This window comes from Quercus robur, chromosome 12 (assembly GCF_932294415.1).
Source record: "Quercus robur chromosome 12, dhQueRobu3.1, whole genome shotgun sequence".
Taxonomy (NCBI): Eukaryota; Viridiplantae; Streptophyta; class Magnoliopsida; order Fagales; family Fagaceae; genus Quercus; species Quercus robur.
Window position 1 is genome coordinate 42,257,201 of NC_065545.1, and position 242,841 is coordinate 42,500,041.

At 35.9% G+C, this 242,841-nt stretch overlaps 17 protein-coding genes, 1 long non-coding RNA gene and 2 pseudogenes across 23 annotated transcripts; 12 read left to right on the forward strand and 8 right to left on the reverse strand.

The window, feature by feature from the left end:
- Positions 1-2,577: 2,577 nt before the first annotated feature.
- LOC126709092 (dolichol-phosphate mannose synthase subunit 2) lies at positions 2,578-11,409 on the reverse strand. Of its 2 annotated transcripts, XM_050409181.1 has the most exons (4): positions 11,227-11,409; positions 5,913-5,948; positions 3,070-3,183; positions 2,578-2,923 (listed from the first exon to the last, which is right to left on the reverse strand). In XM_050409181.1, exons 3-4 carry the CDS (start codon positions 3,157-3,159, stop codon positions 2,771-2,773), a joined length of 243 nt encoding a protein of 80 aa, XP_050265138.1. In that variant the 5' UTR covers positions 3,160-3,183; positions 5,913-5,948; positions 11,227-11,409; the 3' UTR covers positions 2,578-2,770. The 2 variants fall into 2 exon arrangements, with proteins under 2 accessions (XP_050265138.1, XP_050265137.1); XM_050409180.1 differs by lacking the exon at positions 5,913-5,948 and having other exon boundaries at positions 11,227-11,408.
- Positions 3,391-4,373, forward strand: LOC126708534 (40S ribosomal protein S3-3-like; annotated as a pseudogene).
- Positions 11,410-16,957: 5,548 nt separating the features above from the next.
- Positions 16,958-17,452, forward strand: LOC126708536 (uncharacterized). Its single transcript, XM_050408322.1, has one exon. The coding sequence runs from the start codon at positions 16,958-16,960 to the stop codon at positions 17,450-17,452; it is 495 nt and encodes a 164-aa protein (XP_050264279.1).
- A 5,918-nt stretch (positions 17,453-23,370) lies between these two features.
- Positions 23,371-27,636, reverse strand: LOC126709506 (uncharacterized). Its single transcript, XM_050409768.1, has 2 exons — positions 27,390-27,636; positions 23,371-24,116 (listed from the first exon to the last, which is right to left on the reverse strand). Exons 1-2 carry the CDS (start codon positions 27,518-27,520, stop codon positions 23,657-23,659), a joined length of 591 nt encoding a protein of 196 aa, XP_050265725.1. The 5' UTR covers positions 27,521-27,636; the 3' UTR covers positions 23,371-23,656.
- An 11,343-nt stretch (positions 27,637-38,979) lies between these two features.
- Positions 38,980-40,571, forward strand: LOC126709759 (coumaroyl-CoA:anthocyanidin 3-O-glucoside-6''-O-coumaroyltransferase 1-like). The gene has a single exon (XM_050410094.1). The coding sequence runs from the start codon at positions 39,059-39,061 to the stop codon at positions 40,469-40,471; it is 1,413 nt and encodes a 470-aa protein (XP_050266051.1). The 5' UTR covers positions 38,980-39,058; the 3' UTR covers positions 40,472-40,571.
- An 8,150-nt stretch (positions 40,572-48,721) lies between these two features.
- On the forward strand, positions 48,722-51,645 carry LOC126710181 (wall-associated receptor kinase-like 22). The gene is made up of 2 exons (XM_050410566.1): positions 48,722-49,826; positions 50,286-51,645. Exons 1-2 carry the CDS (start codon positions 49,004-49,006, stop codon positions 51,473-51,475), a joined length of 2,013 nt encoding a protein of 670 aa, XP_050266523.1. The 5' UTR covers positions 48,722-49,003; the 3' UTR covers positions 51,476-51,645.
- A 15,215-nt stretch (positions 51,646-66,860) lies between these two features.
- On the reverse strand, positions 66,861-67,937 carry LOC126709887 (uncharacterized). Its single transcript, XM_050410252.1, has one exon. It carries the CDS (start codon positions 67,789-67,791, stop codon positions 66,985-66,987), a length of 807 nt encoding a protein of 268 aa, XP_050266209.1. The 5' UTR covers positions 67,792-67,937; the 3' UTR covers positions 66,861-66,984.
- An 8,522-nt stretch (positions 67,938-76,459) lies between these two features.
- On the forward strand, positions 76,460-77,442 carry LOC126709701 (uncharacterized). Of its 2 annotated transcripts, none has more exons than XM_050410029.1 (3): positions 76,460-76,820; positions 76,915-76,959; positions 77,057-77,442. In XM_050410029.1, exons 1-3 carry the CDS (start codon positions 76,547-76,549, stop codon positions 77,197-77,199), a joined length of 462 nt encoding a protein of 153 aa, XP_050265986.1. In that variant the 5' UTR covers positions 76,460-76,546; the 3' UTR covers positions 77,200-77,442. The 2 variants fall into 2 exon arrangements, with proteins under 2 accessions (XP_050265986.1, XP_050265985.1); XM_050410028.1 differs by having other exon boundaries at positions 76,461-76,820; positions 77,051-77,442.
- Positions 77,443-88,058: 10,616 nt separating this feature from the next.
- On the reverse strand, positions 88,059-90,634 carry LOC126709362 (uncharacterized). Its single transcript, XM_050409575.1, has one exon. The coding sequence runs from the start codon at positions 90,583-90,585 to the stop codon at positions 88,165-88,167; it is 2,421 nt and encodes an 806-aa protein (XP_050265532.1). The 5' UTR covers positions 90,586-90,634; the 3' UTR covers positions 88,059-88,164.
- A 15,511-nt stretch (positions 90,635-106,145) lies between these two features.
- Positions 106,146-113,971, reverse strand: LOC126708622 (binding partner of ACD11 1-like). Its single transcript, XM_050408435.1, has 5 exons — positions 113,800-113,971; positions 110,426-110,529; positions 110,257-110,332; positions 107,067-107,147; positions 106,146-106,978 (listed from the first exon to the last, which is right to left on the reverse strand). The coding sequence occupies exons 1-5, from the start codon at positions 113,803-113,805 to the stop codon at positions 106,403-106,405; spliced, it is 843 nt and encodes a 280-aa protein (XP_050264392.1). The 5' UTR covers positions 113,806-113,971; the 3' UTR covers positions 106,146-106,402.
- An 8,550-nt stretch (positions 113,972-122,521) lies between these two features.
- LOC126708537 (cytochrome P450 CYP82D47-like) lies at positions 122,522-137,944 on the forward strand (annotated as a pseudogene).
- Positions 137,945-144,302: 6,358 nt separating this feature from the next.
- Positions 144,303-146,618, forward strand: LOC126708656 (cytochrome P450 CYP82D47-like). The gene is made up of 2 exons (XM_050408497.1): positions 144,303-145,049; positions 145,763-146,618. The coding sequence occupies exons 1-2, from the start codon at positions 144,375-144,377 to the stop codon at positions 146,387-146,389; spliced, it is 1,302 nt and encodes a 433-aa protein (XP_050264454.1). The 5' UTR covers positions 144,303-144,374; the 3' UTR covers positions 146,390-146,618.
- Positions 146,619-151,115: 4,497 nt separating this feature from the next.
- Positions 151,116-153,805, forward strand: LOC126708655 (cytochrome P450 CYP82D47-like). The gene is made up of 2 exons (XM_050408496.1): positions 151,116-152,119; positions 152,392-153,805. The coding sequence occupies exons 1-2, from the start codon at positions 151,175-151,177 to the stop codon at positions 153,016-153,018; spliced, it is 1,572 nt and encodes a 523-aa protein (XP_050264453.1). The 5' UTR covers positions 151,116-151,174; the 3' UTR covers positions 153,019-153,805.
- Positions 153,806-159,062: 5,257 nt separating this feature from the next.
- Positions 159,063-160,049, reverse strand: LOC126708538 (uncharacterized). The gene is made up of 2 exons (XM_050408324.1): positions 160,038-160,049; positions 159,063-159,734 (listed from the first exon to the last, which is right to left on the reverse strand). The coding sequence occupies exons 1-2, from the start codon at positions 160,047-160,049 to the stop codon at positions 159,063-159,065; spliced, it is 684 nt and encodes a 227-aa protein (XP_050264281.1).
- Positions 160,050-171,089: 11,040 nt separating this feature from the next.
- On the reverse strand, positions 171,090-172,221 carry LOC126710170 (uncharacterized). The gene is made up of 2 exons (XR_007649588.1): positions 172,076-172,221; positions 171,090-171,185 (listed from the first exon to the last, which is right to left on the reverse strand). It is a non-coding gene; the product is annotated as an uncharacterized LOC126710170 (long non-coding RNA).
- A 1,099-nt stretch (positions 172,222-173,320) lies between these two features.
- LOC126708987 (syntaxin-22-like) lies at positions 173,321-178,789 on the forward strand. The gene is made up of 7 exons (XM_050409047.1): positions 173,321-173,832; positions 174,718-174,811; positions 175,246-175,385; positions 175,733-175,807; positions 177,759-177,916; positions 178,006-178,106; positions 178,305-178,789. The coding sequence occupies exons 1-7, from the start codon at positions 173,645-173,647 to the stop codon at positions 178,368-178,370; spliced, it is 822 nt and encodes a 273-aa protein (XP_050265004.1). The 5' UTR covers positions 173,321-173,644; the 3' UTR covers positions 178,371-178,789.
- An 11,340-nt stretch (positions 178,790-190,129) lies between these two features.
- LOC126710517 (bZIP transcription factor 16) lies at positions 190,130-198,510 on the reverse strand. Of its 3 annotated transcripts, none has more exons than XM_050411002.1 (13): positions 198,249-198,510; positions 197,745-197,861; positions 197,564-197,620; positions 197,397-197,471; positions 196,761-196,847; positions 196,601-196,660; positions 196,293-196,462; positions 195,620-195,674; positions 193,138-193,174; positions 192,734-193,023; positions 190,917-190,994; positions 190,666-190,797; positions 190,130-190,578 (listed from the first exon to the last, which is right to left on the reverse strand). In XM_050411002.1, exons 2-13 carry the CDS (start codon positions 197,817-197,819, stop codon positions 190,462-190,464), a joined length of 1,233 nt encoding a protein of 410 aa, XP_050266959.1. In that variant the 5' UTR covers positions 197,820-197,861; positions 198,249-198,510; the 3' UTR covers positions 190,130-190,461. The 3 variants fall into 3 exon arrangements, with proteins under 3 accessions (XP_050266959.1, XP_050266960.1, XP_050266961.1); XM_050411003.1 differs by having other exon boundaries at positions 190,672-190,797; positions 198,249-198,505; XM_050411004.1 differs by lacking the exon at positions 198,249-198,510 and having other exon boundaries at positions 197,735-197,861.
- Positions 198,511-211,718: 13,208 nt separating this feature from the next.
- Positions 211,719-213,948, forward strand: LOC126709342 (uncharacterized). Its single transcript, XM_050409550.1, has one exon. The coding sequence runs from the start codon at positions 211,879-211,881 to the stop codon at positions 213,778-213,780; it is 1,902 nt and encodes a 633-aa protein (XP_050265507.1). The 5' UTR covers positions 211,719-211,878; the 3' UTR covers positions 213,781-213,948.
- A 12,986-nt stretch (positions 213,949-226,934) lies between these two features.
- On the forward strand, positions 226,935-232,341 carry LOC126708008 (protein IWS1 homolog 1). The gene is made up of 11 exons (XM_050407802.1): positions 226,935-227,159; positions 227,243-227,774; positions 228,370-228,489; positions 228,838-229,058; positions 229,165-229,294; positions 229,396-229,458; positions 229,550-229,627; positions 230,163-230,254; positions 230,353-230,418; positions 230,532-230,685; positions 232,138-232,341. The coding sequence occupies exons 1-11, from the start codon at positions 227,140-227,142 to the stop codon at positions 232,234-232,236; spliced, it is 1,575 nt and encodes a 524-aa protein (XP_050263759.1). The 5' UTR covers positions 226,935-227,139; the 3' UTR covers positions 232,237-232,341.
- Positions 232,342-237,714: 5,373 nt separating this feature from the next.
- Positions 237,715-242,114, forward strand: LOC126708706 (ATP-dependent Clp protease proteolytic subunit 4, chloroplastic). 2 transcript variants are annotated; one of them, XM_050408579.1, is made up of 3 exons: positions 237,715-238,216; positions 241,419-241,921; positions 242,017-242,114. In XM_050408579.1, the coding sequence occupies exons 1-2, from the start codon at positions 237,840-237,842 to the stop codon at positions 241,900-241,902; spliced, it is 861 nt and encodes a 286-aa protein (XP_050264536.1). In that variant the 5' UTR covers positions 237,715-237,839; the 3' UTR covers positions 241,903-241,921; positions 242,017-242,114. The 2 variants fall into 2 exon arrangements, with proteins under 2 accessions (XP_050264536.1, XP_050264535.1); XM_050408578.1 differs by having other exon boundaries at positions 241,419-242,114.
- Positions 242,115-242,841: the final 727 nt, after the last annotated feature.

A 242,841-nucleotide genomic window follows, 5' to 3' on the forward strand; every position in this document is an offset into this window, starting at 1 on the left:
CGTTATTCATGTCCATGAACAGTGCAAGAGGCGTTGGTAAAAAAAAAAAAAAGGCAAAAACGCAAGCATACAGAAGTGATCCAAACGGAGCTTAAAGCCCCAAAATTGGCCCTGTTTAGGTTTGTCCCTACATATAGGGTTCATGAAACCCACCCCTCCCTTTACTCTTCTTTCTTGCTTCTTCGTCCGTCCAAACAAATTGTTAGTAATCCCTTTCAAAAAAACACATAGCTTTAATAAAAACACCCAGCCACACTTTTCATCTAATGGAAGGCAACATAGAGTTTGTATTAGCTCTGGAGGTCCAATTTTGATTATGATCTTTCTCAACTCAAAAAGTCTAATTCCACAACAAGTGGCACAATTTTTGCCACAACTTACTCACGTGACGAGTTAAGAGTGGTGGAACTTTCATGTTAGGTTGGGGGTGGTAAAAGAGAATTCTCATTTTCTTTTCTTCTTCTTCTTCTTCTTCTTTTTTTTTTTTTTTTTTTTTTTCAATTACATCTTGTCCAAATCACTCATTCAACTAAAGAGAGTGTTTATTACACAGTTGTGTGGATCCATGCAAGTAATAGATTTTATCCTTCAACTAAAGCATGAGCATGCTCTTTCATTCCAGTTCCGTGAGTGTCTGTCCTTGTTAGGATTTTTGTCCCTCATTGGCATATGTCAAAAACATCTCCACTAGTGGGATGCACCACCATTAATTTGAGCCTACTCTAAATAATTTTATTCGTATATACTAGTTTTTAATCACAATCTTGTAATTTGTTAACTTTATCATTCTCAAAATGTATTGCATTCCCCCCACCCCCACCCCCCCCCCCCCCCCCCCCCCAAAAAAAAAAAAAAAAAAAAGAGAAAGAAAGAGAAGGAAAATGGGAGGAAAGAAGTGTGCAAAAAAAAAAAAAATTGCTTGCATTCCTATACCATACCATAATTTTAATATGCCCCAAGTAATTACAATAATTTAGGCTTACATTCTTTAAATTCTAATTTTATTTATTTATTGTTAAGTCATAACCTTACACTCCACTCTTTCTTATGAGAGGAGGAAATGCCACTTAAACTAGAGCTCATTAAAAACCTAAGAATAAAAAAATTTAATTCATTTTTTTTTAAATGAGAATAATTGTCAAGAAATAAATTACTTGACTTTCTGAAGACAAAAGCCAATAAAATTGCAATATAAGATGGAAAATGTTAGCTACATTGTAGAAAACCACCTAAAACCAAAATAACCTACAATCTTAAATTCTTCTTAATTCAACCTACAAATCATAACTTAATTGAAATTGAAGAATAAAATTTTACCATTACAAATCACGTAGCGAGTATAAAATTTTAATCCCAATAAAGATTTGATTTACATCCTTAACCTCATGTATCATTATGTAAAATTGTGTAACCATGCAAACGAACTGACCATGACAAAGCCCAAGAAGAGTTCAAAATTTTTTTTTTTTTGAAAGGCTAATGAATTTGATTTCTGTGAAGAGAAAGTCAAATCTACTTACATGAATAAATAACACACTATTAACAACTCTCAAGTCCTAGGGTTCCTGTCTATAAAACAAGTATATGATTCAAAAATCCTATTTTTTTGCAAATCAATCTAGTTGAAGATCACCTATTTAGGCTGATTGGGAGAAAGTTGTTAGAAAAGTTTCTATTTTATTTACCAGAAGAATTGGTTTAAAGATTCGAACATGGATTTGATTTTCCTTTTCCAGTTTCACTGTTTGCACTTTTCTAAATGAATGACAACCCAAGAGTTTCAAGGTTTGGCCAGGGGTTTAGTTATATATATTAAGAAAAGTTAAAATTTTTATTAAGATGATTAAATTTATAGTTACATCATCTATCACAATGGACTTGTACCTCTGCGAAATCCTTACCTTTTTTGTTTATTGGAAAACTTATAAATGAACCCAATGGGAGCCTACCTTCCACCCTTTCTTACAGTAGAAGGAGATGCCATTTAAGCTAAAACTTTTTGACAAAATCCTCCTATACAGGTATCTTAAATCCTAAACCAAATAAAAAATTCTTACTAACTTTATCATCCTCATTTGTCACCACTAGTTTTGCATCCTTTATCTTGTTAAGAAGTGCCCAAAAAAATCATGGAAACTAATACAGTTTCAACATGAACTATAAGAGAGAAGGGGGGGGGGGGGGGGGGGGTGAATTTTTAATTCAACAGTTACAACATTGGGGAGGGGAAGTTGAACCCGTAAATGTTCCTGTTGAAAACATCATGAGGAGCAAGTTGAGTTACAAAACTTATCAACAAATGCATACTTTCAGCACTCTATCCTAGGCAAGTAGGATGTCATTAACTAACAACGGGAGTCCATACCATAAAAAGGAGGGGGGAAATAAATTAAACTAAAGTGGTCTGTAGTGGTGTTATGTTAAGTCACTTGCATAACATGTGGTAGCAGTACCAAACAATGAGCAAAGTATGCCAAGGAATGCAGTAGTGCCATAACAACCACGGACAAATTATAGGCAACATGCAGTAAATTTGGTAATAGACTCAATTTTCCAAAATAAGTTTAGGCCCTAAGGTAATAGACTAATATATGAGCTTCTAATAGTATTAGAAATGATACAGATATACAAAACCTGCAAGTTTCAACAAATCCAAAATTAAAACACTCCTTCAGATCAGAAAATGTGTAGAGAGGTAAAAAAACAAACAAGAAAATAAGAACTCTAAGTTACTCTCAAAGATTTTTTTTTAAAGGCAGAACTAATTGTATCAAGCCTTCTTCTTTTTGGATTTGAGCATCACAAATCCAATAAATACACACAAGAAACAGATAAGCACCACACCGGCAAATAGAGGTACTAGTATGGCGTATTCTTGTGGTAGGAAATACTCGTGGATGAAGTGATCACTGTCTACAAATGGCTGAAAGATCACAAGATATGAATAAAACATCAATAGGTTACGCATACAGTATTCATTTCCTTTTTTTTTTTTTTTTTTTGGGAATTTGAAGAGGGGGCTAGGGGTTGTAAAAGGAAGAGATTAAATTAAATTGGAAGTAAACTGACCAGAATGATGACCCAGAAGGTATAATACGTGAATATGGATAAGCTGATAAAAGATAACAGAAACCCAACTGCTCTGTCTGCTAATTCCATCCTGATATTGATGGCTTTCACTACCTGTAATGCAAGTATAAAGAAGACAAATCAGCAACTGCGCACATAGTAGCTGACACTTTGATCAAACATTAACAAGTATCATAATGTGCATCACATACAAACAAGCTACCATAAACAACCCCCCTCTCCCCCCCAACCCCACTCTCCCTCTTTCCTCTTCTTCACCCACAAAAAGTATAATAACAAGAAGAGAATTCTCAGGGTTGCATGGAATCAAAGCATTGGAATTGGATATCTAGTCCCTCGGTATGTAAATGAGCTTCAAATTGAATCAAATTTGTAAGGTAGTACAAAGAAATTTCACTGCAAATGTCACAGCCCCAAACCCAACTACATGAATTTGGTGTTCAGTACTATTTCTGTCAACTTTAATATGCAAATAAAGCGCTAAAATCTCCACAATATAATCATATAAAGTAAACCCAAAGAATGACATTCACGAGTGAAAATCAAAATCCTTCACAGTTTTCGAATTGCCAGAGCACAAGCCACCTCAAGCTTAGAGCTCAGATCCCTCCACCTCTTCCTTCAAAATGGTGAAAGTTCGTAGCTGACGGAGTTTTCTACGCCGAGCTGAACAAGGTACAGACCCATGAGCTCACTGAGGACGGTTACTCCGGCGTCGACGTTAGGGTTACCCGATGCAAACCAAGATCATCATCAGAGCCGCACAAACACCAAACATTCTCAGTGAGAAGGGAAGAAGGATCAGAGCGCTGACCTAGGTGGTACAGAAAAGGTTCAAGTTTCCAGAGAACAGCATAGAGCTTTACGCTGAGAAAGTTAACAACAGAGAGCTTTGCGCTATTGCTCAGGCCAAGTCTCTCTGATACAAGCTTCTCGGAGGTCTCGCTGTAAGGAGGGCTTGCTATGGTGTACTGAGATTTGTCATGGAAAGCGAGGCAAAGGGATGTGAGGTGATTGTTAGTGGAAAGCTTGGGGCACATCGTGCAAAGGCCATGAAGTTCAAGGATGGATATGTGATTTCTTCTGGTCAGCCAGTCAATGAATATATTGACTCTGCCGTTAGACATGTTCAAGGTCAAGATAATGCTTAATTGGGATCCCCACGGCAAGATGGGCCCAAAAGTCCCTTACCTGATCTGGTCACGATCCACACTCCAAAGGAGGAGGATCATTTCCGGTCGCCTGCAGTGGCAACAGATATTGAAGTCCTCCCTATGGCGTAAAGCTTCATGGTTATTACTCTAATGAACTAGTAATCCAAGCGGTACTTTTGAGTATCTGAGTTCTGTAGTTGTTGCTTATTGCCAATATTGGGTACAAGGACTTTTAATGTGTTCTACCTTTTTTATTGTGTGGAAGATTTCAAATTTTGAATTATAGTTAATTAATCATTAAATTTGTTTCTTATTTATCCAAAAAAAAAAAAAAAACAATTAAAATCATGTAGCCCTCAAAGGTAGAAAACATAAAGAATAAAAAAAAAATTATTCAGGAATATTTCTAATTCCAACTGAAATCCTTGGACAAGAAAACTGCCTCCAGCTTCACAAGAGTACCCACAATGTGCTAAACCTCTATTGTATCAAACTTGATCTGAAAAAAAAGAAAAATATATATGTGTGTGTGTATGAAAAGGATGAGCTTAACAGCCTAGTAAGTAGAAATACAAAATATTCACAAGACTGGGTGTCTAGTAAGGACAGAGATTATACACACACACACACACTCTCGTAAGTGATTTCAGTATAACAATTTATAGTCTCTTTGTAAGAAAATAAAACTCACTTAAAAACAGATATGCCTTGAGATGCTCATGAAAAGTGTAAACAGTGATAATGACAAATAGAGATATCATAAGTTAATTAGCTCTAAATAGTAAGAACATAATTTTCAATCAGTGACATATAGAAAATTTATTATTATTTTTAAGGTAAAACTGATACGTTTAGCTACAGGTATGGGATTGAACCACATGTGAATCGAACAAATATAGACAATTCATAAGTTTACAAAATCAATATCTCGGGACTGAAGCACATATTTCACACACAGAATTTTGGTTACATTGCATCGGCTCCATTTATTGGAAACCAAAGGCCAGCAATTTAACCAATGCTGGCTAGTTACTGTCTATTGCCCTTATTCGAAGGGTCTTAAACACTGCATCAATACTAAAGGCTAACAACTTAACCCCTGTTAGCCATGGCCACACTGCATTGACTCTCTTCAATGAGATCACGAAGGCCAATAACTTAACCCCAATTGGCCAGGGTTCACCACTTTACACTATATACCTGATCCAGAGTTTCAAACCCAAAATAAGGTCCACAATATCTTAAGAAATGATTTTACAGTTGCATGATCATCAGAAGAATCATATTCATAATTTACAGGAACACTAGCACTCAAGCAAACCAATAAATAAATTTACTCTGAAACATATCAGTATGCTATGAATATCTTGTTTTGCTGCTGTCCAAGACTTTTATAAGCCTTTTGGATATTAGTTTGATCACCTTGTCACAAAGCACTAAAGTTGCTTGACCCATGTGTGATTTAGGAAAATATCCAGTGGCACTTTGAATACTTGGGTATGTAAAATAACTTTCAAAGAAAAACTTTTTTTTCTAGAAAAAGCAGACAGAAAAATCATAATGTCAAAAAATAAATTTTTTTTGATAAGTTCATTATGTCAAAATAATTTTCTAGAAAGATCATATATATGGTGGAGAACAAAGAGCATAATGTGCATAACCACTTACATTACTTAAGTTCCTTCAAAAGTCCAACTGTGATGCCTACCAAGAAGTCGAAAAACAATTGCTTAATGATCCACCACAAGAGATATAAATTCTATCGCGCTATCACAAACTAATTTAAGAGAATAACCCCATGAAACTACCATAGACTAGCACTCAAAATCAACTAACCTTCCTTACTACTATGTGGGGTTAACTAGATGACCCTTAGCTCACAGTTTAGAAATTCCTAGGATTCCCAACTTCTAGACATTATCAAATTCTAAGTTAGCTCAACGTCACAAGGACATTACAAATGCTCATACAAGAACCAAACAAGTTTAAGTGATATTGTGAGATAATGAAACCATAATGTCATAGGACATTTTTATTTTTTTTTTGATAAGTAATAAAGAATTATTGATATCAAAGAAAGAGACACCCAAATACACAGGGAGTATACAAGGGTATACCATCAAATACAGAAATTACATAAATCAAGAATAGAAAAGAAAGAATGGATTCTCAATACTGACAACTAATCCATTAAGGTTCTAAAAAAGAATAACTTGAGATCTGGCATAGTTCTCTCATCATCTTCAAAACACCTGCTATTTCTTTTTTTCCAAAGACACTACATCAAACAATGGGGAACTATTCATATGTGACCATTTCGATGACGACCAAACCGACCTAGCCAGCAAGCTAGAAGCTCAACAATAGACTTTGGCATAACCTAACTTACTCCAAAAAAACCCAAAACCATAGACCACAGATCCGTAGCAACCAGGCAATGAAGTAAGAGATGGTCAACTAATTTACCATTACACTTGCACATAAAACACTAATCCATAATCCATACCTTTTTTTCCTTACATTGTCAATTGCCAAACTTTCCCCCAAGGCAGCAGTCCATACAAAAAAAGCCACTCGTGAAGGGACCTTCTGCTTCCATATACCTTTCCAAGGAAAAATATTATCACTAGGGTCAACTAAAAGATGGTAATAAGAACTAACCAAAAATCCCTTAATCCTATTTGGTTTCCAACACATCTTATCCTCCCCAATCCCCTTAAAAATGTGCCGTAAATAGTATCCATGAAGCTCAACAATGCCTCCAATTCCCAATCATGAACAACCCTTAAAAAATGTACATCCCGATGAAGGACCCCATTGGTGAACTTCATAAGCTTGCAAATCCTAAATAATTTAGGATAGCAAACAACAAGAGAAGTCTCTCCACACCACTAAATAATTCGGGATAGCAAACAGCAAGAGAAGTCTCTCCACACCACCAATCTTGCCAAAACTTCACTCTCGACCCATCACCAACGTCATACAAAATATAAAGAGACAAAGAAAGCCAACCCCATCTAATATTTTTCCACGAATTCACACCATAGGGACCAGAAACTGAACTAGTACACCAGTCACCCCATTCACATCCATACTTCATCTCTATCACTTGTCACCAAAGAGCATCCCTCTCAAGCCCAAATCTCCACAACCACTTCCCTAGTAAGGTTTCATTAAAAAGTCTCAAATTCCTAATCCCCAAACCACGTGAAGAAAGTGGAGCACAAACAGTAGCCCATTTAACTAGGTGAAATTTGGGCTCATCCCCTAGGCAACCCCATAAAAGTTCCGTTGAAGTTTTGCAATCTGGTAAGCCACATAAGCAGGGATAGGAAATAAGGAGTGAAAATAAGTAGGTAGATTCAATAGAGTTCTTTTAATTAAAGTAACTCTACCTCCCTTGGATAAGTACAATTGTTTCCATCCCGCCAATCTCCTTTCCATCTTCTCCAAAATTGGATTCCATATTGTCTTCTCCTTGAATTTTGCACCCAAAGGAAGCCCCAAATATTTCATAGGAAGAGAACCTTGCTTATAGACCAGAACATTTACCAATAACTCAATGTTATGAACCGCTCCCATAGGCACCATTGTTATGTACACATTATACTCTTGGTTTGCTAACAGAAGGCCATGACCATTGTTGATAAGTAACTAGCTCATAATTTTATTTATTTTGGGACCTTCAGTAGATGACGAGAATGTGTATTAGGTCACTTTTATCAAACATTGTAATCAAGCACCGATTCTAGTAATCAAACCTTATAAATTTCTAGACCTAAGATCTTCAAAGAATAATCAATGTAATATACAAGACCACTTAAAATTAAGAGTGCAACCATCAGGTCATAAACCTGAATATCCTACAGGAGGCTAAGGGTGATAAGGCTCCCGGTCCAGATGGTTTTACTATGGCTTTCTTTCAAAAATGTTGGTGTGTTCTTGAGAAGGAGATTTTGGCTTTTTTTGCAGACTTTCACAAAGAATGTATCTTTGAAAAATCACTCAATGCCACCTTTCTATGTTTGATACCCAAGAAGCTTAGTGCAGTCAATATTAGAGATTTCCGCCCAATTAGCCTGGTGGGTAGTTTGTACAAGCTACTTTCAAAGGTTTTGGCACATAGACTGCGTTGTGTGTTGGATAAACTTATTTCCAACTCCCAAAATTCTTTTGTTGGGGGAAGACAGATACTTGACTCTGTTCTTATTGCAAATGAATGCTTGGATAGTAGATTGAAGAGTGGTATTTCGGGTGTGATTATTAAATTGGATATTGAGAAGGCTTATGACCATGTGAGTTGGAGTGTCCTATTTTACCTTATGGAGAGGATGGGTTTTGGGGAGAAGTGGGGGAGATGGATGAAGATGTGTATTTCTACTGCTCGTTTTTCTGTCCTTATTAATGGGTCTCCTGTTGGTTTCTTTGGTAGCTCTCGTGGTCTTTGCCAAGGGGATCCTTTATCTCCACTCCTATTCTTATTGGTAATGGAGGTATTGAGCAGGTTGTTGAAAAGGACAGAAGATGGAGGCTTTATCAGTGGTTTCCAAGCAAATCCCAATACACATGGAGGTTTGCATATTTCTCATCTTTTGTTTGCTGATGATACTATTCTCTTTTGTGATGCATCAAAGGAACAATTATTACATATTTGTATGGTTCTAATTTTCTTTGAAGCTATCACAAGACTGAAAGTAAATGTTGGCAAGAGTGAGATTGTGCCGGTTGGTGAGGTTGGGAACTTGGATGCTTAGCTCGTATCTTATGTTGTAAGGTAGGCTGTTTACCCATGTCTTATTTGGGGATGCCTTTGGGGGCACATTATAAGGATTCCTCAATTTGGAACCCTATCATTGAAAGGATGGAAAAAAAGTTTGCAGGTTGGAAGCAGTTATATTTGTCAAAAGGAGGAAGACTTACTTTATTGAAGAGTACTTTATCAAGTCTCCCTACTTATTATTTATCTTTGTTCACTATCCCACAACATGTGGCGGACAGATTAGAGAAAATTCAGAGGGATTTCCTTTGGGGGAGATCTAATGAGGTCTTTAAATTCTCACTTGTTGCTTGGGAGAAAGTTGTGTGGCCAGTGGAATCTGGTGGCTTGGGCATCCGGAAAATTGGGCTGTTTAACCAAGCTTTGCTTGGGAAGTGGCTCTGGAGATTTGGAAATGAGGTCACACGGTTATGGAGGCAGGTTATAGCTTCCAAATATGGGGAGGCCAGTGGGGGATGGTGTACTAGAGTTGTTAGAGGGACTCATGATTGTGGTATGTGGAAGAACATTAGGAAGGGGGCTGAGAGTTTCTTTGGTCATGTGTTGTATGCGGCAGGAGAGGGTTTTCGTATCAGATTCTGGCACGACCCTTGGAGTAGCCCTACTGCCTTGAAAGATTTAGATTCAGCACTGTTTGCTATTGCGGTGAACAAGGAAGCTATGATATCAGAAATGGTTGATTATGATTCGGATGGGGGTGGTAGAAGCTGGAACTTATGTTTCCGTCGTGCATTTCAAGACTGGGAGACAGGGATCTTTTATGATTTCTTTGCGTATATCTCTTCTAAGTTACCTAGGGGGGGTGATGATACCATGATATGGCAATTGAATCGTAGTGGTGTTTTTGATGTGTGCTCTTTCTGTAATTCATTGCTAGCAGCTCCAGTGGTGTCTTTTCCTTGGAAGAGCATTTGGTGTGTTAAGGTACCTAAAAGGGTGGCTTTCTTCTTATGGACAGCTGCTAGGGGTGGGCTTCTTACTATAGAAAACCTCGTTAAGAAGACATTACCTCTTGTGAATTGGTGCTGCCTTTGTCGAGGTGAAGAGGAAACTGTGGATCATTTATTGATCCATTGTAAGTATGCTTATACTTTGTGGAGTGAAGTCCTTCGTTTGTTTGGGGTTCAGTGGGTGATGCCGAAGAATGTTGTTTCTCTTCTTACTGCATGGTGGAATTGGTTGGGGAGTCACACTTCAAAAGTGTGGAATATGGTTCCAACTTGTATTATGTGGTTAATTTGGAAGGAGCGCAATGCCTGTACTTTTGAGGAAACCGAGAGACTTGTAGACTGTGTGAAGTCTTTGCTACTTAGGACTTTGTTTGAGTGGTCCCGGGTTTGGGGGTTTACGCATTGTCACTCTTTGTTTGATTTCCTTAATTCTGTTAGCCTTTCTGTTTGATTGGTTTGTATTCTTTTTAGTGCAGTGAGTTTACTATCGTAAATTCATTGTGCTTTTTTATCAATAAAACTGTTATTATCTATCAAAAAAAAAAAATTTCATGAGTGTCCTTGCCTCTCTAAATTCTAAGTTTTTTTTTTTTTTTAAAAAAGGTAAAATGTACTCACCAAATGGGTTTTGAACTCACGACCTTACCCTCGACCCATTTGAACAAGAGCCCATTAAAATCCTAAGCACAAACATTATAAATTTTTTTATAAAAAAAATTGAGATTCTGTTAAGAAATAAATTACTTTCAGCAGAGTCTAGTTTCTGAAGACAAAAAGCCCATAAAATTGAAATATGAGATAGAAAATATTAGGTGCATTATAAGAGTAAAAGACCACCTCAAAACACAATAAACTACAATCTTAAATTCTTCAAAGCTTTTATCTATGGTAGAAGAACTTCAACTTGCAAATCACAGGGCCGGCCCTTCCCTTAGGCGAGTTAGGCAATTGCCTAAGGCCCCCAAGTGGAAGGGGGCCCCAAAATTTTAGAAAAGAACCAACCGGGTAGTAGAGGAAAAAAAAAAAATATATATATATATATATATTTAGTTTCAAATGAATTACAAAAATAATCTGGCACATCCTTTTAACCAAAAAAAACAAAAATTTTGGTAAATCCTATTAAACATTGGTTCTAAACAAAATCATTGACCAAAAATCAACCAGATAAACTACAAATCCGATCTAAGAGATTAACCACAAAACAATCACAAATCAAAACAAATAAATCCACTCAAAACCCTAAAAATTTTACCTTTCTCTCTAGTCTCTGCTCTCCGCCTCTCTCTAGTCTCCAGTCTCCAGCTGAACCGCCTCAGCCTCTCTCTGATTCTCTGCTCTCCGCCTCTCTCAAGTCTCAACTGCTCACCTCACCTCACCGTATCAGGTTCTGAGGTTCAGGAATCAGGTATAAAATTATAATAAATATTTGGGCTTTTATTTGTTAAGAACTTAAGATAACTTTGTTTGTTTGGGCCCTCCCTGGCTGGTTTTGTAACTTGTTTATCACTTATCAGTTTATCATTATGGCTGCCTGGACCCTCCCTGGACTGGGCGTTAAGTTTGGGCCTTCAAGGTTTTTTTTTTTTTTTTTTTTTTTTTTTTTTTTTTTTATTTATTAATTTATTATTTTTTAAAGTCTGCATTTTTTTTTTTTTTTAGTTATAGATAGGATTTGTTTTTTGTTTGTTTGTTTATTTTTTTTATTATTATTTTTTTTTTGGTGGGTGGGCCTTATTAATAAGTCTTGTGTCAGTGTTATGGCTGTGCTTAAATTTTTGTTATGCTTGTACTTAATTTTTTTTTCAATTTATGTTGGTTGAGATTGCTAAAAACTTGTTATTATTCAGTGAAACTACAACAATACTTTTTATATAAATCAAGTTCTATTTCTCATTTGCTCTACACTTGAAAGTTATTTTTTTATTTTAGTCTTTATAAATATATTGTTTGATTAGAAATGTCTACTAGAAAATATATATCTGGATATGAAAAACTTAAAAAAAGAAGAAAAATTAATTGAGTCTAAAAAAGGATCAATGGATAAATTTGTTATTAATAATAAACAAAATATAACACAAAATTTAGATGAAAATATCACAAATGAGCAAGAAATTCACCAAAATAATTTAGAAGAAGATGATGTTCAATTTTGCAATACAACAAATCTTGATAATGAATTTCAAAATAATTTAGAAGAAAATGAAAATAATTATGAAAAATATAATATAAAAATATTAAATAAACATTAATTTAATTAACATATAAGTATAAAAAAAGGCCCAATTTTTAGTTCTCACCTTAAGACCCAAAATGTCTAGGGTCACCCCTATTTCCCTCTCATCCTCTCTCTTACTCAACCCACGTCACACCGTGCTCCATGGCTGATCACCAAGCTCTCCTTTTAAACCTCTATGGTCGGAGCTTTTTAAGCTCATCACCTCTAATCATGCATCACTACTGAAACCCAGCCAAAATCAAATCACGACCACCACCATGGCCAAAACCCAGAAGCCCACCAAATCACAAATTAAATCACACCCACCGAAATCAAAACACAAAACCCACAAAACAACCAAAATCACAAAATGAAAACACTGAAAGTGAACCCACCATTAAAAAAATATATATTGGTTTTGTTATTATATTTTAGAAGGATAATCATCTTGTTGAACTAATTTTAGATCCAAATTAATCAAACAAATAAATAAATAAACAAAAATCACACACCATAATCTGGTGAAGTCTCGTGAGCCACAATTTCACCTAAATGGATCGTCTGAGTTGAGAGGAAGAGATTTTCATAGTTTTTTGCTCGGCAGCACAATCTTCGATTTCCTTTCTTAATGTGGCTTTCGCTCGCTCCTCTCCTGTCAGCCTAGACGACGTATAAAGAGAAATAAAAGGAAGAAGAACAAAGCACCGCATAAAAAAGAAGAAAAGAAAAATAGTGAGAGAAGAAAGACGAACTGAGATCAGGTGCACTGTCGCAGGTATTTTTTTTATACATTTTTTACTCTTTTTTTTAAAAAAACTTTTTAACTCTCTTTTAATATATTTTATTTAATGGTTGAGATTGAAAGTTGTTTTTTCAACTTTTAATCTCAGCCATTAATTATAATTGCATCAGGGTATTGCACTTGAATCTGAAAAAGACAAAGAGATCTACAAATACACATACACATACAAATACACATACACATACATAAGCACGCATAAACACATACATACAAATAAACATACATAAATATAACCACGCATAAACACATACACATATACATACATAAGCACACATACACACATAAGCACACATACACACACATACATAAACATACACATACACATATACATACACATACAAATACACATAAACATATACACACATACACATAAATATACATATACATAAACATAAACACACATACACAAAAACACGTATAAACTCAAATAAACGTAAACATACACACACATAAACTTAAATATAAACATAAACACACATAAAAACTCGATTTAGCACACTAAAGTAACTAACGAAATTATTTGAGGATTGGTGTTAATTTGCAATTTTTTCTAGTCTATATGAAGGTTTAATTTTTTTTCAGTCTGTATGTGTGTTTATGTCTATGTATGTTTATGTTTATGTGTGTGTGTTTATGTGTATGTGTGTTTATATTTGTTTGTTTTTGTTTATGTTTGTTTATGCGTGTTTATGTGTATGTGTGTTTATGTTTGTTTGTTTTTGTGTATGTTTGTTTGTGTTTGTGTTTGTGTTCGTGTTCATGTATGTTTATGTAAATACGTGTTTATGTTTATATTTATGTTTATAAATATAAATATATATAAACATACACACATACATAAACATACACACGTACATACACATTCATACACATACACATTCATAAACATACACAAATATATAAACATACATAAATATAAATGAACATAAACATAAACACACATACACATAAACATAAACATAAACATACACATACACACACATAAACATACACATATACATACACATACACATACACACTCATACACATACACATACACATACACATACATAAATACACATACACATACACATATATTTCTAATTCTCGCCTTAGGCCCCAAAATGTCTAGGGCCGCCTCTGGCAAATCACAGCTTAATTGAAAGTGAAAAATACAGTTTCACAACAGCAAATCACAACGAAAGGCACGAGAATTTGAATTCCTGTGAAAGAAAGTCAAATCTAATTACGTGAATGAATAACACACTACTTAAAACTCTCAAGACCTAGGCTTTACAGCTATAAAATAAAGAAATTCTTGACAAACAAAATCCTAATTTTATGTAAATCAAATTACCAGAAAAGGGAGATGAAGATTACCTGTTAGGCCGGTTCAGCGAAAGTTGATGGAAAAATGTTTATATTTCGTTTACTGGAGGAATTGGTTTGAAGACTTTAACATGGATTTGGCTTTCCTTTTCCTGTTTCACTATTCCCACTTTCCCGAATAATGATAATTGATAATAAAGATGTTATTCGGGTTAACAATATCAACCCGAGAACATCGGGTTTGGGCATGAGCTTGGTTTTTTTTTCTAGATTTTTTTTTTTTTTTTAAGAAAATAAAATTTTAAGTTAAGAGCAAAACATTGTAGTTTTAGTAATTTAACGGGTAACAGTAGATGGCAAGACAACGGAAGTTTGAATTTTGATGTTTTGAAAGTTAAATGACTAAAATGAAATAAGATAAATTTAGAAGATTGAAATAAAAATTAGTGAAATTTAGAGAATGAATTTAGAAATTTGGCCTATAATCAAAGTGCTTGGTCCTTAAAATATGAGTAATAAACTTTCTAATGTAAGAATGTTTAGGTGGGCAATTTTTTTAAAATTTTTTTTTTTAAAGTATTAGAACCTATCTTTTTAAAAAATTCATATAACTATTTAAAAAAAAAAAACACTCACATCAAATTATTTATTTTAAACTCTATTTCATTTTAATATCAATTTTTTTATTCTTTAATTGTTTCTATTCCATCACACACAACAACCACTATCCACTCTCTTCATTTGTCTTTAGAATACATAAAGAAAGAATAAAATATTAAATACAAAATTAATAGTGCTAGTGTAAATTTACACAATTATTATAGTAAATTTGCAAATTTACATATCTTTAGCTTGACTGATAGAGTGATTTTGGGGGTAGATGTGTAAAATTAAGCCATTTTTCTATTTTGCATTATATGATACAAATGCTCTAAATTAATTAAATAAAATAACATAAATCCTAATAGGTTCTATTCTATTAATTTTTTTGGCCACAAATGAATGAGATATTAAGTTTTAGTCTCTTAGCTAAAAATTTGGAGTCATCCATAAAAATTGACTCTTAAAAGGATGGAGGATGACAACATGTTTTTTTTTTTTAAAAACCTTAGTTTCAAAATTTAATAAAATAACTATCACTGCGGGATGTGGTTTAGAGGTAGGAGTCTTTATATCACTTCACATGAAGATTGGCAGGAGGTGAGTGATTTGAGTAATAGCGCTTCAACAAATGTGTTATGTCAATGATTAATACATGTGGTATAACTCATTGTTGTCACGTTGTGCGGAGTCGATGAGTTCATAGCGAAGACCCCTGTTTTTTATTCAAGAAACAATATATATATATATATATATATTAAACTTGATTGATGATGGCAATATGTTTCATTTAGATATATATTTTTAATATCTTGTATGCAATGTTTGACAGTTTGACGGATTTGGTGCCACCTATACAAATGTGTGAGTCATCTTCCTAATAAGTACAAGAAGGATTAGGGAGGACTACTTCAACAGTCCTCCGATGGATCTAATAGTTTCTTGTGTTTTGAATGAATTATACTTTTAATCCTAAAATAAAGCTTTTATTTCCATACAATTGGAAAACAAACCGTGAGATGCAATTTATTTTTTTAAATACTAGGTACGTATGCAAACTTTATGCATACATTACACATGTATACTAATTATTGGTTAAAATCTTATCTTCTTTTTCTTTTCTTTTTTGTGGTAAAAATGGGAGTGTTATTTAGTAATAAAGGGTTTATACAACAACAAGCTTATAGGCCTCTAAAGGACACATTCTGCTAGTCCCAAGTTGCTTCATATCCCACACAAAAGTTGGATAAACAAAATTTGGGCATAAGTCGTAACTTCCAAAATGCTCTGTTGCTATCGACCCCTTTTTGCTAGTGTATCCGCACATCTGTTAGTCTCACAGTATATGTGAAGTAGATAGATGGTCCATGCTCGTGCCATAAAATTCCAGCAATCAAAAATTAAAGGTACAACATCCGGTGGTAATACACTATCATTGGTTAGCCAATTTTTAGTATAGTAATAGAATCAATTTCTAAAAAAATAAATTTAAACCCCATATCACATGCAAACGAAAGTCCCTGTTAAACTGACCATATCTCATCCATGTTATTAGTAGCTAGTAAAATCTTATCTTAAGGTTGGCTCAAGGCTACTTCATGTTCTTAACGTGAGGATATCTTGAGGATGTTGTATGGCTTCATGTTTAAGAATTTTTTTTTTTAGAATCGTGTTTAAGAATTAAAGGGTTGGCAATGCCTCAAGGACGATACTTTTAGAATCATGTTTAAGGATTGTAGTTATATAGCAAAAGTGGAATGAAAGAAGGGAAAACTAAAAAAAAAAAAGCTAAGTATCAGTGCTAAAAGATTATGTAATCTATTTCAAAAAAAAAAAAATTGGTTATCTGGAATTTATTACAGAAAACTAAAGAATTATGGCACTCCTACGGTAGTGCCTACAATAAGTTGTACGCAAGAAAAAAGTCGTTTTTTCTCTCCTCTCAGTAGGAGCTTTCTCTCTCGTCTAACAAGCTTTACCTCCCTTAGATTTTTTCTGAGGGTTTGCTTTCTTTTTTGAAGAGTTTTACTGGGGATCAATCACTTTCAAAAAGGACGGATGGTAGACGACGTGATAAACGGTTTGGAAAACATGAAATTAACTACAGAAGAGGAAGAAGTGATAGAGATTTCAGATGAGGGAATAAAGGACGAGATAGAGAGTTGCACCCAGAGCTTGATAGGAAAATTTCTAACGTGCAAATCCGTTAACAAAAGGGCGGCTATCTCCATGCTGAAGAAGGCCTGGGGACTTGAGGATCGAGTTCAGTTCGTGGAGGTGGGTTCAAATCTTCTCCAATTCAAATTCCAAGAAAAGTTTGATATGGAGAGGATACTCAGAAGTGGGCCTTGGACTTTTGATAACCAGGCACTCTTGCTAACTAGATGGAGGAAGGGTATGACGGTGAGGAATGTGAAGTTTGACTCGATCTCTATGTGGGTCCAAATATGGGATGCCCCGTTTGATATGACATCTCCCATGGTGGCTAAAGCGGTGGGGAGTAAAATAGGTATAGTGGAAGAGGTTGAGAAGAAGTTGAAACATGAAGCCTAGAAGTTGTTCATGAAAGTGAGAGTATCTATTCCACTCTCTAAATCGATTCGACAGGGTGGTTTTATTGCAGGTTCGGATGGAGTGAGGTCTTGGGTAAACTTTAAGTACAAACGAATGCCATTGTTTTGCCATTATTGTGGCTTACTAGGGCACGACACCAAGCACTGCGCAAGCTTCTACGCTGCGTCGAAGAACGTGGGAGAGGTAGAGTGTCCGTATGGTGAATGGCTGAAGGTCGGGGGACTACGTACAGGTTCTCTAGTAAAACAGGGGTCGTCGAGCTCTGTTCTGAGTAACAAAAACAGGGGTCCGATAAACTTTCAAGATTGTACCGGTGAGGCGTCACAGTTTTCGGCGGCGCAAGGGATAGTTCCAGTTTGGGCCGGCAAAGCCCACGGCCAAATGGACCAGAATTCCTCGGATGGACTGTGGGCTAGAAAAGGGAGACGAGGTTAAATCCTTTCCAATTTTGGGGAAGAGAGGATCGGCCCAGTTGGTGGGAGAGGAAGATGTAGAAAAGAACGTGAAACAGGGGGTGAAACGAGGGAAACTCCAAGATGATAATTTATCAATCTCAACGGCAGGGGTGCTTGATCACCCTTGCTGATCACAATGAAGCTGCTGAGCTGGAACTGCCAAGTGCTTGGGAACCCTTGGACAGTTCGAAGCCTTCACAAAATAGTGAAGGATCAAGCTCCCAATATTTGTTTCCTCATGGAAACAAGGCTGGACAAGAAAGGTTATAAGAAACACTGTAAGGACCTGCCTTTTCCCAATCAACTCATAGTGAAAAACCCGAACTCTGGAGGCGGTTTAGTTCTGATCTGGAAGCATGGTGTGGACGTGGATGTTATTAACTTTACACAAAACCATATTTTAGCAAGGGTGAGGGAGGAGGACGGTTTTGTGTGGTACATGACTGGATTTTATGGTTGGCCAGAGACTTCGCAGAAATCCAAGTCGTGGGCATTACTCCATCACTTGATGTCTTTCATGGAGGGTCCTTGGATGTGCATAGGGGATTTTAACGCCATTTTGCATTCTCATGAGAAACAGAGTGCTCGGGCACCTCCATACAGCCAAATGGATGAGTTCAAGGCAGCCTTGGAACAGTGCCACCTAACTGATTTAGGGATTGTTAGGTATCCTTTCACTTGGAACAACAAACGTCCAGGTTTGGCCAACACCAGGCAGTGCTTAGATCGTGCAGTAGCAACAAAGAGTTGGAAAATGAAATTTTCAGCAAGTGTTGTTAATCATCTTCTTTCACATGCTTTTGACCATGCACCAATACTTTTGCAAATCAGAACCCCTAGAAGCAGATGTGCAAGGGATCCAAGACCTTTCAAGTTTGAAGAGTCGTGGTTACTGTGGGAGGAATGTGAAGCAATGGTTCATGAGGCTTGGACGAAACCGGTTAGAATGTGCTCGGGTTTGAACTGGATAAAGGAGAGAATCTCAATTTGTGGTATGGACTTGCATGCGTGGGGCTCCACTAGAACCCACCTTGATACAAAGAGAATCAAAGCACTCCAAAAACGGGTGGAAGACCTCAACAAGGGAGAGACAACAAATGACAGTAAGGCTGAATTCTTAGCAATCAGTAAGGAGCTAGATGATCTGTTAATGAAGCAAGAGATTTACTGGGCACAACGATCAAGGATTTCATGGCTAAAGCATGGGGATAAGAACATGAAATTTTTTCACTCTAAGGCATCAAATAGAAGAAGGAGAAATTTGATTCAAGGGATAAGAACACAAGACAATAGGTGGGTGGAGGACATATCAGATATTGGTCAGGTAGCCACCAGTTATTTTGAGAGGATGTTTACAGCAGGTACATGTGACCGGGTGGAGGAGTGTTTGAATGCCGTTCAACAAAAAGTCACTGATGATATGAAGGAGATTCTGACCAGGGAATACAGTGTGGATGAGATCAAAGCAGCGTTGTTCCAAATGGGACCAACAAAGGCTCTTGGACCCGACGGTATGGATGCACTTTTTTACCAAAAAATTTGGAATATTGTTGGTGATGAGGTTGTTGTAGCGGTATTATATTTTCTAAATTTTGGAAATATGGACCCTGATGTGAATTATACCCATATTATTCTTATCCCAAAAATTAAATCCCTAGAAAAAATGTTTGATTATAGACCTATCAGCCTTGTAATGTCATCTATAAAATTATTTCTAAAGTCTTAGCCAACAGACTAAAACAAATACTTTCCCAGATAATCTCTCCTACTCAGAGTGCTTTTGTTCCCAGCCGCCTTATAATTGATAATATATTGGTTGCTTATGAATGTTTACATGCCATGCATTGTCGTAAAAAAGGCAAAAAAGGCTCTCTTGCACTGAAACTGGACATTAGTAAAGCTTATGATAGGGTTGAGTGGGCTTTTCTCAAAGGCATTATGGAGAAGATGGGGTTTCCTAAGATTTGGATTGATCGGGTCATGTCTTGTGTTACCACTCCTTCTTTTTCTATATGCATTAATGGTAAACCTTTTGGTAATATCTCACCATCTAGGAGGATCCGATAAGAAGACCCATTATCTCCTTATTTGTTTCTCCTATGTGCAGAGGGTTTTACTTCACTTCTAGCCAAAACTGAGACGGAGGGGCAGATTCATGGGATGTCCATTTGCAGAAGTGCTCCTTGTATTTCTAATCTTCTATTTGCAGATGATTCTCTAGTATTTTGCCAGGCAAACCAAGGAGAGGTGCAGGTGTTGATGGAGATCTTGGACTTGTATGCTTCGGCTTCAGGGCAATGCATAAATTTGGAAAAGTTTTCCATTTATTTTAGCAGCAATACTGAAGCAAGGCATAGGGAAGAGATTAAGACCATTTTAGGGGTACAGGAAGTCGCAAGATTTGAATCTTATTTGGGGTTACCAACCTTGATTGGTAGATCTAAATACCAAACTTTCTCCTTTCTCAAGGATAGAATTTGGAAAAAGCTTCAGGGTTGGAAGGGTAAACTGTTGTTGAGGGCGGGAAGGAGGTACTTATAAAAGCTGTAGCTCAATCTATTCCCACATACACTATGGGGGTTTTTCTTTTACCTTTAAAGCTCTGTAATGAATTCAATGCCATGTGTGCTCGATCTGGTGGGGTCAGGTGGGTAATGAAAGGAAGATCCATTGGAAGAGTTGGGATTCGATGTCTAAGCCAAAGAGGGAAGGAAGCATGGGATTTAGGGACATTCGGTGCTTTAACTTGGCAATGCTTGCCAAGCAAGGTTGGAGGCTGATCCAGGATACAAGTTCATTGGTATATGCTTGCTTCAACGCTAGGTACTTTCCAAGGTGCAGTTTCTTGGAGGCAAAGGATGCCCCCAACAGCTCGTATGTTTGGAAAAGCATTCTAGCTGCTCAAGAAATCCTAAAACGTGGATGTTGTTGGAGGGTGGGAACTGGAGCTGATATTAGAGTTATGACAGATAAGTGGATACTGAATCACCCTGCTAACATGGTGATTTACCAACCACAGGAGGTAAAATGGGAATAGAGGGTGGTGGAACTTATTGACTGGAATGTTGGTGCTTGGGATAGAAACTTGATAGAGACGAAATTCCATAAAGAAGATGCTGATGCAATCCTTAGAATCCCACTTAGTAGAAGATTCGTGGCTGACTCTATCTTTTGGCTCCTCAACAGAGATGGGGACTATTCTGTAAGTCAGGTTATAGGGTAGCATGCAAAGTCAGGAAGGAAGCGAGCATGCAGGGGGAAAGCTCAATGGTAGGAGATAGTGAGTTGGTGTGGAAAAAGATATGGCAGATGCACATTCCAAATAAAATAAAAGTTTTCGTGTGGCGGGCTTGTCATGGTATTCTACCTACCCGTAACAACTTGCTCCGAAAACATGTAGTTGAAGATAGTACCTGTGTACTCTGTAAACGAACCAGTGAAACAGAGCTGCATGTGTTGTGGGAATGTGGCGTGGCTCAGGACATATGGGCTGGGAGCATGAGGAAGTTATAGAAAGGAAAGGGTGGCCAACTCGATTTTTTGCACTTGGTGGAGGAATTAATGGTGAAGCTGTCTTGGGAGGAGTTGGAGTTGTTCTTCGTACAAGCTTGGCTCATATGGACACAGCGCAATACAGTGACGTTTGATGGAGTGATTTAGGACCCTTCTCGGTTGGTGAAGAGAGCTGGTGAATTCTTGGAGGAGTTTAAACTGTCCCAAGTCCAGTTGGTTGTGTCGACAGTTGGTGCGAGAAGCTTAAGGTGGAATCCCTCGCCGGGCCTGAGTTACAAACTCAAATTTGATGCAGCCATCTTTCAGGACGGTGAGGCGTCGGGTTTCGGGGTGGTGATCCGGAATAATGGTGGAGAGGTTATGGCGACTCTATCTGCAAGAGGACCAGCTGTTTTTGACAGCAAGGAAGTGAAGGTGCTGGCTTGCAGGAAGGCGCTGGAGTTTGCTGCCGACTCGGGCTTCGCTGATTTGGTACTTGAAGGAGACAACTATGTAGTTATGGACGCCATTTCAAGCTCACGCATGTTTCAGTGCTGGGTCATTTGTACTCAGACATCCACTGCCTGGCTACGGGATTACATGTCCGTTCGCTGTCCTATGTTGCTCGTTCAACTAATTCTGTTGCCCACTCTCTAGCTTGTTTTGCACATTGTATCAATGATGACATTATTTGGTTAGAGGAATCCCCTCAACGGGCCTTGGAAGCTCTGTACTTTGATGCACATTAAGCTTTAATACAATGATGCGTTTTCAAAAAAAAAGGTTGTACGCAAGACATGAAGCCTAATCTAATTCAAAATACAATCAATGGGCAAATAAAAAGGAACAAAATCACCAAGAAGATCAGCTTTGCTTTTTGCCATAGCATCACCACATCTATTGACCTCCCTGAAACAGTGCTAAATCTTATGATGAGGAATCTTGTTGAGAAGGACCCTGCTGCCATCAATAAAAGGGGATAAGGATCTGGGAAGGTTATTGCCATTGTTCAAAAGGTTAACAAACACAGAGGCATCCAATTCAACAATAAGAGATTGAATATGAAGTTGATTGCAGAGAGTGAGGTCATCTCCAAGAGCCCAAAGTTTAGCAAAAACACCAGAAGTTGTTCCTGTAACCCAAGCAAAACCTCCCTCCCAATTGCCACGATGGTTTTTGATAATACCACCTCCCCAGCCTTATCGAGATTACCTATGAAAGATCCATCAGTGTTTAACTTATATACCAATCTAAGGACTGGAGGAGCTGTTATACATACCACCCATTAGCAATGCTATAAATAAGCATTTTTAGAGTAAAAAATCTCCACAAGGAGAAGAGGCCCAAATGATAGTGTCTTTATTAGTAGAAGCACATCTGAGAGTAATAGCTTTAATATATTGGATAAGCTTCAAGTCTCCAATTTGAGTTTTTCACTTCTTAACATGCATGGCATCATGAAACTTTATCAAAATTAGAAAGACTAATAGAGAGATGAAGCCACCTACGTACTGACTCATTGGGGAACGCCCTCCCTAATTATGGAAAATTCAAAGAAAAAGACATATCATATGCTGAAGCAGTTTGTACAGATGAAGAATCGTTACAATCAGACATAAGTCGATATATGTAGGATATTAACTGTGACGAGGAGAATGACACCTGGCCTTATGAGCACGTAAAAATCTACTTGAAAAGTCAGAAATTTCAAATTTTACCCCAAAACAACATTTTTATGTACCAAAAGAATAATATATGCATGTTAACAAGAACTGGGTGATCTCTGTAAGAAGATGGGAATCAATCCAGGCTAGCTAATTAAGTAAAATTCAAATCATCAAGTGAACTTTAAAATACGTCCTTGGAAGGAAAAATGGGGTTATATGGTTTTGTTCCATGGTCTTGCTGCTGTTTTCATTCCAGTATATGGTTGCTAATTAAGAAACAAAATTCATAAAGAGTATTGCCATGTCTTTCGTTTTATTAAATAACAAGAAGCCATCTCTGATCTCAGGCAACTGCGAGTTCTTAAAAAAAACTACTATACAAAATGCTGGCAGAGAACAAGGGTACCAAAAAAAACAAAAACCTTCATGAGGCAATGAACCAAAGCACGTTCAAGCCATCAGTTGCATCTACTGCACTGTTTCCATTCAGTCAATCCTGAAAAACAACCTCTTCCATAGTTCAGTTCCAAAAGTCTTATCTCCTGGAAAACCACTAAAGAGCTGCAACTTTAGTTGTGTATCATCCACTGCCTTATGTCCGTCCGGAGACCTTCTGTCCAACTTCTCATGTAACTTGATCTCAACATTTCTGGCCCAGAGAAATGTCTATACTGGGTCATACTCCCAGCAGTCTTTGGTGATCGCATCATCATTGAAATGGATGTGAAAGGCTTAGGCCAAATATTTCTCGCTGAGGTAAAAAGATGCCTAGCAGAATCCTGATTTCTGGATATTTGAGAACCCCCAGGAGGTTTCAGATTGGAGGCATTTACCTGCTTTGTCATGCTCAAGCTTGAGCTAGCACCATTGGGAGGATTTCCAGGAGAGGGACCGCGAATCTGAGCTGATGGTTTCATACGGTCAAGCCATCGCAGAATCCAGTTACCAAGATTCCGACCAACTTCTATGTCCCTCTCTTGTATGTTATGATGAACCTTGAGTGCTACATCAAATACGGCATGTGTTCGTCTGCAAAACAGGGGGGGGGGGGATCAGATACTTGTTTTTCGAGAACAAAAATCATAGCAAGTAGTTCAAAACTAGTAACAAATGCCACCACTCTGGTAATATATTTGAACACTTTATGCCAATATAGAATCACAATTATTATAGAATTCTGTTAGCTAGTGACTCTCTGGATGTCCAAAAATTCGCACCTAGAGTATTTTTGTGCAATGCATTAGATGGTTAATAGTAGATCATGTATTTAATATTTTCCCAAAATGATAACAAAATGCAAATATCTCCTATCTGAACAAAGGCAATGATATGGAGTTAACATATATAGCATGGAAGTAATTGATGAAATTAAGGAACATCTGAGCCGAGTAGTGTTGATCTTAGCAACCCAGAAAGTAAAGTTTCTACTTACTGCCTAAACTAAGCATTCAAGAACAAAGAAGCCTCATTCCAGGGCAAGATCAAAGAAAAAATAAATAAACATACCGAATTCCAAAGCTCAAGAGCTTCCAAGTTATTTATGCGATATCGAAGCTTTCAAGGATAAAGGACAAGCAATTGTAATTATCTTACATTGCCAGCTCAAAAGGGAAAACTAGCTGCTGCTATGAAAAGAGCTTTTTATGACAGATGTCCTGTACCTTGATATGCTGGACTAGTGGTCAGTGCTAATGTTTTTTTCTAAAATAGATTGCAAATTGGTTTCTGATCTCAGATGAAAAGGCAGATAAGCAGCTGGCATACCAATTGGGCTTGTTAGATATGTTGCAAAGCAGTATAACATGTCCTCAATGTTTCCATCGGATAGTTTAGTGTTATGGAATTACAAATATATCTTAGCTCACAGCCCAGCATGGGACATATATATAAACCTAATTAAGGATCTCTAAATCTATGCAAAACAAATAGTTGTAAGCTATCTGATCTGGTTCTATATCTAGGTCTGTTTTCAATTGCAGATGTCCAAGTGGATAAATTAACTACACTTGAGTCCTAGCTGTCATACATTGGGTGACACATTGTGTGAAGCTTCAACTTCAATAAGTGGTCATCGCTGTTGGGTGATATATTCATGACTTGAGCAACCTATCCTGTTCCAACTTTTTTTTCCCAGCCTTAAAGTGTAAATTATTTTATTTATCATGGACATAGGTAAGACAAAGTCAGGGAGCAAGATCTGTGGCTTTCTACAGATAGAATCTCATCTTTATCTCTAATAAACCAAAAGACATCAAGTTTATGTGGTACTGATAATATCACTTGGTTCATTTAGAAATAACAACAACAACAATAAACGAAATACTTGATGGAGCCAAAATTTTCAAGTACATCAAAGTCAAACAAAGATTATTCAGAACAAGCAATCAGGGAACCACTTGGAAAGGTTCACCTTCACAACTTCAAAAAATGTGTATAAATGACAAAGTTGTTGATGAGCTGAACTTAAAATTTTCCCACATGCTAGTATTGAGATAGAATCCAACTAGACAATTTCATAGTGCTGTACTAGCTCTAAGTTCACTATCCCACATTGCAACCAAATCACACTAACCCCATTATTATATTTATTTATAGTAAATTCCATTTTAAAGTACTTGAATTGAGCAGCTCTATGTGTCCTTAATTGGAGAGAAGTGTTCCAAACTGCATAGTTTAGAAAACTAAAGTGAATCTAAGAGCATGTGGCATTTGTGTGCTAATCCCATTTTCAGACAAGACAAGTAAAAAATCACACTCAAAACTGGCACTTGTTCCCTAGTACCGTACACCCCTGCTTTGAAGATCAAAGTACAAAAATCTTGCAAGGTTTCTTAACCTAAGAATGTGCTCTCATGTTCAGCCTACCCTTCCATCTAGCTTCTGTCTGTTAAACTCCTCAAAATTAATTGCATACTAATTTCTTTGAAGTCATGACAGGATTAGGATATAGAATATGGGAAAAAATGATGAGGGTGTGGAAGCATAAAGTTTGTATTGATACTGCAGCAGCATAGGCAGATTGGACAAGGATTTTATTGACTGTTGCTACAGTAGATACTAATCTCTGACCTTGCTGTCCAAGAATCCAATCCACTAACAGGAAAAATCAGTTGCAGGGAGAGATATATAATAGTGTGTTGCATAATGCTAGTTCAAATCTCTATCCCATCAACCTATTCTCTCTATTAAAATCAAAATTGAAAGTCTACCCAATGAGGGGCATAACAAAATCACCCCCACTTAATTTATTGACGACAACCCACCGTTCAAACTGCAGGGAGGAAAATAAGAATCTTACAAACTAACATGAATAAAATCTGTGCTTGGGAAACAATTACATGCAAGTCATATTCATTAATTCTTCAACAAATTCTTTTGGAACATATTAAATTTATGATGGTTTTTCTTTCTTTTTGGAAATATATCATGCCCAATTTTACATTAGTAAAATTACAAAAATTTGTCCCTTTGGGGACACCCAAGTGGTGGCCTCAATGGACTTGAAGGATGTGCCAAAAACCCGGGAGATCCCAAGTTCCATCCACCACACTATCAGTCCATAGGGTTTTCGGGATGTCTCATGATCAGGTAGTCGAACAATTTGACCAAAAGACTAGGACACCACTTCCTTATATCAAAATATAGAAATATAAACAAAAATTTAAAATTCCCTTTTAGATGTCTTAAGAGTTAAAAGACCTTCAAAATCATTACCATTAAAAAAAATTTGAAAACAATGTTGACTAATCCAGCCAATAACATACCAATGGTTTATTAAATCTTCTTGATATTTAAACCATATTTAATCCTTTCTGTCATTTTCATCACACTGATGCCCCAAAATCATTACCTCAAAGAATGTTTAATTTCTATGGTACCACCTGGGTATAGTAACCACTATGATTAGGACCGTTAATTTGAAGTGTTTTAACCATAACCCTGTATTTATATTGAAAAAGGAATAATAGACATTAAAACTCCCAAAATTCATTGCTAATATCAACAAAAAACAAAAAGAAAAAAAAATACAAAAGTAGCATATATATTTCCATCCCACAAAATATATACTCAAAATCAGCCCCAAAAGCTAACCCAATATATTTTTTCGTGTGAATATATATATAGCTGGCTTTGAGCATTATATCACATACCCATTACTTGGGTTGATGACAAGTAATGATCCCATCAACACAGACTTCACTCAAACAACTACATAATCATACAAATGAAACCTAACGAGTCAATCAACAATGCAAAATAAAAAAAAATTGTTAAGAAAAGTGATGGGAAATAGAATAGTACCTGTGAAGAAATTGGCGGATCTTGGGGTGTTTAGGGCTAACAACCTTGCGCTGAATCTTGAGAGCGAGCCTGTAGGTTCGCTTGAGTCCCAAGAAATACGCAGTCCCCAACGTGATCTCCCAAAGCACCATTTTTTCTCTCTGGAACACTCTCTTTGAATACTCTCAGGTTGTTTTTGTATTTGTCTTTGTTTTTATATTATGTTATATGTTGTCTCCTATTTTGAACTAGTTTACTATTATTTGTTTCTCAAAAAAAAAAAGGTTTACTATTCTTTTTTTGACATCTAGTTTACTATTCTTTTCTATTCCTTCACTCTTCTTTTCGTTTCTCCCAAGTAATATTCGACCTCCCTGACGTTATATATATATATATATATATATCCATATAATAACTTCACCGATACATAAATCATCTTAACCGTTGATTGTTTCGTTTCTTCTTGATCTGAACCGTTCCTTCTTTTAAGCGGCTAGTAGGACCGGGCTCTTTTTTAGGGGTTTGAAGTTGAACTGTTAAACAGTTGTGCCATCATAACTTCGGTTTGGTTTGGGTTAATAAAGAGTTAAAGACACAGGCCCAATTTCTTTCTGGATTACCCACCCAAAATTAGAGAATATGCTATATCAAATTCGGATTCAGAATTTTTTTGCAGAAGTTCCTCTTAGATACTTTGTGCTGATATTTGTTGAAAATTTTAGTAAATTACCACTTTTTTCTTCTTATTTCTTTGACATTATTGTCTTTTTTTGGGATTTATGCAATCCCTAGATTCCACACTTCTCGTATAATTTATTGATGAGCTCTCGTATTGGTTAAAACCTAATAACACTTTAAAAACAAATAAACCAATCCCTTGATATTAACAATTACTACTAATTAAGAGCCTTGTAATTCAATTGACATATATTGATCTTTCTAACAAAGATATTCACCGTTCAAATCCTTCCCTGCATTATTGTAATTTATAATTATCGAATTATCAATGACATGTGTTATGTCATGTGTAATAACTCACTTAGTCTGTTTTATTAAATTGAGTGAGTCCTGTCATGTGCATTGCACATAACAAGAACTCATCTTTCTATTGGTGGTTGAAGTCCAAGACTCCAAACTTTGGAGCCAAACTTTGTCATTGTAATATTTTCACATCAAACAAAACAATATAATATTTAGTAGATAATTTTCCATCAATAGAGTTCGATAAGTTTTAAAACTTAAAAAAAAAAAAATATATATATATATATATATAGTTAGTAAAATACAATACATGTACAATACATTAAGTATAGGAAGGATATAATTCAACATCTTTAACAAAAATATGTTTCAAAAAATCGGCCGAAAATTACAAAAACAAAAAAATAATGGCACACATATAGTACATGTGTATAATATGTTTATATTTTAAATTTTCACCACAAACATACGAAAATATTTGTCACATACTTTTTAGACTCATAATAGATACACAAAAAAGTACTATAAGTAGAATTAAATATAAATTTAAAAATAGATTATCATTAAATCAAATAATATAATAAACTTGTTTAGTTGTTTAATATATACTCTTTCAGTTGAACCTACATGCTATTTCTCTCTTTAATGTATTAATTCTAATTTTTATAAGACCATTCCTATTATTTCTATATGTGCCCAAATTTCCACACTGGGCTGGGTCTAGTGGTGGGCTCACAATTTATTTGTATAGTGAGTTATGGGTTTCCTACTACAGGTAGCCCCCAACCGAACTTCTAAATTACACTCCTTTACTCTTGTGATACTCTCCCCTCTTTCCTTTTAAGTTGCCCTTTGTTGATAGTACACACACTCTCTCTCTCTCTCTCTCTCTCCAAATGACCAACCACTCTCTCTACTCAAATATTTATAACTTAAGGTTGGTGGGGTGCTCATGATTACCTTCTGGTCTCACTCGTGTGGGTAGGACCCGATTTGATTATTCCTGACAAGGAATATGCTTCCTTGAAAACAGCGGTAATGGCTTTGGAACTGATTCCAGCCTCCAAAAGGTTACTCAGCAACGATATTCCTCAAGGCAATACCAAGCTACCAAGGTCGCGGGCTGCCCCTGGTAAGCACAACCCCCAACCAATCCATACATGATCGGTATGAGCCTGTCTAACTTGCAATCAATGGAACGGGCATACCATTGGTTTTGGGCTTAAGAAAGTCTTAGGGGTGTGTCTGAGTCAAGGCCCAATGGCCCTGAAGCCATATGCTGTACAATTTCTATTAAAAAAAATTACTACCATATTAATGGTAAAATTTTTAGCAACTTTAATTTAGTGAGTTTTTGAATTTTTTTTTGTGTTAAAATAGCAATTTAGCTCTTTTAAGAGCTTTAATATGAATGCTCTTATAGAGTTACAGTGAACAGTTTGACATTGATAACCGTGAGGACTAGGGTAGTAGAGTGCAGATGCAACAGGGTGTAGTTTTTTTTTTGGTAGAAAGCAATAGGGTGTTGTTAGTATTTCGGTTTTCAAGATATTTAAGTGATAATAATAACTATTTTTTGGTTCGAAAGTATATCCTTTAGGAATTGTTTAATCTTTTAACTGTTTTGCCTGCTTTCAACACTTTCTAGGTGTCATAATTTTCTACTGATTTAAACTCTTTTCCATAATTAATGCATAGTTTACAATACAATTGAGAACCAAACGGTATACATGAGTGTTTTTTATTGTCTTGTACATACGTATACTATGCACGTGTTATGCATTTTTACCAAGAAGTATTTAGTAGATAATTTTCAAATTGATAGGGTCCAAAAAGTTTTAAACATCTAAAAAAAAATACCTTCTAGAACTAGAAGTGGGAAAAAAACAAAATTTGCCGCTTTGTTACCTTTGTAATCGATTATGCAAGTAGTTTCACTTTCCTAAGATGATAAAATCTCATATCCAAGGAAATAGGGGTGTGTAAAAAACACGTCAAACCTGACCTGATCCAACCAAACCCGTCGGGTTGGGTCGGTTTTTAGGATTTGGTGGGTTGGGTTGGGTTACAATTTTTTTTTATAACGGGTCGGGTTGGGTTGGGGTCATAAAATTACAAACCCGCCAAACCCGACTCGATCCACCCATATTTTAATATATGTTTAAAATATATTATATATTTAATAATTAAAAAAAAACCAGCTGTAGAGCACTTTCTCGGTTCTTATTATCATATATAATATAAAATTCTATTAGTTTTTAATATATATTAAATATATTATATAATTTATAAAAAATTTTAAAAATTTTGGATATAGTTTGTTTATAACTGAATTAGGAACTCATATATATTTTATTTATAAATGAATTAGGTTACTAGTTCATTTATATTTTGTTTATCAACTCAGTTGGATACTTAAATATATTTTATTTACAACTAAGTTAGAATATTAGTTTATATATTAATATATGTTTTGTTTATCAACTCAGGTAGAAGTGTGATATATTTTTTTCTGCTTAATTTAATAATAATAATAAAAATAGTAATAAAAAAAATTGTCCAATCCATGGGTTCAACCCGACCCGACCCAACACACACCCGACCCAACCCAACCCATGTGGGTTGGGTTGGACTTATGTGATGGGTTGAATTTATTTTTACTCACCATGGTGGGTTGGGTCAAAAAATCTCCTTAACTCGACCTATGCACATCCTTAAAAGGAAATTTTCAAATCTTCTTTCAAGAAAACTAGAGTCAAGAGTCCATGAACAGATAATGGGTCTATTTCTCTCAAACCAACCTTCTTTAAGACAAAGCCCAAGCAAACACATGAAAGATTCATCTAGCCCATAAGGATTCTTGATAACCTTTTTCGGCCCTCATAGGACAAACTCATCAACTCAGTTTAATCATTTTTATTTTTATTTTTTGATAAACAAACTCACACACAAGGGAGAGGAAAATGAGTTCTAATTTAATTAATTTATTTGATTTGGAAGAAAAGCCTAAAATTCACTATATATAAGGAAGTAAAAGGTTATATGCAAGATATTTTGTAAACCATTTTATGGTTAAGATCAAGTGTTACAAATTTAAAGGAGTATCCAATATCATATATTAAACATTTTAAATAACATAATACTTTGTACACTGTTAAATCTAAGAAATACAAATTGAAGCATTAAATGGACTCTCTCCATTTCAAGTGAATTGATCTTATCTTGTATGTATTTTACTATAAATTTGTGAATTTTCCTGCCAACTTTGTTTTAATTTCGCAAGCATTCCAATAGCGTAAATTGATGCGAGAATTCTTACAAAGAATTGGACTAATGACATATACATTATTTGAATTCTCGATCTATATACTATAACATAGTTGATTCTTATCCTTCAAAGAGTATGTGTATTATAACATTCGTTGACGTTTCATTTTGGTTAGTGTGGAGCCACAAACTGTTCCTTCAAGGATACTCTCTTTCTCATGAATCAATATAATCATAATTAGTTTAAGGATTATTTTTAATGAGAGACAGATATATTTTAGTAACTCTAGCATTCTGATCTCTTTGCCAAAGGACTGCACATCCATTAGCTTCACGGACATGGATGCACCTTCTAGTTCCACTCCAACCGGTTCTTGCAATCCAAAACCAATGTGGAAAAGGTTGGGGACAAAGCACCACGACCAATTAGATAAGCAATAACCAAAGTGGAGTTAGATTCTAGAATTGCATGTTTATAACTTCATCTACGTAATTGCTCATGAACACATTTCCAGATGAAATATTTCATCTCATTCGGAATTGGAACTTTCCAAAAGTATAGGATAAATTAAAGTTTTTGCCTCCACCTTTTAAAGTAGGCACCACAGAAGCAGAATAGCTTGTTAAGATCACATGGTTTGGTTTGAAAGAGATCTGTGATTCTTAGAGAGAATGTTCTAGAAGAAGAAGTAATGAAAAACTGAATTTTCTATTATTCAATAGATTACATGAGATACAACATATATAGGCTCACCAATCATAACAGATTTTAGAGCCAAAACTATTCTAACAATATCGTGTAAAGATTAACAGAATACATACATGTGGACAATATGTAACTAACCTATACTCAAAGTTCTCATACTAAACTACATACAAGTTTACAATATCATGGGTAAACTACAAGCCGTTTATGCAATGTATGCAGTTGTGCTTCTCTATGAACTAAAGCTCTGTTGGCAGATTCACTTGAGGCAGCACCATCATTGTTTACATCCTCCCTCAAACGAAGGGGGGGATTCCCCATGAGTTTGAAAGACAGAGCATGAAAACAAGGGGAAGGCAAGCCCTTAGTGAATATATCAGCTAATTGATCCAAGGTAGAAATATACTTGAGAACCATATCTCTATTCAACACCTTCTCTCGAACAAAGTGGTAATCCACTTCAATATGCTTAGTTATGGCATGAAAAATAGGATTAGAGGCCAAAGCAAGAACTAAAACATTACCACACCATAAAATAGGAGGGTGATACAAATAAACCCCTAAGTCCTTGAGAAGCATTCTCAACCAATACAATTTAGCAGTGGTAAGAGCAAGGGACCTGTACTCAGCCTTAGTGGAAGATCTAGACATAATAGACTGCTTCTTAGCAGACTAGGTGATAGAAGAATTCCCTAAGAAAACAATCATGCCAGCGATGGACCTCCTATCAATAGGATCCCAGCTCAATCAGCATCACAATAAGCTGAAAGGGTGAGAGAACTAGGCCTAAAATAGATCCCTTTGTGCAGTGTACCCCTTAAGTATCTTAAGATCCTCTTAGTAGCAACAAGAAGAAGCTGAGAAGGCTTACTCATGAACTGACGTGCTTGCTGGACAGCATAAGACAAATCTGGCCTAGTGAAGGTCAAGTACTGCAAAGCACCAACAAGACTTCTATAGGTAGTTGGATCAGAGAAAAGAGGACCGACAGCAAGAGCATGAGAATAAGCAGAAGCACACGGATTAGAACAAGACTTATAATCCATCATATGAAACTTAGACAATAAATCCTTGGCATACTTGGTTTGATGCACAAAAATGCCATCACCAGAATACTTAATTTACAGACCCAAGAAATAGTGCAAAGGACCTAAATCCTTGAGAGCAAAGGAGACTCCAAGCTAAGTAATTATCTTAGTAACAAGAGCATTATTATTGCCAATAATGATAATGTCATCCACATACAAGAGTAAGTAAACAACATGTTGTGAATGAATAAGAATAAACAAATTGTTGTTTGCACAAGAAGCAAGAAATCCCAGATGGAAGAGTTGATTGGTAAAGCTGTTAAACTAGGCCCTAGGGGCCTGTTTCAGACCATAAATGGCTTTGTGCAAGAGACATACATGATGAGGCTTAGAGATATCCTTATACCCAGGTGGCTGACTCATGTAAACCTCCTCTTACAACACTCCATGAAGAAAGGCATTAGAAACATCTAATTGCCTTAGGGACCAACCAAACTGAACAACCAAAGTAAGAATAATCCTCACAATTGTAGGTTTAACCACTAGACTAAAAGTCTCAGCATAATCCAGACCATGTTGCTGCAAGTAGCCCTTGGCAACAAGTTTAGCTTTAAGCCTAGCAATGCTACCATCACTATTCCTCTTAACTTTGTACACCCACTAACAGGCTACAACATTCTTATCAGGTGGCAAAGGAACTAAGGACCAAATATGCTGCTAACTAGTAAACTCAGAATCCATAGTTTCAACCTAATGAGGATACTTAGATGCAATAGAATAGGAAGGGGGCTTAGTGCAACTGTAATAAGCCTAAACAGCAAACACTTTAGGCTTGAAAATACCATTCTTGGACCTGGTAAGCATAGGATGTGCATTTGTATTCACAGGAACATGAGTAGGAACAAAAGCAGAGAGACTAAGAGCATTAGTAGAAACAGGTAAGATAGACTCAATAGAAACAACAGAGGAAGAAGCAGGTAAGACAGATAAAGCAGAATCAAAACAATAATTCTCAGATGGAATAGAAGAAGGACTCTCAGAACAATGATTAGAATCAGATAAAGCAGAATCAGCAGAAGGAATAGAATTGAAATGAGGAAAACTCAAAGAAGAAATTGGAAGTAAAGAGGAAAACCACACATCATAGGAAGATGAAGAAGCAGGAAGAGAGGAAGATGACCCATCATTAAAAACAAGGAAACTAAGAAAAACAGACTCATAAAAAACACAATGACATGAAATGTAAATTTTGCCATTAAGAACATCTAAGCAAATATAACCTTTGTACTGAGGAGGGTAACCAAGAAATATGCATTGCTTAGACTTGGGATCAAATTTACGAGAAGCATAGGGTTTCAACAAAGGATAACAAGCACAACCAAAGGTTCTCAAAGCATGAAGTGGAGGTTTGTGACCATACAATTTCTCCCAAGGTGAGACAAAACGTAAAACAGAAGGTGGAAGTCTATTAAGAAGGTAAACAGCAGCACTAAAGGCATAAGACCAATAAGAAAAGGAGAGATTGGAGTGGTGAAGCATGGATAAAGCACTCTCCATAATCTGCATGTGCTTCCTCTTAGCAACACCATTCTGTTGAGGGGAATAAGGATAGGAAAATTGATGAAGAATACCATGTTCTAAGCAAAAAGACTTAAAATTGGCATTAACAAATTCGCCACCACCATCTAACCTCAATGTTTTGATTTTAGCATTAAATTGAGTCTTAATCAATGAATTGAAATGCAAGAAAACCTGAAACACATCAGACTTCCTTTTCAACAAAAATAGCCAAGTAAAACAAGTAAAGTCATCAACAAAGATCACATAAAACCTATGATCAAGAACAGAAGTCACAGGAACAGGACCCCATACATCAAAATGCACTAATTGAAATGGATATTCAGTATTTGATACATGATTAGGAAAAGGAGTCTTGTGCATTTTAGCACTTATACAAGAAGTACATTTAGAACAAATGTCACTAACACAGGACAACTTGACTGAAGGATAAGAAGACATAACTGAATGTAAGACCTTAGCACAAGGATGACCAAGCCTATTGTGACAAAGTAAAGTCTGTGGAGACATTGTAGCAAAGCCATTGGAGTTGAGATGAGAAGAAGAGGAGGAAGGCAAAGTAGAAGAGGGTATAGGATAAACTCCATCCTTACTTAACCCTTTGTAAAGAACCTTCCCCGTAGGTAAATCCTGAATTAAGAACAGATATGCATCAAAATAACAAAAGGCATTATTCTGAAGGCATAATTTATGAACAGACAGCAAGTTTGAAGCAATTTGAGGAACTCTAAGAATATTGTTCAAACATAAATTATAAGATGAAGTAATGAGCTTACCATTGCCTATATGTGTCACTGGTAAATCTTGCCCATTACCAACTGTTACAGACTCACTAGTTGCAGGTTATTGAGAAAGAGAAAGCCGAGACAAATCTAGTGTGATGTGATTAGAGGCACCGATGTCTGTCAACTAATTTTGATTCTGATTAGCATCTGAAGTTGCAGCCATTGATCTTGCAACCATGGAAGCAAGCTTAGTTGGAGCATGCCTACCTTGTTAAGCAAAGTTCATACAATGATAACAATCCAAAGTAGAATGGCCATTCTTGCCACAAATCTAACAAGCAACCTTCTGTCCTTGAGAAGAAGAAGAAGAAGACTTATTCTGTGGAAAGAATTGAGGATCCAGCACTAGATTATTGGTATTATGAAACTGACCACTACCAGAGACCTGATTATTATGAAACTGACCACCACCAGAGAACTGATTACCACCTCTGCCATTGCCACAACCTTTATTATTTCCATTCTTGCCTCTTCCTTTTGTAAAGCCTTGATTGAATTGATTGGCTGCCATAGCAAATGATTTAGAATCTCTAAGATCAGAATGAGTGGACCTCTTCTTGATTGACCTTTCTTCAGCATTCAAGAGTGTATTCAACTCTTCAAGAGTAAGAATGTCATTCCTAGTTCTGATCGCAGAACAGAATGCATCATACTCTGGAGGTAGGGCTTCAAGAGCTAAATGGATTAGCTCTTCCTCATCAACATAGACTGATATAGCCCCAAGTTTATCCCTAACCTCTTTGATTCTTTGAAAGAAAGAATCCATTGATTTTAAACCCTTCTTCATACTCATTAGCTCATCCCTCAAATTGAGCACATGAGATTGTGACACTAATGCAAACCTTTTCTCAAGCACCTTCCAGACTCCTCGTCCAGACCTCTAACCCACAGTAAGAGCAAAGATTGATGGAGAGAGAGTTGAATTAAGAAAGGTAAACAAGGCTTGCTCGCGACTCTTCCATTGGAAATACTCTGGATTAGCCTCAGTTGTAAAATTCCCTGAGCTATCCTTGAGAAATGGATTTGGAGCATGATCATCATCACTAATGAAATTGATCATTGAATATGCTACCAAGATCACTTCGATCTGATGTCTCCACACCATATAATTGTTGTAATCAAGTTTCACAATAGCCATACTTGCCATATTTGACAAGAGTAGCAGTGAAGGATTGACACCATGAGTGATTGAAGAATTCGTGGTTGATCCTGTTGTTGCAGAGGATGAAGAACTTGTAGAGGACACCATTCTTGGCTCTGATACCATGAAAGAGATCTGCGATTCTTAGAGAGAATGTTCTAGAAGAAGAAGTAATGAAAAACTGAATCTTCTATTATTCAATAGATTACATGAGATACAACATATGTAGGCTCATCAATCATAACAGATTTTAGAGCCAAAACTATTCTAACAATATCATGTAAAGACTAATAGAATACATACACGTGGACAATAGTGTAACTAACCTATACTCAAAGTTCTCATACTAAACTACATACAAGTTTACAATATCATGGCTAAACTACAAGCCGTTTATGCAATGTATGCAGTTGTGTTTGTCTATGAACTAAAGCTCTATTGGCAGATTCACTTGAAGCAGCACCATTATCCTTTACATGGTTTAGTGGCATTAGGCATAGCATACCATTTTCCAAAGCTGGATTTGTGTTCTCCGTATGTAGGGGTGTGTAGTCAACTCGCCAAACTCGACCCGACCCAACCTATCGAGTTGGGTCAATTTTTGGGCTTGGTGGGTTGGGTTAGGTTACAAAAAATTTTTTGATAACGGGTCGGGTTGGGTTTAGGTTATGAAATTTCAAACCCGACCTGACCCACCCATATATTTAATAAATATTTAAAATATATTATATAATTAATAATATAATATATTTTATAAAAGCCAATTAGTTCACACAAACCCTAGAACCTTTTCTCTTAATGTGCTGCCTCTCACTCCCCTCTCCCACTTCACTCCCTTTTGAACCCTTACTCTCTCTCCCTCTGTTGAGCCACTGCTGTCCATCAGCTATCATCACCGCCTCGATGGTGGTTATATCTTTCTGGTGGTAGCTCTCTCTTTCGGTGTTAGGTAAATTTTCTCAATGTTTTCTCTCTCTCACTCTATTTCTCTTTCTCTCTTTCTCTCTTTCTCTCTCTTACTCACTTTATTTGTTTATCTCTCTTACCGTGGTAGATCAGTATTTATTTGTTCTCTATCTTTTTCTTAGTTTTCTATTCAATCCATGGGTTTAACCCGACCCAACCTGACCTATGTGGGCTAGGTTGGACATATGTGAAGGGTTGAGTTAGGTTGAATTTTTTTTAACCCACCATGGTGGGTTGGGTCAAAAAATCCCCTTAATTCGAGCTAACCTAACCCATACACACCCCTATCCATATGTATCACCTCATATTGTTGGAATAAAAATGGAAACTATTACTTGAACCTTCTTATTATTTGTACCAAATAAATTTATCAATTAGAGGTAGTCCTAATTCATTAAAATTTTAAAATCACTTAATGCACGCTATATTGAAATAAAATACCAATATATATATATATATATATAAGGTTTAAAATTTTGATAATAGATTTTTAGTTGGTGTAGGATTTAAATTTCTGAAACTTAGATGCATGTTGTATATTTTGTTAAAACACTTATTATTACTTTATCTAAATAAATCGATAAGAATAAATAAGTTGTTAGGTAAATAAATTGATATAGAAATAAATAAGTTGTTGTCCATATCAACTGAAATTTAAATGCATGCTGCATGTTTTATTAAAACACTTATTTTTACTTTGTCTAAAGAATTTGATAAAAACAAATGAATTGTTGTCTCTATCAACTGAAATTTAAATACATGTTCTATTAAAATATTTATTGTTATCTTATCTAAAAAAATGGATAAAAACTAATAAATGAAACCTTTTGACGCAGCTACAATTTTTTTTTAAAAAAATTGCAATTTGGTGAATCAACTTGACACAATTATTGGCAACCACAATTTTTAAGCCCAATTACTTTTATTTTATTATATAATATATGTGATATGATACGATTCTACTTCATACTTCAAATCAATTTGTGTATAAATTTAAGGATGTAATCAAGTTGTGAAAGAATAAAATAATGCAAATAATTGTAGCTTTCTGTTCATTTCAACAATAGCGTGCTTTAACATGGCTTGTCCGGTTGTCCACGAGTCATACTTATCGGCTTTGATTTAAAAAAAAAAAAAAATTATTATCAAGCTCGAGATCAAAGATAAAAGATATTTCATCTTTTATCAATGAAGTTTCCCTTTGGTATAAAAAAAAAACCTCGAGATCTCTTCCAAAAATGGCTCAACCCAACAGTGTAAAGGTCTTAGAGATATGCCAGATTGGTCCACCACCCAAATCAGTGCCTACCACCTATCTTCCGCTCACTTTCTTCGACATACCATGGCTTCTCTGCCGCCCCATGCAGCGCCTTTTCTTCTATGAACTCCCTTACCCTACCGACCATTTCAAACAGACCATCCTTCCCATTCTCAAACACTCTCTCTCCCTCACTTTCCAACACTTCTTTCCCTTGGCTTCCAATCTTATATGCCCCCCACAACCCCTCAAACCCCATATCCTCTACACCGATGGAGACTCAGCCCTGTTGACCATCACCGAGTGTTTGGGCGATTTCGACCACATCGTAGCTAATTATCCACGAGATGCCAGAGATTTACACCCCTTTGTGCCACAATTGAACCCAGCACGTGTGTTGCCTGATAACACACGTGTGGTCCCTCTCATGGCCTTGCAACTCACTGTTTATCCAAATTCAGGCATTTGTATTGGTCTCACGTTTTGCCACGTGGCAGCTGATGGAAGAGCATTCCACCATTTCATGAAATCATGGGCGTCCATTTGCAGGAAGATAATTATGGGAGACTTGGATTGCACTGACAGCAACAGCACGTTACTCCCATTTCACAATAGGGAGGTAATCAAAGACCCGAATGGACTTGAGCCCAATTTCTTAGAGGAGTGGTGGAATTGGGCTTCAACATGGAAAGAGGATACACGTCTCATCAATGACGTTCTTGCTGATAAAGTCCGGGCCACATTTGTTTTGGGTCAAGCCCATATTAAGAGACTAAAGCACATGATCACAAGTCAATGCATGGAGAAGGAGTTAGAGCCATTGCACATATCAACATTTGTGGTAACATGTGCTCTCATTTGGGTGTATTTGATCAAATCTCAAGACAGTCCGGTAAGTAAATTTTCGGATATTGATAATGATGAGCTCTACTACTTTAATTTTGTAGCAGATTGTCGTAACCGGCTTGAATTTCCAGTACCTTCCACATATTTTGGAAATTGCCTAGCAATATGTTTTGTATCGCTTAAGAGGTGCGAGCTAGTTGGAGAAAATGGGATTTTCTCTGCTGTGAAAGCTATTGGAAACAAAGTTCGGGAATTGGAGAGTGGAGCTTTGGAAGGGGCTGAGAAATGGTTGTTAGATTGGAAAGAAATATCGGAATTGGGTCATTTTGTCACAGTTGCAGGCTCACCAAGATTAGGTGTTTATGAGACAGATTTTGGGTGGGGGAGACCCAAAAAGAGTGAAGTGGTACAAATTGATGTTTCGGGGGCTATATCTCTTGCTGAATGTGGTGATGAGGATGGTGCGATTGAGGTTGGTTTGGCACTTAGTAGGGAAAATATGGATAATTTCAATGCCATCTTTCAACATAACTTGAATCTATTATGAGTTTTGTTAAGCTCTAGTCCACAAAATGGATAAGATTCAAATTACTTTCATCCTAAATTTCCTTGATCAATGTTGGAAAAAAAAATCTAATTATTAGTCTCTTTTCATTGTATATATTGTTAGTGATAAAAAGGAGAAAAAATTACATTGAAAAGAAAAAAAAGTACAAAACTATCCCCACTTTTTCATGCTTATACTTTTAATAATGAGAATATAATAGAATTTTACTCTTTATCCTTCCATTTCTCCATCATCTCAACCAAAAACACATAGTAATTTCTATAATCCTACTTTTCTATCGTCAACATTTTCCATCTTTTCATTCTCTCAACCAAACAAAGTCTTAGGCTTGGCCAGCTTAATATCATTTCACCCCATGGCACATCTTCATCATCCATGTTATAGGCTGATACGAAATGAGATATCTACAATTGCCATTAGAGATGTCAACCACAATGGCAGGATTCAAAACCAACCAAGTTGGTTCAAATGTCCATGTAACTTTTAGAAAACTGACAATAACCTAACTAACCAAAATATATAGAAATATATACACACGTATATATGTTTAATATAAATATAAAAATAAAGGGTAAATTACGTATTTGGTTCCTATTTTTCTACACTATATTTCAATTTGGTCCATAATCTTTCAATTGTATCAATTTGGTCTCTAACTTTTTAGTATAGTGTTAATTTAATATTTGTTGTTATCTCTTAAATGAAAATTATTGATGTGAAAAATGACCAAAATAAAAAATTAGTTTCCGTTGATATAACAATAAACTAATTTTCCATGCATATGTTTCCATGGTGGTAGGCGTTGACGTGGTTTTTCTGGGGAAAAAAAAAAAGTCATGTAAAACTCGATATTAGAAAAATCGAGTTCTATACAATTTTTTTTAAAACTAAAACTCACTATTATTAGTATCGAGATCTTTGCAAATTTTTTTGTTAAAATAAAATTATGAAACTCGATATTTGTAATAGCCAATTTTTTTTTTATTGCTAAATGTAATATCGAGTTCCATGTAAACAAAAATGAGACTAACATCCCAGTTAGTTTTATTTTACCTAAAAGAGCTGCGTGAAAACAACTTGGCAACATGATAGTAGAGATTTTTAGAGAAATTTTGTTTGACTTGAGGATTCAGAGTTAGATTTCTATCGTTTCCACGGTAATATATGTGATATTTCAAAAGATGGCTTGACTTTTTTCCAAGCCTTAATTGCATATCCCTGCAATTTCAACACAAGTTGATTCTCTTGTATCAATGTATCATACCTACATAGTCTCTTTTGCTGTTAATGTACTGTGCAAGTTTTCCTTGATTTCCACAATAAATTCAGTTTCAATTTTCTTGGCCCTACTCTTATTGTATCATTTTTTTTCCTGCTTTCTGACTTGTAATCTTGTCTCATAGGAGCTGCATCAACAAGTCCTCTTCTCTTATAGTCTTTTTCTTCTGGGCTTAGTCGCACTGCAACTCAATATTACAGATATCAAATTCCACTTTATTATTTATTTTTTTTTTTAAATTGTAAAGAACTCGATTATAGTACACTAGTCGCTAACCCGTGCGATGCACGGGATAATTAAACAAAATTTATACATATTCACTTTTATTGGTACAATCATTTGAAAATAATTCTAACTAATACCCAAATGTAAGAGACACATTGACTTACTATTTAAAGTAGACTTTTGAAGAATTTACACATATTGTGCAACTGAACCTTAATTTCTCATCACAATAAAAGCATGGAAATTCAAAACATGGAAAGAAAATAAAAATTACAACAATTAATTCCATTATCTTTCATGCTATACTTTGTAATTGTACGGAATTAAGTCAACTCAATTTAAGTAGTTGTAATAAAATTGGCTTCTACTATTCTCTATTCTATAGAGATCTGAACATATTGGATTTTTCAAACAATTACCGGTATTGCAATAAAATGATTTATTATTGAAAATAAGAAACAAAGAAAATCTGTCTATAGTTTAAGAAACACAATATACTAAAATTAAAGAGATAAAATTTTCGGAGGACAAAATATTATAGATAATTTTAGAAACAGATTATACACTTAAAATGGTTAATAATTTATAGCACTTACCCCTCACTATTAGTATACAGACACCAAGTGCGGTCGTCGTAACCCTTTGAAAAAACCTTCCCCAATTGGACCCTATCAAAAAAAAAAAAAAAAAAAACACCCAATTAACAAAATTGATCCAAAAGGGTCTAAAAAGCACACAAAATCAATTCACAAAACAAAAATATGAGACAAAGTAATTACTTTCCGCTGCCAATGAAATCGTCTTTTGTATTGATGTTCCAAACTGCAACACTTATCTCTCTAAGGCCTTCAATTAACGAAAACACAAACTTCTCTTGGAATATCGGAGTATTATGACCATCTATACACACACACACACAAAAAACAAAATCAGTATAACTCACTATTACTCTATAGAAGCCTAAAAAATATAAAGAGAAATTAAAGGGGTTGAATTTGATATTTACGTTTGGAGAGAGAGAGTTTGCAGAAACTGTGGCTTTATATTTCTTAACTTGAGAGAGGGGTAAGGTTGCTAGGGTTTTGAGGTGTTATAATATTTTTATTTTTATTTTTTATTTTTTAAATATTGTGCTGACGTGGAAAATTATGGTGCCAGCAGAGGTTTCGGTTTTATATATATATATATAGATTAGCGAGTTCCACTTAAAATAAAAATAAAAAAAATAAAAAAACTAGATTTTATTAAGTTTGAGTTCTACGTGGCATTTTTTATTTAGAAAAATCACATTGACGCCTGCCATCACGGCAAAACACGCACGGAACTCAATATTGCCAAATAGTTTGGAAACAATGCTAGTTTACTAAATATTTTGAAAATAAGTGGTATTTTGAAAATAGTTTGGAAACAATGCTAGTGTTTAAAATGCCTTTATTTCTCTTCGAAGTGCCTTATTCTTGATTCACTCTGCTCTGGCAGTTCCACGAATCTCAGGTCCTTCAACAGTTTCTTAAATATGGTTATAGAGCGGTGCTTAGCTGGATAGATTATTATGAGTTTGTTATGATTCTATTAGAGTAGGAGTTTCTAGAATTTTTCCTAATGTATGCTCTATAAATAGAGCTTAATCTATTTGTAAAGATTTAGAGCTTGGAAATATAGTTTTTCAGTATTACTCAGAGATATTCTCTCTCTCTCTCTCTCTCTCTCTCTCTCTCTCTCTCTCTCTCTCTCTCTCTCTCTCTCTCTCTCTCTCTCTCTCTCTCTCTCTCTCTCTCTCTCTCTCTCTCTCTCCACCAATGTTATATACATTCCAAGCTCAAATTCTCACATCTAAACTGAATCAACAATTAGGATAAGCACAAAAATAAAAGCTTCTATAAATACAGATATACCTAATACATCAAAACTCATTACTCGTAGATAAAGAAAAACTGTTTCAACATTAAAAAATAAAAAATAGCTGGAGCAAACATATAATACTGAATTTGAAATTGGAGCCAAGAATTGCCCATTAATTCTATTTTTGTTTCAGAACTAGAAAGATTCGGCGGGGGAAGGAGGAGGACATTGGGCGGGATCTATCAGCAGCGAATTCCCCATACAAATAAGGGCGCTTATCAATGATACACTCGGAAGGCTGCGAGATCGAGGTATCATTAGCTAAGAAGACTTGGCCAATCCACATGGCTGCTTGATGAACATCAGTGACGAGGACATCGTAAATTGGTCCGGGATGAATTTATTTATTAATTAATTAGTTATGTAGCAGTTTGATTTTTCTTATATCATTAATAAAATACAATTTTCTATTCAAATGAATCAAACTTGGGAATCATTCTTAAATTTAAATTCACATTTAATATTTAATGATTCAAATTTGTTATGAAGATTGGTTTTTTGACTGAAAATCCACAATTGGTTTTTCAATAGAAAAAGGGAAGGAGTGTTTTTCAATATTTGTCATTTATGATTTTCCACTAAACAAAATAGGATCAAGTTACCATGGTATTATTTTCACTAATGTTATACCATTTTAACCATTTTTTTCAAACCAAAAATTTGTCAAATCCACCATCCCCACCCAATGGCGAAGCCACTTGTCCCCCAATTGTTTTTTTTAAGTGTTAAATAGATATTGTTTTTGTGAGTGGGTGTGGATGGTCCCAATTTTATTTTTTATTTTTATAAAAAAATAAGTATATATACTTAGACCTCCAAATCCTAATTAAAATTGTCATATATCTATAAATAAAATTAATTTTAAATTATATAATTTTTAAAAGAAAGTATGAGGTTCCTTATATTCATTAGAATGTAGTAATAATCCTATTAGTTGTATTATGTATATACCAATCATTTAAATTAATTAATTTTTATCAAATAAAAATATAATACATATATCTTAAAAATTAAAGGAAAAATAAAAAAAGTTTTTATTCTCCCTAATCTTAAAATGATAGGTTTTTTTTTTTAATTTATTTTATTTTATTTTATTTTATTTTTTAAGTTATTGAATCTTTTTGTCAATTTTTGACTCAGTCACCCTTAAAAAAAAATTGACTCAATCCGTTCAACTTCAATAGGTATATTTTTTTTAGTTCAAATAAGGTTATAAAATATTTAATTTATATCTTGAGTTCTTTATTTTATACTACTAGAATGGACTGGAATAGATAAATTCTCAACCTACCACTAAACAACACGTTATATTGAAGTTTAAAAGAAGAAAAATGAATACACAATAATTGTGTTGAAGTTTGAAAAAAAAGAATTGGTTTAAGTTCCGTGCACTGAAACCAGTCAAATGGCAACACTATCTAAAAGTAGACACATATCACCATCTAAACGGATCTAGTACCACTGAACATTGGAACTAAGCCCGACCCCCTAAAAAATAGTAGTTATTGCATTGAAGTTAGAAAGAAAACAATCATTAATCTATTGATGTTTTAAGTGTGTTGTGTATAGTGAAGAAAAACTAGTGGATCCACATCTTCAACACTCACAACTCGCCACGATACAAGTTGGGAAAGTTTCTGCATTACTAACCTTTCTCTTATATAATCAAACATATATGAACTGTTGGGAAAAATTCTATATTACTGTGAATAAATTTTAGCAAGCACAGTGGAAGCACAACCACACAAAAACACAAAGATTTACGTGGAAACCCTTTTTCCTTGAAGGGAAAAATCACGGGACAAACTCCGAATAATTTCACTATATTAAATAGAGATTACAACATGTAGAGATACAACTTGAGTAAAAAAAAAACTCTCTTTTTCTTTTCACTCACTGCTCTCTTTCTCACTGTGTATTTTCTCTTACTCTCTCTATTTTTCTTTTCTCTTTTGCTTGCTCTCACTCACGCAGCTCTTCAAGACTGCACTAGTCCTCACACTTTGGGACTTCACTTCTTTTGTTTTTTTCTCTGCACTAGCCGAATCCTCTCTATTTATTTCTTCATCTTTTCCTTCTTTTCTTCCTTTCACACTCTCCACATCAAGTCACAATAAGTGCAAGCCACTTACTTTGACTTTGCTTCAACCAAAATCCCTTTCTTTAGCTCTCATTGGCCGAATGGCCTTGCTTGTTTTTTTCCTTTTTTCCTTTCAGCTCTGCCATAGCAGAATAACTCTTGCTTTTGCTTCTTTCTTTTCTTTCCTCCTTCAGCATTTTGGACACGCCTAAGCCAACCAACCCAATTACTAATGCTGACTTTTGTACATGATGAAGAAAAGATAAGAAACATTAAAGACAAGCTCATTAAATTAGCATGTCTATTACAAGTGGGCTGAACTCATGGTGCAATGCACCCAACAATCTCCCCCTTCAGCTCACTAAGGGAGCAGATTCAACTCAATTCTTCAATTAGAATTTATTCCGGTCAAGCCAGCACCAAGCTCGACCTTTTTCATTATCTTCACCAACACTGAAAAAATATCATCAAAATTAATACCTTTCATTTTCAAATAATTTATTTCATCTTGGATATCCTTAATCCAATTTCTTGGCTCCCCCTGCTCAAGAACTTCACGATCTTTCATTTCATCATTCTTCCTTGCATCATGATATTTTTCATCAAATATCACTTTTAAATCACTTTCAGGTTGAGAGAATTTTACTCTCTTGGCTGCAACACCATTACTATCAACTCTCAACTGTTGAGTTTTCTCAAAATCTTTGGCTGCATTGGACTTTTTCTTACAAGCCCTCACATGAGTCCTGTACATACCGCAACAAGCACATCCTCTTGCAATAACCAATAATCCTTTAGAAAGTTTCCATCTTCCATTGCCAAGATGGTTACTATAACCCGCTCGATCCAAAGCCAAAGTAGACAACACATTCATCCTTAAATCTGGAACATGCCGCACATCCTTCAATATCAACGTGCAACCAACATTTGTCTTGATGCATACATCACCAATTCCCACAATTTTTGAATAACTGGAGTTACCCATTTTCACAACACCAAAGTCGCCTGCTTTGTATGTGGTGAACAACCTTTTTGTGGGGATAACATGGTGGGAAGCTGCTGAATCAACAACCCACTCAACATCATTCTTAGCAACATGCTTACATTTTTGCTCTTCAAGAGAGAGCATCAAAACATCCTCATGAAACACAACTGCTGCAGTATTCTTCTCATCATCATTCTTTTCATCTTTCTCTTCAGTTTGTTCTTTATTCCAATGCCAGCAGTTTCTTTTTATGTGACCCTTTTTCCCACAATGGAAACATTCTCTCATCTCTTTAAACTGAGATCTACCTTTTGACTGTGACCTGTCATTAGATTTGGCCCGATCATCAAGCCCTCTGCTTCTATTTCTGCCCCTGTTCTCCATGACAAGAGCTTGATCTTGTGCATTGTTTAAACCAGCATCTCTTCTGCGAACCTCCTCACTTAGAATCAAATCTCAAATATCATCATATTTGAGTTTGCTTTTTCCTGCAAAATTGCTCACTACCATTCTCATGGCCTCCCAACTGTTTGGCAAAGAAGCCAAAACAATTAATGCACAGATCTCATCGTCAAAATCAATCTCCACAGAGGACAATTGATTTGTGATGGTGTTAAACTCATTCAGATGCTGAGCCACAGGAGTACCATCCACCATCTTCAGATTAAATAACTTCTTCATCAGATGCACCTTATTGTTAGCTGAAGGCTTTTCATACATACTAGACAAGGCCTTCATCAGATCCACTGTAGTCTTTTCCTTCATAACGTTGTGTGCAACTGATCTTGTTAGATTTAATCGTATAACTCTTAGCATCTGTCTATCAAGAAGACTCCATTCTTCTTCTTCCATACTATCTAGTTTCCTTCCCGAAAGAGGAAGATGTAATTTCTTCCCATACAAATAATCTTCGATTTGCATCTTCCAATAGCCAAAGTCTGTGCCGTCAAACTTCTCGATTCCTGACGTCTTTCCTTCTTCTCCGGCCATTGCTCCCAATCGAACCTACGCTCTAATACCACTTGTTGGGAAAAATTCTATATTACTGTGAATAAATTTTAACAAGCACAGTGGAAGCACAACCACACAAAAACACAAAAATTTACGTGGAAACCCTTTCTCCTTGAAGGGAAAAACCACGGGACAAACTCTGAATAATTTCACTATATTAAATAGAGATTACAACATGTAGAGATACAACTTGAGTAAAAAAAATCTCTCTTTTTCTTTTCACTCACTGCTCTCTTTCTCACTGTGTATTTTCTCTTACTCTCTCTATTTTTCTTTTCTCTTTTGCTTGCTCTCACTCACGTAGCTCTTCAAGACTGCACTAGTCCTCACACTTTGGGACTTCACTTTTTTTTTTTTTTCTCTCTGCACTAGCCGAATCCTCTCTATTTATTTCTTCATCTTTTCCTTCTTTTCTTCCTTTCACACTCTCCACGTCAAGTCACAATAAGTGCAAGCCACTTACTTTGACTTTGCTTCAACCAAAATCTCTTTCTTTAGCTCTCATTGGCCGAATGGCCTTGCTTGTTTTTTTCCTTTTTCCTTTCAGCTCTGCCATAGCAGAATAACTCTTGCTTTTGCTTCTTTCTTTTCTTTCCTCCTTCAGCATGTTGGACGCGCCTAAGCCAACCAACCCAATTACTAATGCTGACTTTTGTACATGATGAAGAAAAGATAAGAAACATTAAAGACAAGCTCATTAAATGAGCATGTCTATTACAAGTGGGCTGAATCATGGTGCAATGCACCCAACATGAACAACTCACACACACACACAATGTTTGATCCAATCAACCAAAAGCTATAAGCCAAATGAAATACGTAAGTCATCCTTTATTATTCAATTCCTGGTAGTCGAAAGTTGAATTCCATTCTTCTTTTTTATTGCCGAATTGTTGAAACCCAGTCTAAGCAAGCCAAGGAGGTTATCTGCATTCTTCCGTAATGTTAGTTAAAGTGATCCCTATATATTGTAATAAGAAATAAGAAAAGCAAGCCAAACTCATTTCTGTCTTGAAACTCAAATAATCAATGGAGAGCTTTTCGTTCTACACTCTCTCAATAGTCCTGTTTCTTTGTATGTTTTATCAATCATCACATTGCCAACAAACTTACCCTAAAGATTTAGACATCAGCTGCACGGGAAATCCTTCTTTATCAAGAGGGTACTTTTGCAATGGCACTCTACAGTCATGCAAATCCTATGTAACCTACAGGTCCCAACCATATTATAACACTTTTGACAGAATCGCCTCTTTGCTTGGCTCTGAAGCCTCCACCATAGCTTCAATAAACAAACTCTCAAATATTGCTGACGAAATTCCCTCCGATAAGTTGATTATAGCTCCAATTTCTTGCTCATGTACTGCTGCTGTGTACCAGCACTTTGCTCCTTACCGTCCCGTGTCAGGAGATACATTTCTTCAAATAGTCAATAGGACTTATCAAGGCCTTTCCGCTTGCCAGGCAATGATGGGCCTGAACTACTACGATGCAAATAATATTCCGGACGACGTGGAGCTGATGGTTCCAGTGAGATGTGCATGTCCAAGTGAGACTCAGACTTCGAATGGGGTCATCTCTTTGCTGGCTTATATGGTGACAACGGGTGATTCAGTTTCATCAATCGCAGAGCTTTTTGGGGTGAATGTGCAGAGCATATTACAGGCAAACATGTTGTCACAGGATAGCCGTATCTATCCATTTACACCCATTCTGGTTCCTCTAGAAAGCAAAACTTGCGCTACAGATCCGGCTAGTTTCTTTTGTGACTGTCCTAATGGCTATGCTGCAGATCGTGTCAGCTGCAAGCCTGATCCTAAAAAGTTTCCGGTCAAATGGATTGCTCTGTTAGGTATCTCTCTCTCAAATGGATTGCTCTGTCTCTATTTCTCTCATTAAAACAAAAAAACAAAAATCTTAAAGAAACGAACACGTTTGGTTGAAGTAATTAAGTAGTCACATCTCATATCAAATAGTAGTAACTAATAATGATTGATTAATCTGACAATGATGGCACTCTAGGATAGGCAATATCCTTATATCTACCATCTAGTATAAAAACCTGCCAGAAAGAAATTAAAATTGAGTTCTCTATGTGTCTGTGCATGTACACCGAATCTACTAACTTCGTACACATGGGAATCAAGACTTTAAATCCCAAGGTTGTCTTGGAGATTGGATTTTAATAAAATATTAGAGACCCTCCCCAAGGCTATCTGCATATTCTCCCCGGACAACCAAAATCACAACAATTACTAGTTAAATTTTATAGACTTTTCATATTTTGATTGATTTTGTTTCTTTACTTCAGGTATTGGGATTGGCATGGGATTCTTGTGCCTGTTTCTCTTGGGCTACAAGTTATATCAGTTCCTAAAGAAAAAAAAATATAGAATCCATAAGGAAAAACTGTTCAATCAAAACGGTGGCCTCTTGTTACAAGAAAAATTGTCATCTTATGGAGGTAGTGAGAAAGCAAAGATATTCACTGCAGAGGAACTGCAAAGAGCAACAGACAACTACAATGAAAGCAGATTTCTTGGTCAGGGAGGCTTTGGAACAGTTTATAAAGGAATGTTACCTGATGGCAACATAGTTGCAGTTAAAAAGTCGAAAGCAATCAATGAAAGTCACATTGAGCAATTCATTAATGAAGTTGTCATTCTTTCCCAAATCAATCATAGAAACATTGTCAAATTAATAGGTTGTTGTTTGGAGACCGAGTATCCACTACTTGTTTATGAATTTATTCCTAATGGAACCCTTTCCCAACATATCCATCAACGAGACCTTGAATTATCACTTTCATGGGAGCACCTCATTAGAATTGCATGTGAAGTTGCTGGAGCAGTAGCATATATGCATTGTGCAACTTCAATCCCCATCCTTCATAGAGACATCAAATCATCCAACATTCTCTTGGATGATAAGTATGCTGCCAAAGTGTCTGACTTTGGCACATCAAAGGTGGTCCCAGATGATAAAACTCACTTTACTACAGAAGTAAAAGGAACCTTTGGCTACTTGGACCCAGAGTACTTCCAATCAAGTCAATTCAATGAGAAGAGTGATGTATATAGCTTTGGAGTTGTGCTTGTAGAGCTCCTCACTGGAGAAAAGCCAATTTCTTTTGAGAGAGATGAAGAAGAGAGAAATCTGGTTGCACACTTCATTGCATTGACAAAGGAGAATAGACTGCATCAGATTTTACAACCTCAAGTCGCTAGAGAAGCAAGTAGAGAGGATATTGATGCTATTGCATATCTGTCAGTGAAGTGTTTGAGATTAAATGGGAAAAAGCGGCCTACAATGAAAGAGGTTTCGATGGAGTTGGAAGCTTTGAGAAAATCTCAAAAATGCATAGAGATTTTCCAAGAGCCTCATTTATTGAGAGATAAAGAGTCATTCATGGACATCACAAGGGAAAGCCAAGACTCTGTGGAGGAAACGATCATCTCTTCCCTGGAAATGAAGTCTGCATCAATCTTAACATCAGCTTGATAGAGGAAATTTTTTCTTTCTGTATTCTTAACATTTCCTATTTTGTTTACCATAGAGGTAATTGATCACTTATCAAAGAGTTGTAGAAGCATTTCGATTTTTCAAGTAGATGTACTGGTAATTTTATTAGCTCCCAAGCGGCAACATAGTACCATTGTCTTTAACTTGAATGATACCAATATTATAAATCCCTTTTTATCTTTGGAATCAACAATGTTGTTTTTTAGCTTCCAATTCAATGCAAACCCTGAATCAATACCCAAAGTTGGGACATAACAATCACATCAGAATACAAAGAAATATAAATCATCCAGAATTTTTCCAAATTAGACTCATGTTTTGGTTAAATTACCATTTTGCTTATTAATTTATGGAGAAATTACACTTTACCACCCTAAACTATGCTCTAAATTATACTTTACACCTTAAACTATTCAATTGCACGGTTTCCATCCTAAACTATGATCCTTGTTATACTTTACACCCTAAGGTTAGTTTTACTGTTAAGTTGGATGGAAATATGAAGCATGTGACTTGCATGTGTGTATTGCTTATGTGGTGCAAACTTATAAGACTAAAAACCCCTCTTTCAAATCAATTAAAAACAAACTTTTTTTTAATCTCTCTCTCGTGCGTATCATCCCCTCCCCTAATCAAAATCCCTACAACCCTAAATTCCCAAATCAAAATCATCTTCAACACCACCACTACTCCACCACCGCAACAAGTAGCTTGACAAGTTTGGTAAGAGGCATGATCTTTGTCTCCTAGACGATGTAAGAAATTTGGCTTCTTTACTGGCCATCTGTTGATTGATGTTGAAATTTCTGCAATATAGAATAGGTGTTGCAAAAATATATAGGTTGTTTCAAAGAACACTAATCCATACTTTGACCAAATAGTAAAATTTTATTGTCCAAAATTTTTAGGGCCCATTTGGTACATGTGTTTAAACAACAGATTTCAGTTTTTTTGGAAGTGTGGGTGAAAAAGTCTGTAGAAATACGTGTAATGTTGTTTAAAAATTGAAAACATGTGTTTAAACACATGTACCAAATGAGACCTCAGTGCTTTGTCTTTTGTTCTATATTAATTATATACCATGCTTCATAGAACCTACCTCGTAGAATAGGTAAAAGGCCAATAACTTAGCTTTTGACTTTGACGATTTCTTTTAGGGATTTAGGGCTTCTTTTGAGTAGTGGTTTCATAGTGGTGGAGAAGTGGTGGTGTTGAAGATGATTTTGATTTAGGAATTTTTAATTTGGAGAGAGGAGCTAGTGCAAGAGAGAGAGGTGGATAAAAAAAACCATTGTTTTTAACTTATTAGAAAGAGGGGGTTTTGTGTTTTAAGTTTGTACTATTTAAGAAATACACACATGTAAGTCACATACTTCAAATTTCCATCCAACTTAATGGTAAAACTAACATCAGGGTGCAAAGTGTAACAAGAATCATAGTTTAGGGTACAAACTGTATATTCGAATAGTTTAAGGTGCAAAGTGTAATTTAGGGCATAGTTTATAGTGATAAAGTGTAATTTACCCTGAATTTATTAGAAAATTTAATTTAGTTTTTAGGCAAACCTTAAATAAAGTACCTTGTGTACTGTGCATTAGGTTCCTCCCTAAAAATTAGACATGCGGATATTTAACGATTTTATTAAACGGGCGTTAAAGTCAAACAAAATTCAGCTAGTCCTCTTTTCTCTCAATTTAGTCCCTCTTTCTCTCTTTTCTTGGTAATTACGCACCCATGTCTTTTTGAATAGAGTTTATGCACTTTTGGTGGGATTACTCTAATAGGAGAAGTGGTGGACTTGGAATTCGAATGGGAGGTGGAACTCCAAGGCTTTCGTTGATGGATCTGGGATTTATGTGGGTATGAAGGGCGAGGATGGGTTTAGGGACTTTGCTATGAAGAGACTCAAATTTGCTGAATTTACTAGTTGTGAGAATTTCAAAGGATATTGTGGACCTATACTACATGGTGTGAAGGGGATGGGAAAAAAAATCTGGTCATCGCTTTTTATTTTTGGGTTTTTTCTAATATTGGTTGTTGAATAAGTTAATGTACAGAGAGAGATTGAGGCTAAATAAAATTTTTTGTTTTGGAACTTTTTTTCCATCAATTTCTAGTTTATTTTTTCCCCTAGTTTCCTCTTCTTCTTCCATTTTTTTTTTTAATAAAAATAATCTTGAGTGTGGATCTGGAAAATTCTACAAGAAGTATTTAATATAAATAAAAGGCAAAGACAGTGAATAATGGATTGAGTTTTTGTCAAGGCATGATACATCTGGGTTAGTGAATGTGATGCTACAGCCTTCATCCTCTCCTAATTTGGATCCGTCAATGAAAGCCTTGGAGTTCCACTAGAGAAAAGGGGGAATGAACAAGACAGAAAGCGTTGATTTTTCTAAGGGAAAGAAGAAGTTTTAATGCCTGTTTATTGATATTGTGAAATAGCCACATGGCAAATTTTTAAGGAGGGAACCTAACGCACTGTACTCAAGGTCCTATATTTAAGTTTTACCCTTAGTTTTTCACTTATTAATTATGTCAATTCAATCGTTTACTTTTTAAAAGGTAAATTACAAATTACACTCCTAAAATTTGAAGTTGTTTGGATTTTACATCCCAAAGTTTGGTTCTGTTAGCAATTCTCTCTCCATGGCTAGTTTCTGCTTTTAAGTGACACGTGCATACTGGTGTATTTTATTTTTGCCAAATCAACTCCAAAACTACGTTGTTTCAATAAGAAATAAAAGCTTAGCTGGCAAATCGTAGAACAAGTCTTGATGTAAACCCATCCACTTGAAAATTATCAGCCAAAGGCCTTGTAGCTGAATTGACACCTCCCTATGCACAAAGTACTTGGGGGTCTAAGGGGGAAAGGGTTCAAGCTGCAGGGTTAGCAACATGTTGTAATTATTTCTCAAAAAAAAAAATTACCAAATGGAACCAATGCAAGGCTTCGATCTGGGTTTTATTATGTGAGTTTTTGTGTCTCTTAGGAGCAGAATTGAACATTGGTGGGAGTTTATTATGTGTGGTTTTTGTCTGTTAGGAGTAGATTCGAAGCTTGGGGTGTTTTATTTGGAGAAGAAATCTATTGATTTTTAACCAATAATAATAATAATAAAAGAAAAGAAATCTATTGATTTGGGGAGGATGAAAAACCTATTAGGTTTTGGCTGGAGTTCTGTTAGATTGTGCTTGTTATTTCATTTCCTTCAATTGAATATTTTCGGTGCTAGGTAATGGCTTTCTCTGCTGTAACAAAGCTTTCTGGTTCTCTTGGTACAATCCTCTACAATAGTATGCTGAATAGTGGTTGTGCCACCCGATCCCAAAGATCATGTGGCCATGTGAATGCTATATCTTCTATAGGAACTGTTTCTAATATTGGCCTTCGGCTCCTTCCAAATTTATTGATTGGTTTCACAATAACATATATATATATATATATATATTTTGCGGCTATTCAAATTCAAAGGCAAGGCGTCATTATTTTTCTCCCAACCGTTTGTAGGGAGGGACAGACCTAGGATTTTAATGTAGTGGGAGCCAGAGTATAAAGAAAAAAAATCATCCAAATATGCATCCATATATTAAGATGCAATCATTTACTAATAAAGACAAACAAAAACAAAATAATATCTTTTTTTAATGCTAGCTAGGCTGTCTAGGATTTTTTATTTTTTATTTTTTTGTTGAAGTTAGAGCATTCACATTGATAGTGCTAAAAATTTTAGTTTTTAACACCTCAAAAAGTTACTTTATCTATTTTACCACCTCACTCTACAATACACCTAATATCAAATGTTCTATTTTTTTTATAACTTCATTTAAAATAATAAAAACAACTCATTAAAATAATAAAGGAAGCGAGAGAATTAGAGTTTTTTATTGAAAGAAGATATATAATCTTAATAAAATATTGTATTTTATTATTAACAACTTGCTACAGTCAATTGGTATTTATACCAGTTTACTGTAGTTGCAAAAAAATTAGCTTTAACTTCTCCAATAACACATAACTTTTTGGTTTTTTGATGGTAAAAAAGTTTTTTTTTGCTAAAATACAGTCACCATTGTGAATATTTTTATTGTTTTTGTTAAGTTTTTGGGTTGGATAGTTGCTATTTGGATGAGGCTAGTTAGGCTTATTGTGAAAAATGGGGCTTAAGGTTTTGGAAGGGGGCCTAACTACAAAAATTAAAAATATTATAACCAAAAAAAAAAAAAAATTTGGACCCAAAGGGGCCCAAGCCCCTACCTAGGTCCGTCCCTGTTTGTAGGAAGCATATCTGATCAACTAGAGGAGTAAGCAAACACAAATCTAAGCCTTGCATTGGTTCCATTTGGTAGTTTTTAGGTGGATGGGTTAACGATGAGGTCTGCTCTGCGATTTGGGAGATTTGGAAGAGTAGCTGATATGATGATATGAGTGATTTGGGATTTTAGAATTTGGTTGAAACGGTGTAGATTAGGATTTGAAAGTTCAAAAACGTGTACAAAACACCTTTGAACGTTTAGACCCCCAAATTACAACTTAACCAATACAAGCAATATGTCAAACAACTAGTGTGCGGAAACTTAACACATGCTATAATATGAAATTGGTTAAAAACTATCTAAGTCATAATAATATAAAACCACAGCAGATAATATAAAGGCAAATATAGAGAGGAAGGAAGATGCAAACACAAAGACAACACGCGATGTGTTATCGAAGAGGAAACCGAAGACCTCGGCGAAAAACCTTTCTGCCGCCCTCCAAGCGGTAATCAATCCACTAGAAAATATAGTTGGGATACAAGGACAGCAATAGACCCTCCAAGCCTAATCTACCCAGTGTACCTAAGCCCTTCAAGCTTCTTGCTCCAACGAGGTTGCGCCGAACCTTTTTCTTTTCTAGCTTCCCGGATTCCGCTACTATACCATAGCATCAACCAATGAAGATTGGTTCCTTCCTAACTGCTTTCCAGAAATCCAAACAACTGTCTCACAGAGATGATAATGGTGAGAACCAGGTTTGGTATAATGCCTCTCAAGGATTTGACAATGGAGAGGAAGAGAGTTGAGGAATTTGAAGAGACTCTAAGGTAGAGATTGTGGGTGAAGCAATCTGGTTTTTCTTTAGGGTTTCTCTCTCAAAATTCTCTCTAGAAGCTTTCTTTCAATCGTGGATTAAAGGGGTATTTATACTGGAGTGAGAGAGGAATGTGAAACGTCAGGTTTTACAAAACAGGGGTGGCTCGCGGCTTGACCTCGCGGCTTGACCAAGTCGCGAGATCCAGTCGCGAGTTAACCGTATGGCCAGTTGTCCTGTTTTGTCCTGTAGTGCTCCAGCTAGCATTACTGTTCATCTTCCAGCATGCTTGGCACGTGTGCAGCTTCTGGCGGCTTGCAGCCGCGAGTCCACCCGCGAGTCCCAGCCGCGAGTCTCTGTTTTCTTGCACACTCTTGAGCAAACTTCACTCTATCTCACTCACTACCCTTACAACAAACCCACCTAAATACAGGGTTACTAAATGCTGAATTACAAGCAAATTTGGCACGGAATAAAGCCAATTAGATGGTTGAATAAATTCAACCTTACAGGATTGAAGTCTTGAGATTTAGTCTGGGAAAAAGGGTACCGTTTGGATACTACCAGGTAAACTTTTATTTTTCAATGAAACGAAGTAGTTTTGGGGTTGATTTGGCAAAAATAAATCATGTTAGAATGCATGTGTCATTTAATGGCAGAAACTAATCATAAGGGTGAATTGCTAACGGAACCAAACTTCAAGGTATAAAATTAAAATTTTGAAACTTGAGGGTGTAAAATCCAAGTAATCCCAAACTTCAGGAGTGTAATTTGCAATTTACCCCCTTTTAAATTTAAGTTAATTTATTATTCTCAATGGCTTAATGTCTTATTATTCACTTTGATCAAGCAAAATTAGACATATATGATTTAAATTGATTTTATAGATTAAAAAGAAATTAAATTGACATAATTAATAGCTAGAAACCAAATTGAACTTTACACAATAATTGGAAGTTTTGAACTTTATCTCCATCTTTCATGTCAACCACCAATACTTCAACATCCACCTCCACCATTATCACCTCCACAATATTCACACCACACATCTAGTCCTCAATTCTCAGTACAACTCAACTCACCATGTTTTTTTGGGGGGGCTTGGGTGGAGGTATGATGTCCTGGGGGTATCATCATGTGTGCAAGAAAATATGATCATTGATATATTTGTGAGGGACATGATAACCATGCCTAATAAAAATAGGCCAACTGAGCACTCTAACATAATACCCACATCATCTGCATGGACGCTAACTAGAGCAACAAAATCTCTCACCATTTTGGGACTTTTTTCTCTCTTACTTGGCTTTCGTCGAACTTCGAAGGGGGCAAAATCCACCCAAACTCATATATCCACCCACTAAACTAAGACTCAAATCCACCCATTTATTAATCTGATCAAATGGATCAAGAATATCCTTGAAACTTCTAAAAAGGCCAAAAAATACCCCCAAAACCTCTATGTTGATCAAAGAAAATCCAAAAAAAAGAAAGAAAAAAAGACCAATATACCCCTAGAAAAATGACTTAAATACCCTCAAAACCTCCAAAATGGCCAAAATACCCCCTCAAAACCTCTAAAATTACTAGAATACTCTCCAAAATCTAAAAAAATGAACAAAATACCTTCAAAACCACTATAATGACCAAAAAACTCAAACCTCTTAAAAGACCAAAACACCCCCAAAATCTCTAAGATGACCAAAATAAACCCGAAACCTATTAAATGACCAAAATACACCAAAAACCACTAGAATGACCAAAATACCCCCGAAACATCTAAAATGAACAAAATACCCTTAATTAGTTTTTGGAAGACAAAGGGTCATGGCATGGATTAGATAGATACTTAAAACAAGCTACTATGTCTATGTCTATGGATGGAGGAGAAGATAAGAAAGATGACTGCCCAGTGATTTTTATTTTTTGAATAAAAAAAGGGGGTCTCCGGTGTGGGCTCATCAACTCCACACCACGTGATAGTAATGAGTAATACTACGTGTACCATACAAGCCTTACTGGACTATTGCTCGAGCCATTCCTTTCTAGGTGCTGGGACAAAAACTCATACCATCAAGCCACACCCATGTGGTGACTACCCAGTGCAGTGGTGGCTCCAAGAATTTTCTTGAGGGGGGTCATTAAGAAACTTAAATTAAACAAATTTTAATAAAAAGATAACTTGAATATATTGTGTTATTGAAAAGAAAAAAAAAAAAAACACACATACATGAAATTTTACATTTTCTTTTTACGAGTTTTCATATTTTGAAATCATCACATGGTAGTTTATTATCAATTGTCATTATCTATTGTCAATGTAGATGTAACCATTTTATTTTGTTAAGTTTGTATAACATTTTTATTTTTGTGTAGTTGTCATTATTTATTAGTTATTTCATAAATTGTTGACCTTATATTAATTATTGACCCACATAATCACACTCATCGATACATAAATAATACATTTAACAATCACTAACTTTATTTTTTTTTTCTTGAATCACTAGTTATATAAAAAAAGTTATTATAACATGATAACTGTAAGGACACAATTCGTAACGAACCGTAACAGTATTGGGTTCGCACGTAAAAAGGCCCAAACAATATCATTTGTAGAGCGTGGGTTTGAAAGGCTAGGCCTTAGTCACCAGACGGTGAGTCTTTTCGTGGTGTTCATACATGGCTAAGTCATTTTCGCCCTAGGAGTCTTTCTCCTGGAGGCGGAATGGGGGGCTCTGGTTTTTGGCCATTTTTCTCAGCCTCCTTTTTTGGCACACTCACCTTTACATTATATGGTCCTTCTTGGTTGATCTTAGCCCTCCATTTGTTGGCTAGGCAGGTGCTTACTTCTGTACCCATCCCATCAACCGTCCCCTCTTACTTTCTGTTAGTTGCGAAGATCGAAGTTACACCGTCCAAGCGTCTTTTCTCATTAACCGGATCTGGACGTTGGCAGGTGCATTTAATGTGGAGGGGACGCATTTTCCTTGATCCAATTTTGCACCCTACTTCCCTGTGGGCCCCATTCCACTCACATCCCTTTTAGGTGGCTGTTTGGGGATAGCCTTCACCGAGACGTTGATCTTCCCATTGAAGTCCTGGAGTGCCGATGACAGGGTAGTCCTCAGCCGTTCCCCTTGACACCCCGGCCTTCGATCATTCGTCCTCGGCACCCGACCTCATCGGCACCCGACCTTCTCGGCACCCGACCTCCTCGGCACGGGCCTTGGGCCCAGATAGAGTTTGGGCTGGATTGTAAACTTCCCGGACCCACAATAGCCCCTCAAAATCCTGCTATTCGTCTCCTCGAACGGATAGGAGGGTTTTGATGACATCAGATATCTGCCAATGCCTGTCAATCCTTGTCACCTATCGGTTCCTGAGATTTTTCATCTGCCCGAGACACGTTCCTAAAGCCCTTAGAAGGCGAAACGTGGCCTCATTAAATACGGGCGGCTTTGTGCTCCCCACGTTCTACGGTATGATGGAAATCGAACGGTGGTGATCCCTTGGTCTTTATGGGCGGGAAAAGGTGTGTAGTTACCCTAGAAAGTATAAAAGATTTTTTGGGATGGATCCGTCTCTTCAGTTCTGCACTTAAGAGTTCTAGCGCGTATATTTAGAGTTCATCTGAACTTTCGCCCAAATTCAAGTCTATCTCAAGCACATAAAGCCTGTCCGAAGCGTAATTCTTCTCTTATGTAAGTTCCCTACCCCCATTAACTCGTACTTTTTCTTTTCTGGGTTTATTTCTCTTTGGTTCCCCTTCTTCTCCCGTCGTTGGTTGGGTTTGTTTAGTAAATCACAGAGATGACTAAATTGAGGCTGAGGAAATTAGTCGATACTGAAGAGGCGATGAACAAGTTCATCGTTGATTATAGGATTCCCCCCAACGTAAGTCTGAAGCACTGTAAGATGGGGAATGGCACTATAAGAAGGAAATGGGCGCGGTAGTAATTCCCGTCCTCGCCTTTGTAGAGGGGGGTATGAGAATCCCTATGGGGCTAGTGACGAGGGGTTACCTCAGGCACTTCCGTTTAGCCCCCACCCAGTGCGCCGGCAACGTTTTTAGGATTCTGGGTTGCGTGGACGCTTTAAACGAGAAGATGGGGTTAAGACTGACCCACCATGATGTGAACTGGTGCTATAACCTCCAAAAATTGAAGGGGAAAACCTACTACATGAAGTCGAGGGACGAAAGGGTTCGGTTAATCCAGTGCCTCCTTGACTCCAACAAGGGATTGAACAAGGATTTCCTTATCGTCTCTAGTGAATGGCACGATGGAGATCCGTGCCCCATAGTAGAAGGAGAACCAGGTGGGGTACTGGGAACAGAAGGGGGATGACCCTTTACGCCATTCTAATCTAATGTTGTTCGGTAACTAACCATGCATACGTGTTTGTCTTTTTGTAGATTCGCACGCCTACACACGGCATTTTCACTTAGTCAATCGGGCGAACTTGGAGACTGTCTTGCAAGCAGCAGTGTTTGTAAATGACGGAGATGGTCAAGTCCGAGCTGCTCACAAGATATTAGGGTACCCCCCTGTTCCGAAGTCATTTGCGGACGCAAGGTACGTGATCAGCGCCAGCCGTCCTTGGCTTCCAAGAATTATAGTAGTTGAGACAGGATTCCTTATTTCCCAGGAACCATCTGTTCCTGTGAACGTCCCACCGGTGGGCCCCTCCTCGTCTCATCAAGTAGCAGAGGACGAAGGCGAGCTAGACCGGCCCGAGGAAGGGTTTGGGGTTTTTGACCTAGTCTACCAATCCGAGGATCCTTCTGGTGATTTAGGTGACCCAGCCTTTTCCGAGGCGGAATTGTCATCAGTTGGCACCTCTTCTCAAGCCGAAATGGGACTCAAGAGAAAGCCCCTGACCCCCTTTCTCTAACTCCTCGAGGGCCAACCTGGGAAGGATACACAGGGAACGCCACAACCCGATGCTCCTTCCCCACCACCTCGGCCTCCGATTATCCAGACCAGGTCATCTTCCACCAAGTCACAGCCACAATCCCCCCGCCCCGAACTTCCTGCTTCCTCCCTACCAGCTCGGCCTCCTCGACCTGAAGGCACTAATTCAAAGAGAAAGAGGAGCCCCAAAGGCAAGGAAGTCATGGACGGGGGAAAATCCCAACCTTCTAAGGAGAGCGATGAGGCTCCGCGCACTAAACAACTGAAGATTGGACACCAGGGCAAGGGCAAAGAAACTGAAGTCCAATCTTCTCAAGGCAAGGGAAAGGGGATTGAGGCCCAGTCCTTATCGAGTGCCTGGCTTCCTGCCCCAATGCTTTACAGGGGTCCACTACTGGAAACTACATCCATGAGGGACCTTGGAGATAGCGAGGGTGGCTACGTGGCAGACGCATTAGGGAGAACCATGTTACTCCCTACTGACATGGATGGACTGAGGAAAATGAGGATGCAGGAGGTCTTCCTCAGTACTAAGAGGTACTTGGGCATGGTAAGATTTCTTGAAACCTAAAACCTTATTAACTCTTGCCACTGGTTTGTCACTAACTACACACTCATTTCCCTTGCTAGGCTCTCCAGGCAACCTATAGGATGGAGGAAGAAGTGAATAACAGGAGTAAGGCGGCCGAGATCGAACGCAACAAGCGCATGACGGCCTCGAAGACACTCCAAGCCTCTGAGGATGAACTTACCAAGGCCAAGGCTGACTTAACGATTGCTATCCATGAGAGGGATAGCGCCTCGGCGGGCCTAGCTAGCGCCCAAAAACAGGCCGCGGACCAAACAAAGCGTGTACTTGAAGCCGAGGATCAGTTGCAAATAGCCAAAGCTCTGATCGATGGTTTAAACAAGAAGCTAGTCGCGGCCGAGCATGATAAAGGGGTGGCAGAATATGCCCGTGATGAAGCCTTAAGGGCCAAGCAGGAGGCCGAGTTTGCCAGAAACGAGGCAGAGGTTGCCAAGGAAACGGCCGAGGATGATGGTTATAATGCGGGGGTGACCGAAACCCAAGCCATCCTTAAAGCCCAGATTCCTGGAGTGTGCAGGTTTTATTGCTCCCAGGTTTGGGAAGAGGCATTAAAGCGAGCTGGGGTGGATGCTTCATTTGATTTGTGGAAGGCGGAGAACATATTCTACCCTATTGCCATCCGCGAGGCCACTTCCTCCAGCTTCGTGACTATGGATGACCAACCCGAGGAAGGGGTCACCCAGTTGGAAGACTTACAGGTCAGCGGCTCTTCTGGCAAGATGCTCAAAGAGGGAGAATTTCAGGATGTGATAGATATATCTCAGCATACGGATCCTGAGGCACCTAAAGAGGTTACTGAGCCCGTGGTTGGTATTCAGGTGTCTAGTGCTGAGGAGCCAGCCACACTTGCCCAGCCGCCATAAGCAATTCCCCTTGCTGTGGTCCCCCAGAGTACCGATGCTGACCATGTTCAGCCTTCCCCAAAAGGGACTATCCTCCAGGGCGTCGAAGCTGATCCCGTTCCTTCTTCCTAGGACGTGGCCGACGCAAAACTAAAAAAGTAGAAATCCTGGCTAGGCTTTTGTATTTGTTTTTAGTTCAACGATTAACTTGTTTCTTTTTATTTTGAAAACTTTCTAATCTGTTAATAATTTGAAACCGTTTGAACATGTATATATGAAATCTTGTTCTTCCTTTTTCCTTCTGGTTACTTGTTAGATGTCCTCGTTGATACTTAATATTGTTTATGAATTCTGCACTAATTCATCTTAACATGTACGAATATTTGTGCATGCGATACATTTAACATCATGTTTCAAAACCCTAGCTTACTTGCACCCGCAGAGCCTTTAGACTCATTTCTAACCCTCATTCAACTAAGATATAGGCATCATTTTAGATATCATGTGTAGCTGCCAAGTCCTGCTTAGTGCCTAGGTTTCATGAAAGTGGTTGGTTTCCCGATAGGTTTGAGTCCGAGGACCATACAATACCTTGGTTCTGTCCAAAACTCAGTTTTCTCACCCAAGTAGTTGGTTTCCCCATAGGTTTGAGTCCGAGGACCATACAATACCTTGGTTCTGTCCAAAACTCAGTTTTCTCATCCAAGTAGTTGGTTTCCCTATAGGTTTGAGTCCGAGGACCATACAATACCTTGGTTCTGTCCAAAACTCAGTTTTCTCATCCAAGTAGTTGGTTTCCCCATAGGTTTGAGTCCGAGGACCATACAATACCTTGCCAAAACTCAGTTTTCTCATCCAAGTAGTTGGTTTCCCCATAGGTTTGAGTCCGAGGACCATACAATACCTTGGTTCTGTCCAAAACTCAGTTTTGATAAGTAATTGGGGGAATTATCCCCTCGGTTATGGCGTGGGACCTTGGTTTAAAGGGACCAGCTCCTCGGCTAAGCCCCTAGAACCATCCGTGCTATTGACGCTACAAAGCGCAGCCCCTAGTAAAGAAACGTAGCCCCTAGTGGGACTTTACTCTAAAACACTATATCCAGCTACTGAAAATGATGTGAAGGATGGTATCAACCCACCACCAGTGCCAAGACACAAGCCTTTCCCACAGACGGCGCCAATTGTAAGGACACAATTCGTAACGAACCGTAACAGTATTGGGTTCGCACTTAAAAAGGCCCAAACAATATCATTTGTAGAGCGTGGCTTTGAAAGGCTAGGCCTTAGTCACCAGGCGGTGAGTCTTTTCGTGGTGTTCATACATGGCTAAGTCATTTTCGCCCTAGGAGTCTTTCTCCTGGAGGCGGGCCGGGAGGCTCTGGTTTTTGGCCATTTTTCCCAGCCTCCTTTTTTGGCACACTCACCTTTACATTATATGGTCCTTCTTGGTTGATCTTAGCCCTCCACTTGTTGGCCAGGCAGGTGCTTACTTCTGTACCCATCCCATCAACCGTCCCATCTTACTTTCTGTTAGTTGCGAAGATCGAAGTTACACCGTCCAAGCGTCTTTTCTCATTAACCGGATCTGGACGTTGGCAGGTGCATTTAATGTGGAGGGGACGCATTTTCCTTGATCCAATTTTGCACCCTACTTCCCTGTGGGCCCCATTCCACTCACATCCCTTTTAGGGGACTGTTTGGGGATAGCCTTCACCGAGACGTTGATCTTCCCATTGAAGTCCTGGATTGCCGAGGACAGGGTAGTCCTCAGCCGTTCCCCTTGACACCCTGGCCTTCGATCATTCGTCCTCGGCACCCGACCTCCTCGGCACGGGCCCTGGGCCCAGATAGAGTTTGGGCCGGATTGTAAACTTCCTGGACCCACAATAACAATATACACATGTAACAAATATTTCTTGGTTATTAAATTATATAAAGTTATAGTATATTTATTCTATACATATAAACATTCACACACATCACAATTCACACAAATAACATTATATCAAAAAACAAATAAATAAATAAATAAATAATGCACAAAATTAGTATCAAACACACACACACACACTCACATATATATAATATAAATTTATAATAAAGAGAGACATTCAGAACTCACAAACACTAACATTTTACTCTTAGACTCAAAGATATATAGAAAGTCAGATAAAGAATAAAGATGAGATGAGATTCATAAGAGAAAGGGAGAGTGATTTGTATTGTTGATTAGTTTTGGGATAAACTGATCTATGTTGTTTGATTTTTGTGCTAAATTGATTTGTCATCAGGGTGTGCAAGATTTAAGCCAAGTTGTGCAAAAATATTTTTAAGGGTAATTAAATTAATAAAAACCAATTGAGCAGGTTCGAACCCTCGTTTTATTCGAAGATAAAAACCAATTGAGCTAACTGAAACTCAAAACTTAATTTGATAATTTTTTGGTTAAGTTGCAATCTTTGCAAAATCAAATTAAGCATCTGTTTGGGATGAGCTGAAAAATTCAGCTTATCTACACTTTTATCTTATTTTTAATATTATTCATGAGTCCCATTGTACTATTCAGCTTATTTTTTAACCTATTTTTTATACTTTCAGCAAAAAGTTTTTAGGTTCAACTAAATAAGTTGTTCCTAAATGAACACTAATACTAACTTGATGCCAAGGAAAAATAAGACTTATTGTGAAATTTTTTTTTTGTAGTAGCTGTTAATCATCTTTAAAAATCCGTAGTACCGCCATGAGAGATTAGGACATTGGGTTGTAGGATTGTTTGCTTCCCATATATACATACAAATGACATCTAAGCTATAATCAGACATAACATAAAATCTGATTTTGAATTTTAAGGTTGCTGGGTATATAGAGTGGCTACGTTGGGTTTAGGTTGTAGGGATTTCAACCCAACTTCAGTCAAAATTTATCTAGGCTTGACTTTTTCTATACAAGCCCGACCCGAGCCCAAGGCAAGTTAGAAAATTCCCATCTTAAGTTAGAATTGGGTTTAGGTTTATTTGAACTAGCTTGCCCTAAGTAGGCTGAGTTTACACCCCTATCAATTATCCCAATTCTCACTTGTAAAGATTGTGCATCCAATTCTTCTCAAAAAATAAAAAAATAAAAAAATAATTGTGAATCCAACTCATTAACATGACAAACTCAACTCAACCCGATATCTTTGGTTCATTTTTCGTATAAGCGAGTTCCACTTTGAAAAAATAAAAATTATAAAATTGAGTTCCGTATGACATTTTTTTATTTAAAAAAGTCATATCTACACCTGCCATCATGATAAAACACTCATGAAACTTGATATTGGTAGTACTAAGTTCTACACAAAAATCGATTTTCATAATATTGAGTTTCAAAAAAATGGTATTTTGCCAAATAGTTTGGAAACAATGTTATTTTGCTAAATATTTCGAAAATAAGTGGTATTTTGCTATTGAATAACACCAATATAAATAAGAGCAAATTAATAACCTAATAAACATGAGTATAGCATTAAATCAACACAAACTATTTTATTAGTATTTCAAAGTTATAATATAATTCTATACCAACTCAATTGATAAACAAAAAAGTAAATAATAAAATTATATAATATATATTAAATATAGGTGAATCGGGTTGGGTTAGGTGGATTCCGCACCCAACCCTACCCATTGTTTAAAAAATAAATAAATAAATAACAATCTAATCCAACTCACCAACTCTTAAAAATTGACCCAACTTGATAGGTTGAGTTAGATTATGTCGATTTTGGTGGATCCAAAGGTTAATTGCACACTCTTAACTTCCAAATATAATGAACTAAAACAACAAAGCTAGCAAGTAGTAATACCTAATTCGTTTACTCAAAACTAGAGAATCAACTTGTTTAAACATAACTTTAGCACCCCCAAAAAAAAAAAAAAAAAACTTGTTTAAACATAAATAATCATGATCAGCAAAAACGTAAAATTCCCTAAATTATATAATTGCGTATTTAAAGAAAATGTTATGCTAAAATCATTTTATAGACCACAAGTACTTCAAAAGAAATTTACAGGAGAGAAGAGGAAGAATTACGAGGGTCTTTTCTGGTTGAGCACCTTCTTCAACAGAGCTTCACGACCAGGAAATGGATTATAAAACTCCATCTTCTGTTCTTGACCATTCTTTGTATCCCTTTGAAATCTAATCACATCATCCCTACAACCTGCATTCCCATAAACCTTATTTCCAAAACCATCCTTGCTCTCCTCTTTAGTTCCCACTTCTCTCTTCTTCATCCTAAGCCTCTCTCTTCTCTCCTTCCTCTTCTCTTCACCTTTTGATAAAGCCTCAACCTTTTTTTCTCCCCTGATATCCACGTCCAAACCTCTCTCTTTTCCACTATTTTTGCTAAGTCTTGGAATTCTACCCCCTTTAGAGGTACCCAAAAGCTCAAAGCTGACTTTGCTCCAGCCAAGCTTATCTTTGTTATCCCAACCAAACCTTTCACTTATTTCCAACAACTCCGAAACCGAACTCTCATAATTTCTTGATAAAGAAACATTAAAACTATTTCCATTTAAAAGGTTCTCAGAAAATTCCCACTCAATCCGATCATTGTAAATTGGGTCTTGGAGGACTTGGTCTGCTAGCTTTGCCCACTCCTCAAAGTCACGGGCTCGGAGATTCTTGGATACCCATTTGAGGTAGCTTGAAGGGAGGGCTCCTAACATTTTGCCCTTGTGTTTTCCGAAGTCTATGACGCGGTCTCTAGCTGGGATTGTTGTGGTAATGGAGGGTGCTTTGGTTCTGAATTTGAAAGAACATTTTACGTGAAAGGGTGAAGAAGAATGTGTGAGGTGACTTGGGTGAAAAGTGTGTGGAAGAAAGAGGGTCATGGCATGGATTAGATAGATACTTAAAAGTTAAAACAAGGTACTATGTCTATGTCTTTGTCTATGGATGGAGGAGAAGATAAGAAAGATGACTGCCCCTGTCAACAGCCGACAAACGATGGTCCATCTCAGACCATGTGAAATGTGATTGACCCAATTTTTAAACCCAGCCAAGCTTGTCTAATTCTTTGGGCTTGGACTGGGCTCTGGCTAGTTCGTAATGGGTAGGCTTAATTTTATCATTTTTTTTAATATATATTATAGAATTTCAACTTATACCTTCCATTTTATCATTAAATCGAGATATCAATCAATTTAAAATGTAGGTGACAGGATTCGAACTCTCGTTTTATTCAAAGATAAGAATTAGTTGAGCTAATTGAAACTCACAACTTAATTTGATAACTATTTGGTTAAGTTTTGGCTAAGTTGTAATCTTTTAGAATCAGATTAATACTAACTTGAGGTTGGGGAAAAACAAGACATGTATTGTGAATTTTATTTTGGGTAATTCTGATGCCACACCCCATCCCACAACTATTTGCACAACTTTCATACGTGGCAAGCCACCTCATCACCTTGGGCCCACCTAAATTCCACAACACTTCTTTAGTTATTTCAAATATAACTACCACCGCAACTTTACACATTTTCTTCTTCTTCCTCCCAAACCCATATGTGAAAAAGCTTGAGCCCCCAAAATAAATTGCAGCGGCTGGAACTACGGTGGTGTGAAAATGGAAAACTCACTCCGGAAAACACCATCCCATGCCAGAAAATAAAAACCCAGCCTTGAGAAACATTACCTCTCCACCGAAAAACCAAAACCCACTGCTCATTGAATCCGCGAAAAGCATCGTTCATCTCAGATTTGCAGTTACTGGAGTAATGGCACGGTGGCTCGTAAACGGAAATCCCACGGCAGAAAACACCATCCCAAATCGGAAAATGAAAACCCATCCTTGTAAAACATTAATCCATTGCTAAAAACAAAAACCCATTGCTTAATGAACTTACAAATTTTGTTTGTGTTTAAATGCCATCCAATGGACTTAAAAATCTTGTTTGTGTTTTAAATTCCATCCAAGTAAAGGAATAACTTCAATTGAGCTAATGTTTCAGCAACTTCTGGGCAGATTGGTGCTGCTCTTTTTTTGCTAAATGATTGATTTTGATTATGTGCGCACTTTGCGAATATCACGGGCTTTTCCTTTCTTTTTGTCAATGTTTTGTGTCAACCTAGATTTTATGAGTTGAGCTTAAAAGAGCGTTTGTAACTCTCATTTTAAACTTTTAAAACAAAACAGCTTATACAAATGCACCCTTAATTTAATTATAACTAGTATTTTTTTTTTTTTTTTTGAATTTACATATTATGAAAGAAATTCGGGTCTGTTTGGATGTTCAAAAAAACAGAGGAAAAGAGAAAAACCCTCTGTTTCCTCGTTCCTGTATGTTTTTGACAACCAGACAAGGCATAAAATACAAGCAAAATAAGAGAAGAGAAATGGGTTTTTGGGTTACCTGGTAATAGTGTTAGAAAAGCCATCAACAACGAGAGCAGAGAGAAGCTTAGCGTTGGAGAAAGAGCGAGCCATTTTAATTCAAAATTTCTTTTTTTTTTAAAAGACGAGAGATTAAAATCTACTCCACCGCAGAGAGATTTTTTTTCCTTTTCTTCGGAGAGAAGAGAAATTTTCTATTGAAGGAAAGAAACCTTCCACAGCAGCGAAAAACTCTTTTCCTTTTGGGAATTGGCTCTCTCAAACATGGATGGAATTTAAAACACAAACAAGATTTTTAAGTCCATTGGATGGAATTTAAACACAAACAAAATTTGTAAGTTTATTAAGCAATGGGTTTTTGTTTTCAGCAATGGATTAATGTTTTACAAGGATGGGTTTTCATTTTCCGATTTGGGATGGTGTTTTCTGCTGTGGGATTTCCGTTTACGAGCCACCGTGCCAGTACTCCAGCAACTGCAAATCTGAGACGAACGATGCTTTTCGCGGATTCAAGGAGCAGTGGGTTTTGGTTTTTCAGCGGAGAGGTAATGTTTCTCAAGGCTGGGTTTTTATTTTCTGGCATGGGATGGTGTTTTCTGGAGTGAGTTTTCCATTTTCGCACCACCGTGGTTCCAGCCACTGCAATTTATTTTGGGGGCTCAAGCTTTTTCACATATGGGTTTTGGGAGGAAGAAGAAGAAAAGGTGTAAAGTTGCGGTGGTAGTTATATTTGAAATAACCAAAGAAATGTTGTGGAATTTAGGTGGGCCCAAGGTGATGAGGTGGCTTGCCACATATGAAAGTTGTGCAAATAGTTGTGGGATTGGGGTGTGGCATCAGAATTACCCTTTTATTTTGTAGTATCCATTAATCATCTTTAAAAATCCGTAGTACTGCTAAAATCAGACAGCATAAAATCTGTTTTTGAATTTGAAGGTTGCTGGGCACATAGATAGGCTACATTGGGTTCAGGTTGTAGGGATTTCAATTCAACTTCAGTCAAAATTTATCTCGGCTTGACTTTTTCTATACAAGCCCAACCCGACCCAAGGCAAGTTAGAAAAATCTCATCTTAAGTTTTTTTTTTTAAGGAAAAAATCCCATCTTAAGTTAGAATTGGGTTTAGGTTTATTTGAACTAGCTTGCCCTAAGTAAGCTGAGTTAAACCCCTATCAATTTTCCCAATCCTTACGTGTAAATAAGCTAAAGATTGTGCACCCAACTCTTCTCCAAAAAAAAAAAAAAAAATGTTAATCCAACTCATTAACATGACAAACTCAACTCAAACCAACTCAACCCAATATTTTTGGTTTGTATTTTGTTGGTCGATAGTTGAATTGGGTTCTTTTTTTTTTTTTAGCTTGGGCTGGATCAAGTTCAATTGGCAAAATTTTCAACGTAAGTAATCTAACTCAACTTACATATACTATTACTATTAATAATTTAAAAATACTTTTTTTCCTACTCTACACACATCATCTGTGACACCCTAAGTACTAACCTTAATTTTATTTTATTTCTCATCTCTTTCTTATGCCTATTATATAAATAGTAAAATTTATTAAATAATAGCCTTAAAATAGTCGAATGAAAACTCTTTTATTTATTAGGGATGACCCAATTCTACAACCTAACTTGAATACTGCAGGTTGCATTTATTTGGTCTTTAGAGTTATCATGAGTTGGGTTGGACTAGGGATTTCTTGATCCAAGTAGTTTGGATAGATTGAAAAATACCCTAAACTCTACTAAAACCCAACCCATAAATACTTCTTATTGTTTGAATCAAGAATTAAGACCTTTCTAATGCTCCTCTTTGCCATGCATAAACTGAATCAACAATTAGTATAAGCACAAAAATAAAAGCTTCTATAAATACAAATATACCGAATACATCAAAACTCATTGCCCATAGATAAAGAAAAACCGTTTCAACATTAAAATTAAAAATAAAAAATAAAACTAGAGCAAACATATAATACCGAATTCAAAATTGAAGCCAAGCATCGCCCATTAATTCTATTTCTGACTCATAACTAGAAAGTTTTGGTGGGAGAAAGAGGACATTGGGTGGGATCTATCAATAGCGAATTCCCCATACAAATAAGGGTGCCTATCGATGATAGGCTCTAAAGGGTTTGAGATCGAGGTATTGTTAGCCAAGAAGACTTGGCCAATCCACATGGCCTGCTTGATGGACGTCAATGATGAGGACATCGTAAATTGGTCCGAGATGAATTTCTTTATTAATTAATTAGTTATGTAGTAGTTTGAATTTTCTTATATCATTAATAAAACACAATTTTCTATTCAAACAAATCAAACTTGGGAATCATTCTTAAATTTAAAATCACATTTAATATTTAATGGTTCAAATTTGTTATGAAGTTTGGTTTTGTGATCGAAAATCCACAATTGGTTTTTTAATAGAAAAATGGAAGGAGTGTTTTTCAATATTTGTTATTTATGATTTTCCACTAAACAAAATAGGATCAAGTTACCATGGTATTATTTTCACCAATGTTATACTATTTTGACAATTTTTTTTAAACCAAAAGTTTGTCAAATCCACCATCCCCACCCAATGGCGAAGCCACTGGTCCCCCAATTGTTATTATTATTATTTTTTTTTTAAATGTTAAATAGATATTGTTTTTGTGGGTGTGTCTGGAAGGTCCCAATTTTATTTTTTATTTTTAAAAGAAAGTATGAGGTTCCTTATGTTCATTAGAATACAATAATAATCCTATTAGTTGTATACACCAATTATTTTTTATCAAATAAAAATATAATACATATATCTTAAAAATTAAAGGAAAAAATTAAAAATGTTTTTATTCTCCCTAATCTTAGAATGATAGTGTTTTTTTTTTTTTTTTTTTTTTTTTTTTTTTAAAGTTAAAGTTATTGAATCTTTTTGTCAATTTTTTACTCAATTCGTTCAACTTCAATAGGAATATTTTTTGTAGTTCAAATAAGGTTATTGTAAGGACTCAATTTGTAACGATCCCAATTGGTTTATTGGGTTCGAATGTTTGAGGTCCAAACAATAAAATTTGTAGAGCGTGGGCTGAAAGGCTAGTCTTTAGTCACAGGACAGTGGTTGGTCATGGTACTCATACAGAGGTGAACCATGTTTGCTTGAAAAGTCTTTCTCCTCGACATGGCCTGGGAGGCACTGGTTCTTGGTCTTTTTTCCCAGCCCCTTTTCTGGATTGCTTACTTCTCTTTTTATATTAGCCTTTACTCTTCCTCTAACGTCCACGTGTAGGTTCAGTTTTCTAGGGCTGATACTTGTCCCATCGGCCCATACCCAAAGTAGTTGGGGGTGGTTGTAAAAGCTGAAAAGTATTGCTCTGTCTAGCGCAGAGTATTTAATTGCAGTAATGACAGCCTTTCCTTTGTCCTTTGTCGCCATATTGTCCAGGGGTCCTTTCTCCATCAATGTGGAGGTGTTCATCTTTTCCTTAAACTGTTTCTATACCGTACTTGCACTTTCTTTCAGGAGCGCGTTGGGATGCCGAGGATAGAATCATCATCGGCTATATCTCTAGGCCATTTGGACCTTTACTGTATGTCCTCAGCAATATCCCTCCTCGGCTCGGGCCTTGGGCCCTAAAGCAAAGTGGGCTGGGGTCACAAATTCTCTAACCCCACAATAGCCTCTCAAAATCCTGCTGTCCGGCCCCTCAGACGGAGAGGAGGGTTTTGGTGACGTCGGGCCTATGTCACGGCTTGCCAAGCTTTGTCTTTCATTAATGTCGGTGTCTCTTCATTTGCCTGGGAAATGCTCCTGGTTATGAGACATTCCTTGAGTTTTACTCACATCGTGCTTTTGCCGTTTCATTACACGAGACACGTCTTTAATAAGTTCCCTTTACAAGGTAATTCCAATCCAACGGTTGTAGATGGCGTTGGGAGTTGAGTGAGAATTATCTCGTTTGTAGCTCTTCTTGGAAATCTATACAGATTAAATGCCACCAGACTTGCCTTCCATATAAGAAGTAAAGTAGGAGGTCATTTCCTTGACGTACAGACCCCTCAATCTTTTCAAATTCCTAAACCACCTGCTGTGCTCAAAGTCCTCACTGCTAGTGGGATTAAGCCTTAGGGAGTGATATGGTTGGGGCGAAGATGGGGGTGAAGGGACCGCACCCTCTCCAGAAGCACTGGGTCTCTCCGAGACTCAAGATGGCCCGATCAGGGCAAGGGAGACAGAGACTCAAAGCATTTCTCCCCCTTGACAAGGCGGGAAAGAAGCCTCTTCTTCCTTTAACCAAAATCCGAAGTAGGTGCTGGTCGTATCAGATTTTTGGTGCGATAGCACTGGCTGGGGTTGCTCATCATCGGTACCATCCGCTCTCTCTCGAGCGCTGCTAACATGGCATTGGCTTGATGGGAGTTAGAGCTGGCATGGGGACTTGGCATCCCCACTTCCTCCTCTCCTCTTTCTCTGGTGCCTCCTTTTGCCTCCGCTTCTTCTTCTCTTCCATCACTAGGGGCATCCTGGTGCTTCTGCTTCTTCTTCTGCCTCTTCTCCCCTTCCATCAATGGGGTCATCCTGACACGCTTAGTTGCCATAAGAACAGAATTTTGAAGGATTTATCATTCTCTTGTATCTTTTTCCTTTTTGCTTTTCTTTTTGCTTTTGTAGTTAGCTTCTGGTATAGGCTTGCTTAAGCCCTTCATTGTATGATGTACTATTTCTTTGTATTAATAAAAGATGGCTTTATTTTATTCTAAGTATTCTTTCTTTTCTGCAACAGTTATATTGTGAATGGATGTGCTATTTTTTTTTTTTTTTTTATTCTGAACGATACTTAGGGCCGAAACCCTTGTTAACAAAAAACTATTATTTTGAATTCATTGAGACTAACAGGCACAATAATGCCGACCTGAAAAATGTTATACATATAAGAATAACCGAGATAACAGTTGAATACTCTGTATTGCATATGAGGTGATCATCCGAGGATGGGTAACCCAAAATGAACTATCCGAGAAGGTCGCCGAGCGCTAGGGTGCTTTGCCATGTTCCTGACAACATTCATAGCCTTAACCATTTTTGGCATTCGGTCCGAGGACCGAGGTATGATTGTACCGAGCCTAAATACTCGTTTACATTAGTTTCCCTAGAGTTGGGGATCCGAGGACAGGACGGGATTTCCATTCTGTCTAAGACTTAATCCATTTTCTAATGACTAATCTCCCCATAGGTTTGAGTCTGAGGACCATGCAATACCTTGGTTCTGTTCAAAACTCGTAATCTTCTTTAAGTAGTTGGTTTCCCCATAGATTTGAGTCCGAGGACCATGCAATACCTTGGTTCTGTCCAAAACTTAGATTTTCTTTAAGTAGTTGATTTCCCCATAGGTTTGAGTCCGAGAACCATGCAATACCTTGATTCTGTCCAAAACTTAGATTTTCTTTAAGTAGTTGGTTTCCCCATATGTTTGAGCCCGAGGACTATACAATACCTTGGTTCTGTTCAAAACTTAGATTTTCTTTAAGTAGTTGGTTTCCCCATAGGTTTGAGTCTGAGGACTATGCAATATCTTGGTTCTGTCCAAAACTTAGATTTTCTCTAAGTAGTTGGTTTCCCCATAGGTTTGAGTCCGAGGACCATGTAATACCTTGGTTCTGTCCAAAACTTAGATTTTCTTTAAATTTCGAGAATTAGCCCTCGGCCAAGGTGTGGGGCGTTGATCTGACGATGGAAGCCCCTAGAATTGCCCGTGCCACTGGTGCTTCGAAGCGTAGCCCCTAGTGGAACTTTATATTAAGGCAACAACAACAGGTTGCTGGAAGTGATGAAGGGGCTTTCACAGGCCCTTGTTTAACAAGAGCTCGAACCACTGCCTGTGCCAACACACAAGCCTTTCCCACAGACGGCGCCAATTGTAAGGACTCAATTTGTAACGACCCCAATTGGTTTATTGGGTTTGAACGTTTGAGGCCCAAACAATAAAATTTCTAGAGCGTGGGCTGAAAGGCTAGTCCTTGGTCACCGGACAGTGGTTGGTCATGGTACTCATACAGAGGTGAACCATATTTGCTTAAGAAGTCTTTCTCCTCGGCATGGCCTGGGAGGCTCTGGTTCTTGGCCTTTTTTCCCAGCCCCTTTTCTGGATTGCTTACTTCTCTTTTTATATTAGCCTTTACTCTTCCTCCAACGTCCATGTGTAGGTTTAGCTTTCCAGAGCTGATACTTGTCCCATCGGCCCATACCCAAAGTGGTTGGGGGTGGTTGTAAAAGCTGAAAAGCATTGCTCTGTCTAGCGCAGAGTATTTAATTACAGTAATGACAGCCTTTCATTTGTCCTTTGTCGCCATATAATCCAGGGGTCCTTTCTCCATCAATGTGGAGGTGTTCAGCTTTTCCTTAAACTGTTCCTATACCGTACTTGCACATTCTTTCAAGAGCGCGTTGGGATGCCGAGGATAGAATCATCCTCGGCTATACCTCTAGGCCATTTGGACCTTTACTGTATGTCCTCGGTAATATCCCTCATTTGCTCGGGTCTTGGGCCCTAAAGCAAAGTGGGCCGGGGTCACAAATTCTCTGATCCCACAGTTATAAAATATTTAATTTATATCTTGAGTTCTGTTTATTTTAGACTACTTACTTAATAGGATTATTTTTTGAGAAAGTACGTAATAGGATTTTTTATTTTTATTTATTTATTAAAGGAGAAGAGGGGTGAAAATTTTAAAATGTAGAGTAATACTCAAGACGTAGAAAAGTGTATAATTTCATGCCGCAACTTACCATGTAGCGAGTTGTGATCGATACAACTATTTTCTCACATAGCCCATCATCACACTTATACCAATCACAACTCGTCACGTTGTACAAAAATTATTCATTGTGCACTTTTCTATTCCTGAACATTACTCTAAAATATAATCCAATTAATTGTCATAATAAACTTATAACCAAAAACAATTAATTAATTAAGTATTAAACAATAAAGTGGGAGAAGTGGGTACGAAGTCAGAAGGAGGTGCCCAAATCAATAATCTCTCTCTCTCTCTCTCTCTTTATTTTAGTCTAAAAAGTAAAAAACGTTAATTATTTCAAATAAAGAATAAAAAGTGTAAAAAGTAATAAAAAAGAGAAAGAGACAGAAAGAAATAAAAAGAGAGTGTTTTATATGATTATGTATCACTAAAAAAAAAAAAAAACCCACACCCACACTACACAAACTACACCTCACTAAGCAAACTGTCATCTCTCTCTCTCTCTCTCTAGCATGCAAAGACAGTCTCTGGGCTCACCTGTCTCAAAGCTCCACAGCCATGGTGGAGGATCCAGCAAGGACGCCGACACTCCCATCACCGATATTGACTCGAATCGCATAGAAGACGACGATGAGGAACACAAAACGACAAAGCTTCACCGTCAATCTCTGTCGTTTACATTATCTCCGCCTCCAAAACCCGAAAAGTTCGTCCACGTCATCCCCATCCTCACGCTCCTCTGCTTCCTCATCCTCTACCTCTGCTCCCACAGCCCCTCACAGTCAGGTACTACTCTCCTCCCATCACATCAACGGCCACCATTGCTCTCCTCTGATTACCTTTACTTAATCCTCACCGTCCTTTTTTCTTTTCGTTTCAGATTTGGCTCAATTCAATGGATTTAAGCGACCAGCTCAGCACATAGGTATAATGCAGATTCTGTCGGAATTTCTTTATTTTTTTTGTTTTTGTTTTATGCATTCGTTTGTTGTTTTTTTTGATTAATTTCCTCGTAGATTCAGACAAGATTGACGATGTCGGGCGATTTATTGAGCTCCAAAAAAGCGATGTTTTGGCGATCCGAAGCCTTCGGAACTTGCAAGAGCTGCGAAGAAAACTACGCTCCCCCAAATCTCGCTTACACCGAAAACACGCCGATTTCTAAGCCGCATTTTCCGGTTAATTCTCCGATGTCCGCACGTGCGAATCTCTCTGTGGAATCACACGTGCGCCTGCTTTCCTTATTTGTTTATCTTTCTCTATAAATTTTTTTTTTCTTTTCTTTTTTGGTTGCCAGATGTAAATCCAATTGCATGTTACAGACTTGTTATTAATTTTTTTTGCAAACAAACTGTTAAAGCGCTTGGCGTTTTGTTCACGATTTGAATAAAAAAATATTTCAAACGAAGCAAGCAATGTATAAAACATAGAAATCGAATCCGAATATTGATGGAAATGGAAATCAATCATAGATAAGAAGATAAGAATAGAATAGTAGTAACTTTTTGATAACGTGCGCCACTCTCGAGGCGTAGAATAGCGGAAGATGGTGTAAAGACATGTTAACATGCGCTTGATAAATTGTTGGTTACAGCTAGATAGCCAGCTGGGCGTTCGGACCGTTACTACGCCTCGTTTTGCGTTTGGGATGCCAGCTGTAAAGATGTACTCGTAATGGTACTGGGGTTAGCTTAGTACAGAAATCCAATACTCTCTCACCGATGAATGCTCAGAACTTCTGTGCTTCGAGTCTGTTCCGTTTACACGTTAGCGATGGAAGGAATAGGCCTAGTGTGACCTTGCTAGGATTCTTTTTTTGGTTAAATCCTTTCTAGGATTCATTCAGCATGTGAAAATTTTATGCTGTTGCTTTTAGAAATTTCTTTCCCTTTATTGTTTATTCATTAATCTAAATTCTAAAATCGTTAAAACCAAATTTCTATTTTATGCAAGGACCGCTGTTTTACACGTGTCGTTGTCTGAGCACGGCATCACGGGAAAAATTACAAGCACAAAAAGTGTCGGTGGCTCGCGTAGTAACCGTTGTGTGTAACCAGTTAAGATATTTTTTTTATTCAAAATAAGTTTGTCGGTATTTTTATTTGTTGGTACTACTGCCAAGTGCTCTAAGTGCATTCACTATTAATCTATTTTATAAAAATTTTGATATCATTTTTATAATAAATGAAAAAAATTGTCAAAATATTAATTTTTTTTTTCCATGCATAAAAATTTTCTTTAACTGGATTCTTAACCTTAGGGCACTCGTTAGCATTTTCCTTATTTTTTTATAGGGTCTGGATAATAATGTATTTTTGGAAACTTTTTATGAAAAATTTGTCATAAAAGTCAGTAATTTTTTCATTTCTTGGTAATAAAATTTCTAAAATAGTTTAGGGCCTATTTGATACACACATTCAAACAATATTATACGTATTTTCACACATTTTTTCACCTACATGTGTTTCCAAAAAAATTAAAAACTGTTATTTAAACACATGTACCAAATGGGCCTTACTAATTCATGTCATAAGTGTATAAGTTGATAAAACATTAGGTCAAGAGTAATGTTACAGATACAAATTCTTTTACGAAAAATTTTACAAACTGCTGATGTGGTTAATGATTATTGATAAATGAAAAAGTAATATTAGTTGTGGGCCTAAATAAAAACCAATAAGAAATTGATTATATTAATAGTTTGTAAAAATGTTATAAAATAGTTTGTGGCTGTAGCCTTAATCTTTAGCTTAATTGGTAAAATTTATTGTCGTCAAATAAGAAATCTAGAATTTAACTCTCCTCTTATACTAAAAATTAATTGATGTCATACCTGATAATAACCATGATTGAAAGTTAAAACTACAAATTCTCAAAATTCAAGTAAGTTTAAATTTTATTAAATCTATAAAAAAAAAAAAAAAGATGTGCAATTTTAGTTTTTGGTCATTGGTCAGGCTATTTTACTCCATGCTTATAAGCTTCCTAGAAACTCATGGATAGATGTCTTGTAATTAAGCTTTGAGATGTTCAAGTTTATGTCATGCTCCATGCCTATGAATCCATTAATCGGCCCTTAATATGGTCTTTTTTTTTACAATTATTGGAATAATTATTATTGGGACAAATAAAATGTTGTGAAACTGTGAATAAACTGAAAATAAAATGTTGTTTTATATACAGTTATCATTTTAATAAATTTTTTTTATTATTAAAAAAACTGTAATAAACTTGCATACGCATTGTTTATTATTATTGTTGTTTTTTTTTTTTTTAAACATAAAATTTTGTAGTTTGAGTCTTTGACTTTACGGTGCAGTAAAGAATGATGGGATAGAGAAATTGATAATGGGCATAATGGTGATGATGATCACGTGGCACTATGATGAAGTGTGTTATTATTCTAAGTTATGAATAGAAATACTGTGTAGTGTGTTATTATTCTAAGTTATGAATAGAAATACTGTGCGCCGTAGCAGGTCGTGAATGGTGATGGATGATGTCTGTGACATTTGGTCCCACTTTCCATTGACCCCGTCAGTTCAGCTCAGGACAGGAGTAGCAGAAAATAGAGAAAGAGAAACAAAAAAACCTACTGCTTCCGTTCACAGAAAACCAAAGTTTCTAAAATCCTCCATCACGTAATCGATGAGTAACTTTCTTTTTCAAAATGTAATGATGAAATTGTTTACTATTAATTAGTTTTTCACCTCGTTTTGTTAAAAATTATAATTATTATTAATAATGCGCATAGGACACACGTGCTCCCGCTTAAGTGAAAAAATTAAAATAAAGTTTAATTTGAAGAAGTATGAAATCATGTAAATAAAATATATATGTCATATAATGTTAATTTAATTTGTATAAAAATTTTGATTATATAAAGTTATGGTAGTTATTTCACATATGAATATCTATTTTACTATAAAAGTTTCTTTGTGCCTAATTGTTAAAGATAATATCCACTTACTAAATACTTTTAAAAATGATGATAAATATCATTATCTTCTAATAATAATAATAATAATAATAAGACAAAATTTATCTACAAAAATGGTTATAGTTTAACGTTACAACCTTACTCAATATTTTTTTTATTGAAAGTGATATTTGGCAAGTCCACTGTTGGATTACATTTTCTTATTATATTCTCTATACTTGCAAAATTTCTAGAAAAATGAAGATCAATAACTATGTTACCAATAAAATGTTTAAATTGCAAGTTTTTGTAGTTTAAAATTATGCATAAAATATAAGTTTATAGATCATATAGTAAATAATATCCGATTGACACAAAATTTTGCATGTGTATTAAGAGTATAAAGAATATACAATTCAAATATTAGATTTTCAAAATATGCAATAATGTTTATTTTATTAAATAAAATTGTAATTTTAGGTTACAACCAATTTTATAACTAAAATCTATCCAAAAAAGAATGTTACAACTATTTTTTTATTTATTTTTCTTGATATAAATAGTAGGTGCGATTACAACTATAGAATAGATGCATGAAACACAACAAAGAATATTAATTATTAACAATATCATCATTTGCCCAACGACTTTTCTGTTTTAAGAGGTTGGCGTTTGTGTTTGTATGACCGGCAAAAACACAAAATACAATCAAATTCATAGTCTCTTACAAATAATAAATACGTATATGTTCTGACCCAAGTGACCGTAATGTTTCTTTTTCTTTTTCATTTTATTTTTTTGAAATGGTGACTGTTATATTTCGAAGGGTAGGTGTTTGTGTTTGTATCATCGGCGAAAAATACAAAATACAATAAGATTTATACAATCTCTTAAAAAAATAATAACTGAAAAATTAATTAAGGAGTCTATGTACATTATTTGGATAGTTAATAAAATAATAGCCTCTAAACAAGCGTGTGAGCGCTTGCTCAGAGGCTCTTCTATATATATATATATATATATATATATACAAAATACAATAAGATTTATACAATCTCTTAAAAAAATAATAACTAGAAAATTAATTAAGGAGTCTATGTACGTTATTTGGATAGTTAATAAAATAATAGCCTTTGAACAAGCGTGTGAGCGCTTGCTCAGAGGCTCTTCTATATATATATATATATATATTGTAAAGATTAATAATTATATCCATTATAATTTGTATTCAATACAAATTCATTAATCAAAGAGTTACAAAATCCTATCAAATCTCTTGACTTAGCTATCGAAAAAATCTCCTCTCATACATAACATTAAAATTTTTCCAAAAAAAAATCACTTGGAATATTAATTTAACAATTAATAAGGAACATATTATGTAGAAGTTGTTTCTTAAGTAGAATACAAAATACAATAAAATTCATACAATCTCTTAAAAACATAATAACTGGAAAACTAATTAAGGAGTCTATGTACGCTATTTGAACAGTTTTCAATTAAACAAAATTCCTAGAGGACGAGCAAAAAAGATTAATAAAATATAATTTCACTCCAACTAGAATATTGAGCAGCTAGATTCTCAAATATATATATATATATATTGACCCGTTATATATTTCCGTAGCAGTTAAGTTTAAGCTTGGTCACTTAACTAAAAAAAACTTTAAGCATGGTTTATTTTACTCCGAATGATTGAAGTTATCAGTTATGACTTATGATTAATTAATATAATAATAGTTTTGCATTATAGAAGCCGGACTACGCCATCTCACACTATTTCTCAACCTTCCTTTTTAATAAAATTAAAGTATTAAATATATAGTCTAGATAATGCCTCCCAAGAAACCATTGAAAGAGTACTCTTAGACTTGGTCTTAACTCTTAAGCCTTAACTCTTAAGGAAGAATGTCCTTTATTTACACCCTTCGATGGTTTAAGTACTCATCCTTCTAACTAGAGACTGATGCAAACCTCTTTTTAATTTGGACTAATATTTAACTTATGATAATCTTATTCCTTTCAACGAATTAAATAATAATAACAATAATAATATTAAAATGCAAAATTCACTCTTTAAATTTTACATCAATTCAATCTATTAACTTTGGTTTCATTTATTTCAGTTTTCTAAGTTTCTAGTTTATTCAATTAAAACATCTCTGTCAGCTTTCGTTAATTATTATTATTTTTTTATAATCTAGAACATATTTTTTAATCACTAATTTGATTTTTTAATTTAAAAAATTGAATAAAATAAATAAAAATTTTAGATAATTGACGGCAATATTTTACAAAAATTGATGGAGGGGTTTTAATTAAATAAACTTGTCGAAAATAAACAAAAATAAAGTTAAAAAAATGAAATAAATTCCGATAAAATATAACGTAAGTTTTGTATTTTATTCTTTAAAAAAAAAAATTAAAGTGGTCCCCATTGTCACGGAGTGCAGCTATACGACATGGCCCATGGGGTCATGAATATAAACAGGCTGTTTGGTTTGGTGGAGCCTTGAAGCTGGTATTAGCATGGACGTGGCGTGGATGTGGATGTATAGACCGTAGAGCAGTAATAACGTGACCCATTAATTATTAACCCACCAAAACCAAAACTAAAGAAAGAAAAAGTAAAAAAAAAGGAGCATGAGTGATGACCTATGCATTCACATGAACTTCAAATCTTCTTCAAATATCTAATATGAATAACGTCTTCTTCAAAAAAAAATAATATGAATAACGTCCTGGAATAGTTAAGCTCTATACGAATGTGCTTACGAATTGGTTCATGGTTTTAGAAAAAAATAATAATAATAATAAAAATAAAAAATCTCTTCTAAAACAATAATAAAAATAAAAATAAAAAATCTCTTGGAGTTCGCGTGTAGTTAGAAGGAACGACCAGACCGACACTAACACTGGCTCTGTTATACCAAGTAATCGAATATTCTTTGTGATGTGATGTATGACTAATTCTTATCCTGCCAAATACCCAAATAGAACAACCACGTTTATTGGATATAATTAACAACAAGTCTCTGGCCATTAAAAAAAAAGAAAAGAAAAACAGCTGAAAATGTTTTCAACGAAAGCTACACGAGAGGCAGAGACAGAGACAGAGAGAGAGAACTCTTCCCCTTTTTTTTTTCTTTTCTTTTTTTTTAATTTCTTTTCACTTACTTGAGTGAAAGATTATGACTCTTACTTTGGGGAATTTAATATAATTCTAAAATTTAAATTTTTAGAATATGATGCTTAGACTGTTAAATATTAGCATTGATACACCATGTTGAATATGCTAGTATGGATGCGGAAGCGAAAGCATAAAGTATAAAACATAGTAACACATGAGAGTTACGTGGTTCAGCCTAACGGCCTACATCCACGGAGGAAACCCTAAAGGGCTACATCAATAATATATTAGAGTGTAATACAAATCCTGTATTACAATGAATCATAACATGTGTATATATAGTAGACTAAACCCTAGACTAATAGACTTCTAGTACAAGTAGGAGACTTGACTTGCACACAAAGTAGAATTAGACTTGGGCCTATGCTAATGGGCTAATATATCTCTAACATAGACCTTTTGGATGTTTGAGAATGTAATGATACCATGCATATTTGGTTTAATTATAATTAGAAACTTGATAAGATTTCAGGAATACACAATCCACATATTTGGTGTTTTTCATTTTTTGGAATATGTAAACTTAGAATAAATTGCAATAGATTTATACGATGTATCGCTTCCTATGAGAGTTGCGTAGATCTTTAGAGCTCTCATAAAGCCTAGTGGCACATGGCTTGTATAAAATGCAAACTTACTTATAGAACAACCTTGGTAGAGCATTCACATTGGGTCTTGCAAATGCTATATGTAATATTTAACATTAATGCCCCCAAAACCCCCCATTACCTGGTCTTGCAAAGTCTTGGAATTGCAAAAAAAATTGCAATTGTGCTACAATGCCATCCTATTTTTATGATGGTACTGTAACTCAATTACAAAAATAAAATATTCAAATTTATTCCTCATCCGTTGATTCTTTCTCTCTCCTCTGTCTTTCTCTGTCTTTCTCTGGTCTCAATACATTTCTTTCTCACTCTCTATTTCCTCACATCTCTAGTGGTTAGGCCTCCACGCCGATGAAGCAGAGATCAAAGCTTCTCCACCGATCTATTGGCTGAGAAGTATTTTGAGTTGGATCTGGAAGCGGAGGAGTGGTGGGTTGTGGGTTTGGGTCGTGGTGGGTTTGTGGTGGGTGGGGCGTATTGAGTCGTGGTGGTGCAGTGGTGGCGTAGGGTTATGGGTTTTGTTTGGTTGTTGTGTGTGTTTGTTTTTTTGTTTTTTTTTTTTTTTTCTTTTTTGTGGTGGCATGGTTTTTGTGGCTGGTGTCTAATGGTTTTTGGCGGTTTGTGTGTGTGTGTGTGTTTTCGTTGGTGATTCTTATTGGTGGGTTTGGTGGTTTTTTTAATGGGTTTGCAAGTTGGCATGGTGGTGGTGTGGTGGTGGTTGCTAGTCGGTGTTTGGTGGGTTAAATGGGATGTGAGTGGCGGTTTTTTAATGGGTTTTGCTAGAGCTAGCTGCCTAGAGGAAGAGGAAGAGAGAGAAACAGCAAAAAAAGAATGGGGAAATTGCACTTTACTCACCTGTGATTTGGCCCGTTTTAACAGTGCCCACCCGTGGTTTAAAAGTTGTCACTTAACCCACCTGAGGTAGCCTCTGTTAGACCCCAGTTACCCACTTCTGCCTTTTCACCATTAAAAATAGGGGTAAATGTGTCTTTTTCATTATATTTTATGTCTTTCTCCTCTTTTCTCTCCTTCTTCTTCTTCTTCACAATCAAAACCAAGAAATGCATATGGAATGATGCGTTTAACGTTCTTACCCAATGCCCACTGCAATTGCCAAACATACTTTTACAATGACAAGAAAACCAATACACCTACAGTCACAAACAAAGCCACAAATCCATGTGAACATACACCCACAGATCCACTGCTAAGTAAAACCCAGATTTGCAAGTTAAAAAAAAAAAAAAAAAAATCTGCAAAAAAAACCCAAGCAAAGACTAGTAAGGCAATAGACTTGTTCCTTTCACACATCCTTCGACTTTCAAAATGCAATCTTGAGGGAGGCGAATTCCACCGATCTAGCATCGACGCTGAGCCCTAGATCCGCCAAGCCACGCCCTTCTCGGAAGTCTAAATCGGCCAAGGAGAATGCGCCGCCGTTCGATCTGACCTCCATCACCTTCGAATCCAAGCCATCGCCAGCTATGACGGCCAAATTGAAGGTCATGAACTCAATGTAGGAAATCATTGACTGATCTGGTGGCGGATCTGGGTGATTCCATGGGTTCTAGGTTGTTGTTTCGTTTTGAAATTTTCACTATGCTTCTATTATACCCAGCAAATCAAGTAATTTTTATTCTACTGTTCATGATGTTGTGATTTTTTCTGGTGGGTTTGTTGTTTGGCTTTGAAACCTTCCTCTCTCATATCTCTATTCCCTTGGTCAATCTTTACCGATTCCCCCCTTTGGGTGCTGCCAATGTATATCCAGTGGCTTTGTGTGATATCTTGGATGTTGAAAATCAAAACTTTAGAAATTAAGTGTTGGAAATTGTTGATCCTCCCTGTTGTCATGTTGATCCTCCTTGTTATTCATATCCATTTCCCTTTGTGTGATTTTTCGGGGTTTAAATCTCTCTACCTTAGTAACCAAAATTATATAATAACTACAACAACTTGCCTTCAAGGTAGACTCAATGGCTTTGTTCCAAATTCTCCCATCCTACCAGAAAACAAAAAAAAAATAGCAATCAAAGTAAAGAGAGAAAGGGATTATGGGTTTGGGGATTTTTTGGGGTTTTAAGGTAGAGAGAGGGAGAGAGCTCATTCCTTTTTTTTTTTAGGGTTCTAATTCGGTTTTAATTTTGGCTTATATAGTAAATGGGATTTTTTAACGGAAATGGTAGAGGTGGGTAACAGGGGTCTAACAGAGGCCACTTCAGGTGGGTTAAGTGACAACTTTTAAACTACGGGTGGGCACTGTTAAAACGGGTCAAACCACAGGTGGGTAAAGTGCAATTTCCCCTTTATTATTCCACAACTTAAACAATAACTTAGTAAAATTATGGGTTAGGTGTTGAACTTGAGCTTAGGCTTGTTCCTATCACTCTTGGGCTTTATTATTTTTATCATTTCTTTCTCTCCAGCCCAAGTTTGGATTAGCCCATTGGGCATTACCCAAATAGCTTGTTGGGCATTTAGTGAGCTACCTGTTGGTAGAGGTAGCAATTCATGTTGTGTAGACTCGTGAGTATTTGACTATATGAGTCAACACTAATCTTACACATTTATTAAACGGGTCAAGATTTTTTAACCCTAACATAATTTATTTATTAAACGATTCAGTTGTGTCGACCTGTTTATCAGATTTTATTAAAGCAAAAAAATACAAATTTTAGTATTAACCAAATTGACTTGAACTATGAAAAACCAAGCAAATAAATGTTTTCAATATAAAACTTAGAACTAACAAGCAACTGCATCACAAAATAATCATTCCAAACTAAAACATATCTCAATATCACAAATAATCAATCACAGTACGCCAAAGAAAATAAATCACAACAACTAATAAGTTTATATACCTAGGGTTTGGAGGGTATATTGGTAAAATGTCATTTAATTAAATGGATCAAACATGTCAAACAAGTTCTATAAGTTGGACATGAGCCCAACATGTTTATCAAACGAGTTAGTCAAGTCAACTCAAATATGACACAAACCCATTAAGCCTTAATTCATAATTTGCTAATTTCATATCGTGTCATGTTGTGTTGTGTTAGGTTTGCAAGTGGTATAAAATTTTGCCACCCCTACCTATTGGGCACCAAATTTGCACAATGACCATTAGATTAGGCAGCCCACTAGTCTTTATTTTGTGTTGGCTTATAAAACCTTGAGCTTCTTTCTTTTCTCTTCAATTCTTTCTCTTCTCCAACCACACCCCTTTGCCTCTCATCTCCTCTATTATTTTCTCTTCTCCCACATAAATTTCAGCTTCTATTTTGGTTTAAAGACAACAAATAAGGTTGTTCTTTGTTCTTCTTGATTGGGTATGCATCCAAACTTGAAGAAATTGCTATAATCTAATCCTAGGGGGTTGTTCGACCAAGAGAGCCATTTGCACCAAGTTTTACTCTAATTGGCACAAATCAACCTTCAAGGACAACATTATTTGCGTGATTTTATAGTTTGTGAGATTTTTCTGGTTTTATCTACTTATTTTTCGGTTATTGCTAATTTTTTAGGGTTTATATTGTTGAATCAAAACTTATTTAGCCATATTTTTGAACAAAGACCACCATAAGACAGCATGTTCAATGTAGGGTGTAAACCACTAGACTTACAGTGATGGTTGGTTCCGATTCAACAAGGGTAGAATGCCTGGTCAAACCCCTATTACTCGGATACAATTTGATCCTTCCTATCTTAGAAAAGGGTCCCTCATGCTCATCAACTAAAACTATTTCAAGGTTAACTTCAATGGGGCAATTGTTTCCGAGGAGAACAAAGTAGGGATTGGATGGTATTTGAAAACTTTAAGGTCTGGTTATAGCTTCTCTAACTTAGCAAATCAACCCCCCCCCCCCCCCCCGCGGCTCTCCTAAGTAAAATATATAGCACAAGTTCAGGGGCGGAGCCAGGAATACATGCTTGGGGGGGCCGGGTTGTAACAGAGATATACCAAATATAATTTTTAAGTCTATTGGATACAAAATTATCAACTTTTATATATTATTATATACTTGAACATGTTGGGAATTCGACCGAAATTTCAAACCTGTGAGAAACAAAAAAAATAGAAAAAACAAAACGCCAAAAGTAAAACAATCACACGCACAAGACAGTATTTACGTGGTTCGGCAATTTGCCTACGTCCACAGAGTTGCAGGAATTTCACTATTATCAAAGAAAATTACAATGTGCGGCTACAGTGTTTTTCTTTCTCAAAAACAACAACAAGACAAAACCCCAATCACAAAAAAAAACAGCTTTTATATCCTGCGCACAGGATTCACAATGGGTTACAAAACGGGCCAAAAAATTTTTGTCGGCCCAAGCCTCCGCTCCATGGACTAAGCCTCAGTAAATCTTCCATTATTCGGGTCAGGTCGGGTCATCAACCGAATCAAATCATGCCTGACGACGATTTTTCATGGAATAAAATTCATCCATTATCATCTCTATAGTGAAATTCCCTGCAATTTCCTTCTCTATATAAATTATCATATTATCTGCCAAAAACTCATCCTCCATTCTATTGCGAAGTCTTGTTTTTAACAACTTCATAGCTGAGAAAGCTCGTTCTGTAGTTGCTGTAGAAACTGGAAGGGTCAACACAAGACGAATAAGTCTATCAATCAAAAAATATATTTGAGACTTTCCTGAAATTTTAAATCCCCTACATAGCTCGGAAATTGTACTCATATTCTGAAAATCTGGATGTTTTATCACATCAAGCTCATAATGTCGCAATTGAGACTCCAAAAGTTCTTGTTCATGTTCAGTGAAATCTTGAGGATAATATTTCTTAACCAAATTGCATATATCAACAATCTTGAATAATCTAAAAGCATCCTTGGGATTTAAAGCTGAACTAAGAATGACAAGTTCCGTTGTTAGCTCACAAAATCTACTTTTCAATTCTTGCAATTGAAAGTCTATTGCAACTGTAAATATGCCAATTCTAAAATGATGTTCCATTGTTAAATTGTCATCTTGACGACGATATCTACCTCGACCTTTAGTGTAACGAGCATTCATATCAGGAATATCAATTTCATGTTGCTCACAAAATGATATAACACTAGCAAGTAAAGGCTCCCATCCATCATCTCTCAACTTTTGAATAAGTGATTTTGTAGTTGAAACTAAATGCATGGCATTTAAAAGGTCTTGAGATTGTTGTTGCAAAGCTTGACAAAGAACATTAGTAATTCCCATTATCTCTTTCATCAAATGCAAGATTAAAATAAATTCAAATGATGTTAATACCTGATAAGCTCCCTCGGCATCACCGCGTTGTTTATAATTAGCTCCTTCCTCAGAAATAGTGTTGATAACTTTGCAAGTAGCATCAAACATTTTAATCAAACTACAAATAGATTGAAAATGAGATCCCCACCTAGTATCTCCAGCTCGTTGCAAAGTACCAATCTGATTTGCACCTCTTCCAGTCTCAATTTCATTAGAAGCAATCATATTCTCAACTTGTTCTGCTTGAGCATGTTGCAATTCATCACTACGCTTACTAGAACCAACAACAATATTGATAATATTGACCAAATGATCAAAGAATTGATGAACATCTTTTACTTCTCTAGATGCTGTAACTAGAGCTAATTGCAACCTATGAGCCATACAATGTACATAATAAGCATATGGACAATCTTTAAGAAAAAGAGCTTGTAATCCATTCCATTCACCACGCATGTTACTAGCCCCATCATATCCTTGACCTCGAATATTTTCAATGTGGAGGTTATAACGAGAAAGGACAGCACATATCTCATTCTTTAAAGTCAATGCAGTAGTGTCTCTAACATGCACAACATAAAAAAAACGCTCTTTAATAAAACCTTCTTTATCAACAAATCTCAAAATGATGGCCATTTGCTCTCTCTTCGACTCATCCCGAGCTTCATCAACAAGAATGCAGAATTTTGCATCTCCAATTTCTTCACGAATAGCATTTCGCACATTATTAGCAAGAATATGCAAAATCTCCTTTTGAATTGTGGGTGATGTATATTTGGCATTTCCAGGAGCATTTTCCAAGACAACACTAGCTACTTTGTCATTAAAAGTTGATGTCAATTTTATCAATTCAATAAAATTGCCTCTATTTTTTGAATCAAGGCTTTCATCATGACCTCTAAAAGCACAAGCTTGGAATGCTAGCCATCGAGCACACTCTATTGAGGTTTTGAGCCGCAACCGATTATTCTCTAATTCTTTTGACGTTTGTTTCTCAATTAGCTTGTCAATATGTTGTGAATAATTCTGTAAATCCTCGCAACATTTCACAGCATTTTTATGTGGAGAGTTTGGTTCTTTCCCTTCATGACGAATTAAAGGACAATTCATTCCATCTTTCACCTTTTTCCAATTATTAAAACCTGTTGAAATGAACACATCTGATCCAGGACGACCTATTGGTTTCTTACTAAAAAGGTAGCAAGGAAAACAATATAATGCATCCGTTGTAGGTGAGTATTCCAACCAATCCTTATGTGAAACAAACCATGAAGGTTGAAATCGACGACGATGAGTATCATCATTGTATGGAAAGACTATATTTTCAGGTTGGTATGGACCTTCTATGAGATAAGCTCGTCGAATTTCATCTTCTTTGTTGATAGGAAATTCACATATTTGTTTACGTGTTCCTGGATCACGATCTATCTCTTCAGATTGAAGTTTTGGACATTTGGAGGTGTGTTCATCAGGCATCGAAGTATTAACATTTGTTTCTACAGCCACAGGTGTCCTAATTTCTGAATTGCTAACATCTTTTTTCTTAAAGAATGCATCAATTGTTTTTCGTTTGCTCATAATTCTTTTAACTTTAAGAATATGACTCAATTAACCTGAAAAGAATTTTAAAAAATAAAATTTTAATTAGAAATTTTTGCTTAGTTATATGAATATTATTCATACTCAAGGAAAAAACAAAATTTTTACTATAATTTAAACAGTCAACCCATTTTTAATACAACTTTAATTAATAATAACCCCTCAAATAATTTAATTAATTTATCTTTTATAATGTATTGGTTAATTTAATTATATAACTTTAATTATTGTTGTTTAGCATAACAATAAACTATATTATTTTAATTTATTTGTCATTAATTATAATGCTTTAATCCTAGTTGGTAATTATGCAATATAGTTTTAATTTATTTGTCATTAATTTTAGCATAACATATCCTTTGTTACAATTCCTAAAATATAGCAATAAATAATTAGACAATTCTTAAAAATTTGCAATAAATAATAGCTAATAATTTAATTACTAACTTTTGAATAAATATTAATTATTATTTAATAATATTGGTTTACACTAAAAACTAACACATTGACCATTGACCATTGACCAACAATAAGGAATAACCGGATAAGATAAAGACAAACAGGAAAAAAAAAAAAAAAAAAAATCAACCAATGAATGATTGAGAATGTGAGATGATATTAAAGCTAAAAGAATAAAAGGGCTAGGCAGAACTGAACAGGATTCATAAACATCATAAACTTAAAGCATTCGGTGAGATAGAGAGAGACTGAGAGAGAGAGAGAGAGAGAGAGTCAGAGAGAAAAACCTTGAGGGAGGGCCGGACTGCTGGAGCCGGAGCCGGAGCGGAGGAAGCAACTAGTCAACGGCAGATCTCCGACGGCGATGAGTGATGACCGATCTACCGTCTGGCGTCGACGATCTACAAAGATTTCGTTCCATTTTTCATTTTAGTGACAGTGAGAGAGAAAAAGAGAGAAAAAGAGAGAAATACCCTTGAGGGAGGGCCGGAGGGAGCACCGGAGCAGAGGCCGATCTCCGATCTGCGATGAGGGACGAGCGACGACGGCGACGACGAGCGAGCTGCGGCGTCGCGGCGACGTGACCGTGGGTTTGCTGGGGTTTGGTTTTTATTTGTGTATTTGGGAATTTTTTTTTTTTTAGATAAAAACCTCTGTCTCTGTCTCTCTGTGTTCGTTGTGTTTCTCTCTGTTTTGGTTTGCTGTTGAGTGTTGAGTTTGGTTTGCTGTTGAGCTTGATTTGCTCTGTATAGGCAGTATCGGGCATTGTGGTATCTGCCACCGATTTGATTTCTCTGCCAGCGACGTGATGGTTGAATTTTCTGTAATATTTTTTTTTTTTTTTCACGGTTGAGACGTGATGGTTGGATTTTCTGTAATATTTTTTTTTTTTTTTCACGGTTGAGAATGCGTGGGCTTGCCGTGAGCGAGCTACTGGGCTCACCGTGGGCTTAGCTTGTCGTGGGCTTCTCTGTGAATTTTTTTTTTTCAGATTTTAGTTCAATTTTTTTGGGTTTTTTTTTTTTTTTTTTTTGCTTGAAAGTAGAACAGATAATTTTTTTTTTTTTTTTTTATTTAATCTGAGGATGTTACTAATTTTTGATTGAGGCCTGGGAGAATGGGTGAGAAATTGGGAGGGGGGGCCGGCTGCCTAAGGTTGGGGGGGCCTAATTATTTTTTCTTCATAGGCTAATGGGAAATTTTTTTTTTTTGCAGGGGCCTCGGCCCCCCCAAGCCACTATGTGGCTCTGCCCCTGCACAAGTTGAAGCATTCAGGGCCGGCCCTTCCACTAGGCGAGTTAGGCAATTTCCTAAGGCCCCCAAGTGGAAGGGAGGCCCCAAAATTTTAGAAAAAAAGGGGTAGGAGGGAAAAAAAAAATGGTTTCAGATGAATCTAAAAAAATTCGGAACATCCTTTTGACCAAAAAAACAAAATTTCTGTTTTACACTTATTCCCAGTTAAACATTGGTAGCACAACAAATTTTTTTTTGTCTAAATAAAATAAATTGTACAAAAAATAACATCATTATCCTCAAGACAAACCAAAATTCAACCAGATAAACTACAAATCTGATCTAAGAAATTAACCCCAAAACAATCAATAATCAAAACAAATAAAAAACCTCAAATCCCTAAAATTTTTACCGTCTCTTTCTCATTTTTTTCTCTCAACTCTTGCTCTCCACCTCTCTCATTCTTTCTCTCCAATCTCCACTGTTGTTGGGCCTGGCTGCTTGGCTCAAGATTCCTTTCCTCCGATCTAATCTAAATCATCCGATGGCCTGGCTGCTGGCTCAAGCTTCCTTTCCTCCGCCGACTGTCCCTTTTTTTTTTAGCTGCTGTCGTCAATGCCGTGTTGCGTTTTGATTTTGGCTGGGACCTGGGACGCTAGGTAATGGGTTTTGACTTTTGAGCTTCACAGGCTTGGCTTGCTTTCTATTCTACTTTATATTTGTTAAGAGGGCTAGGCCGTGCTACAGTTTTTTTTTTTTTTTTGGTTATAGGTGTAAATGTAATAGGATATTGGGATTTGTTTTATGTTTTTTGTGGTGGGTGGGTCTTGGTAGGTTCTTGGCTCGGCTGGGCTTGTTTTTGTTATGACTGTGATTATATTTTAATTTTAATCTTGTGTTTTTATATATATATTTTAGTGATTGATAATATAATGAATAAATCTTTATTTATGCATGTTGAGATTGCTAAAAACTTGGTATTATTTGGTGAAACTACAACAATACTTTTTATATAAATCAGGTTCTATTTCTCATTTGCTCTACACTTGAGAGTTATTTTTTATTTTAGTCTTTATAAATATATTGTTTGATTAAAAATGTCTACTAGAAAATATGCATCTGGATATGAAAAACTTAAAAAAAGAAAAGAAAAATTAATTGAGTCGCAAAAAGGATTAATGGATAAATTTGTTATCAGTAATAAACAAAATATAACACAAAATTTAGATAAAAGTATCACAAATGAACAAGAAATTCACCAAAAAGACTTAGAAGATAATGAAATTATACAATTGTAAGATAACAATGATGTTCAATTTTGCAATACAACAAATCTTGATAATGAACTTCAAAAGAATTTAGAAGAGAATGAAAATAATGATGAAAATGTCACAAATGAACAAGTTCACCATAATGATTTTCAACTAGAAGAAAATGAAAATAATAATGACTGGTTGAATTTGCATCTCAAAATGCAAGAAAAATAGATTTCAAATGAAATATATTATAATATAAAAATATTAAATAAATATTAATTTAATTAATACATAAGTATAAAAAAATGCCCCATTTTAGTTCTCACCTTAGGCCCCAAAATGTCTAGGGCCGGCCTTGGAAGCATTGGCAGCTAGAAGAGTAATGGAATTTGCATTAAAAGTGGGTATCTGACAAGCCATTGTTGAGGGTAACTCAGAGATTATTTTTAAAGATCTTATAAACTTTGAACCATCCTTAGTATTGCATGGTCATTTAATTTTAGATGCAAAACTGCTGACTTCTCAATTTCTCTTGTACCAGTTTTTCTCATTTTCGTTGTCAAGGGAATGTTGCTGCATACTCCCTTGCTTGAAGGATTCAATGGCCCAATTTACTTGTCTGAATGGAAGATGTGCCACAGAATGTTTTTAATGTAGTTCAAGCCAGTTTGGCCTCTTTGGTTAAATGAAATTGATGTATTTCCTCTTTAAAATAAAAAACAGTTTGTAATCCTAAATATTCAGCCACATGTTCCTTTTATTTTGTTTTATTCATCCCCTTTCAAATGGCATATAACTTTTGATACCCATGATCCCTTCACGAAATTCATGGACATACGAATAAATTACTGAAAGACAATTCATGTATAGAGAAGAGCAATTAATGCATTAGTAAGTGGAAGTGAGTTGATTCAAATTGAGTGGAAAAAAATGTATATAATAAACCTGAAATAACATGTCAATTAAAAAGTAAATATAGAGTATGAATTCAGATAGAATAAAAATAATAGAAAAAAATATGTATGTGACTGTCCCTAATCAGTTTATTGAGAATCCATAAACTACTTCAAATTTTGGGACTAAGACATGATTGTTATTTTTGCTGAATATTTTTCTTATTATTTCAATTGTGCACACAATAACAATTGTCTCTTTCTAATAAATATGTACTCCATATTGTGCTTCTAAAGTTCTTCCCCTTCCTAAAGTGTTTTTTTTTTTGTCACAATTGTATAATCAATAATGATACTAATTTTCTCAAAATGTTGTTGTTGTTGTTTTTTTCTTTGGGTTTAGTCTAAAATCCAATTAGTTTGGATAAATTTTCATTTATATTCCTAATGTTTAGTTTTTGTCATGTTAATTCTTAAACTTTAACATTTTTGTTCCCCCTCAAAAAAAAAAAAAAAAAAAAAAAACATTTTTGTCAAGTTGATTCTTCATTTCATTAACGTTTATAAAATGGATATTATTCAAATATGTGATATGATGTTGTTTTACTAGACTTCACGACAATTTTATGGACGGTAATGGACAAAATGACCAATTATCATAAACATTAGAGTTTAGACCAATTATCATAATTATAAATATTAAAGTTTAAGGATTAAAATAAAAAAATAAAAAATTTAAAAAACAAAAATGATGATTGGCCCAAATTTAAAGTATTTAATTTAAAATTTGGCCTTTTTATTTATGTACTCCAATTATATGATCGAAAGTTGTGGACCTTCTGAGTTCTGAACTTTTCCATCTCACCGTCTCTCTGCCCCCATCATACACTAATACTTTAAATTCATATGATGATACACGCAATCATATGTACTCCAACCTAATCTAACTAACCAACCGACTCCATTATCCGCTAATTTCATGCACTTCCAAGCGGATGAGTTACCGAAAGAAGGTATCATTAGCATATGGGCTCCACGGCTTAACTTTTTCTCATCATTTGCTTTAATCAAGTTCATTCAGTTTAACAAAACCGCACTGGGATGTCATGTACCTGCACCCAAACCGCACTGGGATGTCATGTACCTGCACCCAAAACGTTGTACTATTAAATTTTAAATCCTCAATTGGCTCATCCTTGTCGTAACGTTGCAGCACCAAAAGGTGCTTGTCAAAGCTCCAAGGTTCATTAGAAAGAATGGAGTCTACTTCATGTTTATTATCAAACGTGAAGAGGACTATGTGGTTTCCCATATTTTTGACTTTGAAGCCATTCCTGGATCTCCACAATGGCATAAAAGTCGAAGCTATAGCTTCCATATTCAAAGCCCTTCTTGTATAGAATTTTCCAGCAATGATGTATTCTAGCGTAGCCAATTCCTCCTCAAGGTCGAAAGTTGGCCCTTCTGTGTCCGAAATAGACAAACCTTTACAATGGTTTGCAAGATCCTCCATGAATTCACTGAGACGGAGATGAATGGGGGGAGTTTTATGAGGGAAAGAGTCAACGTGGATATCACTCGTCCACTAAGTTGAGGAAGAATGGTATCAGTTGGACAAGGCAGAGAAAAGTGGGTCTCTTTCAAATATGAGCGCCTACCTAATATTTGCTATTGGTGCGGTTGTCTTAACCATGATGATAGGGATTGTGAGGTGTGGCTTGATAGTGAAGACTCCCTAAAAATTGAAGAACAGAAATTTGGTCCTTGGCTTCGTGCTCCACCTGTACGTCGAGTACAAAAAAACGTAATCTCAGTGCCCGGAATTTTTCACAAAAAGAAAGGAAGCACGTCTACTCAAACAGCTCCGGCTCAGTCAAGGCAAGCTCCAGCAAAGTCCACGGTGTCCTCGGCAGCTCAAACAACACCAGCTGACGTGGACCATTGCAACGTGGAATCATCAATGCACCATTTAAGTGGATCGGTTACAACTGATGCACTTAACTCTCCAACGGTTTTTGAGCAGAGCAATCTTCAGGATGGTCCGTTGGAGAATAAATTAGAGAGCGAGGTAAGTGCTGTAGAGAAGAATGATGAGCCACCTGTAGGGGAACGGACTGCCAGCCCATCAGGAATTAATCCGCATTTACTCCCTTCCAAAAATGACCCGGATCAAGCTGTGAAGTCAAGGGAATGGACGCAAAAGGAAACTTTCCTTTCTGAGATTGCTGAAATTGATAAGGGGCTGTCTAAATTAAAGGCTGGGCCAATTACAGTAACCGACTCTTTGAATGCTAAAGCTCCAATCAATGTGCACGTGACTAGTGAGGAAGTAAAGGAGGCGGCTAGGGTTTCTCAAGTCCTAGAGGGTGTCTATCATGCAAACCCACGTGCAGCAACTACTGAAGCACAGAATATTCTATCTCCATGGCAACAAGGGTCATGGAAGAGGTTGAACAGAGCAGATGGACCCAGCAAGCTGATCGGAAATTCCAGCACTATTGAATCGGTGCTATCAAGCAAAAGAGTGTATGAGGAACTATCCAATCCCAATGGTTTACCAAGCAAAAAACGCGCGGTTTCTATTGAGATTATTTCTTCAAAGTTGGCGGAGGCTGATGCTCAGCCCCGCCCTATACAATGAGTCTCTTAGTTTGGAACTGTCGTGGGCTTGGGAACCCACGTACAGTGAGAGAGCTTGGAGATTACATTCGGGCAAAAGATCCTGCTGTTGTGTTTTTAGCCGAGACATGGACAGACGATGCAAGGCTAGATGAAGTGTTACGAAATTTTAGTTTTAGAAATAAATGGTCAGTTCCTAGTGGCCAAAGAGGTGGTGGTTTGGTTTTGTTGTGGAAGGAAGATATTCAAGTCTCAGTGGAAGATTCATCAAAGTATTGTATTGATGCAATTGTTGAGAAAAACACTCCTCAAGAATGGCGGTTCACGGGTTTCTATGGCGAACCAGTGACACATAGAAGGCATGAGGCATGGACAAAGCTACGAACCCTAAATAATAAGCCGCACATTCCTTGGTTGTGTGCAGGGGACTTCAATGAAATTACAAGACAGGAAGAAAAGAGAGGAGGTGTATGTCGTGAAAATAGTCAAATGCAAGCTTTCCGGGATGTTATCGATGAGTGCAGTTTTATGGATTTGGGTTTCATAGGCCCAAATTTCACTTGGGCAAAGCACTTCAATGATGGACATTCGATTTGGGAGAGACTAGACCGTGGATTAGCAACCAATCCGTGGTTCTTGCGGTTTCCAGGCACAAAAGTTCATCATTTACCCTGTCTTTCCTCGAATCACTGCCCATTTTTTATCAACCCTTCAGGAATTGAAATTCCATCCTATAAAAAACCTTTTAGGTTTGAGGAGATGTGGCTAGCTGATAGTAGGTGTGGGGAGGTGGTTGAAGCAGCATGGAGGTCATGTGTATCATTAGATCCTAATAAGGAAATCCTTGGAAAAATAGAAAAATGTGGCAAAGACTTGTCATGGTGGAATTACAATGTATTTGGGAATGTGAGGAGGGAGCTAAAAAAGAAGAGGGATATGCTAGTTGAAGAGGAAGCAGTGGCTTTGAGAACTGGAAGCAATGTACGGATCAAAGAGTTGCAAAGAGAGATAAATGAGTTGTTGGATCGAGAAACAAGGATGTGGAATCAACGCTCTCGAATTCTTTGGCTAAAAAATGGAGATGGAAATACTAAATTTTTCCATAGTCGAGCCTCTCACCGGTATAGGAAAAATGTGATATTGGGGTTGAATGATAGCCATGGAGTTTGGAAGGAAGGACCGAATGAAGTAGCTGGTATCCTCATTCACTACTACAGTGACTTGTTCACTACCTCAAATCCGCCCACTCAACATGAAGCTCTAAGCCACATTCCTCAAGTGATCACTGATGATATGAATAGTGAATTGACTAGTACATTTGAGGAATGGGAAGTACTCCAAGCATTGAAACAAATGGCACCTATGAAGGCACCAGGACCTGATGGAATGCCCCCCTTGTTTTTCCAGCATTTTTGGCCTATGATAGAAGGTGATGTTACTCACTCGGTACTATCCTGGTTAAACTCAGGTACTATCCCACATGCACTGAATCATACTTTTATTACTCTAATCCCAAAAAAGAAAAACCCAAGCTTAGTGTCAGATTATCGCCCTATTAGTTTATGCAATGTGCTTTACAAAATTTTTGCAAAAGTCCTTACCAATAGATTAAAAAAATTCCTCAATTCAGTTATAAATGAAAACCAATCTGCTTTTGCCAAAGGCCGCCTCATATCAGATAATATCCTTATTGCCTTCGAAACTTTACATTGCATGAAAAATCATAATTCAAGTGCATCGGGTTTTATGGCTTTGAAGCTTGACATGAGTAAAGCCTATGATAGGGTTGAGTGGGTGTTCTTAGAAAATGTGATGAGGAAAATGGGATTTTCAGAAAGGTGGATTGGGCTTATTATGGTGTGTGTGCGATCAGTCACCTCCTTTGCACTGAGGGCCTTCATGGCCTGATAAATAAAGCAGCAAATAATGGTGACATCCACGGATTCAGTTTGTTCAAAAGAGGACCCAAACTAACCCACTTATTTTTTGCAGATGATAGCCTTCTCTTTTGTAGGGCCAATTCCGAAGAATGCAGTAAAGTTTTGGAGTTGCTATCAACATATGAAGAAGTCTCTGGCCAAAAATTAAACAGGGAGAAAACAGCTTTATTCTTCAGCAAAGCAGTTACAGAAGCAAGCCGTCAAATCATCAAAGGCATTCTGGGAGTTCGTGAAATCCATCACTATGAAAAATATTTGGGGCTGCCATCTTTGACTGGAAGGGGAAAAAAAGCAAGCTTTAATTATATCAAGGAGAGAGTGTGGAGGAAGCTGCAAGGATGGGAAGGAAAACTCCTTTCCCAAGCCGGAAGGGAGGTGCTTATTAAGGCGGTCATCCAAGCCATACCTACATATGCAATGGGTTGCTTCAAATTACCTTTGGGGTTGTGCAATGAAATTGAGGTGATGGTTAGGAAGTTTTGGTGGGGACAACGAGGGGAGAAGAGAAAGGTTCATTGGCTAAAATGGGATGAGATGAAAAAAGCCAAAAAGGAAGGGGGTATGGGCTTTCGTGATTTAGCCCTACACAATGACTCCCTCTTGGCCAAACAAGCTTGGAGGTTATTGGAGGATAAAACTTCCCTATTCTACAAGGTTTTCAAACCTCGTTTCTTTCCAAATTGTACAATCATGGAGGCGCCAGAATCTAGCCGAGGTTCTTATGCTTGGAAAAGCATACTCCAAGGGAGAGATGTGATCAAAAGGGGTGCATGTTGGAGAATAGGCGATGGGCAGAAAGTGAAGGTGTGGCATCATGTTTGGCTACCATCTAAACCACCGGCGAGAATTTTATCACCCGTTCTTGAAGGTTGGGAGGAAGCCACAGTCGACAAACTCATCAAGGAAGATTCAAGGATTTGGGATGATGATGTGATTGATGGCCTTTTTGCTCCGAGGGAAGCTGCCATCATTAAATCAATCCCGCTCTCAAGATTCCCCACTGAAGATAAGCTGTTTTGGCCATGGACTCAAACAGGGAAGTATAACTGCAAATCTGGTTACAGATTTTTAAAGCATGAAGATGATGTTTCAGGGGCAACAGAAGCACTGGCAGAGGACAGAATTTTCTGGCGCAGCATTTGGGATTTGCGAGTCCCAAACAAGATTAAAAATTTTCTGTGGAGAGCAAGCCGTGAGGCAGTCCCAACAAAAGCAAATTTGCAGCGACGACACATTCTGGAGAATGGCAGGTGCGAGCATTGTATGATGGAGGATGAAACCACGTTACATGCATTGTGGTCTTGCAGTAAGAACAGGTCTGCCTGGACATCATCAGAGTGGAACGGCTGCAACAACATAAGCCCAGTCAACTTTAAGGAGCTATTATCATGGATACTTCAAAAGAGTGGCAATCTGGAGCTCTTTGCAATGGTGACGTGGAGCTTATGGAATCAACGGAATCAGATTCGCCTCAACAAGCCTTGCTGCCCATCGGACCTGATTGAAGCCCAGGCGAAGGAAAAACTGGAGGAATTCATGGCTACAATCCCAGCTAAACCAGCGCCCTTACCTCGACAGAGAGTGAAGTGGAAACCACCTGATGCCTGAAGCTTCAAAATAAATTTCGACGGCGCAATTTTCAAGCAGGAAAATAGGAGTGGGATTGGGGTGGTTATTCGTGATCACACAGGGGCTGTTATGGCCTCTCTTGCTCAAACCGTTGCACCTGCTATGCAGCCTATTGAGATTGAAGCAGTAGCTGTTGCTCGGGCACTGGAGTTTGGTGAGGAAATAGGAATAACAGAGGCTGTCCTTGAAGGTGATTCAGAGCAGCTTATAAACTCATTCAAAGGTGGACACTCAATTGCTTCAGTGGAGCCTTTACTTCATGATGCCACGGTTTTTTTCTAGTCATTATGCAAAATTGCTATACTCTCATTGTAGAAGAGATGGCAATAGATTAGCACATAGTCTAGCAAGATATTCTATTAATGTCTCAAGCTATGTAGTTTGGATGGAGGGAGTTCCCGATCCATTATTCAATATTGTTCAACAAGATGTAGCCAATTTGGCAAGATAATTTTTTTCAATAAAATATCAGTTTGTTTTTCTCAAAAAAAAAAGTTTAACAAAATACAAATACTATAAAATACTATAATCTAAAGGAGGGATATCTATCATGTATATATGACTTTTTTTGGTCCAGATTAAAATATGTTTATGGTGTCTGAATTATATAATTCAATTTCGTCTATAAATTTTCGATTATTTTAATTTATTTCTTAAACTTTTTTAAAAAGTCTCAATGTTTATCTGAACATAATACAAACACTAATTGCTTTTGTGGGTGTCTTTATTATGCTTACATGGCATATTAAGCAATATACTAGTCACACCAAATCAACACACACACACATATACACAAGCTCAGGAATCCTTCGAGCAACTTAAGTTCTCCATTTTCTTTTTATTTTCTTCTGCATTTTTATGATTTTTAATATCTCTATTTTCCTTTATGATTTGGAATTAGGGTTTGTTTGATTGTGTAGAAATAGGATTTCGATGGAAAGATGCACACACATGCCTCACAAAGACAAGAACACTTGCCTCATAAAATCTGAATTTGTGCATTTTCTATGATTTGATTCTAATATTTGGTGCATTCCTTTCATTGAGGAAGTTTTCCTTTTCCTTCATTCTTTTTTTTTTTTTTCCTCACTCTCTCTTTGTTTGGAATAATGGCCTCAGGAAAATGTATAATGTGAAATTAGGGTCCTTTCAAAAAAAGGTTGAATATGCATGACCCATCAAAGAGTTAAATAATTAGTTTTTGGAAAGTAGAAATATCGTTTTTGTCTCTATATTTCGAAGATACTTTTAATTTGGTCCTCATGTTTTCTTGGAGGTCAAATTGGTCCTTTTTTTTTTGGTGAACTTTCTATTAATCATTGTTGTTATCTCGCCTATGAAAAATGCCCATATGACAAATGTTGTGCACTATTGGCATACCCGTAGCTAATAAAATTAGAATAAATATAGGAACACAATATTTTCAAAATAAAGTTTAGATGACAAGTTGTTTGTAATAGGTAAAAAAATTATATCAGTGGTAGGTTTCATGCATATGGCTCTACTGAATGTTTGTGAATGTGTGTTTAACATGTTGATATGAATCTTTGTGAGTGTGTTTTTTTTTTTTGGGGGGGGGGGGGGGGGGGGGGTTATTTTTAATACACATATCTAGATGTTGCTTTTTTGGGTTGTTTGTGGTTTTTACAAGGAAGGTGTGTTGTGTTTGGTTACCAAGAAAGTGGAAGAAAATAAAATATATAAAATAAATTGGAGATTGAAAATTAGAATTGATTTGTTTTGAATGTATTGTGTGTTTAGTTGACAAAAAAAGTGAAAGGAAAATTTCAAGCTAAGCTTTTTATATTAAAAAAAATGAAGAATTATTCTTTTTTTTATTTTTTTTAGCTGACGTGGAATTGCAAATGTTAAATAAAATTTTTATTATTATTTTATTAGTCACGTACTCACGTGTTTACTAAAAATGCACATCATTTGCTGCGTAGTTTTTTTCTGTAAATGAGATGACAATAAAGACTAAATTAACATAAAGTTGAAAGAAATAATTAAGGACTAACTTAATTGCTAAGAAAACACTTAGATCAAATAGAAAGTACCCCAAAATATGGTATTATTATGCCAAAACACTATCTCTTGTAAAGTTTTGGGTTCTCTTTTTCTTTCTTTATTATTATTATTATTTTTTGTTAAAAAAAAAATTCATATCTTTTGGGAATTGTCTTTTATGATTTGTGCTTGTAATATGATGCTTCCTTTAAGGTTTAATATTTAATAATTACCTTATACATTCAAATATGCATTATCCCTTTCACAACATATGAATTTTACAATTGAGTGAATCTATCATGTTAGAATGTTAGAAGAATGGTGCATATATCAGATCCACCATATTTGCCTTGTATAGCAGAAAATTCTGGGTTTTTTTTTTTTTAATTAAGTATTGACATTTGGGTGGGCGGATAAGACAAGGGTTACAAAAAAATTATGGGCTTGCAATCATACCAACTTTGTATTCTTTCATTGCTCACAAGTCACAACAACCCACTTCGACAACTGAATTTTGATTCAATTGCACCATTGTTAAGACCTTGAATATTTGTGCCAACTAGCATCGAGGACTCCGGTTGCAAGAGACTTTCTCTAATTTTAGAGTTTAGTTGATTAGTTCACTCTAGATCTTATTTTTTACAAGAAGAAAATATCTTGATTAAAAGATTTATATGGACAAACCTAAGTTGGTATGAACCCTCGTAGTGGTACTAATGTATGAAACCTTGGACTTTCCCTCCCTCCCCGTATCTTTCAAATTCAAGATTGCAAAGAAGCTTAAGAAAATTAAGGATCTATCAGATCTTGTCTCGGGGTGGAAGAAAGATGTTTTAGGAGAAATTCATAAAATCAAACAATGATTTAGAAGAATAAAAGCACAACCAAGACATCATAATCAAATGTATGAAACCTTGGACTTCCCCTCCCTCCCGGGATCTTTCAAATTCAAGATTGCAAAGAAGCTTAAGAAAATTAAGGATCTATCAGATCTTGTCTCGGAGTGGAAGAAAGATGTTTTAGAAGAAATTCATAAAATCAAACAATGATTTAGAAGAATAAAAGCACAACCAAGACATCATAATCAAAAGTAAAAGAAAGATTCTTGGTGACATCAAAATATTAATGACGTTGATATGTGGTATCATCGAGTGCCATTGGACCTTAGATACAAAGTTTTGGATCCTAGTTTTACATGCTGAAACTAAAAATTCCAAAATCTCGGAACTTAGGTTCTGTTTGGATACCGTTTACTGCTGAAAACTGAAAACACTGTAACAAAATAATTTTTAAATATGTGAATAGTGCCATGGGGCCCAATTTTAAAGTTGTTTTTGTTGGAAAAAAATACTTGCGGGTCCCGTGAACAGTGCACGGGACCCACTAAAAAACGCACGGACGCAAACATTGTATCCAAACTCACACTTAGTTTATCATGATGGAAGCAAATTTTTCTTCAGAGTTGAATCTTGTTTTTCAGACTTCAGTGGAGTCACAACAGCACTTTTGGGATTGTTGGGCGGTGGATTTGATAAGGGAGGTGGTGGATTTGCTAAGGGAGGTTGATGGCTGTTAAGGGGGGGGGGGGGGGGGGGGGGGGGGGGGCTAGACTAGAGGGAAAATAAATGACATGGCTTGATTGTAACCTTTAGATTTTTTATCTGTCAGGTTTCTTCTATCTAAATAAAAACGGGAGATAACAGAAGCATTTTGAATGGGAGGGGAGCTTGTCCCTTTATAAAAAGCTAAAAGTTAGATTATTTGAAATGAAGATGAGATAAAAAGTAATGCGACCGTACACTTTGATAAAAACTTATCCCTATTCAACTTTGTTTGCTACTTTTTTAATGCTTTGGGAAGGGCCTAGTTAGTGGATGAATCACTTAATCCTTGTTACTTAAACCAGATTCTCTTTTTCCCCCAGTTTTATGCATTAGCATAGAAATCAACTAATTCCATTAACTGAGTTTTAGCTTTCAATGAAGTGGGAAAAATCTATAAATTCTAACTGTAATATTCTCTCAAACCAGCAAGAGCTGAGGGAGAAATTTGAGAAAAAACAAATATTACTCGATGCTGTGAGAATGGATCAAATCCACACTGACCAAATAATGATATGTATTCAACTATATTTTCAGAAACAAGGTAAACAGAAAAGATAGTAAGCAAAACTGTGTTTTCTTGCCGAACAATTTTGAGAACTATTCTAACCATCGAAGTGACAAAATTTGCCAACCTTGCCTTAGCATTCGTTTGAAGGAACTTATTGTTTTCATTGGTTTATTAGACTCAAAAACAAAATAAGTTGGGTAAAAACTTAACCTTTTTTTTCCCTAAAATAAAGTTTATAGAAAATATGCATCAATATGTAGTTCAGATTTTTTTTAAAAAAAAAAATAGAAGAGAGAAAAGATCCAGATATTTGTTTCTGATGTCCTTTAGTTTAGGATACTCCAACCTCAAACACCGATAAAACTTGAAGCAGTTCCTTGAATGCCTTCAACGTCATGTTATCAAACTTTATTCTCAAATAATAATAATGCAAGAACTCGATTCAAAGTAAGAAAGCACGAATACCCTTCAATTCACTACCATTACACGATATATAGATTCTTCTCGTGTAATGCCTCCGGTGCTATTTCAAGTACCTAAATTCTCGGTGATACAAACTCGTCTTCAAGAAATACATACATATATACACACATGCATATTAGTTGGGCTTCAAGTCTGATATAACTTTTTGTAAAGTTCATCATTAGGTTTTTTTAGGGAAAATTACATTTTACCCTTCTAAACTATACTCCAAATTACACTTTGCACCTTCAACTTTTTGAATGCACGTTTTGCACCCTAAACTATGATCATTGTTACACTTTGCATCCCAACATCAAGCTTGCTGTTAAGGTTTGCTATTAAGTTTGACAGAAATTTAAAGTTTAGGATGCAAAGTGTAATCGAAAGTATAGTTTAAAGTGAAAAAGTGTATTTTCTCATTTGTTTTTAAGGGATTGAGAAGAGGGGGTAATTGAGTCTTTTTACGCGGTATCATGGTTTTCCATCCAAGTTAACAACAAACTTAATGTCCGGATGCAAAATGTAACAAAGGTTATAGTGTAAAACATGTAGTCGAAAAGTTTAGAATGAAAAGTGTAATTTAAAATGGTAAAATGTAATTTCACATTTTCTAGTCTTTTTAGTCAGCAGCTACAATAACAAGAAATGAGCATTTAAACTCCAAAAAGCATGCAATTCCACTAAACTACTAGACTTTTCATAACATACATCATTAGATAGAGTTAAATGTTTTCTACACCATCCATGCCAAACTCCACGTTAATTGAAAGTCATTTACTACCTAATCCAAAAACTTACATTTTTAGTGAATATAAAAGAATATTATATTTTTATTAATAAAAAAAAAAGAAGAAAATTATGCTTTTGAAAAATAATGCTCTTGACATCTTGCATGCATGATGAACACATGCAAGAAGAGAAAGTACAACTACATTAAAACTTGTTGCTTATATTAAATGTAATCGAAAACCACATAGAGACATATAATCATAAAGAAACAGAAAAGAGAAAAAAATGGTCAAAATAACACCTCAAACATTCGGTTTGACATTCTTAGAAAGAAAAGTCAAGATAATAAATGCAATCATGACCAACTAATTGGAGAGTCCTACGTTCACCACTTCCATACTAGAAACACAAACCAGTAATGGAGTGGCATTTCCTTTGGTATTTACAAAGTAGCAAATCAAAGGATCAAACCTTGAGCAGGTGCTGGCTTGGAAGGTTGCTGCTCAGTTGGTGCAGATGCTTTGGGGGACTCAGAAAGATGAACATAAGCATAGTCATCTACAACTTTTCTCTTCTGCTCCTCTTCAGCCACTACCACTTTCTCTTTTGTTTTCTGCCCAACTTCCTCAGCTGCCTTTGCAACCTTGTTAAAAGCACCAGTCACCCATGATGCCCCAGTTAATACATACCGGTTCTTCATTATGGCAGATCCAGCACTACTGACTTTTTGCTCTGCAACTGCAAATGCTGATTTTGTTTTCTCTGAAACCTGAAATTTCTGATCCACTTCTCTGACCTTACCACCAACCACAGTAGCTCCAACAGTTATTTTCTCACTGAACCCAATCTTTTGGTCAATAGAAGCGACTTTTGCTGTGGCTGTTGAAGATAACTGGTGCTTATCGTCAAAAGTCTTTGCTTTGTTCACTGCATCTTTGCCTAAGATAAAGCCCTTAGCAAGCATGCCACTAACCACATCCTCTGCCTTTCTAAAAGCAGAGTCAGCACCACCTGGAGTTTTATTTTCTGTCGCCTACAGAGATTTGGGCACCAATCAGGTCAGTTCCATTCTGGTTTATGCAGTAAAATAGTAAAATAGTGGTTTTGTGCAAGAAACTTACAGGGGGTACTAAAGCAGCAGGTGGCAGCTTGTAATCTGGATCCAGAGTTATGTTGACAGACAGATCAACTATTGTTGCTCCCTGAGATTACATTCAGTTTTAAGTGAAACTTTTTCACATGAATAGAAGAGTAGGGAACCTTGTATAATATGAAATGTATCCAACATAATCATTAGTTGACCAATTTAATGTAGCCAAAAAACAGTAGTACAGCTGGGTAAAACCAAAACCACAGTCAATGAATTACAAAGAGATTGTTGAGTTCTTTTTCCCACTATATATTATTCAAAGCGTGATCAGAGATATCTCTATCTATTATATAATCATAAAAGCTCATTCTATTTACGATACTCAAAAGCTTAAACAAAGAGATTTGGCAATAGATCACAAAGTTAACAACCAAAACTAATATACCCTCTTCAGAATCTTCTTGCCTATATGTTGCACCTGAAACTTGTATGACATCATGGCACAATCTAGTTCTTATAGAAGCCATCAGTAAAACAACCAAAAAAAATATAAGGGAAATTGCAGCATTACACTCCACAAGAATCTAGCAGCTCTTCACCTCCAAGTCCCGCCAATTTAGGATTTCAAAAGCAAATGATGGGGCAAAATTAAAAACAATTTTTAACTTTAAACCTTCAATTCACTCCTCCACTTTTGAAATCATGAGAAATTTGGGAATTTTTGGTAATGGAGGCATCACAAATGAGTTTAACGTGATAAATGTACAAATATATATATATATATATATATATATATACACACTATAAGTAAATCTCATTTAATTGGTTATGAATGAACTTATTACACCGATTCAAGATGAAATCCCTTTGTATATCCTTTTTGCTTATAATATAATTTTAGTGGATGAAACAAAACATGGAGACAAGGACTTGATGCCAAGTTAAAAGTCTGGAGGGATACCTTAGCTTAGAATCTAAAGGTTTTAGCTTCTCAAAAAAAGAATCTAAAGGTTATAGGTTAAGTGTGTATAAAGCAAGAGTGTAAGTTTAGTACAAAGAAAGAACAGTTGTAAAAATGGATAGTCAAGAGATACCAAAGAGTGATTACATTCAATATCTTGGACTAATAAGTCATAAAGATAGAAAGATCCAAGGGGGTGTGAGTTTTAGGAGAAACATGAATCATGACTATGGGTGATTGTAGAGCACCTATTAAGTAAAAAAGAAAATTTTTACAAACTACTATAAGACCAGGCTGACCAGCTATGCTATATTCTTATCCAAAAAAAAGAAGAAAAAAAAAAAAAAACAGCTACGCTATATTGCATTAAATGTTGGGCAATCAAGAAGTAAGATGTCCATGTATAAAATGAGTTTAGTAGAAATGAGAATGTTAACATGAACAGGTGGAAATACAAGAAAAGATCGTATTCAAAATGAATTGATTTGTTTAAAGATAAGGGTGGCTCCTATTGATGAAAGGATCAAGGAGAGTTGCTTGAGATGGTGGAAATACAAGAAAAGATCGTATTCAAAATGAATTGATTTGTTTAAAGATAAGGGTGGCTCCTATTGATGAAAGGATCAAGGAGAGTTGCTTGAGATGGTTTTACCAGGTGCAACAAGAAGCAATTAATACATCAGTGAGGAAGAGAGACTTGATTCAAGTTGAGGGAACAAAAATAGGAGATGAAGACCCCAAATAATGCTAGTACTTGTAGAAAAAGACACACCTTACTTATCAAAAAAGAGAAAGAGACATACTATTTAAGGAAGTAACATAAAGTATATTTTGGTTAAGATAGAATGGCAAAGAAGAATACATGTGACTGATCACAATTAGTCCATTGAGGATCTATTGTTGATCACAAAGTCTTGGGACTAAGGTTTTGTTGTTGTAGTTGTTGTTATATGATTCATAACTTGTGTAAAAGGATTAGTTTAGCCATGCAATAATCTTTTTCTTTTCTTTCCTTTTGTTTTTTTCCCAGAAGCAGACCTTCAGCCTAAGTAATAAAGCATTTTATTTAGGATTATAAAAACCCAGTCGAAACTAGCAACTCTAAGGTCTCAAAGAGTTTAGTGCAAATATTACAACTATGAGAATGCACGCTTTAACACCCCCCCCCCCCCCCCCCCCCCCCACCCCCTCCCCAAAAAAAAAAAAAAAAACTTATACCCGCTTCTACACTTACCTCCCTCAACTATGAGAATGCAGACTTTACCCTCCTAAACAATGACCCCTTTTACACTTAACCCCCTAAACTATAAGAATTTATAGTTCCCTAAACTATTACCCATGGGATGGAGTGCAAAGTGTTACACAAGTAATATTTTAGGGAGGGTTAAGTGTGCACTCTTCTAGTTTAGAGGGGCAAGTGTTACGAGGGTAATAGTTTAGGGGGGGTAAAGTGTGCATTCTCATAGTTTAGTTTAGGGGGATAAGTGTAAAAGGGGGTATAGTTTAGAGGGGTAAAGTGTAATTTCCCCAAAATTTATAAAGAACCAGTTTGTACATTGTCATCTCTATGATGGAATCGCTCTTACTCTCTTCAAGAATAGATGTCACTACTAACACACAGAACACACACTTGTCTACTGCTAGTGCTTCTTAGTTGATTTCTTCCCTTTCCACCATGCTCACAGCCCTAAGATCACAACTTTGCACAATGCTGATATTGATTAATAAAAGATTTCATTAATCCGTGTTGTAATTGGATCCTACGCATATGCATGTTTAGTATCTTAGATAAATATTTGCATCTACGAAACTGTCTTTGACTTCTTGGGAAATGAAAATGAAAAAGTTTTTCAAAATATTGTTTTCTCTTTTGTTTTCTTGAAAAAATAAGAAAACATAAGAAACAGTTGTCTCTTTCATGCATAAGCTTAATCACACTACTCATGATGCATTAAAGCTCACTGTAGATTAACACAAATAACAGCTCTTTACCCCTCGCCCTCAAACAACTGAAATCCCTAATTTATTGTACTCCATATATCACATTTTGTTTATGTAATCCTCCAAGTCAGATCATTAAAAAAAACCATAATAATAAATCTTCGATAATTCAGACCATTAAAAAACCATTACTGCAAAGCCTGAATCACGATAATACTAACAAAAGTATTTTTTACAAGTGATATAACTAAAATCACAAAAAAAAGGGGGGACGTAACCCTAATACAGTAATATAACGTATACTCATAAGTGAAATTACCGAAAGAAGAACTGCAGTTTCAGCTCCTTGTGAATCCTTGAAGGTGACATATGCAATTTGAGACCGCTCATTATCACTGCATAAGCATTTGGTAGGATTGGTTGTTCATATAAAAATAAACCCAAATAAGAGAGAGAGAGGAAACTACTGAACTGACTCATAAACTAACCTTTGCATTTCAACATATTCGATATCACCAGAAAAAGAAAAGAACTCCTTGATGTCTCGCTCAGATGCTCCTAAGGAAACATTGCTAACTTTAACAGTTTTTATCTGCATTCAGAGCAAGTGTATAAGCTAAACACCATTGAGAAAATATAATACTAGAAAGAATAATTGAACTACTCAAAATTCAGCAAACCAAGGGGTCCAACTGGGTCAGATATCAGGAGCTCTGTTTCTCTAATTCCAAATCAGAAAATGTAGAATGAATATCCATTAAAACCACTGCGTGGCCAAAAATAAAGAGAATGAAGTGCTTTCAAGCACTAAAACTCAATTCTTCAGTTCTAAGAAAAGTAGTTGAGTGGGCCCTTAAAAAAAAATAAGAATATTAGTAGAGTGGAAATTTTTTCTGTGATAACTCCCTCATAATTGGTGAGTCTCAGATTATGATCTATGCCAAACCCAACTTTATCAATGTGACAATTTTCAAAAAGCTACCTAGAAGGCTAGAACCTCCCTGCATATGTGCACTGTGCAGCTGATTATTATCACTTAGTGTCAACCTGCTCTCCTTTATTAGGAGAACTGGGGTTTGAATCCCCCTCCCCCATTGTTGTAATCATAAAGTGGGGGCAGAGGGAGTAATCACGCTTTCTTGAGATTGAGTGAAATTCTTTCTTTGATTAAGAAATGGTATACTTATTGGTGTTTATGAACTATTCACATCACAGAGAAGTTATAATTTATACAATACATACTCCGAAGAATTTATTAAAAGATTTTCCTGCCAAAAACAGACTGATATTCTTTATTTTTCTTCTACAAATTAGCATTCAGAATCACGCCCAAGAGTAGTTGCCATCCAATGTGTGCCTTATCCACAATGTAATGACAACTTTGGCTTATTATGGTAAATTTTATTCAATTTTTTTTTTTAATAATTAATTTTGGCGCCAAAAGAGAGGGGAAGGGGAGATTTAAACTAGTAACTATCACTTCATGAGGTGCGGTCCCTAGCCAATTGTGCTACCCTTGGAGTTAAATGCAACAATAAAATCGGAAAAGAAGAACAATATATATAAGTAAAATTGTCCTCTTCCTGACATTGTGCAGTATGCATTGAAATTGGTTCAAAGAGAGAGTTGCAGCCACTATATTCTAAATACATGCCCTGCTTACTACAATCAGATGAGTTGAGCTAATCGTATGGTTCCTTCCTCCCACCCTCCCCTCCCCCGGTTCTCCCCCTATATTGCACAATCGTACTACTTTCCCCCTTTAAAGAAATGGTATACTCGTTGGTACTGTATCCCAATGCTCCAACCAAGGACATCTCCACAATCATTATTTAATGATTTTAATCTCCTATACAAAATAGGCTAAGAAAGACAAACAAACAAAATGACTTTTCCAGTTCATTTGCTTTGATTTCCAAAGCCAGGCAAAAAGATAGCCAGCACAGCTCCCGAAAATTCTCAAGATGTAACAGGAACCATAAAGTCAATAATGCAACTGAAACACAAGCATACATCATATAGAATAAACCCTAGATTCAGAACCTAAAAACAAAAATGAGGGCTGAAGACATGACACAAATGCAAAACCAAATAATCTTGTTCACAAATGAATCTATCTTTTCAGGACAACTTGAATTGGAAGAATTAAAAAAGGGGCAGGAGGGTGTCTTAAAATCTCATCCTTGGATTTTTGAGTGTCAATTTAGTTTCTACATTCCCAATTCAATGTTGGTAAAAGAGTCAAGTGCACAACTCTCTTGGAGCCTAGGTGCAAAGCACCAGCATGTGCTTGATTGAAGTAAGGCGCACATTTTTCAAATTTAATATAAAATAACTGATGAAAATTAAAGCGCACATTTTTCAAATTTAATATAAAATAACTCTGATGAAAATATTCATAGTGTATAATTAAAAAATAATAATGATAAACCAAAATAGTAATATATTTTTCCTATTAGTTAAAATAGATAGTGCAACTACACTTACAAATTTTACATAGGTTATTTCAATTTCTTAAAATTTTTATATAGAATATTTAAAATAATTATCAGTGGATAATAGGATAATAAATTAATAATTGTGGCATAAAAAGTTTAAACATTACATTTTAAAAAAAATTACAAGAATAGCAAACTATCCTTGTTCATGTCTTTTGATATGTAGATTTGTGTGTGTGTGTGTGTGTGTGAGAGACCTAAATGATAATGTTTTTATAATAAAATTACGAGCAACTAATTTTAATGATTAATAATTTTTTTTAGAAAAAAATTTTAAAAAGCACACGCTTTTGTGCTTCTTCAAAAAAATCCAGAAATGTTTTCCTGAGGCAGTGAAGCACTTAGACCTTTGGCTTTGAGCCTTGAGCTTTAAAGTTTAAACACGTTTTTTACAACACTATTCCAGTTTCAAGGATTAACCCCTTGGACATTATGTTTGTGCATCAATTTAGTCCTTGAATCAATCATGGACATTATGTTGGGGGCTTTCTTTAGTTACACTATAGTGTTGCATTTGTGTTGTGGAGTTTTTTGCTTCGTTCCTTTGAGTTTCATGGGGTGCTACCAGAAAAGGCCACTGACCTCTTCTTCGGTTGGAGAAATTGGGTAGGCAAGTAGTCTTTGGATATTTAAAACTTAACCCTGTTATGTTTGATGTGGACTTTGTGGTGGGAACGTAGTTGTCATAGATTTGAGGGTGTGGAATCTTCAGGGTAACAAATGATAGAGCTGTTTGCTAGATTGTTTTTGGATTAGTCTTGAGCATTAGTATGGTCCATTTTAGCAGTTTAGATCAAGCGTAATCCGTCTTGTAGTCCACCATGCCTTAAAGATTTAATGGATTTTTTTTTTTTTTTTTTTAATAAAAAAAAAAGGTGGAAAAAGATTAAATGGAAATTTTTAACAAAAAGTTGTATTTGTTATAAACATAATTCACATTGGAAATGCAAGAACTAAATTGACACTTGCACAAAAATCCTAGGCTCAAATTTGAAAAAAGATCCAATAGCTAAAACAATCTATTTTCTGTTCTTTAATTTTGAGAAACCCAAACCAAATAAGTCCTTACATTCTAACACCCAGTACATGTCAACTCAATCTCTCTCTCTCTCTCTCACACACACACACACAGAGACACAACATAGCATACATATGAATCGGGTTTCATCAATCATCAAATCGCAGAGGAAATCTTGTAATAAAAGAAGCAACGTAGAATCAGACAGATCCGAGGGCAAAACAGAGAGTCAAACACACACTAAACTTGAGCAATAAGCAAGCAAATCAAAGCTCTCAAAGCCCTAAAAAATCAGACAATACATACAGAAATACGGTAGAGAGAAAGAGATAAGGAAAATACTAACCGACATGGTAGATTTGGTTCCAATAGGCAGAGATAGAGAGAGAGAGCTTGAGCTTTGAGGCCTGCTTTTTTCTTTTTTTCTTCTTTACAAGTCTTCCTGGAAGAAATGCGAGCCAAATCTTTATTATTGAGATGATGGAGACAAATTATATTGATAAGCTACGCTATCGAATGAATTTATTCTAAATATTTACTATTATTTATAGTTATAAATGAACGACGTGGTTTGGGGGGTCGCACGTGTGAGATATGGGGTAACAGTAACACTAGCCTAGCCGGCGATTTCACACATGTGAGTACCGTGTGAGAGAGACTGGCGCTGACTAACATTTAATTTTACTATTAAATAAAATAAATAATTTATGGTGTCTCTCTCCTATCCTATGCCAGTATGCCTAGGTAATGAAATGGCAAATTGCAATGGCTCCCACAGCACCAGATGCAAGAGTTTCTCTTTTATATATATTTTCGCAAATAAATACTATATATATATATATATATATATAGACAAAGAAAAGTAGAGCTGAAGTAATGGTGGAGTCGTTACTTAAGAATTAAGATTGGATCCGTATTAAGTTTTAAGATTTTTTATTTATTTATTTATTTTATACAAGATAGAAATTCTATTCTAGTTTAATCTAAATATAAATGTGTGAAGTTTCCTCCTAAAAACTTGAATTCCAGTTTTTACCTCTCACACCCAACAAACACTTATATTTGTGAAGTGACCATAGCACTAAGTGATGGGGTGCATTCAAGATCGGAAGGATTTGTTCCATTAAATAGGGGATGGGATTCAATTCATCCACTTTGACTCTTCTTCAATTTCAAGGCCTAATGAGTTTTTAGCTACTACTACTATTTAACTATTTTTATTGTATTGATCGGTGCCTAACGAGTTTCAATGAGTTTTAATGAGTTTCAGTGCCTAACATAGTGAGGATTTGCTGCAAACTAAGTTACAGCAAATTATTGAGATGTGCAATTTGCAAGAATTGCTATGCAACTTAGTTTATGGGCAAGAATTTGCTGCAAACTAAGTTGCAACAATTCTTGCAAAATGCACATGTGTCAATGCCTCAAATAGATCCCATTCGGTGAAAAATTCAATCTTGACATGGAAAAATATAAGCCTGACAAGTGTTTATCTGAGGCATTGACACTGGTGCATTCTTGCAAGAGTTGCTGCAAATTAGTTTGCAGCAAATCCTTGCCCTATGCAAAATGCTTTCTAGTTCCTACATTATCAAAAAAAATCATCCAAACACATACTTACATCCGGAGCTTTATCACTATTTAAATTTAAGACCTAATTGTTGGGGCTCTAAACATATTTAGGTCTCTCTCTCTCTCTCTCTCTCTCTCTCTCTCTCTCTCTCTCTCTCTCTCTCTCTCTCTCTCTCTCTCTCTCTCTCTCTCTCTCTCTCTCTCTCTCTCTCTCTCTCTCTTACCGACACATAAAAGATAGGCCTTGTACCTTACGAAACTAAGGGCTTTCAGAATTGCGACTAAGGATTTGAGACTAGGATTGTGGAGGCAAAGTTGTGGTGGTGGTGGGTGTGGGTTTGCAATTTTATTTGCCAATGGTGGTGCTCAGTTGATGGTCATTATTTTGGTGGTGGTTATTGGGTCGAAAATTTTTTAATCCTTGATTTTGGGAGAAGGCTAGGTTTTTGTGGTGGTGCTGCTAGGTTTTCGCGGTATTGATGGGTATGATTTTGGGTTTGGATTTGACTTGGGTTTTCCATTGATGGGTCAGCTAGGTTTGTGGTGGTTTGACAAACCTTTTTGTTATACATATTTTAGTCCATAAACTATTCATAATTTTGTAACATTACTTCTTATTTTTTGGCTAGCATAGGTATCTAAAGCTAGGCCTGTCCACGGGTCGTTCCAGGTTGGGCACCCAACCCGGAACCGACCCGATCACTTCAGGTCTCCTAAACATGGACCCACTGCCGACCCACCGACAGCAACGGTTCGGGTGGTCGAACGTCAAAGTTTTTTGGTTGGTTTCCAGTCGAGCTCGGATTGTGCGAATCGCGTCGGATTTTTGCCAAAATCTGCTTATTTTTGCTAGATCTGAATGGATTTCGAAGAGATCTTGGCTAATCTCAACAAGATTAGGCCGAACTTGAAGAGATCTTGGTAGATCTCAACGAGATCAGGCTCGATCTCGACGAGATCAAGCGAGATCTCGAAGAGATCAGGCCAGATCTCGACAGATCGAACAAAATCATACCGGCGAACTACTTTAATCGACGGAGAAAGCTATTTCTGGTGTGTTTTCCGATCAAGTCAATTGATATTGGTTTTCCATGCTCTAACCCGTCAACTGACCCGCCAGTCTCGGATTTTGGGATTGGAGATCCGCCACCGACCTTCGCCGGCGTCGGGTCGGCCAGTTCTCGGGCCGGATCGGCCAGGTTGGGCTGGTGGGTCGGATACCGGGTCTGGTTGGACACCCCTATCCAAAGCTAATTGAAATCCTAAAATTTTGCACTTAGGACTACATGGATCTCATGAGGCCTTCTAAACCACTAAACAAACCCCCTATGATTTTTTACAGTACTATATAGTATATATAACAAACATATGGTGTGTAAATAATTGAATTGTCACATTTTAATTTGGCCCCCCAAAGAAAATTTTATGGCTCCGCCACTTGTACATTGAAATTAATAATCCTCAAAAAATAATATTGTAACATCTACAAAAAAAATAACAATAATAATAACGGCTATTTATATTTTATTGTCCATGCATAGTTTTGGCAATTAAAAATATATAACTAAAAGAATTATTAATTATTATTCTATAAGATCTATATAATAAAATTTCTAATAGTCACAATAAAATCTAAAATATAAATTGTTGGTTGTTGTTTTCATTTACTTTTCTTTTCTTTTTTTTTTTTTTTTTTTTTGAGAAAATGAAACTTGATTTTATTAATATGGGCTGCCTAGTTCACCTTGCGTCCTACATGCTAGAAGGAGCAGTCTCTAATTGTCATTGCCTTTACTTTCGTGTCATCAATGATATGACCAACTGGGTCATTGTTCATTGTTTCTGCATTGGGGGCGTTGATAATTGACAGTGAATCGCCCTCAAAGATTATTTCCGAGAAACTCGTTTTCAGCCACAAATTGCACCACTCTACACATGGACACAACGTCAATCACCTCTGCATCATGTACACTTTCAACTATGAGGGAAAGGGTTGCCATTACCCATCAACCACAATCACAAAAAACCACACCGATGCCCCCTGTTTTGAATTAGCAAAAACTGCTCCGTCACAATTAGCTTTATAAAAAGCTTGTGGGGAAGTTGTCCATTCGTGGATTATGGCAGTGTGACTAGTTAAATGCTGGTCCTCGGCTTCTCTAAAACTTGTGTTAGGTAGTCCTCCAAGTACTTTGCAATATCTTAGGATAAATCTTGACCTTCTCTAACTCTGAGTTTATTCCTACAATACCATATGGACAAATAGATTACTAAAAATAATTCTCATCTCTTTGACTGATCATTTTGAAAGACTTGTTCAACTACATCAGCAAAAGATTCTTAGGTTAAGTTGCATAATGTTAGCCAAAATCTACTTTCTTCCCCTATCACCATTGCAGATGGGCATCTCCATTGAACATGGGTCATTTCCTCATTGCTATGCCCACATCTCTCACATACTCTATTCATGGGTGATTATTGGGTACTCCGGAAGTATACTTTCTCCCTCTCACATAGGTGTGAGTCTCACCCACCATAAGGTCCACCCTCATGCAGTAGCGGAGCCAGAATTTTAGTTTAGAGGGGGCAAGATTAAAAGATAGTGTTAGGTTCTAAGAAATTAGGAACTAATGTATTAGAACTTCAATTTGTATTATATTGGCAAACCATGATCAAAACATAGAGTCTAGGTTTAGGCTTGCTCAAAGTATGTTTATTTGTGAAATTGGAATCGAGTGATTGCAGAATTTATTGGACTAAATCTGCAAGGCTCGATCGATCGAAAATTAGACTCGATCGATCGAACCACGTGCAGATTTATTTTTCTGCAGAGTTCCAGTTCAGCCTAAACTCTACTTAAACGTATTAGGGTTCAAGTAAAACTCTCCTATATATAAGGGAAACCCTAGAACGTTTTTTGAAGTTGTTTTTAGAGAGATTAGAGTGCCTTTTGTGCCTCTTTTTATTTTTAGGGTTTTGTACCCAAAGGCTCTCTAAAGGTTGCTTATATTGCGGTTTGTGTAAATCTCTTGTGAGATCTAGAGGAGCTTTCCTTTACACAAACTTAGGGTTTTCAAGGAGGAGATATTTTTCTACACCTTGATGAGCAATTCAGTTGCTGCCATTAAAGCTTAAAGAATACACAAACGGGGGTGCTGTAGCTGGTGGGAATCCAAGAAAGAAGGAGTCCGTGGATTCGGAGCTTATATGTGGTCGTGTTAGTAAGTTCTACTGGTTGGTAGCATTAGGAAGTCGAGTGGGGGTGCTTGTAAGTCCTTTTGTATGAACTTCAATTCTTTCAAGATAGTGGATTCAAGTTTACCTTGAGGATAGCTAGGTTAAATCCTCCCCAGGTTTTTACCGGTTTGGTTTCCTGAGTGATCATATCGTGTGTTATTTTTTCCGCTGCTTTGCATGATTTGATCTTTTATATTGTGATAACCTAGACTTGTTTAATTGGACTAAGTAACAACTTGACTAATTACCTAGGTTTAATCAATTGTTTAAGGGGTTCTAAAAACTGACAGATAGTATTAAAAAAAAATACATTAATCGATTATAGTAACAAAATAAATAAACAATTTTAAACAAATTTAATAAAAAGTAAATGTTGCATATTGTTAAAAAAAATATTAAATGGCATTTCACTGTTTATTTATGGGACAAGTTATTTATGAGATATGAACAAGAAAGACAAATGCCATGAATAATGTATTAGGTAAAAAATAAAAGATATGCTATGTATACAACATTTTTTTAACGGTTTCTCAAAAAAAAAAAAAAAAAAGCTAATTTTAGTGGTAAGTTCAAATTAAAACTAGTTACATCTTACATATATAATTTGTTATAAAAATATTTTAAATATAGCACTTATTTATATTTTTATCTTTTTTTTTTTTTTTTTACTTTAGCTTTTCGGGAAAACCTTTTTCCTTACTTTCCAGTTTGCTTCTTTAAGGGTGGAGTGGACCAACTTTTTCTCTTTTTCATGTCAAAAGGGTGGGTCAAAGTGTCAAACACCTTAAATAAGCAATGTAATGCCCTCCTACAAAACTAGTAGTTTGGGGAATTTTTTTACAAAGTCAGGGGGGGCAATTGCCCCCCCTCGCCCCATGCTGGCTCCGCCAGTGCCCTCATGTGAGAGGAAAGGAATATACTCCTGAAATCATATTATATTATATTATATTATATATATATATATAATAAAAGTTAGGCTTAGACGCCGCGGTTACGCCACGTGGCTTCACCAAATTGCAGAAATTTTATTAAATTTCAGAAATTTTATTAAATTTTTATATTTTTAAAAAACTAAAAAGGAATAGTATACTACTAGGATTCTAATTCATTTTTATTATTAAGTAGTTTATCTCTTAAAAAAAAAATAATAATATACATTATCATTTTTATAATAAATAGTATTATAAATCAATGTTATCATCAAAGAGAAAACGTAAATAGTATTATATGAGATATATATATTGTGGGGCCTGAAATTTGGAATCCCAGCCCGCTTCACATTAATGGCCCAAAGCCCAAGCCGATGAGCCATACTACCGAGGAGGTATGAGGAGAACCCCTTGATGGCCCAATAATATAGCCGAGGACAACCTCACTCTCAACGCCTCACAAAACGCTTGAAGGAAAGGACAAACTCAGTACAAGAGCAGTACAAGCTAGAAAGCTGCCAACACCATAACGTGGAGCCCAGCACCTGACAAACTCATACCTCATACCATGCTATCCAGCTTTTCCCAACCACTCTGATGTGAAGATTGATAGGACGAGTAACTGCCCCAAGCAAGGAGAAACTGACACGTAAATGAAGAAAGGAAATCGAATACTAGTATAAAAGGGAAAAAAGAAAGATAAAAGGGGGGGGGGGGGGGGAAGACCCCCGGAAAAAGGAGGAAGAAAAAGGAGGAATGGTAAAAATATGATGCTCCTCGGACTAATTCCGAGGAGTCAATCCTTCCAAACTACACTGATGCGAGGCTCAGCTATGCAGTCCAAACTCATCTCTGTATGATCGCTCACGAAACCGGGACCAGACCAAAACCCAGCGCCCAAAGCCAGGCCTTTCCAAACCCACTCTCTACAAATCATATTGTTCGGGCTCTTTACACACGAACCCAACGTCAGCCTTGGGTCGTTAAAAATCGTGTCCTTACAATTGGCGCCGTCTGTGGGAAGGCTTGCGCATTGGCCCAGGTGGCGGTGGAGTTAACTCTCTAGCAAGTAGAGGTTCGCGGGGTTTCCTCCCTCTCCGGCGACATGCAGTTGTTGCTCCGACATAAACTTCTGCTAGGGGCTACGCCCTGCAGTGCCAACGGCGCGGGCAGCTCTAGGGGCTTCCGGCCTCAAGCCAACTTTCCCCGCCATGGTCTAGGGGCTGACCTTCAAAAAACAAATAAGTACACAAAAAAGAAACTATAAGTTTTAGACAGAACCAAGGCCTTGCATGGTCCTCGGACTCAAGCTCATGGGGAAACCAAGTACACAAAAAAGAAATCATAAGTTTTGGACAGAATCAAGGCCTTGCATGGTCCTCGGACTTAAGCCTATAGGGAAACCAAGTACACAAAAAAGAAATCATAAGTTTTGGACAGAACCAAGGCCTTGCATGGTCTTCGGACTCAAGCCTATGGGGAAACCAAGTACTCAAAAGAAAAAACTACAAGTTTTGGACAGAACCAAGGCCTTGCATGGTCCTCGGACTCAAGCCTATGGGGAAACCAAGTACTCAAAAGAAAAACTATAAGTTTTGGACAGAACCAAGGCCTTGCATGGTCCTCGGACTCAAACCTATAGGGAAACCAAGTACTCAAAAAAAAAACTACAAGTTTTGGACAGAACCAAGGCCTTGCATGGTCCTCGGACTTAAGCCTATGGGGAAACCAAGTACTCAAAAGAAAAAATTACAAGTTTTGGACAGAACCAAGACATTGCATGGTCCTCGGACTCAAGCCTATAGGGAAACCAAGTACTCAAAAGAAAAACTATAAGTTTTGGACAGAACCAAGGCCTTGCATGGTCCTCGGACTCAAGCCTATGGGGAAACCAAGTACTCAAAAGAAAAAACTACAAGTTTTGGACAGAACCAAGGCCTTGCATGGTCCTCGGACTCAAGCCTATGGGGAAACCAAGTACTTAAAAGAAAAAACTACAAGTTTTGGACAGAACCAAGGCCTTGCATGGTCCTCGGACTCAAGCCTATGGAGAAACCAAGTACTCAAAAGAAAAAACTACAAGTTTTGGACAGAACCAAGGCCTTGCATGGTCATCGGACTCAAGCCTATGGGGAAACCAAGTACTCAAAAGAAAAAATTACAAGTTTTGGACAGAACCAAGTCTTTGCATGGTCCTCGGACTCAAGCCTATGGGGAAACTCTATCCGAAGAGAACTATCCGAAGAGAACTCTCCATTAACGATTGGGTTAATCCCTAAACTGCAGGGATTCCCAAGTCTGCTCTCGGATCCTCGGTACCAAAGGGATTGATGCAATATAGAGCAATATGTTACCAAAAACACAATCGGAGTCCCTTACTGTTCGGTTACCCCCTCGGATGGATTATTCAGAGTTTATTGTTCTCGGACGGTCTCCTTGCACGTATTACGGAATATTCAGCTGTTATCTTGGTTAGTTTCCTAAGTTTAATTTACTGTGAATTATCGTTATTATGCTTGGTAATGTCGGTAAATTAGAGTTAGTGGGATTATGTTTCAAGGTTTCCTGCTCTAAGTATCATTGAAGAAAAACACACATAGAGCACACACATTCACAAAGTAGTTGTTGCAAAAAAGAAAAATATTCAAAACAAGTAAATAAACTTCTCTTTTATTAAGATAAAGAAATAGTACAGCGTACAATGAAAAGCTGGAATCGGCTTATATTAAAGCTAACTACATAAGCGAAAAGAAAGATACAAGAGAATAAAGAGAAAGCCGAGGAAGTGGTACAGAGGAGAGGTTGGCTGCTGTTTCAAGACGTTGTTCAAGGAAAACCATTCCTCAACGCTTTTACATGCCCATAACTCAGGCAGCCAAAGAACCCAACGTGGGGCCTGCACCATTGAAGAAAAGGTGCAGAGAGCCCGGCTTCGGGCTAGCGCAGCTGAAGAAAAGGTGCAGAGAACCCAACTTGAGGCCCACACCGTTGAAGAAAAGGTGCCGGGAATCGGAAGTTGAGGAGCCTACACAAAAATTTGCCTGCGACAAGGCAGACGGCGCTGATGGCGGAAAACCTTTCTTCTGACACACCAAAAATCTGGCGTGAACCAGAACCTGCTTCGGATTTTGACTGAAAGAGGGGAGGGTACCGTTCCCAACATATCCAAGTTGGAGGATACCTTAAATCTGTGCCTCCCCTACCCAGACCATACCACCTTAAGCCTTGGAAGGATCCGGTACCTCTGTGGCGGGTGAAGTTCCTCCACCTCCACCCCAGCCTCAGACATGTTGCACTGAGGGGAGACGACACTGGAGATGGGAACTAGCTATGGATAAAGGGTTTGTGACTCTGAAGAAAGCCAAAGGGTTTGTATGCAAGGAGAATAACCTCCTATCCTACTTATATAAAGGATAGGGAGGTGGCATTTAATTCGTGCAGCTTTCCAAAGAGCGCTACGGACAAGGCAGGTCTGGGCTCAATTTCTCACGCCATCCGCAACCGTAGGATCTGAAGATCCTCGGGAAGGCGCGCTTCAATTGTTGAAACGTCAGAGGACTCCACGTGAGTGGAAAAATGAAGGAAAGACTCCTGACTGGGCACGTCTCCCATGTAAATGTAAAAACATAAGTATTAGTGGAGTACATAAATTTGAACGAGTCATGATGTGGGCCCAACGTCACCAAAACCCTACTTCCCAACTAAAAGTCGGGAAGCAGGATTTCGAGGGGCTATTGTGGGGCCTGAAATTTGGAATCCCGGTCCGCTTCACATTAATGGCCCAAAGCCCAAGCCGAGGAGCCATACTGCCGAGGAGGTATGAGGAGAACCCCTTGATGGCCCAATAATATAGCCGATGACAACCTCACTCTCAACGCCTCACAAAACGCCTGAAGGAAAAGACAAACTCAGTACAAGAGCAGTACAAGCTAAAAAGCCGCCAACACCATAATGTGGAGCCCAGCACCTGACAAACCCATACCTCATACCATGCTATCCAGCTTTTCCCAACCACTCTGATGTAAAGATTGATAGGACGAGTAACTGGCCTAAGCAAGGAGAAACTGACACGTAAATGAAGAAAGGAAATCGAATACTAGTATAAAAGGGAAAAAAGAAAGATAAAAGGGGGGGGGGGGGAAGACCCCCGGAAAAAGGAGGAAGAAAAAGGAGGAATGGTAAAAATATGATGCTCCTCGGACTAATTCCGAGGAGTCAATCCTTCCAAACTACACTGATGCGAGGCTCAGCTATGCAGTCCAAACTCATCTCTGTATGATCGCTCACGAAACCGGGACCAGACCAAAACCCAGCACCCAAAGCCAGGCCTTTCCAAACCCACTCTCTACAAATCATATTGTTCGGGCCCTTTACACACGAACCCAACGTCAGCCTTAGGTCGTTAAAAATCGTGTCCTTACATATATATATATATATATATATAGTACTCTAGAGATGGCAAATACAAATTAAATCTTCAAGCATTTTGCACTGCACCATAGGAATAAACTCCGACATAGCAAAGGCAGCAAATGAATTACACAAAGAGAAACGAGATAAAATGCCACATCATGTGAAACGTCCTTCGTCAAATGCCATTTCACAATTCTGAGAGCCCCTTTGAAATTTCCTCAATTCCTTGCAAACACGAAGCTTCTTTGAGTCTAGATAACCGTTAACAGTGATTTTCATAGACTTTACTGAAATTTCAATAATGCGGTGATTCTCAAATACCACTTCCAAAAACTAAATTATCTAAGACACATAAATAAATGAATAAAACTAAATAGACAATCCTAATTAAGATAAATAAATAAATAAATAAGAAAAAGAATTTGATCACAATTGGAATACTAAACCCAGCAGTATTAGGAGATCAGCAGACACATGGTGCTAAAAAGAAGGAAGGATTTTGATAAATACTAAACCAGACTGATCAAGACAACGTAATACATTTAATCAACAAAAAGTCATTACTCTATCTACGGTTACAATAAATGTCTGCTGATTTGATTTGAAAAAGCTGACATAGAAGTGGAATAGAATTAGTTATAGAAAATTTTGTCAAGTTCTTTCTCTGCTCTAATGTTATCAGAAGCAAGGTTTCAAGAGGTAAAGGATTATGCAACTTTCTTAATTTTTAATTACTACACTACACGTTTATATATATCAAAAAAAAAAATGTCATGTGTTGATTCTCAAATGCCAATTTCAAATAGATAATACTAAGACAAATAAATAAATAAATAAGAATTTGATCACAATTGGAATACTATAGTCTGCATCAAATACGTCCAAAAAAAAAAAAAAAAAAACTACTATGTATTCTTCAAACAAGATCTCTCATTCTGTTTATCAAATAAAAAATCTGTAAACGTCTCTCTCTTTCTCTCTCTCTCAAAAGAAAAAAACGATTCAGAGTTGTCTCTAAACTACAACAGAAGATTACTCACATGGAAGAAATCACCACCACTACTAACCTACAGGCAAGTATTTTTTTCACTTTACAATTTACATTGACTTGATTTGTCTTACAAATATACAAATTGTTAGTTTGGTTGTGCATATTATAGTTGTTTATTTATTTATTTTTGGTAAATAAAAATTATAAACTGCTTCATGTAAGATTGTAGGTATAGATTAATATTAGATTAATCAAAAAAATATTATATAGTAAGAGTAAAATAAAAACTGCTTCATGTAAGATTGTAGGTCAATTAATATTAGATTAATCAGGACTCTAATTCATTGTTATCATAAAGTAGGTGTATCTCTAAAAAAATGAAATAAAAAACTGTAGATTAATATTAGATTAATCTGGACTTTAATTCATTCATATCTCAAATTCAAAAAATCAAGACTCTAATTCATTCTTATCTCTAATTTATTGTTATCATAAAGTAAGTGTATCTCTAAAAAAAAAAATTACTACTTCCCGTAAGTGTTTTTTTTTTTAAACTTTAAAGTAAACAAAAAAAAAAACTAATAACAAACTAGCTAATAACGTTGTGGGGTCAGAGAATTTGTGATCCCGACCCACTTTACATTAGGGCCCAAGGCCCACGCCGAGGAGAGGCGTTGCCGAGGACATGCAACGGAAGTCCAAATGGTCTAGAGATATAGCCAAGAACAATTCTGTCCTCGGCATCCCAAAGCGTTCCTAGAAGAAAGGGTGAGTACGGTATATGAGCAGTTCAAGGAAAAGCTAAACATCTCCGCATTGATGGGGAAAGGATCCCTGAATAGTGTGGCGACAAAGGACAAGGGAAAGGCTGCCATTACTGCAATTAAGTACTCTGCGCCTGACAGAGTAATACTTTTCAGCTTTTACAACCACCCCCAACCACTTTGGGTATGAGCTAATAGGACAAGTATCAGCCCTAGAAAGCTGAACTTACACGTGGACGTTGGAGGGAAAGTAAAGGCTAGTATAAAAGGAGAAGGAAGCAATCCTAAAAAGGGGGTTGGGACCAGGGCCAGGAACCAGAGCCTCCCAAGCCGCGCCGAGGAGAAAGTCTTCTTAGGCAAGCACAATTCACCTCTGTGCAATCATCACGAACACCGTGACTAACGGCTGTCCATTCATCAACGCCTAGCCTTCAGCCCACTCTCTACAAATTTTATTATTTGGGCCTTTAATGTTCGAACCCAATACACTAATTTGGGGTCGTTACAAATTGAGTCCTTACAAACGTTAACTATTTTTTTGGGATAAAGTATTTAAAAAAAAAACCTAATATGTAATTAACCCAAACATCTTGATTAGGTAACTTTAAGGAGTTTAGAATATTTGATTTTTACTTAGACTCCTTTTCTAGGTGGAGTATGTATATGTATATATACACCATTAGTTGGTGTAGTTTTTCATTCTCCAACTTATTGCACAATTTTTTTTATTTAGGCTTCCATTTTTCTACCTACAATCATGTAGGTATGTATTTCTTACTCTAATTTTTTATTATAATCAATTAAATAGGTTTTATGTATTTGTTGCCTTTTGTTTAAGCTAATTTCCTTATGTTTTTCTTTTTTTGAGGGGGTAATTTCCTTATGTTTGATCTAATTCATATGTTAATGGTTTGATCCAATTTAATTATTTTGTTGTCCAATATATATGTAAGTTGTCATAGTAAATTCCAATCATAGACTATTAAATTTACATACAATTTTGCAATCTATATGGTATTTTGTTTTTTTAACTCTATATAATTTAATTTAAATTTTTTTTTTCAGGTTTGTCAAAAAAGATTTCAAGCATCCTAAGAAAGGTTTGTAATCTAGATGTAGAACTTTGCAATTTTTTTAAATTAGAACAAAGGTTTTATTCCTCAAATAGTTCTATCTTTAAAAAGTGGCTAATTTTATGTTATTTTGTCTAAAGATTTTAATCATTAATATTATTGTTAACAATACTGCAAATCGCTTATATTGAAGATTCATTAGATTTAAAATTCATATGCAAATAGTTTGATACATGTAACTACAAATGATATTATAGCACAATTGGTATGTTAGAAGATAATTTTGTATTAAGGTGCTACATTTTGTATTTGATGGTTGTTATACCAATACAATTTATTCCTTTTGTTATAATAATTACTTATTTGGTTATAATAATTATATATATTCTACAAGTTTTAATATAAAACCGTGCAACGCATGGGCCTTCAACTAGTATCTAATAAATTTCCCTCTATTCACCATAATATCACCACATCAAACATTTAATTTTGTTGACAACGAGTTTGTTTATGCCTTCCAAAGGAAATGCTTGATTTTTTTTTTTTTTTTTTTTTTTTTTTTTTTTTTTTTGTGGGAGGTTTTACTGTCAAAGTTTCCTCCATAAAGCTCCATGCCTTTCACCATAACAACTCCTAGGGTTGTTAATCTCCTCGTAAATCAGTAGCATATGATAGGCTCTTTGAAATGTAAAATTGTCATTCTTTGTCGAAGCCCATATCATTTTATCTCGTGCTCCATGGGCTTAATTGATTTAAGCCATGAGCCAAGCACCATTTAAAAATTCATTTTTGAAAAAATGTTTTTTTTTGTTTTGGAAAATGAGTTTTTTTATTCTTTTAGGAAAAAACTTTTAAAATCTCATGAGTTTTTGGATAAAAATGGCATAAAAGGGTTTTTGGTGAAAATCTCATGAGTTATAGATGGAAAATATCCTCAAAGGATTTTTACATTTTAGTAAATATTTCATGAGTTTTTTTTTTTTTTTAATGAAAAATACCCTAAGAGGGTTTTAGTGAAAATCTCATAGGTTCTTTTTTTTTTTTTTTTTTTGGAGGGAAAACCTTTTGAAAAATTTCAAAGTCACCTTTTGGATCAAAAGCTTTATATCAAACATTTGATGTGAACACTTTTTGAATATGTTTTTGAAAATCATTTTGGTATCAATTTTGGAAAGCATTTCTTTGAAAATTTATTTAAAAAATGGTGCATTCTTATTGTAGGATCATAAGCTCACAATGCTATCTGTGGGGATAAGAGAATCGGATAAGGGTATTGGGCCATGGGTCACACCCAAGGATGCCAAAGATCCCGAGGACAACCAAATATTAATAAGGACAATTAGGATATTGGACCAAGGACGAGGGCTGGTAGCCACAAATAGGTGATGTTGTCCGAGGAGCCAAACTTCCTCAGACAATAGAACGGAAATCTAAAGCTCGACCACCCAACAAATACTGGGCAAGAGGCAACCATGCTTAGAAGGATAAGTTTCAGAGAGGTGAGTGAACAGAGAACTGAGAAATATCTAGGAAGAAGACTGTTACCGCCACATTGAATGCTTTGTACCTAACCAATTGGCCGCATTTATGTGAAAATGATGCATGGACAGTAATTTTTAGCCTTACAGCTACACACAAAGACTTCAAGAAGGTTTTGATGGGACAAGCATCTAGAAGATTAGTTGTTTAATCAATAAGTGGAAGGCTAAGATGGGAGAAGGGGAAGGAGTATAAAAGGGAAAGGATTCCTTTACATGGGAGGGCATCTGAAAGAAGAGTGAGGAGAAAAAGAACTGAATATAACCAAAAACTCTGAATATTTGTACAAGTCTAAAATATATATATACAAGAACAAACCTTCCTTGGGTTTGACTGTGAAGTATTTTTCTTTTCAAATTGTACTTCTCAATCATTACAACACTAAGCCAACTCACCGTTATAAATTGTACTTCTCAATCTAAATATTTACTATTATTTATAGTTATAAATGAACGACGTGGTTTGGGGGGTCGCACGCGTGAGATGTGAGGGGTAACAGTAACATTAGCTTAGCCGGCGATTTCACATGTGTGAGTACCTTGTGAGAGAGACTGACTCTGACGCTGACTAACATTTAATTTTACTATTAAATAAAATAAATAAATAAATAATTTATGGTCTCTCTCTCTCCTACCCTATGCCTAGGTAATGTAATGGCAAATTGCAATGGCTCCCATAGCACACGGTGTTGGACTTTCTAGGACGGAACCAGATGCAAGAGTGTTTTTTATTTATTTATATTTTCTTAAATAAATACTAAATCTAAATAGACACAAAAAAGCAGAGGTGAAGTAATGGTGGAGTCGTTACTTAAGAATTAAGATGGGATCCGTTTTAAGTTTTAAGATTGGTGGGGTGGATTCAGGATCGGAAGGATTCGTTCCATTAATAGGGGATTGAATTCAATTCATCCACTTTGACTCTTGTTCAATTTCAGTGCCTGATGAGTTTTTAGTTACTACTACTATTTAAGTATTTGTACTCATCAGTGCCTAACGAGTTTTAATGAGTTTTAATGAGTTTCAATGCCTAACACGGCAAGGATTTGTTGCAAACTAGGTTGCAACAAATTATTGATATGTGTGCATTTTGTAAGAATTGCTGCAACTTAGTTTGCAACAAATCTTTGCCCTTTTGCATAACCATATGTGAATGCTCTTAGTGGTTCCGCTTCCATCACAGAATGTAACTATGTATTTAAATTTTATAAATATAGTGCATGTAATGAACAATAATTTTTTTGGTCAACTTTGGTTTAGTTGCACATAAAAAACTAGAGAGATATTTTTATGGGCAAGGATTTGCTGCAAATTAAGTTGCAGCAGTTCCTGTAAAATGCACACGTGTCAATACCTTAAATAGATCCCATTCGGTGAAAAATTCAATCTTGATACGAAAAAATATAAGCCTGAACATGTGTTTATCTGAAGCATTAACACATGTGCATTTTTGCAGAAGTCGCTGCAATTTAGTTTGCAGCAAATCTTTGCCCTATGCAAAATGCTTTCTAGATCCTACCATATCAAAAAAATCATCCAAAACATACTTACATCCGAAGCTCTATCACTATTTAAATTTAAAACCTAATTGTTGGGGCTCTAAACATATCTAGGTGTATTTTACTCACGTCTTTGTCTCTACCACCCAATTACACGTCTCTCTCTTTCTCTCTCACCAACACATAAAAGATAGGCCCTGCACCTTGCGAAACTAGGGCTTTCAGAAGTGCGACTAAGAATTTAAGACTAGGATTGTGGAGGCAATGTTGTGTTGGTGGTGGGTGTGGGTTTGCAAATTTATTTGCCAATGGTGGTGTTGGGTTGATGGTCATTATTTTGGTGGTGGTTATTGGGTCGAAAATTATTTTAATCCTTGATTTTGGGGTAAGGCTAGGTTTTCGTGGTGGTGCTGCTGGGTTTTCATGGTACTAATGGGTATGATTTTGGGTTTGGATTTGATTTGGGTTCTCCATTGATGGGCCAGCTAGGTTTATGGTAGTTTGACAGACCTTTTTGTTATACATATTTTAGTCCATAAATTGTTCATAATTTTGTAACATTACTTCTTTTATTTTTTGGCTAACATGGGTATCCAAAGCTAATTGAAATCCTGAAATTTTGAACTTAGAACCTCATGGATCTCATGAGGCCTTCTGAGATTTTTTACACTACTATATAGTATATATAACATAACATATGGTGTGTAAATAATTGAATTGTCACATTTTAATCTGGTCCTCCAAAAGAAAATTTTATGGCTCCGCCACTTGTTACATTGAAATTAATAATCCATAAAAAATAATATTGTAACATCTACAAAAAAAAAAAATAATAATAATAATAAAAAATAACGGCTATTTATATTTTATTTTCCATGCATAGTTTTGGCAATTAAAAATATATAACTAAAAGAATTATTAATTATTATACTATAAGCTTTATATAATAAAATTTTTAATAGTCACAATAATAATCTAAAATATAAATGGTTGGTTGTTGTTTTCTTTCTTCTTCTTCATTTTTTTTTCTTTTTTTTTTTTTTTTTGAGAAAATGAAACTTGATTTTATTAATATGGGCTGCCTAGTTCACCTTGCGTCCTACAATACCATATGGACCAATAGATTACTAAAAATAATTCTCATCACTTGGACTGATCATTCTGAAAGACTTGTTCGACTATATTGTTGATCAAAACACAGAGTAAAGAGCTTTTATTAAAAAAATGAACTCTTTAAATTGCAACACTTTTCATTTATTGATGCTTTGACTCACTAAGAGAACTAGCATTTGGGGATGCCAAAAAAAAAAAAAAAAACCTATTTTAGATCCTCAAACACTACTTTATCTATTTTATAACTCACCCTACATCCTAGTTTTTATTTTTACATATAACCCAATAAAATAATAAAAACTACCTAATAAAATAATAAAAAGTATTTTTCTCTCTCTTCTTTCCCACTATCTGTTTCTCTTCACACACAACCACTAGATTAAAATTTTTTTTTACGACCTACAAATAGTAAGGTTGTATATATGCAACCTTACTATTTATAATTTTATATTATGCAATTTTTTTTTAAGTATACAAACTTGGATGGAGTAGGTTTTTGCTGTCTTAGTTGTAAAATAGTAACTAGGGGTGTTTACAGCCCCAATGCTAGTGCTCTTACCAGTGCACACACAGCACCTTTCTTTCACTGCACACACAACACTTAGAGCATTACCATCAGCTCTTCTATAAAAAAAAAAAAAAAAAAAATGCTATTTTGACATATTAAAAACCTATTTTATTATTTTACCACATCATTTTACAATACGCTATACATTGAATCTTCCATTTTAACATTACACTACATTAAAATAATAAAAAATAAAACCCAGCTATATTAAAAAAATAAATAAAAACAAAAACCAAATCAACCACTACCGTCCATCACCCACACATCCCACCACCACCACTGCCACTGTCACCGCCCATAGCCCACAGCCCACCACCACCCAGATCATTTGAACCACCACCTGCCGCCTACAGTTTAAAAAACAAACACAAAACCCATACCACCCCCACAGCCCACCATCACCCACAGCTCACCCATCATATCAGAACCCACCATCACCACCATTACAACCCACCATCACTCTCTTCCCTCTCCTCTCTGTCCGCCTTTCACTTTGCCTCTCTCTAGTTATGGGTTTTTTTTTTTTTTTTTTTCCCTACAATTTGGGTTGATCTGATATCGGTGAGTAATTGTGGTGGTTGTGGGTTGATTGTGGTGGTTGGTTGTGAATTGCATAAAATAACCACTTTAGAGCTACTGTCTAATCGTCGGCTTGAGCAACTTCCCTACATTAGAGTCTCTGAAGTTGAGAACGATATAAAAGCTTCATATAAACTTTGGATCAAGAAAAAGAACAGTTCAGGCTTGATTTTGGTGGAGTTGAAGCAATGGTTTTGGGATTTGAATCTCAACGTGATACTTAGGATGATTGCTGGAAAGAGGTGCTTTGGTACTAGTGATGGGGTTAATGAAGAAGAGGCTCGGCGTTGCCAAAAGGCCTTGGAGGAGTTCTTTCATCTTATGGGGTTGTTTGTGGTGTTCGATGCTATTCCTTTTCTTGGGTGGTCAGATTTGGGTGGACATGAAAAGGCCATGAAGAAAACTGCAAAGGAATTGGGTAGTATTCTTGGGTAATGGTTGGAAGAGCATAAGCGAAGGACAGCTTCATTTGAGGCTAAAGGGGAGCAAGATTTCATGGACATAATGCTTTCTATCCTTGATGGCAAAGAGCTTGAAGGTTACGATGCTGATACAATCAACAAAGCCACATGTTTGGTACGTTCTCCCTTTTCACTTCTTCATGGAGCTTTGCTCAAGGGGCCTTGCTTGAACATGAGTTCCAAACAAGGCTGCCCTCAAAAGCAAGGACCTATTTGGTATTGCATTTTAAACAACAACAATTTTTAGTGTTTAACGTTGAAAATTGTTGTTAAACAAAAAAGTTTGATAGACAAGTTTTTTTAAGGGTATTTGAGTTGTGTTATTCAAAATATGAAGTTTAAATACTGATTTTAAAAAGCTCTTCATACCAGTTTTCAAGATGCAAACAATGTTGTTCAGTGACATTTTGTAAATAAGTTAAAAACTATAACACCCACTGATTTAACAAATATTAATTGAATCTCTCTCTTTCATGTTTTCTCTTCATCTCTCTCTCTCCAATTCATCGTCCTCTGACTCTCATAGAGGAACAAAGACTCAAAAATTGTCAAGATCATTGTAGCAAAAGAAAAAGAAAAAAGAAAAAATTGCCAACCCAGAAAATAAAATAATTTAAATAAAAAAAACACCAAACCCATGGGGCTCTCTCTCATTCTCATGTGGGTACTAGTTTTGGTTGAATGATTTGGGTGTAATTTTATGACTTGCAAAATAGGCCTTTGGGAATGGGCGGAAAGAAAAGGAAGAAGAAGATGGGAAGAAAATGAAGAAGGAGATGAGAAGAAGACGTGGGAAAAAGAGGAGGAAGAGGAAGTCCCAGAAAGTGTGTGACCATGGGAATGGGTGGGCCGTGAGCAAAAAATTAAAAAACTTAAAAGTACCGTTATTGTCAGAAAAAGTAAAAACTTTACCATTTAAAAATATATATATATATATATATATGTATGTATATATATATATACACATATATCAAACACATTTTTTGCATTGTGAGTATTATAAACACATATTCTCACAACATTTTTAAAATCAAAGTTTTCACATCATTTTGAACAACAATACTTGAACATCACTACCAAACAGTTCCAATTCATGCCAAAAATAATCAGGAAAAAGTTGATTTTTAAGAATTATTATTATTTTTCATAATTACATTTAAAATACTTTTTTGCAATTAGATTTTTAAGACTTAAAACAAACCCTATTAGGACCAAATTAAGGTGGGTAGTCCAATGCTACCCATCCTTATATATGAATGAATGTTGCTTCACACTTGTTCAGGTATATATATATATATATATATATTTTTTTTTGGTTAATTGTTCAGGTATATTTCTTACACACTATATCCAATAATTTCACATTTGACGTCCACCTTTTTAAGTATATCATATTCTACTCATGATTTTGATGATGTGTACATAGTGTATATATATTAGAGTGTGAGATATGTAGTGTCTTTTCTTTAAGGAGTTGAGGAAGAAGAAAAAATTACATTATTCGTCTCTAAAGTTTACCTTGTGAGTATAATTAGTCTCTTAAATTTCAAGTGAGTTTTATTAGTCCCTGAAGTTTAAAAAATGAACATTATTGGTCATTCTGTTAACTTCTATTAGCTTTTTTACTTATGTGTTTAATGTAACAATATCATGTCAACTTTTAAGTGATGGATCATATTTTTTATTATAAAAAAATTACACATGACCACCAACTTACAATCTAAGTTGTCAAAAAAGTTTTGACAAATTAGACTTATTATAATTCCCAAACAACTCAAATACCTTTCGCCAGAACCTCAATCACGGCCTCCATTGCAATAACAACAACCAAGCCATAATTGTCGTAGACCTCATCTTGAAATCAAAATCTCACCCTAATCTCCAGAAGGGCAACAAATATTGACAAATCTCAAACGTGTCAAGAAGAAAATTCCATTTAGGTGTTGACTCTAAGTCTTGAATGTGTCTAGAAGAAAATTGCTTGCTTATTTTTTAATTTATTTTTACCAGCTATTTGTAAAGATCCAATTAGACTCTTTCGATTATGCATGCCTATGGAATCTAGAAACATTTTAAGCTTTTGTTTTTTCTCTTCATTTGAATGATTAGTGCTTAGTTTATATAAAACACATTGGTTATTACCTATGTGTAAGTTATGGATGTTAATATTTGTTACAGTTCTCATAAAATAAAATAAAAATTTGTTACCACTAAAAATCTTAACTCTTTTTTTTTTTTAATTTATTTTTTATACAAAATAGAAATTCTACTCTAACCTAACCTAAGTGTATATGTGTGATGTGTGAATTTTTCTTTTTGAGACTTGAAACCCGACCCTTACTCCCTTACCTCACAAGAACTTTATACTTGTGAAGTAACCATTACGCTAAATGTGTGCGGTAGTACAATCGTAACTTTTAAGTGTTTGTGATTATTTGTGAGATCTTGTAGTTATAATCAACCTTACAGTTTCTATTTTTAAAAATATTCTTTTTGATTCTAGTTATATTTTTGGTGATTTTGATAGTTGTTATTAGTTTGTATAGCTTAAAATAAATATAAATTATGATTAATAAAATTGATTTAAATATATAGTAATTAAATTTCAAATATTGATCTTATCTATAATATTCATATAAAGTTGATGACATTAAACTTTTAGTTAATCTCATAATATTGTGTCATGTAAGTTTTGAGGGAGATTCTAGCCTTTTGCCCTTAATTTTTAAAAAATTTAGCAATATGCCCTTATTTCGAAACTATATAGGGATATGTCCCTGTTTCGATACTCGATTACCTTAAAATCGAGTTTCAATGAAATACTCGATTCGTAGAAAATCGAGTTATGCCGAATAAAACTATAAAAAAAAAAAAAAAAAAAAGCATGGAACTCGATTTTAGGGAAGTCGAGTTCCAAAACGCCGCTATAGGGATTTAAAACGCCATTATAGGGCTTCAAAACGCCACTATAGGTCCCCTTGAACCTGGTATGGGGAATTATAAAAAATTTTGCAGGAAAATGCCGCTATAGGGCTCTAAAACGTCACTATAGAGCTTAAAAACGCTACTATGGGGCTCCCAAAACATGGCGATGACAGTTATAAAAAAAAATTGCAGGAAAACGCCGCTATAGGGTTTTAAAACGTCACAATAGGGCTCAAAAACGCCACTATAGGGCTAAAAAACGCCACTATAGGGCACCCTGAATTAGGGATGACAATTTTTCCCCTCCCCGCTTAACCCGCCCCTCCCCGCTTCGCCCCGCGCAGGTTTTCCCCGCCTCGCAAAGGTGGTGGGGCAGGGATGGGGTAAGATTTTAGCCCCGCACCACGGGGCGGGGCAGGGATGGGTTTAGGCTTTTTAGACCCACCTCGCCCCGCCCCTCCCCATCCCCGCCCCGCCCCGGGTTACTAAAAGTTATAATTGTAAAATTTTCATACTCTAAAACTCTACTATTTAAACAAACATATTAATATTAGCATATTTTATTCTACCCAATGTGATTCTCTACCTTTATTTTGTTGTGTTATACTATGAGATTTTTATTTATTTATTTATTTTAATGATTGTCTTGATAAACACTTGGATATATTATTCAATTTTTTCTAAAAATTGATTTGATTTGATGGGATAAATTTAGTTGTAATTTCAAGTATATTTTTATTAATGAAATAGGTTTCATTAAAAAAATTGTACTAGTTGTAGGGTAAATTAACAAAAAGTAGAGTGTTACGGGGTGGGGCGGGGCTTCGTGGGGACCCAAGGGGCGGGGATGGGGTGAGAAAGTATTCCCCGTTATGCGGGGTGGGGTGGGAATGAGGCAAGATAAAACCATACGGGGCGGGGACGAAGACCCCATCCTTCGGCCCCACTCCGCCCCATTGCCATCCCTACCCTGAATATGGGCCAATCACACTTATAAAAAAATTTGCAAGAAAACGCCACTATAGGACTTTAAAACGTCACTATAAGGCTTAAAAACGCCACTATAAGGCTCCTTGAATATGGGGCAATCACACTTAGAAATTTTTTTTTGCATGGAACTCGATTTCCTGAAACTCGAGTTCCATGCAATTTTTTTTTTTTTTTTTTTTTTTAAGTTTGATCAGGCATAACTCGATTTTCTACAAATCGAGTATTTAATTGAACTCGATTTTAGGATAATCAAGTATTGAAACAGGGGCACGCTCCTATATAGTTTGCAAACAGGGGCATATTGCCAATTTTTTAAAAAATTAAGGGTAAAATACCAGAATCTCCAAGTTTTGAGATCTCATAAATTTACACATCATTATTCTCATAAATAGTATATTATATATATGTTCTTTAAATAGTAAAATATATATTTGCATATGCCATAATTTTAATAAATGAATATTAATAATTATTATATTTATCAAATTTCATAATATATTTTAAAATTTGTATTATATTAATTTTTCTTGTGCATTTCACGAGTTACTAACAAGTGATAGCATAATTTCTCAAAAAAAATTTTGTTGTATAGTTATTAGTACATACTATTGTGTATCCATTTCCTAATTGCATGGGTCCTTGCTTCATAGCTATCATGATCTCACAAGTTAAGCTAAAAAAACACAAGATTGTTTCGTGTCATGTGTCCGTGTATGCGTCCTTGCTTCATAGCTTCATGATCTCACAAGTTAAGCTATAAAATACAAGATGCCAAGAATGTTTGCTTCAAAGCCTCATTCTAACCCAAAAAATAAACCAAAATGTACCTTGCAGATTATGATTGCAGGAGGCAGTGACACTACCACAATTACCCTAACTTGGGCAATAGCGCTACTACTAAACAACCGCCATGTGTTCAAGATTGCACAAGATGAGCTTGATGTCCAAGTGGTAAAGGAAAGAATTGTAAACGAATTAGACCTTAGTAAGCTAGTCTATCTCCAAGCCATAGTTAAAGAGACATTACGTTTGTATCCCACAGGTCGATTATCAGCACCACGTGTATTTTCTGAGAATTGCATTATAGGTGGATACCATTTTCCAAAAGGAACTCGATTAATCACATACCTTTGGAAAATCCAAACAGAACCACGCATATGGCTAGACCCATTAGAGTTCAAGCTCAAAAGATTTCTCACCACCCACAAGAATGTTGATGTTAGGAGTCAAAATTTCGAATTGCTCCCATTTGGAAGTGGCAAAAGAGCATGCCTTGGAATATCTTTTGCCCTTCAAATGGTTCCCTTAGCACTGGCTAGTTTTCTACACGTATATGATATCTCAATGCCCTTGGATGCTAAGAGCATCTCCAGCAATTTCTTCAAATTTTTGTACTGTTTGGTGAGTGAACAGTAACTTTTACCTTTTATCTACCCACTTTATAAAATACATTTTCCAACAGATTCTCTATCATTTTCTCTATCTCATTTAAATATTATTTTTTATTCATTTTTTAACACACATATCCCCATACCCTCATTCCCACTCCTTTCTTTACTAATTTTTTATTTAGTTTTATTCTTTTGCTAATGTACAGTAGCCCATCAGATTTGATGAGTTACGGTTCATGAGCCAAAAAAAAATCATGTTTAGAGAATCCATTGGAGACCATTTTTTTGGTCTCATTCTCTATGATAGAGATTATTTTGCTTTTACCTAAGCTATTGGAGATGCTTTAAGGTTGATATGACCGAGACAATTGGACTCACAAACCACAAAGCCACCCCATTTGAAGTTCTCATCAAACCTTGCCTCCACCTTCCAAGCTTTATGTATTAAAGACTATCTAGTAGAATTCATGTGCAGCCGTACGTGCATGTCTAAGTGTTTGTTTGACAAATATTATTTTTTCCAACTTATTTTACTATTCGACTTATTTTTGCTACAATTCATAGGTCTCACTACACTTTCTAGTACTATTCTTGAGTTCACTGTACTATTTCAACAAAAAGTTTTTAATTTCAGTAAAATAAGCGGATTCTAAACGGACCGTAAGAAATGTGGTTTGATCAAAATTTGACATGATTTGTTTGTACTTTGCTAGTAGGTGTGCCAAATTGCAGGACACTATGAGTTTACTGTTGTAAATGGAAATAAAAATGCCTAATTGGAGAATATGGTTATTTCTCCACCTTCATTATGTTGGGTTAGCTTTTCTTGCTAAAACTGTGTGTTATGGCATTACCGATAAGTTTAATGTTGTTAAGTGAAAATAACCTAAACCTAGATAAGAGAAATTTGCAATCATTGATCATTTTCTTTAAATATGATGGGCTAAGATTTTAATGGAGAGTGTAATTATGAAATAGACTTTACATTCAATTTAAAAATATATCTGAGAAAAATGATGAGTAAAATTGTGAAGTTTCAAAAACTTATATGACATAATATTACGAGAATAAATAAAAATAAAAATAATTGATTTATATATTACATATTTGATTCATGACTTCCATGGTGAACATCACCATTTTGATGAAGATGTCGACCTAGAAGCACTTGCACCTACTACTACTATGTATATATATTTTTGCACAATCTATTCCAAGTTTCCAACTATATAGATGGGGTGATTGGGATTTACCAATCAAGCATATGGTGAATCAGTGAAGAAAGAAAAATAAATAAAGGAGGAAACCACATTTTCGTCCTTATATTTTCACGCGATTCCCACTTTGGTCCCTAACTTTTATTTCCACCATTTTTAGTCCCTATCCTAAAAAACGCGTCTCGTTTTTGTCCCTGCCATTACATCAGAGACGGAAAATGCATACGTGGCAAACGGAGTGCACTATTGGCACACTAAAAGCTAACGTGGCCATTAAAATAATAATAATAAATGCCACGTCAGCATCTAAATTAAAAAAATTAATTTATTAATTTTAACTAAATGAAAAAATTAAAAAAAGATATAAAAACCAAAAATTACATTAATTGAGATCTAAGTATGTTTTGTACAAGAACAACAAGAACACAAACCCAGATTTAAGAACACCAAATTAAAATCCAAAAATCACAAACCCAAAAACACAAACACAAACCCAGAAACACAAACACAAACCCAGCTCAAGCAAGTTGAACCCAGCAAACCCACCTCAAGCATGTTCGAAACCCACAACAACAACGAACCTAATCAACCAACCAACCCTGCAATCTGATAACAATTTTAAAATCATTGTACTACACTCAAAACATTACATTTATATATACCTCTTCATCATCACCATAAACTTGAGATAAATACCCCAGCTCTCGAGTACCTTTATTTCAGAGGTTATATTATTGAAGACCTTTTGTTGGGAAATCTTTCTAACTTAGTTGAACCCAGCAAACCCACCTCAAGCAAACCCAGATCTGATGGCCATGCTCCTCGCTGACGAGCTCTTCTCTGAAGGAAAGCTCGTTCCACTACAGCTCTCGTCAATCAAACCCCAAGTCAACGATGCCACCATTTCTAAGATCAGGTCGCCGAAGTCTCCAAAAACTCGCTGGAGACCCGAGATCTCCAGCACCAACCCGTACCTCTTCTCTCCCAAAGCTCCGAGATGTTCTAGCCATTGGTAAGTCCTCCACGTCACTGAGCACCGCATTGACTTCTTCGTCTCCTCCACCACTCGCCATTTCATAAATACAAAAAAAAAAAAAAAAAAAAAAAAAAAAAATCACTCTTGCCGATCGATCACGCAAACCTCCATTTATCAAGCCCTAGAATTCAGAGAGAAGAAAATGAAATATGGGTTTATGGGTTTCTCATTGAATGGGGCTTACTGGGTTTTTGAGATTTGATTGTGATGAGGGTTTGATCACTTTGATGGATTTTTGGGGTTTGATTTTGGTCTATGGGTTCCTTTTTTCTTTTTTCTTTTTTTTTTTTGGTTTGTAATGAATTTATGGGTTTCTCATTGAATGGGGTTTAATGGATTTCTGGAATTTGATTTTGATGAGGGTTGAATTCGTGTGAAGAATTTGGGTGGGTTGGAGAAATTGTGCAATCTGTGGAGTTTGGCAGAAGTTTTGGTGGATGTTTGGTAGAGATTTTGTGGCAATGGCAATGGTTTTTGTGCAATCTGTGGTTTTTGGTTTTCAATTTTGAGATCTTAGGACTAGGTTGGTGTTCTTGTTCAAGATACTTTTAGATCTTAATTCATGTGAATTTTTATTTTTATTTTTGTTTTGATTTTTTTTTATTTAGTTAAAATTAATAAATTAATTTTTTAAATTTAGATGCTGACGTGGCATTTTTTAATGCCAAATAACAATTTTTATTTTATTTTAATGGCCACGTCAGCTTTTAGTGTGTCAACAGTGCACTCCATTTGTCATGTGTGCATTTTCCGTCTTTGATGTAAAGGTAGGGACAAAAACGAGAAGCTTTTTTCAGGATAGGGACTGTTAGGACATATGTGATTCACTTGTTAGGAACATATGTCACTATTTTATGTAATTGGCTAATCCTTTGACAAAATGCACTTTACTTGTATTTGGGTAGATCTAGGATGTGTTTAATACTTCAAGAAATTGTATTTCAAGATCAAGTATTAAAACCATGCAAGTCTGTCCAAGTTTGGCAGAAGTTTTGGTGGATGTTTGGTAGAGATTTTGTGGCAATGGCAATGGTTTTTGTGCAATCTGTGGTTTTTGGTTTTCAATTTTGAGATCTTAGGACTGGGTTGGTGTTCTTGTTCAAGATACTTTTAGATCTTAATTCATGTGAATTTTTATTTTTATTTTTGTTTTGATTTTTTTTATTTAGTTAAAATTAATAAATTAATTTTTTAAATTTAGATGCTGACGTGGCATTTTTTAATGCCAAATAACATTTTTTTTTATTTTAATGGCCGCGTCAGCTTTTAGTGTGTCAACAGTGCACTCCATTTGTCATGTGTGCATTTTCCGTCTTTGATGTAAAGGTAGGGACAAAAACGAGAAGCTTTTTTCAGGATAGGGACTGTTAGGACATATGTGATTTACTTGTTAGGAATATATGTCACTATTTTATGTAATTGGCTAATCCTTTGACAAAATGCATTTTACTTGTATTTGGGTAGATCTAGGATGTGTTTAATACTTCAAGAAATTGTATTTCAAGATCAAGTATTAAAACCATGCAAGTCTGTCCAAGATTCAAGCTGAAGAAATGTTGTTCATTAAAACTCGACAGCTAGCTCGACAGTTAGCTATCTATCGAGACCTGTAGAGCTGTTCAGCCTCGTGGCTTGACAGCAACTCGACAAATAGGATATCTATCGAGGTTTATGAAAAACAGAATTCCAGTTCTATTTTGACTCTAATCCATGCTTATGTGTTTGAGTTTTCTTTTCTCACAACTCTAGACATATAAAAGGATTATTTTAAGAGCCGTCAAAGTGTTCACAAGTTGCATAAGTGTTGAGCAAAGTTTGTTCATGCAAATTGTGACCGGAGATAGAATTTGTCCTAGTTCATCTTTTTTGTGAAGAAGTTGTTGTGTTTGTGCACCATAGGATTTTGTGACCAAGCATCTTCTTGATCTTCATCGTTGGGATGAACTGAAGAATTTTACAGCCAACAACCTTCTCTAGTTAGTGATTGAAGTCACGTACTGGGATCTGCGCAATTAGTTAGTCACGTACTTGAGAGCTGTGCATCAAAAGGAGAAATTGTCACTACAGAACAAGTCCAATTAGGTATTGGGGTAAGAGTTCAACTGTAGGTTGGTTTAAGGTACTGGGATTCCTTTACTTGTAACCGCTTGTTCGGATAATAATGGAATTTTGGGAGTGGTGACCTGAAAATCACCTGGTGGGGTTTTTGTCTTGTTGGTTTTCCCCATTCGTAAGCAAATCACCGTGTCAAGTTTATTTTTCACTGCATACTTAGTTTATTGGTGATTTGTTTGTGCTACCACGCGTTTGCATGTTAATTAACTTAATTAATTCACTAGGCTAAATTAATTGGTTAATTTATCACAATGGGTCAATACGTTTTTGGCCTATCAGGGACTAAAAGCGGTGGAAATAAAAGTTAGGGACCAAAGTGAAATCGCTTGAAAATATAGGGACGAAAATGTGGTTTTCGCCATAAATAAATAAAGGGGAAAGAGATTGAAGAGAACTGGTGAAAAAGGAAAAAGAGAGTGGAAAGAGAGATAGAGATCGAGAATTGTTGGGATAGAGAGATAGTGAAGAAAAAAGAAAGTGATAAAATTGAAGGGGGTGATGGTCGGTTGAATGTGTGGTGGGGATAATGTGAGGAAAAATAGATAGGGAAGTGGGTTGTATTGAATGGAGGGAAATAAAGTGGGGGGGGGGGGGGGGGGGAATAATTAAAAACAAAAAAGAGATAGAAGGAAAAGTATGTCAATTATAATGTATGTAATGGATATTAATAAATACAATTTTTTATTTTTGGAACTTTTTATGTAATGAATGTCAATTATAATGAATTTTTATTTTTATTTTTATTTGTAAAATATATTTATAAGAAACAATTAATTCTTTTTTTTACTATAGTCGTACTAATAATATAGTCATACTAATAAAGTTGGTTGAATGTGAGAAAATGCATTCTACATAATCTACACTTCTTCAAACTTATTCAACATAATCATTTTTCAATAAAAGTTTCAGCATAATACCTTACCCAATTTTTTAGAATAACACTTGACTAGGATATATCATTCAAAATGCATTATGTTGAAGCATCTTTAAGGAATAGATTTCAATCACCTTATAACTAAATATTTGAATTGTCTATTATTTATAACTGGTGACACAACAATTTATAAGTTTAATGTAAAAAAAACTCGTATTACATTTATCACTATTCATAGAAGTTACCTAAAATAAAAACAGACCACACAAACCAAATGTCCATAATGTTAAAGAAAAATCCTAAATCCCCTCCATGTAAATGCTACAGATACATCATTTAGGAGAGTTTGTTCAATAAAATAAGGATTTCCCTCTATTCCAATAGAAAAATCCGCAATGCCTAAGACGTGCTTTGCTAAGAGATGGGCTGGCCTATTGCCAAGCCTACGGACATGAGAAAACTCCACGCTCCGAAAGTCATGAAGGGAAGAAAGGACACCATACACTATAGCAGCAACAGATGCAGGGGGAGGGGCCAATTCCTTTAAAGCATTGATCAAGTTCAGTGAGTCGCTCTCAAGGAGAATGTCATGGATAAGTAAGTCTTTTGCAAACTGTACACCTGCCTCCAAAGCTTTGGCTTCCACCTCCATAGCTCCAAGAGGAGCTTTAATTATTTTACTAAAAGCTCCAACCACACAGCCCTCTGCATCACGGACTGGTATCCCAATCCCAGCAGTTTTTTGTGCTCCAAAACCGCTCCGTCAACATTTATTTTGTAATGCCGAGGGGGTGGAGGGGTCCAGTTCTCGATCAAAACTGGTCTTTGCTCTTCCACCTTCATGCAACAGGTTTGATACTCTTGCAAATAATCCATTGCTCCATGAACCACAGCACTGCAATTCTTTACCTTGCCCCCAACTCTGTGTTCATTTCTGTTCTGCCATATGGCCCAGGCCACCATGATCACCTTTTCAACCCGATTCTGATCCCACTATTCTACCATAACAATGAACCACAGTAAGTCCACAAAGGATAAGAGGGGCCAAGCATGGTTTCTGGGGAAGAGCTTCGAAGTAGCCCAAATTTCTTGGGTACGGCAGCAGCTCCAGAAAAGGTGACCCGTGGACTCCTCGTGAGCCTGGTAGCTCCAGAGTGGCCTTTGTTTTGCTTCAGCCAAAAACCAGCGTGTTCCACACGCCTAAAGTCATCTCTTTCTACAAGCTGGCAAGATAAGCTCATTTAGAGCTTTGATAAGGTGTGGGCTGGACCCACGGGGCTATGATGCACCCAACAATGAATAGATAAACATAAAGGATTCTCACAAAAGGTATCCAGAGGAGTCCCTGCAACCTGATCCTAAAATCGATTTTCTTCCACTGTCCCTAAATTCTGCTACCATAGCTGGACTTTTAGCCATAATTCTTTTCTCCTACTATCTTCTAAAGAGGTCCAGAGTTGGCCTAGCCAAAACAGCACCAATTCCTGCTGGTGCATGGCCTGTAATTGGTCACCTTCCTCTGTTGGGAGCAACTCAGACTCCCCACATCACTTTGGGAGCCATGGCCGACAAGTATGGACCACTTTTTACAATCAAGCTTGGATTGCACCCTGCTTTGGTGTTGAGCAGTTGGGAGATGGCTAAGGAGTGCTTCACCACCAATGACTTGGCCGTGTCCTCGCGGCCCAAACTAGTTGCCGTAGAACACTTGTGCTATAACTACGCTGTGTTTGGCTTTGCACCCCATGGTCCCTATTGGCGTGAATTGCGTAAAATAACCACTTTAGAGCTACTATCTAATCGCCGGCTTGAGATGCTTTCCCACATTAGAGTCTCCGAAGTTGAGAACGATATAAAAGATTTATACAAACTTTGGTTCAAGAAAAAGAACGGGTCAGGCTTGATTTTGGTGGAGTTGAAGCAATGGTTTGGGGATATGAACCTCAACGTGATTCTTAGGATGACTGCTGGAAAGAGGTACTTTGGTACTAGTGATGGGGTTAATGAAGAAGAGGCTCGGCGTTGCCAAAAGGCCTTGGGGGACTTCATTCATCTTTTGGGGTTGTTTGTGGTGTCCGATGCTATTCCTTTCCTTGGGTGGTTAGATTTCGGTGGACTTGAAAAGGCCATGAAGAAAACTGCAAAGGAATTGGATGGAATTCTTGGGGAATGGTTGGAAGAGCATAAGCGAAAGAGAGCTTCATCTGAGAATAAAGGGGAGGAAGATTTCATGGACATAATGCTCTCTGTCCTTGATGGTGCTGAGATTGAAGGTTACGATGCTGATACAATCAACAAAGCCACATGTTTGGTACGTTTTCTCTTCACTTCTTCGCGAAGTTTTGTAGCTTTTGCGCAAGGGGCCTTGCTTGAACATGTTCCAAGCAAGGCGGCTCTCAAATGCAGGGCATACCAAAAATAATCACCTCAAAATTGACTTTTTACTTGCAACTGAAACATTTTTGTTAAAATACTTAGATAAAACTAAAATAGAAGGAACAATGAATAGTATTAAAAAGTGTAGTGAGAATTGTAGCAAAAATTAATAAATTAAATAGTAAAAAAAACTAGTTTTAATCCAATGCTAAACGCACATTAAATCTCATAAATCATATTCAAACCAAATTAAGGGCGCTAGGCAGCCCATTCCTTTACCCATTCTTACAAATGATTAGTCATTTACGCGTTTCGCTGAACCTTCCCTTCTAGTTAATATACGACATTTCCTTAAATAGTAGATGAATAGTTTTTTTTTAGGCCTTGCACTTTAAAAAACAAAGAAGTGTATTGCAAATATATATATATATATATATATTTTTTTTTTTTTTTGTATGTATGTATTAATTATAAAATCCAACCATGTAATGTCTTACTTCAATGTAACAATTTGCCGTGTTACAGTATTTTGTATTGCCTCATGTATATAACTATGCTTCTTTGCTTTTCCTTACAAGCTGGAGCTCCAAAACATAGGAAATTTTTTGCTTTACATTTGCATTCTAACAAAAGGTATGCACTTTGCAGAGTATTGTTGCTGGAGGCAGTGACACTAGCACAGTTACTCTAACTTGGACAATAGCGTTATTGCTAAACAACCGCCATGTGTTGAAGAAGGCCCAAGATGAGCTTGATGTCCAAGTGGGCAGGGAAAGAATTGTAAACAAATCAGACATCAGTAAGCTAGTCTATCTCCAAGCCATAGTTAAAGAGACATTACGTTTGTATCCCGCAGCTCGACTATCAGGACCACGTGAATTCACTGAGAATTGCATTATAGGTGGTTACCATGTTCCAAAAGGCACTCGATTAATCACAAACATATGGAAAATCCAAACAGATCCACTCATTTGGTCAGACCCATTAGAGTTCAAGCCCGAAAGATTTCTCACCACCCACAAGAATGTTGATGTTAGGGGTCAAAATTTCGAATTGCTCCCATTTGGAAGTGGTAGAAGAGTATGTCCTGGAATATCTTTTGCCCTTCAAATGGTTCACTTAGCATTGGCTAGTTTTCTACACATGTATGATATCTCAATTCCCTCAAATGCAAAGGTTGATATGACTGAGACAATTGGTCTCACAAACAGCAAAGCCACCCCACTTGAAGTTCTCATCAGACCTCGCCTACACCTTCCAAGCTTTATGGATTAAAGACTACCTAATATAATTCATGTGCAGGTCTAAGAATTGTGATTTGATCAAAATTTGCCATGATTTGTCTATACTTTGTTACTGGGTGTGCCATTTTGCAGGACACTATGAGTTTGCTATTGTGAAATGGAAATAACAATGCCTAATAATTGGGAGAAAACGGTTATTTCTCCACCTTCATTATGTTGGGTTATTCAGACATAAATAGATTTGAGTTTTTTCAATCTCATCCTCCAAAGAGAGATTTTTTCATAAGAAATCGAAATTTCTATACACCATAGAATGTTGAATCTTGGGCTTCACATTTTATGCATGAACAAATAATTAACTACAATCGTGTTGTTTTTAAATTAAATTAAGTTAGCACTACCATTCAATATGTTGTATCATAATCTAACACAAACTAAGAAGATTTTTCTCAAAAATAAAAAAAAAATAAAAAGATAAAGTTTTTTTTTTTTTTTGAAATCAAGGTGATTAGAGCAGCGCAGGTGGTCGCAGGAATAATTGCCTCCTAAACTTAGTCACCCTAAAAGAAGTTCATTCCCTTTTAAACTACACGCTTGTGTTGCAAGTTTTACCCCTAATCGACAGGAGAAAGTATGTTAAATTACCGATTATCCTAAAAGTTTAAACTATTGAGATATTATAAATTTAATCATTTAAACACATGTTTCTAACAAAGTATCTTATAAGTCTGACCTCTGAAATATCTCTCCCCGTCTCTACTTTGTTTTAAATTCCATTTTGATGGCCGTTTTGGATTCATTAGTTAATTGTAGGGCAGTCAAATTCCTTAATAATTATCTTCTTTAAGTTGCATCTTGAACATTTCAATTTGAACTTATCATGTTACAAACTTGATTCAAATTATAGTGTCATGGAATTTGCCAATCACAAAACATCAACATATAATATAACAATTTTTTTTTTGTTTTACATGCAAGATATATATTCATTGCATTCACATGAATCACATGTTCTTTTGATTTAGGGCATAGCCCTCCCACTTTTGTCAAAAGAATAAATTTAAAGACAATTTTTTCCACAACTTGCTAAAGTGATAGGTTGTGAGTGGTGAAATTAAAAATGATATTAATGATGGGTTCATATATACGTGATATCTACCGCTCAGAACTTGCGGCTCAAAACTCTACATGAAAAGGTTGTGTTCTCCTACTCTTTGGAGGGCCAACTTATCACATTACAAACTTGATTCAAATTATAATGTCATGGAATTTGCCAATCACAAAACATCAACATATAATATAACTTTTTTTTTTTTTACATGCGAGATATATATTCATTGCATTCTCATGAATCACATGTTCTTTTGATTTAGGGCATAGCCCTCCCACTTTTGTCAAAAGAATAAATTTAGAAACACAATTTTTTCTACAACTTGCTAAAGTGTAGGTTGTGAGTGGTGGAATTCAAAATGATATTAATGATGGGTTCATATATACGTGATATCTACCACTCAGAACTTGCGGCTCAGAACTCTACATGAAAAGGTTGTGCTCTCCTACTCTTTGGAGGGCCCTCCTTTGCTGTTTTACGACAATTTATTGTTGCTTATGTTTTTTTTCTTCCCCTAGTGGGTTAATAATTTTGTTTCCTTTCATTAAAAAGGGAAAGTAAAAAAATTTGACATATATCTTGTGGGTCTCGGCCCTCAATTAGATATTGTTCGCTTTGGGATGGGTAAGGATCGACTTACGTCCCACCCGCACGAATTTGCTCAATCCCACATGGGGGAGAGACGCCTCCCACCTGGGGGAGAGACGCCTCCCACCCTTGCCTTATAAGCCTTTGCTCTCCTACGGTACACCCTTCCTTAGGCCAAAGGCTTATAAGGCAAAGATGGGAGGCGTCTCTCCCCGATGTGGGATTGAGCAAATTCATGTGGGTGGGACGTAGGTCGATCCTTACCCATTCCAAAGCGAACAATACCTGATTGAGGGCCAAGACGAAAGTCCTCCCACATATCTTTTTTTAGAAACAAACACACACTACACACTTAAGAGGGAGAGAAAAAATTGATAGGTATCTAACTAGAGGCAAAACACTCTGTCATTTAAATATATGCCACACAAGTCAATTAGAAAGAAAATGATATATCATGGAATGATATTTATACAAAACAAGTAGATGACTGAGAAAAGTACTTGAGATTGTTTCAAACAAAAGAAAGAAAAAACCAAAATGGATGCCCACATAGAGTCTGGACTTCACAGCGCTAGCGTTCAGTGCAGACCCTACAATTTCAATCATCATTTGTTTCAGAATATATATTTAAATATAAACCACACAAGTCTATTAGAAAGAAAATGATATATCATGGAATAATATTTATACAAAACAAGTAGATGACTCAGAAAAGTATTAGAGATTGTTTCAAACAAAAGAAAGAAAAAACCAAAATGGATGCCCACATAGTGTCTGGACTTCACAGTGCTAGCGTTCAGTGCAAACCCCACAATTTCAATCATCATTTGTTTCAGAATATATATTTAAATATAAGCCACAAAAGTCTATTAGAAAGAAAATGATATATCATGGAATAATATTTATACAAAACAAGTAGATGACTCAGGAAAGTACTAGAGATTGTTTCAAACAAAAAAAAGAAAAAAACCAAAATGGATGCCCACATAGAGTCTGGACTTCGCAGTGCCAGCGTTCAGTGCAAACCCCATAATTTCTATCATCATTTGTTTCAGAATATATATTTAAATATAAGCCACACAAGTCTATTAGAAAGAAAGTGAGATATCATGGAATAATATTTATACAGAACAAGTAGATGACTCAGAAAAGTACTAGAGATTGTTTCAAACAAAAGAAAGAAAAAACCAAAATGAAAAGTACTAGAGATTGTTTCAAACAATTGTTAATAAATTATATTATAAAAATTTTGGTACAATTTTTATGGAAAATATTAAAAGTTGTCAACAAAATTAACAATTTTTTTTTTTTTCTTATAAAATGTTTCTAAAAAAAGTTTCTAAACCAATGCACTTAGAACATACTTTAACATATCCGTAAGTAATTTATCTACTCTTATATGTCTCCTGTAGCAATTGTAGAAAATCACAAACAGGAAAAAAAAAATATATATATATATATATTCAGATCTTCTAAATTTCCTAGGGTACTCTACCAATAGATTTCCTCAAATCCTAATCACCATTTTATGATTTAAGGGTCTAAATTCTATCATGTGTGCATTCGACTAACAATAATCTTAATTGTTTTATTTGCAATATTATTTTATTATTTTAAGAATATTGTTAATGGAATGCTAACATGGCAAAATTTAAACTATTAAATTATTAAAGAATTGTTAAAATTTAAGGAAATCTAAAAGATATGAATCCAAAAAAAAAAAAAAAAATCATACGTAAAGCAAGATTTATGATTGTGATTGACGTTATCATGCTTGGGACTTAATGCAATCACATTGGGGTCTCTTGCTAGCTGTTTCTTAAAGTAGAAAAATGATACCGAAATTCTTTTTATTTATTTTTAAAAATTTTTATGTTTTGATAACTGAAATAAAGGAAAGCAGTACTTTGAAAAGTAAGAAAAAATTAATAGATCAAATAAATAAATAAAATATTTTACTAAAGTGAAAAAAATAAAGTATAGAATAATGAATAAAAAGTGATTGACTAAAATACAAAAAATAAGATTCTCAAAAAAAAAATACAAAAAATAAATAAATTTTTATCTTGAAACCACACACACACACACATATATATATATATATAATTAGAGAGACTAATTTAATTGCTCTTTATCTTAGAATCCTTTCTATTGTGTTGTCCATAGAAAATTTTGACGATAAGATTGTGATTGCTACTTGGTAGTATATCGTTAAACAATCAATTGTGCTTTTCATGTCTAATAACGGGGAAGAAAATAAAGAAAAAAGACAAAGGAAGGAAAAACTAAGGAGATATTTTCTTACCTAACCTATCAGTATCAATCAAATAGATGTTGTATATCTTATCTAGTTTTTCCTCTAATATTCTCGTAACTTACAAAAGAGAGTAAATAGTGCACAATTTTGTGTCGTAACTTGTCACGTCTTGGTGAGTTGTGAGTAGTGAAAGTGTGTCTCCATGTGGCCCACTATCACACCTCGACTACTCACAACTCGTCATGTGACGAGTTGTAGCACAAATTGTGCACTATTATATGTCCCTAGCATTACTCTAAAAAAGACCCAAAATACACCAACGAAAGCTTAAAACTCCTTAACCTCAACATTATATGCTCTAATATTAGGGATGGCAATGGGGCAAGGCAGGGCCAAAGGATGGGGTCTTCGTCCCCATCCCACATGGTTTTGTCTCACCCTATCCCTGCCTCGTCCCGTCTGATGGGAAAAACTTTCTCACCCCATTCCCGCCTCTTGGGGTCTCGCGAAGCCCCGGCCCACCCTTTAAAACTCTACTTTTTGTTAACTTGTCCTACAACTAGTACAATTTTTTTAATGAAACTTATTTCATTAATAAAAATATAAAATTATAACTAAAGAGGTCAAGTACACTTAACCGATAAAAGTGTACAAAATTCCAAACTAGGTAGCCAAATACGATAAGGTTAGGTTAATATTGATTTGGCTATTGCAACCTTAAGTCACCCTGATAGCTTAATGGAACCAAAATAAAAGCTAATCCACAAAATGCCCTGAACAGCTAAATATTTTTCTATAAAAGCTTACAGATTTCATTAGAAAGATATCCATATATAGGACTCCAGCAACCTTAGCCTAAAATGGATTTTCTTTCACCTTCCCTATATTCCGCCATAGCTGGACTTATTGCTATAATTATTTTCTCCCACTATCTTCTAAAGAGGTCAAGGGTTGGTGTAGCCAAAACAGTACCTATTGCTCCTGGTGCATGGCCTGTAATTGGTCACCTCCCTCTGTTAGGGGGAACCCAACCTCCTCACCTAACTTTGGGAGCCATGGCTGACAAGTATGGACCACTTTTTACTATCAAGCTTGGATTGCATCCAGCTTTGGTGGTGAGCAGCTGGGACATGGCCAAAGAGTGCTTCACCACCAACGACATGGCCGTGTCATCGCGACCCAATTTAGTAGCCGCAAAACACATGGGCTATAACTATGCCTTGTTTGCATTTGCACCCCATGGTCCCTATTGGCGTGAGTTGCGTAAAATAATCACGTTAGAGCTACTATCAACCCGTCGGCTTGGCCAGCTTGCCTATATTCGAGTCTCTGAAGTTGAGATGTTCTTGAAAGGTCTATACAAACTTTGGACCAAGGAAAAGAACGAGCCAGGCCAAATTTTAGTGGAGTTGAAGCAATGGTTTGGGGACATGAGTCTCAACGTGATTCTTAGAATGATTGCTGGAAAGCGGTACTTTGGTGTTAATCATGATGTTGTTCAGGAAAAAGAGGCACGGTGCTGCCAAAAGGCGGTGCGGGATTTCTTGAATTTACTGGGTTTGTTTGTGGTGTCGGATGCAATTCCATATCTTAGGTGGTTGGATTTGGGTGGACATGAAAAGGCCATGAAGAGAACTGCAAGAGAGATTGACAACATTCTTGGGGAATGGTTGGAAGAGCATAAGCGAAAGAGAGTCTCCGGTAAAACTAAAGAGCAAGATTTCATGGACGTAATGCTTTCGGTCACTGATGGAGCAGACCTTGGAGGTTATGATCCTGACACAGTCAACAAAGCCACATGTTTGGTATGCGTGCTTCCTCTCTTAAAAAAGAAAAAAAATAATAATATGTCTAAATACACAACAAATTTCACATGATTGATGTATGATAAAAGAGATATCATAGCAGTCAAGAAAGTATTTTTGCACTAATCACTTTCTATCACATTAAAAATGTGAAAACATTTATTAAATTTGTCATGCCTATAGTATTTTTGTGTTTTTAAACCACTAAATCGATATGGATTGCTTTGTTTCACTGTATCATTTGGACAAGAATAACAATTTTCATTATGCAGAATATGATCGCCGGTGGAAATGACACCATTGTAGTAACCTTAACTTGGGCAATATCACTATTGCTGAATAACTGCCATGTATTGAAAAAGGCCCAAGATGAGCTTGACGACCAAGTGGGCAAGGAAAGAATTGTAAACGAGTCGGACATAAATAAGTTGTTGTACCTCCAAGCCATAGTTAAAGAGACTTTACGTTTGTATCCCGGGGCCCCACTATCAGGACCACGTGAATTCACCGAGGACTGCACCATAGGTGGTTACCATGTCCCAAAAGGCACTCGGCTAATCCCAAACCTTTGGAAAATCCAAACAGACCATCACAAATGGTCCGACCCATTAAAGTTCAAGCCAGAAAGATTTCTCACCACCCACAAGGATGTTGATTTTAAGGGGCAAAACTTTGAGTTTATCCCATTTGGAAGTGGTAGAAGAATATGCCCCGGAGCATCTTTTGGAGTTCAAATGGTGCACTTAGCACTTGCTAGTTTTTTACACATGTATGACATTTCTACTCCCTCGAATGTAAAGGTTGATATGACTGAGAGCTTTGGAATCACAAACTTGAAAGCCACCCCACTTGAAGTTCTCATCACACCACGCCTGCACCTCACGAGCTTTATGGATTAGTCCATCTAAATAGAAGTATAGAACTCAAGTGTACTTCTAAGTCTTGAAGTTCTCATCACACCACGCCTGCACCTCACGAGCTTTATGGATTAGTCCATCTAAATAGAAGTATAGAACTCAAGTGTACTTCTAAGTGTTGTTGAATTTTTCTTATGGAGTTTGATGATGTAAAATGGAAATTTCAGTGCCTATATAACACTCTTTTGTCAAATATCATGCTTCCGGTGCTCCAACTGGTGTATTGATCTACAGGAATGGAACCAAAATTCAAACCTAAGCCAAACCTTAAAACAATCTTTTATTTTTTATGAAAATAAAAACTAGCATTTATTTCATATTCAACAAAATACTATATACAAAATAAGTGTTTCTTAAACATTTGATATTATAAAGATATCAAAACAATCACAAAATAAAGACTTTGTCCTCAAAAAACAATCACTTACCAAAGATTTTGGTCTCACAAATTCACAATCACAGTATTCACGTCCCAGTGGTCCCACTATATGTCTTTATAGATAAAACCAAAAAAAATAAAAAATAAAAAATAAATAAAAAATAAAAAATAACAAACACAAGTCCACACAAAAAGTCACAATTACACAGTACAAATCCACAAACTACAGTCCACACAACACACCACAGTCACAATCCATAAAAAGTCACAAACACAACACACCACAGTTCATAAGAAATGCAAAAGTTAGAGGGCCAGAGGCAGAGCATTATAGCAAAGACAAAAAAAAAAAAAAAAAAAAAAAAAAAAAAAAAAAAAAAAAAACACAAATATGACTTGAGAGAGGAGAGAAATTTCTTAGATTTACCATACCTTAGCCGATTCAACTCGTGTGTGAGTATGAACAGCAATAGATGTAGATCAAGGATCTGAGGAGCAGCAGCAGCAACAACAACAACGCTAGATCTAATCTGAGGAAAAGAACAGCAGCAAGCTAGCAGTGATGGAGGCATTGAGGTTGAGTGGAGAAAGAGTAAGGTTAGGGTAAAAATTTGGGAATTGTAATTTAGGTTTTCAGTCCATATTTATTTTTTATTTTGTAGTTAATTTTAGTTTGTCCAAAGGTTATTGATGTTATACTTTAGACAATTTAATTCATTTAAACTAATAAATTTTCTTATTATTCTTGAGTTAAAGGGGCATGGATTTTATTTTATTTATTCTTTTTTTTTTCTTGTGGGTCAATATATAAATATATCAGAGGAGGAGAGCCAAAATATATATATTTAAGGGCAAATCTTAATTTTTGTGGGTCAATACCAGTTTTTTTTTTTCTTTTTCTGTAGGTCCGTCCCTGTTGATCCTAATGTTTTGGTACATGCTAATAGTCAATATAAGAAAACCTTTAAACTAATCAACAAGACTAAATGAATAATAATAATATTCGTGATTTATATATATACGTATTATGATGATGAATACTATTATGGATTCCATATAAGAGAAACTTAAGCTATTCATACATGACGTCCGTATCACTCTTTTGACAATTACATTTACTATGTAATTGTCATACATGTCATTCTCCCTAATCTCGATTGGGGAGAATGACATGCTCGTTTGAAAATTAAATTAAATTATGTTTGTAATACAATCTGCATTCTACATGCATATTGTGGTAGTGGCACTCATGGCCCCACTAATTTCTACCATTTTTTTCTTAACTTGCATAGATGAAAAGAATTTTTAATATTTGGAACTCACATGTCTAGCTAATTTTTCTCTTAATTTGAACATTCTTTTATAATGTTCTCTCTCCATGCACAATCTTGTTCCAAATTCTAACTTTTTGCTCAATTGAAATATTAAATTAAATTAAATAAGAGTAAAGTGACTTGGTTCTATTTTGACTCAATTCAAAAAAAAAAAAAAAAAAATCCACTAGTTTTTACATTGTTCTTAGGAGATTAAGTTCAGAGGAGTTTGGCTTACCTCCAGTACTTTTTTAACTAGATATGTCATTTTGTTTTAAATATATAATGGTAAGTGGTAGTGGGTTTTAATCTCCACATTTTATTTAGTTAGTGGGTGATGTGGCAATCTCTCATTAAAACAAAATAAGATTCATTTTTGAAAAGTACCAGTAAGCCAAACTCAGTTCAGAGATTTTTTTTTTTTTTTTTTCCTTTTATACTTCCCTTTTGAAAAATGTGGCTAGCGGTGGAGGCCCATCAAACATCGTTCACGCAACTATACAATTCTTCCATATTAGATCATAGAAAGGACACAAAAAATTTCTCTTTAATTGTTCTTTGTTTTCTCCCAAAATTTGTTAATCTCCTAATCATTAAATTTTTAATTGATTTCCCTTTGTTTTAGATATATATTTCCCTTCGTTTTAGATATATAAAAGGGTAAATTGCAAATTACATTCCTAAAGTTTGGGGGCGTTTAGATTTTATATCTTAAAGTTTCAGAATTTAAATTTTATCCCCTGAAGTTTGGGAGTGTTTGGATTTTACACCATGACATTTTAGAATTTGGATTTTGACCCCTAAATTTTAGGGGTGTTTGAAACGTCAGGATGAAAAATCCAAATATTCCAAACTTTAGGGTAAAATCCAAATTCTGAAACTTCAGGGGGTAAAATCCAAACACCCTCAAACTTTATGGGTGTAATTTTGCAATTTACCATATGTATAAACACACACACGCGCATCACGTGTGTGCTGTGGCTTTTTTTTTGGTCTAGTGTCAAAAATTTTCCAAAAATATAAAAGAGAAAAAAGCAACTAAAAATCATATAGAACAATCAAAATCATATGAGTAATGAAAAGATTAAAAAAAAGGCATTAAAAGAATTACATTGTAGGAAGGGAAGAGGCTGAGATCGATGGCGGCCTCGGGGTGAGATCGGCCATAACTGGAGAAGGTGAGACCATGAGTGAGATCGGCAAGATCAACATTACTGAGTGAGATCGATGGCAACTGACAATATTGACGACGGTTGGGCGAGTCAAACTATGGGCGAGATCGGCGGTGGCAGTTTTAGAGGGTGAGAGAGATTGAGAGGAATCGGTGAGAGAAGTAGAGGTAAGAGAGATTGGGAACCGATGAGAGAGAATAGAGGTGAGAAAGAAGAAAAATGAATAAAGTTAAGAGAGAGGAGAGAGAAAAGAGAAAAGAGAATAAAAAAATATTAAAACTTATACCATTTCTGTCCGTACGCTCTCATATTTGACATTGTATTGTTCATTCATGTCAAATATTTTGGCATTTACAACATCTGATAAGAATGATTTTTTGGTGTTTGGTGTGTCAAATGCCAAATATTTGGCATTTGACACACTATTGCTCTAATTACTCACCAAATAAATTTGCACACACTTGACACCTTATTCCTAGACACCTAGATACTAACACTATGACACAACCACTCTTGACTTTCTTTTTGTCACTTCATACTAGTCTTGGTGCTTACCCATTCTTCACCTCACTTCACACGTCTCATATCAAAGTGGGAACCAAAGGTTCCTATTTAATTTATACAAGCATGAGGTCGGTTAAGTAACTGACATTAAGCCTCCGTTTAGATACCAAAGAAAAATGAAAATTATTTCACTATTCAGCTTATTTTTGGTACTATTCATTAGCCCCACTGCACTTTTTGGTACTATTCATAGGACTTACTGTACTATTTCAGTTAACTTTTACCTTTATCTATAGTACTTTCAACGATAAGTTTTTAGTTTCAACAAAATAAGCGGTATCCAAACAGATTTTAAAACTTCTAGCTTCATCTAATTTCTGCCACTAGAGTTCTAGTAGCTCTAGGTCTTAGTTTATTATTATTATTATTTTAATTTCTAGCCCTTTCTAGACTATTACAAAAATTTATGGCTGAGTTTCACTTCTACATAGTAGTTCTCTAGATTAAAGAGAGACATCTCATAGAGAAATCTGGAATGCAAGAGAAATTTCTAGAGAATGAGAGAAAGGCGGTGCTTGATTTTTAACATACATCAGCAAAAGATTCTTAGGTTAAGTTGCACAGTGTTAGCCAAAATCTAGTTCCTTCCCCTGCCACCATTATAGATGGGCATCTCCATAGAAGTAGAAGTAGAACATGAGTCGTTTCCTCATCGCTATGCCCACATTTCTCACATACTCTACTCACCATAATGTAGTGGCATCAGACAATTACTTTTGTAGGCAACGAGTTTGTTAATGCTCTACAAAGGAAATGCTTGATTTTTTTTGGGATGTTATGCTATTAAAGTCTCCTCCATAAAGCTCCATGCCTTTTACCATAACAACTCCTAGGGTTGTTAATCTCCTCCCAAATCAATAGCATATGATAGGCTCTTTGAATTGTAAAATTGTCATTCTTTGTCTAGGAAAATTTGTAGGTACTCAAGAGTATGGATAAATTGTATTCCATTCTCTAACATTTATGGTAGATCTTACCATAAATTTGATGAGTGGACTCTACCATGAATATAAGAGGAGGGAGCACCATTCTTCGTGCTTCAAGAGTAACTAAGAATTACTCATTTGTCTAAGCCCATATCAATTCCACCTATTACAACAAATTCAAACCCAACTCCATCACCACCACCAACGGCAAACTTAGTATCAACTCATAAACCACCACCAACAGCCACACAACCAAAAGAAAGAACCTCCAACAGCCAAAAGAAACAATCCAACCATCAACACCACCACACAACTAAAAGAAAAGGCCCCTAACCATTAACGGCACAAACCCACCTCTAACATAGCTCAAGCCTCAAACCACAGTAACACTAATTCACACCTCACATCCACAACCACAACCATCCCAAGATTGGCGACCCACATCCATCAACACAACAAACCCAAACCCAACAACATAGTAAACCGAAAACAAAAATCTCTAGATCGGCGACCCAAACTCATGAAAATAAGAAGAGAGAAAGGGATGGGCGAAGAGAGAAAGGAGAGAGAGAGAGAGAGAGAGAGAGAAATGTGGAGTTTGCGCAGTGTAAAATAAACAACCATTGGTGGTGGCCATATTTGATTTGAGTTTTCTTACAAAAAATTTCGATGAACTTATTTTTGTATGAATTCGAAAACACTAAAAAGTTGTTTTCATTTTCTGTTCTCAAAGCCATATATTTGAATCTTGTTTTTAAAAACTGAGAACAAAAAATAAGGCTAAACATATTTTTAGGTGATGGAACCCACAAAAGAACAGAAAATGAAATGAAACCCATATTTTTGGATCTTGTTTTTAACAACTGAGAACCAAAAATGGAACCAAACATATTTTTAGGTGGTGGGACTCATGAAAAATAGAAAATGGAACCAAACAAGCCCCTAGCTTTTCTGTTCCAATTTTGTTTTTCATTAAGAATTAAAGCGCAAAGTGGATGCCCAAATAGACTTTTTTTTTTTTTTTTTGTGAGTTTAGTGTTTACATGTTTTATCATATATTTTTGTAACCTTGCTCTTTTTTTCTTTCTTTTTTAACCTTTGTTTGGCTTTTACCATTGGAAAGATCACAACATCTTCTTTCTAAAGCCATTCAATTTTTGAATCTAATTTTTTCATATCTTTGAGCTAGATGCTTTAGAAGGTATTGTCAAAATTAATTTTGTTCCAAAAGTTTAGAACTTGGTTTTCTTGGATTTTTTTTTAGTAAAGTTTCCACAATCCATGGATACCAAGTTGAAATTCATAATGAGACTTTTCCAACTACTCCTTATTTTGGCCAATCGATGGTTGTTTAATTACTCCTATAATTTAATCAAGATTAAATTAAAATCAAGCTTATGGACACTTATTCCCAAATATTGGCTATGTTTTTAGCGTGTTTCCAATATTTTTGCGATTTCTTGCTCATTTTTAAGCCATATTAGGGCTCATGAACACACGGACCATTGTTTTGAGGAGAATTTAGTAGCTCACAAAATTTTCTTGAATTTATCACAATTGTACAGTTGGATTTTGATAAAATTTGGATTGAGCCTAGGTTGACCGAAGTTAAACTTCTTTTTTTTTATTTTTTGAGAACCCAAACCATGAGGCCCAGGGAGGAAAACTTTTATTAAGGAACATCAGATAACAGAAGAGGAGCTATGTCCTCTGGTACGTCCTCAAGCCAAACAGCTAGGCCCGATAAAATTTTAGCCTTCTTGGCGAGAGCATCAGCAACTACATTACAGTTGCGTTTAACATGAATGAAATGACAAAAATCAAAATCTGCAGCTAGAGTCCTGATATCGTCTATGATGTTTCCGTACTCCGCTGACGCTGAATCGCCTTGGATGAGAGCCTGAATGACCATTGCAGAATCACCTTCGAAGAGAACTTGTCTAAGTCCAATTTCTTTGGCGAAGAGGACCGCCCTTCGACATGCCAACACTTCCATTGCTGCAACTGAAGTAGAGAGGGGTGTTGGAACTGAGAGAGCACCAATTGCATCGCCCTTTTTGTCTCTGATGATCACGCCAATCCCAGCTGAGGAGCTTGTTTTGAAAACTGCCGCATCGAAGTTGGCTTCGTAATACGGGAACTCTGGAGGGTGCCACTGAGTTGAGACCGCAAGAGATGGTGGTTCATCTGGGACTTCTTGAGCTATCACGAACTCCTGAAGAAGAGAACCTGCTCTTGGGATGATATTGGTTACCGGTATTGCTGGACGCCCAAATTTCAGAGAATTCCGGCGGTTCCATATTATCGATGCTGTCATGATGAAAATCTCCTTTCTGTAATCGTCCTACACCTGCAAAAAACAATCCAATTAAGCGTTAAAGGATGACAGGCGGGCCTAGGCAGCAAGAAGAGTCCAAGACAGAGTGCGCCAGACTACTTCCAGCTTGCTGCACGCCCACAATGCATGAAGGGTGTCCTCGGGTTCATTTGTGCACTGCTCACAGAGGTCGATGGTGCTGATATGTCTGTGCTGAAGGGGGGAGGGCATTATTACAAGCACGCCAGGTGAAATGTTTCACTTTGTTTGGCACTCTCAAAGACCATAAACCCTTCCAAAATTTCAACTGGGGATCAGGGGAAGAACTACCTGCCTCACCATTATTATCCAAGGCAACCAACATCTTGTAGGCACTTTTAGTTGAAAAAATACCATTAGGGGTCAGACCCTATGTAATGTCATCAGGAGGCATTCTAAGACTCAAAGGGATCCCCAAAATCAAAGAAGCTTCATGGGGGAGGAAAAGCCTTTGCACCACATCAGTATTCCATATTCCCAATTCATGATTGATCAAAGAGCACACCCTTGTTTCGGCCTGGACTGAAGTAAGGGGTGATTTAGCAACTCTATTGGACTTAATCGGAAGCCATCTGTCCTCTTTTATTCTAACTTCTTGACCATTCCCTATTCTCCACACCATACCCCTACGGATCACATCTCTAGCTCCTAGAATACTCTTCCATGCGTATGAACCAATGGTAGAGTCTTTGGCATCTAGAATTGAGCAATCCAGGAAAAATCTTGCTTTGAACACCTTATGGCAAAGGGAGTTTGGGTTATTTATCATGCGCCACACTTGCTTAACCAATAATGAGTCATTAAACTTCTCAATCTCTTTGAAGCCCACACCCCCAACTTCTTTGGCCTCACATAAGCGCTTCCAATTCACCCAATGAACCTTCCGACTATCTCCATTATATCCCTACCAAAATTTTCTAATCAAGACCTCCAACTCCTTCACCAACCCCTTAGGGAGTTTGAAACAACTCATAGTGTACGTGGGGATGGCCTGAATCACCGATTTTATCAACACTTCTCTGCTTGCATGAGAAAGAATTTTTTCTTTCCACCCTTGGAGCTTCCTCCAAACCCTCTCTTTTAGGTAGACGAAACTTTGTTTCTTAGCTCTCCCCACTAAGGCCAGCAAACCTAAATATTTTTCATATTGCCAAATGGCTGGTACTCCAAGGAGCTGCTGGATATTGCTCTAAACCTGTGGAAGAGTATTAGAACTAAAGAAAATATTGGTTTTCTCTCTATTAATTTTTTGCCCCCACCCTCTTTCATAGATTGCTAACAAATCCAAGATAGTTTGGCATTCTTCCTCCTTGGCTCGACAAAATAGGACACTATCATCAGCAAAGAAAAGATGGGATACTTTAGGACCATTATGACAAATCGACACCCCATTTATACCACCCTGCACTTTAGCTTTTTTTTAACAAGCCCTAGAGACCAAGAGAACAAAGTAGAAAAAGGTATGGGAAGAGGGGGTCACCTTGTCTTAACCCTCTAGTGGGTTTGATGTTACCCATGGGTTGGCCATTCAAAAGGATAGCATAAAAAATAGTTGACATACAGGACATAATAATTTTGATCAAACTGTCAGCAAACCCCAAATGCCTCATAACTTTCTCCAAGAAAATCCATTCCACCCTATCATATGCCTTACTCATATCCAGTTTTAAAGCCATATAACCTAGTTTCCCTTGAGTCTTTCTTTTTAGGTAATGGAGAGTTTCAAACGCCATAAGTACATTATCTATAATCAACCTCCTCGATAAGAAAGCACTTTGAGAATCAGAAACAATATTGGGCAACACTTGTTTAAGCCGATTAACCAACACTTTTGAGATAAGTTTGTAAATCACATTACACAGGCTTATCGGTCTGAAATCGGAAACTCGTTTATGATTTTTGATTTTTGGAATAAGGGAAATAAAGGTGGCACTAAGGGAGTCATGGATAACACCCATATTAAGAGCATTAAGGACAATTTTGGTCACATCATCACCCACAATTTTCCAAAAAGACTTATAGAAGATAGGGGACATACCATCAGGGCTAGGAGAGTGGTGGGTGCCATTTGTTTAAGTGCTTGGTGGACTTCCTCAGAAGTGAACTCACGAGTGAGTGTTGCATTCATGTCATCTGTGATTGAGGGTTGGATTCCACATAAAATTTCATCAAAGCCTGAAGGATCTGATGTGGTGAACAAGGTGCCAAAATAGTCCTCAATGATCTTTCCCATTCGGCCTTCCTCCATTTACCAGGTACCTGAATCATCCTCCAAACTTGCAATATAATTCCTTTTGTTTCTTTGGTTCGCTTTACAATGAAAAAACCTGGTATTTTGATCACCCTCTTTTAACCAATCTAGTCTTGACCTCTGCCTCCACATACACTCCTCCCTCTTCTTAAGTTTCTCAATCCTAGACCAGAGCTCAAAAATATGCCTAGGATTGTTTCGGTATCCATCAGATTCCTTGGCTTGCTTTAGATCTTTAAGACTTCGCTGTAGGGTAATCCGGACATGCCCAAAAGTATTTCGGTTCCACTCCTTAAGACCCTCCTGACAAGACACAATATTTTGATTAAACTTATCCACCAAACCAGACCACCTAGCACTCTTCCAAGACGTTTGGATGACTTTCTCACAGGAGTTGTCCTTAAGCCACATGGCTCCAAAATGGAAAAGGCGACCGTTTCTATAGAACCTGTTCACTTCAAAATCCAAGCCAAGGAAAACCGGTTTATGATCTGAATGGAAGCAATCTAAATGGTGGACTCTGATAGTGGGGAAGCGAAGGATCCAATCAACTGTAGCAACTCCCCGATCAAGCCGAACCCAAGTATTGTGGTTACCCAGTCTCCTATTGCACCAAGTGAAGGGAAAACCATTAAAACCCAAATCTTTATAAAAATCCAATGCCTCCCTGAAATTTAGCATATTCCATTTAGGCCTATCCAATCCTCCTTGTTTCTCTTCAGCTAACAGAATTTCATTGAAATCACCAAAAACCACCTACAGATAATTGCTTTGTTGACTCAAAGCTTTAAGCAGAGACCAGGAGTCTTCCCGGCTAGCAGTGTCAGGGTCTCCATAGAAACCCGTGAACCACCAGGCATCATCTACTCCATGGTTAATGAAAGCATCAATGTGATTATCAGAGTAGGTTTGGATATCCAAACTAATCTCCTCCCTCCACAACAAAGCAAGACCACCTCCTCTATTAATACGTGGAACCACAAAAATATTACGAAATTGCATACAACGACCTATTCTCTCCATTGAAGTTTTCTCAAGTTTTGTTTCCATTAAGAAAACAATTTTGGGATCTTTGTTGCTAACTAAAGCAACTAGTTCATCTTTTGTCTAGGGGTTCCCAAGCCCCCGACAGTTCCAACTTAAGCAACTCATTGCTGGCAGTGGTGCTGGAAACCAGCCACCACCTGAAAATTTTCCTTATTCTCAATATCACAAATGTCCATACATTGCCTTTTACCACCCTGTTCATCACCAAATTCTAATCCTGGTCTACGGTCAAAGTCCATCAGAATTGGTGCAGCTTCATTCTCTTCATTACTGTCACAAAGCAACTTGGTCCATTTCCTAGTTCGCTGTGCAGGGATCAGTGGAGATGCCACATTAGTGCAATCACCCAAAGGCATGGGTGGAAGGTTGTTTGCATGGGACCCGACGTTCTCCATGCATGGGAATGAGTTTGCACAAGACTCCTTATTTTTTTTGCTCACATTAGGACCCTCCTCATTATTAATCTTCAACCCCCTCAATATCCCTTACCATGGTCACGAGACTACCAACCACAACAATATTCTCATTCCCTAAATCTCTAACCGATGCAACCTCAGACTGACCAGTGGAGGAGTGAACTTTGCTTCCTGGTTTCCTCCGCCATGGGGCTTGTGATCGTGAAGCCCCCAATATTACAGTGACAGATTTCTTAGCCAAGCGAACCGAATCAGCCCGAAGCCATTCGCCAAACTATTGGTCCTCCTTCCTTAGATTACCCTTGCCATAGAGCCATCCCTTGCAATCTCTCTCACCATGAGTCACTCGGCCACACCAGTAACAGAAATTTGGGAGTAGTTCGAACTTGAACCCCACCTAACCAATCTGTTTACCTTCTGCCTATAGCTTCCTACACCTCGGAAGAGGTTTTGAAATATCAATGGACACCCTCACCCGAAGGAATTCATTGCCTACACCATCATCCTTTGGGTCAGCAATTTCCAACACCTTCCCTATTGTTTTACCCACTAATTTGCCGGTGGATTGGGTTAGAGATCTCTCAGGTACATTGTGAATTTGAACCTAGAAAGTAACTCTACCAAACTCCAGCAATGGCACATTCTCAATCTCTGAAACCCGTTCAAAAGCAACCATATGCTTATCATACAACCAAGGCTCTAACTCTAAAACCCTCTCCATGTCAAGCCCTTCTTCAAAATCAAAAACAAGAATGTTATCACCCAGATCACCGATTTTTACCTCTCCTTTCAGTTTCCACAACGGTTTGAAGGTGCGCCCCACTACTTCCACGTTCAGCACCCTTTTAGTGAAAAAACGACCAGCCAACTTGTTGATCTCCTTAACATCGTCCTTTGAAACTTCTACACCACACTCTTCTTCCTAGTTTAGTGAAAACTGGGACCACATGTCCGCCAGACCATCCATTCTGCAGTTTTAACCACTACGAACATAGAGAAACACAACCACTAATAGACTAAACAAACACCACCACGGGTTCACTCCGACCTAACAAGAGCAGCGATGCTTGGAGGGGACAGGAACCTAAACTGCATAAGGGACGAAAATTCTACAGGAAGCCAGAGAGGAAAACCCTAACCCTAGCAGCTAGAGAAACTCCATTATTTAGATTTAAACGTCTAAATTAAAGTAGATGAATATCAAAATTAAACTTGAGATAAATGTTTGAAGGGTAATTCTACGGTACCCCCCCAAAAAAAAGGGGGTACGGTACCCACTAGTAAGTAACCTGCTATACCAGGTTACTTTTTTCTCACATTTGACGATTCCATCTTCACATTGTGCAATTCCAACATCACATGTAACAGTTTTTTTCTCACATTTGGTGGTTCCCTTACTTTTTTCTCACATTTGATGGTTTCATTCTCACATTGTGTTGTTCCAACATCACATGTGACAATTCTTTTCTCACATTGTGTTGTTCCAACATCACATGTGACAATTCTTTTCTCACATTGTGTGGTTCTCTTACTTTTTTTCTCACATTTGATGGTTTCATCCTCACATTGTGCTGTTCTAACATCACATGTGACAGTTCTTTTGTCACATTGGGTGGTTCCCTTACTTTTTTTCCCACATTTGACGGTTCCATCCTCACATTGTGCAGTTTTAACATCACATGTGACAGTTCTTTTCTCACATTTGGTGGTTCCCTTACTTTTTTCTCACATTTGATGATTCCATCCTCATATGTGCAGTTCTAACATCACATGTGATAGTTCTTTTATCACATTGTGCAGTTTCCTTACTTTTTTTTTCTCACGTTTGACGGTTCTATCCACACATTGTGCGGTTCCAACATCATATGTGATAGTTCTTTTGTCACATTGGATGGTTCCCTTACTTTTTTCTCACATTTGACGGTTTCATCCTCATATTGTGCAATTCCAACGTCATATGTGACAGTTCTTTTCTCACATTTGGTGGTTCCCTTACTTTTTTATCACATTTGATGGTTTCATCCTCACATTGTGCAATTCCAACATTACATGTAACAGTTCTTTTCTCGCATTTGGTGATCCCCTTACTTTTTTTCTCACATTTGACGATTCCATCCTCACATTGTGCAGTTCCAACATCACATGTGACAGTTCTTTTCTCGCATTTGGTGATTCCCTTACTTTTTTCTCACATTTGACAGTTTCATCCTCACATTGTGCAGTTCCAACATCACATGTGACAGTTTTTTCTCACATTTGGTGGTTCTCTTACTCTTTTTTTTTTTTTTCACATTTAACAATTTCATCCTCACATGTGATAGTTCTTTTGTCACATTGAGTGTTCCCTTACTTTTTTCTCATACTTGATGATTCTATCATCACATTATGTAATTTCAACATCACATGTGATAGCTCTTTTATTACATTTTGTGGTTCCCTAATTTTTTTCTCACATTTGACTGTTCCATTCTCACATTGTGTAGTTTTAACATAACATTTCACAGTACTCTCGCCACATTTGGTGGTTTTTTTTTTCTCACTTTTGATAGTTTCATCCTTACATTGTGTAGTATTAACATCACATATGACTGTACTTTTGTCACATTCATTGGTTCCTTTATTTTTTTTCTCACATTTGTCGGTTCCATTCTCACATTGTGTAGTTCTAACATCACATGTGACTGTTCTTTTGTCACATTTGGTGGTTTCTTTTTTTTCTTTTTCTTTTTTCTCACATTTGATGGTTTCATTATCATATTAAGCAGTATCAACATCACATCTAACTGTACTTTTGTTACATTTGGTGGTACCCTATTTTTTTCTCACACTTTACAATTCCATTGTTATATTGGGCAGTACCAACATCTCATGTGACCGTACTTTTATCACATTCAATGGTTCCCTTATTTTTTTTTTCTCACATTTGATTGTTTCATTGTCACATTGGATAGTATTAACATCACATGTGACAAAAATACCCCCCTGAAACTCTCAAAAATTATTGTGATACCCTTAATACCTAAAAAATGATTGATATACCCTTTGAACCTAGAAAATGTCTGAAATGACCATAAAACTTAAAAAATGACCGAAATACCCTCTAATACCTTTAGAACCTAAAAAATGACCTAAATGACCCTGAAATCTATAAAAAGTCTGAAATGACCTTGTAACCTAAAAAGTAACTAAAATATCATTAGAACCTAAAAAACAACCGTAATGCACTTGAAACCTAAAAAATGACCGAAATACCCATAGAACCTTAAAAATAACCGAAATGACCCTAAAACCTAAAAATAACCGAAATACCCTTAGAACCTAAAAAATGACCCTGAAACCTAAAAAATAACTAAAATGACATTGTAACCTAAAAAGTGATTGAAATACCTTTAGGGCCTAAAAAATAACCGTAATACACTTGAAACCTAAAAAATGACCGAAATACATTCGAAACCTATAAAATGACCAAAATACCCCCCCTGAAACCCTCTAAAATTACTGAAATACCCTTAGAACCTACAAAATGACAGAAATGACCGTGAAACCTAAAAATGACCGAAATGACCCTGAAGGTTGAAACCTAGAAAATGACTGAAAAACTCTTAGAACCTAAAAATGACTGTAATACCCTTGAAACCTAAAAAATTACCACAATACGCCTAAAACCTAAAAAATGACCAAATTACCTTTAGAAACCTATAAAATGACTGAAAGACTTTTGAAATCTAACAAATGACCAAAATACCTCCTAAAACCTTTATTTGCAAGACCAAAATGACAATTTTTTTTTTTTTTTATATAATCACTCTACTTGCTTCCCCCCCCCCCCTTAAAATTCTCGGTGGAACTTATAAATTTTCTTTTGTCATTAAGTTGTTATATACTTATTTAAATTTAGGCTGTGTTTGGTTTAATGTAAAATATTTTCCGGAAAATTTTATTTTCCAGAAATGTTATTTTTGGAAAAGGAAAATATTTTCAAGTGTTTGATTGCATTGTAAAAATTATATTAGAAAATAATTTTCAGTGTTTAGTAATATTCTGAAAATGCTATTTTCCTACAAATTTTTCACACTTTCTTAGCCATTTTCTCAGCTTCCAAACAAATTTTATATCAGAAAATCCACCGCCACCCACAGAAAATCCATCACTATCCACACAAAACCCACCACCACACAACACAGAAACCACCAAAACGCCACCACCCACACCACCACAACAACAACAACAAAATCAGAGATCAAAGAGATCAAGTAGATTGGTGAGAGAGCAGATCAGCGAGATAGTGATCGGCGAGAAAGCAAATTGGCCAGAGAGTGATCGGCGATCAAGCATATCGATGACGATCAGACCCAGTTCAAAAGAGAGAGAGAGATCGAGAAAGAGAGAGATTGGCAACGCGAACTCGACGGCGCGATCTCACTGCTGCGTCTGGGGTTGGGCCGCTGCTCACTCTCCCTAATCTCTCTTCTTTCTCTCTCTCTCTCTCTACCGTTCCGCTGCGTTTGTGAGTCCTTCTTTCTCTCTCTCTTTCTCCCTTTGCGTGTCTGAGTTCTGGAAGTGATTTGAAGGTAAAATAAAAACAGAAATGCTTTTACAGGGTTAGAGGGCATATTTTACGGTCAACGGAAGTTATTTTCTGTTTGACCCAATTTTCCGGACCAACCAAATAACCTATTTTACGGAAAAATATTTTTGAAATTAGTTTGAAGCCAAAATAAACACAGCCTTAAAATATGATAAGTTATCTAAAAAAACCTATTTTGCACGCACGCACACAAGCATTTACAGGAGATTGTTTTAACTAATATATTTAGTAGTTAGTACCACAACTTAGTGCCCTAGTTTTGACCTAAACCTTATGATTTTAAATTTTTTTAAGTTTTATTTTGAAATTCCTACAAAAAAACTTAGGGTTGTGTTTAGATGACAACATTTGGATTTGGATTTTAAATCAATGGATTTAAATGCCTTGATTTGAAATCCATTGATTTTAAAATTCCTTGTTTGAGTATTTTTATACAATGAAGGATTTGAAATTCATTATTTGAAATTCTATTGTTGGAATACCTAAATTTGGATTTGGATTTGGAATTAAGATCATAAAATATTTTTTCCAATTATTTTTTTTCTTAAACCTTCTACATTTTAATTTTAATAATATTTTTAATAAATACATGAGGTAATGAAAAAGCCATTGACAACCCAATTCACAAAATGATAACTAAAAATCTGTCATCATAACCAACTAATAATTTGCTATTAGTAACAACTTGGGCTCGCAAAATATGAATTTATCATATAACTAATTGAATTGAGAAATCCCTATTTGAAATTCTATTAGAAATTTCCTCAACTACTTGCCATGCCCTCTTTTTAAATCCCAGACAGAGTTATCCTTGCAAAGATCATGCCAACTCATTAAAACAACCAAGGCAATCATTAAACCCTAGAAGCTTATTTCTTAAAGTTCAAACTACTAATCACTATTGTTGGAATTTGGATGATTTAGCTACCTCTTTAGAAGGAGAAGGAAAGGCTTGCTACAAACAGAAAATTGGAAGAACTCAACAAATTTTGATGTTCAGCAACAACGTATTCTTTGTTTTTGTCTAGAAGTTGATTTGACTGATACTGAACTTGAAAGAAGGTGCATGAAGTAAGAGCAACTGTCACGACCCAAACCTAATACTTGGATTTGTGACCATGATTAGCATGTTAATATCAAGCTTGAACCTGATATTAACAAGAATCAACTAAAATTTTAAACAAAAGCTTTCCTCTTTCTTTTCATTGTTGTTTCTTTACTTTAATATATAATTTTTCACTTGATATTCAGAGCATTTACATTGTACTTCAAGGGATAACTTAATCCACCAGTTATTCAATTTCAGAATTTCACATAATACATTTCTTAATGTATTAAAAGTACACAACTTTCATTAGATCCTAAAATACACAATACTACAAAGCTAAGCATCAAACTTCCAAAATAGGGGCTATACTTTTAAAGCTAAAACCAATTCCTCCCAAAACTCAAATAAGGATCCCTCTGCTCCAGAATAAAACCTGTTGACTGAAAAAGTGGAAGGGGTGAGCTAAATAGCTCAATAAGGGTAAGTTACATGAGAATTTAATAAGAATGCATGTAAACCAAAGCATTTCATTTTATAGATATTCAGATAGGAGAACATCTTTTAATTTCATGCAGAGGAATCAAGAGCCTAAGGTCGAAGGAGCTCAGACTTGGGCGCTGGTAATACCTATACCAAATATCAAAGCTTATTATTATTAATTCTACCTTAGCATAAACTTATACATACATCTTGAAAACCTAGCTCTCAAAATCAAGGAAATCCTAATCCTACCTCAAAGAGATTCCCCAAACACAAGATACATATATCAAAAAACATGATTCACATAACCAAAGAAAAATCATTATATTCACATTCATATTCAATCATATAATGAAGGAAACACATTCAATTCAATTGCAAGGGTTTAATAATTCATTAGGTTTTTACAGCTTGTCTACCAAATTCAAAGTAAATGATTTTTTCCAAAATGACATTTTCTAAATAACCAAATGGCAGAGTATTAACAAGCCATTCTTTGGTTTTCTTACTTGCATTAACATTCTTAATTAAGTAACCAAAATACCCCTGGGCAGCCATAAGGCAACATAGAACTCAGTCATTGCAATTACAATTTCGTGTAGTCATTTAGCTAGGGTTAAACTTAAACTTAAAACAAGGACATAGCTTCAATCAGCACATGAAAATTAATATTCACACTCTTCAAAGCTGAATCTTATAAGTTCAAGGAATTATGTATAAAAATAAATAAATCAGATTTCCAAAGATTGAATAAGTACATAATCCTCATTAATTAACAATATAGTTTGTCGGGATATTACAGCAGCCCACACACAAACAATAAACAACATAGCAGAATAAAAAATCAAACTTACCTCTCCTGCCATAAAGGACAAATATAACTAGCCCCCTTTTCTTTTTTCTTCATTTAAAAACAAAAAAAAAAAAAACAATAGTATAACTAGTTTATTTGCAAGAACAAAAACACAAAGTAAAACTTAACTTTGGTCTTCCAATTAGCAGCTTTCATAGTGACATAGGATATACCAAATTAGGCACTAAAGGTGGCCTATAGCAAATTTATTTTAAAACCTACTATCATCAAAATGAACCCAAAAATTGGTTGAACAATATGAAACTTTAGTGCATGTTAACTCTCTACCTCTATAAATACTAGTGTTGTCTAATGAAAATTGTATACAACAAAAAGAGAAAAAAAAAAAAAAAAATAGAATGAGAGGATGATGAAAAACACATCAACTAAACTAGGACAATTAATCAAGAAACACATGTAATTAATCGTTAAGAGATCAAAAAAGTTGGACTTACCAGCCAAATATGTGTGTAACCCAATCGACCTTGTTTCCATAAGAAATTCAATACTTTCAAAACATAATCAGTCTCAACCTCTTATTTTACTCTTAACAAAAAGAAACCTTAAAGAATGAAATGTTGCTCCAAATGACATGAGAAGATGCATAGCAAAGACATGAAGTAAAGAATATTTTACTCTAATGGCTATAACTATGGTTACCTCTCTGCCTTGAGAAAAAATCTTTTAACTTACAACTGAGACCTATTGATTTCTATGCAAGTATTCTTCATGCATAATCATCAATTGTTCTGCCACCTGCCTAATTATCAAGAATCCAATAGCATATATGGACAACAAGTCCAAGCCAAAAAAAACCTATTTGTATCAAATAAGATCCAAAAGATTAAACTAGGTTCTTAATAAACAATCATTACCCAAAGAAATTCATTTCATTGACCAACATAAAGCACGTCGCACCAAATATAGCTTGAAGCATAATATTACATTGAAGCATGACTTCTCCAACTGAACCATATATATTCCCTTGAAGGGAGCAGCCCTGGCCTTGCAATATATATATATATATATATATATATTCTCATTTAGAAGTCAAACCCAATTTAAGATGAAATTTACTCTACTAAAAAATAAGGACTAAAATTATAGTTGTACTTGGCAAAAACAAACTGAAGCTCTAACATACTGTATACAGCCAAATCAGCTACAATAATGGTGACTAGATTTAAGGCGATGTGAAGAGAGGGGGAGGGGGGGGGGGGGGGGGGGGGGGGAAGCATTATACTGAAAAGATAACAATACTAACAAGTATGTACTCCTAATAGACCATTAGAAAACCATCCTATTAGCCATAATTATATTTCCTCTGTAATGGAGAGGTAATTAATGTTATTGCCAAGCACAAAAATGAGCTTGCAAAGTTTAATTGCTACATGATCAACATATTTGACTCCAGTCCTAAAAAATCCAAATATAATAAACATGACTAGCCATCTGAAAAAACAAACAAGAAGAGAACAAATCGGTTCAAACCTATAAAGTTTAGATAATACATGAACTCTCAATGTCTACCATCTTCGATTTCTATGTTGCTTCCGAAAAAACAAAGAAAGAATTTGGGGAAACAAAACAAACATGGCAATTAAGAGATTTCGCATATTTTATGGAATTAGGGATTTGATCCTAACCTTCTAGTTCCACTATATCAAAGTGATTTTGATCTTTTTGAGAAACCTTCACTGGTGAGTAAAGCCATGAGACAGAGACGGAGATCACCCAAGTGAGAAGAGAAGCGGTTTAAGAGAGGAGAACGTGAGAGAGTCGAGGGCACAGATGAAAAAGTATGTGACTGTTTTTTTTTTTTTTTTTGGCTTTTATACTAAACCTGCTTGAACGGTAGTAGGTTTTTCATTAAAATAAAATAACGGTTAGGATTAGAGCAAGTAAAATCTATGGTTCTGATTTTAGCAGGTACCGTACCCATCAAAAAAATATATGGGTACAGTAGAATGACCCATGTTTGAAATTGTGAATTTTGATATTAAGTGACAAGGTTTAATGTAAACTTGACTTCATTTGACTGTTAGTCAACTCAATCAAAGGTTAACTTAAAAAGAGCATTTTGGTCATTTCAACTTAAGACTATAAAATTGGGCATTTTGTCATTCAATTTGGGCAAATTAGATCACTTTTGTTGTTCCTACAACTCCAACATGAAAATATATGTATTTTGACATTTTAAGGTGAAAGTTGGCATTTGAACACAAAATGAGATTGAACATAATATAATATCAACGCCTCTCTCTCTATGTATTTTGACATTTTAAGGTGAAAGTTGGCATTTGACCACAAAATGAGATTGAACATAATATAATATCTCTCTCTCTCTCTCTCTCTCTCTCTCTCTCTCTCTCTCTCTCTCTCTCTCTCTCTCTCTCTCTCTCTCTCTCTCTCTCTCTCTCTCTCTCTCTCTATATATATATATAAAAGAAAGTTCATCATACTTTACCCACATGTGATTTAAGCCATTTTAACTTTATTAACCTGTAGTTTAAAAATTATTATTTTAACCAACTAAAATTAACTACGTTACACCATCGTCACCCATCTTATTACTCTCATCATTAAAAACTTAATTAACATAAAAACAAGAAAGAGATCAAGATGTGAATACCTACCTTTGAAAATCACAATAAACAAAAACACACGAAACACAACCTAGAATTTAATTTGGCGAATTAATTAAAAACAAAACAAAAAAAAGGGGCCACCACCACCATTACCAGCACCAGTTGAAGAGAAGTACAATTCTCCAAAATAGAAACAGAATGATTGTGTCCTATCCCAATCCCCCACGTATCCCTTTTGAAAAGTGGTCCACATCGACGTGCCCGCACCGAATAATCAACAACAACAACAAAGCTTCTTTCCTTTCCTTTTTCCACAACCCCGCCACGCCACAACTGAAAGCTCAAACCCTCCTCACCTCACAACACAACTAATCATTTAGCTGTACCTGTTTCTCTCTCTCTCTCTAAAAATTCATATACTTTTCTCCACCATCGAATTCCTTTCTCTCTCCTCAATCTCCGCCCTTAGACCAGGATTTTCCAGATCCCTGTAACCAAACACTCCCCCTCCTCCCCCCATCTTTTCTCTCTTTTGATTTTCTCGAGAAAATAAATATATTTATAAAAAAAAAAATTAGGGTTAGGGTTAGGGTTTCGAGAAGAAACTCTCAGAGACAGAGAGATATAATGAGCTTTCAGGATCTCGAGGCTGGGCGGCCCTTGTCTTCGAGGCGAGACCGAGTCAATGGCAAGCAAGACTCAACCCAAGCCGTTGCCTCCGGGATCTTTCAGATCAACACCGCCGTGTCCACGTTTCAGAGACTCGTCAACACGCTCGGTACCCCGAAGGACACGCCTGAGCTCCGCGAGAAGCTGTAAGTTCCATTCTCCCTCTCTCTCTCTGTGTCGCTTTAATGCTAGGACTTTTGCTTGGAAGAAGAATTCAATTCTTGCGTATAGGTTGTATTTATTTTGGTTGAATTGAATTGAATCATTGGGATCAAAATGTAGGATTGATTTCAAAGCCTGCTTGCTATTTGTAACCTGTTGAATTAGGTGCAATTTTTGAGCAAAATTCTTAGTAGATGTTTGCTTTTGAAAGCAATGCTGGTTTAGTGTTGTAGTGTTGAATATGATGAATTTATTTTATTTTATTTTATTTTTTTATTTTTATCTTGTATTGGTAAATTACACATGCACTTAATGGGTTTTGAACTCACTGACCCACCTAGAAGGTGCATTTTGAGCTAAATTTATATGCTTTGTTTTATATTACTTATCAAAAAAGAACTTTTTTTGTATCATGAAATCACAGTTAGATGCCCTTCTAATATTTGTGGTATTTGGAGATTGGGTTATAACAGAATAGAATAGTCCATTTCTGTATGCAGTCTTAGGATTAAAATAAAGGGCATATGATATGATGCTTATTTTTTAGATGAAGATGGGATTTTTAGATGAAGATTGGGTTATAACCTCAATTTTTTAATGAATAAATTTCAAATAAAATGGCTGCTAGATGTGGTGTGTATTAGTGAAATTTAAGTTGTGTGCTCTGGAAATTCTATACATGATATCCTATCAAAAAAAAAAGAAATTCTATACATGATATCTTTAAGGGCTACAGTTTCAATGTGACCGACTTGTTTCTTTATTTCTTTGATTTGGTCACTGCCTCTGTTTTGATCTTTGTCAAGAAATTAATTTCATGACAACTTCCCACCTTTGCTGGTCCTCATTGATTTTCTTTGAACTTTCAGGCACAAGACAAGGCAACATATTGGGCAATTAGTGAAGGATACATCGGCTAAACTTAAACAAGCTAGTGAAATAGATCATCGCGCTGAAGTTAATGTAAGTAGTTTATAATTTTAATCTCTCATCTCTGTCTGTCTACCTGCTTACTTCTCATAAATGGTGTAGAAGCTCTCTTTGACCTTCATCTTAAAAATTAAGATGAATATGCAACTATAGCTTTCCCTTAAGTTTTTTACAATTGTATACTGAAGAATTATCGTGCCAATAGTTTTAATTACTGAATATTTCATGGGCTGTTTGGAATTTCATAGACCTGGTTAGTTGAGAATAAGCTTAAAGCTCACTGTTTGTTAGTCTTAAGGTGATGGATAAGAATCCTAGTATGGGGATTGATCCACTATCTAGAAGCACCACTTGGATGGTGCTAAAAGTGAAACCAAATGTTTTTAGAATTCAACATTTTTCCTCTTTGCTTTAATTTTGTTTTATACTTCTGTTTTTTAAAGGATGTGTCTTCCATCTAATTTCAGGCCAGCAAAAAAATTGCCGATGCTAAACTTGCAAAAGATTTTCAAGCAGTGCTGAGAGAATTTCAGAAGGCTCAGCGGCTGGCAGCTGAGCGGGAAACAGCATACACTCCTTTTGTTCCCCAATCAGTTCTTCCTTCTAGGTAATTTGGATGGTCTTTAACAATTAAGCATGCAGCTTTATTAGTTTTTTCCTTCTTTGTCTGTGACTTTGTTCACACATGCTTGCAAGAAACGGAACTTTTTGAAAACTGAAAAGTGAGCTGATCTACCAAATAATGAGAATACTCTAGTTTTTGGTATGCAATAAAGGAGAATACTCTAGTTTCTTGTTGTTTAGAACTTTCTGTGCATTCATTAAAAAAAAAAAGGACTTGCCTGTGCAGCTCACCTAGTGGTTGGTAATACATTATACCATTATGCAGTTTAATTTTGAAGTTTCCTTTCCATGTATAATATCTATCTTACATTTGTTTCATGCTTTATTCAGCTACACAGCAAGTGAGATAGATGTAAGTTCAGATAAGAGTCCAGAACAGCGTGCTCTTCTTGTGGAATCCAGAAGGTGAGTTTTGTTCGCATTAATGATGTCTTTACTTCGTCCATTTGGGCCCTATTCAATTGTTCTAAAACAATTATTGCGAAATTAATATTATGGTAACCTTAAAACTACGTTGTCCAATTTTCGGAGTCTTTTTTTATTAATTATTTTCTTAGTCTTGAGCGCTTTCATTTTATACTTATTCCTTTTTCTTTTCTTTTTTTGGGTTGGGTTTCAGAATTTATGGTTATATTTTAAATTTCAAACCAAAATTTGCTGATTGTGGTTTCTCTTCAAGTTTAGGTAAAATGGACATGTATCTTTGCTACAAGCATACAACAACAATAGCAACCATGCCTCCAAACAATGAAAAACTCCCATTTTTTAATCCTTTCCATTTTCCACCCAACCAAATGGACCATAAGTGAGATTGATATATGATTTCCCTTGATCTCTATTATATTGTATTGTGGTCAAGATCATATTATCAGGTTGCTGTCTGTTTGGTCTCCTCATTTTAATGAAGAATGTCTCTGAACTTATATTTTTTAGGGGTAAAATACTTCTGTCTCCCTTAGAGTTAATGAAAACTAAAGACATGTCCTCCCTCATAAATTTTGAAATTCCTCAGGCCTTCCATGTGGTGCATATGTGGCAGACACTCTGGATCCATTCCATCACACTGCCACAGATGAAAACTATTAATAGCATTGTTGAAATAGTACGAAATGCATGCAATACCCTTAGTCTTGTTTGCTCAAAATGAAGATAATCCTAATTTTTGTAGAAAATGCTAGGACCAGAATGTCAGTTTGCATTTAATGACAAACTTGGATTAAAGTGTAGTTATAGAAAACACAAGGGATGTCTGTGTCTTTGCCTAAACCAAAGGGAGTTTGGCATATTGGATCCAATATTTTATAGGAAAGGGTCTTGAAGTAACATATTGAAAGAAATCTCTTCTTTTTTCTTCTCCTAAACATGATTGCAATATATTTAGGGGCAAAGTTTATATCCAAACTAGTTTGGATATAGTCGCTCCAAACCTTTAAAAAGATGATATGTGTCCTTCATCATATACAAGGCACATGACTAACTTGACAAAACCACACTAACCCCACTTAACTCCAATTTCTCTCTCCCTCCTTTGTACAAGACCCACCCACCCAACTGGATCCCCCTCTCCTCTCTCCACCAATCAAGCCTCCCAATCCCTCCACTGTTTCCACCGCTGGCCAATTTCCACCTTGTATCCACCACCTCACCCACTTTTCCACTCCACCGGTCTCTCTCCACTTGATTTTCTAAAAAAAATTATGGCATGCTCGATCAACTAGATCTAATAATTGATGTGAAAAATTCAAAATTCTTATCTTCCCATAGATTGATTAATGGGTATATTATTGTAAAGTTTTGAGCTTTAGATAGATATTTAAACCAAACACTAAATTTGGGTGGGTGGATATGAAGGAGAAAGAGAAAATAGGAGGGTTGGCCGGTGGTGGATACAGGGTGGATGGGTGGGCTGATGGTCGAGGCAAGGAAGGGGTTGGGCGGCTTGATCAGTGGAGAGAGAGAGGATCCAGTTGGGTCAGTGGGTCTTGTACAGAGAGAGAGAGAGAGAGAGAGAGAGAGATTGATTGATTGATTGATTGATTGAAGTCAACCGGGGTTGAGTGTGGTTAAATTTTGTCAACTTAGTCATGTGCCTTGCACATGGTGAAGGAAACATCATCTTTTTAAGGTGGTTTGGAGGGACTGTATCCAAACTAGTTGGATATAAACTGTCCTATATTTAGTGCCAGAAGAACATTGAAACCTCAACCATGGAGGCCAGTGCGCATGTGAAGAGTTATATATATTGTGTGCATTTCTTTTTTTATATACTTTGATTATAGAGTTTGCATTTAGGCTTTGTTTAAACGAGTTTCTTTAATTGCATCCACTTTTAACTTTTGAGTGATTTGTGCTGCAGACAGGAGGTCTTGCTTCTGGACAATGAAATTGCCTTCAACGAGGCTGTAATTGAGGAAAGAGACCAAGGTATACAAGAAATCCAGCAACAAATTGGTGAAGTGAGTGAGATCTTTAAAGATCTTGCTGTACTGGTCCATGAGCAAGGAACCATGATTGGTAAGTCATCTGACTTATTCTCTAGAAGTCACCAATTTTTGTTTGTGTCTGGCTCATGTTGTCACATGTCAAGCTTATTTTTTTTGCAGATGATATTGGCTCCAATATTGAGGGCTCTCACGCAGCAACTGCCCAAGCAAAGTCTCAACTTGCAAAAGCTGCAAAGACCCAAAGATCTAATTCGTCTCTGGTAATTTATGATGCCTACCCCCCCCCCCCCTTTTTTTCCTGGGACAAAATGACAAAGGGCGTTGACCTCCTTGTTTACACTTGTATATCAGAATGAGGGTCAGAGTGTGGTTGCCCTCCTCTTGAGCCACTGATTTCATCTGTTAACCTTCAAAATTTTTTTTTTTTTGGTTAATCAGGTTTTTATTTTTCTGTGCAGACATGCTTGCTCTTGGTGATATTTGGGATTGTGCTTCTCATTGTAGTCATAGTACTTGCGGCTTAATCAGAAGCTCTCTGATTCGATAATAGAGTGAATTCAGAATGTGGTCACTGCTGCAGCAACAAGATAGAATCGCTTTGTTAATTTTTCAAAAGTGTTGTTTTATGAGGCATCAAGGCTGACGGAAGTGTCATTTCTAGTCCAAGGTAGTATATAAATCGGTTTTCTGCTTATGATATTGGGTTGTTTTTATTTGGGTGGTGGGGTGTTTGTTCTTGTCTGTAAGTCGGTGTTTGGGGTTTTGAGGATGTGTTACATGCTTACAGCTTCTTGTGGTGTTTGGGGTTTTGGAGGATGTGTTCTACAGTCTTACAGCTTCCTGTGGTGTTTGGGGTTTTGGAGGATGTGTTACAGGCTTACAGCTTCTTGTGTAATGGTCACTTTATTCTATTTATAATAAAATTCATTATTCTTTGGGTTTATTTATTTATTTTTTCATCCTTATGCTGTCAAATTGGCAATAGTTTTTCCCATGTTTCCTTTCCATCTACACAACCATTGGCAGGGACATTTGACTGTGTGCCTTGGTCGGCATATACTTTTACAATGTTGGAGTCGAAAAAAATTCTTACCTTTATTACCATTTTAGTCTCCATTTTTCATGGACTTTTTTTTTTTATTATAGATAATTTGAGTGATGTCAAGATACTATAAGTTTGTTTCTAATAAAATTTTTTTTTTTTTAATTTTTGGTAGAAAATTGTTAGTAATTTTAGCATTATGCTTTAAATTTTGCCGAAGTACATTTTCCGGAGGGCTGATGCTTGCACCAACGAGTATTATTGCCAAGCTAGAGTCGCTCGTTTAGGATCCAAAGACCATCAAGAAAAGAGGTTGGCCCCTTGGCGAGGCATATTTTCGAAATGATTGCTTTATCCCTCTCTTAATGCCCTACCCCTACCCCGATCCCCACCCAAAATCTTCCCTCTCCCTTCATCATTAAAAAGAAGAGCCACCAAAAAGTTGGGCGTTGGGGAAATTGTTGAATTTTCCATGTGTGTTAGGAATAGCTTTGGATCTTGTGTAAGAATGTAGGGAATCTAGGGATTGTTGTCTTTGGAAGTGATATTGCTAATGCTGTTTGTGCTTAGTTAACACAGGTTGACAACTAATTCGATCTTCAAACCCAAAGTCAAATCTTGCTACTAGAAAATTGAGGTTAAGAGTAACCTCCAAGCATATTCTAAAATTGATTCTCAAAAAAAGAAAACAAAACAAAACAAGAGAAGGATATTCTAAAAATGATCATTACAGTTTTGTATTTAAATTATATGGTTACTTCAAGCTAGGGAAATGGTTGAATTTGTCAGCTTTTCACACCAACTAGACATTACTGCCTTGAAGAAGATAGAAGTGAGTACACTAATAAGAAAGGAACCACAAGCAGAAATTAGTAGTCACTCTATAGGCTGGGATGTATAGATGGTTTGGATTTCTGGTTCTGAGTGGAAGCTATGGTTGCCAATTCCTATTCAACTACTTTGATTTGTAACAACAACTGTTTCCTTTCTTTTTCTTTTTGCCCAATAAGAGGAAAAGAAATAGTGGATCCTCTGTATTAGTCACGCTAGAACACTGGATTTGATAATCAAGTAGAACATTAAGGAGTTTGTTCTCAAAAAAGTCTCATAAATGTCTTCAAACGTAGCACTCTTATCCTCAACAGTCACATATCTACTCCTTTGTCAGAAGCATATCTGAGTGACCTTACCCATGCAGATAGGTCCCCTACGTGGTTTGACACTTGTCTATCAACCCTAGCCAGGACCTCTACTCCTAATGCATGTGAACCTTATCCTGACATCCACAATTATTACTATTGCAGAGCTCTATCCGGAAGAAGATACATCTCCAGCCAGGCCCCTACTTTTTTTTGCCACTTGTAAATCCATGGCTTAGGCCCCTACTTTCTTTTGAAATGTATAATATACATTATCTCTAAGCTTTGTGGTCTATAAATAGAATCCTTGTAACTCTGAAGAGGCAAGAGTGAAGAGAGAACACTTAGAAGTCCTTACTCCTTATAAGATTACTATTCCTTGTAAGATGTTCATCAGTGTCTTTTATGTCTAATGTAAAAAAGCTATTGAATCTAATAATATCTCTTAGTTTGATGTATCTTGTGCTATGTTCTATCCCATATTTTCATATTATCTTTTATATCTTCTTAGTAATATATGTTATTAACCAGTTTCCAAAATCTTCTTACACCCTCTTTCTCTTAATAGTTAATCCTTTCTCCTCAAGCTTTGGTAGTTATGGCCTATTTCACTTCAGATTAAGATTTAGACCCAAACAATGAAGATAACTCAGAACTAGAAATTCAAACCATCTATACATCCCAGCCTATAAGACTTGTCTATACCATCGACCTCCCCATTTTCACCAATTTCTCCCTATCAAAACCTTCAACCATTAGCCATAACACGTCCTGACCATAACCCTTTTAAATCAAGTGGAATTTTTCCTATAACCCTTTTAAACTAAGTGGAATTTTTCCTAAGACAAGGGATACAACTCAGTGATAGAGTGTCACATTTGATAGGCGAGAGGTGTAAGTACCGCAAGTTGTGAAGCGATCTTGTATTAAAGAAACTACTTTTGTTTTCCATAACAAAAAAGAAAGAAAGTCAACTTATTCAACCTTACTCTAATAAGGTGTGGCGTTATATTCCAAACTTTATTGAGCACTCCTTCAAATGAAGCAGCTAAAGCGTGAGTCTCTATTGCTCCAAAAACTAAGGATTTAGAGAGTCAGACAAAAAATGTAGGGATTGTTATCTTTGGTAGTAATATTGCTAATGCTGACATTCACAAGCACAAGCTAATCATTAATTCAAACTTCAAATCAAAAGCCAAATTCTATTTCTAGAAAATCGAAGGATCAACAGCTAAGAGTAATGGCTAAGAAAGCAAGGCAAATATAATTTCTTCTATTCAATAAGAAAGGAAATCAATGGGAAGTAAATTGAAGCGAGAAATGTTCTCTCCCTCAGGTTCACATATCTTTATTCGTTCAAAACCTAGTTAGTAAATACACGTACGTACGTATGTAATATTGAATAAAACTTTCGTCCAACGTTATGTTTCCAATGGTACAGAAGTTCCGCGTTTTTTATAAACTAAGACTACAATAGGCGTTTGTTACGGAAGCAATAAAAATCAGCTTGTTAAATAGGTCTGGTTTCAGCTTTAAAAATCATGTCTAGTTAAAAGATAGAGTAGGATAAAACTTTAATGAAACCTACTGGCGTTAAACATTGAACCATGGTTATAGTGTAAAAAAAAATGTTTAAGAAACCTATTCGGTCAAACACGATGATTCCTATCTAATATATTTATTTTATTATATCCTGATTCTTGAACTTAAATCCAACCATATTTTCTCAAAAATTAAATAGTCCAGAACTTAAAATAAAAGAAAAATCTGCAAATAATGAGAATTAACTCATGTTCCCAACTATCAACACAATATATATATATATATATTTATATATATATAATTTTTTTTTAAATCAATAATAATTAAAAAAATTAAATCATAATTTTACTAATAAAAAAAGAGGAGAATTTATCACTAAATTACAAAACTCTTAACAATCATTTTTAGTTTTGTAAACATGATTATATTGGGTTGTTTCAATAATTATTGAAATGAGTGTTTTTTATATAATAATTCAATAGTTTGAGGAAAAGGGAATTTAAACTATGGATATCTCCATTGAAAGTATCATAAGGTGTCAACTAGTTGAGCTACAAGACTTTTTGCCACGTTTGACAAGAGTTAAAAGCTTATGATGCAAAAATTATTGTATTTATCTCAAAAATATATGTGGTAAATGTCTCCATATTTTTGTTACGAATTTTTCAAAAATAAACATATTATACCTGTACAATATGTTCCTTTTTTTCACTGTTTTTGTATTTTTTTTGCCAAATCTTTGAAATGTACTTTTTTTAAAAGATGTCAATTTATACTCATCCATATACTTATTGTATTAAACATGTACCATGTTTTACTGACTATGGTTTAAAATAGAGAGATAATCTTAAGAGGAAAATATAAAGAAGAAAAATTATAAGTTTGACCATCATCTTCCCAAGTTCAAACCAAGTTAGATCTTTGTAAGATATTGAAGTTAGTGATAAAGATCTCACGAAAACTTAGGGGAATTCTTGTACTGTAAAACTTTGAAGGTCGCCTTCATTTGTTTATAACACAATAATGGTTAGTTTAAATTTTCCAATGAAAAACTATCATATTTATGAACATATTATGGATTTTTTTTTAATAGATTAAAAAAGGAATGATTTATTCAAGAAAAAGTAAGAGTAGAAGAAGTATTAGGGATCATTAAAAATTCGAAGTTGTCATGTTGGAGTTGCCATGAGATCCCAAACAAGAGATTGATACAAAATGAAAATGGGGGGATAACCTGATGAATATGTTGGCTCATGTTCGATCTTCTTCCTACAGTTTTCTCAAAATGTGAACAGTACACATGTTGGCTTCACGATACCATATGTTGGAAAATGTTGACTCAGCACATTTTTTGCAATCACGCAACGAAGGAGAGAGCTTACTCTAATTCTAATATGATATGAGGAGACCATATAACAAACAAACCATTAGTCCAAAAATAAAATGAGACACCTCCAACTCCTTCATGCTTTTAATTTCCTGAGCTAGCTGTGTATTGAATTTAACAAATGGAGGAGTTGATGGAAGTTACCATGTGAGTCTGTGACCAATGTTTCTACAGAATAGGTACAAGAATTCGCTCTCCGTATTAAAGCCATTATTAGACTGATTTATCTTCAAACAAGCCGCAAACTCTAAAACTAGCTGTTAGGGACGTGCGCACCTGTTCCTTTGAAATTTTTTTTACTTATTATTAATTTATTATATGATAAAAAAAATTAAAGATATTTGTTATAAAAGCACACTACGAACTCCAGCCATGATAACTTTTAAAGGAGAGTGAAACAAATTTTTTATGTATTAATATAATTTTAAATTTTAGTATACTTGTTATTCTTGAATATTCAAATATTCCAATTCATGTTCTCCCCCCTCTCCCCTCTCAATAAAGTCCTAGTTAATAATGAGTAATTCTATAGATACAACAAAAAGCCACAACAATTTCACAACATTCTCAAATTAACGTGCCAATTGGAGATTGTGGTGGCCCATGTGTGTAAGTTGGGTTACTAATTTAAGAATATTGTGAAATTGTTGTGCTTTTTTGTTGTATCCATAGCATTTCTCTTTTTTAAAATGTTGCTAATTTATGATATTCATCCACAATGCTTTAAATGAAATCTTAGTTCTCTTTTTCTTTGATAGGTAAGAAACATGTATATTCAATAAATTGCTAAATGCAAAGAAGCACTAGCATATCAAACGTACAAGAAAAGAAAGAAAAGTACAAACATAAGAGAAGAAGAACACTAAGAACAAAGAAGAAGAGAGCTAAGGAAGAACGGAAGAGAATCACTAGATGTGAGTCCCCAAACCCTAACCCAATCAAAAAGGGAACTAGAAAAAAGAGTAAGCCTTTGGTCATCGGATTTATCCAAATTCTCAAATGTCCACTGATTACGTTCCTTCCAAATACACCACATCAGACACAATGGAACTAAATTCCAAATGTGAGATGAACGCTTCCCCAACCAATTTCACCAGCTAAAAAGAATATCAGACTCCGTACTAAAGGGGACCCATGAAATCCCAAAGATTCTATATACAAAGCACCACAGTCGATAAGCCTTTCCACAACGTAACAACAAGTGATCCACTGTCTCCCCACAACACCAACACATAATACACCAATCAACAAAGTCGTAACCTTTAGACCTCATATTATCTCTTGTGAGAATCCTATCTCATGCTGCTGTCCAAACAAAGAAAGAGGCACGCCATGGTGCCTTAACCTTCCAAATACCTTTCCATGGAAAGACAATGGAAGAAGAATCATGTAACTTGTGATAAAATGAGCGGATAGTAAAATCCCCTTTCTTTGTCAACTTCCATCTCATACAATCACCCTTAGTTACAAGGGGAAGACAAGTTGCCAAGAATCGAAAGAAATCATCCACCACATTTGCCTCCCAATCATAAGGACCCCGAATGAAGCGAACATCCCAAGTTCTCCTATTCTCTGCTCCTTGGAACAATAAAGATGATTCTATGGAAGCTTCTTTGTTTGCAACAAAAGTGTATAAGGTCGAAAAAGCCAACTGGAGAGGAAGATCTCCACAAGTCTGTCCAGAAATTCACTCTATCCCCCATCTCAACCTTAAAGTGGACATTTTTGCAAACAATTTCCCATCCCATCTGAATACTTCTCCACATACCACACCCATGAGCACCCCTTTCCAACTTAAAGGTCCATCCCCCCTAATCTTCCCCAAATTTCAAAGCTACCACCCTCCTCCACAGCCTATTCTCCTCGATCCCAAAACGCCAAAGCCACTTTCCAAGTAAGGCTTTATTGAACGTGGTTAACTTCCTAATACCCAAACTACCATCAGCCATAGACATGCACACCTTATCCCAACCCAACAAATGTGTCTTAGTGTCACCCCACAAGAAGTCCCTTTGCAGCTTCTCAATTTTGTTCGCCACGTGTAGGAATGGTGAAAAAAGAAATAAAAAATAAGTAGGGAGGCTAGAAAGCATGCTTTTAAGCAATGTCAGTCTGCCACCTTTTGACAACTACAACTTCTTCCAACCTACTAACTTTCTTTCAATTTTTTTCTAATATAGGGTTCCAAATAGAGGGGGCTTTATGGGACACTCCCAGTGGCATACCAAGATAAGTCATTGGCAAGGTCCTAACCCTACAACCCAATATCTCTGCCAAAGCATGCACATTATTTACCTTTCCTATAAGAACCATTTCGCTCTTAGCTACGTTAACCTTCAAACTTGTCACAGCTTGAAAACAAAGTAGCAACAATCAAATTCGTAGGATCTGCTCTACCGCTGCCTCACAAAACAAAATGGTATCATCCGCAAACAGCAAATGTGAAACACATTCCCTTCTGCCCTTCCTGCCATTTGCCCTAAAGCCACTAAGAAATCCTGCCCCCTCCATTCTCTTCTCCATCCTACTAAACACTTCCATCATAATTAAAAATAACATGGGAGACAGCGAATCCCCTTGTCTCAAACCTCTAGAGCTTCCAAAGAAATTAGTTAGAGACCGTTGACTAACACAAAAAACTGCACTGTCGAGATACAAGTTCAAATCCAGCTGCACCATTTTTCTCCAAAGCCCATTTCCTTCATCAACTTCAGAAGTGCCTCCCAATTCACATTGTCATATGCTTTCTCAATATCTAACTTACAGATTACCCTAGGAATCTTACTCTTCGTCCAGCTGTCCACACACTCATTGGCAATGAGAACTGAATCAAGGATTTGTCTACCTCCCATAAAACTATTCTGAGATTCAGATATCAGTTGATCTAACACCACTTTCAATCGATTTGCCAAAACCTTGGCCAAGATCTTATACAAGCTCCCCACTAAACTAATAGGTCTGAAATCTCAAATGTTAGAGGCATCATTCTTCTTAGGGATTAAAACTAAAAAGGTAGCATCTAGAGATTTCTCAAATTTACAGTGCTGATAGAACTCTTCAAAAATTGCTAAAACATCACTTTCTACCACTCTCTAGCAATGATGGAAAAAGGCCATAAAAAAGTCATTTGGACCTAGAGCTTTATCCCCTTCCATATCTCTAACCACTTGTATTATCTCGTCCTTCTCAAACCTCCTCTCCATCCAGCCCCTCTCCGCCTCCTCAATTTGATCAAACTCTAGACCTTCCATAAAAGGTCTCCACTCTTCGGACTCTTAATACAGAGTTTTATAAAATTGAACCACCTGAGCAGCCACTTCTGCTCCTTCCTCATAAATCACTCCATCCACTTCTAAGAAACTCAAATGATTATGCCTTCTATGGGAATTAGTCATCTTGTGGAAGAACTTAGTTTTATGATCACCCTCCTTAATGCACAACATTCTCGATTTCTGTCTCCATGAGATCTCCTCTAAAGAAAGAAGATGCTCTATTTGCGATCTCACTTCGTTTCTCTCAAACATCTCTGTTTCAGTGAGTCCAAGAACCCCATCCTTAGCGTCTAGCGACTCTAAAGCCCCCAATAATTCTTTCTTCTTGCGGCCAACATTGCCGAATTCTTGGCAACTCCATTGAACAATGTCTTCTTTCAAAACTTTCAATTTTTTGGCAAACACATAACTAGGTGTACCTGAGAAAGAATGGTGATTCCACCATGAATCAACTCTATCAACAAACCCATCCATTTTCAACCAAATATTCTCAAACCGGAAGGGACTTTTCCCCCTCGCCATACCCCCTGCCTCTAAAAGAATTGGGAAATGGTCTGAGATAGGTCATGGTAGAATCCGCTGGATCACATCAAGAAGACATGGTGGCTGGTTAATACCACTAGACCATGTATAACTCTCTCCCTCCAAAGGCAAGTCTATCAAGTTTGGGTCCTCGATAAATTCAGAAAATTTTTCCATAGCCAAAGTAAGTCGAGATCCACCCCTTCATTCACTAGGGAAGCGAACAACATTAAAATCCCCAAAACATCACCAGGGAACATTCTAGTACTGCTGAATACCAACCAACTCATCCCACAAATAACCCCTTATATTGTTGTCATTTGGGCCATACACCCCTGTACATGCCCAAATAAAACCATCCTCCACTCCTTTCCATTGAACCGACACTGAGAATGAACCCACCAGAACCTACTTTTCTAAAACCCTTCTATCCCACATAATCAAGACTCCCCCAGCCGTTTGATCAGCATCTAGAACTGCCCAATCCACATATGAACAACTCCACAAACCCCAAACCATCTGTCTATCAATGCCGACAAGCTTTGTTTCTTGAAGGCAAATAACATCACACTTCCACTCCCATAACAAATTTCTGACTACCAAACATTTATGGGTGTCGTTCAATCCTCTAACATTCCAAGACATCATTTTCAACTTCATTAATACTATCAATTCCCCATTACTTCTTTTACTACACTACCAACACCCTATCGCCCATCATAATTAACCAAGAAGATTAAATTCCTCAACTCTCTTTTCCCTTTACCCGTTGAGAAGGCTGCTTTTTGGTTAACCGTTGCTTTCTTCCGTCGTTCGATAACTACCTCTATCCCCCTTTCTAGACTTTGAAGATAGTCGATGCATAACCTCTCATGACGGTTCATAGAAAGCTCAACCACTTTACTAAAACCTTGGATCCTATGCTTCATCCAACTTGAGACATCTAGCCTACTACCCGGACCCAACACCTCATTATCCTTGTACATTTCCATCAACAAGTCCAGCCCCGGAAGAGCGATAGAGGATAGCGACTTACAGTTTGTAAAACTCTCCTCCTCACCCAAACAAGCTACTTCTGAGCTAGCCCCTCCCTCCTCCATCGAAACCCCCAGATTGGGCGGATCATTCTCAAAAACAACAATCTACCTAATGCACTTGTCATCCACCCCCTGAGACAAATGCACTCCATTCCCACTTCTAGCCTTATCCACACCATAAACACCATTATCCACCAACCCAGCACCCATCATTCTAAGAAGGGCTGCCGTCAAGAAGAAACCCATAGAAATTGGCATAGCTACCTAATCGGCCTTACCCTGAAGCATAACAGAGTCACCAGAGCTGACCTCAGCTCTATCCAACACCATCGGAGTCACTATGTGTCCATCGGAGCTAAACCCATCATAGGAACTACAACCAATCTCCATCGGAGCCACCCCAAGGCAAAAAGAACCATTCCCAACCACCATCTGAGGCATCGGAGGCACCACTAGGCCGTCGAAGATGAACCCATCCAAATAACTACAAACAGCCTCTGTCCGACCCACCGTGAGGCTATCAGAGCTGGTTGGAGACTCTGCTTGACGATCTGCCACCTCTTCAGGAGGCGTCAGGGACTTGGGTTTATCTGAGGAGGCTTTTGCCGTTGTCACAGATGACTCGCCCATTACACAAGTGTTTGGGCTTGAGAAAATTGCCTCGAGTAGTTGGGTATATCCCAAACGAGGTTGGGCCAGCTTGGTTTTCACACTTAAACCCACAGTTTTCATTTTATTACTTTCCCGTGAATCCCATTCACAATCAGAGCCCACCACAGGAAGTAAGTGAAACTGTGATCTTCTAAAGGGACCCACCACGTGTTCCCTTTGACTAACCCACTTGGAATGCCTCAATCCACCTTTATTCACCTCAAGATTTGTGTGAACCCGTGACCCTCTTGGAGTACCCACCACCTGCTCTCTCTGATTTCTTTTCACCAAATAGGACTCCTCAAACCACCTTTATAAGAATTCCATACCACCCTCCTTTTTCCTTCCCCATTTACCTCTATAGTCAATCATACTGCTGTCCAGTAAAGATTCCTCAAATCACGTTTATTTCCATAACCATGTACACTCCAATTTGACTTGAATTTCAATAGAGATCTCTTATTAATTCCTATTGGATTTTGCTCACCTAACTCTGTCTCAACATTAATGCCCTGCTCCCTCCTATCCCCTTCTCCCACCACCATCTTATCAGGCTTGCCCACTGGAAGATCCCCCATCTTGGCACCTAAACATCTCTGATTCATCACCAACTGTGTCATCTTCCCCTTGTCTGTGGTACCTAACTGCTGCTACTTTCTGTCCTCTACTTTTCCCTGATAGCCTTGCACAGCTTCAGCAAAAGTTCTAAAGTTTTGAACCTTCAAATTATGCCTATGCACCTGAGGGATAAATTTTGGATGACCAGTTCCACCCACCACAAATTGGGAAGGATACAACATCTTTCTAAGTTCAAGCCCAAAAACCATCCAACCATTTTTCTCTTTGCCTTCAGGGATAATAATCGACCTCCTAGACCCGCCAACTTTAAGTTCAATCAATAGTAAGAATTGACCAGAAAAATTAGTGCTCTGTTGGAGAGTAAGCAATGTCATCGTTTCTGAATGTAAAAAACTGTTTGGAATTTGCCCCAACAACAATGTGTTCAATATTATCCATCAGCCATTGTGCTGCAATCTTGCCCATGAAGACTAATGTCACTGATCTCATAAAGTATTTGCCCCTCTCAAAAATATGTAGTGAGAAATAATGTCCCCCTTCCTCTACAACTAATTGAAAAAACTTGGATTCAATGAAAAATTTGCGAACTCCCCCCATGACTAATTGGAGAAAATGATGAGAGAAGAATGTCTGGCTAATCAGAGGCAGCCGGGCCTCACTCCTAAACTATGGTATCCCCTTTTTCTTTCCACAAGCAGGTATTAAAGTCTAGGATTGTTCATTTGATTTTTTTTCAAAGACCCTTCCATAATCCATACAATACAACTTCTGTGCCTGATTTTCCCATCAGGTTCTACACTTCTCTCAGACACAGAAAGTCTCTGGATTACTATATTATGGTAACTGGTGAACTCCCACGCTTTCTATGGTTTAAAGTGGACTGACTTTTGTTGATCTGCAATTCTCTTCTTGGAATAGGATTTGGAAGTGAACAAAAACAAAAAAGGCAAAAGAAAAGTGCTAGAATATGATGAAATCTTAGTTCTCAGATAGTCAGATGTATTCTTATGCACCAGAAACAACTCGGTCCTTCGGTCCAACATATTCAGCATTGCATCATCATCAATTAGCATGAAGATTAACAAGGAGATGGCAAGAAAAAAAATAAAACATTGAAGGAAAAAAAAAATCTATATAAGTTGATTATCATTCCATCCGAGTTACACTTTCATTAACCAATCTAATACAGATATAAGTGTGAGTATTACCCTCTAAAACAGTTACGGGTACGATCAGTTTCACACTTAAACACACCATTCAGGTACTTAAAATGTTATATAGGCCAAATTGGAAAAGGGGGAGGATGTGAAATAAACAGATCCTAACGCTATAAAGGTCAGCTTTGATAAAATTTCAACTACACGCTATGCAAAATAGGAACTTCCTGTTGCTAATTGGTTAGGTTATGCTCCTGGAAAGCAGCATGAAGCAAGGTAGCTACATCCTAGTGACCACCCTGCACAAGCTCTGTTTGCCTAGTCTGTTGAGTGTCACTACTCAAATGTTGGTCATTCCTGCCAGACCTTAGATCTTCATGCCCAGGAACTTCCCCAAGTCTCTCCTGCAGATACAGTATTTTAATAACTAGATGAGTAAGAAAGTTTAAGCAAACAGAAAACTTAAAAACTTATAGTGGAACTGATCCAACCATCACCTTGAGTGAAGCATTTTCTGCAAGTAGCTGGTCATACTCGCTCCTGATCCGGTTCACTTCTGATCTAAGATTGGAATTTTCTTCTTTCAAGGCATCGGCACGCTGAGCTAGCTCATCGCATTCCGCCTGACTCAAAAGAATGCATGCATAAATCAATGAATTCATATGGAAGCAAGTGATGCAAGGTAGCTAGAACGGACTTCAGGAAAGAAAAAAAACAAAGGATCTAAGGGACACTTCCTTACCTGCTTACGCAACCTGGATCGACGAGCAGATTCTCTATTCGACTGCTTCCTTCTTTGTCTCTTAAGTTCTCTTTCATCCTAAATCCACAAAACAGTGTATATATACGTAAAATACAATTTACATATGACAGTGAAGCTTCAGAATAGAAAATGCTTGGCTTTTAATTGTAGCTACTATTAGCTGGAAGCTCTCGAATCAGGTGGAAAGCAGTACATAATAATAATATACATACAAGTGCAACAGTAAGTCTTGAACCATCACAAATGTCAACAAAACACAAATCAAATTTAAAACACCTAATAAAACTGCTACTCTTGACATGAAATATGGTTGAAGGATAAATTTTTATTTACTGTTTTTTTATATGAAAAAAAAAAAAAAAAAAAAAATTCCTCTTATCCATTTCTAAATCACCTGTGAGGGTTTCTAGCTCATTTTTGTATTAAATCCAATATGAATTTTGTCGAACAAATGTGAGACAACAGTGCTTTACAGTTTAGAACAGGAGGAACTTAAGCACACATCTTTACAATTGAGAATAGATCCTCTTGCCGCAAAATAATTATTGCCCAGCACTGAATGCCCTTGCCTGGAAAATTCTGAAGTCACTTGATCAAAAAGATATAAAAACATAGAAGCAGAAAAAATTATCTTCTTCAAAATTTCATCTTTATTTTAAAACCGGTTAAAAAAATGTTTGATTTCCAGCTATCAGCAAAAAGGTTATGGATGGGTAAGTGATAACTGATAACAAAATGTAACAGAAGCAGTTGAGACCAGAGCAACATTGTCTCAAATAGGCTGGGTTGAGTCTGTCATCAAACTGATTTATTGCAGATATACAATACCAGAAAAGAAATGATGATATTGATGGGTTAAGTGTCCAGAAAAAAAATAAAAAACAAATGTACACACTCGAAAGAGACTACAGTAAAAGCAGAACAGGAGAAAGAAAGGAATTAGACCAAGCTGATATGGGGATGGAATGAGAATGAAAGGTTACAATAGTAAAATAAATTCTGGACTATGATTATATGGGCTTTCACTTGAATCAGGCTACAGTGAAAGCAGAACAAGAGAATACAAGAGGAATTCTAAAGATGATACGAGCATGGCAAAGAGAATGAAAGGTTACAGCTGTATCATAAAGTTACTTTGGTTGTGCTGAAATTGTTAAAGCATAAGATGGAAGCCAAATATAAGTAAAGCAATTTACTGAGCTGTGATTTGATAGAACATATAGCCCCAATGAGCAAATCATAAAAAATAAAAAAAATAAAAAGACTAAGGTGGCAAATGCTCTTTTCAGTAAATTACATATCAGAGTTGTGTCCATTTATATATATGCTTGATCCACACAAACTCTTCCAATTTTATGCATCATTAAGAACTCCATCTGATCAATGCATATCATGATCAAAATAATACAGCCATTTCAGGATCTTATGATAACCGCATATCTGCATAATTTCCTATCTAGACACATAATATCATTTTCACATTGCAGTTTGCACAATTTTCCATACAGAAACTTATGACTTGAATCATAATATTGAGCCCATATGCATACTTGATTTTCAAACTTAAGCAACTTGGAGATGCACACTTCAGCATGCACTGAAATGTATCCATCTTCACCAAGTTTCACAGCCAGCAATCAAAAATTTAGAATGCTATTACTAAGCCCATGTATCATGGGTTTTCATAAATGGGGAGGACCTGTGAAAATAATTTAACATGGCCTTACTAGAGAACTACTGTGGTTTAAGCAGGTCAACAGAACTAGAAATTCAACAATTCATGGACTCAGATTAACCTGTAGCCAAAGCTGTGACTGAACACTGTCCCGTGATCCAGTAACAATTCCTCCTGCAACAGGAGTAGAAGGAACCTTCCCACGCATTCCAGGAATAGCTGATGAAGTTGGAGCACCCCAATAATCCATTCCGATATTTAAATTTGTGGTGGGACCAGCAACAGCTAAGGGAGCAGCACCAGCACCTGACATTGGCACCATGGCCATTGCTGGATTCACCATTGCATGAGGTGTATTTGGTCCCCCATTCTGAGGTCCATGTGCAGAATTTCCATTTTGAGATGCTTCAGCTGGGCAAAAAAAAAAAAGATGGAAATTATTCAAATATGCATATCATTGCAACTGGAAGATAAGATCATTATCATGTATGCTTTTTTCATTAATAAAAAAGATCATTGTTAAACCTTCCATAGAATCTTGCCCCGACTTCAGTTGTGAATCCTACAAAAACCAAAGTAAGATGTGAGAGTTTCCTCTTATCTGGAATGGAAGACAGGAGAACAAAACACAAATAATAACTGCTCCAGGGATTACCCCATGCGGTGATGGCAGATATAAACACTAATTCAGACCAAGTAACACACCATCTCCAGGTTAAGTATTAATAGGATGCATTTTCAGAAGCTCAATGTAGACTTAACTCAAGGCAAGGCGGTCAAAGGATGGCTTGGATGTTATTTCATTTAACTTAACATACACCTAAAATACATACGTTGCTATAGACCTGAATTTTTTTTTTTTATATCTAAAAAATTTTATTTCAGAAGAGTATCTCATGTACATGGGATATACATACTGTAAAGCACAGACATGGCAATTTGCCTGCCATGCTCGTGTCGGACATGTACGGGACATAGCTGCATGCGTGTCCTTCCCTTTTTTTTGAATAATCGAACATAGCTTGGACACATTTGGGACATGGTCAGGACACACCTCATGCAAAAAAAAAAAAAAAAAATGACTAACAAACCCAGTATGGTAGGTCGCCACCTTGTGCTGGTTGCCTGAAGAACAACCCCAGCCCATCGCAGACGAAGCAGAGCAGTCTTCTTCTTCACCTCTGGTCCTTCCTTTTGTTCTTCATTTTTGACTTTTCATTTCCTGCTCTTGTTTAGTTTCACTGCCTTGTTTATCTTTTATCTATCCTTTTTAGTTTTGTGAGCCTGGGCACGTGACAAAGCATTGGAACTCTCAGACTTAAATAAGTCTTGGACCCTTCCCCAAAGTCCAACGTGATATATGAATTAGACACACATACGCACACAAGTTATATATATGTATAACTTGTGCCCTTTTTTTCATTATCAAGTCCATAATGCTGTTTTAACTTGTGCCCTTTTTTTTCAATCTTGTATTCTAATTTCTAAAAACCATTTAAAAGTTATGTATTCACTTTATTATCCACTATTGCTCTTAAATTGATATATGTTTAACATTATATATAAAAAAATACTTAACAATATATAGAAAATATAAATAAAAATATATTTAATAATTAATTAATATATGTATCCTTGCCGTACCCATGTCCTACTTTTTCAAAAATTGCCATGTCACCTATCATATCTGTATCCATGCTTCCTAGTACATAAATTACTTTATCTTACATACATAAGATACTCTCATGTACACAAGACCACTCAATAGAAAATTTTAGTTGGATAACCACGACTTCCACACCTTTGAATGCAAGATGATTCCTCTCCCTCCACAAAGAACACAACAGGGATAAAGGGGTTAGGTTCCTCCAACAACAAAGTAGCTCAATAACACTTTTCAACATAACACAACAGACCCCAAACATAGAAAAGATCTGAAGCAATACATTTAAAACTTCATCTAGTCGTTATTGCTCCTTTTTATGCTTTTAGCTGTGAAAACAGTGATCAATTTGCGCTTAATTGTTTCATTGGAGAACTATAGTAGTTATGAAGTACTTCTACATTGTCTAAGAAAGATTAATATTTATCCTCCACATAAACCTTCTATAAATTAATTGTTATAAGTTTTTTTTTTTTTTTTTAATATCAACTTTACATTAGTCAGAGTTATTCCACAGCACACTTTTTTTTTATTGATAAGCCTACAAGTCACACTTAGATACTTTGGCTCGCATCAACGCCTTTATTTTGTGCTTTGCCCTCTAAAACCCATGGAGATAAGTTATCACTGGAATGTGACAGCAAACAAAACTGAAACATAATAATAGAATAGGTGGTCCAAATGACTAGCCAAAGATAAATTATAAAGCCAGACTGTTCTCAAATGATACAGGTGTTGCAACAACTAGGTTGGAAAATCAGAAATCAATTCTAGCAAGGCTATTGCAGCCCAATCTTGTATTCAGACCCTCGCAGTTGCTTTAATAATCAGAATTTTTTTGTTTCAAAATGCCTAAGAATTTACCACCTGATACTTGTTGCCGCCATATAATTGTGGCTCACATAACATGCTGACAGTAAATAGAACACAGGACAAAAAAAAGCTCACAACAGCTCAAATTCAAGCAGAATCATCAAGAATCACCAGTGACCTCCCAAACTAAAATGAGGGGAACACAACAAAAAAAATGTATTTTGAGAAAGAGAGAGAAATCAACAATATGCCAACTACTATCAAGCAACCTGTAAACATATTACTCAAAGCAATGCAACACTACAAATGATAAGGGAACAACGACCATGGCAAAGTATTCAAATAGGGTCACTAGATGTTAAAAACCAAAAATTTAACTAGTGCATTAAAACAGGAGCAATAGATTCAGACACAGCAAGTTCTATCTATAAATGGCAAGATGGAACGAGCATGGGTTCCTAGCCAAACCAAGCATATAAAAAAAATAAAAAGCATATTAGCAAAATAAATGATTGGTGGCATGGAACTTACACTCTGAGAATTTGCATCACTTCCATCACTTGTACCTTCACTTGCACTCTCAGCACTGCATGTCCCAAATACAGATTGGTAACAGCATGGAACAGTAACAATGATTATTCAATGTTATAAACATTCACAGTGACATACACCATCAAATCAGGACAGAAATTGGTAGTAGTGACAGCTGACAGGTCAATAAAGGCAATATTCTTGAAAGCAACATGACTCAACAAAGCAACATCGGGATCTCAAATCACAAATCATGAATTCTATACAAAATAATCTCTGAAAATGTGAAGAATATTTATAAATTCTATGACAACATTCATGAATTTTCATGAACTGTATCAGTAATAAAAATTAAAAAAGAAGCTTTAAAGAAAAAATCTCTTTCTTCGCATCCAAAAAGAGCCAGAAGAGTAATTATAAAGCATTCAAAAAATAGAAAACAAGACATTTTTCTTGGTATTAGTATGTTATACACACATCTAGCGGGTCTTGAACCCACAACCTACCCTCCTCTTACAAGGGCGGAGTGCCACTGAAGTTGAAGCTCACTAAACCCCCACCACCAAAAAAAAGGACCATGAGCAGCAATCAATAGTCAACAGTCATAATCATCTAACTAACCCCAAGCATAAACAAATTGACAAAAGATAATCGCTATATATGGCCACCATACCTTTTAGAATAAACTCCATTAGCAGATGCACCTGATGTTTTACCATGCTCATTATTCTTCCCTGTTATCATATTCAAACTGCCCAAACTTCCTTTCGATCTTTTGATGGGCAATTTTTCCTTCACCTCAGATGGCTTACCATCTGCTTCCATGTTGCCAGGTGTGTTTCCCTAATAGCAAATTCAAATATTATTCTCTTCATGTACTCAGACAAAGGCATGTCTTTTCAGTAGCAAAATTAAAGACATAATGGTATAGGAAACTCTTTTTTTTTATAGGTATAAGACATAATAGTATAGGAAACTCACAGAAGCCTCAGCCATTCCATTTGGAGAAGGCATGGCAAAAGGACTAAAAGGATAAGATCCCTGTTTGAAATTATTTCATAGAAAAGAGTTAATTTACAAGCGGAACATGAGGATATAGTGACAATCTGAGAACTGCAACTAAAGTATTCACAAGAAATACCGGAATGGATGGGTGCGCATATATGCCACCATGTGGATACATTGCAACATATGGATGTGGAGGGGTACCATAGGGAGGCATAATATGCTGCAATCCAACATTATTTTAAACTCATTAAGGTGAACTTGAAGAAACTTTCTGCAATCTTTCCAAGATAGTTAAGAGGCATATATGCAAGACATTATAAGTGAACAAGGAATGACACCTAATGCCTTCAAATTTTGGAGCAGCAAATATTAAAATTTTATCTTGTTCTAGCACCAAAATTAACAATGAACTAAATGAAAAATAAGCTCAGTAGGGCACAAGAACATGCCCAGGCTCACATACACAGACACTAATTTATCCCAGCTCTCTAGATTAAAATATTAGAACAAGGAAAAACCTGTTATTGAAATTGTGACTTAAAGTCACGAGTTCAGTGTATTTTGGGCAGTGTGTGAATCCACACCTGTAATAAACACTGCCCTTAGAATTAGACCAAACAATGTTTAATTACTGTTCGGTCAACACTTTCCACTCTTAGAAATCTAAAAACCAGTTAGAAAGGTCAGTGTAATTTCATAATATGCACAAGGTTCAATTAATCATCATCATCCCAATATTCTTGTAATACCAAAATAAAAATAAATATACCTGAACCCCCCACATATATGGGGGAGCCTGGGGACTTGAAGCCAAGAACCCATGTGGAGGTATAGGAGAATATGCCTGTGAAGGGGGGGAAAAACAACCAACCCATATAACAATCCAAACACAACATAAAACATAACTGCCCAAATAACAGCTTTTCACTATAGAACCTGAAATCCCGACCAGTCAGGATTAACTGCACCAGTGGTAGTAGCGGTAGACTGCTCCTGCAAAACCAAATAAATACCTTATATAAAATTATAAAACATAGCACATATGATCATGAGACTACCCCCCACAAACTTATCAGTGACAAACTCATTAACAAATTTAGGAATTACTCAAGTAAACCTGCGCAGTTGTAGTAGCTGGAGGAGTCTTCGGCTCCTTCTCTTTTGCCTGTTTATCAATCTCACTGCTACCCATGTTTCAATATCACCACTTGCCCAAAATTTCCTTCAAACCATCCTACAACATAAACACCACCAAATCATTAAGCCCTATTTTCCTCCAGAATTTTCCCAGGAAACAAACAGAGCACATAACTCAAAATCTTTTTTGCCTTGTATCTCGTTACACTTGTGTACACGAAACTAAAAATTGCATTGATCACAACGGAATGTCAAAAAAAGACACAAATTTGAAGCCAAACAATCAAAGCCCTAAAGTTCAAAACTCAATAATTCCTACGGTTTCTCAGCAACCAAACAGATCATATATCACACGAATTTCTCTACTTCCGCAACCAATCAAAAACCCCCAAAAGAAAAAACAAGCAAACAAATTTAACACGAAAGTAATTGCTACAATTCAAATTGAACAATACATATACTAATTATAAAAAAATTGAATTACCGCTTTTAAGTTAAGAGTCGAAACAGTCGAAGAGAAATAGGAATCTGATCCAGAGCGAGAAGAGCAAAAATTGGTGAAGAAAGCTGGCGTTGGGGACAGGGAGGTCAATTTGAAAAAAGGGTTAGGGCAAGATTGGGTGATTGAAGTTTTGAGAGATCAGAAAATTAGGGTTTGTTTGAGTTTTGGGGTTTGAGAGTTTGAGTTTGAGTTTGAGAGTTTGGGTTTGCGTTTGCGTTTGCGTTTGGTGTGTTTTGCGGGGTGAGGGTGCACGGAACCAAGTCTGTGGCTCTCCGTACGCTGTCACTGTCCCGTTGGTGTTTTTTTATTTTTTGTTTTTTTATTTTCCTTTTCTGTTGTTTCTCGGCTGTGTGAAATTCCGTTTTTGTCCCTGATAAGTGGGGATCCTCTTTATAGTCTTTTCTGAATGATATTGTGACGTGTGACTCTGATGATGAATGATGATATGGATAATGGACGGTAGGGGGTGATATTAGTTTCGTCTTTTCTGGTTTCTGTTCAAAGTTCACACTACCTTACACAATTATTTGCAACACCATTTTTCACAACTATTTTATATATATGTATATATATATATATATATATGGGGTAAATTGCGATCGGTTGTTGTTGATATCATATCTTGTCCACCTCAATTTGTATGCCAAAATCTTATCCCTTTCTACAAAATTGTATAATTTACGGTTTTAAACACGGGGTTATGGGAATGTTTAAAATGTTAATATATTTATCCCAATTGGATGGTAGGTTATCCAATTTTTCATGTTTAACATCAAAATAACCAAAATGCCCTTGTTAACCATTCTTTGACCAAGTTGATCAGCTATCAAACTAAGTCAAATTCTTACCCAAATGCTAAACTTCATCTTTTCATGTTAAATTTAATTTTTCCAATTTTTTTAAAACTTTTACTAAGTTTGACTATGGTCAACCCATATGTTGACCCCAAAAAAAGGGTCATTCTATCGTACCCCCAAAAAAAGGGGGGTACGGTACCCCTCTAAATCTGAATCCTTCATTTAGTATTGTTTTAATCTTAATCGTTGATGTAATTTTAATGGGTTTTGGTTACCAGTTAAACAGGTTTTATATATAAACAAAAAATTATAACATTCATCAAACTTTTCTCCTCTCACGTTTGCTTCTCTACCTCTGCTTGCTCTATCTCAGTTTGCCTCTCTAAACAAAACCCTTAAATCACAACTAAAACTATACAAGAACCAGACAACTACACACCCACAACCTCAAATCAATGGCACCTCTTCTCATCCTATCCAACTCGGCGACGCCGCTCTCTAATTTCGTCTCTTCCAATCCATCCTCAAATCAGCGATGCACTTATATCCAATCCAACTCGACAGTGCTTCAACTCTTCCCGTACGACTTGGCGACGCTTCTTTTCTGCATTCTAAATCGGCGACACCACCCACAATCTTCAGTTTCTCTCTTTACATATGATTAAAGCTGATGTGGGTTTATATTATTTCTCTAAACTTTGTGGGTTTATGCTATTATTGTTTTGTTTAAGTTTTGGTTCTTATATATTTGACAAATTAATCTTTACACCGAAGGGCTTGACAGTCCACCATTGACTGCCTGGATCACTATTGCCAGGTGAAACAAAATTGTAATAAGGTTGTCGATGCTTTGGCAAAGAAAACTCAGGTTGGGCTAGAACTTCAGGTTTGGGTTAAAGACTTACCTGGGGACATTATCCCCCTTGCTTTGTTTGATGTTCATAGTTTTCTTATGTTTTAATAAAAGCATCGATCACAGATAGTTTCAGGTTTAGCCCAATGATTACTTTCAAATTAGGATTAGCTAACTATTTTTCTTTTTTCTTTTTTAGTCCAATTACTATGAAAAATCAGGTTAACATTATTTCTCATTGAGAGTTTATTTTAGCTTTGGTTTTTCCTAGGTGAGGTGAGGTACTCTGAATCAAGATGATACCGAATAAACGACTAACCATCATGATTGGCTCAATCCCCCTTTCTAAATTAAAAATACAACTACCTGCAACACTTGCTTAATAAAAAAATTACAGTTATGATTGCGGCTTGTATGTTATTAAGCACATGTATACAAAAATTATCAAACAAAATCTAACCTTGTTGGTAATATATTTATTGGAAGTATGTTTTACAGTTTTTGCATAATTTGCTTAAGCTTCTTATTCGTCAACAATGTCTACTTTTTGTAGGAGAGCTGGTTGGAACGTATTCAATACAAGTTGGCATCAAGTCTAGTGCTTTGAGATGAAAATGAACAACATTCAAAATAATAAAAAAAATGCTAGAAATACTCCACTACAAGATATTTTTCAGTCATTGGAATGACAGTGATTTGTATAATTTGATGGCTGAATTTTTTGGAAAATGCTACAATTTAGTGAATTTTATTTTTAATTGAAAGGGAGATTGAAAGCTTGTTTGGATGGGATGAGTTTTGAGTGATATCACTCAATTTTTTGTTTCCATCAGCCAAATCATGTGGGTCCCACGAATGAGCATTTGTTTGGATGAGTTTTGGATCATTGTTTCCATCCCTCAATTCTCTGATTTTTGAGTGGTGAGTTATGGAAACTGAAAACACATTTTAGGTGTTTTCAGTTTTCAATGGTATTTTCGTAATTAAACCCACATACCCATTCGCAATGTTTGACAAACGGATTATTTATTATTTTTTTTTTTTTGTGAAACCCAGCTACAATGTTTGACAAATTCTCTGTTTTTTTTTTTTTTTTTTTTTTGGTGAAACCTAGCCGCAACTTTTGAAGTTGAAAACTAGGTCTGAGTTAAGGTGCCAAATAGGGGGTTTGGGAAATTGAAGTATTTTAAGTGATGAATGATGAGTGATGAAAATTGAGTAATGAAAATTAACTGATGAAAATTGAGTGATGACAAATTACAAACCAAACGAGCCCTGAATTTCGTGAGTTGCCCTGCATGTTTTTAGATATCAATTTATGTTGTTTGATTGGTGAGGATGCTAAGATGCATATATATGAAAATGCTCTTAAAACATCCATGATTATTAATAGAAAATGAAGCCCATCTATATTAGCATTTTAAAACATCCATGATTATTAGTTTTATGGAGAGACAATGCTCTGTCATTATTCAGTGAGGCCCTTCATTAATTGGTTTTATTTGATTTTGAAGTAGATGTGAAATGAATAAATCTCTGTTGGTTGATGGTATCAAATAATTTGAGCTTCTTGTGGGAAGTGATTAATGTAAGTGGTTTGCTATTTTTCACATTGTAGATGTGAAATGTATAAATCTCTATTGGTTGATGGTATCAAACAATTTGAGCTTGTTGTGGGAAGAAAATTTCCAATGGTTGACCAAGTATGATATTGAATATTTTTTCACCATGTTCCTTGTCCACCTATAATCATGAAGTCCTGAAGTTTTGAAATTCAACCTCTGACTTGGTATTCTGAATTCTTTATATAAAAAACATTTCTTTTTTGGTATTGATGGTGAAAATTATTTTGATAAACTCTCAATGACAAAATTATTTTAATAATTGTTTTAAAAAGGACTGGGTTGTTCGTTTTTGGTAAAATCAGCCAATTTTACTTAATTGTTTTTAGCTTTTCTATTGGTAATTTTTGTTATTGTGGAAATTTTTTGAGATGTATATTTTGTTTTAGATGGGTCTAAATATAATAATAATTTTATGAAACAAAACAGCATAGACACTTTAGTTGGGGTGGTTATACTTGTGTCAGACATAGTCATTTGACACTTCCGCACACGTGAATCTAATGAAAATGCCTAAAAAATATAAAACCTAGTGTAGTAGCCTTGATTGATGACTATTTCATATTGGATCTGTAGTTTCAATTCAAGTGTTTACTGAAAATTTCAAAATTGTCAACAATCTTTGTATTGGATTTTTTGCACAACTTGCTAATTGTATGGTCACCCTATTTCCAACCTTAGACACCACAATAAACACACAACTATGATTAAGTTGCAGATGTTGTATAAGAACAATTAGAGAGCACATAAGGTTACACATCTTCAGTTTATAGTATATATTGATGATGCATAGAAAATCAATAGGTTGAATGCTTCGGGCTTCAATGGGCTCGAGATTACTTGGAAGGCCTAAAAAGAAAGAAGCATAAGATCAAAGGTGACTAGGGTGAACTGGCCAAGAACCCTTCGATACTTAAGTTAGTTTTCTCTTTTGAACTCAGGAATTTCAACTCTATAAGTGGTGAAAAACTTACTTTGATTTCATATGGCTGAGTCCTTTTATTGTGAGTTTTGGAGTAGTTACTTGTTTAGTAACTCCCTCAACGTGGGTGGAAGTTAAAAGGTTCAGACTTAACTTCTAGAACTGCCATCAGAAGTTAAGAACTTAGTGGGAAGTTAGAGCGATGAATAAGAATTTTGCTCCTACTTCAGAATAGTAGAATGTGGTCCAAATCATAAGCTTTTGGATATAGATTTACTCCAAAAATTTCTAAGTGATTGGCGGTCGTCCAGGTGACTCCATGTTGGATGACCTTCTTGCACTTGAATGACCTTTCTAGTCTTGAACGACACTATGGACAAATTGGAGATAGTCTAATTTTTGGTTCACCATCATATATAAATAATAAAAATATAAACATCAAGAAAACGACCTCAACTATGTTATTTTATAGGGAGGTATGCCCCTGAATGTGATGAAAGCTACCAAGGGAGATACGTAGGAAGTTAATTGGTATATTCAAATATCTGTGGAAGAAACCAAGATAATTCCAGCTAATTTTTTTTTTTTTTTGTGAACAAGAGTAATTATTGTGGTTGGGCTAATTTCATAGGATGCTTTTTTTTTTTTTTTTTTTTCTCGATTTTAGATCTAAATTTTTTAATAACTTTTAAAAAAAATTACTATTGTGATGAGCGGTTATTCATAAGTAAAAAGGTGACCTCAATGATAAACCTAAATGTAAAATTATGGTCAAATGTGATATTGGTAGTGCTTACTGTGACGATTGAACTGTCAATTGTAAGGAAAAAAATAGAGTACCACCGAATGTGACAAAAGTACGATCAGAAGTAATGTTGATACTACCTAATGTAATAATGGAACGGTCAAATTTGAGAATAAAAAAATAGGGTACCACTGAATGTGACAAAAATAGAGTCAGATGCAATGTTAGTACTACTTAATGTAACAATAGAACCATCAAATGCGAGAAAAAGTAAGGATAACATCAAATGTGAGAAAAAAAAAGTAAGGAAATCACCAAATGTGAGAAAAAACTATCACATGTGATGTTAAAACTGCACAATATGAGGATGAAATCGTCAAATGTGAGAAAAAAAAGTAAGGGAACCACCAAATGCGAGAAAAAAATTGTCACATGTGATGTTGGAACTGTACAATGTGAAGATGGAACTGTCAAATGTAAGAAAAAGTAAGGGAACCACCAAATGTAAGAAAAAAACTGTCACATATGATATTGGAACTGCAAAATATGAAGATGGAACCGTCAAGTGTAAGGAAACAGTAAAGGAATCACCCAATGTGATAAAAGAATTGTCACATGTGACATTAGAACTGCACCATGTGAAGATTGAACCGTCAAATGTTAAAAACAAAAGTAAGAGAACTACCAAATGTGATAAGAGAATTGTCTCATATGATGTTGGAATTGCACAATATGAGGATGAAACCGTCAAATGTGAGAAAAAAGCAAGGGAACCACCAAATGTAAAAAAAGAATTGTCACATGTGATATTGGAACTACACAATGTGAGGATAGAATCGTCAAGTGTGAGAAAAAAGAAAGGGAACCACCCAATGTAACAAAAGAACTATCATATGTGATGTTGGAACTGCACAATGTGAAAATAGAACCATCAAATGTGAGAAAAAAATTAAGGAAACCACCAAATGTGAGAAAAAACTGTCACATGTGATATTGGAACTAAACAATGTGAAGATGGAACCGTCAAATGTGAGAAAAAAGTAAGAAAACTACCAAATGTGAGAAAAGAACCGTCACATGTGATGTTGGAACTACACAATGTGAGGATGAAACTGTCAAGTGTGAGAAAAAAGTAAGGAAATCACCTAGTGTGACAAAAGAACTATCATATGTGATGTTGGAACCGCATAATGTGAGGATGAAACTGTCAAATATGAGAAAAAAAAATAAGAAAACCACCAAATGTGAGAAAAAAATGTCATAAGTGATGTTGGAACTGTACAATGTAAGGATAAAACCATCAAATATGAGAAAAAAAGTAAAGGAACTACCAAATGTGAAAAAAAAAAACTGTCACATGTGCTGTTGGAGCTGCACAATGTGAGGATGGAATCATCAAATGTGAGAAAAAAATAAAGAAACCACCAAATGTGAGAAAAGAACTGTCACATGTGATGTTAGAACTATCAAATGTGAGAAAAAAATAACTTGGTGTAGCAGGTTACCTACTAGTGGGTACCATACCCCTTTTTTGGGGGGGGGGATACCGTAGAATTACTCAAAAAAAAAAAAAAGATTTAAATGTCTGATCAAAATAATTTTTGACTGATGTTGTAGATTATTTAATTCCTTTCAGTTTTATAGTTCACGGGCCCAAATCAAACTTAAAACAAGCAAGATATCACAAAGGGAAAAAAATCTTACCGATTAAATTTGGCAATGTGTCATTTTAAGTTTAGTTATAGTTCAATTTATTGAATTATAAGTAAACGACCTCAAAATGACCCAAATAAGGTGTCATTGTAAAGGTCTTGTGATTAACCTCACTTTGGTGTGCTTAATTTTCTAAAATTTCATTTAATAAAAATCAATCTAATAAAACCCCAAATATTTACCTCACTATTATTATTTTATCAAACCTTGTTTTTTCACACTTTTTTCAAAAGCTTTAATCTCATTCAATTTGAAAGTTGGAGATAATAAGCAAGTAGCTTTAGAAAGTAGACCTCATAAATTTTCCAATGACTCATTTGATCAAAATGGAGGTTGGGAAGTCCAAAAAGATTTGCCGAAAAATTCTTAAAAATGCACTTTTGGTACTAACTTTGCATGCAAATTCTTAACTGCTCATGGATGTTGGACCCAAAAAAGCACATACTTTCATGGACTAGGAGCATTCCTTGATGTCTCGGAACAACTGGCTCGACAAAAGGACACATGGATTGAGAGATATCTATAGACACCTTATTTTACAACTCCCATTTAACTACATTTGCATTTCATTGCATCTCACTTGTATTACATTGCATATCATCATCATGTCACAAGAGCAAAACTATTATTTTGGCCATTTGATCTCCAAATATATTTCATGAAATAAAATCTTGAGGTCATAAAAATCAAAACGATAGTTCATGGGTTTAATTGGACAATCGGATTAAAGGATATCAAGAAAACAATTTTTAACAGTAACATGCACTTGCATGAATTAAGTCACAACCACACATGATCATGAACTCTTAGTTTTACTTGGTCTAATTTTAGTATAATTTAAAATAAATGATGTGTCATAACACTATTAGTTAAGGATATGATTTATGGTGTGGCTTGGACTTGAATCCCTAAAAATCTTCCACTTTTCAGCTTGTCTTGCTTCCACTCAATTTGACCTTGCACCCAACGTTTTACTTCAAAAAATTCAAATTTTCTTTAAACCACATTGCCCAAAGACTCATCCTTGACCCCTCATCCTCCAGTATAAATGCCCCTCTCCATCAACAATTCAAAGCTTGCCAAATTTCAGAGAAAAACCTAAAATTTATTCACTTCTCACTATCAACATTCTCTAAAATTTGTAGTAGGAAGGTTCCTTTGGTGTTTTGATCCTCTCGGTCTCAACTTGCTAGAAGGGATAGCTTGGTCCTAGAGACCAACTTCCTATTCACTAATCATCATCTATAGATGATTTCTTGTTTAGAGTGCAAGTGCATGCAGTTAAGGTTTCTAAACCTCCTATTTAATGTATGCCCTAGTTCTTAAGATTCAAGCATGTTTTATTTTCAAGTTCTTCACATGTTCTTGATTTTTGAATATGTTAGATTTAGGTTGTTCGTAGTTTTGCATGTTTTTAGGGCTTTTTATTTATCAAGTTCACATGCTATTAGATTTGGGTTTCTCACATCACACAAATATTCACCATGTTTTCCAATATCAATTCCTTACATGCCTATAATAGGGTTTCATCATACTCTTGAGTGTTTTTCTTTTCAATCACATGTTCTTGGATGACATAAACTCTTGAATGATATGATATGATCATTGCCACCAAAGTATAGAAGTCCGATTTCACCAAGCAGGTTTTTTTTTTTTTTTTTTTTAGAATGATCACCAAGCAGGTTGGGTGCCTAACATCTTCCCAATCATGTAACCTAGACTCCGAACTTAGGTCAAGGACTAGTAGATTACGTTTTTCCATGTAATTTTCTATTTCTATAATGTAACTAGAAAACAAAGCTCTATACTTTTGTTTTGGATTGTATCTAGGATTAAAACCATGTAACTTTCTAGTTATTTTCAAAATATGTACATTCAATTGAAATTCATCAATAAAGATGCACTTTTCAATTATTTTGGTTTTTTTTTTTTTTCCAATTAAATAAGTGGCAACTCCATTGTAAAACTTTTAACCTAGGAGGGATGATAAAATCAGCAGAACCTCTACTCTTGAGAGGCACTAGCAAAACTCCACCCATTCACATGGGTTATGCTGATCCTTAATTTGAAAGGTTGGGTTGGGGGTGCGGTCTCTCACAATATCAAGTTAGGGAAATCAAACAAAGTTATGAAAATTAGTGCAAACATCCAACTTTGGAGGCTAATAATTTTTAGCACGATACTACAAATAACTTGAGGTCAAAACCTATTAAAAGTATGCTATGAGATCTTTCCATGGACACCAAGATCATTCAAATCAGAGTTCAAGAAGGCCTTTAAATCAGTGTGCAATTTTAGTACCTGAGATTGATCAAAATTGGAACTAAAGCTGGAATAAAAATGGGATTTTTGTACATGCACAGCTTGAAGCTAGCTCATGGACCAACTTGCATAGCTTCAAGCTGTGCATATTGTGCAAGGCCTTTTATTTAAAAGCTCTAGCTCCCTTCTGTTCCAGCAAAGCTCCTTCACATAGAAAAAAACGTTATGCCGTCTCCTATGCCTCTGGACAGCCCTCCAACCTCTTAGAAAAAAATTTCTCCTCCATTTTCATCAAAATCAAGCTTTTGGGAGGGTATAATATCTAAATTCTTTTAGTTTTCCATCATTTCCATGCTTGTTTTCTTTGTTTTTAGCTTGAATAATAGTTTTTGCATGTTGTTTGTTTGAAAGCTCTTCCTTTTATATAAAGCATGAGTTTCTAAGCATTCTTGGTTATTATGTATCCTTCGTTTGCTTTGGTTTTCTTTGTTTAACACGTTAGATGATTAAATAATGATACACTTTTTTTTATCAATAATCTTGAAAGTTTCATCTTTTATGGATTTTGATGTAAAGTTTTGGTTTTTAGATATGGTAGCTTAATATCTATACATCTATGGTGTTTATTTGTCTGTTCTATCTTATGTTCATCCATGTTTATCATGTGAAATATTTGAATCTATGTTTGTGAGCCTATATGTGATGATGCCATAGTTGTTCCATGAACAAAGTTTGAAGCTTTGTATAAAAAATGCCTCTTGAGCTTGAAAGCTTCAATTTTTTTGCTTATAAAAGTTCATTTATTTGTTTAAAAGCAATTAGCTTTGCATCAAGGTTACATTTTTGTATCTATAAGCTTTAATCTTTGTTAAAGTTAGAGCTTTTCTGTTTAAAATGTCACACTGGTTGAAAAGTTTCAAGCTTTTTTCACAAAATGATGAGTATGGCATGTAGACATGAAAAACTTGCATTTTGTTCTAAAGCTTTCTTTTTTATTATATCCTATCAACTCTTATATAAGTTTGCATTTTGGCCTAAAGTTGGTTCCTTTGATATTTAAATTCATGTTTACCTTATCAAAGTTTGAACCTTAATCTTTAGTTTACATTTCCTTATATAAATCTGACGAATATTGACATAAAGGTCATCTAGATGAAAGACGACCTTAGCCATGTTCGTTACAAAGCTGGGAAAAAGATTCCGTCAACATGCGTCAACTTCATGGACGAAGTAGACCACCACTCATTAAAGTACGGATAAATGCCCACAGGACTGCTATGAACCAATAATTGCACCGGAACAGTTACCAGTGTAATGATTGTCCAACGGCTATCCATTACACCATTAAAGAAATCATCAGTGTCAATCAATGCTGCGTTACTCTCAGGAGAAAAATGTCTGGAAGCAGCATTAATAGACATAATTACGCCCATCCATAGCAAGCTATAAAAGGGAAAGAAGAACTCAGGTAAAAGGCATGTTAAAATTCCAAATATTGACTTGCAACATATTTCCTTTAGAACTAAATTTTGCTAACGTAAGCATCGGAGTATTTTCAATCTGCCCCACGCCGAGGAGACTTCCATTGCTTTTTTTTCTTAACAAAAGGTAACGGAGATCGTCCATTGGCCTTGACAAGGAGCATACTGACGAGGTCAATTTTCGGTTTCATCAAAATCCATCTATGCATGTTAGTTTTAATGTTAACATTCAAAGTGTAACCTTTTGAGACAAAGTTTCAATCTGGGTACCCAAAGGTTGCATCTTTACATCAAACTTCCCTTTTTGTTTATTTATGTTGTCATGTTTAAGGTTTCCTTTTGAATAATGCTTGCATCATGTGCTTTAAAGTTATATCCTTTTTGCTTGCTCATCGTAGGATTAGATCTTTTGATATCTTGACGATGCTGGTATTTTTATGATGTTGGTTTGATGATGTATGATATGCTTTGTTTTAAAATTGGGTTTTCACCAATAAAATTTCTCAAGCTTTTCAAAATAATATGCATGGAATTTTTAATCTTTTCCCTTTTTAGGGACTCATAGGATTTTTATCCTCTCCCTTCTATGGAATTTTCCAAAAATTTTACCAAGTTTATATATAATATATAGGGTAAACTACGTACTTGGTTCCTATTCTTTATATTACAATTCAATTTGGTCCATAACCTTTCAATTGTATGTCAATTTGGTTCCTAACGTTTCAGTGTTGTGTCAATTTAGTCTTTGTCATTATCTCTTGGATGGAAATTGCTGACATTTACTTAATGAATCACTCTTTTTTTATTTAGACAAAATAAAAAATTAGTTTCGATTGATGTGGCAATGAATCACTCTTTTTTTATTTTGGCTATTTGTCAAGTTAGCAATTTCCGTTGATAATATTTCATAACAATATAACATGTACACAGTTTGTTTTCATAGAGATGTGATGCTACATTTACTTAATGCAGATAGTGTTACACCACAATTTCATATGAATAAGCAACAGACCGCCAAGGACTTCTCTAACCTTTCCTACCCAAAAACTGACCCAAATGTATGTAATTGATGGTCTATACATTAGAAAGATTGCTCAAATGGTAATGGTAACTACATTTTACTAATATGATAACAAATTTTTTGATAAAATTCTACTGTTGTTTTTATTCTAAAATTTCTGTTTGTATTATTCATGATTTAAATTTAATAAATGATGTATATAATTCTTCCAATAGTACTTACATGACCCGACTACCTAAAAAGTTCATTATCTACATTGGTCATGGTCAGTATTTCAAATTGTTAGCTTCTTTCTCCTTTGGGTTTTGTCTATACTACTATTTAAGAGGCTTTCCTTATTTGGATTCCTCATTTTTTATGCCTAAAATACCCTCATCATACCCACTTACAAGTTTTCAGCTAACGGGGATATATATATAAATTAAAACTCTTACACTTTAAGACCCACAAACTCACATACGCTTTGCAGTTTCTATCTTAGTTTCTATCTCTCATTCTTCTTTAGATTGAAGACATTTAGTTTAACTCTACATCCTCCTTTCTTTTTCTTTAGATTAAAGACATTTACTGTCAGAAATTCCAACAAATTTTCAAGTTCTATCTTTTGCAAGTTCCTCTTTGTTTTCTTTTTCTTTTGTTTATGATTGACTTTCTTTAAGTTCTACTTTTTTATTTATTTTTTATGTGTATCACGTTAACTCTTTTTTTTTTTTTTTTTTTAAATGTAATTTTAAAATGAATGGTTCCTTCATATACTCTTCCACTGTATTTCTTAATGAATTGTCATTTCATGTTGTAGGTATTGTGATCCAAAGACAGGGCTACTTTATGCTACAAAAGAAGCATTCAAAATCATATGTGAATAGTTATACAATATGGCGTCCCTTACCTCCTTTAGTAGCCTTTGTTTACATTTTATTTAAAAATTTTGAAATTGAAATAAAAATAGTTACCACAATACTCCCTAATTAATGATCAAAATATAAATGATCAATCACTATTTCATTCTTCTTCCTCACTTTTTTTTTTCTTCTTCGTATTTTTTTTTTCTTTTTAAGGAAGTTTTTTTATTTTATTTTTATTTTTTTACCATCATTGTATATCTAGGAAAAAATATTTTATTTCGCTCATTCAGCCTTTCTCACAATAAACTCTCTCACTTTTTCTCCTCCCTTTGTTTTTTCTCTCTTCTCACACCCTCATTATCATCTCCTCTGACCTCTTCTCTTCCCACAGATTCTCTCTCTATCTACCTCTCTTCTCTTTTTTCTCCCTATTTCTTCTCCCCTCTACAACACCGTTCTTTAATAAGTTTTTTTTTTTTTTTTTCTTTTTTCTCCTCACAGATTGGTCAACAATTCTATAACAATTTTTGGTATATTTATCAAACTATTTGCACTGGATTAGTTTGCTAGTAAAATTATTTGCCCTATATGGCATTTTGAACTTTTTAAAATGGAACTTAAAGTTATAATGGTTATTTTGAATTATGAGAAGTATGGTTTATATATATATATATATATATATGACGTACGTTACCGTTTATATACATGAGCAAGATGAGTATTTGAGATCATGAAATTTGGATAGATAATTTTGATTATATCCATTGTCAAAATTTTAATTTAAAACCAAATTCATTCTTGGTTTATTATTATTTATTTATATTGATTACATTAGGTAAGTTTACATAATACACATATTATGCATGTTTTAAAAACTGTGAATAACAAATACCATAAAACATTTTCAAGTCCATTTTCAAAATTATTACCAAGCATCAAAAACTGAGATAATTTTCTAAAAAATTAATCATTTTTCAAAAAACGTTAATAAACAAAGCGTTGATTCTTATCTAAAGGTACCACTAACATCTCCTTTCATTTACAAATGAGCACTCTAACCGTTTGTAAAATTTTCAGTAATAAAATTTGTATTTCTATTTTTTTTTTTCTTATTACCTCTCACTCTCAATTTTTTGTTAGTTCTTATCTAAACGTACCGCTGACATCCTTTTTCATTTAAAAATAAGCACTCGGGTCGTGTGTAAAATTTTCTGTAATAAAGTCTGTATTCCTAATATTTTTCTTATTATCTCTCACTCCTAAAACCCCTATTTATCTTGCTCCCCCAAGCCAATTGCTGCTGTTTCAGTCAGTCAGTGAGTCCCAGAGTTTAGAGATTAGAGAAAGAGAAATGGGGGGTCCTGAAGAAGAGGAAGAAGCACTGCGTCTGAAAGGCATAGCAGAAACGAAATACAAGAAGTCGAACCTGAAGTCCGCCCTCAAGTACGCGAAGCGAGCCCTTCGGCTAGCCCCCAACCTGGATGGGCTCTCGGAGATGGTCACATCCTTCAAGATCCTCCGCTCCCCTGATTCTGATTGGTACACCATCCTCCAGGTAGAACCCTTTGCTCACATTAACACCATTAAGAAACAGTACAAAAAACTCGCCTTGCTTCTTCACCCTGACAAGAACCCTTATGCCGGCTCCGAAGAGGCCTTTAAGCTCGTCGGCGACGCCTTTCGGTTCTTGTCCGATAAGATTCGTAGGAAAGAGTATGATATGAAGCTTAGGATTAGGATTCAGGATGACAATGTCAATGTCAATGTCAATCCTCCTCCTGCTGTAGACACTTTCTGGACCGCTTGTTCCACGTGCCGTTTGTTGCACAAGTTTGAGAAAAAGTATTTGGGTCATAGTTTGGTGTGTCCTAGTTGTAGGAAGAGCTTTCTGGCTGTGCAGGTTGAGACCAATGATGGGGATGATGTTGTGGAGGAAACTAGGGTTCGGAGTGAGAGGCTGAGGAAGAGAAGTTTGGGTCTTGTCGGGAGATTTGAGCAGTCGGGTTCTAATCGGAAAATGGGTATTGGTGAGAATTTGACAAGTGCCTGTGGTGTGAAGGGAAAAAGGGGTAGTGTTGTGAAATTGGGAAGTGTGAATGTTAAGGGGAGATTGCACGGTGGTGGCGGAGTGACAAGTGGGGAATTGGAAAGGGAAGAGGATGAGGATGAGGATGGTGATGGTGATGATAGAGGTATATGGAGTGGTGGGAGGTTGAGGAATTCGGGTTTGAAGAGAATGAGGACTGTTGGGGATGTGTTAGAGAGGTCAATGCCGAAGAGGGCAAAAACTGGGGAGGAAATGATGACATTGGCGGAGATGCAGTTGGAAGCAAAGCAAAAGGCGCATCAAGAGAGGATGAAATTGAAGTCAAAGGAAAAGGAGAAGAATGAAAGAGAAAAGAGGAAGGAGAAGGAGAGGCATGGAGATTTGAAGAAGAGTAGGGATTCTAAAAGTGGGGATTTAGAAATTGAGAGGCACAGGAAGAAGGGCATGGGCTTGGAAATTGATAGGCGCAAGGATTCTAGAAGTGGGGATTTGGAGATTATGTCAGTGGAGGATTCAGACTATTATGATTTTGATAAGGATAGGGTAGAGAAAAGTTTTAAGAGAGGGCAAGTGTGGGCTCTCTATGATGATGATGATGGAATGCCAAGGCATTATGGTTTGATAGATGAAGTTGTTTCGGTCAATCCTTTTGATGTGAAGATGAGTTGGTTGGATTTTCAAAGTAATGGGGATGAGGGGCTTATAATTTGGGAGAAAATGGGATTTCATATTTCTTGTGGAAGATTTAAGGTTGCTAGGAAGACTTCCATTAACTCAGTGAATGTCTTTTCACATATTGTGGATTGTGAACGAGCAGCAAGGGAGGTTTATAGAATTTATCCGAGGAAGGGCTCAGTGTGGGCACTTTATAACGATGCTGCTGTTGATGCAGAAGGAAGAAACCTCTCTGCTAAAGATAAGCGGTGCTATGACATAGTTGTATTTTTGACTAGTTTCAGTGAGATTCATGGTTTAAGCATGGCATATCTTGAGAAGGTTGATGGGTTCAAGACGGTGTTTAAGAGAAGGGAGATTGGTTCTCATGCTATTAGATGTCTTGAAGGAGATGATGTTCGGTTGTTTTCACATCAGATTCCTGCAAGGAAGCTTTCTGAGAATGAGGCTCCAGAGCTTTTGAAAGATTGTTGGGAACTTGATCCTGCTTCACTTCCTTCAGATTTGCTTAGTATTGATTGGCGGAGGTAATTCTGGTAATGAGTGCTCTGTGTATAGCTTTTCATCAATTAGGGGTTGAAGTATGTTAATGTACAGCAAGCACCCTTATGAGCTAATGACCATTCTCAGTCACCCTTTGTGACCTCTGTAGCAAATGAGGGTACTTCACCTTAACACAATGCAGTCAGTTTATAACTACATTATCTTGTCTTTAATATCCTACATAAACAGAATCATGAGGTCAATGTGCTTCAGATAGTTTAAGTTCTCCACAAATTACAATCTTTGTTTATTAATTTTGATGTGTGGGGATGATCGGATGGGTTGTGTTCTTGAGTGCATATCGGGTAATGGGGCACTTGCACCTGCACTCTGCATCGCATATGCTTACTGTTAATGCTACTAGTTATTCATGCAATTCTGAACACTTCAAACTGTATAAGATTGTTAAAATTGGTGTAAAGAGGTCACTTCGAGCCCTAAATTCAGTCAATAGAAAAGCACACTAACAAATTCTATTAATTGAGGAAGAAAACAAACATAAGTGAGAAAAATTGCGCAGAATTGTTTGATAGGCTTCTATAATCTCGTGATCATCATAATAGTATTGTAAAATAAGTGGATGCTATTGTTTACATAATGTGAGGTAGAAACTGCATTTGTCAAAATCGCAACCATTCCCGTCCTATTTATTTATTTTAATAAGTATTCCTGACCTATTTATTATCGAGTCCTTCCAATTGTATACTAACAATCTTCAAATAAAGTGTTTTAACCCTGCAGATTGATTAAAATTAGGCTGTTTAATGATTTTGGACTAGTTGGTTATACCTTTTTTATTTTTGTTTTGTTTTGTTTTCCCGGGGGAGAGGAGGAGCAAGTTTCCCTATTCTAATAATTCTATGCTTTTGTCAATGGTCCTCAAGAAAAAGGACTACTAATTAGTTGTTGTATCTTATATATTGCATTTATAATTTCCTAATATCGAGTTCTCCTCAGTGATTGGTTCTGCACAACTTCATCTCTGATATGTCTAGTTGCTATGCTTGAAAAGCCTGTATTGAGTACCTATCAAAAAAAAGAAAAGCCTGTATTGAGTGTGAAATTTATATGCAACTTGTACATGACTGGGTTTACTAGTTGCATGGTGGCATTTTTCTAGTGTGTATTTTGGGGGGGAAGGTTGGAGTTGTTATAAACCTGCTTGTGTTTAGATACTGCTTGCATAATCAACACTATAAGAATGATGCTATGGATTGCCTGCTATTTATTTTGTACTCCCTTTAAAGTATTTTTTTTTTCTTAGTTTATCATGTGATAAACATTTTTTTTTCAAAAATTTAATTGTGCATAATAACAGGTATGTGTTGAATTTTCATGCCACACGTGTGATGTAGGATAGAACTCATAGAAGCCAATTTTGATGTAGAATCTTTAGGAATATAGCACTAAATTAGGGTTCTTGATGAGATCTTGAAGATTCTTGATTAGGGTTGGTGTTTAAGGGTGTAAGCCTAGTTAAGTAATAAAAAAATTTGGATAGTGATTAGTGAATGAGCTTCATAACATTTAGATGTTAAAAGTTAAAACCATGAATAGAACAAGAAACAAGCAAGATAAACCCTAGAAATAACATCTAGTTTCCTACACAAAATCATTCTTAGATAGGAGAAGGCAATTACACTCTTAAGCTGCTGGCATTTTATTATAGTTAATCTCGCCATCTGTCTATTATTGAATACATTAAATACTCTTGTATAGGCTATTTGCCAGTACTACTTCTAGAAGGAATAGGATTGCTAAATAACCTTTATCTAGAAAGACTGAGACTCCTAATTATAAAGAGAAGTAATTAAGAACTTTTAAACCAAAATAGAAAAAGGACTCAAAACATAAAATAAGACTCATGTGACTCTAGTATAACCCATTCCAGAAAATATGCAGTGACCCAGTTTAGTGTGTTGAGGATCTATTGCTAGGTCAAAAATTTGGGACTTGGGCCTTGTCGTCGTTGTTGTTTCTGTGTCTTTCTCTGTATTGTGGCATTAGTTTGGTATTAGAAAGTATGAAAGAAATCAAAGACTTTTGAATATATTATTATAGAAACATCTTTTTTACAATATTTGTATTGCAATAATGAGAAATGCCTTTAATTAAAAAAAGAGAAGGGAAGAAAAAATAGACTTAGCATCAAACAAGAATGTCTATTTTGTTTTGATACCAATTGGAATATTAAAAAAAAAAAAGGTATTTCAAAATTTTGGGGCCAAGGTCTTTTCATTGTTGTTATTTGTGTGTCTTTCCCTTTATTGTGGCTTTATAGAAGATCCAATGTAAAGGAATATTTTTAGAACTTCAGTGACCTTTTGTGTATGTTATTACAGAAAATTTTTCTTTTTATCATATCTGTATTGCAATGGTGAGAAATGTTCTTAATTTTTTTTTTTTTTAAAAAAATAATAAAAGAAAAAGAAAAATAAAGAAAAGAATAGTCTTAGCATCAAACAAGAATATCTATTTTGTTTTTATACCAATTGGTGTAATACTTATAGAAAAAAAGTGTATTTTGAAATTTTGGGACTAAGGTCTTTCGTAGTGTTGTGGCTTTAGTGTGGTATTAGAAAGGATGGAAGATCCAATTAAAGGAAAGTTTTTAGAACTTAAAGGACTTTTGTATATATTTATTACAGAAACATTTTCTTTTATTATATCTGTTAATGATGAGAAATGTTCTTAATTTAAAAATAAAAATAAGGGAAGAAGAAGAAAAAGGAAAAGAAAAGAAGAGTCTTTAGCATCAAACAAGAAGTCAAGAATATCTATTTTGTTTTGATGCAAACTCATTCGTTATTTTGATACTCTATTCTTATTATGGTCATTCTGGATCTTCTCCCAACAGGGTTCATTAAAACCTGTTTCATGGTAATAGCTCTTTGAGGGGATCTAAGAGATTCCAATGGTAATAGCTTTCCATGGAAGAGTATTTGGTGCACAAAGACTCCAAAGATAGTTGCTCTTTATCTAGACAGAAACATAGGGAAATTTTTTGACAGGTGAACCCTTGTTAAAAGAGGAGTTGTTTTGGTAGATTGGTGTTGCATGTGCAAATAAAGTAGTGCAGCAATGGAACTTTTGTTATAATTGTGGAGTAGCCTGAGACTTGTAGTCTTGTCATTTGTTCTTACTATATGTTTGGGGTACGTTGGATGATGCCTAAGAAGGTTGTGTGTGCATCCTCTACTGTTAAACATCATAGGTATTTTGTTTGGATTATAGCCCCGTTATTCTAGCGTGGGCAATATGGAGCGAGAGGATCAATCATACATTTAACGTTGTGCAGTAATCAGTTATGGTGTTAGGAGTCCTTGGTTGTGAGATCCTTGTTTGAATGCTCTTGCACTCTTGGTCCTATGGTCTTAATGATATTTGTTTGTTTGTAAATTTTATTGATTCTCTTTCTTTTCAATATGTAATTCTCTTTATCATGTAATTCTTTAGGAGAACTTTTGTTATACAACTATGCACCTTGTGTGTGTATATTTATATATTGTGGGGGTCAAAAACTAACTAACAAAATGAACCGCTAATCAGAATTTGATCATCACATTTAATTTGTAATGAGTGGAAGATGTATAATCCACATTGGGAGGTTAGAACAAGAATAGAAATTAAATGATACGAACTTATTATTGATAAACAGCTTGGAATTAATCTTGCTTAGGATACATCCATCCAAAGGCAAATACAAGTGTTCCTCTAAACTCTTTCCTCTCTCTAAGTTTTTCTGCCCCTTTCTATGTGTGTTTCTCCTCTCTATTTATACCCCTAAGCCCTCTTATCATTAGTGGGCTGTCATAATGTGCATCAAGAGATACTTGTCCCATCCGGTGTTTCCTCCTCTCTTTAGATGATGAAAATGGATTTTTGGGGTATGAAACACTATTTAGACCAGTCATTTAGTAATAAATGCGGTTGTGTCAAGTAGGAACATCTAATTAATGCGAAGGTGACTGTTATTTGTCTTAAGGGTTATTTACCTTGGAACCTCAAACGATCCTTATGGGGCTGTGATTGTTGTCAGCTACTTCTTCGACATCAACCTCCTAAGCTGTCTTTGTTGTCCGAGAGTCATATATTATCTTGCATCAATTCAGGGATGCAAGCCACTTCTGTTGTCAGACCTTAGTTTATTTATTGGGCCTAAGATCACGGTATGGGTCCATTTCCTTGGACATTTCTACTCTTTAATGAGTTTATGTTCTATAACCCACGAAGTGTGGTTTGGGGACTACTCTCCGATATATTCTAAGTTATATTATACTATTCAATATTTTTTATTGGATATGAATGTTAACAAATCCACTATTAGATTATATTAAATATTATTGGATATGAATGTTAACAAATCCATTGTTAGATTATATTTTCTTCTTATACTCTAAATGCTTGCAAAATTTCAAGATAATATGAAATTAATAACTATGTCATCGATCAAATATTTCAATTTCAATTTTTTGTATATAAAACTATGCATAAAAGATGAGATTCTAGATTGAATAATAACTAACATCTGATTGTTATGAAACTTGGTATGCATGTCAAGAATATAGATAACATATAATTAAACGGTAGGATTTTTGAAATATTAATCCAATAAAAAGTTATTGTGAAAATGAATTTTTCTGTCCCTATATTTTCACCCTATTTCCATTTTGGTCCTCACTTTTTCATTTTTCAGTAAAACCTTCACTCTTGAGAGAAAATAACACGATTCCACCCATTTGTTGGGTTGTGCCAAACAATTTGAAAGGTTGGACGGTCTCTAAACAAAAAAAACCCAAGGGCTCCTAAGCTAAAAAAAATAAAATAATGTGTAGAACCAAAAATCATAGATTTAGAAATTCGATTACATGAGGGGAAAGTGTTATACATCCCACAACGCCTATTCAAAAAGATAGTACCTTGTTTCAAATTTAATTTTTAAATCTCACAATTTAAATAACAATTGAAATATTTGGCATTTGGTTTTAAAGAAAATATATTATGCGTGCAATGACATGAAACAAAGGTAAAATCTATTCTAGAATGACATGTGAGAATGACATGGACAATCTATCCTAGAATGACATGAGGATGCATGACATATACATAATCTACCATAAGGTGACCTTTTGTGTATGTATGGACATGTGAACAATTTATTTTAGAAAGTGGGATAAAAAAATATAGCTAAACATGTGATCGCAAAACATTTATTAGGAAAGTGGGCATCAATTAATTTTTACTTCTTTTAAAGAGAGAGAAAAAAAAAAAGTCATGTTTCTTCTTTATCTTGCAATTTTAACTCTCTTTTTTTTTATTTTTTTTTTTATTTTTTTAAGACAAGTAACATTAACTTTTTTTTTTTAAAAGAAAAGTCACAGTACGATCCTAAGTTTTTTGGCACAAACTTTTTAAGTGGTAAGTTATGGACTTATAATTATTATTTAGAATAATATTTGTAAGGACTCGATTTGTAACGACCCGTAATAACGCTGGGTTCGCACGTAAAAGGCCCAAACAATATCATTTGTAGAGCGTGGGTTTGAAAGGTTAGGTCTTTGTCACAAGACAGTGGGTTTTCTATGGTGTTCATACATAATTAAAGTGTGTGCGCCTTAGGAGTCTTTCTCCAGGAGGCGGGTTGGGAGGCTTTGGTTTTTGGCCATTTTTCCCAACCCCCTTCTGGATTGCCCACTTTTCCTTTTATACTAGCATGTGTTCCTTATCCTTCGTCCACGTGTAGGATCGACTTTTCCAAGACTAATATTTGTCCCATCAGCCCATATCTAGAGTGGTTGGGGGTGGTTGTAAAAGCTGGAGAGTATGGCTCTGTCAGGTGTAGAGTATTGAATGGCAGTAAGGGCAGCTTTCCCTGGTCGTTACACTTTCCAGCGTATCCTTCTTTATTGACCTAGATATTTTTAGATTTTTTCCAAGCTGCTCCTATACCGTTTTTGCCCTTCCTTTCAGTGAGACCTCGGACATGCCGAGGACTGAATCGTCCTCAGCTGTGTCCCAAGACTATTTTGTACTCGTATTACCGACCCTGGGCTATAACCTTCCTCGGCTTGGGCCTTGGGCCCCAATGAATAAATGGGTCAGGGCCTCAAATTATTGGGCCCCACAATAGCCCCTCAAAATCCTGCTGTCCGACCTCTTGGTTGGAGAGAAGGGTTTTGGTAATGCTAAGCTTTTATCACGGCTCGTTTAACTCTGTCCTTCATTAATGTTGGTGTCTCTTCATCTACCCAGGAAACATTCCGGGCTACGAGACATTCCTCTGAATTCATTCATAATACATTCCTGCTGTTTGATTATCCAAAACGCGCCTTTAATGATTTCCCTTTACGAGACCATTTAAATTCGACGGTTATTGACGGTATGGGGAAGTGGAACGGGTATTTTCTCGTTCACAGATTTTCTTGAAAATCTGGACAGATTAAATACCTTCCGTTTTGCCCTTCATATAAGAAGAAAAGCAAGAGGTTATTTCTCTTGTATAGAGACCCTTTTAATCATTTTGAAATCTGAAACCCTTAGCCTCCTCCAGAGTTTACTTTATCCGCTAGTTACATCCTAACTTGTGATACATTCGAGATAGGAGTAAGTAATGAAGGAACCATACCCTTCCCAGAAATACCATGTTCTTATGAAGCTCAAAATGACTCGGTCAGGGCAGGGATGACAGAGACTCAAGATCCTTCTTACCCTCCTTTCAGCCAAAATCCGAAGTAGGGGCTCATCGCGTCAAACTTTTGGCGCGACTGAGCTGGGGTCGCCCATTATCAGTACCAGCCGCTCTCTTACAAGCATAGCTAACATGGCACCAGCGTGTTAGGAGTTAGGACTGACGCAGGGACAAAGTATCCCTGCTTCTTCCTCTCTTCCTTCACTGGTGCCTCCTTTTGCCTCTCTTTCTTCTTCTTTCCACCACTGGATCCATCCTGGTGCTTTTCCTTCTTTCTCTTCTTCTCCTCTCCCGCCAAGGAAGTCCCTCTTCTCAATATGGGTGCCACTGAGGCAGAGTTTGGAAAGACTTAGGAGCAGAGCTTAACAAGATTTCTGTTTGTTTGTTTTTTTTTTTTTTTGTAACTCATTTTCTATATAGGCTTTGTTTAAGCCCTTCATTGTACGCTGTAACACCTCTTTACATTAATAAAGGTCGTCATTTCTTGATTTCGTACATTCTATCTCTTCTTTCGAAATAGTTATGCCGTGAAGAGACGTACTATCCTGTAATTTTTTTTTTTTTTTTTTTATACTATGAACGATGCTTGGGGACGAAATCCCAGTTAATGAAAAGATCTCGCTCTGTGCTTATTGGAACTATCTGGTGTAATAATGTCAACTTGAATAAATGGCACTTAGGGCAGAAACCTCTTACTGAGAAAATGATGTTTATAATGAACTTAATAAAATTGTTCGGCACAATAATGCCGACCTAAGAAAGCGATACTTAGGGCCAAAATCCCTTACCAAGATAAAAGATACTATTATGAACTTATGAGAGCTGTTCGGCACAATAATGCCAACCTGAACAAACGACACTTAGGGTCGAAACCCTTGCTAAATAAAACATATTATTATGAACTTAACAGAGTTGCTTGGCACAATAATGCCGACCTGAGAAAACAATACTTACCCCAAAAATAGTCGAGATGACAGCTGAATGCTCGATGCATTGTAGGAGGTAATCATCCGAGGATATATAACCCAAAAATGAACAGCCCCTACAGGTTGCCGAGTAATAAGGCGTTTCACCATCTTCCTAATAACTTTCATAGCTTTAACCACTTCTGGTACTTGATCCGAGGATTGAGCAACTTAGAATTCTTATTAAGTAGCTGACCTTTCCACAGGTTTGAGTTCGAGAACCATACAATACCTTGGTTCAGTCTAAAACTTGGTTTTTTCTTCTAAGTAGTTGGTTTCCCCATAGGTTTGAGTCTGAGGACCATGCAATACCTTGGTTCTGTCCAAAACTCGATTTTGATAAGTAGTTGGTTTCCCCATAAGTTTGAGTCCGAGGACCATGCAATACCTTGGTTCTGTCCAAAACTCAGTTTTTTTTTCTTCTAAGTAGTTGGTTTCCCCATAGGTTTGAGTCCGAGGACCATGCAATACCTTGGTTCTGTCCAAAACTCAGTTTTTTTTTTCTTCTAAGTAGTTGGTTTCCCCATAGGTTTGAGTCCGAGGACCATGCAATACCTTGGTTCTGTCAAAAACTTGATAGATATTGCTAAGTAGTTGGTTTCCCCATAGGTTTGAGTCCGAGGACCATGCAATACCTTAGTTCTGTCAAAAACTTGATAGATATTTAAGTAGTTGGTTTCCCCATAGGTTTGAGTCCAAGGACCATGCAATACCTTGGTTCTGTCCAAAACTTGATAGATATTTCGTAGTTGGTTTCCCTATAGGTTTGAGTCCGAGGACCATGCAATACCTTGGTTCTGTCCAAAACTTGATAGATATTTACGTAGTTGGTTTCCCCATAGGTTTGAGTCCGAGGACCATGCAATACCTTGGTTCTGTCCAAAACTTGATAGATATTTAAGTAGTTGGTTTCCCTATAGGTTTGAGTCCGAGGACCATGCAATACCTTAGTTCTGTCCAAAACTTGATAAATATTTAAGTAGTTGATTTCCCCATAGGTTTGAGTCCGAGGACCATGCAATACCTTGGTTCTGTCCAAAACTCAGTTTTTGATAAGTAGTTGGGGGAATTAACCCCTCGACTATGGCATGAGACCTTGGTTTTAGAGGAGTTAGATCCTCAACCAAGCCCCTAGAACCATCCGTGCGACTGACGATATGAAGCGTAGCCCCTAGTAAATAAACATAGTTCCTAGTGGAACTTTACGCTAGAACACTACAACCGGCTGTTAGAAATGACAAGAGAACTGTCTCGACCTACTGCCTATGGCAACACACAAGCCTTCCCCACAGACGGCGCCAATTGTAAGGACTCGATTTGTAACGACCCGTAATAACGCTGGGTTCGCACGTAAAAGGCCTAAACAATATCATTTGTAGAGCGTGGATTTGAAAGGCTAGGCCTTGGTCACAAGACAGTGGGTTTTCTATGGTGTTCATACATAATTAAAGTGTGTGCGCCCTAGGAGTCTTTCTCCAGGAGGCGGGCTGGGAGGCTCTGGTTTTTGGCCATTTTTCCCAGCCCCCTTCTGGATTGCCCACTTTTCCTTTTATACTAGCATGTGTTCCCTATCCTTCGTCTACGTGTAGGATCGACTTTTCCAAGACTGATACTTGTCCCATCAGCCCATATCCAGAGTGGTTGGGGGTGGTTGTAAAAGCTGGAGAGTATGGCTCTGTCAGGTGCAGAGTATTGAATGGCAGTAAGGGCAGCTTTCCCTGGTCGTTACACTTTCCAGCGTATCCTTCTCTATTGACCTAGATATTTTTAGATTTTTTCCAAGCTGCTCCTATACCGTTTTTGCCCTTCCTTTCAGTGAGACCTCAGACATGCCGAGGACTGAATCGTCCTCGGCTATGTCCCAAGACTATTTTGTACTCGTATTACCGAGCCTGGGCTATAACCTTCCTCGGCTCGGGCCTTGGGCCCCAATGAATAAATGGGCCAGGGCCTCAAATTATTGGGCCCCACAATATTATTTTCATATTGAGTCATGTTAGACTATTTGTAAAAAAAAAAAAAAAAAAAAGGGTGAACTTTTGCATTCAAGACTTTTTTTTTTTTTTTTGGGTAAACAAAAAATGAGTAAAGGGGGGCGACTAGTGTGGCTTCCCTACCTGGACGTGACCATAGTAGCACCCTACTGGTCCCAGGTGAGAACCCATAATCCCCGTTTGTGAGAAACTCACTTATTATTCTTTGGATCATTTTGCATTCTAGATTTATTGTTTTAAAATTCCAAAGTTAAATTTGATAATAATATCTAACTCATAAATTTGATAATAAGATCTGAAAATTTTAAATTTTGAATATGATATTGATGGTTTGTTTTAGATTATATAACTTATTATTTTGTTTATTTGGATGAATGCAACTTTAAAAAAAAAAGTTTTAAGTGCAAATATACTTTCCACAATGAATTTCCCTTTCTTGTTATCCAATGGGTCTAATGACAATGATATATTGTTTGGGGGTAAATTATGAAAACTTTCCTTGAGATTTGAGAGGATAACACTCTACCTAATCTTAAGGGAAGTAACACTCCCCTTCATTGAGATATGAAGAAATCAACACATTATTCATTTTGTTAATACAATAATAAGAATATTAAAAAATTTGAAATTGTCCCCCCGACGAAACCCTAATTATTGGTTAGTGAAAGGGTTTTATTTTTGGGTGTATGTTATTGTCACCAAACAGTGGTTAGGGTTTGGCTGAGAAATTTTGTTCAAAATTTGAAATATTTTGTTACTGTTATTAAAGGAGTGATTAATATGTTGATTTCTTTAAGCTCAAAGGATGAGAGTGGACTATGGAATATTATTCCCCTCAAATCTCAAGGGAACTTTGCGTAATTTATCATTTTATATTTTTGGATAATTACAAATTACCTACATGTAGTATGACCCAATTCCACTTTGTCTACTTGTGGTTCAAAAGTTGGCACTTTACCTAACTAAGTTAAGTTCCGTTGAACTTTACCTCAATCACTTTCTAGAGCTCAATATCCAATGAGCTAGATATTAAGCTCACCACAAGTGCGTTGATGATACTCCCATTTTTTTAGGGCAAGGATTTGTTGTAGCAATTCTTGCATAATGATCATGTGTCAAGCTATTAAATAGACACATGTTCATAAATTTTTCTTTAATGCCTCGTTTAGGAGGAGGGAATGGAATGAAATGGAAATGAATGAAAATAATAATTTTAAAATATTATTTCCTTCCCTTGTTTGAGAGTTTTAATGAAGGGAATGGAAAGCTCATTCCCTTATTTAAGAGTTTAAGTGAGAGGAAATGGAATGAGTAGGAGGGAACACTTATTTCTCTCTATTCCCTTAAAACCTCAAATTTTCATTCCCCCCGAAATTGGGAGGAATGAGAGGGAATGAAATTAGATTTAATGATTTTTTTACAAAAACTTCCAAAATACCTCTATATATTCAACTATTTATTTTAAAGTAGGGGTCTAATAGTAATATTGTTATAAAATGATTCCATTCCATTTCCTCCATGTTGCTCCAAAACAAGATTACTTACATTCTATTCATTTTCATTTCTTTCCATTCTTTTATTTTAAAACATCCAATCAAAATTACTTAATTCCATTTCATTCCATTCTTTTCCATTCCTTTCCCTTGCTTAAATACATTCCATTCTATTCATTTTCATTCCCTTATGATCATTTCATTCCATTCCCTTATGAACTCCCAAACGGAGCCTAAGTGCTTCAAGATTTGTGTAATGTGACAAGTTATTTAAGTGAATTTCACTTTTACTTTATTAACTTTGATAACTGCCGTTGATTTCTTTAAAACAAAATGAATACAATGATTTATGTAGGAATTGTTGCAACCAAATTCTTGCCTTTTTTTTAATGGATAAAAAGGGAGCTCATGCATATGGTTGCTACCTTTGCTTAAATACTACTATGAATGTACAAATAATAGTGAAACTTGTTATTATTCAAACTCACAATTTCCTATATTCGAACCAATGGATTCAACAATGAAACTCAGGGGTTGTTTGGATTTTCAGTTTCCATCACCAATAACTCTGTTTCCATCATCTATAACTCAAAATTGTTGGGTCCCACGGTTGAGTAGTGTGTTTGGACATGTTTTCAGTTTTTGTTTCCATTACTCAAATTTCTAATTTTTGAGTGATGAGTTAGGGAAACTGAAAACACATTTTAGGTGTTTTCAAGTTATCAAAACTCAGTTTTCATGGCATTTTCATAATTAAACACACATGCACGAGACCTACTGTCTTGTCAAGTCACTTTCCTTCTCTCTCCCACTGGCCACTCTCCTCTTTTCTTTTTTCTTTCTTCTCCACTTTTCTTTCTGTTTGTCTCTCTTGTTTCTTTGTTCTTCGTTGCTCCATTCTTTTTTTTTCATCACAAAATATTTTTGGTTTTCACTGCACTCCATGATCCAGTAAGGATGTCTCAAACCCATTAAAAAAAAAAATCAAGAAACAAACTTTTCAAGCTTCAAGCTCCACCCTCTTCATTTTTTTTTCTTTCTTTTTATTTGCTCAGTTTTCTCTTTTTTCTTTGAGTTGAAAGTTCCTTCCTTTGTAATTGTTTGTGGATTTGGGGATTTGGTTGATTTAGGTTTGAAGAATGGAATTTGGATTTGAATTTCGGGTTTCAAAATACAAACATGAATGGGTTTCAAAATACCCATTACTTGTTTAGATTTTATTTATATATTTCTTTTATTTGTCCTGTTTTTGTATTTAGAACACCGTGGTGTTGTGTGTTAGGTGTTCTTTTTTTTTTTCTTGTTTGGGATTTTTGAAACTTTGGTGGGAGGGTTTGGAAAATTTATCACGAAATCAACACAACTTTCTTTCATGGATGGGTTTACATGGTAGAGAGGAAGGAAAGGAAGGAAGAAAATAATATCATAAAATCCAAACATTTGAAGAACAGAGGTTTTAGGGGAAATAGAAGAAGCATTGGGTGAGTTGAGTGATTCTTTATTTTACATATTTATGGGTTTGGGTTTGCATTTTGGGAGAGTAGCAGGGGTGAAGGGGAAATGAGAAGCGAAGAAAATGGTGGGGAATGAGGGTTCTGCCCGTAGGCTAACAGAAGGCTCTGACCAAGTGCTTAGGTATGAGTCCCACAAAAAGTAGAAATATTTGAGTGATAAAAAGTTGAAAATAGTGACCACCGCATACTCTTGGTGCGATGATCACTCTATAAATATAAATACTTATGAGGTGTAGAAGTAAGGACCTAAATTCAAATCTCCGGAAGGAGCGACGGTTTTTTAAAAACCAAACAGCCCTCGTATATTCATCGTAAATCTGTTGGTCGAAAAAGGAACCCGCTAATCATATCTCTATATATATATATATATCTCTTTTGCGTAGGGAGGGTCGGGGGAGAATATGGTAATCCTATATCCTAACGTGGCTTGATCGTTGACCATACAATAAAATACAATACCTGAACCGACCTTTAATGCTATACAGTTCCGCACCGTATAAGACCACAGCTCCACCTACTACTCTTTTCTTATGCTTCTCTCTCTGCGCTCAAATTCAAACTCCATTATCTCTCTCACACTAAAGAAATTTTCTTTTTTGTTGTTGTTTCGGTTGCCTTATAGAGGATTCGTTAAAATCTCTGAGAGCAATTTTCTATTCGCACTGAAATCTCTCTAATTTTCATTACCCAATTATGGGTTTCCAAGACGATCCGTATGTATTTTTTGCTCTCTTCCTCTCAAAATTAGGGTTTTTTTGACTTCGATTAATTGAAATTAAATTTGGAAAATTTTCAGGTTCCGTGACGAGGATGGAGAGCCATTGATGGACTTCGACGACGTACAGTCGGATCGGGAGCAATCTCCGGAGCCGCGGGGGCAGGATCTCTTAGATGACGACGATGAGGAAAACTGGCAACAGAGAGAGCGATCGGAGACGCCGGTGTACGACGAGGCGTCGTTGAAGACCGGGAAGCCGCGGAAGCGGCTGGTGAAGAAGAGTGGAGACACGGCGAAGGAGATCGTGGCTCCGAGTTTGATCGATGAGGACGAAGACGAAGACGACGGTTTAGGGTTGAGGAATCTGGTGGGGGAGGAGGAGGATGATGATTTTGAGAGGAAGAGGAAGAAGGGAAAGGAAAGTAGTGGAAAGAAGGAAAAGAGGCATAGTAAAGGAGGAGAGAAGAGAGGGTTTTCTTCTTCTTCTTCTTCGGGAAAGGGAAAGGGTGGCGGTGACTCGAAGAGAGGCTTTTCTTCTGGTAAGTCTGGCAAGGATCACGATGGTGAGGTCAAAGAGATGTGGGACACTATTGCTGGTGGCGATTCTGAGGTATTCTAGGGTTTTGATTTTCTGTACTTGGTTTATACTATTGACATCATCATCTATGACACCTATCAAAGAACAAATGATAAAACTAGTTTTAGGTGAAGTTGGGATTGGTTGTGACTTCTTTGTTTATGGTTTTGATTTGGGACGCGAAATCTATTTCAGTCTTCAGGGTTCAAAGCCTGTGCTTTGATGTTTTTGTTTCCATGGAATTTTGTGATTAAGATGACTGGAATTTGGGTAATTGATAATGCTCAGAGCCAGTTGTGATGTGTTCTACATTCCGGCATTATATTTTTCTAGTTCATTGCTGATTTCTTTTAAGTTTTTATTTGGTTCATACAGAACTCTATCATTTTTTGCATTCAGATGTATTTTGTGTGTGGTGTGTGTACAATAAATAGATTATGAAGGGCTAAACCTTTCATTTATTTGCTTTGGGAATTAACATTCTGATTTTAGTGTTTTTTAATAAATCTTGGGACCTTGAAGATTTATTCATCATAGTTTACCACAAATCCATTTGTTCTGTATGTTATCTATGCTTTTAGTATCCTAGTAAACATTTTTAATTATTTCCCACTCTTTAATGGATTAGGATGATCAAGAGGGTTCCAGGACTATGGATGATGACAACTTCATAGATGACACTGGTGTGGAACCCGCTGATGGGTATGGAAGTGGTAATGAGCCGCGTTCTCCTGGTGAAGCTCCTCAGGTCAATTTTTCATTTTTGTATATATATATATTTATATATTTATACATTTCAGGTGAAGTACGGATGATGTAAGGCTGCTGTGCATCTCTTTTTGTTGTTTATGTTGTTTTTTCATTTAATAAGCTCTTCCTAGAATAGCATAAAGTACATGCTGATTTTAGTTGATTCAAATTTTTGAAGTTTGAGGTTTTTTTCATTTGTTGTGCTAGTGGTTTGTAGCTGATATTGTATTTTTCTATGTTGTTGACTGAGTAATCTGCTTATCAACTCATTCCTATTGATTGTTTGATTTCTGCCTGGTTGGTATCTTGATTCTTTTTTTTTTTATCCATCATTGGATGCTTCTAGGCAGAAGAGGGTGAAGAAGATGATGAAATTAAGGAGCTCTTTAAGATGGGGAAGAAAAGAAAGAAGAATGAGAGAAGCCCTGCAGAAATTGCGTTGCTAGTTGAGAATGTCATGGCTGAGCTTGAGGTCACAGCAGAAGAGGATGCAGACCTTAATAGACAGGCAAAGCCTGCTGTTAATAAATTAAAAAAACTGCCTCTTCTGACTGAGGTCCTTTCAAAGTAAACAGTCTGCCATCAGTATTTTTGGGAATTCTTCTCTTTTAATAGCATCAGTAATTTGTATCTTTTAGGTTCTTATGTTCTGTGTCAACCAATCTTGGTGCAGGAAGCAGCTTCAACAAGAATTTTTAGATCATGGAGTGCTAACTCTATTAAAGAATTGGCTTGAACCTCTTCCTGATGGAAGCTTACCAAACATTAATATTCGTGCTGCAATTCTGAAGATTTTGACTGATGTAAAGTCAGAGTTCCCAGCATTTTTTGGTCTATAACATGCAGTAATAATGATCATTGACGGACTATATGTAGCCTCTGATATGTTGCTTCTGTTATGCAGTTTCCTATTGATCTAGAGCAGTATGATAGAAGAGAACAACTGAAGAAAAGTGGTCTTGGAAAGGTAGGAATGACCTTGGAAGAATCAGTCCATAACTTTTGCAGCTCAGATATGGAAGGAATAACTTTGACTGATTGACTATATTTTTGGGCAGGTCATTATGTTTTTATCAAAATCTGATGAGGAAACCACATCCAACAGAAAACTTGCGAAGGATTTGGTTGATAAATGGGTAATGTGATACATGTTTCAACTCCTAAGTATATATATGTTTTAATCTACTAGTGTTATTTTATGTTTTCCTCTACCTCATTCAATTCCTTAATTTTTAGTCAATTGATTGTTTTTTACAAGGGTTCCTATTTCTGTTGCAAATTTCTGATTCTTATGTTTTCAGTCAGTGGTTGCATTTTTGTCATACTTTTATGGATTTTTTTTTTGTAAGTAAGAATGTTTTTTTAAAAAAGAGACCATGAATTTAAAAAAAGAAAAACAAAGCAGTCTCTAAACAATTACGACTAGAAAAAGTTATGTACAAAAAGGCAAGGACTCTATAAACAATACAATAGAATCGCCAAACTTCCCTGCGTGGGACCACTCATATATGGAACGAATGAGGTTGCTAACAACTGATTCCACATATTTTCTATATTTTTTTAAATGTAGTCTCTTTCTTTTCTTTCTTTAACAACCCATGTAGATCTGTAAATGGGCTTCATATTGTATTCATTAATATTGAATATTTCTTTTCATTACTTTGAGTGCAGAGTCGACCAATATTTAATAAGAGTACTAGGTTTGAGGAGATGAGAAATGTTGATGATGAGAGGGTTCCATACCGAAGGCCACCTGTGAAGAAGTACTGTTTGTGAACTCTTCTGCACATTTCTCAATTTTTTTGCTTTCACACACAAATTTATATATACTTATGTTTAATTTTTATTCTAATTTTGGTAGGCCGGCTAATAAGGCTGCTGGAATGGAATCTAGAGACGGTGATCTTGGTTTAGATGAATTTTCACGGTATGATGCAATGACAGACATATATTTGCTCCTATACGCCTTAATTTATTTATATTTTTGCACAATTTTCCAATGCCATATCATATTAGATGTTAAGTTTTATTACACTGCAGGGAACGCAAGTCTGGTCAATCATCTTCCAGGTTGCACGCTACAAGGCCAGAAGCAACTCCTTTAGATTTTGTGGTTCGTCCACAATCTAAGATTGATCCAGATGAAATTAGAGCTCGTGCAAAACAAGTTGTACAAGATCAGCGTCGTTTAAAGGTTTGTTTTCCTTTGCTGAAAAGTTAAATATTAGAATTAGTGAAACTACCTGTGGGCATCTCTTGAAGTCAGCATGAATAGAGTGATGGAGATGTTTAGTTTCCAATTAATTAGATAATTTACTCCAATTTGGACACAAATGAGTTGCTTTTGTTCACTTTCCATATCCGGAAGAAAGAGTGGTTTAGAATTGTAGGGGAATATTGCCTTTAGTTATTACTTTTTTCTGCTCAATTGCCTATTTCTATAAAAGCCTCAATGGTCAACCAATGATATCAGAAATTCTAAAGATGATGAAAATTCACTAAAGGGGCAAGGCTCACACTTTTGCCTAAATTTCACCTATGCTCTTCTGCTTTGCTCTTATAAGTTTTTGCTTGTTGTATAACATAATTTTCACCCAAAATTCCTTCTCAGTCTTAGAACCAGAGCATTAGCTTGTTGAAGTCCTAGGTTCCAGCATTAGCTTAATGGTGGTGAACAGGAATGATCTGATTTGAAAGTCATTATATCTATTCTTTCAAAATGATTATCTGATGGCCCAAATGAATATGGTTTTCATGAAACTTTTCCAAAAAACTTCTCTTTAGAGAAACTAGTGCTTTTATGGGTTACAAGTAAATGTCAACCTTATTCAATAAAATAAACATTACTACATATTTTGGAAATCTAACTATTGAATTGCATGTTTTTTATGATCTCAATACACATGACAAATTTTGTGTCAATTGGATATCTTTAACTATATGATCTATAAACTTATATTTTATGCATAATTTTAAATTACAAAAACTTGCAATTTAAACAATTTATTGATGACATAACTCTTGATCTTTAATTTTTTAGAAATTTTACAAGCATGAAAAATATAAGAAGAAGATATGATTCAATAGTAGATTTGTCAAAATTTACCTTCAATAAAAAGACATTGAGGAAGGTTGTAGCCTAAGGTTATAACTAATTTTGTAGCTAAACTTTATTTTAACTAAGGAAAATCTAAATATTTGAGCCGTGTGAATGACAATTTCTTGATATCTTGCATATGCAATCCTTTCCCCTTCTTGTGCTACTCTTCTGGGCTGCTAATGGATGTGGTTTGTGAATGACTATACGTGATATAACTAAAATATAAAAATTTGAGCTGTGTAAATGACATTTTCTTGATATATTGATATACAATCCTATCGAATCATTTTCCCTCTTCCTTTTTTCATTGGGATGGGTTGAATGATTTGTTGGACCAATTTGTAACTTAATCTGCCTTAAGATGTATATTAATGAACCTCACAAGTTCATTATCTTTGGTGTGATTTTCCCTAGGCGGCAAGTTTGCTTTTGTGAGCATGTGTATGTCTGTGTAAGCAGGAGTACACGTGACTAGTTTTGCCTATATGCATTGCGAATTCTTTGTTTTTATATTTCTAAACTCAGAATGCAACTTGTTAATCTCAGATGAATAAGAAGTTACAGCAATTGAAGGCACCGAAGAAGAAGCAGCTTCAAGCCACAAAACTTAGTGTGGAGGGTCGTGGTATGGTCAAATATTTGTAATGTTACAACTCAGTTACTAGGCAAAAGGGTGCCTTGGAAAAAAAATTATATTAAATATTCAAATTTTGTTACCTTTATATTATTTGAAACATTTTGTTCCTTTAATCTCTATATGTTGTTATTGAGAATCAGAGGTTTAATGAAATCTCTAACATCATCCTTTAATTAAATTAGGTTTCTTGAAAAAATAAGAGGTCTAAACAGAGACTAAAAGAATAAACTATCATTTCTTTTCTTATCTCAGCTTTTCTTGTGTTGTCTCTCATTTTTATAATTAGGCTGCAATTTTTTAACACATTATTGCCAAAAATTTTAACCAACAAATTTTACTAAGGTTATTTATAAATGTTAAGTAGTAAAATTTGTAATATCTTAGCATTCTTCATGTGATAATTTAACTATGAAAAAAAAAAAATTCTCTTGTTTTGTATCTATTATTATTCCCTTGCAGAAAATACAGGGTCTTTTTGGATGCCCATGAGAATAAGGAAAGAAAATTGATTCTTTAGCCTTGGAGGTGAGGTTGTTTGTGCGACTTTAATTTTGGGGCAAATTTTAATAAGATATTATTTTAAGAATAATGATTAAAATTGATGATGTTTTGAAACTATTTGAATATCTAATATATTTTTAAAATAAAAAAGTATTTTTTTTTAAAACAAAATCATTTAAAATTCAGCCAAGTCAACTGAAATTATGTTTCTAGAATATAATTTAAAGTAGAGGCTACATTCTCAAATAACTCAAAATAGTATCATTTTAAATAATTAATATTTAGAAATTATTTTACAAAATTCCGACTAATTTTGGGAATGAAATAATGAAGTGTCTGTTTTTGGAAAAAATACACTATGTATTGGATACCAAAGTTCTCCCTTTTACAGGAATTTTTGGGCAATTCCTGAGATATGCAAATAAACGGGTCAATGCAATGTAATTTAAAAAAAAAAAAACACTTGATTACTTAGGGGCTGTTTGGATTGGCAAATTTTTGTAACTTAATTCTCAGTTTTTATAACTCATAACTCAAAAATGATGGAACCCATAGCAAAAAGGTTGTTTGGTAAACAATAACTTTGTTTCCATAACTCTGTTTCTATCACTTAATTCTCTTATTTTTGAGTTATGAGTTATGGAAACTGAAAACACACAAAAATGTGTTTTCAGTTTCCATAACTCATAACTCAATAGTATTTTTGTAATTAAACACACATGAGGGACCCACAAATAGTACCAGCCGCACTTTTTTTTTTTCTTCTCTTTCTTATCATGGGTCTGGTCTCCCCTGTTCTTCCCCTTTTTTTTTTTCCCTTTCTTCTCCTGGGTTCGATCTCCCCTGTTCTTCCTCTTATTTTTTTTTTTTCTCCTAGGTTCAGTCTCCCCGGTGTTCTTCCTTTTTTTTTTTTTTTTTCTTCTTCTTTCACTGGGTTCGGTGATCTGGGTTTCTTTTCTTTTATTTTTATTTTTTTTCCTTTCTTCTTTCACTGGGTTCGGGTGATCTGAACTTTTTTTTTTTTTTTCCTTTCTTCTTTCATTGGTTTGGTGATCTGGGTTTGTGAAATCATGAAGCAGTAGCAGCGGCTATGGGTCCAATCGTTTTGACTCAGCTGGCAACGGGTCTGGGTTGTTAGCCGGAGCGGCCCTTGTCAAATCGGTCATGGACCAGAAGACCATGGCTGGCCCGTTTCTGAGGTGCCCAAGTTCCGACAGTAGCAACAGCAACAACCGATCGTTTCCGACGTTCCACTCCTTAAAAACTCTGAAACCCACCACAACCACAACAACAACATCAACATTAATGACTTGGGCAGATTTGAGTTTGCTTTTTTTTTTTTTTTTTTTTTTTTTTTTTTTTGTTTATGATTGAGAAATCTAGGTTTGTTCTGGAATATATTTATGCATGTTTAATTTTGTTCTGGATGAGAAATTTGAGATGAGAAAGGTGAAAAGGGAGAAAAAAGAAAAATGAAAAAAGAATGAACTGAAGAACAGAGAAAGAAGAGAGAAAAGTGGAGAAAAAAAAATCTGACCAAGTGACAGAAATAGGGCCCACAAATAGTGTGAAAAATATTGAGTGATGGGAAGTGAGTGATGGTCCAAACAGGTGTGAAAAATTGAGTGATGAGTGATGAGTTATGAGTGATGAGTGATGGAAATTGAGTGATAAAAAAAATGAATCCAAACAGCCCCTTGGTGTCAGGGAAATTTTTGTGACAATGGTCGAAAATGCGAGAATGACCCGAATCTCCCCTTGGGTTCTTTAGAGGTGTTTATTGTGGAGAATCAAGTCCAAAATTCCAAATGTCTAATGAGCAAAAGGTTAACGGTGTTTTGACAAGCGATAATCAAAATGCTTGTAACAAAAGTGCAGAAAACCATAAAAACATAACAGATTTGAAACTTTAACCCATAGTCACCGAGAAGAGGGAATTGAAGAGGTTGTGAGGAAGAGAGAGAATGTTCCCCTGTACCCATATTTCTACCCCCAAACTTCAGAATTGTGAGATTGTTGACTGATTGAATGAGGTTTTACTCTGAAGTTTCAAATATGTGGGTAGAACGTGGCTAGTTCATTTTGAATCTGATTGGGCCTTTTGTATTGGACTTAGGGTGCTCTAAGTGATTGTTTTTAGTTAATAGAAGAGGCTTTGAACCCTAAGGTATGAATCAAAGAAGTTATGGTCAGATTTGATTTAATTGGGTCAGATTTGATTTAATTGGGTAAGAGGGATGCCTTGCTTTTTGCATATTTTGGGAAATAAAGTAACCTAAATTCATGGGCTGATGTTTCCTAGACATGGTAGGTCCTTGGAGATTGCATTTGGGTGGCTGAGTGAGCTAGGCTGTTCAGCCTTTTTCTTAGAGTTAGTTGTGTTTTGGTATGGAAAATGGAGCTAGGTTGAAAATTATGGGCACAGTCACCCAGAGCAAAAAAACTCTTTTCAGGTGAAAATTTTGGGTACAAGACCTCCTCCATGAACATGAGGTGCTACTAGTGTCCCTTGCCCACTTGGTAGAACACATGGGTTGCGCTCATGAAATAAGTTCGAAAGGAGCCGACCCATACCCTTCAGACCACACTTCCTCAATTTCCCTAATAAGTTGCATGGGCTTGGGCCATACTTAAAAGAATAAAATAAAACATAATATATGAATTGGGCTTGTAAAAGAATGTGTTGCGAAAATGAGTATCAACACTCAACATCGGCCATATTAACATGAGCATTTAAGAAAATGTAAATGGAAGACCAAGTTGTTTTTAATTTTTATTTATTTTTTATATTCAAGACTTTTTTTATTTTATATATGAGATTAAAATCCTACACTATCTACGTGTATGTGTGTGAAACTCTCTCCTTAAAACTTAAATCTCAATCCTTATTCCCTACTAATGAGCGACTCTACATTCAACTTAGGGGTTCAAATGAACCCCCGACTTGGTAAAAAAAAATTATATATAAATTTTTACTTTTTTGTTTTGTACTCTTTAAAATAAAAATTTGAACACCTTGACTATAAATTTTTTTTAAGCTCAATTGAAAATAAGCTTGAAAATGATTATCTTAGTGTTATTTTCACAATAAAACTTTAAGTAGCAAGTTGTAATTAGTTTTTATTTGAACCCATAATTGACATTACATTTTTTACCTATTATTAACAACTTGCCACTTAGATTTTATTTCATAAGTGTTGTGTCAGTTATATTATTCTTGAAATATTTAATTTTATAAGAAAGAAGGAAAAAAAGATTCAAATGTTTGCAAAATTTGAAGTAACCTCCCAAACGTTGTATAAAGCAGATTGCAAAGAAAAACTTCTAAAGGATCTTGAAGTTTTTAAAAGATTCATATAAAATAACTTTATGTTATCTAATAACATATGTTCCTCAAATCTCTTAAATTTAAAACCTTACATTCAAAATTTCAAATACGATTGTAATAGTTCACATGAATAAGAAGAAGATTTTTTTTTTTTTTTTTTTTTTCATTTCTACATGTGCAATATGATTTTTTTTTTGAGTAAACAGTAATACTTATTAGAACACACACAAAAATAGTAATATTAGTATTTTAAATTAAGTTTATAATACATTACATTAGTATTAAAGAAAGAGAAAACATTCAGTCCGGCTGTGGCGTAAAACCAATGTCCAAACAGAGAACGAAGAATGAAGTTAGACAAAAGCTCACCGCCACAACCCTCCCTCTTCCATATTTGCTTGCCCAAACCTCCACCACACCACACACCGGAGCTCACCGTCACAGAGTTCGTCGGAGCTGTGCGTGATAACGAATTAAGAAAACCCACAGCCCTTAGACAAAAGTTTCCTCCCTCTTCCATCTTTGCTTGCCCAAACCTCCATCTTCATTTTTTTTTTCACCGTGAGGCATCCAAGGCCAAAACCAGTCTTAGTCCATCGCCGTTGACCACCACCACTACAAACGGCGTCGAATCTTGGTTTCTCCACTGTTGATTTCGAGTTTTAGAAAGAAACTGAGGTTTGTTATGGGTTTGTTTTATGGTGGGTTTGCTGTGAAATTTCTTTGTATTTTTGGGTCTTGACTTTGTGGGTTTGGTCGGTGATTGGTGAGTTCGGTGGTGCAAGTGGGTTTCGCCGATGGGGTTGGTAGTGCAAATGGGTTTGGTGGTTGAAGGGTTAGGCTTTGGCAGTGCCAATAGGTTTCGCCTATGATTGGTGGTCATATTTGGTGGTGGCCGGTGGGGTTGGTTGTTTGCTTCTAACTGGGTTTGTGTTTGTGGCGGTGAGCTCCGGCGAACTCTGTGGCGATGAGCTCCGGTGTGTGGTGTGGTGGAGGTTTGGGCAAGTAAATATGGAAGAGGGAGGGCTGTGGCGGTGAGCTTTTGTCTGACTTCTTTCTTCATTCTCTATTTGGAGAGGGATTTAAGTGGGAACTTAAGATTGTCCACGTGGCAGGAGTTTATTGGCTGGCGTAAAACACTGGTTTTACGCTACAGTTGGACTGAATGTTTTCTCTTAAAGAAAAGGTATTAAAAAAAAACCCACAAAAAGACAACCAAATAACATATAAAAAATGTGAAATGAAGGTTGACAGAATAATATATATTTCAATTAAAAGAAAAAAAGCAGAATATGTAAATTTTTTTTTTTTTTTTTTTTTTTTTTTTGAGAAGAAATGTGTCTTGAACTTGAAGGTAAAATTTCTAAGTACTATAAAATTTACAGTTCTTATATAAGTTATAACCTAACAGCAAAATTCAAAACAACCTAAAAATAGAAGCATCACCCAAAATCATTATCCACTTTTTGAATACATAGCTAAAATAAAAATAGAAAGTTGTAAAAAATGAATGGAAATTGAAATATATATATATATATATATATATATATATATATATATAAAGGTCATCAGCTCTGAGAATATAAACATAGATGATTTTAATGAGTTGTCACAAATTTAGGGGCTTTGATGTAACTATAAAATGAATCATGGGCCGTTAACAGGTGGATAGTCTCCGTCTCAAAAGGGGATCCCAATCCAATCGAAGGTCTCTCTTTCTTTTGCTCATCCTCCAAATCTACCTTTCGTCCTCACTTCACAACAGTAACGAGTAACAACGCCATGGAATTGCTCTCATCTTCATCATCGCTGTGTTCACCTCATTCCTTCTTCGTCCCTAAACCCAAAGTCTCTCCTTCCTCGTGGTTCAAGCCCCCCGCAAGAGTAAAACCCTCGACCAAAATCTACTCTTCTTCTACGTCTACCATGAGAGGCAGCAGTCCAAGTCCAATTACTATTATTAAGAATAATAGTGAGACGCAGGCGAGAGGAGAAGCAGACCCGATGGGGCTGTTGCTGAAGGAGAGGATCGTGTTCTTGGGATCCAACATCGATGACTTCGTCGCCGACGCTATCATCAGTCAGTTGCTCCTCTTGGATGCTCTCGACCCCACTAAGGATATCCGTCTTTTTATCAATTCTCCTGGTGGCGCTTTGAGGTTTCTTTCTTTCTTTTTTATCAATTTTCCATTCAAAATTTCCCTAATTATAGCTTTAAACTTAGTGATACGAAGTTCACTCTCAATTACTCTGTTTCTATTAGAATTTCATTTTTATGCATTTCTATATAATAAATGGGCAAATTAAAACTTATCTTTGGCTTGGCTGAAATTTAAGTTGGCTATATGTGGTTTAAAATTATACACACCGAGGTTTGACCGAAATTTAAGTTGCCTACCTGTGGATTGAAATCTTATGATGCAAAATCCCATGATGCAAGTGTTCCACTGGATTTAATTTTTATCTTGTATTTTTATGTTTTTTTGTGTGATTGGAGGAGAGAAACATAAAAGTGAAGCAAATCACATATTTAGCTATGTTTTTAACAGGTTTTCGTTTTGTATTTCTCATGTTCTGAAGCCAAATTGAGAATCCCATCATACTCCATTTAAAAAAAAAAAAAACGAGTTTGTCTACAACAAACAATAGGAAGATGGCGGCATGCGCTCTCTTCATTTGTTATTTTATTGATAATTCAATAGTTGGAGGAGGGGATGTCTTCCTTAGAAACACAAGGAGGTGGCAATCTCTCTCCCTCTCAATTCTGACTTCTTGTTGATTTGTTATTTGATGTTGTCGGGTTGATGTGGAAGTAGGAGTAGTTCTTGTGGACACTGAGGGCAGCCTTGGAGAGGGCCTGGGGCTGGAGAAGGCAGTGCGGTTGACGAGCTATGACCAAAGGTGATGATGTCATGTGAGAGACCATGTTAGAGAAGGTGCAGAAGGACAGTGATTGGGGCTTGGAATTCAATGGTAGTTTTGGGGTTTGAGATTGGGAGTATAGATGGAGTTAAGGACAACAACATAGTTGTTTAAAAGAGTTTTATAAAGAAACAAAGATTGTGATTCATTACAAACTCATTGCTAGCTTTTGCAAACTCATTACAAATTCACTGTTGAAAGTGTGATACGTCATTTTCCTTGATTGAGTTTTTGTAAATTTTGCTTTTTGCCGTGTGTTTACTATTAGTGGTGAAGGTTGAGATCAATGGGTGTAAGATTTTCATATGAATGTGATTGATTGTTCAAATTTAGATTAAAAAAACAAAGATTTTTGTGTCTGTGTGTTGGGCAGTGCATGCATTTAGGCCTTGTATTGGGATTTTTTTTTCCTATTAATGTTGAGGATGAGAATTTTTTTTGTTGTTGAGAAAAAGAGTTTTTATTATTATTATTATTATTATTTTGTAGAATAAATGCATTCTCCAATGACATAACCAAAAAAAAATTTCATTTTGGACAATTACTTTTTAGTAAATTTTTTAGCATAATACCAAATTCTACTTAAAAAAAAAAAAATTCATTATGTCATTATGCATTTTTAGAATGCTTTCTGCCATGGCTACTGCAATGCTTTTGTTGTTGGTTAACAAATTTTGGATTCGATACTCACTGCCAATGAGTGTTTCTTTAGTATAAAACATAGTGGGTAGCTTGGGTTGATTTGTGATTTGGATATTGAAAAGTTCTACAATCATATGAATTGGAATTATTTGATGTATATGTTGGAAAGACTTGGTTTTGCAAGGATTGGAGGAAATGGATTTGCCTTTTGTATTTCAACAGTCCAGTTCTCAATTTTGGGTGAATGACTCCCAACTAGTTGTTTTGATAGTTCCAGAGACTTGATCAGTGTTGTTAGAAGATGCTCTTAAAGTGCGAAGTGAATAGCTCTAAAGCATAATAAAAAGCTCTTTTCTATTTTTTCCCTATACCCAAACTTTAACTCCTAAAACCCTTTGCATAAAAATCATTTACTATTTCGGTGTAAACCATATACATCGATGGTTGTTTGTTTTGGTACTGCACAAGAGAATTTTATAAATTTTTATGTTTGAATTCTTATAAAATTAGTTGATTATTATACTATATATTGATTATTCATTTTTCTGCTTTTCAGGGTTTATATTTTGTTTTTTAGGAAACCTATCATCTTTGCTGCCTTTTTTAGGCTGCATCAAGTTTGATTTTTCGCATAATTTGTGGTGTGGAGGTTCTCCTTTGTAAAAAAAAAAATTCCCAATTTGTTTGCCTTAGCTTTAGATAAGGAGACTGCTATTGCTTTGTATTTATGTAGATTGGAGGAGCAAGGAGCACATATGAGATCTCCAGGATTAGGGTTGGAATTTGTTGTTATATATAAATCTTCTGTACTCTAACATCCTAATGTATTGGTGGTTATTATAATCTGGTTATTAAGAGGAAAGTGGGATTCTGGGTTTCCTTAGAAGAATAGATGGAAGTTAAGGGTTCTGTATTCTTTGGTTAGACAGCTTCATGGAGGAAGATTTTGACAATCTTCTGAAAAAGGGTATACTTATGGTGGATTGGTATTAAATATGCTAGGAAAGTAGGAAACAATAGATCACGTTATACTTGGGCTTCGGCATGTGTGCAAGCATGTGTGCACTATGCTCTCTTGTCCAAATAATTATATTTTATTATTTTATTATAAGTGGTGGGACAACTTTGCTCGCTTGTCTTTTCTCTGTTTGGGGTTCGATAGGTGATGTCAAAGACAGTTATTGATTTGTGCACTCGTTGGCAGGGAGTATGGTCTTGAAATTTGGAAGTCTATTTCATTATGTCTTTTGTGGATGATTTGGAGGAAATACCTGGACTTATGAAGGAATTATACTTTGACTTATAAAAGATAATTGGGTGTTTGGCCAAGACCTTGTAGCTTAACTAGCACCTCTTGGCATTTCCAACAGAGATGTCCAGGGTTCAATCCCCCCTCCCCATTGTAACTATTGAGTTATCAAAAATATGATTGGTTGTATTTGTCAAGGTAGTTATTTTTTATTTAAATTAAACACTATAATGCTTTAGGATTTGTGCTTTAAAATGATAATTTACTTATCACTGCCATTGAGCTCTAGCTCAATTGGCATCTCCTCCCCCTTATATAGGTGGAGAGTGAGGTTGTGGACTCAAGACTAATCGGGTGTGTGTAACTTAACACAAAAAAAATTGATAATTTACTTATCAAAACCTTGGGAAAAAAAATTCAATTATTAACCTAGAAAGATATCATCCCTTAAATTTCCATTTTTAGATATGTTGTTTTTCTTATTTGCTGTCTTAGTTACCCTACTTTATCTATTTCCTAATTGTCTTTTGCTGTTATTATCTGTTCAGTGCTACAATGGCCATCTATGATGTTGTAAAGCTTGTGAGGGCTGATGTTTCCACAGTTGCACTTGGCATTGCAGCATCAACAGCTTCCATAATCCTTGGTGGTGGCACTAAAGGCAAGCGTCTAGCAATGCCTAATACTCGAATTATGATTCATCAACCTCTGGGAGGTGCTAGTGGCCAAGCAATAGATGTGGAAATTCAAGCCCAAGAAGTCATGCATAACAAGAATAATGTCACAAGAATTTTTTCAGAATCTACTGGTCGCTCATTTGAACAAGTCCAAAAAGATATTGATAGGGATCGTTACATGTCTCCTATAGAGGCAGTTGAATATGGAATAATTGATGGAGTAATTGATAGAGATAGCATTATTCCTTTGGTGCCTGTGCCAGATAAGGTGAAATCAAGAGTAAATTTTGAGGAAATGAGTAAAGATCCAAGAAAATTCTTGACACCTGAAGTTCCAGATGATGAGATATTCTAGCTTTGGGTGTATGTTAAAGGTATGACATTCTCACTGTTACTCCTTCACATCTTATTTGTCCGGAACTTTGTGTAAGCTATGGAAACTTAGAATGAAGAGATTTTGCATTTGTAGTGAGGAAAAGCCCTGTCAAATTGCAAACTTTCAGAGTGATTTGCTTTAGCTTTTGACTATTGAAAGAAAGCGTCAAAAGAAGTTGGGGTTTTGTTGCATGTCGTGTGTGGCAACTCCAATATGTCTCTCTTTCTTTTCTTCTGAGCCATTCTAGTGGTGAACTGGGCAAGTGCAGTATGGTGCTTAGACACACTTCAGATTGACACTAATCGCGCAGATTCTTTTGATAACAATTAATAGAATATATTGCTGAAAGACTTCAATCTCTGTTGGGCTTCTATTCCATTTTGGGATGTCCCAAACTGAAGTCCCATTTGAAAAGTCAATGAATAAATTTCCTAACATACATACTTTATTTAAAAATTCAATACCCTGCTTTTACTAAAATTTAAATTAATGATAGTTGTTTTTAAAACTTGTACATTTTTATGTAAAAGGCAATGCATTAAATGATGTTCTTTTGAAAAGTCGGATTTTCTAAACAGGCCAAGAGATTTTTTCTGTAAAAGTGGGATTTTATAATGGGACCCTTTTTGTTGTTTTGTTTTAGGGTTTAAAATTTGTTGGTTTTTATGGAGCTAGGTTTTCCTACCTCGCAAGTTAGGCTTCTTGATCGCATTTGTCATTTCCTAATCTATGTATAAAATAAGTGAATGGAACTCGTATTATAGTACCTATGCACTATAACATGGAAAGGGGTTGAGGTTGATACTCTTCCATTGCGTGTACTGTTCCTCGTTGATCTTTGGGTAAATAGCAAGGATATGTTCAAAACCAATTAATTTGGTTTAACACAAGGTCGTGTAAGAATATCTATTTCCTTCC

Bases quoted from the DNA above. Each gene is read 5' to 3' on its own strand.
- LOC126708706 (XM_050408578.1), top strand. From the start codon at position 237,840: ATGGAATTGCTCTCATCTTCATCATCGCTGTGTTCACCTCATTCCTTC. The intron at 238,217-241,418 runs GTTTCTTTCTTT...TTATCTGTTCAG, and splicing joins TCTCCTGGTGGCGCTTTGAG to TGCTACAATGGCCATCTATG.
- LOC126709506 (XM_050409768.1), bottom strand. From the start codon at position 27,520: ATGGTGCTTTGGGAGATCACGTTGGGGACTGCGTATTTCTTGGGACTC. The intron at 24,117-27,389 runs GTACTATTCTAT...CCTGTTTTGCAG, and splicing joins ATCCGCCAATTTCTTCACAG to ACGAACACATGCCGTATTTG.
- LOC126709887 (XM_050410252.1), bottom strand. From the start codon at position 67,791: ATGACCCTCTTTCTTCCACACACTTTTCACCCAAGTCACCTCACACAT.
- LOC126710517 (XM_050411002.1), bottom strand. From the start codon at position 197,819: ATGGGTAGCAGTGAGATTGATAAACAGGCAAAAGAGAAGGAGCCGAAG. The intron at 197,621-197,744 runs GTTTACTTGAGT...TTGGTTTTGCAG, and splicing joins CAGCTACTACAACTGCGCAG to GAGCAGTCTACCGCTACTAC. The intron at 195,675-196,292 runs GTATGGTGGCCA...TGGGACATGCAG, and splicing joins AATGGAGTTTATTCTAAAAG to TGCTGAGAGTGCAAGTGAAG.
- LOC126708536 (XM_050408322.1), top strand. From the start codon at position 16,958: ATGGTAGACGACGTGATAAACGGTTTGGAAAACATGAAATTAACTACA.
- LOC126708622 (XM_050408435.1), bottom strand. The intron at 110,333-110,425 runs GTTAGTTTATGA...ATGCTTATGCAG, and splicing joins GAATATGTTGAAATGCAAAG to TGATAATGAGCGGTCTCAAA. The intron at 106,979-107,066 runs GTAAGTTTCTTG...AAATCTCTGTAG, and splicing joins CTGCTGCTTTAGTACCCCCT to GCGACAGAAAATAAAACTCC.
- LOC126708655 (XM_050408496.1), top strand. From the start codon at position 151,175: ATGGATTTTCTTTCACCTTCCCTATATTCCGCCATAGCTGGACTTATT. The intron at 152,120-152,391 runs GTATGCGTGCTT...TTCATTATGCAG, and splicing joins TCAACAAAGCCACATGTTTG to AATATGATCGCCGGTGGAAA.
- LOC126710181 (XM_050410566.1), top strand. From the start codon at position 49,004: ATGGAGAGCTTTTCGTTCTACACTCTCTCAATAGTCCTGTTTCTTTGT. The intron at 49,827-50,285 runs GTATCTCTCTCT...TCTTTACTTCAG, and splicing joins CAAATGGATTGCTCTGTTAG to GTATTGGGATTGGCATGGGA.
- LOC126708008 (XM_050407802.1), top strand. From the start codon at position 227,140: ATGGGTTTCCAAGACGATCC. The intron at 227,775-228,369 runs GTATTCTAGGGT...TTAATGGATTAG, and splicing joins TTGCTGGTGGCGATTCTGAG to GATGATCAAGAGGGTTCCAG. The intron at 229,295-229,395 runs GTAAAGTCAGAG...TCTGTTATGCAG, and splicing joins TTCTGAAGATTTTGACTGAT to TTTCCTATTGATCTAGAGCA.
- LOC126708987 (XM_050409047.1), top strand. From the start codon at position 173,645: ATGAGCTTTCAGGATCTCGAGGCTGGGCGGCCCTTGTCTTCGAGGCGA. The intron at 174,812-175,245 runs GTAAGTAGTTTA...ATCTAATTTCAG, and splicing joins ATCATCGCGCTGAAGTTAAT to GCCAGCAAAAAAATTGCCGA. The intron at 177,917-178,005 runs GTAAGTCATCTG...TTTTTTTTGCAG, and splicing joins TGAGCAAGGAACCATGATTG to ATGATATTGGCTCCAATATT.
- LOC126709342 (XM_050409550.1), top strand. From the start codon at position 211,879: ATGGGGGGTCCTGAAGAAGAGGAAGAAGCACTGCGTCTGAAAGGCATA.
- LOC126709092 (XM_050409181.1), bottom strand. From the start codon at position 3,159: ATGGAATTAGCAGACAGAGCAGTTGGGTTTCTGTTATCTTTTATCAGC. The intron at 2,924-3,069 runs GTCAGTTTACTT...GTGATCTTTCAG, and splicing joins CCTTCTGGGTCATCATTCTG to CCATTTGTAGACAGTGATCA.
- LOC126708656 (XM_050408497.1), top strand. From the start codon at position 144,375: ATGGCTAAGGAGTGCTTCACCACCAATGACTTGGCCGTGTCCTCGCGG. The intron at 145,050-145,762 runs GTACGTTTTCTC...TGCACTTTGCAG, and splicing joins TCAACAAAGCCACATGTTTG to AGTATTGTTGCTGGAGGCAG.
- LOC126709701 (XM_050410028.1), top strand. From the start codon at position 76,547: ATGCAAAGACAGTCTCTGGGCTCACCTGTCTCAAAGCTCCACAGCCAT. The intron at 76,821-76,914 runs GTACTACTCTCC...TTTTCGTTTCAG, and splicing joins CCACAGCCCCTCACAGTCAG to ATTTGGCTCAATTCAATGGA. The intron at 76,960-77,050 runs GTATAATGCAGA...ATTTCCTCGTAG, and splicing joins GCGACCAGCTCAGCACATAG to ATTCAGACAAGATTGACGAT.
- LOC126709759 (XM_050410094.1), top strand. From the start codon at position 39,059: ATGGCTCAACCCAACAGTGTAAAGGTCTTAGAGATATGCCAGATTGGT.
- LOC126709362 (XM_050409575.1), bottom strand. From the start codon at position 90,585: ATGAGCAAACGAAAAACAATTGATGCATTCTTTAAGAAAAAAGATGTT.